The 270,773-nt window shown below is 36.3% G+C and overlaps 22 protein-coding genes and 7 pseudogenes across 34 annotated transcripts; 7 read left to right on the plus strand and 22 right to left on the minus strand.

The window, feature by feature from the left end:
• Window positions 1-27,234: 27,234 nt before the first annotated feature.
• On the minus strand, window positions 27,235-30,393 carry LOC132178336 (uncharacterized; annotated as a pseudogene).
• Window positions 30,394-31,605: 1,212 nt separating this feature from the next.
• On the minus strand, window positions 31,606-39,601 carry LOC148586529 (lipase-like). The gene is made up of 6 exons (XM_088515682.1): window positions 39,585-39,601; window positions 39,106-39,187; window positions 35,828-35,959; window positions 35,248-35,328; window positions 32,125-32,250; window positions 31,606-31,854 (listed from the first exon to the last, which is right to left on the minus strand). Exons 1-6 carry the CDS (start codon window positions 39,599-39,601, stop codon window positions 31,792-31,794), a joined length of 501 nt encoding a protein of 166 aa, XP_088371808.1. The 3' UTR covers window positions 31,606-31,791.
• A 194-nt stretch (window positions 39,602-39,795) lies between these two features.
• Window positions 39,796-46,133, minus strand: LOC148586530 (uncharacterized). The gene is made up of 6 exons (XM_088515746.1): window positions 46,105-46,133; window positions 41,229-42,281; window positions 40,924-40,986; window positions 40,794-40,840; window positions 40,315-40,360; window positions 39,796-40,205 (listed from the first exon to the last, which is right to left on the minus strand). The coding sequence occupies exons 2-6, from the start codon at window positions 42,174-42,176 to the stop codon at window positions 40,092-40,094; spliced, it is 1,218 nt and encodes a 405-aa protein (XP_088371872.1). The 5' UTR covers window positions 42,177-42,281; window positions 46,105-46,133; the 3' UTR covers window positions 39,796-40,091.
• Window positions 46,134-50,067: 3,934 nt separating this feature from the next.
• LOC148586531 (carboxyl-terminal-processing peptidase 2, chloroplastic-like) lies at window positions 50,068-51,956 on the plus strand (annotated as a pseudogene).
• A 760-nt stretch (window positions 51,957-52,716) lies between these two features.
• On the minus strand, window positions 52,717-55,153 carry LOC132177739 (uncharacterized). Its single transcript, XM_059590182.2, has 2 exons — window positions 54,787-55,153; window positions 52,717-53,680 (listed from the first exon to the last, which is right to left on the minus strand). The coding sequence occupies exons 1-2, from the start codon at window positions 55,138-55,140 to the stop codon at window positions 53,156-53,158; spliced, it is 879 nt and encodes a 292-aa protein (XP_059446165.2). The 5' UTR covers window positions 55,141-55,153; the 3' UTR covers window positions 52,717-53,155.
• Window positions 55,154-55,866: 713 nt separating this feature from the next.
• Window positions 55,867-56,273, plus strand: LOC148586532 (small acidic protein 1-like). The gene has a single exon (XM_088515747.1). It carries the CDS (start codon window positions 55,930-55,932, stop codon window positions 56,107-56,109), a length of 180 nt encoding a protein of 59 aa, XP_088371873.1. The 5' UTR covers window positions 55,867-55,929; the 3' UTR covers window positions 56,110-56,273.
• Window positions 56,274-59,550: 3,277 nt separating this feature from the next.
• On the minus strand, window positions 59,551-60,029 carry LOC148586533 (wall-associated receptor kinase-like 6; annotated as a pseudogene).
• Window positions 60,030-66,336: 6,307 nt separating this feature from the next.
• LOC132177741 (wall-associated receptor kinase-like 1) lies at window positions 66,337-71,272 on the minus strand. Its single transcript, XM_088515809.1, has 3 exons — window positions 70,287-71,272; window positions 69,168-69,308; window positions 66,337-67,573 (listed from the first exon to the last, which is right to left on the minus strand). The coding sequence occupies exons 1-3, from the start codon at window positions 71,263-71,265 to the stop codon at window positions 66,390-66,392; spliced, it is 2,304 nt and encodes a 767-aa protein (XP_088371935.1). The 5' UTR covers window positions 71,266-71,272; the 3' UTR covers window positions 66,337-66,389.
• Window positions 71,273-77,677: 6,405 nt separating this feature from the next.
• LOC132174336 (protein FAR1-RELATED SEQUENCE 5-like) lies at window positions 77,678-80,765 on the plus strand. Its single transcript, XM_088515683.1, has 3 exons — window positions 77,678-77,749; window positions 78,328-80,538; window positions 80,679-80,765. The coding sequence occupies exons 1-3, from the start codon at window positions 77,678-77,680 to the stop codon at window positions 80,763-80,765; spliced, it is 2,370 nt and encodes a 789-aa protein (XP_088371809.1).
• Window positions 80,766-84,363: 3,598 nt separating this feature from the next.
• On the minus strand, window positions 84,364-85,205 carry LOC148586534 (MDIS1-interacting receptor like kinase 2-like). Its single transcript, XM_088515806.1, has 2 exons — window positions 84,912-85,205; window positions 84,364-84,746 (listed from the first exon to the last, which is right to left on the minus strand). Exons 1-2 carry the CDS (start codon window positions 85,141-85,143, stop codon window positions 84,364-84,366), a joined length of 615 nt encoding a protein of 204 aa, XP_088371932.1. The 5' UTR covers window positions 85,144-85,205.
• Window positions 85,206-88,722: 3,517 nt separating this feature from the next.
• LOC132177742 (uncharacterized) lies at window positions 88,723-126,167 on the minus strand. The gene is made up of 16 exons (XM_088515807.1): window positions 126,092-126,167; window positions 125,824-125,894; window positions 124,800-124,869; window positions 122,239-122,320; window positions 121,768-121,832; window positions 116,796-117,848; window positions 116,492-116,554; window positions 116,362-116,408; window positions 115,877-115,922; window positions 115,686-115,767; window positions 114,951-115,062; window positions 112,458-112,539; window positions 109,219-109,365; window positions 108,608-108,688; window positions 89,350-89,475; window positions 88,723-89,075 (listed from the first exon to the last, which is right to left on the minus strand). The coding sequence occupies exons 1-16, from the start codon at window positions 126,101-126,103 to the stop codon at window positions 89,013-89,015; spliced, it is 2,202 nt and encodes a 733-aa protein (XP_088371933.1). The 5' UTR covers window positions 126,104-126,167; the 3' UTR covers window positions 88,723-89,012.
• Window positions 102,840-106,012, minus strand: LOC132177116 (uncharacterized). The gene is made up of 2 exons (XM_059589335.2): window positions 103,381-106,012; window positions 102,840-103,219 (listed from the first exon to the last, which is right to left on the minus strand). Exons 1-2 carry the CDS (start codon window positions 106,010-106,012, stop codon window positions 102,840-102,842), a joined length of 3,012 nt encoding a protein of 1,003 aa, XP_059445318.2.
• On the plus strand, window positions 126,102-128,133 carry LOC148586535 (carboxyl-terminal-processing peptidase 2, chloroplastic-like; annotated as a pseudogene).
• Window positions 128,134-128,882: 749 nt separating this feature from the next.
• On the minus strand, window positions 128,883-131,337 carry LOC132179288 (uncharacterized; annotated as a pseudogene). Its single transcript, XR_015911921.1, has 2 exons — window positions 130,953-131,337; window positions 128,883-129,846 (listed from the first exon to the last, which is right to left on the minus strand). The product of XR_015911921.1 is annotated as an uncharacterized LOC132179288 (transcript).
• Window positions 131,338-132,044: 707 nt separating this feature from the next.
• On the plus strand, window positions 132,045-132,484 carry LOC148586536 (small acidic protein 1-like). Its single transcript, XM_088515808.1, has one exon. The coding sequence runs from the start codon at window positions 132,141-132,143 to the stop codon at window positions 132,318-132,320; it is 180 nt and encodes a 59-aa protein (XP_088371934.1). The 5' UTR covers window positions 132,045-132,140; the 3' UTR covers window positions 132,321-132,484.
• Window positions 132,485-135,764: 3,280 nt separating this feature from the next.
• LOC148586537 (wall-associated receptor kinase-like 6 pseudogene) lies at window positions 135,765-136,243 on the minus strand (annotated as a pseudogene).
• Window positions 136,244-142,446: 6,203 nt separating this feature from the next.
• LOC148586538 (wall-associated receptor kinase-like 1) lies at window positions 142,447-147,414 on the minus strand. The gene is made up of 3 exons (XM_088515852.1): window positions 146,429-147,414; window positions 145,306-145,446; window positions 142,447-143,719 (listed from the first exon to the last, which is right to left on the minus strand). The coding sequence occupies exons 1-3, from the start codon at window positions 147,405-147,407 to the stop codon at window positions 142,530-142,532; spliced, it is 2,310 nt and encodes a 769-aa protein (XP_088371978.1). The 5' UTR covers window positions 147,408-147,414; the 3' UTR covers window positions 142,447-142,529.
• A 6,490-nt stretch (window positions 147,415-153,904) lies between these two features.
• LOC132190967 (protein FAR1-RELATED SEQUENCE 5-like) lies at window positions 153,905-156,992 on the plus strand. Its single transcript, XM_088515684.1, has 3 exons — window positions 153,905-153,976; window positions 154,555-156,765; window positions 156,906-156,992. The coding sequence occupies exons 1-3, from the start codon at window positions 153,905-153,907 to the stop codon at window positions 156,990-156,992; spliced, it is 2,370 nt and encodes a 789-aa protein (XP_088371810.1).
• A 3,569-nt stretch (window positions 156,993-160,561) lies between these two features.
• LOC132178335 (MDIS1-interacting receptor like kinase 2-like) lies at window positions 160,562-163,733 on the minus strand. Of its 2 annotated transcripts, XM_088515848.1 has the most exons (3): window positions 162,911-163,109; window positions 161,110-162,870; window positions 160,562-160,944 (listed from the first exon to the last, which is right to left on the minus strand). In XM_088515848.1, the coding sequence occupies exons 2-3, from the start codon at window positions 161,339-161,341 to the stop codon at window positions 160,562-160,564; spliced, it is 615 nt and encodes a 204-aa protein (XP_088371974.1). In that variant the 5' UTR covers window positions 161,342-162,870; window positions 162,911-163,109. The 2 variants fall into 2 exon arrangements, with proteins under 2 accessions (XP_088371974.1, XP_059446765.2); XM_059590782.2 differs by having other exon boundaries at window positions 161,110-163,733.
• Window positions 163,734-164,936: 1,203 nt separating this feature from the next.
• LOC132179000 (uncharacterized) lies at window positions 164,937-212,111 on the minus strand. 6 transcript variants are annotated; one of them, XM_088515850.1, is made up of 18 exons: window positions 211,735-212,111; window positions 210,800-210,858; window positions 210,492-210,573; window positions 210,217-210,284; window positions 209,158-209,227; window positions 201,101-201,182; window positions 200,637-200,701; window positions 195,189-196,241; window positions 194,966-195,028; window positions 194,836-194,882; window positions 194,374-194,419; window positions 194,185-194,264; window positions 193,452-193,565; window positions 190,932-191,013; window positions 187,677-187,823; window positions 187,056-187,136; window positions 165,564-165,689; window positions 164,937-165,289 (listed from the first exon to the last, which is right to left on the minus strand). In XM_088515850.1, exons 1-18 carry the CDS (start codon window positions 212,035-212,037, stop codon window positions 165,227-165,229), a joined length of 2,631 nt encoding a protein of 876 aa, XP_088371976.1. In that variant the 5' UTR covers window positions 212,038-212,111; the 3' UTR covers window positions 164,937-165,226. The 6 variants fall into 6 exon arrangements, 3 of the variants coding, with proteins under 3 accessions (XP_088371976.1, XP_088371975.1, XP_088371977.1); XM_088515849.1 differs by lacking the exons at window positions 164,937-165,289; window positions 165,564-165,689 and adding exons at window positions 183,274-183,710; window positions 183,984-184,109; XM_088515851.1 differs by lacking the exons at window positions 164,937-165,289; window positions 165,564-165,689 and adding exons at window positions 184,019-184,109; window positions 184,261-184,313.
• LOC148586539 (uncharacterized) lies at window positions 178,996-181,619 on the minus strand. The gene is made up of 3 exons (XM_088516019.1): window positions 181,352-181,619; window positions 179,537-181,285; window positions 178,996-179,375 (listed from the first exon to the last, which is right to left on the minus strand). Exons 1-3 carry the CDS (start codon window positions 181,602-181,604, stop codon window positions 178,996-178,998), a joined length of 2,382 nt encoding a protein of 793 aa, XP_088372145.1. The 5' UTR covers window positions 181,605-181,619.
• LOC148586540 (uncharacterized) lies at window positions 205,936-207,134 on the minus strand (annotated as a pseudogene). Its single transcript, XR_015911979.1, has 2 exons — window positions 206,268-207,134; window positions 205,936-205,983 (listed from the first exon to the last, which is right to left on the minus strand). The product of XR_015911979.1 is annotated as an uncharacterized LOC148586540 (transcript).
• Window positions 212,112-212,390: 279 nt separating the features above from the next.
• On the minus strand, window positions 212,391-213,378 carry LOC132179834 (uncharacterized). Its single transcript, XM_059592620.2, has 3 exons — window positions 213,074-213,378; window positions 212,833-212,967; window positions 212,391-212,729 (listed from the first exon to the last, which is right to left on the minus strand). Exons 1-3 carry the CDS (start codon window positions 213,119-213,121, stop codon window positions 212,649-212,651), a joined length of 264 nt encoding a protein of 87 aa, XP_059448603.1. The 5' UTR covers window positions 213,122-213,378; the 3' UTR covers window positions 212,391-212,648.
• A 2,322-nt stretch (window positions 213,379-215,700) lies between these two features.
• Window positions 215,701-216,682, minus strand: LOC132179001 (uncharacterized). The gene is made up of 3 exons (XM_059591607.2): window positions 216,437-216,682; window positions 216,131-216,331; window positions 215,701-216,030 (listed from the first exon to the last, which is right to left on the minus strand). Exons 1-3 carry the CDS (start codon window positions 216,482-216,484, stop codon window positions 215,950-215,952), a joined length of 330 nt encoding a protein of 109 aa, XP_059447590.1. The 5' UTR covers window positions 216,485-216,682; the 3' UTR covers window positions 215,701-215,949.
• Window positions 216,683-219,651: 2,969 nt separating this feature from the next.
• Window positions 219,652-220,505, minus strand: LOC132179640 (uncharacterized). Of its 2 annotated transcripts, none has more exons than XM_059592388.2 (3): window positions 220,383-220,505; window positions 220,075-220,275; window positions 219,652-219,972 (listed from the first exon to the last, which is right to left on the minus strand). In XM_059592388.2, exons 1-3 carry the CDS (start codon window positions 220,428-220,430, stop codon window positions 219,892-219,894), a joined length of 330 nt encoding a protein of 109 aa, XP_059448371.2. In that variant the 5' UTR covers window positions 220,431-220,505; the 3' UTR covers window positions 219,652-219,891. The 2 variants fall into 2 exon arrangements, with proteins under 2 accessions (XP_059448371.2, XP_088371979.1); XM_088515853.1 differs by having other exon boundaries at window positions 219,682-219,972; window positions 220,075-220,242.
• A 770-nt stretch (window positions 220,506-221,275) lies between these two features.
• On the minus strand, window positions 221,276-226,606 carry LOC132180077 (beta-amylase 1, chloroplastic). Its single transcript, XM_059592923.2, has 4 exons — window positions 226,152-226,606; window positions 223,227-223,437; window positions 222,395-222,505; window positions 221,276-222,313 (listed from the first exon to the last, which is right to left on the minus strand). Exons 1-4 carry the CDS (start codon window positions 226,517-226,519, stop codon window positions 221,591-221,593), a joined length of 1,413 nt encoding a protein of 470 aa, XP_059448906.2. The 5' UTR covers window positions 226,520-226,606; the 3' UTR covers window positions 221,276-221,590.
• Window positions 226,607-228,556: 1,950 nt separating this feature from the next.
• Window positions 228,557-231,448, minus strand: LOC132180079 (beta-amylase 1, chloroplastic). The gene is made up of 4 exons (XM_059592924.2): window positions 230,703-231,448; window positions 229,952-230,162; window positions 229,667-229,777; window positions 228,557-229,582 (listed from the first exon to the last, which is right to left on the minus strand). Exons 1-4 carry the CDS (start codon window positions 231,302-231,304, stop codon window positions 228,779-228,781), a joined length of 1,728 nt encoding a protein of 575 aa, XP_059448907.2. The 5' UTR covers window positions 231,305-231,448; the 3' UTR covers window positions 228,557-228,778.
• Window positions 231,449-246,543: 15,095 nt separating this feature from the next.
• LOC132179729 (uncharacterized) lies at window positions 246,544-261,009 on the plus strand. 4 transcript variants are annotated; one of them, XR_009439956.2, is made up of 17 exons: window positions 246,544-246,829; window positions 247,428-247,586; window positions 249,392-249,508; window positions 249,617-249,701; window positions 250,113-250,221; window positions 250,330-250,397; window positions 250,482-250,607; window positions 250,696-251,636; window positions 251,997-252,200; window positions 252,302-252,362; window positions 252,975-253,088; window positions 253,266-253,379; window positions 253,506-253,592; window positions 255,306-255,381; window positions 255,788-255,867; window positions 260,282-260,351; window positions 260,455-261,009. XR_009439956.2 is itself a non-coding variant. In XM_059592493.2 (15 exons), exons 1-14 carry the CDS (start codon window positions 246,705-246,707, stop codon window positions 255,330-255,332), a joined length of 2,337 nt encoding a protein of 778 aa, XP_059448476.2. In that variant the 5' UTR covers window positions 246,544-246,704; the 3' UTR covers window positions 255,333-255,381; window positions 260,282-260,445. The 4 variants fall into 4 exon arrangements, 1 of the variants encoding a protein (XP_059448476.2); XR_009439954.2 differs by lacking the exon at window positions 255,788-255,867 and having other exon boundaries at window positions 260,455-261,006; XR_009439955.2 differs by lacking the exon at window positions 260,455-261,009 and having other exon boundaries at window positions 260,282-260,446.
• A 994-nt stretch (window positions 261,010-262,003) lies between these two features.
• LOC132179730 (uncharacterized) lies at window positions 262,004-264,109 on the minus strand. Its single transcript, XM_059592494.2, has 2 exons — window positions 263,501-264,109; window positions 262,004-262,322 (listed from the first exon to the last, which is right to left on the minus strand). The coding sequence occupies exons 1-2, from the start codon at window positions 263,946-263,948 to the stop codon at window positions 262,102-262,104; spliced, it is 669 nt and encodes a 222-aa protein (XP_059448477.2). The 5' UTR covers window positions 263,949-264,109; the 3' UTR covers window positions 262,004-262,101.
• Window positions 264,110-270,773: the final 6,664 nt, after the last annotated feature.

Raw genomic sequence — 270,773 nt, forward strand, 5'->3', positions numbered from 1 at the left:
CCAAAAGGGTATGGAATGCTAACTTTCCCACAGTGTTCTTCACATGAACTATTAATTGCTAAATCCGCTGCTTGTACAAATATTGCATAAATGGAACACAATAACAAAATGATTTGAAATACCATTTGCACTCCCATCTCTCTCTCTCTTTCTTTCTAGGATATTGATGAATTGGCGTGCATGTGAAGCAGCAAAGCCCAAGCCACGCTTTTTATAATTAAAGCCATGCAATATTATCGTCATTTTCTAAAAGTCGCCAAGAAATTGTATGGAAGTTGCCAACAAGACTTATACCAAGTTCATGAACCAAGCTAGCTAGCAGCCATGACTGACCTCTCATAATTAAATTACTAGCTAGGAAAATGATCCCATATGGATGGCCCACACAATTGTGACTTTTTGGGCGCGTGACTCTTATATATCCGCAACATGCTTTAAACGGGTTGAGATCCATTCTAATTGGGGAGAAATTGAAGATTCTTCAATTGTTAATCGCAACCTTTTATTTTAAATTCAATGGTCTATAAAATGCCAGCTGCTTTTGTATAACCGAAGCATTAAATGCTGGTTTTTGTTTTATCGAGGTTTAAATGATTTTATAAACCATTGGATTTAAAATGAAGGGTCACGATTAACAATTGAAGAATCTCCAATTTCTCTCCAATTGGAAGGGATCCGAATCCGCTTTAAACAATCAATTACTAGAAGGTCTCACGCATGAGGATACCACCCTTAAAATTTGGTAACAATCAATTAGACGGCCCTAGTGCGCTAACTTCTGACTTGTCTTCTGTTAACTTTTCCGTGTTCTCCACATAGACTAGAGTGTGCAGTTTCATTTCCGAGTGATCATTAATTTCAACTGATTTTCTCAAGTTTGACAAATATCAAATACATCCAAGTTGATGATCTAGGCCATTCATCCAATATCAAGATTGAATTATGTTAGGCTATGTGGAGCATGATTTGTATCCGGCCTAGTTTGCATCCGACCCGGTTCGAAGTTGGACACGCTAACGAAATTTTTTGACCCACTTTGGCGTTTTGACTCAGTTAAGGGTCGTGTTTAAACTCGTTTATGACTTTAGGGTTTTTTACGAATGTAATTGACGCATGGTGTATTGTCTCTCAAAAAATAATGAAACTTCATTGAACTTCTATATAGGTAACTCTTAGTTGTGAACAAGGTAAAAATCTATGTTTGTAATTGCTTGTTTTTGCGTTCTTCCTATTTTTCGCATCTCATCGATTCTGAAAAATATGATAGATTTCTTAACCAATTATATCAAGATAGAGGATATTGCAAAAAGCCTAACAGTCATTGCATTGACTTTTAGTTTTGGTCACGTACGAAACTTTCCATCTCCTTGTCTTCACAAAAATCTTATTGGAAAAAGATTATTCTCGACACCATAGATCGATGATCATAGACAATAATAACCAATTATATCAAGATAGAGGATATTGCAAAAAGCTAAAAGTCATTGCATTGACTTTTAGTTTTGGTCACGTACAAAACTTTCCATCTCCTTGTCTTCGCAAAAATCCTATTGGAAAAAGATTATTCTCGACGCCATAGATCAATGATCATAGACAATAATAACCAATTATATCAAGATAGAGGATATTGCAAAAAGCCTAAAAGTCATTGTATTGACTTTTAGTTTTGGTCACGTACAAAACTTTCCATCTCCTTGTCTTCACAAAAATCCTATTGGAAAAAGATTATTCTCGACGCCATAGCTTTCATATCAGTGTTGGAAAGATAAACGGTTTGAAAGTTTTTACCGAGAATACATTAATATACATATTTGAACAACGTACCACTCCAGCCTATTGTTGCTCCTTAAACCTTCTGATGAAGACCCCTCCAATAGCAACATTAAAAGCATATTCTTGCGGTGTTGCAAAATTTTGGTTACCAATGTGAACGGTGGAAATTAAGGTTTATAGGTTGCATAGCTACAATGCACCCTCCGGAATGTTTGACGAATCAGACTTTAAAAGAAGCAAATTATATATCAAGAACATTAATTAAGGAGAAAAAAGAAATAAAACGAAAATATCTTGTAACTTTGAAAGTTTGACGAATATTCATGATTGATTGATTCTATATTGGCAAATGTTCACTCTTTTGATGCTGCAGCCGGCCGAGTTCAGAACTTTGACCACGTCCTAAGTTCCAAAGTACTATAACCTAATTTTTTATTTTGTTCTTTGTTTGCTTTCATTGACCTTTTCAAGTCAAGTCATTTTCTGATCTAGAAAGGAATGATAAGGACTTTGGACAAGTCCCAAAACATGCCTATTAAGAGACTTTTAAGCATTTCAATCTACATTTGTTTCCCAAAGAATATTCAGTCGGCTTGAATTGTAATTAATTGTAATTTCAAGTAATCAGATTTAATTGTAATTAATTGTAATTTCAAGTAATCAAATTTGATGATAATTGATGGTAATCATTCAGATTATCTTCCCCCAATTCTCCTATAAATATGAGTACTTTGTATTGTAACAATATCAAAAAATAAGAGTAAAATATAGCAATTTGAGCCTGTTTAGGTGTGTGTTTGAGGAGCCTAAAAGTGTGTTTAACACTAAAAAAGTTCGTTTGAAAAAAAAAAAAGAAGTACTAGTTTGGTAAAAATAATTGAAAGCACTTTTAATGGTCCAAAAAGCCTAAAAATGGTCAAAACACACTTTTGGCAAAATCTTAAAAATAAAGTTTTTGCCCAAAAGCGCTTTTTGACTCAAAAGCTCTATTTCTCAAACACAATCCTAAACACGCTCTAAGTCATAAACTGAACCACATAAATCATTGTTATTTTCTTTATCCAGTACAGTAATATCCTTTGAAACTGTCCATATATATAGATGAAAAATATGTGTTACAAACATTAATTTTCTAGCCATTAATTTACTATTACTTATTATATTTTTTACCTTTGGGTCTTAAACCAAATTTATGATGAAATGAAATTAATTTTAATTGTCTTATGGTTTGACCATTGCTTAGAGGAAAAACGGCTTAGGCCTTTATTATCAAATGTTTTACGGTTTTTTATGTTATGACCGTTTGGTCATAAAATACTTTAATGCATTGGTTTTATCTTAATGCTCCTAACCGTTGGTGACTTTGCTTAATTAGAAAACTCGCCAACACTTTTATATATATACATACATATATATATATTGAGCTACTAGAAAATAAAAATAAAAAATAAAAATCACTTATTTTCTATCTAAGACTATGGCCGTATAGTATGTTGTAGAACACTTGTTTTCCAAGCATAAAGCCATATGCTATATATATGAGTAGCTTTTCTATAAAAATTATTTGATGTCCCTCATTCACTTTGACGATTGGGTTGTTCTATTACTCTTCGTTATTAGAAGTACATCCTTAGCGAAGGTAGACGCTATAATCTAATCATGGGAGATTGCGTGTCAAGAATTCCGATCCCACCGAGTAATATACTCCGGAAGGCACGAATCAACCTTTAAGGACAACGCTATTGCGTGATTCTATAGCATTGTGAGATCTTTCCATACTCTACTTTTCATCTCTTCTATTTTATTTATTTTATTGTTAATATTCAGATTGTAATTATTTTATATCAATGAGAATTTGTGCACCATCAAAAATTATTTCCAACATGCTTTACATGTAGTATTAATTGCTAAATCCGTTGCTTGTACAAATATTGCATGAATTGAACACAATAGCAAAATGATCTGAAACACCATTTTCACCACCATCGATGACGGGATTGTGAAGCAGATATAAGCCCAATTAAGCGCTGGCCGCTTTATACAACGCCATTATCTTCCTTCTAAAAGTCGCCAACAAATTCTATGGAAGTTGCCAAGAAGGCCAAGTTTTCTTTGCCTGGACTACTTTCTTCATTCTGTGCATGAACATAATATAACAGCAGCCATGATTAAACTCTCATAAATTACCAGGAAAATGATCCCATATGGATGGTCCACAATTGTGACTTTTTGGGCTCGTCTTATATATCTGCAACATGCTTTAAACAATTAATTACTACAAGGCCTCTTGTCATGAGGATATGATCGCCCTTAAAATTTGGTAACAAAGCCGAATAAGATGAAGGCCTCATGTCATTTTCGTGATATTTCAACTGATTTTTTGCAAGTTTGACATAGATCAAACAGCCAATTAAGTTGATGATCTACAACATCCATCCAATTTCAAGATTGAATTATATGAAGATAGAGGTGATTCCGTCCCCCAATAGGATATCGCAAAAAGCCTAGTAGTAACTTTGAAAGTTTGACGAATATTCATGATTGATTGATTCTATAATATTGACAAATGCGCACTCTTTTGATGTTGTAGCAGCCGGAGTTTCTAAGTCCTTGTTTAGAACTTTGACCATGTCCTAACTTCCTAATTATAATCTAATCTTTTATTTTGTTCTTTGTTTGCTTTCATTGTCTTTTTCAAGTCGAGCCATTTTCTGATCTAGAAAGGAATGATAAGGAGTTTTGACAAGTCCCAAAACATGCCGAATAAGAGACTTTTATGCATTTCAATCTACATTTCTTTCCCAAAGAATGTTCAGGCCGCTTGAAACTTGCTTAGAACATAAAGCAGATGGTAGGAATGCATTATTAATTACTTTTCAAACTCAAACTGGTTGACCATAAAATCCTGCTCTGCTTCTTGTTTTGTTGTTTTCAATAAAAAATGTGAAAGAGGATTTGATTTTTTTTTTTTTTTTCAGAGAAATTTAACCATTACGTTTTTAGAATATATTATGGGATTTGATTGTAATTAATTGAACTTTATAGTAATCACATTCGATGAGATAATTAAATCTAATTGATTCAATTGTAATTAAATTTGATGATAATCAAATTATATTATCTATTCCCAAATTTCTATAAATATGAATCTTTTGTATTGTAACAATATCAAAGAATAAGAGTAAAATGTAGCAATTTGGTCTTTTATCTAGTAGACAATGTAATAAATCAAGCCATGTAAATCCTTGTTTCTTATATTCTTTATTTTGCTTTGTCTTCAATTTCTTTTACAATTATCTTTTGTTGGGTGGCAAAGGCCAAGCCCCGCTTTTTATAACGCCATTAATTATCTTCCTTCTAAAAGTCTCCAAGAAAATTCTATGGAAGTTGCCAACAAGACCAAGTTGTCTTTGTCGATCTGAACTAGTTTGTGCTTGCTGTACTTGAACGTATGTAGCAGGTTAGCAGCCATGATTGAACTCTCATAAATTACCAAGAAAATGATCCCATATGGATGGTCCTCAATTGTGACTTTTTGGGCGCATCTTATTATCTTATAGACCCCTCCAATAGCAACACTAAAAGCATATTCTTGCGGTGTTGCAAAATTTTGGGTTACCTTTAAAAGAAGCAGATTATATATCAATTAAGAACATTAATTAAGGAGAAAAATCAAAACGAAAATATCTAGTAACTTTGAAAGTTTGACGAATATTCATGATTGATTGATTCTATATTGACAAATGTGCACTCTTTTGATGCTGCAGCCGGCAGAGTTCAGAACTTTGACCACGTACTAAGTTCCAAAGTAATATAACCTAATCTTTTATTTTGTTCTTTGTTTGCTTTCATTGACCTTTTCAAGTAAAGTCATTTTCTGATCCTGAAAGGAATGATAAGGACTTTGGACAAGTCCCAAAACATGCCTATTAAGAAACTTTTATGCATTTCAATCTACATTTGTTTCCCAAAGAATATTCAGGCGGCTTGAATTGTAATTAATTGTAATTTCAAGTAATCAGATTTGATGATAATTGATGGTTGTTGAAGAAGGAAATATCAGCAACGGTCATAAATTAAATGAGAAAATAAATCCACAACGTTAACATCCCATCTACGTGAATGATTTCCTTGTATAGAAGATCACAACATCAATTCTCAACGGCTATGTAAACCAAAATTTCTGTATAAATACATGTTCATGTAATTCGATTATCATCAAGTAAATATACAAGTATTTTCTTCTATTGGTTTTTTTCATGGTATCAGAGCATGCAAAAACTCTGTTTCTGTAAGTGAAAAACAGAGTCTCATTTTTTTCTTACCTGCTGCACTTAGTTTCTCTCTCTGTTGCAGTATCTCAGAAATACCTTGCCCGATTACTTTGGGGGCTAGTCTCACTCTTTTTCGCCGGTCAGAAAACATTCGGGTCGTCAGTGGTCCTCGTTGGTCAGAGGCCACCATTTTTCAACATCACGAGAGCGACCCAGTGGTGGTTGTTTGGTCAGAGGTCACCAATCCACGCCCCAAGGATTTTCCCATTCCGATCCTTGCTCAGAGGTCCTCCCCGCTCCAACCCGCACTCAACCCGTGCTTATTGGTGTTGCGGCAGCCGGTCCTCCCACTCCCGTCGCACACCCACACCGTAGCCACCAACCCACAAGCAGAATTTTTCTTCCATATAATTTTTTTTTGGCCTGCTCCGGTTTGCCCATTCAGATTCACCCAGATTTCATCTCTGCTTGAGCACGTTCTGTACTCCTTTGTGCGTTCTGTAACAGCACCAAAGAGGAAGTAGATCCCCTTTTCAGCTTTTAGGTAGTTCTTGCTTTATCTCTTTTCTTTTCCTTCTTTTTTAAGTATTTTTTTTTGGTTGGATCAGACCTATCTCATAAGTAGAACCATTTATCCACTTACTTACTAAGCCCAAAACCTGTAGCTTCTTATTTTCTTTTTCTTTTTCCAAGCCCACTTATTATCTATAGAAGCCCACAATCCAATTTGCCTCCCTGTTATACTACATGTAGTTTAGGCTGGTCACACATCACCCTAAGCTACAAGTAGTTTAGTGTCACACCACCCCAAAAAAAAAAAAAAAAAAAAAAAAAAAAAAAAAAAACAATCATGGTTGAAACTACAACTCCCACATCCTCTACAGTGTCTATACCTCCTTGCCAAGATCCCAATCATCATTTATACCTCCACCATTCCGATCACCCTGGTGTGGTACTAGCATCTCAGTCTCTTAATGGAGACAATTATCAAACTTGGAGCCGGGCAATCATTATGGCTCTCAGCGCCAAGAACAAGCTCGGATTCATTGACGGGACCATCTCTCCACCAGTAGCCTCCTCCGACGATTTTCCACAATGGAGTCGTTGCAACAATATGGTAAAATCTTGGTTATTAAATTCCATTTCTAATGACATTTGCACTAGTGTTATTTATTGCAACCTTGCAAGCGACATTTGGTCGGATCTTAAAGAGCGATTTTCTCAAGTGAATGGTCCTCGCATGTTTCAACTCGAGCAAGATATCAGCACCCTTGTTCAAGGCACTATGCCTATTGCCACATACTTCACAAAACTCAAAGGGTTATGGGATGAACTATCAGCACTTCAGCCCACCTCCCCTTGCACCTGTGGCGCACTAAAGGAAGGTCTCAAACTACAGCAATGTCAGCGTACTATCAAATTTCTCATGGGTCTCAATGAGTCATATGCAGCTGTTCGGGGACATATCCTCTTGATAGAACCATTGCCTGCAGTAAGTCGTGCATATGCCTTGGTCCTTCAAGAGGAACGCCAACGTAGCATTACCATCCCACCCACCATTGAGGGCATTGCCCTGGCTGCAAAAGGCAATCTACCACCACGAAGGGACAATCGATCTATTTTTCAGAAGAAGGAAAGACCGAAATGCACTTATTGCGGTCGTGATGGCCACACTACTGAGCGGTGCTACCAACTTAACGGATTCCCTCCTACTCGTCGCAAGATTGACTCAGGCTCAGGCTCTAGCCTTAAGCCCCGTGCTCATCAAGTTTCCACTACCAGCAGTTTTCCTTTTACACCTGATCAATGCCAACAGCTCCTTGCAATTTTGAATAATGTCACTCCACAACAGTCCATGGCCCACCAAGCAGGTAGTACCGAACCATCTCTCTCAGGTATGTCTTCTGTTTTATCTGATAATTCATTATGGATTCTTGATAGTGGTGCTACTGATCATATGGTCTGTTCTCCCACTGCCTTGACCCAGTCATATCCTGTCCATGGTCGTACTGTCCAATTACCTGATGGCTCATATGCTTCCGTAACTCACATTGGATCTGTGACTTTCTCCCCATCACTCATTCTTCATAATGTCCTTTGTGTTCCTACTTTTAATTTTAACCTAATCTCTGTACGTACACTATGTCGGACATTGCATTGTCTCATTATTTTTTCTTCTGATTTTTGTCTCATCCAGGACCTTCGCTCGATGAAGATGATTGGTCTGGGCACTGAGCGGGATGGCCTGTATCACTTCACTAACACGAGACCCTCACGGTGTCAGGTGGCAAAGTCAACCTCACAGCTTTGGCATCGCCGATTAGGTCACCTCTCCAATAAAGTTTTGTCATATCTTTCCAATAATGTATCTGAAATTTGTAGTTCAAATTCAGAACAATGTTTTATTTGTCCTCTAGCAAAGCAAACACGTATACCGTTTCCAACTAGTCATATTTCTTCTATTGCACCTTTTGCATTAATACATGTTGACATTTGGGGTGGTTACCGCACATCTTCAATTAATGGGGCACATTATTTTCTGACCATTGTTGATGACTACACCCGATGTATATGGGTATATTTGATGCAACATAAATCTGAGGCTCGTTCTCTTCTCCAATCCTTCATTAACCTTGTCGAGAACCAATTCTCGACTACCATCAAAACTATTCGTAGTGACAATGGCCCTGAATTTATTATTCCATCCTTTTATTCAAGCAAAGGAATCATCCATCAGACTAGTTGTGTCTCTACTCCCCAACATAATGGAGTTGTTGAACGCAAGCATCGTCATCTTCTCAACATGTCCCGAGCCTTACTCTTTCAAGCCCACTTACCCACACGTTTCTGGGGAGATGCTATCCTTACTGCTACCTATTTGATCAATAGAACGCCTACCCCCCTCCTATCTGGAAAATCTCCATATGAGAAGTTACACAACTCGAAACCTCAATACAATCACTTGCGAGTTTTCGGTTGTTTATGCTTTGCTTCCACTCATTCACAAAATCCATCAAAATTTGACCCTCGTGCCATACGATGTGTCTTCCTCGGTTATCCTTATGGTCAGAAAGGATACCGTCTATATGATCTTGAACATCACAAAACTTTCATATCTCGTGATGTCATTTTTCATGAAGATCATTTTCCTTTTGCCAAAACTCCCACTGAGCAATCTCTACAGGTCTTACCTATCCCTTTTGACATTCCTGATAATGTCACAAACCCTTTGTCACCTGTTGTTGAAGCTCAAGTTGCCCCTTCCACCATCCTGACTTCCGCTTCTCCTTGTCCAGTCACTCGGCGATCCACTCGGTCGACCCAGCCACCTGCATACTTACGTGATTTTCATCTTGCACAGGCTTTACCGTCTCGTCCTACTCAATCGTCTGAATCAGCGTTGGTGCGTTCGTCAGGTAACCCTTACTCCCTTGATTCCTTTTTATCTTACACATGTCTCTCTAACCACCATCGTGCCTTTACCACTGCTATTTCCCTTGCACAAGAGCCAAAGTCCTTTTTGCAAGCCATGCAAGATTCCAAATGGCGTGATGCTATGCGTGCTGAGGTGGATGCTCTTGAGTCGACTCAGACATGGACTATAACTCCTCTTCCACTCGGAAAGAAACCCATTGGCTGCAAATGGGTTTACAAAATCAAATATCACCCAGATCGTTCAGTGGAACGGTATAAAGCTCGCTTAGTGGCTAAGGGTTACAACCAACAAGCAGGCCTTGATTATACAGAGACCTTTGCTCCTGTCGCTAAGATGGTAACTGTTCGCTCTCTCCTTGCACTTGCTGCCTCATGCGGATGGCACTTGCATCAACTTGATGTAAACAATGCCTTCCTTCATGGTGACCTTCACGAAGAAGTCTACATGCACCTTCCTCCTGGTTTCGGACGAAAGGGGGAGACTAGAGTTTGCAAACTCAATAAATCTTTGTATGGGCTTAAACAAGCGTCAAGACAATGGTATGCAAAACTCTCTTCCACTCTCATTAATGCAGGATATAAACAATCCAAGGCCGACTACTCACTATTCGTCCGATCCCACGAAGGTAACTTCACAGCTATTCTTGTATATGTAGATGATATTATATTGGCAGGCAATAACTTGGAGCAGATTCAGAAGCTTAAGAAACATTTGGGGGACCATTTCAAACTCAAAGATTTGGGCATCCTAAAGTATTTTTTGGGTATCGAAGTGGCTCGTTCAAAGAAAGGCATCTTTCTATCACAAAGAAAGTATGCTCTTGAAATACTTGAAGACACAGGCTTCCTCGGTGCTAAACCCAGCACTTTTCCCATGGAGCAAAATCTGGCACTCAGTAAACATGATGGAGACCTCATTGCGAATCCCTCGTCATATCGTCGACTAGTTGGTAAGTTGATTTATTTAACGATTACTAGACCAGATTTGGCATATGCAGTGCAGGTGTTGAGTCAGTTTATGGACAAGCCACGAACATCTCATTTAGATGCAGCACATAGAGTATTACGCTACATCAAGCAGTCTCCAGGACAAGGAATTCTCTTATCGGCCACAAGCAACATTCAATTGCATGCATTCTGTGATGCAGATTAGGCACGATGTAGAGACACTCGACGTTCAGTCACTAGATATTGTATACTTCTTGGAAGCTCACCAATATCTTGGAAAACAAAGAAGCAGACAACAGTATCCCGTTCTTCAGCTGAGGCAGAATACAGAGCTATGGCCTCAACCTGCTGTGAAATTACCTGGTTAAAACAATTGTTGGCAGACCTCTATATCCCACATCCACAACAAGCAAAATTGTATTGCAACAACAAGGCGGCCATCCACATCGCCTCGAATCCCGTCTTTCATGAAAGAACAAAACATATAGAAATTGATTGTCACCTCATTCGGGAAAAGTTGCAGGATGGCATAATTCAGACTTTTCACATACCTACCACTCAACAACCCGCTGATCTATTTACTAAGGCTTTGGGTTCAAAACAATTCAATCACCTACTTGACAAGTTGGGTGTTATGAATATCCACTCCAACTTGAGGGGGAGTGTTGAAGAAGGAAATATCAGCAACGGTCATAAATTAAATGAGAAAATAAATCCACAACGTTAACATCCCATCTACGTGAATGATTTCCTTGTATAGAAGATCACAACATCAATTCTCAACGGCTATGTAAACCAAAATTTCTGTATAAATACATGTTCATGTAATTCGATTATCATCAAGTAAATATACAAGTATTTTCTTCTATTGGTTTTTTTCAATGGTAATCAATCAGATTATCTACCCCCAATTCTCCTATAAATATGAGTGCTTTGTATTGTAACAATATCAAAAATAAGAGTAAAATGTAGAAATTTGAGCCTGTTTGGGTGTGTGTTTGAGGGCCTAAAAGTGTATTTAACACTAAAAAAGTTCGTTTGAAAAAAAAAGTACCGGTTTGGTAAAAATAATTGAAAGCACTTTTAAGAGTCCAAAAAGCCTAAAAATGGTCAAAACACACTTTTGATAAAATCTTAAAAATAAAGTTTTTGCCCAAAAGCGTTTTTTGACTCAAAAGCTCTATTTCTCAAACACAATCCTAAACACGCTCTAAGTCATAAACTGAACCACATAAATCATTGTTATTTTCTTTATCCAGTACAGTAATATCCTTTGAAACTGTCCATATATATAGATGAAAAATATGTGTTACAAACATTAATTTTCTAGCCATTAATTTTCTATTACTTATTATATTTTTTTACCTTTGGGTCTTAAACCAGATTTATGATGAAGTGAAATTAATTTTAATTGTCTTATGGTTTGACCATTGCTTAGAGGAAAAACAGCTTAGGCCTTTATTATCAAATGTTTTACGGTTTTTTATGTTATGACCGTTTGGTCATAAAATACTTTAATGCATTGGTTTTATCTTAATGCTCCTAACCGTTGATGACTTTGCTTTATTAAAAAATTCGCCAACACTTATATATATATATATATATATATATATATATATATATATATTGAGCTACTAGAAAATAAAAATAAATAAAAATCACTTATTTTCTATCTAAGACTATGGCAGTATAGTATGTTGCAAAACACTTGTTTTCGAGGCATAAAGCCATATGCTATATATATGAGTAGTTTTTCTATAAAAATTATTTGATGTCCCTCATTCACTTTGATGATTAGGTTGTTTTATTACTCTTTGTTATTGAAAATGCGTCCTTAACAAAGGTAGACACTATAATCTAATCCTGAGAGGTTGCGTGTCAAGAATTCCGATCGCAAAGAGTAATATACATAAAAGTCTCTTATTCAGCATGTTTTGGGACTTGTCAAAAGTCCTTATCATTCCTTTCTAGATCAAAAAATGACTTGACTTGAAAAAGACAATGAAAGCAAACAAAGAACAAAATGAACGACTACATTCCTTTCTAGATCAGAAAATGACTTGACTTGAAAAAGACAATGAAAGCAAACAATGAACAAAATGAAAGACTAGATAATTAATTAGGAACCTTATTTTATTTTTTTATTTTTTTTTGAAAAAAATTAATTAGGAAGTTACGACATGGTCAAAGTTCTGAACAAGGACTTAGAAACTCTGCCTGCTACAGCATCAAAAGAGTGCGCAATATTTGTCAATACAGAACTATTCAATCATGATCGTCAAACTTTCAAAGTTTCTGTTAGGCTTTTTGCGATATCCTATTGGGGGACGGAATCACCTCTATCTTCATATAATTCAATCTTGAAATTGGATGGATGCCGTAGATCATCAACTTGGCTGTTTGATTTTTGTCAAACTTGCAAAAATTCTCAGTCGAAATCACATGAAAATGAAAGTAAGCGTGGGGCTTAGCTTCTTCGTCTTATTCGACTTTGTTACGAAATTTTAAGGGTGGTATCCTCATGAGCAGGGAGGGAGCGAGGAAGTTTTATAGGAGGGGACCAAAGCAACTTTTTTTTTTTTTTTTTTTTTTTTTTTATCAGCGCGTAATGAACTAGTACTTTTTTTTTTTTGAAAGTATTTTTTTTCTTCTTTTTCTAATCATTGGTACTTAAATACAATGATGAATTGAGATTAGAATTGTGTCAGACTCTCTAATTAAATGTTTAAATTCTAACAAACAATATTCTCAATATTTAATAACCATAATATCCAAATTACAGGACCACTTAGATTAGGAATTGAGCTTAGAGCAGAGACGGAGGGAGGAGGGGAACGGCTAGGGCCATGGTCCCCCACCCACCCCCCTACTTCCTCAAAAAAGATATTATCAATTATTCAAATAGCTATAGCTAGCTTCCAAAAAGTCTCTATAATTAATACACGTTTGCAATGACGTTGCTTACACACACAGAGAGAGGGAGGGGGGACCGCCTGAGGCCATGGTCCCCCCCACTTCCTCAAAAAAGATATTGCCGATTATTCAAATTGCTATAGCTAGCTTCCAAAAAGTCTCTATAATTAATACACGTTTGCAATGACGTTGCTTACACACAGAGACAGAGGGAGGGGGGACCGCCTGAGGCCATGGTCCCCCCCACTTCCTCAAAAAAGATATTGCCGATTATTCAAATTGCTATAGCTAGCTTCCAAAAAGTCTCTATAATTAATACACGTTTGCAATGACGTTGCTTACACACAGAGACAGAGGGAGGGGGGACTGCCTGGGGCCATGGTCCCCCCCCCCCTCCCCCACTTCCTCAAAAAAGATATTGCCGATTATTCAAATTGCTATAGCTAGCTTCCAAAAAGTCTCTATAATTAATACACGTTTGCAATGACGTTGCTTACACACAGAGAGAGAGGGAGGGGGGACCGCCTGAGGCCATGGTCCCCCCCACTTCCTCAAAAAAGATATTGCCGATTATTCAAATTGCTATAGCTAGCTTCCAAAAAGTCTCTATAATTAATACACGTTTGCAATGACGTTGCTTACACACAGAGACAGAGGGAGGGGGGACCGCCTGGGGCCATGGTCCCCCCCCCCCCTCCCCCACTTTCTCAAAAAAGATATTGCCAATTATTCAAATTGCTATAGCTAGCTTCCAAAAAGTCTCTATAATTAATACACGTTTGCAATGACGTTGCTTACACACACAGAGAGAGGGAGGGGGGACCGCCTGAGGCCATGGTCCCCCCCACTTCCTCAAAAAAGATATTGCCGATTATTCAAATTGCTATAGCTAGCTTCCAAAAAGTCTCTATAATTAATACACGTTTGCAATGACGTTGCTTACACACAGAGACAGAGGGAGGGGGGACCGCCTGAGGCCATGGTCCCCCCCACTTCCTCAAAAAAGATATTACCGATTATTCAAATTGCTATAGCTAGCTTCCAAAAAGTCTCTATAATTAATACACGTTTGCAATGACGTTGCTTACACACAGAGACAGAGAGAGGGGGGACCGCCTGAGGCCATGGTCCCCCCCACTTCCTCAAAAAAGATATTGCCGATTATTCAAATAGCTATAGCTAGCTTCCAAAAAGTCTCTATAATTAATACACGTTTGCAATGACATTGCTTACACACAGATACAAAGGGAGGGGGGACCGCCTGAGGCCATGGTCCCCCCCCCCCCCCCTCCCCCACTTCCTCAAAAAAGATATTGCCGATTATTCAAATTGCTATAGCTAGCTTCCAAAAAGTCTCTGTAATTAATACACGTTTGCAATGATGTTGCTTACACACAGAGACAGAGGGAGGGGGGACCGCCTGAGGCCATGGTCCCCCCCACTTCCTCAAAAAAGATATTGCTGATTATTCAAATTGCTATAGCTAGCTTCCAAAAAGTCTCTATAATTAATACACGTTTGCAATGACGTTGCTTACACACAGAGACAGAGGGAGGGGGGACCGCCTGGGGCCATGGTCCCCCCCCCCCTCCCCCACTTCCTCAAAAAAGATATTGCCGATTATTCAAATTGCTATAGCTAGCTTCCAAAAAGTCTCTATAATTAATACACGTTTGCAATGACGTTGCTTACACACACAGACAGAGGGAGTGGGGACCGCCTGAGGCCATGGTCCCCCCCACTTCCTCAAAAAAGATATTGCCGATTATTCAAATTGCTATAGCTAGCTTCCAAAAAGTCTCTATAATTAATACACGTTTGCAATGACGTTGCTTACACACAGAGACAGAGGGAGGGGGGACCGCCTGAGGCCATGGTCCCCCCCACTTCCTCAAAAAAGATATTGCCGATTATTCAAATTGCTATAGCTAGCTTCCAAAAAGTCTCTATAATTAATACACGTTTGCAATGACATTGCTTACACACAGATACAAAGGGAGGGGGGACCGCCTGGGGCCATGGTCCCCCCCCCCCCCCTCCCCCACTTCCTCAAAAAAGATATTGCCGATTATTCAAATTGCTATAGCTAGCTTCCAAAAAGTCTCTATAATTAATACACGTTTGCAATGACGTTGCTTACACACAGAGACAGAGGGAGGGGGGACCGCCTGGGGCCATGGTCCCCCTCATCCCCCCCACTTCCTAAAAAAATATATTACCGATTATTCAAATTGCTATAGCTAGCTTCCAAAAAGTCTCTATAATTAATACATGTTTGCAATGACATTGCTTACACACAGAGACAGAGGGAGGGGGGACCGCCTGGGGCCATGGTCCCCCCCCCCCCTCCTCCCCCACTTCCTCAAAAAAGATATTGCCGATTATTCAAATTGCTATAGCTAGCTTCCAAAAAGTCTCTATAATTAATACACGTTTGCAATGACGTTGCTTACACACAGAGACAGAGGGAGGGGGGACCGCCTGGGGCCATGGTCCCCCCCCTCCCCCCCCCCCCCCCCACTTCCTAAAAAAAGATATTACCCCCCCCCCCCCCCCCACTTCCTAAAAAAAGATATTACCGATTATTCAAATTGCTATAGTTAGCTTCCAAAAAGTCTCTATAATTAATACACGTTTGCAATGACGTTGCATACACACAGAGACAGAGGGAGGGGGGACCGCCTGGGGCCATGCTCCCCCCCCCCCCCCCCCCCCCACTTCCTCAAAAAAGATAGGGGGAACTTCAGAAAACCCTCCTGAAGTTCCAGCCGATTTGAAAAGACCCCCCTGAATTTCCAAAACTCCCATTTAAGCCCTCTGAATTTCCATTTTCTCTCACTTTGGACCCCTTTAACATTAAACTACGTCGTTTTGAATGTTTTATACCCATTTTACCCTTCCCCAAAACTACGTCGTTTTGTGTCCTAAAATTACCCAGCCTAAAACGACGTCGTTTTAGGCATTAATTTTTATTTTTTTAAAAAAAGAAAAAATTTAAAATTTAAAAAAAAAAAAAATTTAAAAAAAAAAAAAAAAAAAAAAAAACGAAAAAAACTGGGGTGGCTCTGCCACTCCCCTGGACGGTCTGGGGGTGGCCGGACCACCCCCTTGGCCATGGGGGTGGTCCGGCCACCCCCAAAAGGGTAAAAAAAAAAAAAAAAAATGGTGGGGCGGGGGTGGTGCATATGGGGTGGCCGGACCACCCCCAAGGGACTGGGGGTGGTTTCGGCCACCCCATACGGCCGGTATGGGGTGGCCGAAACCACCCCAGCCCCTTGGGGGTGGTCCGGCCACCTCCAAAAACACCCCATCCCTTTTTTTTTTTTTTTTTTTTTTGGGGCCAAGGGGTTGGCCGGACCACCCCCTTGGCCATGGGGGTGGTTCGACCATCCCCAGATCGGCCACAGCCACCCCTTTGGCCAAAAATGGGGTGATCCGGCCACCCCATTTTGGCCAAGGGGGTGGCTGAAGCCACCCCCGTTTTTTTTTTTTTTAAATTTTTTTTTATATATATATTTTACTTTTTTTAATTAAAAAAAAAAAAAATTATGCTTAAAACGACGTCGTTTTGGGCTGGATATGTGTTGTGATTTTAGGACACAAAACGACATAGTTTTGAGGAACGACGTAGTTTAATATTAAAGAGGTCCAAAGTGAGAGAAAACCAAAGTTCAGGGGGTCTAAGTGAGAGCTTTGGAAATTCAGGGGGGTCTTTTCAAATCGGCTGGAACTTCAGGGGGGTTTTCTGAAGTTTCCCCAAAAAGATATTACCGATTATTCAAATTGCTATAGCTAGCTTCCAAAAAGTCTCTATAATTAATACATGTTTGCAATGACGTTGCTTACACACAGAGACAGAGAGAGGGGGGACCGCCTGGGGCCATGGTCCCCCCCCCCCCACACTTCACTACAAAAAAAAAAAAAAAAAAAGAAAAAGAAAGGCAATTTTGTGACATGTCAAATAGTACTCTTTTTTTGCCACTTCAATAATGTTGATGTGCCAATTTTTTTTTAACGTGCCACAACATTTACTGACGTGTTGAATATAACACGTCAAGATTTACTGACGTGTCAAATATTGACACGTCAGTAAATTTGAATTCAATTTTATTTTAAAACTTTTTATTTAAATAACTTAATAATTTAATATTTACTGACGTGTCAAAATTAGACACGTCAGTAAATATTGACATGTTACTTTGACACGTCAATAAATTATTGACGTGTCAAAGTGGCACGTCAATAATTTTTGACGTGTCACTTTCACACGTCAGTATATATATATAAAATAAACATGATAAAAAAAATTTATAAAAAAAAAAAAAAAAATTCCTGACGTGCCATATGTGGCACGTCAGAATTTTAGATTTTTTTTTTTCGATAATTTTTTTGGTTTTTTTTTTTATATCATTTTTATTTTATATTATATATATTTCACCTAACTTTTGTTTTTTATTAGGAAGGATTTTAAATGAAAATGAGACTCAAAATCTTTCCAGATCTTTATTAAATAATTATATTGTTTCTTTTGGCCTTCTGATCCAGATTTCTTTGATTTATTATTCTCCATTCGCTTAGTGTAGAAATTAAAAAAATTAAAATCTGTTTTCTGCTTTATGTCTTTTTTTTTTGCACGAACGAGAAAAATGTTATATATCATTTAGGTTTGAACCATGCACGTTAATAAATTTTTATTTAATATTAGATCAGTGTGGGTTAACCACATCTTACTTATTGAGTGAATTAATATCTCCATTCATCTTATTTACTCTTGTAACACCCCTACTCCAAGTGGTATGATATTGTCCGCTTTGGGTCAAGCCCGCACGGTTTTATTATTGGGTTTACCCCCAAAAGGCCTCATACCATTTAGAGAGAGTATATTCCATATAAACACATCATCTTTTCCATGCACAGGCAATGTAGGACGTCACAATCACCCCTTCTTAGGACCCTCATGGGCTTGTGCACGCTCCCCCCATCTCAGGCTCGGCTATGGCTCTAATACCATATGTAACACCCCTACTCCAAATGGTACGATATTGTCCGATTTTGATCAAGCCTGCACGGTTTTATTATTGGGTTTGCCCCCAAAAGGTCTCATACAATTTAGAGAGAGTATATTTCATATAAACACATCATATTTTTTATGCCCAGGCAATGTGGGACGTCAGAATTTGTGACGTCCCACATCGCCTGGGTATGGAGATGAAGATGTGCTTAAATGTATACTACACCCTTAATGATAACATCACGTTTTAAAGCCGTGATGGTCATGATCCCATCAGAACTCTGTAGTTAAACGTGCTTCTGCTGGAATAGTACCAGGATGGGTAACCTCCTGGGAAGTCTGGTTCGAGGGGAGTTAAAAGCGAACAATATTGTGTCATTGGGGTGAGATGTTACATATGGTATTAGAGTCATAACCCAGCCTGAGATGAGAGGATCTTGCACAAGCCCATGAGGGTCCTAAGAGGTGGTGATTGTGACGTCCCACATTGTTGGGCATGGAAAAGATGATGTGTTTATATGGAATATACTCTCTCTAAATGGTATGAGGCCTTTTGGGGGTAAACTCAATAATAAAACCGTGTGGGCTTGACCCAAAGCGGACAATATCATACTACTTGGAGTATGAGTGTTACATATGGTATCAGAGTCATTGCCCAGCCTGAGATGGGGGGAGCGTGCACAAACCCATGAAGGTCGCTAGTGGGCGCTCGCTGGGGCGGACGACAAGAATGGGCTAATCCCATGAAGGTCGCTAGTGGGCGCTCGCTGGGGCGGACGACAAGAATGGGCTAATCCCATGAAGGTCGCCAGCGAGGACTCTAGGTCCTAAAAGGGGGTGATTGTGACATCCCACATCGCCGGGTATAGAGATGGAGATGTGCTTAAATGTATACTACACCCTTAATGACAACAACGCGTTTTAAAGCCGTGATGATCATGATCCCATCAAAACTCCGCAGTTAAGCGTGCTTCTACTGGAGTAGTACCGGGATGAGTGACCTCCTGGGAAGTCTAGTTCAAGGGGAGCCAAAAGCAGACAATATTGTGTGTCATTGGGGTGGGATGTTGCAACTCTTGTTAATAATTTTCACCATCACCTTATTATTTAGTTTGAATTTGCCAAAAAAAAAAAAAATAGTTATTAGAAATTCTGACGTGCCATTTTTGGCACGTCAGAAATTCTTTTATCTTTTTTTTTTTCTTTATATATATATAAATTCCTGACGTGCCTATGTGGCACGTCAGGATGTGCCTTGGGAAGGCCGGCCAGCAGGCTTATCGCCCATGCCTTCTATTTTTTTTTTAATATATATATATATATATATATGTTTCTGACGTGCTAACACTAGCACGTCAAAAAAAAAAAAAAATAGCGGGACATTCAACTTAATTTTCCCTCTTCTTTCCCTCTTTTATTATTTATTCTTTCCCATCTACTTTTCTTATTTAATTCCAAATCTTCTTTCTCTCCCTCAATCTCCCTCTTCTCTTTCAATCTTTTTGAATCTCCCTCTTCTCTTTCAATCTTTCTGAATCTCCCTCTTCTCTCTCAATCTCTCTGCACGGCAGCAGAGCTAGAAGAAAAGCAGATCAAGAAGAAAAAAACACAAAAGGAGAAGAGAAGATCGAAGAAAAAAAAAAAAGAAGAAGAGAAGATCAGAAGAGAAGCAGAAGAAAAAGAAAAAAAGATAAAAAGAGAAGATCAGAAGAGAAGCAGAAGAAAAAAAAAAAAAAAAAAAAAAAAAAAGGAGAAGAGAAGAGGATCGAAGAAGAGAGATTTTTCATTTGAAGAAGCTCTGATTTGGTTTATTTTGATTTGATTTGAGAGATTTTTGATTTTTGATTTGAAGAGAAAAAGATCGAAGAAGGATAAGGTTTATTTTTTAATTTGGGTTTTTGATTTTTTGAAGATTTTTTGGGTTTGGGTTTTTGTAAATGGAGGAAAGAAGAGAGAGAGAGAGAGAGAGAGTGAAAATGGAGGAAGGAAGAGGATCAGGGAGAGAGCTAGCCGTGGGGGGAGAAGAAACGTACTGTTCTAGAATTAAAAAAATATTTTTAATTGAAAAAAAAAATCCAGAAAAAATTTTTAAAAAAGAAATTTTTTTTTTTTTTCAATTAAAAACATTTACTAACATGCCAAAATTTGACACGTCAGAAAATTTTTCTAACATGCCAATTTTGACATGTCAGAAATTTTTCATTTCTGACACCCACAGCTGTAACGCCCGAAACACGTCAAAACCGACCTGTCATAAGGATTTTCTGACGTGTCAGACCACCTGACACGTCAGGAATCGTAAGTCAGCAAAAATTTATTTTTTTGTAGTGCTTCCTCAAAAAAGATATTACTGATTATTCAAATTGCTATAGCTAGCTTTCAAAAAGTCTCTATAATTAATACATATTTGCAATGATGTTGCTTACACACAGAGATGGAGGGACGGGGGACCAGCTAGTAAGGAGTAAAAAAATATCTTTTTTACTCCTCAAAAAAGATATTTTAAGGAGTAAAAAAAAAAAAAAAAAAAAATTATACTGGTCCCCCCCCAAACTAAATTGATAGGTCCCGGTCCCCCCAACTCTCCTCCATCGGTTGGTTCTTACTTCTTAGGTTAATCCTGGGGTTTTCTTTTGGTTAATTTTTCTACTGTTTGGCTTGGAAATTTGGTTAAGACTTTGAAAAGTTGATTTTTTTTTTTTTCCCCCTTCATAGATTGGCTGTCTGCTTGGAAACTTGGAAATTCCTATTGCTACTTAGAAATTTATGTGTTTTTTGTTGGTTATTATTTTCTTTATGTATGTATGTAAATCTTGGATCTTTTCTCTATGAAAATAACAACAACAAAAAAACACATAAATTTACATACATACATAAAGATAATAACAACAACAAAAAACACATAAATTTCTAAGTAGCAATAGGAATTTCCAAGTTTCCAAGCCGACAGCCAATCTATGAAGGAAAAAATAAAAAAAAAATCAACTTTTCAGATTCTTAACCAAATTTCCAAGCCAAACAATAGAAAAATTAACCAAAAGAAAACCCCAGGATTAAACTAAGAAGTATGAACCAACCAGTAGAGGAGAGTTGGAGGGACCGGGACCTATCAATTTTTTTTTGGGCGGGGGGGGGGGGGGGGGGTTTGGGGGGACAGCATAATTTTTCTTTTTTTTTCACTCTTTAAAATATCTTTTTTGAGGAAGTGGGGGGAGACCATTACCATGGCCCCAGCCGGTCCCCCGCCCCCCCTCCCTTCGTCTCTGTGTGTGAGCAACGTCATTGTAAGCGTGTATTAATTATAGAGACTTTTTGGAAGCTAACTATTGCAATTTGAATAATCAGTAATATCTTTTTTGAGGAAGTGGCGGGGGGGGGGGACCATGGACCCAGCCGGTCCCCCCCTCCCTCAGTCTCTAGACTCATGAGGCTTCTAGTAATTGATTGTTTAAAGCATGTTGCAGATACATAAGAAGCTCCCAAAAAGTCACAATTGTTATAATATACTGAAAATATAATATATTTTCTGTATATTCCATTACGGACGGAGCTAGGAAATTTTATGGGATGGGGCCACCCAAAAATTTGTTTTCAGAATTTTTTATTAAAAAAAAACTCTCTTGGTTTTTTTTTATGAACTAAAGACTACCGTAAGGGCAAAAAAAAAAAATTGAGTATTTGAAAGGAAGGGCCAAAAATTAAAAATAATAATAAATAAAATTAAAAAAACCTTAATGGGTATGGCTCAAAAAAAATTAAGAATAGAGCCAAAAGTCTTTATTGGATATGGCCAAAAAATCTAAAAATATGGCCAATTTTTTTTTTTTTTTTTTTTTTACTTTTATAATTTTTTTTCCTTTTTTTTTTTTTTTGGGGGGGGGAAAGACAATGGCCTACCCCGGGTCCCCCCTCCCTCCGTCTCTGTTAATTCCATAATTATGTTGATATCAAATATTCTCTTATTTATGGGTTGATTGTAATCAAATCAAGGGGATTTTATTACATACTTGTATTTAGACATTACCCTATAAATATTGACTTTTGTTTTGTAAACAAAAAAAAGAAAATGAGCCCACTTGGGCGGTTATCAGATTGGCACACTGAACCTGACCTGCACGTGGTGCACGTGATGTTGTCGTTTTGGGTTGATTCCGGCTGATCTAGAACGAGCGGCAAAAGTTATGGCGAATAGCATGACAACCGAAGTAATTGATGGAATGTGGTGGCGTATGGTAGAACCGGCAGAAGCTTTCGGCAAAGCATGGTGGCTGGAGGCGGTGCGTGATTATTGAGGGCCACAAGAAAGTGGCTCTAATACCATGCTGAAATAGCTCTGATTCCATGCCGAAATATATTTTCATTATATTCAATAATTATGTTGATATCAAATATTCTCTTATTTATGGGCTGATTGTAAAAAAATCCCTTTTAATCAAACTTCAAAAGGGGCCAATGATAGGCCAAAATCCAAAAAGGTGGCCTGATTACAATCAACCCATAAATAGAGAATATTTGATATCAACATAATTATGGAATATACGAAAAATATATTATATTTTTTTATATATTTTAACAACAATCATGTGGGTCATCCATATGGGATCATTTTCCTGGTAATCAATTTGAAGACATTCGTTAAATTTAGCCTTTGCAATACCTAAAAAGACCAAAATATCCCTGATTTTTTTTTTAATTTTTTTAATTTGAAATTAAGGGTAAATTTAGAATTTTATAAAAAAGTCAGGGGTATAAACGTCATTGTTTCACTATTAACGTTTAAAATCTGACAGAGGAATTCAAATTGATTACAATTGAAAGTTCAGGAATTCAAATTTAGAGGTTTTGAAGTTTTGGAACTTGTCAAATCACGCAATAATTCAATGGTTTAAAGTGAAGTTACCCCTTTTAGTGGAGTTTAATGTTATATAGCAAAAGAAAAGATAATTGTAAAAGAAATTAAAGACAAAGCGGAATACAGGATATAAGAAACAAAGATTTACATGGTTTGATTTATGACTTATGTCTATTAGATAAAAGACCAAATTGCTACATTTTACTCTTATTCCTTGATATTGTTACAATACAAAAGATTCATATTATAAAAAAAAATGTTAAATATCTTATTCACCCATTTGATTTAAATTCTTTATTTTTTGACCCCTAGGGTTTACTTTTTATCATATGAGGTCCCTCTGGTTTACTTAAAGACGATGATGGTTCATCCATCAAAATTTCGTTTAAAATTTGACGGAACACCACGTCAGCACCAATCACTGTTTAACACGTGTCCATATAATTAATTAATTAAAAATATTAATTTTTAAAAAAAATTAAAACATTAAAAAATTATATTTAATTAAAATTTTAAAAAATAAAATAAAATTGGGCGATGGCCGTAGCCACCCCTTTGGCCAAACCACCCCCAAATTGAAAAAAAAAAAAAAAAAAAAAAAATATATATATATATATATATATATATATATATATATATATATATATATATATATATTCATGGGCCCATGGGGGTGTCCGAACGACCCCAATGGCCAAAGGGGGAGGCTACGGCCACCCCCCAATTTTTTTTTTAAAAAAATTATTATTTTTAATTAATTAATTATATGGGATACGTGTCAAACTATGATTGCTGTTGACATGGTATTTCGTCAAATTTTGGATAGAATTTTGACGGAGAGATCATCTTCGTCTTTAAGCAAACTAGAGAGACTTCCTGTAATAAAAAGTAAATCTTATGGGCCAAAAAATAAAGTTAAACCACATAAGTGAGTAAGGTATTTAACTCTATAAAAAATTGGGGGTAGATAATCTAATTTGATTATCCTCAAATTTAATTACAATCGAATCAATTAGATTTAATTATCATCAAATCTTATTACGAAAAATTACTATTAATTACAATCAAATCCCCTAATATATTTTAACAACATAATGGTTAAATTGCTCAGAAAAAAAGTGGCAAAGAAAAATCAAATCCTCTTTCACATGTTTTATTGAAAACAAGAAGCAGAGGACAATTTTATGGTGAACCAGTTTGAGTCTGAAAACACTTAATGCATGCCTACTGTCTGCTTTATGGTAGGGTGCATTGATTAAAGTCTGATTCGTCAAACATTCCAGAGCTAGAGTGCATTGTAGCCATGCAACCTATAAACCTTAATTTCCACCATTCACATTGGTAACCCAAAATTTTGCAACGTACAACCACAAGAATATATATGCTTTTAATGTTGCTATTAGAGGGGTCTTGATCAGGAGGTTTAATCTGTAAAAGAAATTGGGTGAATGGCCTAGATCATCATCAACTTAATTGGCTACTTTAATTATCTTAGTCAAACTTGCAATAAATCAGTCGAAATTACTCGAAAATGAAACTTAGCGTGTGGGGCTTCATCTTATTAATTCGGGAATAACTTCCATTCGGTCAAGGCAAAAAGGGGGGATTTTCTGCCCACCACTCATAAGTTGATACCTCATCTTAGCACACAAATTCAAAATGAGAACAAAACACCATATTATTCCTCCCACATTCACCTGCCGCCCAACTCCGCCTGACGCCGCCACCCCGAAAACGCCACTTCCACCCCTTAGGGGTGGCGCTTAGCCACCCCAGCCACCATGGGGTGGCCGCGCCGGCCACCCTGTGGCCTGGGGGTGGCCGCGCAGGCCAACCCATATGGCCTGGCGGCCACCCCAGCCAGATCTGGGGTGGCCTGCGAGCCACCTTGTGGCCACCCCGTGGCCTGGGAGTGGCCGCGCGGGCCACCCCATATGGCCTGGGGTGGCCGCGCAAGCCACCCCAGCCAGATCTGGGGTGGCCTACGAGCCACCCCGTGGCCATGGGGTGGCCGCGCGGCCACCCCAGCCAGATCTGGGGTGGCCGACGAGCCACCCCGTGGCCATGGGGTGGCCGCGCCAGCCACACTGTGGCCTGGGGGTGATCGGCGCGTCCACCCCGTGGCTGGGGTTGCTCGCCGGCCACCCCAGCTCCTCCCCTTGTGGCTGCTCACGTGGCCTAGCTCCTCCCCTTTGGCTGCTCTCATGTGTTTCGTTCCCACTTTAATTTTTTGCATTTTTTTCTTGTATTGGTGACGTGTCACGTGTTGATTGGTGGGCAACAAACCGATGGTTTTTGCCAAGACCGTATAGTAGCAGCTCTCTATTAATTCAGCTTTGTCATGAAATTTTAAGGGTGGTATCCTCGTGAGGCCTTTTAGTAATTGATTGTTACAGATATATAATATAAGACATACACGCCCAAAAAGTAACAATTGTGGAGCATCCATATATATGGGATCATTTTCCTGGTAATTTATGAGAGTTCAATCATGGCTGCTATGTTCATGCACAGCAAGCACAAACTAGTCCAGACAAAGACGTACAACTTGGTCTTGTTGGCAACTTACATACAATTTCTTGGCGACTTTTAGAAGGAAGATAATGGGGTTATAAAAAGCGGGCCCCGGGGCTTGGGCTTTGCTTCTTCACTCGCACGCCAATTCATCAATATCCTAGAAAGAAAAAAAGAGAGAGAGATGGTGGTGCAATTGCAAATGGTATTTCAGATAATTTTGTTATTGTTTTCAATTGATGCAATATTTGTACAAGCAGTTGTGGGTTTAGCAATTAATGGTTCATGTGAAGCAAGCTGTGGGGGTGTTAACATCGGAATAAGATACTCTCAAGTCCAAAATGGACTAGAGAATATCCAGTTCATGACTAGGATTTCTTCTTAGAAATCTTAAAGCCACAAATAGGAGACATGTCCACTAACTAAAAATAATAATAAAATATTATTTTAGATTTAAATAAAAATAAAAAACAAAATTATAAAATATTAAGGGGTAGCCGAAGCCACCCCATGGCCCTTAGGGGTGGCCGGGCCACCCCCAATGGCCAAATCTAAAAAAATAAAATAAAATAAAATTTGCTTGGCCCTTGGGCGTGGCCGACCACCCCCGTTGGGCCTGGGGGTGCCGAACCTGGGGGTGGCTTCGGCCACCCCAGACTGCCCCAACTGGGGTGGTACAGCCATCCCTTAATATTTTACAATTTATTTTTTTTTATTTAAATCTAAAATAATATTTTATTATTATTTTTTATTAGTGAACAGGTGTTCTATTTGTGGCTTTAGAATTTCTAAGAATAAATCCTAACCATGAACTGGATATTCTTTAGTCCATTTTGGATTGGAGAGAATTCTATTCCGTTAACATCACATACCCTTTTGGAATGGGAAATGGTTGCTTCGTTGATCCATGGTTTGAAGTAGTTTGCAATAATTGCAACTCGTGGGCCTCTCCCAAACCTATTTTAAAGAAGCTCGACCTCGAGGTGCTCAACATTTCATTAGAAACTTATGCTTCAGGAAGCAGTATAGTTCTTGTCAATTATCCGAGTAATAAGAGTAAAATGTAGCTATTTGGTCTTTTATTCGGTGAATGTAAGTTATAAACTGAACCACCTAAATCATTGTTTTTTATTTTCTTTATCCAATACATTATCCTTTAAAACTGTCCATATATATGGAAATTTCTCAAAATGCAGCCCGACGTTTCTGATCCTAATGAATATGACCACTATCCTTATTATTAAAGTTTGTTAAATATAGGAAATGAACCAGAAGAAAGATGTCTCATCTTTTGAATTAGGATATGATTTGAAGATGTTATATTAATATGCATGTTCGGATTGTGTAGATATTAAAGTTGAAGTGGGGTAGCTGAGATGTGTTTGGATCCCCTGATAAGTGTCAAGAAAGAAAAGAGTAGAAGGAAAGATCAAAAACAAGAATATAAAAAGAAACAGCACTAGGATGTTAATTAATAACTGGTGGAATAGAATGCATTTTGATCATATTGTTGTTCAGAGAGTTAAAGTTGTGATATCCAACAATTGTCCCAATGTAATGACATCTAGTGGCTCTGACAGAGGAGGCCTACGTGTTGATAGCTTGTGAGAGACTTGTTGCATTGTCGGCCTGGACTGCTGACTGGCATTTAAGCAAGCAAATGCTATCTTTGCAATGGAGAGCACTTCCTCGGTTACTCGACCCCTTGGAGGTGAGAGGCGTTGGTCTAACACTTCCTTCAGTGTGATTTGACGGGAAACTGTTGATGATGATGATGACGATGACGATGACGATATGGAGGAGATGAAGCTGCCTGGATGCCTTCCCATTATCACTTCCAATGCTACCATCGCAAAGCTGTAAACATCGCACTTCTCGTTCACTTTCGTTGTGTAAGCAAGCTCTGCAAAGAAGATATTAGCAAATGGTATATATAGATATGATATTGTCCGCTTTGGGTCAAGCCCGCACGGTTTTATTATTAAGTTTATCCCAAAATGCTTCATACCATTTAGAGAGAGCATACTTTATGAGTGAGTAGCGACTAGTGAGGACAAAGCTTACCTGGAGCTGAATACCCGAGGTGCCTGCATATGATGTGCAATTGGATGAGTTAGGCTTTAAAATCCTTGCTGTGCCGAAGTCAGAGACGTGGGCTTCATTGTCCAAATCCAACAGTATGTTATTGCTTGATATGTCTCGATGAATAACAGGAGGTGAGCAGTCGTGGTGCATGAAGGATAAAGCTCTGGCAACACCTCTTACAACTTTCACCCTCCTAATCCAGTCCAATTCCATTGCCTTAACCTCACTGCTCAATATCTTTCTCAAGCTTCCCCCTTCTAAGAACTCATACACCAAATATGAGTATCTTGCATGTGAACAAAACTCGTAAAGCTTTACAATATTCCGGTGTCTTACTTCTGTTAAAGCAGTAATCTCACTAGTAAAGTCTTTTAGGTTAGCCACTATGCCATCCTCTGATTGGTGAAGTTTCTTCATAGCAACAACTTGACCGTTTGGCAGCTCAGCTCTATAAACTCTTCCACATCCTCCCTCTCCAATGCTATATCTTGAGTTGAATGCCTCTGTCGCTTCAACAATGCTTTGATGTGCTATTTTCCCATCGTAGCTCCATATCACAAACATATTTTCATTTTCTGCATCCCTTGGCTCATCATCTATCTTTCTCACTTTTTTGAAACTGACACAGTATATTCCTGCAATGATATATAAAAGAAATAGGGTGCCCAAAAGAGAGACTGATCAAAATCGCGGCTCGGAGGCTCATCTTTCCACCTGGTCTTTTGCTCAACAAAGAGGGGCAAGCCTGCAAACCAGTGTTGTTGCCATACAAGCCTCTGTTATGTTCTAGTGCTGCTATTTGTGCCCTGCTGAAAGCTTTGTTGTTAGGAAGAGGGCCCTCCAAATTATTGTATGATATGTCCACGGATGTCAAGCTTAACATTTCATTAAAAGTGGATGGGATCGAGGCAGACAGGGAGTTGTGGGACAGGTTTAACAATGCTAAGTAGTGTAAATATCCAAGCTCCCATGGAAGCTTTCCTGTGAGCAAATTGTGGCTAAGATCAAGATTGTTGAGACTGCGTATATTGGCAATCTGTGGGGTGATACTTCCCCAAAACCTGTTCATGCTCAAATTCAAATCTGTGAGTTTTGAGCACTGTGCTAATTGTTTGGGAATTGATCCACTTATATTGTTTGCTGCCAAGTTAAGTTGACTAAGACTAGAGAGCCTTCCAACTTCTGTGGGAATATTGCCTGAAAGTTTATTATTATTCAGTTTAAGAAGGAATAATAAATTCAAGGCCCCCAATTCCTTTGGAATGTTTCCTACTAGGTGATTTTCGGAAAGGTCAAGCACTTCTAGTTTATTTGCTTTACCAAGATCATGTGGTATTGTATCTGAAATTATATTGTTTGAGATCCTCAAGCTTGTTAAGCTTTTGGATTGCCCCCAGTTGTTCGAAAGTTCACCATAAAGCTTGTTATAACTCAGATTGATGTATTTCAGTCTTGGATATATGCTGAAATCTTTCGACATGTTCCCTTCAAGCTGATTTCTGTGCATTTGAACTCTGACCAAGTTGGTACAATTTTCTAAACTCTTTGGAATAGGACCGTAGAAGTTGTTTTCATGTACAACCAATTGTTCAAGCGCCCCATTGGCGCATATATTTTGTGGTAAATAGCCAGACAAGAAGTTATCAGCCACTAGAAAACCTACCAAAGATGTAAGATTATACATTTCTGTAGGAATGGAGCCACTGAGTTTGTTCATAAACAACACTAAGCTAGCCAGGGATGTAAGTTTTCCCATTTCTGGAGGGATGCGGCCAGATAGATGATTCACACACAGGAACAACGTTGTAAGGTTGTTCAAGTTTCCTAGTACTGGAGGGATGTGGCCAGAAAATTGATTTGACACTCAGATCCAACAGTGCGAGCCTGGTCAAATTGCCTACTTCTGAAGGTATGCGGCCAGATAGATGATTATTAAAACTCAGATTCATAACTACGAGCTTTGTCAAGTTTCCTATAGAAGCAGGGATTGAACCTAGGAGATTGTTTTTTCCCAAATGTAGCTCCATTAGAGAAACAAGATTTCCCATTTCCTGAGGTATAGATCCATTTATTTTATTCTCATGCAAATAAAGGTATTGAAGAGTCATCAGCAAGCACATCTCTGATGGAATATTTCCAGAGAGACGATTGAGACTCAAGTCTAGGTGAGTGAGCTTGGAAAGATTACTGATATGGGGTGGAATGGTTCCATAAAAAGAGTTGTTAGAAAGATCGAGGCTGACAAGGTAGGGGAAGGATAAGAAGTTGAGACATTGAAGCGTACCTCTCAAACCACTACTTGTGATGTTTATATGTGTGACACTTCCAGGCTCATTGCATGTGATTCCAACCCACTTGCAAGAATTGTGGGAAGGAAGAAGGGTCCAGGAAGGGAGGAGCATTTGAGTTGTATTCTCAAAACTGTCTTTCCATCTCAGAAGAGCCTCTGCTTCTTCTTTTCTCCGAGTCACAAAGGAAGAAGCTAGTGCAGAAGAAACATGGCTAAAAGAGATGAAGATGGTGATGGATAACAAGACCCTGAGAGGAGCGAGCAGGTTAGAGAGTGGTTGCTTAGGCAAAACTGACATGCCTTTAGCTGTGGGGTGAGATTGGTTTGCTGATGAAAAGGCTTGATCCCTGCCCTGCACAGGGTACTTATAGACAAGAAAACTCGTATGCATATCTTCATGACCATTCTCCTTGGCCATTTTCAGAGCGGTTGTTGGTACATCTATTTTGGAATCAATCCATTCACACATGGGCACAGCTCAAATCTGGTATTGAAATTACATGATGGGTGTTCATTGTATTTTCTTCATAGACAAAGTGCACCACTAAATGGTTGCCATTTAGTTTATCATTGGAGTCAGAATTTCCTCTGTATTTGATGATTCCATCACAATATTGATGACCGTGGGTCCATTAAATTGAAATTTGATGATCCCAATTTGAACCACATAGTTTCCTCTCTACTGAAGTCAATACAATAGGGTTGAAAAGCATCGAGTGTGGGTTGGTTATCCTTAATCAATAGAGACGCTTGTATTGACTTGTAGAAAAAGAAAAAGGAGCATATGCTCGTCCCCTTCAACAAATTCTTGTTTATAAAAAGGAGAATTTGCTACCCACAAACAAAGAAATTGCTACCCACATTTATGAAATTGCAATATTAATCTGCCATAGTCATACAAGAAATTCTTTCCCGTATATCTTCCCTAAAAAGAAAAAAATAAAATAAAATAAAATAAGAGGAGTAATTCTATTTAGTATACTCCATACAACTGCCACACAATTGGGATGACGTGACAGGAAAAATCAGTTCATGTAATGTTGTTTAGTTGTATGACAATTTCTGATGCAACGCAACTCAGTGGGTTGCAGTGAATAATAAGAAGAAAAGAACAGATAGATAATTCTAGATCTTAAGTCTATCAAAGATCTAAGAATTCTTTTCAAAACGATATAAGGTTTGAAGGAAAACAATGATGAAACTCAACTCTGAGTATTCTCATTCATCAAAACTTATTCATAAACAACTGCATTCATAAGCTTGTATTTATAGGCTCCCAAACCCTAACCCTAATTATACTACGAAATAAAGTCGAATTGAAAAGCTACGATGTCCGTTCGAACGGGGGACATAAAGCCGTTCAAACGGGAATTGACTTAAAACATAAAAATACGAAAAATAACATAGGCGTTCGAATAGGCTTCGGTCGAGGCTCTTTGGTTTACTCCCATTCGGACGGTGGTATCTCCCCGTCCAGACGGGCTGCAAATTCATATCAATTTCCATCTATATCTCAAATTACATAGAAATGTTACAATAATTTATTGCAAACAAGGGGTATAGTACTAGTAGATTCGATTAAATTTCTATTGCATGAGTTTGATAACGTCTCAATTATACTCTGTACATATCTGATAGAAGATACATGCATAACCATGCTGCAGGCCTTGGGGACATCACAAGCTTCTTAGCTGATTTACAAACTATCTTGCTGGTCGGATTGCAACTTCATGGCAGTTTGGTAATTGGATTTAACATTCTGAAGGAGAAAAATAAAGAGAAATTCAAACTATTTAAATTCAATCACCAATAATGATCTATAGGCTGAAAGTATGAGAAAAAAAAACACAAAAAACAATAGTTCCATACAACCTGAAGAAATATGATCTATCAATCTAATGAATCAACAATTTATCAACAGAACTGATCCAATTTGCTATGCTGTAACTACCTTAGCAACCTTGAAGAGAACCAGAAGAACAATAAAGTACATGTGAAGCATATAATTACTTAGATAGATGAAACATACCTCTAGCAATGTGATGTAATAAAAATCCTCCATATGCTGCATAAGTGCAGTCCCATCTCTAATTGAACGGTATATATTTATTTCAGTTTGTAAAATCTTTTCAATAAGTTCCTTCTCACCCTTCATCTGTATAAAACGCTCTCAATCAGAATTTAGTTCAGAAATCAAAATGGTGCAACTGGAAATATGAACTCATAAAATAAGATTTTCAGCAGTATAGAAATTGTTGCTGAAGAATATATATAGCTAATGTAATGAATCAATAGGTAAAACTCGCTGAATCTCTCATGTCAGCTCAACTCAGCCTCCCTAGATATTAGACTTCGTGTGCTGATCACAATAACATACTCAAAAGAATTTTAATTGCAGTGGCATTGAACCATGAATTCAGATGTACTTAGCATTAGTAATTCCTATTCAACGAATTCCTTTCTTTTTTATCAACCAAAAGGCATAATGAAAACTCAGGTCTAAAAAGTCATTCTTCGGGATTTGATCTCTGAAACACAAGTATCACTCATTACAACTGTTTGAAAGAAAAGAATTTATTTAACGAAGTCCAACTAAATTTTAGAAGTAAGAAAAGGCTTGGATTAAATGCTAACCCTAGTTTCATTTTTTGATAATTAAAAAAAAAAAAAAAATGAAACTATAGTTAGCATTTAAAGGTCCCAGACACGAACATTTTGTAAAGTACTTGGTTTAACTGCTTTTGGTAAACAATAGAAGATCTTCTTTTATTTTATTTTATTTTATTTTTTTTATTTATTTTTGTGTAGGTTAGTAAACAACAGATACAGAATAAGAATTTCAAGTTTACATTTTTTATTTTATTTATTTATTTTTGTGTAGGTTAGTAAACAACAGATACAGAATAAGAATTTCAAGTTTACATCTGTGTGATGCCAATAAATACAGTTTGGAAGAAAACCAAGTCCCCACAAGGTACCCAATAAATACATCATTTTATGCAAAGATCAAATGGTCATTCGTAAATTAGGCTTCAATTTTGAGCCACTCTTTGCAGATGAATTTTTCAGAACTATTAGATTGACAGTGGTTTAAAGTGACCTAAACATTAGTTCATATTAACATGAACTTTGATGAGTTCATATTAACATGATCGAAGTTATAATCACTCTTTCGACTCCACACATAAGTTAAAATGCACACATGCATCTTATAACCAGAAATTTGGGGTTTTCGTTGCCTCGTCCTCCTAATGGAAGTTGGCGAGGACATGAGATCTCAATCTTTTCTCATTCTTTCTAATTGCACAATTGATATGAAAGTAGCAGAGAAATCAAGACCATGACTTCTGATATTATGCCCATCCATGTCAATCTAATAAGAAATGTGTTCTATTAGACTTTTATTTGGACATTCTCAGTTATAGAAGTGTGCTTTCTCTTTAGCCTTTCATTCCAACTGTGGCAAAAGCAACAGCAGTCAACAAAATACTTTAGCCTTCAGCCTCACGATCATAGTAGTCAAACTCTTTATTGGATCTCTAATAAATAAGGAACATACTACACTGCATTTGAAAACCATTTCAACTGGATGTCATCTTTGGGCAGCAGTACTTCCTTACTTTATAAGAAAAACAAAACGAATGTACAGATAAGGTGGCCGGTTCTCTGTTCAACCACCAACTCAACCAGCTTGTTTCATAAATAAATTTATTGTAGTTAAAGAAGTACCATAAATATACTAATACAATATAATATAGTTTATAGGCCATTAGTTTCTTGTATGGAATTAATAATCTAAATCTTATAAGTAGATCTATAAAGTACAAGATTTGTTGTTTCTCCCCTTACCCAATTCCCTAGGTATTTTGTAAAAAAAAAAAAATGGGTCTTGTCCCACATCGGCCAATGAGCAGGAGATGGATGAGTTTATAAGCACCACATGCCATCTTCCCGTTAGCAATTGCCTAGATGGGATACCTTAGTGGGTTCTGCATATGAACCATTCTCTCCTATTCAACTTCGTTAGTGTCATTTCTCCCCTTATCCAATTCCCATGGTATCGTGTAGAGAAAAATGGGGCTTGTTCCACATTGGCCAAGGAGCGGGAAATGGATGAGTTTATAAGCACCCACCACAGGTCCTCTTCCAGTCATCAATTGCTTGGAAGGGGTATTTTTGTGGGTCCTGCTTACGAACCATTTTCTCCTAGGAGCGGGAGATGGATGAGTTTATAAGCACCACCAGTCCTCTTCCAGTCAGCAATTGCCTCGATGAGGTACCTTTGTGGGTTATACTTATGAACCATTCTCCTATTCAGCTCCGTTAATTCCATTTATCTCTTACCCAATTCCCTTGGTATGGCTTAGAAAAAAAAGAACAAAAAAAGGTACAAGATTTGTTGAGTATTTCAAGACCAAAAAAATGCCAAATTTATATCTTCAAAAGGTGATAGATTTGATAAAATTAGACAGTTGCACCCTGTTCTTTCGCCAGTTCAATCTTGTTAAACCAGTGAACTGTTCCTGTTCAATTCAATTCAGTATGATTTTTTTTTTTTTTTTTTTAATAAGTAATCAAAATATATCATTACAAGCATAAGGCACCCTCAAGTACAAATGAAGTATACAAGAGAAAGCAGCTAGCTAAAAGGAGCAAAAAGAACAAAGAAAATCAATATAACTAATTGTCAAAGGATAAACATAAGCAGTTGATTCAACTGAGAGCAGTTTAAGGGGTGAATTGGAACAGAAAGGAGACCAATTCATGGTTCAACAGGTTGAACCAGTCAATACGGTCATTGTTTAGCATGCTCCATTTGTATTCCTTTTTCTTTTCTTTTTCTTTTTTTTTTTTTTTTTGGGGGGGGGGGTGTGGGGGAATTGGGGGGTTAAGTTTAATCTGTATTTTAGTTGTGCCTAATTGATGTCATGGTGACGCTAGCAAAAATATATTAATAATACTGTCACCAACTTGCTGCAAAAATGTTGGTAGCTATCATGATATGTCAGTAGACATATAGTGCATTCAAAAACATTAATATATACATACCCTATATACGTACAGCATATAATTCGTTGATGGATATTAAAGAACCAGACATGCAGACCATGATAAGTACACTGGAAAAGAGAATAAATAAGAAGAAACGTACAACTTCACTGACAATAACATCTGGCATGGACTCTCCAAGTACATCACCCTGGTAACCATCGCCTGAAAGCTCCATGTTTTCCTGGATAGCATGTACTACACTAATTAGCTAATAATGCAAGCCACTAGTTAGCTAATTAGCTGCGTTATTTTTCCAGGTAGCATGTGCCAATTAGCTACTAATTAGTATCTGTTTTGTATCATTCAGCTATCACACTGACTTTTGTATAATGGGAAACCAATTTACAGCATAGATACTGCCAATAATAACCATTGCTGACCAAGTAAACAAGGCCAGTTGAGTTATTCTCAAAAATGACATTTACATATTTGTTGCTGACAGAGTTTCCTGGAATCAAATCAATTAGTTAGTCAATGTTTCAAGCTTGTACATCAACAAACTAGTGAGGACACCATTTATTTTATTCCATCCATAAGAATAAAGTTAAAACACAAATGGCAAATACCAAAATTATCCATGAAGATAACAAATTATAGAGCTTCTTGTGTTTTCTATACATTATAAAACTCTAAAGAAAAATAATAATTGGCCAGTATATAGACCAAAACAAACTACCTACCGCTACCAGGGCTTCTGTTAGATCTCCAGCTGCTAGATAAACAGGTTGAGCTACATGGCAATAACCCATCAAGCGGGGGACTGTTGGTATAATATCTCTGTGGTTTATGACTCGCCAGCTATCTTTAACTTTCTGCAAATGTAAGTACTGAAGGTTGTGTAAGCATTCACCAAAAATGTAATAACAGACAAATATAAGAGGCAGATGCATAAAGAGCATCACAATATTCTTGCCAAGAAAAAAACAAAAAAATAATACAGTGTTTTGCGTGTGTGTGTCTGATGTAGATCAACTAAGCAACAACTTCATGGAAACGTTTGAGCACAAGAAGGGTGTCTAGGGAGGGGGGGTACTTGTGATTTAACAAGTACCCAAGAGTTGGATTGATACTTGATTGAGGGCTGCTTGAGCAAGACAGTTCGTTCGATCAGAGGAAGAGATGCTACTGGTAGAAATGCTCAAGAAGTTCGATCGATGGTTGGATTGATTGAAAATGCGATCTTTTGTTTGATTGATCCTTGATCAAACTTGCGATAATGGTAGTTTTGCACTTCTTTTTTCAGGGTTGTGACCCTACTTCTATTTAAGCTTTAATAAGAAACACTAAAAGAGTGATTTTAGGGACCTGGCAGACCATAAGTTGTATTTGTCAGTTTTCTCAATAAGAAACACTAAAAGAGTGATTTTTCTTCAATTTTCCTACACTTCCTTGATTTTATTAGGATTTGTGGAAGAGTTATGAGTTTTTGTGCTTGTACATTCTGCTTTCCACTTTGTCACACTGCATCAGTGTCGTATTTTTGCTTGAGGAACTAATTGAGCCATTTTACTAGTCAACTCAGTGACTAGTTTGCTCGACATTCATAAACCAGAACTTAAGAGACTGGATCCAGAGCTCCAAACAGCTTTTGAAAATCTAAATGAATGACTAGTTGCTCTAGCATATAATAAGTCTCCTCAGCATGCAACAAAAATAATAAAATCCAAAGCCAGAGATCTGAACCAAACTGTGTCAGAATTACAGGAACAGAAATTATTGGAAGAGTATGAAAGAGTGATCATTGCAGAGAAGATGAAGTAATTTTCTGCACTGTAACGTACTGAAACCCTACTCGAATAAAGAAACAAAGGTGAATGATAACTAAGAAGGAAATAGAAAAATATATAAAAATGTGAGAAGATAATGAAATGAAAAATAAACAGATCAACTAATGTTTTTAATAGTCACATAATATCAGCAACATGGAAGATGGAAGTGAAAAGAGAATAGAAAAATAAAGAACTAGAGGAATCCCAAAGCCCTTGACCATAGTGTCATATATCTGCAGTATTATAATATGGGTTACCACCATTACAAGATGCAATAACATGTTAGATATTATATTACTAACTAGTAAAATCACCAATGAAAAAGCAGAAAAGGGTTGTATGACCTAGAGCTCTCATGCTTTCCATCAGAAGATAAACCTAATGATATAGGCCATCTTGCCCTTCAGTTCATGCCAAATTTAGTTCGAAAGATGCAGACCAAGAACTAATTTTCTGCTTGCATCTTGCCATACATATTTCCCTGTTATTATTAGTTGTTCCAAGCCGGAATACTGTTCAGATTATTGTAGCATGATATTGATCCCACAACTGTAGCTTTTGGTAACTGTGGCATTTGGTTTAACCAGGGTAATTTTTCCTTTTCATTTTGCTTTAAGTTATAATGTTGGACTGAGATTAAGCCTGGTAAAAGGTTTGGGATTAACTTATATTGGGGTTTTATAAGTTCCGATATAATAAGTTGTAGCCTTTGGGGAAGCAGACTTTGATGCAGGACAACCGACTTAAGAAGAAGAAGAACAGAGGAAGGGGAGAAAAGAAAGGGGACTGAGTCGCACAGTTCAAAGAGAATGAGAGTTTGGCAGTCTCCCCACCAAATAAGAGGAAGAAGAGGAGTCACACCTCAAAAAATCAAAATCTATTTTCATCAAATTCCAATTTGTCTCCATTGGGGTCCAAAAGCACACATATATAGACTCAACGACTAAACCCTAACCCTAATATAACTTTGGGCAAAACCCATTTATTGAATTACAAAAACAAAACACCCTTAACTTTTTTTTTTTTTTTTTTTTTGACATGTCCACACAATGGAAGGGGGGTAGAGAATTCGAACTAGTGACTTTCGCTTCATGAGACGTGGTACACACCCGATTGAGCTACCCATTGGAGACAACATCCTTAACTATTAAAGAATTAAGTAAAACATAAATTAAAAGCTAATAACCTAAAGAATAAAAGAAGCATCTCTCATCCTACATCATTTTCCCCTGCTTCAACAAAACTAGACCTCGATTTTTTTTGAAATGTGGAAAATAGGAACATAAAATTTTGGGTCGAAGCCCAACTTCTCTGGACTTAAAAAAGGGTAGAATAAACTGAAGCATTCAAACTCCTTTTTTTGGTTTTAAAAAACAAAATTTGTTTTCATCAAATTTAAATTTATATAAACTCATTGACTAAACCCTAACCCAAATTTGACTTTGGGCAAAACTCATTTATTGAGCATAAACTTAATACTAATAACCTAAATAAAACTGAAAGACCCAATTATTCATCTCTCATCCTGCATCAGACTTGTTACTAAATTTCTTTTTAAATTACATTGAAGTTCTTCCCTTTGGCCGAACATTTGGGGTTTTCTTGGCTGATTATTATGGCCTTGTAATCATGCTTGCTCGGTCTTCCTTCTTATAGTTATGTAACAGATCTTTTTCAGCAAGTAGTCTGGAAGTGGGGGGAAGGAAGTAGTGGAAGGTTTGTGGAGATGATGCTACGTGCGGAACACAGGGAGAGGAAGAGAACACGTGGCTGAAGACTGTTGTTAAATAGCTATACAGCTGGCATCCTTATGTCTAACGGGCTGGATTCTGTAGATGGGTTGGTTGAGATGTGGTTAAGTGACGTGGGGTTTTCTTAGTTAGTTGGTTGTAACGGTCCAGTAGTAATTGTCTACATCTGGGCTCATTTTAGTGGTTTTACTTGTATAAAAGGTGAAGGCTTGTTAATGAGAACTATTCAGACGTTTTGGCTCCCAATTGTTCTTAGAAGTAGCTAAAATCTCTTAGTTTCCTTAGTTTCGTTAACTCTGTAGAAGTAGAGTGTAACAAGTTAATTTTCTACACGCTTGCTGCATCACCCCAGCACAAACAATGGAGCCATAGAGTAAAATTCTATGAAAAAGCAAAAAATTGAGAGAAAAATTTGAAGATAATATCAATTTTTATCACCTCGTTATAAAGTTCTGCAAATTTTTTGTTACCAACTCTAGGAGAGCCAAAGTTATACATAGTCACAAAGATTGCCCCACGCCTGATACACAAAAAAGAAGAAAATAGATAATCAAGTTCCACTGCCATTACTCTCAAAACAAATTTCACTAAAAAGTAAAAAGAAACAAGTTTCTTAATCTACAAAGATCTAGTAACTTCTATCAAATTCTAATCATAAACTAAATGTATTATTAGCCTTCTATAGTTCGTAAGTATTATTTCAGACAAACCTGAAATGTCAACAGATTTAATTTCCTGATACGACAACCAATTAACATTTACTGGGGATATATTAATCATTTTTTGCAGAACTTAACACTATCAACTTTCTAGAAGGCAAGCTGCACTTATTAAATACATAGGCAGAGTTCTGGCATTTTTCTACATTTGCAACAATATGATAACACTCTCTATCTTCCAGCATCGTGAGTATGTACCAGGCTTTACTATCCATGACAATTAGTAAGTCATGCTTCCTAATGTTGACACAGTTTTTTCACTTTTCATAAAAATCTTTGGAGACATGGATTTCAAAAGATAATACAAATTCAAAAGATAATACAGTTTTTTCTTTTCCTTTCTATGCCAGGCAATAGTTAGTTCTCAGTTGTCAACAATAGTAGTTGAAGATGGTGATCAAGCTAAGAGCTACATGTTCAAACCAAAAACTAATTTGGGGAAAATATGAATAAAAAAACACACATATTGTTTGAAAATATAACATTTTTCTAATATCCAAGATATTATGGCTTATATTAGATCAGAAGCTACTTGAAGCATTTCATTGATTTAAAACAATTGAAATATGTCAAACATGTCATGTAAATGAAACTTCAAGAGAACATTTCTGACATAAACGTGAAGTTGAGTAACCTATCAAATTTTTACAATATAAACCATTTAACATATTTCTCTCATGCAACATAAAGATGTTAGCTTTACGCTCAGAATAAAGTTGAATAAGAGAACAACTTACATATACAACCAATTGCAAGTTTAATTAGAGAAATTATCCTTGTCCTGACCGAATCATATGCACTTAGAAAACCACTGTGAACCTGAAATAATTAAACCACCATCACTTATACCAAAGTAAACAACAGTCGTAAACACTTGGTGCATCTGATGAATAATTAACACAATTCAATCTACCATTCATTTACATACTTGAATTTCTTGCTTGAAGTCTCCACCTATCCTTTCAGGATTTAGCCTGCATATGTGATATAAGAATCAGCGTAAGAAAACATAGATAATAGGTGGTACTTTTCATGGAATTACCTCAACAACAAAAAAAATTGTCAGATAAATCAATCAGAAGCCTCAGTGCTAGGGTAACATTATTACAAAAAAAAAACGTTTGTTAGATATGACAAAAAAAAAAAAAAAAAGATGATTCTGGTAGGAATTGAAGAAGCACAACAAGATGTGTTTTCTGCTCTAAATATGACAAGTATTATTCAGCTAATGACAATACTGCAATGGGCAATCTCTCAATTGCAGCCCACATTCACCAATGTAGTAAGGGCACTGTTTTCAAGAAATGCAGACAATAAAACTAGATACATTGACAGAAAAAGGCTCTTAAAAGGAACAAAATTAACAAACCACTTAACAATTTGTAGCCTGGGTAGATAATATATTACCCAGCAGGAACAAGCATCAGATCAGTTCTCAAGTCCTTCCATCGTGCCTGGAAAAATAAGTAAATGAGCAATTTGAACTGAGAGCCAAATAACCCAACTCCACTGAGGAGAACAACGGGATATAACCTACTTGTTCTGTTCCTCTGAAAGCGACTACTAATCTTCTCCTTGCAGAATCACGCCAAATAGCAACCTGCAACCGCTATATTTTAGTGATTTACAATATACATTTCTTAAATTCAAATGATGAAATTTCACCACTTATTAGGGTTGAAGTAACATTACTTTCAGTGTACTTTGGGGCGCCTTACGCTTTTAATAAAGTCCATTGATTACTTATCAAATAAAAAGGGTTGAGGTAACATATTCCATTCTATTGAGTTCAGAGAAATATTACAAGAAAAGTGAACTCCCTGCTGAGGAATAAAAACTCACCTGTGTGTCTGTGGATGCATTGTCTAAGAAACATATTTTCTCAAACTCGGACTTAATAAAACTAGGATGGCCCAGTGAAGTGGCAAGCATTGCCCAAGCTTCCATGGCACTTTCTGCAGTTAAAAAAAGTGCTTTCATCTCCTCAGCTCTCTTTTCATCCACCACTGGCCCATTGCTTGAGCTGGAAAGCTTCTCACTTTCGGAATATCCTACTTCATTATTATCTTCCAGTTTGGTAAAAGCCTCTTCTTTTGTTTCACTCTTTCCTTGAGGACGTCCATCCTTCTTTAATTGAGAAACTGTTGCATTAAGAAGCATTAATGCCCCTAAAACAGAATCAGTTTGCCTCATTATATCCTGTGTCAATTTTTTAATATCTGGTATTGAAGACTGAATTGCGCTAATGCCAAGTGAGCCAATTTTTTTATCAATCTCACTATCTGGACCTTCTGAAGTTGCAAGCCCTGATTCAATATAACCTGCTTCGGCAATTTTTTGTGACTGTAAGCCAATTCTACTTAATAAGTCAAATCCATCCCACTTTAGTGTCTCAGGAACAGAGATACCAAGTTTCTGAACAACATTTTGATTGATAACATGAGCAAAGTCCCTCCAAAAAAGTTTATCTGAATGCACCGAATTGCCAACTGGAGTCACTGGTTCCAAGGCATCTCCATTCTCCATACCACCATTATCTGCACGAAAATCCTCTAATTTGCTCTCTTCGTTGTAGCCTGTGCCGTTAAAAGATCCTTCTGAATCTTTATCCATTTGTGAAGCCATGTCTGACACGATAGAATCATTTACCTTCCCCAGTCCTCCTGAGTCATACTTGTCAATACTTGAAAACTGACCCTTCCAAAGCTTTGCATCATTGAATGCCTTCAATTGCGCAAAAGCATATTTTACGAACTGACTTGCTTGTACAGACTCAGAGCCCACAACCATTTTCAGAGCAGACTCAAAACCTTGTTTCCGAAGAAATTCCAGAACAAAAGGGACCTTCCACCATTTTTTATCCTCATCAATTTCATCGAAAGTTTTGTACTTAACCTGAAACCTCACCATTATCAAGGATAAGCTAGAGAAATATTAAGTAAAGCTTACGGGGTCACAAAAACAGCAGATGAAGGCTAAAGAGTAAGATCAACGAAGAAGATCCTCATTCAGCATTTAATTATATGGTAAGTAAAACAATTGTTTTGATAAGACTGAGCTTGAAGAAGTTCCAAAAATGTTTGGAAATCTCCTCCTGCGTGGGGTTTTCTTTGGCGGGGTTTTTCGGGCCAAGTCCCACAGTGCAGGTTAATTCTCATCCCTCACCTGAAGTGTTGGTTGCTTCATCATCGGCTCTAGTTGTAAAGGAAGATGGGATGGAAGGAGTTTTTCCCATCCCTTTGGGTGGTTGCTCCTCCGTCACTCCAGCTTCTGACAAGGGTGAGGATTTCAGGTTGACTGGTTTGATCCAATCTCAGAAGTGGCTGGAAGGCTTTGGTCCGTCTTCGGTGATAGTTGTGTGGAATCTAGGAGACGATTTTTGGGATGGGGAGGACGGAGACTTCCCTTACCCTTTGGGTGCTTTTCCCCCCGCCATGCCCTTGGATTGGGATTTGGATTGTGATAAGGATGTTTGTCCTATGGTGGGGGTCTCGTGTGAGGGGTTTAAGGATTCGACTTTGGCGCCCCTATCAGCCATTGAAGAGAAGTAAAGAGCGCGCATTCTAAGACAGTCGAAGGGAGCTATTGAACTTAGAATGCTCCACTAACTATGACATTGCATGCACATCCCCTAGGTGTGGGAAAAGGGAGGCTCACATGATAAGTGCTTGCGTGGGCTGATTCAACTTAAGCTTATTCATCCACAACAACCAGGAATATGCCTGGAAATCTATCCTCCAATGCAGCATAAACACAGCAATTATCGTACCAGAATTGAACCACCATCACCACACACCCCCCCCCCCCCCCCCCCCCCCCCCATCTTGAAACAAACAAATCGAGAAAATAGGTCCCACTCCTGATGTTCTCTCACAAATTCATACCATAGGGTCCTCTTACCTCTTCCGAAGTCCACTCACCCAAGATTTTCCCATATTTCGCAACTGTGACCCACCTCCAAACCATTTCCCTAGCAATGCTTGATTAAAGGGTTTCAGTTTGTGAATAGCCAATCCAACAGCCTTTATCTGAGACCATTTCACATTCTAATCAACTAAATGATATTTAATTCATCTACTAATCAAAAAAAAATTGATATTTAATTCATCCCTAATGCCTCCAACAAGAAATCCCTTTTGTAACTTCTCCAAACTCTTGGCTACTTAAACAGGAATATTAATAAAAAATAAAAAATATAAAGGATAAAATATAAAAAAAAAAAAAAAAAAAAAAAAACCCCTCCAAACTACCGGCCATTTTCGATTTAGTCCCATAATATTTTAAAAGTGATAAAGTAGCTCCCTAAATTACCAAACAATTGCAATTTGGCCATTCTATTAGTCATTACCGTCAAATAAGATAAAAAATTCAAAACTACGTCATTTCAGTAAGGTTAAGTTACTAAAATGCCATTTTGAGAAAAAAATATATATATTTTTAAAACAAGCAAACAAAACGGCGCCGTTTTGCTTTAAATTCGGTTTCCTTATCCTTACCGCCGTTTTGGTTAGTGGTAGGAATTAAAACAAAAATCCCCTACCACACCGCCCAGCAGCTCTTCTCCCTCGTGACAACCTGCAATTTTTTTAGGGTTCTCTTACTCAACCCATTAAACTCAAACTGCCCAACCTCCATGCGAAAGCATAAAACCTTCTCATTGCCCCCTAAAAAATTTGCAGGTTGTCGTGAGGGGATTGCTCTCTGTTTTCTCTCTCTCTTCTCACATTTCGCTTTCTTTCTTTCTTTCTTTTCCTCCTTTTTCTTTCTCCTGTTTTGGGGTTCTTTTTGTTTTCCGGCTTTCTTTTCATCTCAAACAGGTCACACCTCCTAAATTCTCCATCTATGGCTTTCCCACTTGCTCAATGCTCTGTTTTGTGATGTTTCATTGCAGAGCACCCCACTGGCCATGGCCATGGCCATTGGTAACAAAAACGGTGTCGTTGTTAGTAATGAAGTGAATATGAATCAGAAATGAAATGGGTTTCTTTCTTTAATCCTCTTCTTGGCCTCCTGCATATTTAGAAATAATATAAAGAAAATGGTTTTTGTGGTGTGAGCATGCACGCCCACAAAGAAAATTATTTACACAAATAATTTGTGTAACTAATGGGTTGGGTAAGGGAATCCTAAAAAAATTGCAGGTTGTCGTGAGAGAGAAGAGCTGTTGGGCGGTGGGGTAGGGGATTTTTGTTTTAATTCCTACCACTAACCAAAACGGTTAGGGTAAGGGAACCCTAATTTCAAGTAAAATGGCGCCGTTTTGCTTGGTTGTTTTTTTAAAAAAAAAAAAAAAAAAATTCATAAAAAGGCATTTTAGTAACTCACCCGTAACAAAACGACGTTGTTTTGCATTTTTCATCCAAATTGACGGTGTTGACTAACGGAGTGGCCAAAATGCAACTATTTGGTAGTTTGGGGGCTACTTTATCACTTTTGGAACATTAGAGAGCTAAATCGAAAACGGCTGGTAGTTTAGGGGGCTTTTTTTATATTTTTTCCAAAAATAAAAAAATAAAACCAGGAAATAAGGATAATGGGCAGAGTGCTTTTGATCAGCGTCACTCTCCCACCTCTTGAAATATACAATTCTTTCACTTTGCTAATCTCTTCTCCACCTTCAAATAGTAGCACTCTACACCTCTTGTGCCTTAAACAACAACCCTATAGGTAATCCCAAGTAAAGACACAACACCCCTGGCAATCATCCAATGAGTGAAAGAACTTCTAAGACATGAACAAGCCTGTTTCTCTCAAGAGATCTTGATTCATATCAAATCTGATAGCAGTCAATTTTCTCTCGTAAGACTAGAATAACATCTAATTGACATGGTATGCATATTTGTTAGGAGATAAAGCAGTTATGGAGTTTTTACCAAAAGCACATTAATATACATAGTTGAATACAACTCTAGCCCAAAAGCCTAAGCTAATAGGCTAAGGTCCACTTTAAGTATATTAAGCACTCTTTTCTTTTATATTTTCTCAATGTGGGATACAACACTCACAAGTGCACTCACAACAATCTCCCCCTTACTTGTTAGTCTCTTCACATTGACCCAACTTCCTATCGCTTGTGAGTCTTTTTTACATTTCCAAGAGTATCTCAAGTCAAGAGTTACGGATGGAGATACAACTCTAAACCCGAGTTACCCGAGTTGTGGGTGGAGACACAACTCTAAACCCGACGTGTCCAGACACCCGTCTCAGGAAGGTAACCATGGCTCTAATACCATTTGTTGAGAGATAAAGCGGTTACAGAGTTTTTACAAAGAGGACATTAATATATATAGTTGAAAGCAACTCTAGCCCAAAAGCCTAAGCTAATGGGTTAAGGTCCACTTTAAGTATATTAAGCACTATTTTCTTTTATATTTTCTCAATGTGGGACATAACACTCACAAGTGCACTCACAACAATATCAAATCAATAGTATGTCTTTCGCACTGTAAGTCAAAAGGCACTATGTCATCCAAATATAACCAAATATTTTAGGTTTATAAGAACTTCTTCAGCTTCTTTTTTTTTTTTTTCTCTTTTGCAGTATGGACCCTGATCAAACTAAGTTTGCATTCTCCTAACAATAAGAAAGGTATTTGAAAGTCCTTTGTGCTTTCAATGAGATTGATTTACTTACTAAAAAAAGGGGTATTTGAAAGTCCTTCTGGCCCCTAGAACTGATAACTTACTGTAAATTTTCTTGTATACCATGGAAACTTACCTCCAGCTGTATCTTTCCACCACCACCAATTCCTTACAACTCCACTATTATTTCATGTGAATTGCCTAGCAAAGGACATGTTTGTTGTTAGATCGTATTAGAAGGAAATTTTGCAGCCTTGCATCCAACTAACTTGCTGAACATTGGTAAGCTTGTTATCAAAGAAATTGAGTATTTTTGTTCTCGTAACAAAAGAAAAAAAAAAAAAAAGTGTAAATATCTATAATATTTTTTAATTGTACAACAATTTCGGACAAAAATATGACTTGTCTGAAAAAAGAAAGTTTAAATATCTATAATATTTTTAATTGACTGTTTACGAAATTGCAGAATTTTAATTCATATCCTGTCCCAAGTTGTATGTCTACCTTAGAAAATCCAACTCTTTAACGGGACATTACTTAATACATCGTCTTCAAAATAGAAAGTGTTTTTTTTTTTTTTTTGGTTGGGGAGAGCCAAAATAAAAATAAATAAATAAATAAAAATTTGTTGATTACCAAAATTACCTTCCTTCATTTGAACTCAATTAAAGCAAACAGAAAAAGAGTACTTAATAGTTTTCAAAATAAATGGTAAGAGGTAACTCCCCCGTTGTTGATCATGATCAAATTAATGCAGCAAAATTCATATGATTACTGTCTCCTCAAAATTATATATATAAAACTCTGCTCCTCAATTGTGCAGTTCCTATTTTAATTCTACAGCATCTTATAAATTACTTCATCCAAGCAGGATCCTCAAGTTTGACCATCCCATACGCATATAAAGCGAGCAGTGAAGCTGATATTAAGAACCCCATTCTTGATGTTATGAAATATTGGATATCAGATGTAATGAACAGGAATAAGTCTCTGTTCAAAGATGACTTCTCAAGAATTGTTGCTCCATTTAAGCTTGAAACTTTTAACGTTATGTGAACAATATACAACATAGTACAAGAGACACATATGCAAACAAATAATGCAAATCTGATAAGAGGAAATTACATTCAGACATGTTAATGTCAAATTTAACCCAACATTTTAAACAAAAAATTAAAAAAATATATAAAAAATGCACTACTAAGCTACTCAATAGGGATAACCACTAGCCAAATCAGTTGGTCTAACAGTGTTTGTTCAAGAAAATAGAAGTGAATTAGTAAATTACTTTAGAATAGAGGCTAAACCCGGTTTGCAAGATAGGTATTCTGAATGGAATTTAAATTATCTGATATGAAGATTCAAGACAAATTTCACAGGAAAAAACAATGGTGCAGAACTAGAATTTCGAGTTTTGACACTGTATTTTCTAGAGATGAAAAAGAAACTTAGGCCTTGTTTGATTTGCGGAATAGACCCTAGAAAGGAATAGCTAATCCTACGGTATAGCTATTCCTTTGTTTGGTTACACACTATTTCTGGAAATAGTTTATACTCATGGAACTACTAATCTCACACATAGAGGATTAGTTAAGCCACTAATTTAATCCTTAAGGAATGGAATACATTTTTCAAAAATACCCATATAATTTTTTATTTGTGAGGACCACCCCCAAGACGTCTGGGGGTGGTGCAACCACCCCCGGAGCTCCTTTGGGGTGGTCGCAGCCACCCCGCGGGTCGTTGGGGGTGGCCGCGAAGTGGCAGCTTCTGTGGGTGGCCGACCACCCCAATTTATTTCAGGTTTTTTTTTTTTTAATATGAGTTTGAAAAAAAAAATGGTTTTTTCGTAATTTTGATTTAATTCCAATTTTTGCATGTGTTTTATTACCAAACTATGGAATATGAATAACTATTTTATTTTATACTCTTCTATTCTCAGTAGTAGCTATTCTTTTTCCAATGGACTACATATTTCGCGAACCAAACAAAACCTTAGTTTTAATTTTTATTAGGAAACACATCAAGAATGGATCACTTAAAAGACAGAAACTTTTGTCTAAGGATAACAAATACTAAAATACGTTTCTTTCATCCCTCTGAAGTTTCAAAAATGAACTATAACAAAATAACTCAACGGCCTGAAATGAGTAACTCAATTGCATCAAATTAAGGATGATATGGGAGATTTTCATCAGGCAAAAACAGGAATTATGTAAAAAAATTCTATTACTAGGCTTCAAATATTAAGAAATGCTAAAAGAATATATGTTTTCTATCACTTTTTATAAGGAAAAATCTTTAGATTTTGTTCCTATATGATCAATTGCTGTAATTTTGTCATTCTTTTTCAAGAGAACAGCTTAAAAGAGGAAGAACTGTTAGTTACAAAGAATCTTTGATGATTTTTTTGATAACGTAAAACTCATTTCTGTAATTCTGTCATCCTTTTTCAGACAACCACTTAAAAGAAAGAAACACTCCACTTCTTTTGAGTGGTTACTCTGTCACCTCTAATTTTCACATGTTTAAGACACTCGCTAAAAAGAAAGGGAATAATTATAAGAAAAAAATATTGGTGGAGAGTTAGATATATATGTAGTCAAGTGCATTTTATATGGGTAAATAATATTATCAATGAGCACGGATACAAACCTGGAGAAGTTTTGTTGGAGGCTGCTTGATATTAAAAGTGAAGTCTTCATTCCATGTAGGCTCTTTTGTCCTGTAATCATGTAATACTTGAAGATATAATCAAACGTAAGTAAGCGTTCAATCCAAAGTAGTCTTCCACGACTTTCCTACATCTGTTAAATTTGACATTTATGTCCCATGAGTTACAACTCATGAAACATGTATTTCAACTCAAGGCTCTAATTATTACAGTATTCTTACACATTCGAAGGAGTGACAAATGTGAAGAGCTAGTTTGATTCTTCTGTCAGTAGTTAAGAATGTACTCCCATCTACAAGTTGATTTTACAAAGCCACAAGCGCCCTTACAAATTTCTGATAAGCAATAGCAAATGAGTAAAATATAGTAATTATACAAGCTTCAAAATTCCTCCGGTTCCTTCACCATCACCAAGTGAAAGGGTAAAAATATTTTTTTTTTATAAGTAATAACCAATCTTATTAAAATGAGAGGGTAAAAATATATAGCATTGAAGGAAAGCTTTTTTTGACTTATAACTTACAAAAAGGTGTAATGAGGGTTTTCAAAAGATATAAAAATGAACACACATAAATGAGAGAATATAACCGCAAAATCACACTCTCCCTTTAATTTCAGTATGAAATCACAGATATAAAAGGAATCTAAGTAGAATAAATCAACATTAAAAATTAAATAAATAAAAATATAAAATATAAAACCTTTTTGCAACACGTACACTGCATAAAACAGCATATAGTGTGAATCATAACTTTCTAAAATCTCACCTCTGTGGCATTTCCCAACATTATCTAGATATTTGTCTAACTTAAATTAGACAAACTCTAGATACTATATATGTTCGAGTGAGAAGCAATATCAGTAAAATCACATATACATACAAAAGATACAAATGCACAACATTTCAACAATATTACCAAAATTTTTTAAGCAAGGAACAGCCATGATCCATGAAGAATTATCTAAAGTTTCTTGTTTTCCAAAAATTCATAAAATATGAATAACTTACCCCCATTTGACCTTGCTTTTGGCAACCTGTCCATCCAATATTTGCATGACCACATATGGATCACTTGTTCCCTCCTCGTCCTTAAACCAACTCAAAGCACCAAATATATGAAGTGTAGGTGACAAAAATGGGTGGTGCTACTCATGGAGGTGAAAAAAAAAAAGTTACAAATATCCTCTATACATGAGAGGTTTTTTTTTTTTTTTTTTTTTGATAGGTAATATCAACTCAAAAGCACAAAGGGGCGCAAAGAAGATAACCTACCCACGGATCCATGGCAGGTAAATCCAAACCCTTCTTTAACTTTATGAACAGTTGGCCATCATATATCTCACGTACAAACAACCTGCATCTTTTCAATTTCCTTCTGGTGCCTTATCCACATCAATTGGTATTATTTTGCTGACGCTAATATAATGGGGGACAAGAACGATGAGAAGTTTGGCTGCACAGTTAATGGTGTCCTGGCTAACTTATGTATTTCATATTTATTGAGTTTTCGGTTACAATTTTTTCTCGTAATCGCATCCTTGACAATGCAATAAACAAACATTTACATATATGAGTTCCACAGTATATCCACACTGTGAATGTATGTTTGTTTTTCTCTTTTAGTCAAAAGATAGGACTTCTTGCATGCAGTTGGTGCATCATAACTGTGCAACTTTTTCAATTACCACTTAGTAGAATGTGTTACTTATTTAAAAGATTTGAGAAGCGATTATTTTCTGTGAAGTTCAAACTTCGGGGGATCACTGGACTGTAATTACATCTTTAGGAGCACCTTTTGCTATCTGGTTCTTAGTCCTCAGTAAATGAAGTCGGTACTTCATTTCATCTGTTCCAATTTATTCATAACAAGTTCTCATATTACCTACTGCCGTTCAGGTTGGACAAAGGTGTGATTGTGTATATCTGTGACAGTCGTGGTGTTCGAGATATATATGACACAGATGGAAGCAGTGCAATAGCAGCTTCAGAACCCTTAGCCGCGCTGGTAAACTTTTGTCTATCAACAATACAACTGTGTCATGATAATCCTTAATTTGAGAGATATATTGGCAAATGTCTGCATATGCTATACACTTACGGAATTTCAGAGTCATGGTACCAAGGTTTGCTTATATTCTCAATTTCTTCTGTGTGTGTTCACTGCTCAGTAGTGGGCTACCATTTATTTTATTTTTATTTTTCTTTCTGTCTTTCTTTCCCTTTTTTAATTAAAAGAAAAAAAAAATCTGAAATATTATGTCTAATGGGAAAATACACTTAGCCCCTCGAACTTACATTCTTTTGGCACTTATACTTTCAAACTTTAAAAAGTGACATTCGACCGCTTCTAACTATAACTCCTTTCTATACGTGGCTTTTTTTGGATAGACTCTCCCAAAATGCCCCCTTTACTGAAGTAGCTTTGCCAATAGACAATTCCAATGCTAAGGTCAAACCTAGAATTTTACGAAGACAAGACCACACAATCCATCAACAAAAATAAAAACCCATTGTCCAGACTAAAAGCCGTATCTACATATCACACTTCCCAGCAGTAGGTTTCCAATTTCCATACTTTTACTATAGAATCTCGTCATGCATTTCCATTACTGTAATTAATTTCTGGATTTTTCTAGTCCCTTATTTTCAATTTTCCATTTGTATCATTTGGGTATGTGCGTTTTTGTGGGTTGGAACTTTATCTTCTAACCATTTAATCATCCAATTTATTGTGAAAAAAGGCTGATAATACCCTCTATTGAGCTTCCATTAGGTGAACAAAGGAACCGCCAGTGCAAGTGAAATTTTAGCCGGTGCGCTGAAAGACAACAAACGTGCTATGTTGTTTGGAAAACCCACATATGAGAAAGGGTAATGACTTTTACTTAATAAGCAAAATGTGAATGTGGTCATAAATTCCTGACGAGGCTGACATAAGTTATTTATCCCCCTCTGCAGCAAGATTCAATCGGTTTTTGAGCTATCTGATGGCTCTGGCTTGGCTGTTACTATAGCTCGTTATGAGACACCTGTTCACACAGATATTGATAAGGTCTGTTACTGCCTCTCTCTCTCTCTCTCTCTCTCTCTATGGTTCCTTCAACTTGTCTCTTTACAGGTTTGTGTAATTCCTGACCATCTCTCTCTCTCTCTCTCTCTCTATGCTTCCTTCAACTTGTCTATTTACAGGTTGGTGTAATTCCTGACCATCCTTTACCCATCTCATTTCCCAAGTACGAGGAGGGATTTTGTAGCTGCCTCCAGGACCCTGCATTTGCTTGCTATGAACAGAGTCCAGTTATTTGCGAGATGACAGAATATTTGGATATTAACATTTGCAAATTGCTTTGGGGAACATAACGGAATTCTTTGTAAAATGTACTTTTAACTCAATTAGGGTGGGTTCATTCAATTATAAAGTATAAATTTAACAAGGGTAGAAAAGGAAAAGCAGTCTTTGTTTGGTGATAATCTAAGGAAAAAAAAAAAAAAGAATAGCTAGTCAATATTGAAGAATGCTTATTCCCATGGATATCAATCTGTTGGAACTGTTGTGGTTTTTTTTTATTTTAAATGAGAGTCAATTCCACATTGATTCTTTTTTTTTTTTTTTTTTTTTTAACGTATTACGCAATCTTCTCATTCTTGAGATAATGGAAAAATGTACACGATTGAATAGTGTGGCTCCGAGCTAAAATACATAAGCAATTAATGAAAATGTCGCATATCTAATATCTAATTTCTAATAGCAGAAACTAAAAGAATGTAAACTCTAGAATGGCTAAAATTGTGAAAAGTAGCATCTAAGGGTGGCTAACACTGTGATAAGTGGCACAGCTTTTCATAGGATGACACAAATTGTATTCTAGTTTTTATTATTGAAAATTTAGCTGCCTTGATGATTAAATGAAAAGTTTAATGAGAGTGCTTTATATAGTGAATGATTGTGATATGTGGATTGAATTTATTAATGGGTAATATGAGCAAAGTTATGTATTACTTTAGGGGGTTAAATAGAATTTTCCAATAAAATAAAAAAATTAAAAAAAAAATAAAAACAGAGAAACAGAAGAGAAACAAAAGCTATAAATATATGTAAGCTATATATGAAGTGCTTGAGCAACTCTAATTTACCTTTGTTCCACCATCACTTTTTCTTTTTAAAGTAAATGTCAAATTCTACACCATGTACGGAACCAAATTGTAACGGATCATAGGAGATTATGGTTGGACTATCTGCAATGAGATTAACAAAAGAACCTTCAGAGAAAGCCCCATCACCTCACAGGAACAGATTGGCTCGATCACCAAAACCCATCATTAGGATGTTAGATACGCAAATTGGCTCCAATGAATTTTGATTTCTTGACCTTCGCTTAACTGATTCAACTTGGAAGCAGATAAGTAAGAAGAGGAACCAATTGGCCCCTAAATTCAGTGACTCAATCTCAGTACTTGCAGGCAAAACAAATCAAATCCATGCTCGAGTGCAAGGATGCTTAGTAGGAATCACTACAGCATCTTAGTCCAAGAACCCAAAAATGGGAAAACAGCAATCAACAATCTCAAGAGCAGAGGTGTGTCACTTTTTCTCTCCCTGCGACTCAACTTTCCCTTCTCCGTTGTTGTCTGCCGTGACCCTCCAGACATTCGGTATGCTCTCCGTGCAAATCCAGATCTATCTAGGTCATCCCAACCACCAAAATTTGGTGCATCTTGGCCACCATTAGAAACCGGACCATCATTTCCTGCTACCCACGATTGATATCCCATCTTTCCCTTTCTGGTTTCTCGACTTTCATCTTGTTCTTCTGCATCAGTTTCAACACTACTCACAGTGCTGGCAGATGGTTTCCTCCTCATCCTGGACTTGCGTTTTGGCCTGCTTCGTTTCCTCCCCCACAACTTCTCAAATGCCAGAGACACGACTGACTGACCAAGGGGAAGCACTAATGCCATAAGAACAGCTTTTGGGCCTGAAGCTAGCAGCCAAGATAAGATAATGGGTGGAAGTGTCCAGCCATAGGATCTGAACACCTGCACTGACCAAAAACAAATTTATTGAAATGTTAAACCCATCGGACGAAGTAAAGCCTGAAGCAGGAGTGAACCAGTACAAATTTCGCTCTCAGAAAATATTATTGCATGGTGAATATCTGTCTTGGACAATGGTAACTAAATTTTAGTCATTGAAATGTCATAATAGATCCTTGTTGAGAGTTCATTCTATCAAAATGCTTATATACTGGAAAGCAACAATATTACATACTTCACTCGTGGAAAAATATATTGCATAAATGATATTAATAACAAATAGGAAGTACAAGACGAACTAGAAACTAGTGGTGTAGTAAAAAAGACTGTCCATTTGATTAACAAGGGATTCGTCATTGACTAAATTTCAATCAGCAGAATAAATGAAGTACTAGTCAGGTAGTCTGCTGCACAAAAGCTATACAGAGAAAAATAAACCCAAAGCACCTAAAGGGCATCATTAAAATAAGCTAAGCTGGTGTTATCAAAGACAATAGACAGCACCAAGGTAAAGGACAGAGTATTGCTCGACAATCCAGACACCTGCTTGTGTAGGCGAAACAAGGCACTGATTCTTCAACATAACCAAGAAAAATGTAGGAATTTAAATAGGCAGCAAACTTCTTTAAGACCTAATAATCATAGTGTTCTGTAAATTTCTCTTCATTAAACAAGTTGATAAATCCACCGGCCAGTTTTAAAAACCTCTCTCGTTAATAAACATGTTTTCCCTTCAACAAATTGTGAGAATGGTGGCTGAGGTATCCAATGAAATAGAACAAAAGCCAAAGTTCTCTCTTAACCAAGGCACTTGATAGTTTGCCTCAGCCGAGGCAATCCCCACCACGATGCCTTGCATTGCTGAGTGCCCTCAGCTAACAATTGCACAGAAGATCAACTCCACCAATCTTATCACATATTTTAGAATATAACCGACATATAAAGCATACTCAATATCAAAATATTTAGCGCATTCGAGTACCCAAATCTTGTAGTAGAAAAGATAATAGCTGCCCCAGTAATGTCCTAAATCTATGTCCCAGCGTTTTGCTAAACACTACTAGAGAAGCTAAATTGAAGGGTAAGAACTTGCAATATCAAAATTGTACCTTGAAAATCCAGAAACTGTCAAAGACTTCCTCGAAGATCCCACCAGACCCTTCCTCCATCTCCGGCGAGGAAGAAGACTCGTCGGACCACCACCGCCTCTTCTCCTTCTTCTTCTTTCTGCCTCTGCTTCCTCCAAAGCCAAATTCAGAATCTTGGTCTTCTCCTTCGTCTTTGTCATCCTCGAAGTTGAATCCCTGTGAGGAACGGGCGGTTTCGGCATTGGAGTTCCAGGGACGGTACTGGTAGAGAACGAGCGGCGAGAATGAGAGGCCGGATAAGGGGTTTTGGGTCGCGTTGGATAGCGATAAGGAGGTCGAGGATGCGGCCACGTCCTTTAGTTTCTTCTCCTCCATTCAACTTCCATCATTTTTGGAGTATGGACTAGTTTCCCTTACTAGTCCCAAAGAGTAGCAGGAAAATGTTAGCTAAAAATAAAATAAATGAATAAATAATTTTTTTTGACATAATAAATAAATGATAGATCAACCACATTAATTCTTGTGTTTTATTTTATTTATCCCTTTTATTTTCCTTTAGCGTTAGTAATTAAGCCTACATAAACAAGACCAAACGAATCACACCACAAATGCTCAATAGATAATTTTGGGTAACCCCTCTCTTGATCTGTTTTTTTTCATTGGCGGGATTAATTTTTGTGGGAATCTATGATGAAAATATTAGTATTTGCCGTCTTGAATTTCATTAATATTCTGATAGGGTTAGGTCACTTTATAGGTCAGTCGAACTTGAGGGAGTGTCTTACTGCCGGTTCTCATCGTTTAGGCCTTTTTTTTGTGTAACTTCTGGTAAGCAAGGACTATTTTGGTCACATTCAAAAAATACATATAGTTAGTTTCTCTGGCCTTCCTTTTTATTTAGAAAAAAATATATGTTTTCATCTAAAACATTACAATTTATATAATCTCACCCTCATAACACACAAACGGTGGCGATTAACACGCACACACCAAGAAAAAAAAAAAAACCAGTGGCGGTTGCTTTTAATACGTTCAAGAAACGACCACGTCTCTTCGACATACAAACGGCACCGTTTAGCGAATCGCCTCTTAAGCCCTAAAAGTCTTGAATCGTATCCACCAGATAAGGAGGACCTGAGACAGAAAGAGACATAGACGAGGCCGATGCCCATGGATTTCTTCGGAGACATGGACGACCAGCCGTCGACGATGGCGATGGACGTTGACGACGTGGACCCTCTTGAGATCTACGGCGAAGGCGTAATCTCTGTCGACAACAAGGTCGCCGACGCCGATTTCTTCAACTCCTTCGAGGACGACTTCGACGACTCCGACATTAACTGAACCTTTTCATCATCATCATGTATGCCCTTATTTTCTAGGTTTTTTTTGTCTTCGTTAGAATCCTCCTGTGTTAAACGTGGAACGTGCATATTAGGAACGATGTGTTTGACTGGTTGGATCTTTTCTTATATGGTTGAACTAGAAATTATATGAGGTTTCGACTATGCGGAATGATTGATTGGCTCCTTTTTGTGGTTTTTAGGGTTTTAGATTTTTTTTTTTTTTTTTAAATTTTAGAATTAAGCTCTGGTTAGTTGCTGAGAAATTGATCAAAAGAACCGGGAAATTAATATGTATGTGGCTGATCGGCACCTTCTTTTAGTCGCACTTCGGTGTTTATTGGGTTTATGTAAAGAGGGTTGTCCTCCGTTTGGTTGCTGGGAAAAGGAAAAGAAAATTCACTCCGGAATCGGTACTGTTTTCCTTTTATATTGTTTTTGGATATGCCTTATGATTTCGAGTAGAGTAAAAGTGAAGTCTTAAGGATAGATGGTTGTATTTTTGGCTTAGTTGAGTGAGGGATTATGAATATAAATTAGTTTTTATTTTTACGTTTATCAATCCTCTATTTTGCTTGGAAATAATGTCAGCATTGGTTTTGGCCCTAGTATGCTGTTGATCTGAAGAGAATTCTCTTCGTCTTTGAAGCACACCTTTAATTTTCTGTGTTTTGGTTGATCTTTGATTCGGTGGATGTTTAATTATCAACTTAGGTAAACTTGTCTCTAAGCATCTAACTGGTGTGGAAACTGTCTCAGATATCTGTCACATTATAAAATGCACATGGATATCCACATTTGATAATGTTTCTCAAGATAATTATCTCCTTACTCAAATGGTACTTCCTCCCTCTGTAGCAAGGTGGAGGGTGAACCATGAGTTCAAGTCCCACCGAGTGCTTGTGTATCTTACAATTATTAGAAAAATAAATAAATAAAAAATTGTGTCATCTTCTCTTCTATGTAATTGGCAATTCAATTTAGGTGTTGGTGGTGATGGTTGAATTTTAGTGATTGCTGCTCGAATTGGAAGGCTTGGTTATGGATTTTCTTTGTGGAGCTTAGTTGTAATTTCCAAAGATTATGTCGAGAAAAGTTATAGGCGTTTGGTATGGATTTGCTGTAGGTGTTTGATATATGTAGGGTTCACTCTGTCATGATGATGGGATGAAATACTGCAAGAAATAAGGCGAATATCCAGAAAACCTCTCTATCTAGGTTTAAGCACGATTGTGGTACTGGTTTGAACTTTTTGGTCCGTATTGAAGGACCGGTGAATGGTTTATTTTCCTGCAATTATGGTAGTGGTGTGTGATGTATTTAACCAAAAGTGAGGACCTCATTTCCTTGAGCATGGGATCTGTAATTCTTGTGTTATTTAGATTGCAATTGGTAGGGCAGGTTGTTGTATGTTTTAATGGACGAGTAATGCTTGAAATTACATTTTTATCTCATAACTATCTTACAATATTGACTTGGCACTCTGACCCAATTCTTGGATTTATTTTTTACAAGTGATCCAAGGGTTTATTGGAACCACATGTAAAATAATTGTATTATAGAAATTTAGTTCTTAGCTCAAGCTAGGGTGTTTATCTATTTATATTAAGTCACATAAGAGTGATCCAAGACACTAGATTGTTAGAAGCTAGTTTTGTTGAATGGGTACATAGCTGGGAGCATGAAGATGAACACATGATGTGTGGACATGCTAACCTGGTTACTAAGAGATGTTGATCTACTTTGCATCAGCCTTGGTTCTAAATTGGGTGAGTTTCGGATGGCGGTGGGAGTAAGAGTGCTTGCCAATTTTGTGTGACAATATATACAAGAAGAAAAAGATAGAGCAAGTTCAAGTAATTATCATTGCCCTGTAAATGGGCTTTGGACGCCTACACTTTGTAAACTTTTGTTTTTAATTCAATATATATATATATATATATATATTTGAAAAAAGTAATATTTTGTTGGAGTTTTACCAAATTTACGTACAATGATCGGTTGTTTGTGTGCCCATAAATATGGTAAGCAACTTAGGATAATGAAATTGGGGTCTAATAATGGTTGTGGTACCAAATAAAGCGATGTAGCCTAGAACATTACATTAAACAAATACTGATTTATATTGATTGAGAATTTAATAATGGTTGGGCCGTCTACATATGAGTTTGACATTGTTGATGTTAGAACATCATCCCATGGCTCGTATATTTATGCTCAAACATATTCAATCTCTTCATAGTTTGGCTGAAGGTTAGAAGCTTTTTGCAGCATTTAAACTGCCTTCAACTCTATTGCAACTTCTTTCACTGTAGGCCATTTCTTCCCATTTAAGTTAGCACCTTTTCGCAAGGTGCGTGACTGCAATGATATCTTCTTTTTTGCCTTCTCTCAAAATTCGACTACTAAGAATTTCAAACAAATTGTTCTCTTCCAACGATTGAATGAAATATGTTGCTAGACTTTTGACTTCTTGTGTCTTTGTTGAATAGATCACTTTTTCGCCAATTAACAACACAATAAACTTTTATGTTTTTCTATTTGTATATATGTGTGTATAGGTAATTCATCAAGTTAATTAATTTGGAAACACTACAAGTAGCACTTCAAATTACCTCCAATTAATGACCATAGCTAATTCATTTTGGGAGCGTTACATGTGTGCCCCTTTTAATGGGGGAGGTTCTTGGCCCAAAATGGTAGCATGAATTCCAATAAGGTGTCACATTAATGACCAAAAGAGTGTATAGTTTCCACATGAAAAATATCATTAATTTGCTTATCTTATAAATGTGGTTGTGATATGCGAGTCCATTGCTAGGGTGACTATTCAATGTATCACCAACAACAAAAATAGATCCTTGAACATGGAGCTTTCTGCTATCTTATACTATCAATAGAATTGGATATGGTTAATCCATGTTCGCAGATGATTTTGAAATTACAACGTAAACAGAAAATTATTTAGCCTATAAAATGGCATCAAACAAATACTGATTCATGCAGATTGAGAATGTAATAATGGTTGGGCGTCTATAGATGAGGTTGACATTGTCGATTTGGGTTCAGCATCCCATGGCTCGTACATTTCTACTCGATCATATTCAAGCTTTTCATAGTTTTGTTGAAGGTTAGGAGTTTTTGGTGGCATTTGTACCATCTCCAACTCTATTACGACTTCTTTCATTGTAGGCCGTTTCTTTCCATTTAAGTCCAAGCACCTTTTCGCAAGGTTCGCGACCACAATAATATCTTCTTTCTTACCTTCCTTCAAAACTCGACTATCAATAATATCAAACAAATTGTTCTCCTCCACTGATTGAATGAAATATGTGACTAAACTTCTGAGTTCATGTGTTCTTGTTGAAGAGATCGCTTTTTCGTCAATTAATAGCTTAGCAAGGACAACATCGAAACTATAAACATCACTCTTTTTTGTAAACTAACTTGACTGGAAATACTCAGGGTCCAAATATCTAAAAGTGTCATGCACTAGTATAGTTAAGTGAGTTTGATCAACAGTGATGGATCTTGATGTCCCAAAGTCAGCTACTTTAGCTTTGTACTTATCATCTAAGAGTATGTTTGTAGACTTAATGTCTCGATGATAAATGGGCAAGGAAGCTGCTGAGTATAAGTAGAAAAGAGCTCTGCTACTTCAATTGCAATTCGTAAGCGCATATCCCATGTCAGTGGAAACTCTTCAGTTTGGCCATTGACATATTGGAAGAGAGTTTCATTGGGAATGTATTCATAAACTAGCAAAGGAACTTCAGTTTCCAAACAACAACCAATTAGCTTAACAACATTCATGTGGTTAATTTGTGAAAGAATGACAACTTCATTAATAAATTCTTCAAGTTTTGCTTCATCAATTACTCCGGACTTTTTCACAGTAACGATTCTACCATTTGCCAACATACCTGTGTAAACAGTGTCTTATCCTCCTTGACCAAGTATTTTATTTACATTAAAACGATCAGTGGCCTTCTCCAAATCTTTTGAATTAAACAATTTGGTGGTATCAACATTGGCTTCATTTGAAGATAATTGTTGTTGTAATAATTAATAAACCACCATTTCTTTTGAAAAAACTTGTTCTTCTATTTAATCCTTCTCCTTTTCTTTATTACTTTGTATGACCACCACCCACCAAGAAGTTGAACCAATAGCCCAAGGCTACTACTAACACCTGCTTAACGCAATGTAATAGGAAGATATTATTCATTACAATAAAATGTTATAGCAATAGCTTTGATTGAGAATGTTGATTTAAGATAGAGAGACATCTTCTCCTAATGCTAAAAATTAGTCTAACAACAAACAGCTGAAAAGAGGCAAGGAGCCATGGGAATGGGAAAGGTTCAGTACTTTCTTATTGTAGATGTTGAAGGCAATGTTCTGAAAGTACGATAGACCAAACACAAGTGCAAGCGGGAGGGTCTTGGTATTACTCTTGGGCTCAGATAAAGTACTTTCACTGTATGCGGGAGGGTCTTGGATTGGCTTCTGATGCTGCTCTGGGGATTTGGGATCTGGGTTTTGAAGAAAATCCAGTTGGGCATGCATTGATTCTGCTCAAATGGCCGATTGTGGGGCCTGAATCTCGGATCTGAGAAGGAAGGCCAAGTGGGTAGCCATGACTTTTGCTTAAGTTGGAGACCCATGCGTGGCTAGGGGTGGAGCATGGCCACCCCATAGCGCCACCCCAGCCACCCATGGGGTGGCCTCGCGCCACCCCCAGATGGGCGGGGGTGGTGGCTTGCCGTGGTGCCGCCTCCTTGGTGGCTTTTCCTTGAAAAAAAAAAAAAAAAAAAAAATTAAATTTTTAATTTAAATTTGATATATAATTAAGTGTAGTTGTGTTTATTTTAGGATTTTGATATTGAGATATTGTGAACCCTTAGATTAATCTAAGGGCCAGGAATGAGAAATATGACACTCATATTTCCCACTAGGGAGGAGATCCGGATCCATTGAATTCCATGATTATATTTCCCTTTAGAACCGCTAGTTTCATTCATTTTATGAGCTGTCTTTCCTTAGATAGAGGGTCATTAATGGCTAGCTTCCTTTTTCCTGGTTTGTTGACTCGGTTATTTTCCTTTTTCGTGATTTCAGGTATGACTATTAGAATGATAGGTCCAAGGGGTTGTTGGGTCAAGTAGTGATGGTCTTGGACTTTGGTAGCATAACCATCTGGTCTAAAAATCAAATCCCTTGGGTGAATCAACTCATTGGAGCCATACTCCTAGCGAAAGACAAAATTAACCGACTAGTGGGGTGAGAGTGCGTTACACAAATTTAAAGTTTATCCGTCAGGAAAAGATATATAAAGTGACCCTACCTTAAAGGAATTTCTTACCACATTGTCATTGATCATAACCACTAGACCTCACCACATGTCGAGGCTTTCTCTAATAAATTTTCTAATAGCCTTTGGATGGCTCAACTTGCTTTAGCCGCCTTTGCTGCGGGATCTTAGGTAGATTAGCGTCGGTTCGCCCTCTTACTACCAGCAACTTAAGCTTCAAGATGAGCATACTCTATTTCGATGTTCACCAGGTTCAGTGCTTTCACTCGTGTGCTTTTATATATAACACATGTGAAGTAAGCTCAATATTTCTTGCAGTTGTTTGATAAAAATGTCTCAACCAAGATGAATGGACTGCTTTGTTATATACATTGAATCTCTTCACCAATATTCAAATTATCCAATATGCTTTAATTTTCAAATAATTCCTTTCTTAATTTTTCAACTTTGGATATACGCTATTTTTCTGTGGTCCAACCTCAATTTCTTTGGTCCATTTTTTGGTACTCATTTTTGTGTGTTAAACATCAATGTAGATTCACAGGAGAAAATTAAAGTATTTAAATGAGTCGCGCAAGTTGTGGGACATCCCCCCAGAAAAATGATCGTGATGGAGTATAATGGATCATGGCAGCCAATAGGACAATGCCGATCGAAATTAAGACGGGTGATGGGCAAGAGTGTCAGGAGTGGGGCTTTCCTCAGGATATCTGACGACTAGAAGAAGGTACTAGTCAACACGAAGGAGGATTTATAGAGCTCATTGATGATATGTGAAACGTTACGATATTTTTAATTTACAATTATATGTACATATATAGCAGCTATTTTACTTATTTTGTGAAACGATTAGTTGATGGTGAAAATATAATGTAGGGTTCCTAATTTCTTAACATGTAACTTATGCAGACACAGTTCTATATCCCGTCTGGCTTGGACATTGAGGCAATAAAAAAGGACGCATTCTGTGACATGGGCGAGAAGCTAAGGCGTTGGAGACATGACTTGAAAAAGAAACTCGATATTTAGCGCGGTGAGACTCCTGTGACAGTGAAGCGGAGGATGTGGGAGTACCTTCGAGGGTACAATAGCGCAGACATGGATATTGTTGGAAAAATAGTGTGATCCATCCTCTCAAGTAGGTCACTAAGTTAATTTCAATTATGTAGTTTCAGTAATTGTAAATATTGTGAAGATGGTTCACATATTAATAATGTATATATGTTGTGTACGCATAGGACTATGCTCAGCATATGAGAGAGACATGAGCATTGAATAACACACCACATTGCACCGGCTCGCAGAGCTTCTCAATGTTATCAAATGAAGAGGTATGTTTGTCATTTACCATTTATATAAATGTCTATGTCATCATTAATATGCATACTAACATATGTTTGTGTTGTGGGTTTTTAATTGCAGGTACTTATTTCGGGCAGGGCTCCTACGCGAGCGAAGGCTTACATCAAGACCCACTGAAAGAAAGACGGTAGCTATCCAAATCGGAAGGTCGAGGAGAGAGTTGTATGTTGCTTACACCATTTATCTTTCATTTTTATTTGCGTATAGAAAACTTATTTAGGATTAACACTTAAATAACAATGATTGGGTGTAATGTAACATATAGGTAAGGATGAAGGAGCTATTGGAAAATGATCTTACATAATTGGTAGATGGGCCCTCTAAGACTATTCAGTGGGCACCGAACGACGCATACGCCCAGGCGTATGGCTCTAAGCCTGAATATGTGGGTCATGTTCGAAGGGTTAGTAAGAATATTCTCCCTGCGCACAACTACATCCACTCGTATTATACACCGTCCCAAGCACGTTCACAGAACCCCAGAAGCTCGAATATCTCGCAAATGATTGAAAGAGCACTCAAAGTTGAAAGGGAGCAGCATGGGACACATATGGCTGCACAGTTAGCCAGCAGAGGGTTGAGATTAATGCGGAGGTGACCTAGCAGGTTACCGCCCAGATGGCTGCACAGATTGCTCAGCAGATGGCGGCGTATGAGGCCCGGGTTCGTGTGCTTTTGGGCTCGAGACATGTCACCTCCAAGCCGGAGGTGACTAATGTTAGGGATCCGCACGACGTAGACTCCCCAGCCCGTGTCATTGTGAGGTCCTCAGTAGATAGCCGATCAAGTAAAACTATATTAGTTTTTATTTTGTTAGTAATTTGTCATTAGTAATTTTGTTTGGTAATCATATTTTGTTCGTATGTTTTTGCCACACATGCATGTGTATAACACATTTATACCATAATATGTGTAAATGATGTAAGGGTAGAAGCGAAGGATGGTGATCAACATGAAAACCAACAACAGACCCCGATTGAACAAAAGTCTCGTTTATCAAGACTATGTACCACTGGTTCAGCAAGCCCATACGTATACATATGACTTAATAAGAAGTTATTATCGAATATTCATAAATAGCGTATATACTTAACTTAAACTACTTGAAAATTAGGAATACTGTGTTGTGGTTGTGGAAATGCTTGATACGCATAGATCATATATATGCTTCGTAATTTCAGATCATTTTCACATTTTGAATGAATTATCATTGAAACTATGTATATACCCTGAGGTGTGTGTTGGTAGTGTAGATATAACATTGAAGTTGTTTATCTGACGTTTATACACGTCACTAAACTTGAATATTGTTGAGTATGACCTTCGTATACTTTGACGTTGCTAATCGCTTAAGACTTGATGATTGCTGATTGATTGTTCGAGTGTTTATTTGCTGATTGATTGTTGTTTAATCATTTGCAATGAGTACGGAGAAAAATAGCGGTCATGATGGTGTGGACTCGGCTTTTTGTTGGGGTGTTTGTACAACATGTATTCGTGAATCACTTAAGTTGTATTTCCTATTTTTGTTGATATATATATATATATATATATATATATATATATAGAGAGAGAGAGAGAGAGAGAGAGAGAGAGAGAGTTGGATTTATAGACAATGATGTATATATGTATGTTTTGTGGACATCATCTTGATTGATAGCCCGGATACGATTCTAGAAATGATGTATTTTGATGGATAGCTATTGATAGTTATTGTTATCAGGTGTACGCATAAAATTTCGGAGAAATTTATTAAAAAAAAAAAAAAAAAAAATTCCTGCATGGCTTAGTAATGTGTCATAAACTGACACGTTACTAAACTTTAGTAACGTGTCAATTTCTCACATGTTACTAAACACTAATGTGTCAGATTCTAACATGTTACTAATTGAAATTTAGTAACAACCAAATCAGTAACACGCTGCACACGTTACTAACCACACGTTACTAACATTTTGTAACGTGTCAAGACACGTTACTAAAGTGCTGTTACTAATCATAAGGTTTTTTGTAGTGGTATTAGACAATGAAGACTACGTGTCTTCAAAGAAAGAAATTATTGTCAATAAGGAAGAAAATTATTAGGATTTAGAAATTATTGTCAATAATATTAAGTGTTCTCGAGCTTAAACATATCCCTCGTGATTCAAACCATAATAAAGCCAATAGCCATCAGAATTATGAATTGAAGTGGACGAGGTTCATTCACGAAGGCGGTCATATAGAAGAAGGCTAGAGGTTCTTGAACCACTGCGGTGGGAGGTAAACATGTCGTTTTTTGGGGTTACAAGATTGGGTTGTTAGAGTTACAAATTAAGGTTTTGTAAGTGAAACAATATTTAATGTAAGTATTTTATAGTTGATGCATTTTAGGGTTAGTTGGCTCCTTGAGTGGTTTTACTTATAAAGAGTTTTTCAAAATGTTTTCACTTCGTCACCAAATCCGTGTATCATTTATTTTTGTGTTTATATTGGGTTAATAACAACTTGGGGTCTAAATCATAATTTTCAAACCCAAATGAAGTTTATTTTCTAATTCAATAATCTGTTCACTTGTCCTGTCGTTACTCAGTTCTATCACTTGATTGAAATGTTTCACCAAGACTGAAATTCCTCTTTTGTTATGTATCAAGCAGTATCATCTCTCTCCCTGTGTCTCTCTTTCTTTCTAGGATGATGAACGGACGTGTGAAATAGCAAAGCCCAAGCCCCCGCTTGATTTCATAAGCGATTATCTTCCTTCTGGTAGTCGCCAAGAAGACCAAGTTGCCTTCTGTGCATGAAGCCAGCAACCATGGTTGACCCAAATGGATGGTCCACAATTGTGGCTTTTTGGGCACGTCGTATATATTCGTAACATGCGTTAAACAATCAATTAGAAGGCCTCATGATCTGGGCCATTCATCAATTTCAAGATTTAATTAAATCAAGATATAGGATATCGTAAAGTTAATTAAAGGCCTAATTAAAAGTCATTTAATGACTTTTAGTCACAAAAACGTCCATCTCCGCGTCTTCACAAGCATCCTATTGGAAAAAGATTATTCTCGACCATGTGTACATGCATGATCATAGACAATAATTATAACCCTTTTACAACCACAATCTCCTTGCTATTGGTCACAAATAAGTAATTAAAAGATAACGATGGACGACTTAATTGTCTATGCTAATTACCTTTGGGTCAAACCCGAAGCTCATGCCCTGTATGGAGGCACATGATCAAAAGGAGGGTACCTGATGGCTTTAGTACTGTGGCTATAGTATTTGACATAGAGTTTGGTCTAGTAGTCAAAATCGAAGTGTTGAATTCGAATGATTTTGCTTTGCCATTAATGCTCGAACTATAGTGAAAATCCTGAGGTAGAAAAGAGAGCTACTCATATGGCAAAATACTTAGTAAAGTACCTTAAGGCCTAATTTGACACAGACAACAAAATTGATTCTTATAAAAATAGACATAGAGATTTCTGCTACCTTATACTATCATAAGACAATTGAATATGGTTAATCCATGTTCTTAGAAGATTCTCGAAATGACTACTAGAAAACAAAGTACACAACAAATTATGTAGCCTACAACATGACATTAAACAAATATTGATTCATACTGATTGAGAAGGTAATAATGGTTGGGCGTCCACAGATGAAGTTGTTGATGAAGGAGCAGCATCCCATGGCTCGTACATTTCTGCTTGGACATATTCAAGCTCTTCATAGTTTTGTTGAAGGTTAGGAGCTTTTTGCAATGTTTGAACTGCCTCCAACTCCTTTGTGACTTCTTTCATTGTAGGTCTTTTCTTCCCATTTAAGTTCAAGCACCTTTTTGCAAGGTTCGCGACCACAATGATCTCTTCTTTTTTACCTTCCTTCAAAACTCGACTATCAAGAACATCAAACAAATTATTCTCCTCCACGGATTGAATGAAATATGTGGCTAAACTTTTGGATTCTTGCGTCCTTGTTGAAGAGATTGCTTTTTCGCCAGTTAACAGCTCAGCAAGGACAACGCCGAAACTATAAACATCACTCTTTTCTGTAAATTGGCTTGACTGTAAATACTCAGGGTCCAAGTATCCAAAAGTGCCATGCACTAGGGTTGTTAAGTGAGTTTGATCAACTGTGATGGATCTTGAAGTCCCAAAGTCAGCTACTTTAGCTCTGTATTTTTCATCTAAGAGTATGTTTGTAGACTTAATATCCCGATGATAAATGGGCGAGGAAGCTAATGAGTGTAAGTAATAGAGAGCTCCTGCTACTTCAGTTGCAATTCGCAAGCGCATATCCCATGTTAGTGGAAACTCCTCAATTTGTCCGTTAACATATTGGAAAAGCGTTCCGTTAGGAATGTATTCATAAACTAGAAGAGGAACTTCGGTCTCCAAACAACAACCAATCAGCTTAACCACATTCCTGTGGTTAATTTGTGAAAGAATGACAACTTCATTAATAAATTCTCCGAGTTTTCCTTCGTCAATTACCTTGGACTTTTTCACAGCAACGATTCTTCCATCTGCTAACATACCTTTGTAAACAGTGCCTTGTCCTCCTTGGCCAAGTATTCTATTCACATTAAAACGATCAGTGGCCTTCTCCAGATCTTTTGAATTAAACAATTTTGTGTTTTCAACATTGGCTTCATGTGAAGATAATTGTTGTTGTAACAATAAACCACCATTTCGTTTGAAGAACTTGTTCTTTTGTTTAATCCTCCTCCTTTTCTTTATCACTTTGTAGGACCACCATCCACCAATAAGTAGAACCATCGGTCCAAGGCTGCTGCAAATACCTGCTTAACACAATGTCATAGAGAAATATTATTCATTGCAGTAAAATGTTATAGTAATAGTTTCCATTGATAATATTGACCTAAATTAATAGAAAGACATATAGACATATTCTCTTAATGCTAGAAATTAGTATGAAAAACTCTCATGTGACAAAAAGTATGCTAATATATTTTGACTATTAAAGTATTCAAAAAGAGGAGATGGTAAAAGTGGGCTACTGGCCGAGGAAGATGATTAAAAATAAAAAATAAAAGAGCATGAAAGTTTAAAGGTTTGCATTAAAATCCCTTACCTGCATTTTTTAAGATTGTAACCATTATTTTAAATGAAAGGTCATGATTTTGTAATGTCATCAATTTTGAATTTTTTGTTTTGTTTTTTTTTGTTTTTTTTTTTTTAAAAAAAAAAACCCTTATAGGAATTGATTTCTTTAGCCAAAACCTAAAGAGGTTGTGTGCACCACCCCTAATATTTTTGGAGTGATATGCAATCCCAATGAGGTGGTCAACCACCCTCATATGAGCCTTGTAAATTGGCCCAACCACTCCCTCAAGACTTGAGGTGGTGAGTGACAAACCACTCTTCCAAGGTTTATAGGAGTTGGTTGGCTTCTGATCATGAGTTTTTGGGATGATTTGGCCACCCCAAAACCCTTTAGGTGGTGGTCAACCACTTTCTTTGAGTGGCTAGCTAAAGAATCTAATTCTTGCATTTTTTTATTTTTTATTTTTTGCCTCAAAATGATTGACTGGACAAAATCTGAGTGTCCATTTAAACCATTTTGAGAAGCAGGATCTTGCAATTTTTTAGAATTTCGAGAAATTCTGATCCAAAAGGTTCCAATATATCTCAAAGATAACAGTAAGTGAATCTTAGGGATATATTTATTTGGAAAAATTACAGTTTACCCCTCAAAATTAACAGCGTTTTTCAATTCGAACATCAAAGTTTCAATTTTTTGCAATCCACCCCCACAAAGTTCAAATTTTTTTCAATTCGACCAATATTATCTCAAAATTTCCATATTACCCCTAATTTTTATTTTTTTTTTTTTTATGAAAAAAAAAAAAAAAATTTGGGTGCAAAAATGGCAGGATGGAATTTTTTTTTTAATTTTTTATAAAAAAATTAAAAAAAATAAAAATTATGGGCAATATGGAAAGTTTTGGATACATTGGTCAAATTGCAAAAATTTGAAACTTTGAGGAGGTGGATTGCAAAAATTGAAACTTTGGTGTTCGAATTGAAAAACGTTGTCAACTTTGGGGGAATAAACTGTAATTTTTTCTATTTATTTAAAACTGATTGCATAGAAAATGTACGATAAAAAATATTTTTTTTTAAAAAAAAAAAAGAAAAAAAAAAAAGAAGAAGAAGAAGTGATTTGATTCTCTACACGCTTGGAAATACTTCAAAGGTTGGAATATAAGCACTTTACAAGGAGTATAACCGAGTGGCATAAGTCTTAGAAACGTAATGGTCATGATGAGCCTATTTTGATCCTTTTATTTTTTTATTTTGAAAATATGTGCTCAATTTTTTTTTTTTTTTTCTCAAAACATGTTTAAAATAAAAAATAAAAAATAAGCATACCTATCGTGGCCGCATTTCCATTAGACTTGGTGGGGCGAGTCCTACAACGGTGAGACCCATGAGTATTTTCACAGTAGTACTGGACACTCCCGGCTGAATTGTACAGGGAACAAGGGTTTGAGCGCTCGCATTCGTTAATATCTTACATGTATGGAGACAAACAATAGATGTTAGTATCTAATAAATCAAAAGCAAAATTCATAGTTATTAATTATTAAATCCTCAATTATTTAAAAAGAATTTAAAAAATAAGAAATTTAATTATTTAAATTAATATTATAACATTTTTGTGGGTAACAAATTCCTACTGATCAATAAGAAAAGTCTAACAATATCATTGATTATTCCAAAAGTCTAATTTGATAAAAATAAGAAATTTAATCATATAACATGTGCCTAGATGTGTGGCTATTTACTACAGACAATGATCTTCTCAATTTCACGATCATGATTTAAAATCGGTGAATCTAATGGTTTACATGATTTCACATTATTTGAATTTGTAAAAGATGTGTTAACATTGACTATATATGCGGTTAAATGACATCAACTTTAGATTATTATTTTTTCTAATTAAATCAATTTCATTTAAAATTGAAAGAATCATGTTCTATTAGCGCAAGCTAGGATAACAAGTGGTTGGAAAAAGCAAGGTCTTGTTTTTAAAAGGGACCATCCACCCATGGTAATAGGTTAATATGTGGTTCTTTCGTCTAGCTAGTTCTTATCAATAAATTTTGTACTTATCTGAAAGAAAAAAAAAATTAAAAAAGAAAAAGGAAGAAAAAAAGGCTTGTAAGATACTTGATAAAACATAAAATAGGAAGGAAAAAAAATTTAAGTATGAAGCTTCCCTTTGTCTAATTAAATTTCAAAATGATCTATCAAAATGAAATTTTATTATATCATCAAAATTATCAATATATTTTTTTTCCCAGGTTCATATTGGTGGCCACACGTGTAATTCGACACTACACAGGTTTATACTTGTGGTCTGCGTACAAGGCACATGTATGTACAAGTGTTAATTCATAGAACCAGCCATTTAAATAACACAAATAAAAACGAAAAAGAAAAGAAGAATTAAAGAGATGGATAGAATAGTAGAAAGAAGTTTACCTTGGCATCCATCAAGAAGATAGGGATTTCCTTCAAAGCCATTTGCGCAAGAACATGTATAAGTCGAGGCCAAGTTATAATAATAATAAGAAGAAGAAGGACGGTAAATAATATTAGAACAATTGTAGGTTGGGAACGTATTATTATAAGCGGTGGAGGTGGAGGCATTAATATAGGATTTTGGAAGTGAGTAGAATGATGTATTAGGAATCCTCCATTCCAACACCACAGGAACCTGCGACATAATGGAGCTACCATTAATTGAACGTTTTTGGAACCACTTTTCTTCCACCAAGAATGCAGACTTGCATCTTTCGTAATTGTAACCGCTTTTATTTGTTGGCTCCATACTTGTATTGAAGGCATCGAGATATGTAGGAATTGTGGCTTGGCAGCAGTTGATGCCATTGCAACTACTTGCATTTACCAATTCAATGATAGTACGGTCACAAATTGATCTGCACCCAGCCTGAACTGCTTGACCGCTAGTAAATGAACCATTATCAGTAGTATTTGGACCATACACGTTCACCATTGAGGCCAAGATGTCGCAGCCGATGGCGATGAATCTGTTCTGGGACTGGGAGAAGATGAAAGGGCTTGTTGCTAACTCCGTATTTAATTTGCTCCATAAACCATTATCACGTCCTTCATCAGCACACGCAACAAATGTAGGATAGTTGACACGAACTGTGCCTTCTAATAATGAAATGTTGAGCACCTCCAAGTCGAACTTCTTCAAAACAGGTTTGGGAGAGGACCTCCCAAACCGAGAATTGTTATTATTGCAAACTACTTCAAACCACTCATCAACGTAGCAACCTGCAGCTCCTATTCCAAAAGGGAATGGGATATCGCTAACATTCCCACAGCTTCTGTGACATGAACTACTATTACTTGCTAAATCCACTGCTTGTACAAATATTGCATCAATTGAAAACAATAGCAAAATGATCTGAAATACCATTTGCACCCCCATTTCTCTCTCTCTCTCTTTCTTTCTAGGATATTGATGAATTGGCGTGCATGTGAAGCAGCAAAGCCCAGCCCCCGCTTTTTATAATTAACGCCATGCGATATTATCGTCCTTTTCTATAAGTCACCAAGAAATTGTATGGAAGTTACCAACAAGACTTCGACCAAGTCGTCTTAATTAGTTTATTACAAAAAAAAAAAAAAAACAAACAAACAAACAAACAAAATTGTCAGAACGCTAACTTTTGACTTGTCTGCTGCATTCTCCTCATAGACTAGTTCTTTGTTTGCTTTCATTGTCTTTTTCAAGTCAAGTCATTTTCTGATCTAGAAAGGAATGATAAGGACTTTGGACAAGTCCCAAAACATGCCTAATAAGAGACTTTTATGCATTTCAATCTACATTTAATTGTTTTCCAAAGAATATTCAGGCGGCTTGAAACTTGCTCAGAACATAAAGCAGACGGTAGGCATGCATTATTAATTACTTTTCAGACTCAAACTGGTTGACCATAAAATCGTCCTCTGCTTCTTGTTTTGCTGTTTTCAATAAAAAATGTGAAAGAGGATTTGATTTTTCTTTTCCACTTTTTTCTGAGCAGTTTAACCATTATATTGTCAGAATATGTTAGGGAATTTGATTTAGAGATTTAATTGTAATTAATTGTAATTTCAAGTAATCAGATTTGATGATAATTGATGGTAATCAAATCAGATTATCTACCCTCCATTTTCTTATAAATATGAGTACTTTGTATTGTAACAATATCAAGAAATAAGTCTAAGGTTTACTTTTTATCACAAGAGGTCACTCTGATTTGCTTAAAAACGACGATGATTCATTTGTCAAAATTTTGTTTAAAATTTAACGAAACACCACGTCAGCACCAATCATGGTTTGACACGTGTCCATCTAATTAATTAATTAAAAATATTAATTTTTTTTTAAAAAAATTAAAAACATTAAAAAATTATATTTATTTAAAATTAAAAATAAAATAAAAAATTGGGCGATGGCCATAGCCACTCCTTTGGCCATCAGCCACCCCCACCCTCTTCGGCCATTTTCTAGGAAAATTTTCCGGAAGGCCCTTGGGGGTGGCCGAACCACCCCCAAATTAAAAAAAAAAAAATTTTAAAAAAAAATCATGGGCCCGTGGGGGTGTCCGAACGACCCCCATGGCCAAAGGAGGTGGCTGGCCAAAGGGGATGGCTAGCCACCCCCAAATGGCCAAAGGGGGAGGCTACGGCCACCCCCAATTTTTTATTTTATTTTTTAAAAAAATATGACGTGGCACCCAAAAACTCACGTACTACGTCACGTAGTACTCACGCATAAGGGTAACATGGCATTCCGTTAAAAAACTTAATGAAATCTGAACGGAGGTACTAAGTGGGTTTATTGCATTACCACATGTACCATTTGCGATATTTTTTAAAACACATGTGACTATTTGATTTTGGTACAAACAACAGGTACTGATATAATATTTAACCCTAAAGAAAATAAGAAATTATAAGTTACGTGGCTCGGTCTATGATTTACGTTCACCGAATAAAAGACCAAATGACTACATTTAATTCTTATTCCTTGATATTGTTACAATACAAAAGACTCATATTTATAAAAGAATTGGGAGTAGATAATCTAATTTGATTATCGTCAAATCTAATTATAATTGAATCAATTAGATTTAATTATCATCAAATATGATTACAAAAAATTATAATTAATTAGAATCAAATTCCCTAAAATATTTTGACAATATAATGGTTAAACTGCTCAGAAAAAAGTGGAAAAGAAAAATCAAATCCTCTTTCACATTTTTTATTGAAAACAACAAAACAAGAAGCAGAGGACGATTTTATGGTCAACCAGTTTGAGTTTGAAAAGTAATAATGCATGCCTACCGTCTGCTTTACGTTCTACGCAAGTTTGAAGCCGCCTGAATATTCTTTGGAAAACAATTAAATGTAGATTGAAATGCATAAAAGTCTCTTATTAGGCATGTTTTGGGAAATTTCCAAAGTCTTTATCATTCCTTTTGAGATCAGAAAATGACCTGACTTGAAAAAGACAATGAAAGCAAACAAGGAACAAAATGAAAGACTAGATAATTAAATAGGAACCTTTTTTTTTTTTTTTTTATGAAAAAAATTAATTAGGAAGTTAGGAAGTGGTCAAAGTTCTGAACAAGGACTTAGAAACTCTGCCTGCTACAGCATCAAAAGAGTGTGCATTTGTCAATACAGAACTATTCAATCATGATCGTCAAACTTTCAAAGTTACTATTAGGCTTTTTGCGATATCCTATTGGGGGACGGAATCACCTCTATCTTCATATAATTCAATCTTGAAATTGGATGGATGCCGTAGATCATCAACTTGGCTGTTTGATCTTTGTCAAACTTGCAAAAATTCTAAGTCGAAATCACGCGAAAATGAAAGTAATTGTGGGGCTTAGCTTCTTCATCTTATTCGGCTTTGTTACTAAATTTTAAGGGTGGTATCCTCATGCAGGGACGGAGCTAGGAAGTTTTATGGGAGGGGATCAAAGCAAATTTTTTTTTTTTTTTTTACAGCGTGTAATGAACTAGTACTTTTTTCTATTTTTTCCTTCTTTTTCTAATCATTGGTACTTAAATACAATGAGGAATTGAGCTTAGAATTGTGTCATACTCTCCAATTAAATGTTTAAATTCTAACAAACAATATTCTCAATATTTAATAACCATAATATCCAAATTACAAGACCACTTAGATTAGAAATTGAGCTTAGAGCAAAGACAGAGGGAGGGGGGACCGGCTGGGGCCATGGTCTCCCCGCCCTCCAACTTCCTAAAAAAGATACTATCAAATTATTCAAATTGCTATAGCTAGCTTCCAAAAAGTCTCTATAATTAATACACGTTTGCAATGACGTTGCTTACACACAGAGACGAAGGGAGGGGAAATTTTCCAAAGTCCTTATCATTCCTTTCGAGATCAGAAAATGACCTAACTTGAAAAAGACAATGAAAGCAAACAAGGAACAAAATGAAAGACTAGATAATTAAATAGGAACCTTTTTTTTTTTTTTTTATGAAAAAAATCAATAGGAAGTTAGGAAGTGGTCAAAGTTCTGAACAAGGACTTAGAAACTCTGCCTGCTACAACATCAAAAGAGTGTGCATTTGTCAATACAGAACTATTCAATCATGATCGTCAAACTTTCAAAGTTACTAGTAGGCTTTTTGCGATATCCTATTGGGGGACGGAATCACCTCTATCTTCATATAATTCAATCTTGAAATTGGATGGATGCCGTAGATCATCAACTTGGCTGTTTGATCTTTGTCAAACTTGCAAAAATTCTAAGTCGAAATCACGCGAAAATGAAAGTAAGTGTGGGGCTTAGCTTCTTCATCTTATTCGGCTTTGTTACTAAATTTTAAGGGTGGTATCCTCATGCAGGGATGGAGCTAGGAAGTTTTATGGGAGGGGATCAAAGCAATTTTTTTTTTTTTTTTTTTACAGCGTGTAATGAACTAGTACTTTTTTCTATTTTTTCCTTCTTTTTCTAATCATTGGTACTTAAATACAATGAGGAATTGAGCTTAGAATTGTGTCATACTCTCCAATTAAATGTTTAAATTCTAACAAACAATATTCTCAATATTTAATAACCATAATATCCAAATTACAAGACCACTTAGATTAGAAATTGAGCTTAGAGCAAAGACAGAGGGAGGGGGGACCGGCTGGGGCCATGGTCTCCCCGCCCTCCAACTTCCTAAAAAAGATACTATCAAATTATTCAAATTGCTATAGCTAGCTTCCAAAAAGTCTCTATAATTAATACACGTTTGCAATGACGTTGCTTACACACAGAGACGAAGGGATAATTAATACACGTTTGTAATGACGTTGCTTACACACAGAGACGAAGGGAGGGGGGATTGGCTGGGGCAATGATCCCTCCCCCCCCCCCCCCCCCCCCAAATTCCTAAAAAAAGATATTACCGATTATTCAAATTGCTATAGCTAGCTTCCAGAAAGTCTCTATAATTAATACACGTTTGCAATGACGTTGCTTACACATAGAGACGGAGGGAGGGGGGACCGGCTAGGGCCATGGTCCCCCCCACTTCCTCAAAAAATATATTTTAAGGAGTAAAAATAAATAAATAAAAATTTATACTGGTCCCCCTCCCCCCCCAAACTAAATTGATAGGTCTCGGTCCCCCCAACTCTCCTCCACCGGTTGGTTCTTACTTCGTAAGTTAATCCTGAAGTTTTCTTTTGGTTAATTTTTCTATTGTTTTGCTTAGATATTTGGTTAAGAATTTGAAAAGTTAAAATTTTTTTTTTTCCCTTCACTGTCGACTTGGAAAATTGGAAATTCCTGATGCCACTTGGTAATTTATGTGTTTTTTGTTGTTATTATTTTCTTTATGTATGTATGTAAATCTTGGATCTTTTCTCTATGAAAATAACAACAACAAAAAACACATAAATTTACATACATACATGAAGAAAATAACAACAACAAAAAACACATAAATTTCCAAGTAGCAACAGGGATTTCCAGGTTTCCAAGCTAACAGCCAATCTATGAAGGAAAAAAAAAAAAAAAAAAATCAACTTTTCATATTCTTAACCAAATTTCCAAACCAGACAATAGAAAAATTAACCAAAAGAAAACCCCAGGATTAACCTAAGAAGTAAAAACCAACCAGTAAAGGAGAGTTGGTGGGACTAGGACCTATCAATTTATTTTGAGGGATGGACCAGTATAATTTTTTTTTGACCCCTTAAAATATCTTTTTTGAGGAAGTGGGGGGGACCATGGCCCCAACCGATCCCCCCTCCCTCCGTCTCTGTGTGTAAGCAACGTCATTGCAAACGTGTATTAATTATAGAGACTTTTTGAAAGTTAGCTATTGCAATTTGAATAATCGATAATATCTTTTTTGAGGAAGTGGGGGGACCATAGCCCCAGCCGGCCCCCCCCCCCCCCCCCCCCCCCCCCTTTCGTCTTTGCTCTTGAGGCTTCTAGTAATTGATTGTTTAAAGCATGTTGCAGATACATAAGAAGCTCCCAAAAAGTCACAATTGTTACAATATATTGAAAATATAATATATTTTCTGTATATTCCATTACGGACGGAGCCAGGAAATTTTATGGGATGGGGCCACCCAAAAAAAAATTTCAGTTCTTAAGAATTTTTTATTAAAAAAAAAAAATTATTTTAGTTATTTTTTATGAACTAAAGACTACCGCAAGAGCCAAAAAAATTAAGTATTTGAAAGTAAAGGCCAAAAAAAAAAAAAAAAAAAAAAAACTTTGTGGGTATGGCCCAAAAAAATTAAGAATAGAGCCAAAAGTTTTTATTGGATATGGCCAAAAAATCTAAAAATATGGCCAATTTTTTTTTAGGAGGGCCAAATGACTAAACTTAAAACTTTACTTTACTCTCTTTTTTTTTTTTTTTTTTTTTTTTTTTCATATATGGGGGGGGGGGGGGGGGAGACCATGGCCTACCCCGGTCCCCCCCTCCCTCCGTCTCTGTTAATTCTATAATTATGTTGATATTAAATATTCTCTTATTTATGGGCGGATTGTAATCAAATCATAGGGATTTGATTACATACTTGTATTTAGACATTACCCTATAAATATTGACTTTTGTATTGTAAACAAAAAAAGAAAATAAGCCCACTTGGGCAGTTATCAGATTGGCACACTGAACCTGATCGGCGCATGGTGCATGTGATGTTGTCGTTTTGGGTTGATTCCGGCTGATCTAGAACAAGCGGCAAAAGTTATGGCGAATAGTGTGACAATCGGAGTGATTGATGGAATGTGGTGGCGTGTGGTAGAACCGGCAGAAGCTTTCAGTGAAGCGTGGTGGCCGGAGGCGGTGCATGATTATTGAGGGCCACAAGAAAGTGGCTCTAATACCATGCTAAAATAGCTTTGATACCATGCCGAAATATATTTTCATTATATTCTATAATTATGTTGATATCAAAATATTATCTTATTTATGGGCTGATTGTAATCAGATCCCCTTAAGCCAAACTTCAAAAGGGGCCGACGATATGCCAAAATCTAAAAATAGGCCTGATTACAATCAACCCATAAATAGAGAAGGACAAAGTTTTCCTCCAAACTAGGTTGGAGGAAATTCCTCCAACCTAGTCTTTAAAATTGACATGTGTCCTCAAACATGTGCTTCTCACATGTTTTTTTTAATACCCTAATTTCCCCAAACCATAATTAACTCCACCCTTAGTTTCTCTCTCTCTCTCTCTCTCTCTCTCTCTCTCTCACACATTCTTCTCTCTCTCTCTCTCTCACACGTTCTCTCTCTCTCTCTCCTTCCCCTCCCGCACGAGACCAAGCTGTCTTTCCAACCCAAAAAATCTCTCCATGGAGAGTTTCAAAGCAACAGAAGAGCACGACACTCCTTCATCAACCCTCGCGTCGTCGAAGCCCTTGATGGTGAGAGTTTTCTAAGCTTTAGAATTTTTTTTCTATTTTCTGTTTTCTCTAATTTTCTGGGTTTGGAACGGCTAAATCAATTTTAAAACAAAAGTTTTTTTTTTTTTTAGCTGCTTTGTCTATAATTTCATCTTATGATATTTATGGCTTTAGAATCAATCCTGACCTCTATTTACTTGAGTTGGAACAGAGGAGTTTGTGTGGAACTCCTCTTTTGTTGAGGTCAGTTCTTATGGAACTCTGTTGTTGAGGTGTTTGAGTTGTTTATGAAGTCTTCTTCCTTAAAAGTCTATTCAATACAATTGCAGAGAGTCACCAATATGCTTTGTAGATAAAAGAATTTTGACAAATTTTTTTATTTTTTTTTTATTTTTGAGAATATGTGATTTAAAGATAAAAGAATCTTGATTTTTTTTTTTTTCCAGAGAAGTTGTTTGTTAGGAAGAGAAAAAGAATTAGCAAGCATATCTTTGTAATATTTGTAAATATGCATGTTCATTTAACCAATTTGCTTACACTTTTTTTTTAAAAAAAAATTTATTTCGTACTGAATATTAAATGCACTATTTTCATTGTAGATATTGGATACTAATGAAAGATATGCATTGGACAATGAATTAAATGAACAAGAACATGTTCATGGTCTCTTAAGCAAATTAAACACCCCAAGTAAACAAAGCAGAGAAATTGCTGAAGTGCCGAAAATTGGTATGAAATTTGATTGTGATGATAGTGCATATGAATTTTACAAAGAATATGCTCACCGAATAGGCTTCAGTGCAAGAAAACAATTTGTGAAGCGATCCAATTTAGGAATTGTTCAAAGGAGAACATTTTGTTGCTCAAAAGAAGGTAAACGAGTTGTTGATAAACGGAAAGAACAAGTATCTTTTCATCACCCAATTTCACGTGTGGGGTGTTTAGCACAAATGACTTGTCAACTTCAAAAGGATGGTATGTTAGAAGTTGTTTCTTTTTATGAGCAACATAATCATGCGTTTGTTCAGACTCCCATGAAACACATGTTAAGGTCGAAAAGAAAGATTACACTTGCTCAAAAAGCTATTGCAGATGATGCCGAGAAGTCTGGAATATCAATCAAACAAACTATAGATTTGTTGAGCATGCAAGCTGGAGGTCGTGAAAATCTTGGTTTTTTGGATGTTGACTATAAGAATTATATACATTCTAATAGGAGGAGGGCTTTGAAGAAAGGGGATGGCCGTGCTGTGATGGAGTACTTTCGTAATATGCAATTAGAAGATCCATCTTATTTTTATTCAATACAACTAGATGACAATGATCTTATCATGAATATTTTTTGGGCAGATGCTAGATCAGTGGTTGATTATGGACACTTTGGTGATGTGATATGCTTTGACACAACTTATCGTACAAATACGTATGGTCGACCTTTTGCACCATTCATTGGGGTTAATCATCACAAACAAACAATTATCTTTGGTGCAGCATTACTTTATGATGAAACTGTAGATTCATTTAAGTGGTTATTTGAAACTTTTTTAAGTGCAATGTCGGGAAAGCAGCCAACAACTATACTTACAGATCAATCTGCTGCAATGGCCAAAGCAATAAATGAGGTGTTTCCTAAATCAAATCATCGTTTATGTGTATGGCATATTTATCAAAATGCTGCTAAGCATCTGAGCCATGTATTTCATTCATCAAAGCAGTTTGCAAATGATTTTGGCAATTGTGTATATGATTATGAAGATGAAGATGAATGGCTACTTTCATGGGATAATATGCTTAAGAAGTATAATCTTACGAATAATAAATGGCTGAATGGGATATTTGATGTAAAAGAGAAATGGGCTATGGTATATGGTCGACATATGTTTACTGCTGATATGAAAAGCACCCAACGCAGTGAGTCCATGAACAATGTGTTGAAGAAGTACTTGAAAGCGAAATATAATCTTTTGCGATTTTTGGAACAGTACTCTAGACTCTTGGCTGACAAACGACATCAAGAACTACAAGCAGAGTTCAAAATGAGTCAAACAACACCTATTTTAAAAGTTGATGTTGAGATGTTGAGACATGCTGTAAAGTTATACACCCCAGAAGTGTTCCAAATGTTTCAAGATGAATACATGAAGATGGGCGATTGTACTATTTACAAGGCTAGTAAATCTGATAATATAACAGAGTACAAAGTTAAATATAGGCAGAGACCTCAAGAACACTTGGTTAAGTTTGAGGCCTCAACAACTATGGTCCAATGCAGTTGCATGAAGCTTAACTTTGTAGGAATTCTATGCGTCCATGCTTTAAAAGTTCTTGACAAAAAAAATATTAAGAAGCTTCCAATCAATTATATATTGAAAAGATGGACAAAGGATGGAAAGGTTGGTGCTATCAAGGACTATCGTGGGATTAATATTAAAGTTAACTCTCAAGAGTCAATTGGAAAGCGTTACTCCCATTTAAGTCACAATTTTCGTGAAATTTCTACACTTGCAGCAGAGAGTGTGACAATGTATGAATGTGCCAATAGATGTTCTAAAAAATTATTAAAGTATTTGCAAGAAATGAGAAAAAAATGCTATTCTGAGGGTGTGGAGTGTCAATTAGAGGTCCAAGGTGAAGCTAATAGTAGTTCTGATGAGGATGTAGCTTTGCAAGCCATACTTGGGATTAAAACAAAATCTTCTGTTGGACGTCCAAAAAGAAGGTTGAAAGGTGCATTAGAACGACGGAAAAATGTTAAATCTCAAGACAAAATAGTATATGCCTCAAGTTGTGTTAGCAACTTACAGCAAGAGGTTTGCGGGGCAAGACAAGTTCAATCACTTGAATATCTAAGTAAAGTAAGATATTTTACGTTCTTCTATATTACAATAATTTTTATAGGTCCATCAATGTATTTTGGATTATGTTCATAATTACTTAATGCTATATATAGGAGCACTCTATTGATGACAATACTCAGAGAGAGGATGGCAATGACAGACAAGAATTCCAGTTGTTTGATAGCTTAACTCAGGTATAATTCTAAGAAATAACTATCTCTTTTTTTTTTCTTTTTTCTTTTTTTTTTTTTCGAATTTCTTGCTAGTCATTTACTTTTAATATGTAAAATTAAAGTGAAAATTTACAAAAAAAAAAAAAAAAATTATATGCAGGAATCTGTGATGTGTAATAACTTGGTTGGAGAAGAACTAGAAGACCATATAGTTGGACATAACTTCCAAGAGAGCAGCCTCCGACAAGTTGAGCGGCATCTAGAATACAAGGAAGAATAAACTAGAAAAAATGAGATAACTTGATAGTTTTGGAATGTTTTCTTTGGTAGTTTTGTAGCAATGTTTCCTTTGGAGTGAAATTGACTTGTTGCTTGGAGGTTTAAACATTAAGGATATGTTTCAACATTATTATTTAATTTATTTCTCTTTTTTCTTCGCTTTGCAATAATATGAAATGTACCAAATCTTTGTGGCTCATTTTTTACAAAGTCAGTTATCTTTAGTTAAGAACTTGTATTTTTATTTATTCATGTGTTTACATTTGTGTTCTATTATTTATATTAGTGGTGTCATCTATTTGGTTTTTTTTTAAAAAATCAACTCTCCCACTCTGTCGAGTAATGACTTGCACCTTCACAAGTCACTGTGGGTTCCATTCTTTTTGCTGGATTTTGTGGTTTATTTTTAACCACAAAGTCCTTTCTCTTTTTATTTTACTTCTCAGTGAGATATTTTTTTACTTTAGTTCATGAAGAAGCACTTCACTGACTACCATTTATTTCAAGCATTGTCGACTTTGTGCGGCTTTGTGTAAAGGCAGCAGCTTCGTAAAAGAACACATTATGGCTTTTGAAGAACAAACAACACATACCATGACCGAAAAAACTTAAAATTCTAAACATAAAAAGTGAAGGGATGACAGAAGAACAAGATAATTGCCTTGGTCAAACTATCAAGGCATCCCTTCTCGAAAACAAGAGCCTGAACCGAATTGTAGTCGGCTATGCAACTGTCTGCACCAGATAGCTGTAAATGCAATCTTCCCGTGGACTATTAGGGGCAGGTTCTAAATTTCAGCAAACAATTGATAATAATAACTCTACTATGCATTTTAGCAAGCAATTGATGTGCAAAAAAAAAATTCTTAAACTTCAACTGCCATTCATGCATTTCAACAAACACGTTCATACAACACTTTTTTGTTAAAAGAAAAAAAAGAAAAAAAAGAACTCTCAAATCCCCGTCAGGTAAATTTCTCTCAATACAAACAACAACTGTATAAAATCATCCCCACACTTCCACAGCAACCCTGAATCTTCTTGCTTTGTCACGGTGGCGAATCTCCATCTAGATCTAGTCACAAAATCTCAAAAATTGATCACAGAAACCATATCTGAGAGATGGGTTGACGTCGATTGCTCCTTCAGATTGGTCAAATTTGAAAAGTCGGCAAATGAAGACGTTGATGCTTTGAGGACGCGAGGGCAATGAAGACGTTGAGGCTTCGACGATGCGAGAGTTGATGAAGGAGTGTCGTGCTCTTATGTTGCTTTGAAACTCTCCATGGAGAGATTTTTTGGGTTGGAAAGACAGCTTGGTCTCGTGTGGGAGGGGAAGGAGAGAGAGAGAACATGAGAGAGAGAGAGAGAGAGAGAGAGAAGAACGTGAGAGTGAGAGAGAGAGAAACTAACCGTGGAGTTAACTATGGTTGGGGGAAATTAGGGTATTAAAAAAAACATGTGAGAAGCACATGTTTGAGGACACATGTCAATTTTAAAGACTAGGTTGGAGGAATTTCCTCCAACCTAGTTTGGAGGAAAACTTTGTCCTAATAAATATTACTATATTAATTTAGGTGCCATCTGTGGCATATATTTGGTATACCTAGTGTGTACATATGTTGTAATAAAAACTATGTTTCTATTTTATACCACCTCAAGGTATTTCAGTCAGTTCAATTGTGTTGTGTAAGTTATTCTTAGGTCATAGAAGAAGAAAAAAAACATACTCCGCTGTAAGATTGTATTTTCTAAAGTTGCAGCGTCACGACTTTGATATTTGCTAGTTCAAATATCGGGGCATTACAGAGATGATGGTGCAACTGCAAATGGTATTTCAGATAATTTTGCAATTGTTTTCAATTGATGCAATATTTGTACAAGCAGCTGCGGGTTTAGCAATTAATGGTTCATGTGAAGCAAGTTGTGGGGGTGTTAACATCGGAATAGGATCCTCTCCAGTCCAAAATGGACTTTGGACTGGAGAATATCCAGTTCATGGCTAGAATTTCTTCTTAGAAATCCTAAAGCCACAAATAAGACACATGTCCACTATCCAAAAATAATAATAAAATATTATTTTAGATGTAAATAAAAATAAAAAACAAAATTATAAAATATTAAGGGGTGGTTGGCCACCCCATTAGGGGTGGCCGGACCACCCTAGTTGAGGGCTGGGGTGGCTGCCCTTGGGGGTGGTCCGGCCACCCCCAAGAGCCAAATCTTAAAATAAAAAATAAAAAATAAAAAATTCATTTGGCCCTCGAGAGTGGCCAAATCTAAAAAAATAAAAAATAAAAATTCATTTGGCCTTGGGGGTGGTCAAATCTAAAAAAATAAAAATAAAAAATAAAAAATTGTTTGGCCTTTTGGGGTGGCCAGACCACTGCCGTTGGGCCTGGGGGTGGCTTCGGCCACCCCAAACCGGTCATCTGGGGTGGCCGAAGCTACCCCAGCCCCCAACTGGGGTGGTCTGGCCACCCCTTAATATTTTATAATTTTGTTTTTTTATTTTATTTAAATCTAAAATAATATATATATATATATATATATATATATATATATATATATATATAGTGAATAGGACACATATATATATATATTTAGTGGATATGTGTCCTATTTGTGGCTTTAGAATTTCTAAGAAGAAATCCTAGTCATGAACTTGATTGGAGAGGATCCTATTCCGTTAACATCACATACCATTTTGGAATGGGAGATGGTTGCTTCGTTGATCCATGGTTTGAAGTAGTTTGCAATAATAGCGACTCTTGGGCCTCTCCCAAGCCTGTTTTGAAGAAGATCAACCTCGAGGTGGTCAACATTTCATTAGAAACTTATACTTCAGGAAGCAGTACAGTTCTCGTCAATTATCCGATCGAGTAACAAGTGTAAAATGTAGCTATTTCATCTTTTATTCGGTGAATGTAAGTTATAAACTGAACCACCTAAATCATTGTTTTTTATTTTCTTTATCCAATACATTATCCTTTAAAACTGTCCATATATATGGAAATTTCTCAAAATGCAGTCCGACGTTTCTGATCCTAATGAATATGACCACTATGCTTATTATTAAAGTTTGTTAAATATAGGAAATGAACCAGAAGAAAGATGTCTCTTTTGAATTAGGATATGATTTGAAGATGTTATATTAATATGCATGTTTGGATTGTGTAGATATTAAAGTTGAAGTGGGGTAGCTGAGATATGTTTGGATCCCCTGATAAGTGTCAAGAAAGAAAAGAGTAGAAGGAAAGATCAAAAACAAGAATATAAAAAGAAACAGTACTAGGATGTCAATTAATAACTGGTGGAATAGAATGCATTTTGATCATATTGTTGTTCAGAGAGTTAAAGTTGTGATATCCAACAATTGTCCTAATGTAATGACGTCTAGTGGCTCTGACAGAGGAGGCCTACGCATTGATACCTTGTGAGAGACTTGTCGCATTGTCGGACTCGACTGCTGCCTGGCATTTAGGCAAGCAAATGCTATCTTTGCAATGGAGAGCACTTCCTCGGTTACTCGACCCCTTGGAGGTGAGAGGCGTTGGTCCAACACTTCCTTCAATGTGATTTGATGGGAAACTGTCGATGATGATGATGACGACGATATGGAGGAGATGAAGTTGCCTGGATGCCTTCCCATTATCACTTCCAATGCTAGCATCTCAAAGCTATAAACATCGCACTTCTCGTTCACTCCCGTTGTGTAAGCAAGCTCTGCAAAGAAGATATTAGCAAATGGTATATATGGATATGATATTGTTCGCTTTGGGTCAAGCTCGCACGGTTTTATTATTGGGTTTATCCCAAAATGCTTCATACCATTTAAAGAGAGCATATATGCTTTATGAGTGAGTAGCGACCAGTGAGGACAAAGCTTCCCTGGAGCTGAATACCCGAAGGTGCCTGCATATGATGTGCAATTGGATGAGTTAGGCTTTAAAATCCTTGCTGTGCCGAAGTCAGAGACGTGGGCTTCATTGTCCAAATCCAGCAGTATGTTATTGCTTGATATGTCTCGATGAATAACAGGAGGTGAGCAGTCGTGGTGCATATAGGATAAAGCTCTGGCAACACCTCTTACAACTTTCACCCTCCTAATCCAGTCCAATTCCATTGCCTTAACCTCACTGCTCAATATCTTTCTCAAGCTTCCCCCTTCCAAGAACTCATACACCAAATATGAGTATCTTGCATGTGAACAAAACCCGTAAAGCTTTACAATATTCAGATGTCTTACTTCTGTTAAAGCAGTAATCTCACTGTTAAAGGCTTTTAGGTTAGCCACTATGCCATCCTCTGATTGGTGAAGTTTCTTCACAGCAACAACTTGACCGTTTGGCAGCTCAGCTCTATAAACTCTTCCACATCCCCCCTCTCCAATGCTATATCTTGAGTTGAATGCCTCTGTCGCTTCAACAATGTTTTGATGTGCTATTTTCCCATTATAACTCCATATCACAAACATATTTTCATTTTCTGCATCCCTTGGCTCATCATCTATCTTTCTCCCTTTTTTGAAACCAACACAGTATATTCCTGCAATGATATATAAAAGAAATAGGGTGCCCAAAAGAGAGACTGTGATCAAAATCGCGGCTCGAAGGCTCATCTTTCCACCAGGTCTTTTGCTCAACAAAGAGGGGCAAGCCTGCAAACCAGTGTTGTTGCCACACAAGCCTCTGTTATGTTCTAGGGTTACTATTTGTGCCCTGCTGAAAGCTTTGTTGTTAGGAAGAGGACCCTCCAAATTATTGTATGATATGTCCACGGATGTCAAGCTTAACATTTCACTATAAGTAGATGGGATCGAGGCAGACAGAAAATTGTGGGACAGGTTTAACAATGCTAAGTAGTGTAAATCTCCAAGCTCCCATGGAAGCTTTCCTGTGAGCAAATTGTGGCTAAGATCAAGATTGTTGAGACTGCGTATATTGGCAATCTGTGGGGTGATACTTCCCCAAAACCTGTTCATGCTCAAATTCAAATCTGTGAGTTTTGAGCACTGTGCTAATTGTTTGGGAAGTGATCCGCTTAGATTGTTTGCTGCCAAGTTAAGTTGACTAAGACTGGAGAGCTTTCCAACTTCCGTGGGAATATTGCCTGAAAGTTTATTATTATTCAGTTTAAGAAGGAATAATAAATTCAAGGCCCCCAATTCCTTTGGAATGTTTCCTACTAGGTGATTTTCGGATAGGTCAAGCACTTCTAGTTTATTTGCTTTACCAAGATCATGTGGTATTGTACCTGAAAGTCTATTGTTTGAGATCCTCAAGCTTGTTAGGCTTTTGGATTGCCCCCAGTTGTTCGAAAGTTCACCATAAAGCTTGTTATAACTCAGATTGATGTATTTCAGTCTTGGATATATGCCGAAATCTTTCGACATGTTCCCTTCAAGCTGATTTCTGTGCATTTGAACTCTGACTAAGTTGGTACAGTTTTCTAAACTCTTTGGAATAGGACCGAAGAAGTTGTTTTCATGTACAACCAATTGTTCAAGTGCCCCATTGGCGCATATATTTTGTGGTAAATAGCCAGACAAGAAGTTCTCAGCCACTAGAAAACCTCCCAAAAATGTAAGATTATAGATTTCTGTAGGAATGGAGCCACTGAGTTTGTTCGTAAACAAAACTAGGTTAGGCAGGGATGTGGCCAGATAACTGATTCACACACAGGAACATCGTTGTAAGGTTGTTCAAGTTTCCTAGTACAGGAGGGATGTGGCCAGAAAATTGATTGATACTCAGATCCAAGTATGTGAGCTTGGTCAAATTGCCTACTTCTGAAGGTATGCGGCCAGATAGATTATTAACACCCAGATTCATAAGTACGAGATTTGTCAAGTTTCCTATAGAAGCAGGGATTGAACCTACGAGATTGTTTTTTGGCAAATGTAGCTCCATTCGAGAATGAAGATTTCCCATTTCCCGAGGTATAGATCCATTTATCTCATTCTCATTCTCATCCAAATAAAGGTATTGAAGACTCATCAGCAGACACATCTCAGATGGAATATTTCCAGAGAGACGATTGAGACTCAAGTCTAGGTGAGTGAGCTTGGAAAGATTACTGATATGGGGTGGAATGGTTCCATAAAAAGAGTTGTTAGAAAGCTCGAGGCTAACAAGGTCGGGGAAGGATAAGAAGTTGAGACATTCAAGCGTACCTCTCAAACCACTGCTTGTGATGTTTATATGCGTGACACTTCCAGGCTCATTGCATGTGATTCCATCCCACTTGCAGGGGTTATTAGAAGAAGAAGTGGAAGAATTGTGGGAAGGAAGAAGGGTCCAGGAAGGGAGGAGCATTTGAGTTGAATTGTCAAAACTGTCTTTCCATCTCAGAAGAGCCTCTGCTTCTTCTTTTCTCCGAGTCAAAGAGGAAGAAGCTAGAGCAGAAGAATCATGGCTAAAAGAGATGAAGATGATGATGGGTAACAAGACCCTGAGTGGAGTGAGCAGGTTAGAGAGTGGTTGCTTAGGCAAAACTGACATGACTTTAGCTGTGGGGTGAGATTGGTTTGCTGATGAAAAGGCTTGATCCCTGCACTGCACAGGGTACTTACAGACAAGAAAATTCGTACACAGTTTATCGTATGCATATATTCATGACCATTCTCCTTGGCTATTTCCGGAGCGGTTGCTGGTACATCTATTTTGGAATCAATCCGTTCACACATGGGCACAGATCAAATCTGTAAATGGTATTGAAATTGCATGATGAGTTTTCATTGTATTTTCTTCATAGACAAAGTGCACCACTAAATGGTTGCCATTTAGCTTATCACTGGAGTGAGAATTTCCTCTGTATTTGATGATTCCATCCCAAGATTGATGGCCGTGGGTCCATTAAATTGGAATTTGATGATGCCAATTTGAACCACATAGTTTCCTCTCTACAGTAGTCAATACAATAGAGTTGAAAATCATCGAGTGTGGAGTGTGGGTTGGTTATCCTATCTTAATCAATAGAGACGTTTGTATTGACTTGTAGAAAAAGAAAAAGGAGAATATGCTCCTCCCTTTCAAGGGTGGAAAAGGGAGGTTGAGGAGCAGGTACGTATACGTGGGTATACGTAACTTAGAATTATTAAATGTTCTCATATATGATCAGCATCCTCGTTTTCATAGATAGTGGCTAAATTTTAAATGTCAATTTTCCAAATTCCAAATGTAGAAATATAGATAAACAAGAATATAGGTAATTAACTGGAAAGAGAGCTATTATGGTTAAAAAGAATTTGCATAGTAATATTGTTAAAAATAGCATATAATTGTTGAAACTCGGAAGAAAAAAAAATATATCATATATGATCAACATACTGCAGCTGCTACAAGTAGAACGCCTTAAATCCTCAGCTCTCTTTGGTAATAAAAACAAGTTGAGATTATGCCACATCCATACTCAATTATGTAAGGATATAATAGGGTTTAGGGTTTTGATTAGAAAAAAAAAATGTAAGGATATAATAGTGGATATATAATAATAGTGGGTTCAGTGGTATAACTAAATAATAATTCGGCCTAATTGTAATACGTTTTCTGTTAGAAGTTAGAAATGTGTAACTGAATGTTGGCCGTATAAATATAAGCAGCCCAGTTGATTAGAGGGTATGAAAGAAGTTAGGTCATTCTTATAGTTCCAATTCTGGAGACTGAGTTCTTCTCGAGTTTAGCTATTCCTTGTTCATCATATCTCATCAATAGAGATTTACATATCCAATTACCAATTGCAATCCAATCTTTCATATTCAACCATTATTTCAATTACAAATTTATATCAATTTCCATCTATATCTCAAATTACATAGAAATATGTTACAATAATTTATTACAAATAAGGGGTATAGTACTAGTAGATTGGATTAAATCTCTATTGCATGTGTTTGATAACATCTCAATTATACTCTGTACATATCTGATAGAAGATACATGTATAACCATGCTGCAGGCCTTGGGGACATCACAAGCTTCTTAATTAGCTGATTTACAAACTATCTTGTTGGTCGGATTGCAACTTCGTGGCAGTTTGGTAATTGGATTTAACATTCTGCAGGAGAAAAAGAAAAAGAAATTCAAACCATTTAAATTCAATCACCAATAATGATCTATAGGCTGAAAGTATGAGAAAAAAAAAACAAAACAAAACAAAAAACAATAGTTCCATACAACCTGAAGAAATATGATCTATCAATCTAATGGATCAACAATTTCTCAACAGAACTGATCCAATTTGCTATAACTACCTTAGCAACCTTGAAGAGAACCAGAAGAACAATAAAGTACATGTGAAGCATATAATTACTTAGATAGATGAAACATACCTCTAGCAATGTGATGTAATAAAAATCCTCCATATGCTGCATAAGTGCAGTCCCATCTCTAATTGAACGGTATATATTTATTTCAGTTTGTAAAATCTTTTCAATAAGTTCCTTCTCACCCTTCATCTGTATAAAACGCTCTCAATCAGAATTTACTTCAGAAATCAAAATGGTGCAACTGGAAATAAGAACTCATAAAATAAGATTTTCAGCAGTATAGAAATTGTTGCTGAAGAATATATATAGCTAATGTAATGAATCAATGGGTAAAACTCATTGAATCTCTCATGTCAGCTCAACTCAGCCTCCCTAGATATTAGACTTCGTGTGCTGATCGCAATAACATACTCAAAAGAATTTTAATTGCAGTGGCATTGAACCGTGAATTCAGATGTACTTAACATTCAGTAATTCCTATTCAATGAATTCCTTTATTTTTTATCAACCAAAAGGCATAATGAAAACTCAGGTCTAAAAAGTCATTCTTCAGGCCGTGATCTCTGAACACTAGTATCACCCATTACAACTGTTTGAAAGAAAAGAATTTATTTAACAAAGTCCAACTAAATTTTAGAAGAAAGGCTTGGATTAAATTCTAACCCTAGTTTCATTTTTTGATAAAGTAAAATAAATAAATAAATAAATAAAAATTAAAAAAAAAAATGAAACTATAGTTAGCATTTAAAGGTCCCAGACACGAACATTTTGTAGAGTACCTTTTGGTAAACAATAGAATATCTTTCTTTCTTTTTTTTTCTTTTTTTTTTTTTCTGTTTTTGGGGGGTAGGTTAGTAAACAACAGATACAGAATAAGAATTTCAAGTTTACATCTGTGTGATGCCAATAAATACAGTTAGGAAGAAAACCAAGTCCCCACAAGGTAGGAAGAAAACCAAGTCCCCACAAGGTACCCAATAAATACATCATTTTATGCAGAGATCAAATGGTCATTCGTAAATTAGGCTTCAATTTTGATCCACTCTTTGCAAATGAATTTTTCAGAACTTTAGATTGACAGTGGTTTGAAGTGACCTAAACAATAGTTCATATTAACATGCACGAACTTATAATCACTCTTTCGCCTCCACACATTAGTTAAAATGCACACATGCATCTTCTAACCAGAAATTTGGGATTTACGTTGCCTCGTCCTCCTCCTAATGGAAGGTGGCGAGGACATAAGATCTCAATCTTTTCTCATTCTTTCTAATTGCACAATTGATATGAAAGTAGCAGAGAATCAAGACCATGACTTCTGATATTATGCCCATTCATTTCAATCTAATAAGAAATGTGTTCTATTAGACTTTTATTTGGACATTCTCAGTTATAGAAGTGTGCTTTCTCTTTAGCCTTTCATTGCAACTGTGGCAAAAGCAACAGCAGTCACAACAAAATACTTTAGCCTTCAGCCACACGATCATAGTAGTCAAACTCTTTATTGGATCTCTAATAAATAAGGAACATACTACACTGCATTTGAAAACCATTTCAACTGGATGTCATCTTCGGGCAGCAGTACTTCCTTATTTTGTAAGAAAAACAAAACGAATGTACAGATAAGGTGGCCGGTTCTCCGTTCAACCACCAACTCAACCAGCTTGTTCAACCAGCTTGCTCTTTGAAACATTATTACAAACAGAAAGTGTCGGATAATTGACGATAAGTGTACTGATTCGTGACTTAGGAGTGTCTAATGAAATGTTGAGCACCTCGAGGCCGAGGCTCATCAAGAAAGGTTTGGGAGGACCCGAAGACACACTATAATTGCAAACTACTTCAAACCAGTGATGAAGGTAGCAAGCAGCTCCTATTCCAAAAGGGTATGGAATGCTAACATTTCCACAGCGTTCTTGACATGAACTATTAATTGCTAAATCCGCTGCTTGTACAAATATTGCATAAATGGAACACAATAACAAAATGATCTGGAATACCATTTGCACTTGCACCACCATCTCTCTCTCTCTCTATGATGATGATGGGATTGTGAAGCAGCTATAAGCCCAAGCCCCCGCCTTTTACAACGCCATTACCATCCTTTTAAAAGTAGCCCAGAAGACAAGGGTCGATCTGTACGTAACAAAACTCATTTCATTTTTGTCTCACTCTCACCTCAAAGGATGAAAATCATGGTTTAACCAAAACATTAAAAAAAAAATATCTCTTGAAAAAAATTGTCTTCGTCTTCTGTGCATGAACCTAGCAGCCAGTATTGATCTCTCCTAAATTACAGGGGAAAATGCTCCCATGTGGATTGTCGATGGTGCACGACTGTGACTTTTTGGGCGCCTCCAATTACTCTGTAAATTTACTCTATATATTAATTAAAAAATCACTTTATTTATTTATTTTTTTAATTATAGTTTTAAATATCATATTTTTAAATCACACTTTTTGAAATCGCGAATCCAAACGAACTCTAAATCACCTATATCTAGCTCAATATTTTGTTATTCACTTTTACTATTGTATTTAAATATTATTTTCAATGATATCTTTATTCTTTCTATAATAATTATACCGTTGAAAATTCGTTTTTTTTAGTGGTCATATTTTTTAAAATTTGTATTTTTTTTTTTCCTTTTTCTTAGCCGTCATATAGGAATAATGAAATAGAGAAAACAAAAAGATTGAGATGAAAGAGAATGCTTTGTATTTTTTTTTTTTTTTTATTCTTTACTTTTACATTTGTTGAGTTGATTGCATTGTTGACACTCACAAAATATTTCAACAATTTGGTGAGCCTAATACAGAGTATTTTGGAACCATTTGAACATTTTGGCTAGTCAAAATAAACTTTTAGCTATTTTAGCTAACTTGATGAGAATGCTTTATATCCCCAATAGCAATTAGAACATTATTAGCAACCTCACCATATTTTACTTACTAAAATAATCAAAAGTAAACTTTTTTCTATTTTAACTACTCATTTTTTTAGAGTATCCCCAAAAGCTTCACTATTGTAACAATTAACTTTTACTATTCCATTTAAATTTTATTTTTCGAATATTTGTTTATTTTTCTTTGATTATTAAAAGATGAGAGAGAAACAAAAAATAGAAAGGGAATGAAAGAAATTACTTTCTTATTTAATAGGTAAGTGAACAGTACTCACTATTAATGGTGAGTACTGTTCACTCACCATTTTTTTCTCATTACAATGGCAAGACTGAAAATTGAATTGGAGTTTTTAGCCACTTGTACCAAATTGTCTCACCAAATATAACTAAAAAATTGTTTTGGTGAGACTGCTCCAAATTTGCTAGCCAAAAATAGCAAAGAAAAGATAAAAAAAAAATCATATTTCTTTATTTTAGCTATTCACTTTTTTCAAAGCACCTATCAACCTTAGCATTTTAGTTATACACTTTCATTATTCTATTTAAATATTATTTTTCAAATATTTCTTTACTTTCTCTAACATTCATATTTTTCAATATTTTTCTTTTCCTAACGGCTATTTTTTTGAAAATTTTTGTTTTCTTGACAGTCATATTTTTTACTATTTATCTTATCCTAATGGTTATATTTTTTTAAAATTTGTCTTTTCCTAACATTCTTATTTTTCAAAATATATATATATATTGAAAAATAAGAATGTTAGGAAAAGACAAATTTTAGAAAATATAACATTTTCCCGACTTTTTCATACAAATAAGACAATTTCTCCTCAAATTTTCATTGAAATGGAGTATATGTGAAAAAAGAAATAAAAAATGGAAGAGGAGTTTTATTGATTTTTTATTGGTTTGTGAGTGAACAATGCTAAGCAACTTTGTTTAGCACTGTTCACTCAAAGCGCTTTTACGTTGACTTAACAAAATAGCTAAAACCAAACATTAATTGTAGCAAAAAAATGCTCCACATTAGGCTTAACATACTGGTTAAAGATTTGTTGAGCTGCTTCAGTTCTAAGCAAATTTATTGAGCATTGTAGCTTAACAATCTATAATTTATATGTTAAAAAATTAAATAATAAATATGATTCTCTTTCTTTTTTGGGAATAAGAAAAGTAGATAAAGAAAAAATAAAATAAAATAGAAGTGAATAGTTAAAATGTTGAATCAGATGTATATATTTTGAAAAAGTTGTAGCTAAAATAGAAAAATATGTTTTTTAGCTAAACATGTGTTAAGTCAGATGTGACTGCTCTGAACCGAACCAAAATCATCAATTTAGTGAGTTTGATGGAGAAAATTTTTTGTTGTAGCATTTTACCTTACCATAAAGTGTGGGGCTTCATTTTTTTTTTTTTAAAATTAAAAATGGCAGATGGGGCGACCAACTGTGATTGTTTTATTTGGGCGTAACTATAGTAACATATGCCCACTGGAAACTACTCAGAATGAGCCTAGATGATGGAAACCGCAAATGTTGTTTCAAAACCAATTGAACCATAACCTAACTCAACTCTATCAAAACATAAATAATTCTCGAGGCAAGTAGTTTATTCGGCTTTGCTATTAAATTTTTAGTGCGGTGCCTTCTAATTGATATTGTTTAAAAAAGCATAACATTTACAATAACCACACCAAAATTACTTTTTTTGTTAACTACTTTTCCGTCTTTTCCCCTTGGACTAGAGTGCGCGGTTTCATTTTCGAGTGATTTCCGCAGATTTTTTTGCAAGTTTGATAAACATAAAACAGCCAATTAAGTTTGACATATATAGGCCATTCATCCAATTTCAAGATTGAATTATATCAACTATCAAGATAGAGGTGATTCATCACACCCCCTAAAAGTCATTGCATTGACTGACGAAAACGTTTAAACTCCAAGTCTTCGTGAACATTGATCCTAAAAAAAAAAAAAATGAATAAAATAGAAAGTAAATAGTTAAAATATTTATTCGGCTTTGTTATTAAATTTTTAGTGCGGTTCCTTCTAATTGATATTGTTTAAAAAAGCATGAGATTTAGAATAACCTCACCAAAATAACTTTTTCTGTTAAGTACTTTTCCGTCTTTTCCGCTTGGACTAGAGTATGCGGTTTCGAGTGATTTCCACAGATTTTTTTGCAAGTTTGATAAACATAAAACAGCCAATTAAGTTTGACATTGGCCATTCATCCAATTTCAAGATTGAATTATATCAACTATCAAGATAGAGGTGATTCATCATACCCCCTAAGAGTCATTGCATTGACTGACGAATACGTTTAAACTCCAAGTCGTTGTGAACATCCGCAGTGTTTGCCAAGAGGCTGGACCGGGCCTCTTCCTCAATCCCAAAAAAAAAAAAAATACCTTCACCTCAAAATTAATCTTAACATTCTTACTTTTTATACCACATCAATTATTTTTATTATAATTATTTTTATTATAATTATTCAAATAACAAAATCACTATAAAACAAATTTTTTACATTTTTTCATATAAAATATATTTCTTTTCACTTTTTCCCACAAAACATTTTCACTAAAACCAATCAAACACATATTTCCAAAAAAGCACAATAGTGTCGGCCCTGGGTCTAGCTTCTTGGCAAACACTAACATCGATCCTATAAAAAAAAATAAAAACAAAAACAAAAACAAAAACAAAAAAGAACAACCTCATTTGGTAAAACTTTAGACGATTCCCTCGTCCTATGAAGATAGGAATTTTATTTTTTTTTAATTTCTTATTCATTATTAAATTTGTATAAATGCAAAGCAGGTTTCATCAAGGATTCAAGATGGGGATTCTTTACTTCATATATTAACTTGGTGCCATACGGATTCTTCCTTTTTCTTTAATTAATTGCAAAGCCCCATGCCCATAATATTGATGTTTTTCACTCTTTTAATTTTGCACCCCCGGCGATCCTTTTCACTTTTTTCATTATTTTAACCCCAATATTAGGTAGATTTTTATTTTCTATTTTGAAATAAAACTCTTTGATTTTATCATATGTTTAGAAATCCTAAAAGAAGAACTATAGTGAACTATTTCTTCGGATCCTCCACAATTTTTTTCTATCTGGGCCGGATCCTCTAGAAACGAGTAGAAAAATTATTCTCTATGAATTTGCTAAAAAGGATGAAATATCCTAAAAGTTAATGAACTTGCATAGCAACTCGATCCTTTCCTTCTCCCTTTTCTGCTTTCCTTATTTTCAATTTTTTTTAAAATCAAATCAATATCTTTTCAGAACTTTTCTTTTTTCTTCATAAAAATATATTTTATTATTATTAAAAAAAAAATCACAATAAATTATCTGTGAGCATGTGAAGCTCAACTGCTAAGAAAGTAGGGCGAACAGTCTGCAGGGAGGGAGGTCAGATGGGAATTTTTAAGTGGAAAAGTTATTGAGTTGAGCCTGTACCCGACGTCTTCATAGGGTAAATCCATGTCAGTCATCCATGTCACACGTGCATTGACTTTTTCACAATAATCATTGTAACGATTACAATATTGCCCAACAGAATATATATATATATATATATATATATATATATATATAGTGAGTTCATTATCCTGATAAAAAAAATAAATAAATAATCAATGACTTAATAGAATAATTCTATAAATCACTTTATCATTCTCCTCCCATGTGCCGATTCTATGGCACATGAAATCGGGGGATGGGGAGAGGATGAGGAAAAGGTGTCTAAAATCAGTCGGGTTGAGTATGGTAAAACCGTGAAAGGAAGAATAGGGTGAGAGATATGGAAAGTTTTAGAAGATGGAAGGAAGTAGACAAAAAGTTTAGGGATACAACTGAAATGAGAAGGGAATAGTGTTGACAGGGGGCGTAACGCTTGATGAAGGGAAAATGAAGGGCGTGGATGAAAGTAGCATAAAAGATCGTAGTTAGCAGCAATTAATGTGGCAGGTGGTCAAGGTTGTTTAGACATTCCAAGAATTGTTCCAACAAACCCAAATAAACCCTAAATCACCTACATCTAGCTTATACTTTTACTATTTTATTTAAATATTATTTTTCAATGATATCTTTATTCTTACTATAATAATCATACCATTCATTGCAAATTTGTCTTTTTTAATGGTCATATTTTTTTAAAATTTGTTTTTATTTTTTTTAACCGTCATATAGAAATAATGAAATAGAGAAAACAAAAAAATTGAGAGGAAAGAGAATGCTTCGTATTTTCTTTATGCTTTACTTTTACATTTGGTGAGTTTTTTTTTTTTTTTTTTTTTTTTTTGGGTTGGTTTACATTTGGTTGAGTTGATAGCACTGTTCACACTCAAAATATTCCAACAATTTGGTGAGCCTAATATAGAGCATTTTGGACCAATTTGAACATTTTGGCTACTCAAAATAAACTTTTAGCTATTTTAGCTAACTTGATGAGATTGCTTTATATCCCCGGCCAATAGCAATTAGAACATTATTAGTAGCTTCACCAAAATAATCAAAAGTACATATTTTTTTTTTTTAACTACTCACTATTTTAGAACACTCCCAACAATCTCACTATTGTAACAATCAACTTTTACTATTCCATTTAAATATTATTTTTCAAATATTTGTTTATTTTTCTCTAACTATTAATGGATGAGAGAGAAACAAAAAACAAAAATGGAATGAGAGAAATTACTTTTTTATTCAATAGGTGAGTAAACAATACTCACTATTAAAATGGTGAGTACTCTTCACTTACCAATTTTTTCTCATTAAAATGGTAAGGCTGAAAATGGGAGTTTTTAGCCACTTTTAGCATATTAATTACTTCACTAAATATAACCAAAAAGTGGTTTTGATGAGGCTACAACAAATTTACTAGCCAAAAATAGCTAAAAAATAAAGAAGTCACATTTCTTTATTTTAGCTATCCACTTTTTTTCAAAGTACCCATAGCCTTAACATTTTAGTTGTACACTTTCATTATTCTATTTAAATATTATTTTTCAAAATTTCTTTACTTTCTCTAACATTCATATTTTTAAATATTTTTCTTTTCCTAACAGTCATATTTTTGGAAATTTGTCTCATTATAATGTCATATTTTTGAAAATTTTTGTTTTCATGATAGTCATTTTTTTACTATTTATCTTATCGTAACAATTATATTTTGTAAAATTTGTATTTTCCTAACATTCATATTTTTCAAAAATATATACATTATCCCAACGGTTGCAATATAAATAATACAATATCTCCTCAAATTTTCATTGAAATAGAGTATATGTGAAAAAAGAAATAAAAAAAAATGGAAGAGACGAGTGTTAATGATTTTTTATTGGTTTGTGAGTAAATAGTGCTCATCAAAGTTGCTTAGCACTAAGAACACTTTTACATTGGGCTTAACAAAATAGCTAAAAGCTAACATTGCAGCAAAAAATGATCTACATTAGACTTAACAAACTATCTAAAGATTTGCTGAAGATTTGCTGAGCTGCTCTAATACTTAATAAATTTGTTGAACATTGTAACTTAACAGTCTATAATTTATATTGTTTAATTTATTCGGCTTTGTTACTAAATTGTTAGTGTGGTGTCTTCTAATTGATATTGTTTAAAGCATAACATTTACAATAACCTCACCAAAATTATTATTATTATTATTATTTTGTTAACTTTTCAATGTTTTCCACTTAGACTAGAGTCGAGTGATTTCCACAGATTTTTTGAAAGTTTGATAAACATAAAACAGCCAATTAAGTTGATGATTTTGGCCATTCATCCAATTTCAAGATTAAATTATACTCAAGATAGAGGTGACTCAGACCCCTAAAAGTTATTGCATTGACGAAAACGTCTAATTTCCAAGTCTTCGTCAACATCGATCCTATATGCTTAAAAAAAAAATAAAAAATAAAAAAAAAAAAAAGGAAAAAGAAAAAGAAAAAGGACGACCTCATTTGGTAAAACTTTAGACGATTCCCTCGTCCTATAAAGATGGGGGATTCTTTACTGTAGAAATTAACTCAGTGCCATACGGATTCTTCCTTTTTCTTTAATTAATTGCAAAGCCCCATGCCCATAATGATGTTTTCACTCTTTTAATTTTGCACGCCCGGCGATCCTTTTCACTTTTTTCATTATTTTTAACCCTAATATTAGGTAGATTTTTATTTTTTATTTTGAAATAAAACTCTTTTGATTTTATCATATGTTTAGAAATCCTAAAAGAAGAACTATAGTGAACTATTTCTTCGGATCCTCCACAATTTTTTTCTATCTGGGCCAGATCCTCTAGAAACGAGTAGAAAAATTATTCTCTCCGAATTTGCTAAAAAGGATGAAATATCCTAAAAGTTAATAAACTTGCATAGCAACTCCTTTCCTTCTCCCTTTTCCGCTTTCCTTAATTTCAATTTTTTCCAAAAATCAAATCCATATCTTTTCAGAACTTTTTTTTTTTTTTCTTAAAAATAGTATCTTATTTTATTTTTTATATTACATCAATTATATTTTATTATTTTTTTAAAAAATCACAATAAATTTATTTGTGAGCATGTGAAGCTCTACCGCCAAGAAAGTTGGGCGAACAATCTGCAGGGAGGGAGGTCAGAAGGGAATTTTTAAGTGGAAAAGTTATTGAGGCTGGTGGACCGGACTACTATGTTTGGCAAAAGAATGGCTTAAGAAGTGAATCGGTATTATAACAAATTTGATTGATGTGAGAGAAAAAGTAAGAATATTTTGTATAAAAAAGTAAAAAAAAATTATTTTGTAGTAATTTTTTTTTTTTAAATAGTAATAAAAAGTTATTAATGTGATGTAAAAAGTAAAAATAATGGAGTTGATTTTGATATAAATTTTTTGAATTTTTGGGTCTGGTCCGGACATTCTTTTGCCAAACACAGCCGACGTTTTCATTTTTTTTTTTTTCACAAGTCCACATAAAAAGAGGGAGAAAAATTTAAACTAATGACTTTCATTTTATGAGACATAGTCTTCAACTATTTGAACTACTCCTCAAAAATCTCAGCCCACGCCTTCGTATGGTAAATCCATGTCGGTAATCCATGCTATGCGTGCACTGACTTTTTAGTCATGGAAACGCCCCACCTCCGCTTCTTCGCAATTTCGCGAACATCCTATCGGAAAAAATTATCCTCGACCACATACATGCATGGTCATAGACAGTAACTAAGGACCATTTACGACCACAAATCCTCGATATTGCCCAGTTGATTTGATGGTCAACATCAAAAACCACCTTCATCGTGAGCTACACGTTGTTGCTATTAGCCGCGACGACTACTGTGTCTTCATGAATATATAGCTCCCAAGCCTCCCATATTAGCGATAATTTAATATATAGTTTCCATCTTAGTCAAAGAAACAGCTGGCTGGTTTCATCACTAATAGCCTATGCATTACAACATCTTTAATTAACAACCTATTTAAAATTGGGAAAACTTCAGAAAGCCCCCCTGAACTTTCAGTAATTTTGACAAACCCCCCTCTGAATTTCTAAAATTTTTACTTAGGCTCCCTAAACTTCCGTTTTCTCTCACTTTGAATCCTTTTAACGTTAAAGTCAAACAATTTGACTTTTTATACCCATTTTACCCTCCCCCAAAACTATGTCGTTTTGTGTCCTAAAACTACAACACCTACCTAGCCCAAAACGACGTCGTTTTAGACATTAATTTTTTTTTTAAAAAAAAAGAAAAGCAAAATAAATAAATTTAAAAAAATAATAATAATCGAGGGTGGCTTCAGCCACCCCTTGGCCAAAATGGGGTGGCTGGACCACCCCATTTTTGGCCCCTGGCCGATCTGGGGGTGGTCGAACCACCCCCATGGCCAAGGGGGTGGTCCAGCCACCCTCAGACCGGCAAGGGGGTGGCCCCTTGGCCATGGGGGTCGGCCACGGGGGTCGGCCACCCCATTTTGGCCAAGGGGGTGGCTTCCCGATTTCGTGTTTTTTTTTTTTTTTTTTTTTAATTTTAATTTTATTTTAATATTATGCTCAAAACAACGTAGTTTTGGGTTAGGTGGTAATGTAATTTTGAAGCCCAAAACGGTGTAGTTTTGGAGTCCAAAACGACGTAGTTTTGGTTGAGTGTAAAATGGGTATAAAAAGTTAAAAGGGTCCAAAGTGAGAGAAAACGAAAGTTTAGGGGGCCTAAGTGAGAGTTTTGTAAATTCAGGAAGGTTTATCAAAATCGATGGAAGTTCAGGGGGGCTTTCTGAAGTTTCCACTTTAAATTTTATTTTTAACTAAAATTTAATTAAATTCTAAAAAAAATAAACTCCATCAAGCTCTCTATTCCCCCTGTATTTTAGGGCTTGTCAAACCTTTCTCTACATTTAGAAAACAAATTCTTTCCCCAATACTTCATTTTTTTTATGTTTGGGGAAACTTCACTAAGGACCCTCAAACTTCTACTGTTTTGAAATACCCCCCCTGAATTTCAAAATCTCTCAATTTAGTCCCCTAAACTTTCAATTGCTCTCAATTTGGACCCTTCCGTTAATTTTAGCCGTTAAAAATTCAAAAAAAAAAACAAAATATCCCTGATTTTTGTTTTTTTTTGTTTTAATAAAAAAACGTTTTAGAAGTTAGAATTTTATATAAAAGTCAGGGGTATAAACGTCATGTGACATTTAAAATCTGACGGAGTGGTCCAAATTGAAAGCAATTGAAAGTTCAGGGGACTAAATTGAGAGATTTTGAAGTTCAGGAGGAGTATTTCAAAACAGGTGGAAGTTTGATAGTCCTTAGTGAAGTTTCCCCTTTATGTTTTTATATTTTTTTTCTTATACTTTATCTCTCTCACTTTTATGGGTTTGTGGGGGTGCTTTTGAGAATAAAAAATAAATGACATAGAATAAAATTTTATTTAAATAAAATAGAGTAAAATTTAGAGAGTATATTATTTAAGGTTAAATACAATTCTAGTACCTATAGTTTGCACCGAAATCAAATAGCCACCTAAGTTTTCAAAAATATCACAAATGATACATGTGGTAAGCTAATAAACCCACTTGATACTTCTGTCAAGATTCCGTTAAGTTTTTTAACAGAACACTACATCATCCTTACACTTGGACGCCACATGGCGTGGTACTTGGATTTTTGGGTGCCACGTCATATTTTATTTTATTTTTTTTAAAAAAAATCCAAAAACAAAAAAACAAAAAACCAAAAAAAAAAAACGTTGGGTGGCCGAACCACCCCATAGGGGGTGGCCGGCCACCCCCTATGGGGCCACCCCAACATTTTTTTTTAATTTTTTTAAAAATAAAATAAAATATGATGTGGCACCCAAAAATCTAGGTACCACGCCATGTGGCGCCCACGTATACAAGTGATGTGGCGTTCCATTAAAAAACTTAACGGAATCTTGACAAAGATACCAAGTGAGTTTATTGGCTTACTACATGTACCATTGGTGATATTTTTGAAAACATAGGTGGCTATTTGATTTTGGTGCACACCACAGGTACTAGAATAGTATTTACCATATTATTTAATACTTTTGTCTTTTGCATAGCTATTAGTTAAACTAGAAAAATTGGGTTTTTAGCCAAATTTTAATTAATTAATAAAGAGTTTATTAATAACGCTCTTAGCGACAATTCTTTGTGGTTGTAAATTGTAATTGTCATCGCATTTAAGGTCCCAAACAATCAATTTTTTAAAAATACTATTTTAATTAGTAAACGAAATATTCATATATAAGTTTATCAAATATTTACAATGTTTCACTATTTAATTGATATTTCACAATATATCATTGTAACGATTACAATTAATATTGCCCAACATGAGATATATATATATATATATATATATATATATATATATATATATATATATATATATAGATACACACACACTACAGTGGGTTTATCTTGAAAAAAAAAATAAAAAAATCAATGGCTTAATAGAGTAATTCTATAAATCACTCTATCATTCTCCTCCCATATGCTGATCCCATGTGGCACATGAAATCGGAGGATGGAAGGAGGATGAGGAAGATGTGTCTAAAATTAGTCGGGTTGAGTATGGTAAAAGCGTGAAAGGAAGAATAGGGTGAGAGATATGGGGAGTTCCGATCAGAAGATGGAAGGAAGGAGACACAGAAAATTTAGGGATACAACTGAAAGGAGAAGGGAAGAGTGTTGAAAGGGGGCGCAAAGCTTGATGAAGGGAAAATGAAGGGCGTGGATGAAAGTAGCGTAAAAGAGTTGTCGTAGCTAGCAGCAATTAATGTAGCAGGTGTTCAAGGTTCTCAAAATGCAGTCCGATGTTTCTGATCGTAATGAATATGACCACTATGCTTATTATTAAAGTTTGTTAAATATAGGAAATGAACTTTAGAATTAGGATATGATTTGAAGATGTTATATTAATATGCATGTTTGGATTGTGTAGATATTAAAGTTGAAGTGGGGTAGCTGAGATATGTTTGGAATCCCTGATAAGTGTCAAGAAAGAAATTAAAGAGTAGAAGGAAAGATCAAAAACAAGAATATAAAAAGAAACAGTACAAACAAGAATATAAAAAGAAACAGTACTAAGATGTTAATTAATAACTGGTGGAATAGAATGCATTTTGATCATATTGTCGTTCAGAGAGTTAAAGTTGTGATATCCAACAATTGTCCTAATGTAATGACGTCTAGTGGCTCTGACAGAGGAGGCCTATTTGTTGATAGCTTGTGAGAGACTTGTTGCATTGTCGGCCTGGACTGCTGACTGGCATTTAGGCAAGCAAATGCTATCTTTGCAATGGAGAGCACTTCCTCGATTACTCGACCCCTTGGAGGTGAGAGGTGTTGGTCCAACACTTCCTTCAATGTGATTTGATGGGAAACTGTCGATGATGATGATGACGACGATATGGAGGAGATGAAGTTGCCTGGATGCCTTCCCATTATCACTTCCAATGCTACCATCCCAAAGCTGTAAACATCGCACTTCTCATTCACTTCCGTTGTGTAAGCAAGCTCTGCAAAGAAGATATTAGCAAATGGTATATATGGATATGATATTGTTCGCTTTAGGTCAAGCATGCACGGTTTTATTATTGGGTTTATCTCAAAATGCTTCATACCATTTAAAGAGAGCATGCTTTATGAGTGAGTAGCGACTAGTGAGGACAAAGCTTACCTGGAGCTGAATACCCGAGGGTGCCTGCATATGATGTGCAATTGGATGAGTTAGGCTTTAAAATCCTTGCTGTGCCGAAGTCAGAGACGTGGGCTTCATTGTCCAAATCCAGCAGTATGTTATTGCTTGATATGTCTCGATGAATAACAGGAGGTGAGCAGTCGTGGTGCATATAGGATAAAGCTCTGGCAACACCTCTTACAACTTTCACCCTCCTAATCCAGTCCAATTCCATTGCCTTAACCTCACTGCTCAATATATTTCTCAAGCTTCCCCCTTCCAAGAACTCATACACCAAATATGAGTATCTTGCATGTGAACAAAACCCATAAAGCTTTACAATATTCAGATGTCTTACTTCTGTTAAAGCAGTAATCTCACTGTTAAAGGCTTTTAGGTTAGCCACTATGCCATCCTCTGATTGGTGAAGTTTCTTCACAGCAACAACTAGACCATTTGGTAGCTCAGCTCTATAAACTCTTCCACATCCCCCCTCTCCAATGCTATATCTTGAGTTGAATGCGTCTGTTGCTTCAACAATGCTTTGATGTGCTATTTTCCCATCATAGCTCCATATCACAAACATATTTTCATTTTCTGCATCCCTTGGCTCATCATCTATCTTTCTCCCTTTTTTGAAACCAACACAATATATTCCTGCAATGATATATAAAAGAAATAGGGCGCCCAAAAGAGAGACTGTGATCAAAATCGCGGCTCGGAGGCTCATCTTTCCACCAGGTCTTTTGCTCAACAAAGAGGGGCAAGCCTGCAAACCAGTGTTGTTGCCACACAAGGCTCTGTTATGTTCTAGTGCTACTATTTGTGCCCTGCTGAAAGCTTTGTTGTTAGGAAGAGGACCCTCCAAATTATTGTATGATATGTCCACGGATGTCAAGCTTAACATTTCACTATAAGTGGATGGGATCGAGGCAGACAGAAAGTTGTGGGACAGGTTTAACAAAGCTAAGTAGTGTAAATATCCAAGCTCCCATGGAAGCTTTCCTGTGAGCAAATTGTGGCTAAGATCAAGATTGTTGAGACTGCGTATATTGGCAATCTGTGGGGTGATACTTCCCCAAAACCTGTTCATGCTCAAATTCAAATCTGTGAGTTTTGAGCACTGTGCTAATTGTTTGGGAAGTGATCTGCTTAGATTGTTTGCTGCCAAGTTAAGTTGACTAAGACTGGAGAGCTTTCCAACTTCCGTGGGAATATTGCCTGAAAGTTTATTATTATTCAGTTTAAGAAGGAATAATAAATTCAAGGCCCCCAATTCTTTTGGAATGTTTCCTACTAGGTGATTTTCGGATAGGTCAAGCACTTCTAGTTTATTTGCTTTACCAAGATCATGTGGTATTGTACCTGAAATTCTATTGTTTGAGATCCTCAAGCTTGTTAGGCTTTTGGATTGCCCCCAGTTGTTCGAAAGTTCACCATAAAGCTTGTTATAACTCAGATTGATGTATTTCAGTCTTGGATATATGCCGAAATCTTTCGACATGTTCCCTTCAAGCTGATTTCTGTGCATTTGAACTCTAACTAAGTTGGTACAGTTTTCTAAACTCTTTGGAATAGGACCGAAGAAGTTGTTTTCATGTACAGCCAATTGTTCAAGTGCCCCATTGGCGCATATATTTTGTGGTAAATAGCCAGACAAGAAGTTCTCAGCCACTAGAAAACCTCCCAAAGATGTAAGATTATAGATTTCTGTAGGAATGGAGCCACTGAGTTTGTTCATAAACAAAACTAGGTTAGGCAGGGATGTGAGTTTTCCTATTTCAGGAGGGATGTGGCCAGATAACTGATTGACACATAGGAACAACGTTGTAAGGTTGTTCAAGTTTCCTAGTACAGGAGGGATGTGGCCAGAAAATTGATTGATACTCAGATCCAAGTATGTGAGCTTGGTCAAATTGCCTACTTCTGGAGGTATGCGGCCAGATAGATTATTAACACCCAGATTCATAAGTACGAGATTTGTCAAGTTTCCTATAGAAGCAGGGATTGAACCTACGAGATTGTTTTTTGGCAAATGTAGCTCCATTAGAGAATGAAGATTTCCCATTTCCCGAGGTATAGATCCATTTATCTCATTCTCATCCAAATAAAGGTACTGAAGACTCATCAGCAGACACATCTCAGATGGAATATTTCCAGAGAGCCGATTGAGACTCAAGTCTAGGTGAGTGAGCTTGGAAAGATTACTGATATGGGGTGGAATGGTTCCATAAAAAGAGTTGTTAGAAAGCTCGAGGCTAACAAGGTCGGGGAAGGATAAGAAGTTGAGACATTCAAGCGTACCTCTCAAACCACTGCTTGTGATGTTTATATGCGTGACACTTCCAGGCTCATTGCATGTGATTCCATCCCACTTGCAGGGGTTATTAGAAGAAGAAGCAGAAAAATTGTGGGAAGGAAGAAGGGTCCAGGAAGGGAGGAGCATTTGAGTTGAATTGTCAAGACTGTCTTTCCATCTCAGAAGAGCCTCTGCTTCTTCTTTTCTCCAAGTCAAAGAGGAAGAAGCTAGAGCAGAAGAATCATGGCTAAAAGAGATGAAGATGATGATGGGTAACAAGACCCTAAGTGGAGTGAGCAGGTTAGAGAGTGGTTGCTTAGGCAAAACTGACATGACTTTAGCTATGGGGTGAGATTGGTTTGCTGATGAAAAGGCTTGATTCCTGCACTGCACAGGGTACTTATAGACAAGAAAATTCGTACACAGTTTATCGTATGCATATATTCATGACCATTCTCCTTGGCTATTTCCGGAGCGGTTGTTGGTACATCTATTTTGGAATCAATCCGTTCACACATGGGCACTGATCAAATCTGTAAATGGTATTGAAATTGCATGATGGGTGTTCATTGTATTTTCTTCATAGACAAAGTGCACCACTAAATGGTTGCCATTTAGCTTATCACTGGAGTGAGAATTTCCTCTGTATTTGATGATTCCATCACAAGATGGATGGCCGTGGGTCCATTAAATTGGAATTTGATGATGGCAATTTGAACCACATAGTTTCCTCTCTACAGTAGTCAATACAATAGAGTTGAAAATCATCGAGTGTGGAGTGTGGGTTGGTTATCCTATCTTAATCAATAGAGACGTTTGTATTGACTTGTAGAAAAAGAAAAAGGAGAATATGCTCCTCCCTTTCAAGGGTGGAAAAGGGAGGTTGAGGGGCAGGTACGTATACGTGGGTATACGTAACTTAGAATTATTAAATGTTCTCATATATGATCAGCATCCTCGTTTTCATAGATAGTGGCTAAATTTTTAATGTCAATTTTCCAAATTCCAAATGTAGAAATATAGATAAACAAAAATATAGATAATTAACTGGAAAGAGAGCTATTATGGTTAAAAGGAATTTGCATAGTGATATTGTTAAAAATAGCATATAATTGTTGAAACTCGGAAGAAAAAAAAAATATATAATATATGATCAATATACTGCAGCTGCTACAAGTAGAACGCCTTAAATCCTCAGCTCTCTTTGGTAATAAAAACAAATTGAGATTATGCCACATCCTTGCTCAATTATGTAAGGATATAATAGGGTTTAGGGTTTTGATTAGAATAAAAAAAATGTAAAGATATAATAGTGGAGATATAATAATAGTGGGTTCAGTGGTATAACTAAATAATAATTCGGCCTAATTGTAATACGTTTTCTGTTAGAATGGTTGTTAGAAGTTAGAAATGTGTAACTGAATGTTGGCTGTATAAATATAAGCAGCCCAGTTCATTAGAGGGTATGAAAGAAGTTAGGTCATTCTTGTAGTTCCAATTCTGGAGACTGAGTTGTTCTCGAGTTCAGCTATTCCTTGTTCATCATATCTCATCCATAGAGATTTACATATCCAATTACCAATTACAATCCAATATTTCATATTCAACCATTATTTCAATTACAAATTTACATCAATTTCCATCTATATCTCAAATTACATATTTTACAATAATTTATTACAAATAAGGGGTATAGTACTAGTAGATTGGATTAAATCTCTATTGCATGTGTTTGATAACATCTCAATTATACTCTGGCCTATTCAACTTCGTTAGTGTCATTTCTCCCCTTACCCAATTCCCTTGGTATCGTGTAGAGAAAAATGGGGCTTGTTCCACATTGGCCAAGGAGCAGCAAATGGATGAGTTTATAAGCACCAAAGGTCCTCTTCCAGTCATCAATTGCTTGGATGGGTTATTTTTGTGGGTCCTGCTTACGAACCATTTTCTCCTATTTAGTTCCATTAGTGCCATTCTCCCCTTACCCAATTATGTTGGTATTGCATAGAAAAAAATAGAGTTTGTTCCACATCGGCCAAGGAGCGGGAGACGGATGAGTTTATAAGCACCACGGGTCCTCTTTCAGTCAGCAGTTGCCTCGATGAGGTACGTTTGTGGGTTATACTTATGAACCATTCTCCTATTCAACTCCGTTAATCCCATTTATCTCTTACCCAATTCCCTTGGTATGGCTTAGAAAAAAAAAAAAGTACAAGATTTGTTGAGTATTTCAAGACCAAAAGAATGCCAAATTTATATTTTAAAAAGTTGATAGATTTGATAAAATTAGACGGTTGCACCCTGTTCTTTTGCCAGTTCAATCTTGTTAAACCAGTGAACTGTTCCTGTTCAATTCAATTCAGTATGTTTTTTTTTAATAAGTAATCAAAATATATCATTACAAGCATAAGGCGCCCTTAAGTACAAATGAAGTATACAAGAGAAAGCAGCTAGCTAAAAGGAGCAAAAAGAACAAAGAAAATCAATATAAATAATTGTCAAAGGATAAACATAAGCAGCTGATTCAACTGATAGAGCAATTTAAGGGGTGAATTGGAACAGAAAGGAGACCAATTCATGGTTCAACAGGTTGAACCAGTCAATACGGTCATTGTTTAGCATGCTCCATTTGTATTCCTTTTTTTTTTGGGGGGGGAGGGGGGATTAAGTTTAATCTGTATTTTAGTTGTGCCTAATTGATGTCATGGTGATGCTAGCAAAAATATATTAATAATACTGTCACCAACTTGCTGCAAAAATGTTGGTAGATATCATGATATGTCAATAGACATATAGTGCATTCAAAAACATTAATATATACATACCCTATATACGTACAGCATATAATTCGTTGATGGATATTAAAGAACAAGACATGCAGAACATGACAAGTACACTGGAAAAGAGAATAAATAAGAAGAAACGTACAACTTCACTGACAATAACATCTGGCGTGGACTCTCCAAGTACATCACCCAGGTAACCATCGCCTGAAAGCTCCATGTTTTCCTGGATAGCATGTACTACACTAATTAGCTAATAATGCAAGCCACTAGTTAGCTAATTAGCTGCGTTATTTTTCCGGGTAGCATGTGCCAATTAGCTACTAATTAGTATCTGTTTTGTATCATTCACTTACTTTTGTATAATGGGAAACCAATTTACAGCATAGATACTGCCAAGTACTCATTTGGTAAAAACCAATTTTTATTAAATGCTAAAATAATAACCATTGCTGACCAAGTAAACAAGGCCAGTTGAGTTATTCTCAAAAATGACATTTACATATTTGTTGCTTACAGAGTTTTCTGGAATCAAATCAATTAGTTAGTCAATGTTTCAAGCTTGTACATCAACAAACAAGTGAGGACACCATTTATTTTATTCCATCCATAAGAATAAGTTAAAACACAAATAGCAAATACCAAAATTATCCATGAAGATAACAAATTATAGAGCTTCTTGTGTTTTCTATACATTATAAAACTCTAAAGAAAAATAATAATTGGCCAGTATATAGACCAAAACAAACTACCTACCGCTACCAGGGCTTCTGTTAGATCTCCAGCAGCTAGATAAACAGGTTGAGCTACATGGCAATAACCCATCAAGCGGGGGACTGTTGGTATAATATCTCTGTGGTTTATGACTCGCCAGCTATCTTTAACTTTCTGCAAATGTAAGTACTGAAGGTTGTGTAAGCATTCACCAAAAATGTAATAAAAGACAAATATAAGAGGCAGATGCATAAAGAGCATCACACTATTCTTACCAAGAAAAAAAAAAAAAAATAATACAGTGTTTTGCATGTGTGTGTGTGTCTGATGTAGATCAACTAAGCAACAACTTCATGGAAACGTTTAAGCAGAAGAAGGGTGTCTAGGGAGGGGTACTTGTGATTTAACAAGTACCCAAGAGTTGGATTGATACTTGATTGAGGGCTGCTCGAGCAAGACAGTTCGTTCGATCGAGAGGAAGAGATGCTACTGGTAGAAATGCTCGAGAAGTTTGATCGATGGTTCGATTGATTGAAAATGCGATCTTTTGTTTGATCCTTGATCAAACTTGCGATAAGGGTAGTTTTGCACTTCTTTTTTCAGGGTTGTGACCCTACTTCTATTTAAGCTTAATAAGGATGGCCTGGCAGACCATAAGTTGTATTTCTCAGTTTTCTCAATAAGAAACACTAAAAGAGTGATTTTTCTTCAATTTTCCTACACTTCCTTGATTTTATTAGGATTTGTGGAAGAGTTATGAGTTTGTGTGCTTGTACATTCGGGTTTCCACTTTGTCACGCTGCATCAGTAGTGTCGTATTTTTGCATGAGGAACTAATTGAGCCATTTTACTAGTCAACTCAGTGACTAGTTTGCTCGACATTCATAAACCAGAACTTAAGAGACTGGATCCAGAGCTCCAAACAGCTTTTGAAAATCTAAATGAATGACTAGTTGCTCTAGCATATAATAAGTCTCCTCAGCATGCAACAAAAATAATAAAATCCAAAGCCAGAGATCTGAACCAAACTCTGTCAGAATTACAGGAACAGAAATTAATGCAAGAGTATGAAAGAGTGATCATTGCAGAGACGATGAAGCAATTTTCTGCACTGTAACGTAGTGAAACCCTACTCGAATAAAGAAACAAAGGTGAATGATGAACTAGGAAATAGAAAAATATATAAAAATGTGAGAAGATAATGAAATGAAAAATAAACAGATCAACTAATGTTTTTAATAGTCACATAATGTCAGCAACATGGAAGATGGAAGTGAAAAGAGAATAGAAAAATAAAAGAACTAGAGGAATCCCAAAGCCCTTGACCATAGTGTCATATATCTGCAGTATTATAATATGGGTTACCACCCTTACAAGATGCAACAAACATGTTACATATTATATTACTAACTAGTAAAATCACCAATGAAAAAGCAGAAAAGGGTTGTATGAACTATAGCTCTCATGCTTTCCATCAGAAGATAACCTCATGATATAGGCCAGCTTGCCCTTCAGTTCATGCCGAATTTAGTTCGAAAGATGCAGACCAAGAACTAATTTTCTGCTTGCATCTTGCCATGCATATTTCCCTGTTATTATTAGTTGTTCCAAGCTGGAATACTGTTCATATTATTGTAGCATGATATTGATCACACAACTGTAGCTTTTGGTAACTGTGGCATTTGGTTTAACCAGGGTAATTTTTCCTTTTCATTTTGCTTTAAGTTATAATGTTGGACTGAGATTAAGCCTGGTAAAAGGTTTGGGATTAACTTATATTGGGGTTTTATAAGTTCCGATATAATAAGTTGTAGCCTTTGGGGAAGCAGACTTTGATGCAGGACAACCGAATTAAGAAGAAGAAGAACAGAGGAAGGGGAGAAAAGAAAGGGGACTGAGTCACACAGTTCAAAGAGAATGAGAGTTTGGCAGTCTCCCCACCAAATAAGAGGAAGAAGAGGAGTCACGCCTCAAAAAATCAAAATCTCTTTTCATCAAACTCTAATTTGTCTCCATTGGGGTACAAAAGCACACATATATATAGACTCAATGACTAAACCCTAATCCTAATATAACTTTGGGCAAAACCCATTTATTGAATTACATATCCACACAAGGGAAGGGAGATGAGAGATTCAAACTAGTGACCTCCGTTTCATGAGGCGTGGTACACAGCCGATTGAGTTACCCCTTGGGGACAACACCCTTAACTATTAAAGAATTAAGTAAAACATAAATAATAACCTAAAGAATAAAAGAAGCATCTCTCATCCTGCATCATTTTCCCCTGCTTCAACAAAATTAGACCTCGATTTTTTTTGAAATGTGGCAAAATAGGAACATAAAATTTTGGGTCGAAGCCCAACTTCTCAGGAATTAAAAAAGGGTAGAATAAACTGAAGCGTTCAAACTCCTTTTTTTGGTTTTAAAAAACAAAATTCGTTTTCATCAAATTTAAATTTATATAAACTCATTGATTAAACCCTAACCCAAATTTGACTTTGGGCAAAACTCATTTATTGAAACATAAACTTAATACTAATGACCTAAATAAAACTGAAAGACCCAATTATTCATCTCTCATCCTGCATCAGACTTGTTATTGAATTTCTTTTTAGATTACATTGAAGTTCAGACCTTTGGCCGAACATTTGGGGTTTTCTTGGCTGATTATTATGGCCTTGCAATCAGGCTTGCTCGGTCTTCCTTCTTATAGTTACGTAACAGATCTTTTCAGCAAGTAGTCTGGAAGTGGGGGGAAGGAAGAAGTGGAAGGTTTGTGGAGATGATGCTACGTGTGGAAGACAGGGAGAGGAAGAGAACACATGGCTGAAGACTGTTATTAAATAGCTATACAGCTGGCATCCTTATGTCTAACGGGCTGGATTCTGTAGATGGGTTGGTTGAGATGTGGTTAAGTGATGTGGGGTTTTCTTAGTTAGTTGGTTGTAACGGTCCAGTAGTAATTGTCTACATCTACTTATCAAAAAAAGTAATTGTCTACATCTGGGCTCATTTTAGTGGTTTTACTTGTATAAAAGGCGAAGGCTTGTTAATGAGAACTATTCAGACGTTTTGGCTCTCAATTGTTCTTAGAAGTAGTTAAAATCTCTTAGTTTCCTTAGTTTCGTTAACTCTGTAGAAGTAGAGTGCTGTAACAAGTTAATTTTCTACACACTTGCTGCATCACCTCAGCACAAACAATGGAGCCATAGAGTAAAATTCTATGAAAAAGCAAAAAATTGCGAGAAAAATTTGAAGATAATATCAATTTTTATCACCTCGTTATAAAGTTCTGCAAATTTTTTGTTACCAACTCTAGGAGATCCAAAGTTATACATAGTCACAAAGATTGCCCCACGCCTGATACACAAAAAAGAAGAAAATAGATAATCAGTTTCACTGCCATTACTCTCAAACACATTTCACTAAAAAGTACAAAGAAACAAGTTTCTAAACCTACAAAGATCTAGTATCTTCTATCAAATTCTAATCATAAACTAAATGTATTATTAGCCTTCTATAGTTCGTAAGTATTATTTCAGACAAACCTGAAATATCAACAGATTTAATTTCCTGATGCGACAACCAATTAACATTTACTGGGGATGATATTAATCATTTTTTGAAGAACTTAACACTATCAACTTTCTAGAAGGCAAGCTGCACTTATTAAATACATAGGCAGAGTTCTGGCATTTTTCTACATTTGCAACAATATGATAACACTCTCTATCTTCCAGCCTCGTGAGTATGTACCAGGCTTTACTATCCATGACAATTAGTAAGTCATGCTTCCTAATGTTGACGCAGTTTTTTCACTTTTCATAAAAATCTTTGGAGACATGGATTTCAAAAGATAATACAAATTCAGATATAATTATTCGTGCAGAAATATTATCAGAACAAAATAACCACCTTTATGACAGACATGATACTTCAATAAAACTGGAAACCATCCAAGGCGTCTAACCAAGAAAAAGATCTCTCGGCAGAACCAAGAAAGCCAGCTGTCCAAAGGGAGATCTCCCAGACAATGTCAAATAAGCCGATACTTGGGTCAATAACGTAAACAGCACCAAAAAACTAAGGGGTTAAAGTGGCCAATACAACAAGCATACCCGAGATCTATGCCTTGTGCACACAAGTGATTGTTTGTAATGGGAGCAGGGCCTAGAAAGTCGGTGGAGGTTCAGCTTTAGATCTAAGTAGTCCTCTATGACAGGATCCTCAAAATATTCTCATAATAGTTTCCATAATCATAATGATTGCATATTATTGCATTTTTTTTTTTTTAAAGCATTATTCTGTAATAATTGCATGATTGCAAGCTTCTCACTAGGTATGTAATTCTGTAATAATTACCTTTCTAGAATAAGTTGCAATCCTCTCTATAAAATGATGTAGATGCTGTATGGCAGTTCAATCAGTGAAAACATCAACATTTGGAGGTTGATCCTCTCGAAGTGATTAATGGAAGAGAAAGAATTGACCGAAGCTTTAAAAATAGTGAGAGGACGGTGGCGAAGTTAAAGGCCCTCTTATTCAATACCCTTTTTTCAGTGGATGGTTGCCCATGATTGTTTTCATATTTCTAGCTTTTATAACTTTTTCTTAATCTTTTTTTCTCTTTCTGGTTAGGTTTTTCTCTTGTATACTTCTTGTGTACTTGAGTGCATCCTTTTGGTTTTTAATGAATAAGATAAGAATCATCTGTCTTTGTGAACATAAGTAATATTATACAGAATGAGTCGATAATAATAAAATAAAACATTTACTTAAGAGAGACTTATATAAAGACCACCCACGATACACACCAAAGAAGTGTTGGGTGAACACAAGCTTGGTTGGGTTCTTTCCAAGAGATGCTTCTTCGATGTTCGATCTTTCTACAATGTTTTTCTTCCCCATGCTAGTATTCCATTTCCTTGGAGGAGTACTTGGTGGAATAAGGTTCCCATTAGAGTGTCAATATTTGCTTCGTCAAACGCTTTAGGGAAAATCCTCACCATGAATAACATAAGCGACATGTCATAGTGGTTAATTGGTGTTGTATGTACAAGAGAGATGGAGAGTCAGTGGACCACTTTTTGCTACATTTGAGATTGCTACTGCTCTATGGAATACTATTTTCGGTCGTGTAGGGCTAGCTTGAGTTATGCCTAGAAGAGTGGTCGACCTTTTCACTTGCTGGAAAAGGCAATTGGGTAATATTCAGAATGCTACAGTGTGGAAGATGATTTCGTCTTGCCTAATGTGGTGCCTTTGGAGGAAAAGAAATGACCGGAGTTTTGAAGCCAGTGAGTGGACTGTGGTGAAACTAAAGGCTTTTCTTCAAGATACTTACCACTGGGCAGCTGCCTTTGACTTTGATATTTCTAGTTTTCATGTTTTTCTTGATCCTTTTTCTTCTTCTGGTTAATTGTTTCTCTTGTATATTTCTTGTGTACTTGGGTTGCGCAATTATGCTTCTTATTGAAATTGCGTTTACTTATCAAAAAAAAATTTCTTCTAACCATCCTAACCAATTAAACTTTTTAAACTAAGAAGCTACCAAAACTAGAAGTTAGACAATTTGTTAGAAAAACCAGAGCTTACACGGGAAGGTTGGATTAAGTTTAAGGAAACATCAAACCTTTCATAAGCTTCGTTCAAAGCTTTTTACAGTAATTCTTGCCTACATAAATTTTGCATGTAAAACACACTCGCTTCATATTTAATGTAATCAAGGATTAAGAAAAATGACTTCATAAGTAGAAAGAAAAAGAACTTACTTAGCTAACTGACTAGAGGAAAGCTCAAGAGCAAGAAGGGTGGCTAATGCACCACCTAAACTATGACCAGTCACATACACATGCCATTTGAGCAACGGCTCAGCAAGATCATCTCTGTCACACAAATAAAAAAGGGCATGCTGACATAATTTGGCATGTTAAAAAATAGCCACAATGCATGACAAGAGTGTCTAAGTTATCCAACATAGCCTGAGGAAATATCTATATATCATACTGCTACATGTCTAGCCAAAACAGGAATAGCCTATCCATCTATAAAAAGGATAATCTAAAATTAGTCATAAGAAAAAATTTTACTTTTTTTTTTTTCTTTTCCTTTCTATGCCAGGCAATAGTTAGTTCTCAGTTGTCAACAATAGTAGTTGAAGATGGTGATCAAGCTAAGAGCTACATGTTCAAACCAAAAACTAATTTGGGGAGAATATGAATAAAAAAACACACATATTGTTTGAAAATATAACATTTTTCTAATATCCAAGATATTATGGCTTATATTAGATCAGAAGCTACTTGAAGCATTCATTGATTTAAAACAATTGAAATATGTCAAACATGTCATGTAAATGAAACTTCAAGAGAACATTTCTGACATAAACGTGAAGTTGAGTAACCTATCAAATTTTTACAATATAAACCATTTAACATATTTCTCTCATGCAACATAAAGATGTTAGCTTTACGCTCAGAATAAAGTTGAATAAGAGAACAACTTACATATACAACCAATTGCAAGTTTAATTAGAGAAATTATCCTTGTCCTGACCGAATCATATGCACTTAGAAAACCACTGTGAACCTGAAATAATTAAACCACCATCACTTATACTAAAGTAAACAACAGTCGTAAACACATGGTGCATCTGATGAATAATTAACACAATTCAATCTACCATTCGTTTACATACTTGAATTTCTTGCTTGAAGTCTCCACCTATCCTTTCAGGATTTAGCCTGCATATGTGATATAAGAATCAGCGTAAGAAAACATAGATAATAGGTGATACTTTTCATGGAATTACCTCAACAACAAAAAAAATTGTCAGATAAATCAATCAGAAGCCTCAGTGCTAGGGTAACATTATTACAAAAAAAAAAAAAATGTTTGTTAGATAAGACAAAAAAAAAAAAAAAAAAAAAAAAGATGATTCTGGTAGGAAGAAGCACAACAAGATGTGTTTTCTGCTCTAAATATTACAAGTATTATTCAGCTAATGACAATACTGCAATGGGCAATCTCTCAATTGCAGCCCACATTCACCAATGTAGTAAGGGCACTGTTTTCAAGAAATGCAGACAATAAAACTAGATACATTGACAGAAAAAGGCTCTTAAAAGGAACAAAATTAACAAACCACTTAACAATTTGTAGCCTGGGTAGATAATATATTACCCAGCAGGAACAAGCATCAGATCAGTTCTCAAGTCCTTCCATCGTGCCTGGAAAAATAAGTAAATGAGCAATTTGAACTGAGAGCCAAATAACCCAACTCCACTGAGGAGAACAACGGGATATAACCTACTTGTTCTGTTCCTCTGAAAGCGACTACTAATCTTCTCCTTGCAGAATCACGCCAAATAGCAACCTGCAACCCCTATATTTTAGTGATTTACAATATACATTTCTTAAATTCAAATGATGAAATTTCACCACTTATTAGGGTTGAAGTAACATTACTTTCATTGTACTTTGGGGCGCCTTACGCTTTTAATAAAGTCCATTGATTACTTATCAAAAAAAAGGGTTGAGGTAACATATTCCATTCCATTGAGTTCAGAGAAATATTACAAGAAAAGTGAACTCCCTGCTGAGGAATAAAAGCTCACCTGTGTGTCTGTGGATGCATTGTCTAAGAAACATATTTTCTCAAACTCGGACTTAATAAAACTAGGATGGCCCAGTGAAGTGGCAAGCATTGCCCAAGCTTCCATGGCACTTTCTGCAGTTAAAAAAAGTGCTTTCATCTCCTCAGCTCTCCTTTCATCCACCACTGGCCCATTGCTTGAGCTGGAAAGCTTCTCACTTTCGGAATATCCTACTTCATTATTATCTTCCAGTTTGGTAAAAGCCTCTTCTTTTGTTTCACTCTTTCCTTGAGGACGTCCATCCTTCTTTAATTGAGAAACTGTTGCGTTAAGAAGCATTAATGCCCCTAAAACAGAATCAGTTTGCCTCATTATATCCTGTGTCAATTTTTTAATATCTGGTATTGAAGACTGAATTGCGCTAATGCCAAGTGAGCCAATTTTTTTATCAATCTCACTATCTGGACCTTCTGAAGTTGCAAGCCCTGATTCAATATAACCTACTTCGGCAATTTTTTGTGACTGTAAGCCAATTCTACTTAATAAGTCAAATCCATCCCACTTTAGTGTCTCAGGAACAGAGATACCAAGTTTCTGAACAACATTTTGATTGATAACATCAGCAAAGTCCCTCCAAAAAAGTTTATCTGAATGCACCGAATTGCCAACTGGAGTCACTGGTTCCAAGGCATCTCCATTCTCCATACCACCATTATCTGCACGAAAATCCTCTAATTTGCTCTCTTCGTTGTAGCCTGTGCCGTTAAAAGATCCTTCTGAATCTTTATCCATTTGTGAAGCCATGTCTGACACGATAGAATCATTTACCTTCCCCAGTCCTCCTGAGTCATACTTGTCAATACTTGAAAACTGACCCTTCCAAAGCTTTGCATCATTGAATGCCTTCAATTGCGCAAAAGCATATTTTACGAACTGACTTGCTTGTACAGACTCAGAGCCCACAACCATTTTCAGAGCAGACTCAAAACCTTGTTTCCGAAGAAATTCCAGAACAAAAGGGACCTTCCACCATTTTTTATCCTCATCAATTTCATCGAAAGTTTTGTACTTAACCTGAAACCTCACCATTATCAAGGATAAGCTAGAGAAATATTAAGTAAAGCTTACAGGGTCACAAAAACAGCAGATGAAGGCTAAAGAGTAAGATCAACGAAGAAGATCCTCATTCAGCATTTAATTATATGGTAAGTAAAACAATTGTTTTGATAAGACTGAGCTTGAAGAAGTTCCAAAAATGTTTGGAAATCTCCTCCTGCGTGGGGTTTTCTTTGGCGGGGTTTTTCGGGCCAAGTCCCACAGTGCAGGTTAATTCTCATCCCTCACCTGAAGTGTTGGTTGCTTCATCATCGGCTCTAGTTGTAAAGGAAGACGGGATGGAAGGAGTTTTTCCCATCCCTTTGGGTGGTTGCTCCTCCGTCACTCCAGCTGCTGACAAGGGTGAGGATTTCAGGTTGACTGGTTTGATCCAATCTCAGAAGTGGCTGGAAGGCTTTGGTCCGTCTTCGGTGATAGTTGTGTGGAATCTAGGAGACGATTTTTGGGATTGGGAGGACGGAGACTTCCCTTACCCTTTGGGTGCTTTTCCCCCCGCCATGCCCTTGGATTGGGATTTGGATTGTGATAAGGATGTTTGTCCTATGGTGGGGGTCTCGTGTGAGGGGTTTAAGGATTCGACTTTGGCGCCCCTATCAGCCATTGAAGAGAAGTAAAGAGCGCGCATTCTAAGACAGTTGAAGGGAGCTATTGAACTTAGAATGCTCCACTAACTATGACATTGCATGCACATCCTCTTGGTGTGGGAAAAGCAAGGCTCACATGCTTGCGTGGGCTGATTCAACTTAAGCTTATTCATCCACAACAACCAAGAATATGCCTGGAAATCTATCCTCCAATGCAGCATAAACACAGCAATTATCGTACCAGAATTGAACCACCATCACCAACCCCCCCCCATCTTGAAACAAACAAATCGAGAAAATAGGTCCCACTCCTGATGTTCTCCCACAAATTCATACCATAGGGTCCTCTTACCTCTTCCGAAGTCCACTCACCCAAGATTTTCCCATATTTCGCAACTGTGACCCACCTCCAAACCATTTCCCTAGCAATGCTTGATTAAAGGGTTTCAGTTTGTGAATAGCCAATCCAACAGCCTTTATCTGAGACCATTTCACATTCTAATCAACTAAATGATATTTAATTCATCTACTAATAAAAAAAAAATTGATATTTAATTCATCCCTAATGCCTCCAACAAGAAATCCCTTTTGTAACTTCTCCAAACTCTTGGCTACTTAAACAGGAATATTTATAAAAAATAAAAAATAAAATATATAAAATGTAAAGTAAAAAATATTAAAAAAAAAAACCCCTCCAAATTATCAGTCATTTTCGATTTAACCCCCTAATATTTTAAAAGTGATAAAATAGTTTCCCAAACTACCAAATAATTCAATTTGGCCACTCTGTTAGTCATTACCGTCAAATAGAATAAAAAATTTAAAATTACGTCATTTCGGTAAGGTTAAGTTACTAAAATGCCATTTTGAGAAAAAAATATATATATTTTTAAAACAAGCAAACAAAACGGCGCCGTTTTGCTTTAAATTAGGTTTCCTTATCCTTCCCGCCGTTTTGGTTAGTGGTAGGAATTAAAACAAAAATCCCCTACCACGCCGCCCAGCAGCTATTCTCCCTCGTGACAACCTGCAAATTTTTTAGGGTTCTCTTACTCAACCCATTAAACTCAAACTGCCCAACCTCCATGCGAAAGCATAAAACCTTCTCATTGCCCCCTAAAAAATTTGCAGGTTGTCGTGAGGGGATTGCTCTCTGTTTTCTCTATGGGGGTTGGGGAGAGAGGGGATTGCTCTCTGTTTTCTCTCTCTCTTTTCTCACATTTCGCTTTCTTTCTTTCTTTCTTTTCCTCCTTTTTCTTTCTCCTGTTTTGGGGTTCTTTTTGTTTTCCGGCTTTCTTTTCATCTCAAACAGGTCACACCTCCTAAATTCTCCATCTATGGCTTTCCCACTTGCTCAATGCTCTGTTTTGTGATGTTTCATTGCAGAGCACCCCAATGGCCATGGCCATTGGTAACAAAAACGGTGTCGTTGTTAGTAATGAAGTGAATATGAATCAGAAATGAAATGGGTTTCTTTCTTTAATCCTCTTCTTGGCCTCCTGCATATTTAGAAATAATATAAAGAAAATGGTTTTTGTGGTGTGAGCATGCATGCCCACAAAGAAAATTATTTACACAAATAATTTGTGTAACTAATGGGTTGGGTAAGGGAACCCTAAAAAAATTGCAGGTTGTCGTGAGGAAGAAGAGCTGTTGGGCGGTTGGGTAGGGGATTTTTGTTTTAATTCCTACCACTAACCAAAACGGTTAGGGTAGGGGAACCCTAATTTCAAGCAAAACGGTGCCATTTTGCCTGATTGTTTTTTTTAAAAAAAATAATAATAATAAAATATAAAATAAAATAAAAAATTAAAAAAAAAATCATAAAAAGGCATTTTAGTAACTCACCCGTAACAAAACGACATTATTTTGCATTTTTCATCCAAATTGACGGTGTTGACTAACGGAGTGGCCAAAATGCAACTATTTGGTAGTTTGGGGGCTACTTTATCACTTTTGGAACATTAGAGAGCTAAATCGAAAACGGCTGGTAATTTGGGAGGCTTTTCCAAAAATAAAAAAATAAAACCAGGAAATAAGGATAATGGGCAGAGTGCTTTTGATCAGTGTCACTCTCCCACCTCTTGAAATATACAATTCTATCACTTTGCTAATCTCTTCTCCACCTTCAAATAGTAGCACTCTACGCCTCTTGTGCCTTAAACAACAACCCTATAGGTAATCCCAAGTAAAGACACAAGTAGTTTACCTATGTTATACCACAACACCCCTGGCAATCATCCAATGAGTGAAAGAACTTCTAAGACATGAACAAGCCTGTTTCTTTCAAGAGATCTTGATTCATATCAAATCTGATAGCACTCAATTTTCTCTCGTAAGACTAGAATAACATCTAATTGACATGGTATGCATATTTGTTAGGAGATAAAGCAGTTATGAAGTTTTTACCAAGAGCACATTAATATACATAGTTGAACACAACTTTAACCCAAAAACCTAAGCTAATAGGCTAAGGTCTACTTTACGTATATTAAGTACTCTTTTCTTTTATATTTTCTCAATATGGGACACAACACTCACAAGTGCACTCACAACAATCTCCCCCTCACTTGTTAGTCTCTTCACATTGACCCAACTTCCCATCGCTTGTGAGTCTTTTTACATTTTCAAGAGTATCTCAAGTCAGGATGGAGACACAACTTGGAGACACAACTCTAAACCCGAGTTGCGGGTGGAGACACAACTCTAAACCCGTCTCAGGAAGGTAACCATGGCTCTAATACCATTTGTTGAGAGATAAAGCGGTTACAGAGTTTTTACAAAGAGGATATTAATATACATAGTTGAACGCAACTCTAGCCCAAAAGCTTAAGCTAATGGGCTAAGGTCCACTTTAGGTATATTAAGCACTCTTTTCTTTTATATTTTCTCAATGTGGGACATAACACTCACAAATGCACTCACAACAATATCAAATCAATAGTATGTCTTTCGCACTATAAGTCAAAAGGCACTATGTCATCCAAATATAACCAAATATTTTAGGTTTATATAAGAACTTCTTCAGCTTCTTTTTTTTTTTTTTCTTCTTCTTCTTTTTTTCTTTTTTTCTTTTCTTTTTCTTTTTTTTTTTTTTTTTTTTTTCTTTTTTGCAGTATGGACCCTGATCAAACTAAGTTTGCATTCTCCTAACAATAAGAAAGGTATTTGAAAGTCCTTTGTGCTTTCAATGAGATTGATTTACTTACTAAAAAAAGGGGTATTTGAAAGTCCTTCTGGCCCCTAGAACTGATAACTTACTGTAAATTTTCTTGTATACCATGGAAACTTACCTCCAGCTGTATCTTTCCACCACCACCAATTCCTTCCAACTCCACTATTATTTCATGTGAATTGCCTAGCAAAGGACATGTTTGTTGTTAGATCGTATTAGAAGGAAATTTTGCAGCCTTACATCCAACTAACTTGCTGAACATTGGTAAGCTTGTTATCAAAGAAATTGAGTATTTTTGTTCTCGTAACAAAAGAAAAAAAAAAAAAAAAAAGTGTAAATATCTATAATATTTTTTAATTGTACAACAATTTCGGACAAAAATATGACTTGTCTGAAAAAAGAAAGTTTAAATATCTATAATATTTTTAATTGACTGTTCAAGTGACTACACAACTACAATAAGGAACATAACACATTTTCTAAACATTGGGATGCACAATTCCAACCCAATTAATTAAACAATAGGGCGAGACTGACAATATATTAATTCTAACCATCAACATATGCCAGTGTTAGGTTAGATTCTCACCATCACAGAGGCAATCCAGACTAATGCCCGCATTACCCATGCGCTTATGTGGAGTAACAAGGTTTGCATCCCAAGCTGCAACCTAAATTTTTAACACCAGAAGTTAGAAAACAAGAAGCAAAGTTGTGAAGTAACTACACAGGTAAACTTCAACAACAATATAATCGCAAAATAGATTCTTTTGACTACTTAATCAAAGCCTAAACTTATAACTCATGTACACATGACATAGTTTCCCTGTGCGTGTATAATGACATAATGTATTCATCAAATTTATAAGGTGATTCATATTTCTCTAACAAGTACCACAATATGATAATGATAATGATAATGAGGGTGATTATGACAGTTACGAAATTGCAGAATTTTAATTCATATCCTGTCCCAAGTTGTATGTCTACCTTAGAAAATCCAACTCTTTAACGGGACATTACTTAATACATCGTCTTCAAAATAGAAAGTGTTTTTTTTTTTTTTTTGGTTGGGGAGAGCCAAAATAAAAATAAATAAATAAATAAATAAATAAAAATTTGTTGATTACCAAAATTACCTTCCTTCATTTGAACTCAATTAAAGCAAACAGAAAAAGAGTACTTAATAGTTTTCAAAATAAATGGTAAGAGGAAACTCCCCCGTTGTTGATCATGATCAAATTAATGCAGCAAAATTCATATGATTACTGTCTCCTCAAAATTATATATATAAAACTCTGCTCCTCAATTGTGCAGTTCCTATTTTAATTCTACAGCATCTTATAAATTACTTCATCCAAGCAGGATCCTCAAGTTTGACCATCCCATACGCATATAAAGCGAGCAGTGAAGCTGATATTAAGAACCCCATTCTTGATGTTATGAAATATTGGATATCAGATGTAATGAACAGGAATAAGTCTCTGTTCAAAGATGACTTCTCAAGAATTGTTGCTCCATTTAAGCTTGAAACTTTTAACGTTATGTGAACAATATACAACATAGTACAAGAGACACATATGCAAACAAATAATGCAAATCTGATAAGAGGAAATTACATTCAGACATGTTAATGTCAAATTTAACCCAACATTTTAAACAAAAAATTAAAAAAATATATAAAAAATGCACTACTAAGCTACTCAATAGGGATAACCACTAGCCAAATCAGTTGGTCTAACAGTGTTTGTTCAAGAAAATAGAAGTGAATTAGTAAATTACTTTAGAATAGAGGCTAAACCCGGTTTGCAAGATAGGTATTCTGAATGGAATTTAAATTATCTGATATGAAGATTCAAGACAAATTTCACAGGAAAAAACAATGGTGCAGAACTAGAATTTCGAGTTTTGACACTGTATTTTCTAGAGATGAAAAAGAAACTTAGGCCTTGTTTGATTTGCGGAATAGACCTTAGAAAGGAATAGCTAATCCTACGGTATAGCTATTCCTTTGTTTGGTTACACACTATTTCTGGAAATAGTTTATACTCATGGAACTACTAATCTCACACATAGAGGATTAGTTAAGCCACTAATCTAATCCTTAAGGAATGGAATACATTTTTCAAAAATACCCATATAATTTTTTATTTGTGAGGACCACCCCCAAGACGTCTGGGGGTGGTGCAACCACCCCCGGAGCTCCTTTGGGGTGGTCGCAGCCACCCCGCGGGTCGTCGGGGGTGGCCGCGAAGTGGCAGCTTCTGTGGGTGGCCGACCACCCCAATTTATTTCAGGTTTTTTTTTTTTTAATATGAGTTTGAAAAAAAAAAATGGTTTTTTCGTAATTTTGATTTAATTCCAATTTTTGCATGTGTTTTATTACCAAACTATGGAATATGAATAACTATTTTATTTTATACTCTTCTATTCTCAGTAGTAGCTATTATTTTTCCAATGGACTACATATTTCGCGAACCAAACAAAACCTTAGTTTTAATTTTTATTAGGAAACACATCAAGAATGGATCACTTAAAAGACAGAAACTTTTGTCTAAGGATAACAAATACTAAAATACGTTTCTTTCATCCCTCTGAAGTTTCAAAAATGAACTATAACAAAATAACTCAACGGCCTGAAATGAGTAACTCAATTGCATCAAATTAAGGATGATATGGGAGATTTTCATCAGGCAAAAACAGGAATTATGTAAAAAAATTCTATTACTAGGCTTCAAATATTAAGAAATGCTAAAAGAATATATGTTTTCTATCACTTTTTATAAGGAAAAATCTTTAGATTTTGTTCCTATATGATCAATTGCTGTAATTTTGTCATTCTTTTTCAAGAGAACAGCTTAAAAGAGGAAGAACTGTTAGTTACAAAGAATCTTTGATGATTTTTTTGATAACGTAAAACTCATTTCTGTAATTCTGTCATCCTTTTTCAGACAACCACTTAAAAGAAAGAAACACTCCACTTCTTTTGAGTGGTTACTCTGTCACCTCTAATTTTCACATGTTTAAGACACTCGCTAAAAAGAAAGGGAATAATTATAAGAAAAAAATATTGGTGGAGAGTTAGATATATATGTAGTCAAGTGCATTTTATATGGGTAAATAATATTATCAATGAGCACGGATACAAACCTGGAGAAGTTTTGTTGGAGGCTGCTTGATATTAAAAGTGAAGTCTTCATTCCATGTAGGCTCTTTTGTCCTGTAATCATGTAATACTTGAAGATATAATCAAACGTAAGTAAGCGTTCAATCCAAAGTAGTCTTCCACGACTTTCCTACATCTGTTAAATTTGACATTTATGTCCCATGAGTTACAACTCATGAAACATGTATTTCAACTCAAGGCTCTAATTATTACAGTATTCTTACACATTCGGAGGAGTGACAAATGTGAAGAGCTAGTTTGATTCTTCTGTCAGTAGTTAAGAATGTACTCCCATCTACAAGTTGATTTTACAAAGCCACAAGCGCCCTTACAAATTTCTGATAAGCAATAGCAAATGAGTAAAATATAGTAATTATACAAGCTTCAAAATTCCTCCGGTTCCTTCACCATCACCAAGTGAAAGGGTAAAATTTTTTTTTTTTTTATAAGTAATAACCAATCTTATTAAAATGAGAGGGTAAAAATATATAGCATTGAAGGAAAGCTTTTTTGACTTATAACTTACAAAAAGGTGTAATGAGGGTTTTCAAAAGATATAAAAATGAACACACGTAAATGAGAGAATATAACCGCAAAATCACACTCTCCCTTTAATTTCAGTATGAAATCACAGATATAAAAGGAATCTAAGTAGAATAAATCAACATTAAAAATTAAATAAATAAAAATATAAAATATAAAACCTTTTTGCAACACACTGCATAAAACAGCATATAGTGTGAATCATAACTTTCTAAAATCTCACCTCTGTGGCATTTCCCAACATTATCTAGATATTTGTCTAACTTAAATTAGACAAACTCTAGATACTATATATGTTCGAGTGAGAAGCAATATCAGTAAAATAACATATACATACAAAAGATACAAATGCACAACATTTCAACAATATTACCAAAATTTTTTAAGCAAGGAACAGCCATGATCCATGAAGAATTATCTAAAGTTTCTTGTTTTCCAAAAATTCATAAAATATGAATAACTTACCCCCATTTGACCTTGCTTTTGGCAACCTGTCCATCCAATATTTGCATGACCACATATGGATCACTTGTTCCCTCCTCGCGCGTCCTTAAACCAACTCAAAGCACCAAATATATGAAGTGTAGGTGACAAAAATGGGTGGTGCTACTCATGGAGGTGAAAAAAAAAAAACTACAAATATCCTCTATACATGAGAGGTTTTTTTTTTTTTTTTGTTTTGATAGGTAATATCAACTCAAAAGCACAAAGGGGCGCAAAGAAGATAACCTACCCACGGATCCATGGCAGGTAAATCCAAACCCTTCTTTAACTTTATGAACAGTTGGCCATCATATATCTCACGTACAAACAACCTGCATCTTTTCAATTTCCTTCTGGTGCCTTATCCACATCAATTGGTATTATTTTGCTGACGCTAATATAATGGGGGACAAGAACGATGAGAAGTTTGGCTGCACAGTTAATGGTGTCCTGGCTAACTTATGTATTTCATATTTATTGAGTTTTCGGTTACAATTTTTTCTCGTAATCGCATCCTTGACAATGCAATAAACAAACATTTACATATATGAGTTCCACAGTATATCCACACTGTGAATGTATGTTTGTTTTTCTCTTTTAGTCAAAAGATAGGACTTCTTGCATGCAGTTGGTGCATCATAACTGTGCAACTTTTTCAATTACCACTTAGTAGAATGTGTTACTTATTTAAAAGATTTGAGAAGCGATTATTGTCTGTGAAGTTCAAACTTCGGGGGATCACTGGACTGTAATTACATCTTTAGGAGCACCTTTTGCTATCTGGTTCTTAGTCCTCAGTAAATGAAGTCGGTACTTCATTTCATCTGTTCCAATTTATTCATAACAAGTTCTCATATTACCTACTGCCGTTCAGGTTGGACAAAGGTGTGATTGTGTATATCTGTGACAGTCGTGGTGTTCGAGATATATATGACACAGATGGAAGCAGTGCAATAGCAGCTTCAGAACCCTTAGCCGCGCTGGTAAACTTTTGTCTATCAACAATACAACTGTGTCATGATAATCCTTAATTTGAGAGATATATTGGCAAATGTCTGCATATGCTATACACTTACGGAATTTCAGAGTCATGGTACCAAGGTTTGCTTATATTCTCAATTTCTTCTGTGTGTGTTCACTGCTCAGTAGTGGGCTACCATTTATTTTATTTTTATTTTTCTTTCTGTCTTTCTTTCCTTTTTTTAATTAAAAGAAAAAAAAAAATCTGAAATATTATGTTTAATGGGAAAATACACTTAGCCCCTCAAACTTACGTTCCTTTGGCACTTATACTTTCAAACTTTAAAAAGTGACATTCGACCGCTTGTAACTATAACTCCTTTCTATACGTGGCTTTTTTCGGATAGACTCTCCCAAAATGCCCCATTTACTGAAGTAGCTTTGCCAATAGACAATTCCAATGCTAAGGTCAAACCTAGAATTTTACGAAGACAAGACCACACAATCCATCAACCAAAATAAAAACCCATTGTCCAAACTAAAAGCCTTATCTACATATCACACTTCCCAGCAGTAGGTTTCAAATTTCCATACTTTTACTATAGAATCTCGTCATGCATTTCCATTACTGTAATTAATTTCTGGATTTTTCTAGTCCCTTATTTTCAATTTTCCATTTGTATCATTTGGGTATGTGCGTTTGTGGGTTGGAACTTTATCTTCTAACCATTTAATCATCCAATTTATTGTGAAAAAAGGCTGATAATACCCTCTACTGAGCTTCCATTAGGTGAACAAAGGAACCGCCAGTGCAAGTGAAATTTTAGCCGGTGCGCTGAAAGACAACAAACGTGCTGTGTTGTTTGGAAAACCCACATATGGGAAAGGGTAATGACTTTTACTTCATAAGTAAAATGTGAATGTAATCATAAATTCCTGACGAGGCTGACATAAGTTATTTATCCCCCTCTGCAGCAAGATTCAATCGGTTTTTGAGCTATCTGATGGCTCTGGCTTGGCTGTTACTATAGCTCGTTATGAGACACCTGTTCACACAGATATTGATAAGGTCTGTTACTGCCTCTCTCTCTCTCTCTCTCTCTCTCTCTCTCTATGGTTCCTTCAACTTGTCTCTTTACAGGTTTGTGTAATTCCTGACCATCTCTCTCTCTCTCTCTCTATGCTTCCTTCAACTTGTCTATTTACAGGTTGGTGTAATTCCTGACCATCCTTTACCCATCTCATTTCCCAAGTACGAGGAGGGATTTTGTAGCTGCCTCCAGGACCCTGCATTTGCTTGCTATGAACAAAGTCCAGTTATTTGCGAGATGACAGAATATTTGGATATTAACATTGCAAATTGCTTTGGGGAACATGACGGAATTCTTTGTAAAATGTACTTTTAACTCAATTAGGGAGGGTTCATTCAATTATAAAGTATAAATTTAACAAGGGTAGAAAAGGAAAAGCAGGCTTTGTTTGGTGATAATCTAAGGAAAAAAAAAAGAATAGCTAGTCAATATTGAGGAATGCTTATTCCCATGGATACCAATCTGTTGGAACTGTTGTGGTTCTTTTTATTTTAAATGAGAGTCAGTTCCACATTGATTCTTTTTATTATTATTATTATTATTATTATTATCATCATATTACGCAATCTTCTCATTCTTGAGATAATGGAAAAATGTACACGATTGAATAGTGTGGCTCCGAGCTAAAATACATAAGCAATTAATGAAAATGTCGCATATCTAACATCTAATTTCTAATAGCAGAAACTAAAAGAATGTAAACTCTAGAGTGGCTAAAATTGTGAAAAGTAGCATCTAAGGGTGGCTAACACTGATAAGTGGCACAGCTTTTCATAGGATGACACAAATTGTATTCTAGTTTTTATTATTGAAAATTTAGCTGCCTTGATGATTAAATGAAAAGTTTAATGAGAGTGCTTTATATAGTGAATGATTGTGATATGTGGATTGAATTTATTAATGGGTAATATGAGCAAAGTTATGTATTACTTTAGGGGGTTAAATAGAATTTTCCAATAAAATAAAAAAATAAAAATAAATAAAAACAGAGAAACAAAAGCTATAAATATATGTAAGCTATATATGAAGTGCTTGAGCAACTCTAATTTACCTTTGTTCCACCATCACTTTTTCTTTTTAAAGTAAATGTCAAATTCTACACCATGTACGGAACCAAATTGTAACGGATCATAGGAGATTATGGTTGGACTATCTGCAATGAGATTAACAAAAGAACCTTCAGAGAAAGCCCCATCACCTCACAGGAACAGATTGGCTCGATCACCAAAACCCATCATTAGGATGTTAGATACGCAAATTGGCTCCAATGAATTTTGATTTCTTGACCTTCGCTTAACTGATTCAACTTGGAAGCAGATAAGTAAGAAGAGGAACCAATTGGCCCCTAAATTCAGTGACTCAATCTCAGTACTTGCAGGCAAAACAAATCAAATCCATGCTCGAGTGCAAGGATGCTTAGTAGGAATCACTACAGCATCTTAGTCCAAGAACCCAAAAATGGGAAAACAGCAATCAACAATCTCAAGAGCAGAGGTGTGTCACTTTTTCTCTCCCTGCGACTCAACTTTCCCTTCTCCGTTGTTGTCTGCCGTGACCCTCCAGACATTCGGTATGCTCTCCGTGCAAATCCAGATCTATCTAGGTCATCCCAACCACCAAAATTTGGTGCATCTTGGCCACCATTAGAAACCGGACCATCATTTCCTGCTACCCACGATTGATATCCCATCTTTCCCTTTCTGGTTTCTCAACTTTCATCTTGTTCTTCTGCATCAGTTTCAACACTACTCACAGTGCTGGCAGATGGTTTCCTCCTCATCCTGGACTTGCGTTTTGGCCTGCTTTGTTTCCTCCCCCACAACTTCTCAAATGCCAGAGACACGACTGACTGACCAAGGGGAAGCACTAATGCCATAAGAACAGCTTTTGGGCCTGAAGCTAGCAGCCAAGATAAGATAATGGGTGGAAGTGTCCAGCCATAGGATCTGAACACCTGCACTGACCAAAAACAAATTTATTGAAATGTTAAACCCATCGGACGAAGTAAAGCCTGAAGCAGGAGTGAACCAGTACAAATTTCGCTCTCAGAAAATATTATTGCATGGTGAATATCTGTCTTGGACAATGGTAACTAAATTTTAGTCATTGAAATGTCATAATAGATCCTTGTTGAGAGTTCATTCTATCAAAATGCTTATATACTGGAAAGCAACAATATTACATACTTCACTCGTGGAAAAATATATTGCATAAATGATATTAATAACAAATAGGAAGTACAAGAAGAACTAGAAACTAGTGGTGTAGTAAAAAAGACTGTCCATTTGATTAACAAGGGATTCGTCATTGACTAAATTTCAATCAGCAGAATAAATGAAGTACTAGTCAGGTAGTCTGCTGCACAAAAGCTATACAGAGAAAAATAAACCCAAAGCACCTAAAGGGCATCATTAAAATAAGCTAAGCTGGTGTTATCAAAGACAATAGACAGCACCAAGGTAAAGGACAGAGTATTGCTCGACAATCCAGACACCTGCTTGTGTAGGCGAAACAAGGCACTGATTCTTCAACATAACCAAGAAAAATGTAGGAATTTAAATAGGCAGCAAACTTCTTTAAGACCTAATAATCATAGTGTTCTGTAAATTTCTCTTCATTAAACAAGTTGATAAATCCACCGGCCAGTTTTAAAAACCTCTCTTGTTAATAAACATGTTTTCCCTTCAACAAATTGTGAGAATGGTGGCTGAGGTATCCAATGAAATAGAACAAAAACCAAAGTTCTCTCTTAACCAAGGCACTTGATAGTTTGCCTCAGCTGAGGCAATCCCCACCACGATGCCTTGCATTGCTGAGTGCCCTCAGCTAACAATTGCACAGAAGATCAACTCCACCAATCTTATCACATATTTTAGAATATAACCGACATATAAAGCATACTCAATATCAAAATATTTAGCGCATTCGAGTACCCAAATCTTGTAGTAGAAAAGATAATAGCTGCCCCAGTAATGTCCTAAATCTATGTCCCAGCGTTTTGCTAAACACTACTAGAGAAGCTAAATTGAAGGGTAAGAACTTGCAATATCAAAATTGTACCTTGAAAATCCAGAAACTGTCAAAGACTTCCTCGAAGATCCCACCAGACCCTTCCTCCATCTCCGGCGAGGAAGAAGACTCGTCGGACCACCACCGCCTCTTCTCCTTCTTCTTCTTTCTGCCTCTGCTTCCTCCAAAGCCAAATTCAGAATCTTGGTCTTCTCCTTCGTCTTTGTCATCCTCGAAGTTGAATCCCTGTGAGGAACGGGCGGTTTCGGCATTGGAGTTCCAGGGACGGTACTGGTAGAGAACGAGCGGCGAGAATGAGAGGCCGGATAAGGGGTTTTGGGTCGCGTTGGATAGCGATAAGGAGGTCGAGGATGCGTGAAGATGGAGCAGGGGTGGTGTGTGAGGAGCTGGGCTTCCATTTTGCCACGTCCTTTAGTTTCTTCTCCTCCATTCAACTTCCATCATTTTTGGAGTATGGACTAGTTTCCCTTACTAGTCCCAAAGAGTAGCAGGAAAATGTTAGCTAAAAATAAAATAAATAAATAAATAATTTTTTTTGACATAATAAATAAATGATAGATCAACCACATTAATTCTTGTGTTTTATTTTATTTATCCCTTTTATTTTCCTTTAGCGTTAGTAATTAAGCCTACATAAACAAGACCAAACGAATCACACCACAAATGCTCAATAGATAATTTTGGGTAACCCCTCTCTTGATCTGTTTTTTTTCATTGGCGGGATTAATTTTTGTGGGAATCTATGATGAAAATATTAGTATTTGCCGTCTTGAATTTCATTAATATTCTGATAGGGTTAGGTCACTTTATAGGTCAGTCGAACTTGAGGGAGTGTCTTATTGCCGGTTCTCATCGTTTAGGCCTTTTTTTGTGTAACTTCTGGTAAGCAAGGACTATTTTGGTCACATTCAAAAAATACATATAGTTAGTTTCTCTGGCCTTCCTTTTTATTTAGAAAAAAATATATGTTTTCATCTAAAACATTACAATTTATATAATCTCACCCTCATAACACACAAACGGTGGCGATTAACACGCACACACCAAGAAAAAAAAAAAAACCAGTTGCGGTTGCTTTTAATACGTTCAAGAAACGACCACGTCTCTTAGACATACAAACGGCACCGTTTAGCGAATCGCCTCTTAAGCCCTAAAAGTCTTGAATCGTATCCACCAGATAAGGAGGACCTGAGACAGAGAGAGACATAGACGAGGCCGATGCCCATGGATTTCTTCGGAGACATGGACGACCAGCCGTCGACGATGGCGATGGACGTGGACGACGTGGACCCTCTCGAGATCTACGGGGAAGGCGTAATCTCTGTCGACAACAAGGTCGCCGACGCCGATTTCTTCAACTCCTTCGAGGACGACTTCGACGACTCCGACATTAACTGAACCTTTTCATAATCATCATGTATGCCCTTATTTTCTAGGTTTTTTTTGTCGCCGTTAGAATCCTCCTGTGTTAAACGTGGAACGTGCATATTAGGAACGATGTGTTTGACTGGTTGGATCTTTTCTTATATGGTTGAACTAGAAATTATATGAGGTTTCGACTATGCGGAATGATTGATTGGCTCCTTTTTGTGGTTTTTAGGGTTTTAGATTTTATTTTTTATTTTTTAATTTTAGAATTAAGCTCTGGTTAGTTGCTGAGAAATTGATCAAAAGAACCGGGAAATTAATATGTATGTGGCTGATCGGCACCTTCTTTTAGTCGCACTTCGGTGTTTATTGGGTTTATGTAAAGAGGGTTGTCCTCCGTTTGGTTGCTGGGAAAAGGAAAAGAAAATTCACTCCGGAATCGGTACTGTTTTCCTTTTATATTGTTTTTGGATATGCCTTATGATTTCGAGTAGAGTAAAAGTGAAGTCTTAAGGATAGATGGTTGTATTTTTGGCTTAGTTGAGTGAGGGATTATGAATATAAATTAGTTTTTATTTTTACGTTTATCAATCCTCTATTTTGCTTGGAAATAATGTCAGCATTGGTTTTGGCCCTAGTATGCTGTTGATCTGAAGAGAATTCTCTTCGTCTTTGAAGCACACCTTTAATTCTCTGCGTTTTGGTTGATCTTTGATTCGGTGGATGTTTAATTATCAACTTAGGTAAACTTGTCTCTAAGCATCTAACTGGTGTGGAAACTGTCTCAGATATCTGTCACATTATAAAATGCACATGGATATCCACATTTGATAATGTTTCTCAAGATAATTATCTCCTTACTCAAATGGTACTTCCTCCCTCTGTAGCAAGGTGGAGGGTGAACCATGAGTTCAAGTCCCACCGAGTGCTTGTGTATCTTACAATTATTAGAAAAATAAATAAATAAAAAATTGTGTCATCTTCTCTTCTATGTAATTGGCAATTCAATTTAGGTGTTGGTGGTGATGGTTGAATTTTAGTGATTGCTGCTCGAATTGGAAGGCTTGGTTATGGATTTTCTTTGTGGAGCTTAGTTGTAATTTCCAAAGATTATGTCGAGAAAAGTTATAGGCGTTTGGTATGGATTTGCTGTAGGTGTTTGATATATGTAGGGTTCACTCTGTCGTGATGATGGGATGAAATACTGCAAGAAATAAGGAGAATATCCAGAAAACCTCTCTATCTAGGTTTAGGCACGATTGTGGTGCTGGTTTGAACTTTTTGGTCCGTATTGAAGGACCGGTGAATGGTTTATTTTCCTGCAATTATGGTAGTGGTGTGTGATGTATTTAACCAAAAGTGAGGACCTCATTTCCTTGAGCATGGGATCTGTAATTCTTGTGTTATTTAGATTGCAATTGGTAGGGCAGGTTGTTGTATGTTTTAATGGACGAGTAATGCTTGAAATTACATTTTTATCTCATAACTATCTTACAATATTGACATGGCACTCTGACCCAATTCTTGGATTTATTTTTTACAAGTGATCCAAGGGTTTATTGGAACCACATGTAAAATAATTGTATTATAGAAATTTAGTTCTTAGCTCAAGCTAGGGTGTTTATCTATTTATATTAAGTCACATAAGAGTGATCCAAGACACTAGATTGTTAGAAGCTAGTTTTGTTGAATGGGTACATAGCTTGGTGCGGGGAGCATGAAGATGAACACATGATGTGTGGACATGCTAACCTGGTTACTAAGAGATGTTGATCTACTTTGCATCAGACTTGGTTCTAAATTGGGTGAGTTTCGGATGGCGGTGGGAGTAAGAGTGCTTGCCAATTTTGTGTGACAATATATACAAGAAGAAAAAGATAGAGCAAGTTCAAGTAATTATCATTGCCCTGTAAATGGGCTTTGGACGCCTACACTTTGTAAACTTTTGTTTTTAATTCAATATATATATATATATATATTTGAAAAAAGTAATATTTTGTTGGAGTTTTACTAAATTTACGTACAATGATCGGTTGTTTGTGTGCCCATAAATATGGTAAGCAACTTAGGATAATGAAATTGGGGTCTAATAATGGTTGTGGTACCAAATAAAGCGATGTAGCCTAGAACATTACATTAAACAAATACTGATTTATATTGATTGAGAATTTAATAATGGTTGGGCCGTCTACATATGAGTTTGACATTGTTGATGTTAGAACATCATCCCATGGCTCGTATATTTATGCTCAAACATATTCAATCTCTTCATAGTTTGGCTGAAGGTTAGAAGCTTTTTGCAGCATTTAAACTGCCTTCAACTCTATTGCAACTTCTTTCACTGTAGGCCATTTCTTCCCATTTAAGTTAGCACCTTTTCGCAAGGTGCGTGACTGCAATGATATCTTCTTTTTTGCCTTCTCTCAAAATTCGACTACTAAGAATTTCAAACAAATTGTTCTCTTCCAACGATTGAATGAAATATGTTGCTAGACTTTTGACTTCTTGTGTCTTTGTTGAATAGATCACTTTTTCGCCAATTAACAACACAATAAACTTTTATGTTTTTCTATTTGTATATATGTGTGTATAGGTAATTCATCAAGTTAATTAATTTGGAAACACTACAAGTAGCACTTCAAATTACCTCCAATTAATGACCATAGCTAATTCATTTTGGGAGCGTTACATGTGTGCCCCTTTTAATGGGGGAGGCTCTTGGCCCAAAATGGTAGCATGGATTCCAATAAGGTGTCACATTAATGACCAAAAGAGTGTATAGTTTCCACATGAAAAATATCATTGATTTGCTTATCTTATAAATGTGGTTGTGATATGCGAGTCCATTGCTAGGGTGACTATTCAATGTATCACCAACAACAAAAATAGATCCTTGAACATGGAGCTTTCTGCTATCTTATACTATTAATAGAATTGGATATGGTTAATCCATGTTCGCAGATGATTTTGAAATTACAACGTAAACAGAAAATTATTTAGCCTATAAAATGGCATCAAACAAATACTGATTCATGCAGATTGAGAATGTAATAATGGTTGGGCGTCTATAGATGAGGTTGACATTGTCGATTTGGGTTCAGCATCCCATGGCTCGTACATTTCTACTCGATCATATTCAAGCTCTTCATAGTTTTGTTGAAGGTTAGGAGTTTTTTGTGGCATTTGTACCATCTCCAACTCTATTACGACTTCTTTCATTGTAGGCCGTTTCTTTCCGTTTAAGTCCAAGCACCTTTTCGCAAGGTTCGCGACCACAATAATATCTTCTTTCTTACCTTCCTTCAAAACTCGACTATCAATAATATCAAACAAATTGTTCTCCTCCACTGATTGAATGAAATATGTGACTAAACTTCTGAGTTCATGTGTTCTTGTTGAAGAGATCGCTTTTTTGTCAATTAATAGCTTAGCAAGGACAACATCGAAACTATAAACATCACTCTTTTTTGTAAACTAACTTGATTGGAAATACTCAGGGTCCAAATATCTAAAAGTGTCATGCACTAGTATAGTTAAGTGAGTTTGATCAACAGTGATGGATCTTGATGTCCCAAAGTCAGCTACTTTAGCTTTGTACTTATCATCTAAGAGTATGTTTGTAGACTTAATGTCTCGATGATAAATGGGTGAGGAAGCTGCTGAGTATAAGTAGAAAAGAGCTCTGCTACTTCAATTGCAATTCGTAAGCGCATATCCCATGTCAGTGGAAACTCTTCAGTTTGGCCATTGACATATTGGAAGAGAGTTTCATTGGGAATGTATTCATAAACTAGCAAAGGAACTTCAGTTTCCAAACAACAACCAATTAGCTTAACAACATTCATGTGGTTAATTTGTGAAAGAATGACAACTTCATTAATAAATTCTTCAAGTTTTGCTTCATCAATTACTCCGGACTTTTTCACAGTAACGATTCTACCATCTGCCAACATACCTGTGTAAACAGTGTCTTATCCTCCTTGACCAAGTATTTTATTTACATTAAAACGATCAGTGGCCTTCTCCAAATCTTTTGAATTAAACAATTTGTTGGTATCAACATTGGCTTCATTTGAAGATAATTGTTGTTGTAATAATTAATAAACCACCATTTCTTTTGAAAAACTTGTTCTTCTATTTAATCCTTCTCCTTTTCTTTATTACTTTGTATGACCACCACCCACCAAGAAGTAGAACCAATAGCCCAAGGCTACTACTAACACCTGCTTAACGCAATGTAATAGGAAGATATTATTCATTACAATAAAATGTACGTTATAGCAATAGCTTTGATTGAGAATGTTGATTTAAGATAGAGAGACATCTTCTCCTAATGCTAAAAATTAGTCTAACAACAAACAGCTGAAAAGAGGCAAGGAGCCATGGGAATGGGAAAGGTTCAGTACTTTCTTATTGTAGATGTTGAAGGCAATGTTCTGAAAGTACGATAGACCAAACACAAGTGCAAGCGGGAGGGTCTTGGTATTACTCTTGGGCTCAGATAAAGTACTTTCACTGTATGCGGGAGGGTCTTGGATTGGCTTCTGATGCTGCTCTGGGGATTTGGGATCTGGGTTTTGAAGAAAATCCAGTTGGGCATGCATTGATTCTGCTCAAATGGCCGATTGTGGGGCCTGAATCTCGGATCTGAGAAGGAAGGCCAAGTGGGTAGCCATGACTTTTGCTTAAGTTGGAGACCCATGCGTGGCTAGGGGTGGAGCATGGCCACCCCATAGCGCCACCCCAGCCACCCATGGGGTGGCCTCGCGCCACCCCCAGATGGGCGGGGGTGGTGGCTTGCCGTGGTGCCGCCTCCTTGGTGGCTTTTCCTTGAAAAAAAAAAAAAAAAAATTAAATTAAATTTTTAATTTAAATTTGATATATAATTAAGTGTAGTTGTGTTTATTTTAGGATTTTGATATTGAGATATTGTGAACCCTTAGATTAATCTAAGGGCCAGGAATGAGAAATATGACACTCATATTTCCCACTAGGGAGGAGATCCGGATCCATTGAATTCCATGATTATATTTCCCTTTAGAACCGCTAGTTTCATTCATTTTATGAGCTGTCTTTCCTTAGATAGAGGGTCATTAGAATGGTCCAAGGGGTTGTTGGGTCAAGTAGTGATGGTCTTGGACTTTGGTAGCATAACCATCTGGTCTAAAAATCAAATCCCTTGGGTGAATCAACTCATTGGAGCCATACTCCTAGCGAAAGACAAAATTAACCGACTAGTGGGGTGAGAGTGCGTTACACAGATTTAAAGTTTATCCGTCAGGAAAAGATATATAAAGTGACCCTACCTTAAAAGAATTTCTTATCACATTGTCATTGATCATAACCACTAGACCTCACCACATGTCGAGGCTTTCTCTAATAAATTTTCTAATAGCCTTTGGATGGCTCAACTTGCTTTAGCCGCCTTTGCTGCGGGATCTTAGGTAGATTAGCGTCGGTTCGCCCTCTTACTACCAGCAACTTAAGCTTCAAGATGAGCATACTCTATTTCGATGTTCACCAGGTTCAGTGCTTTCACTCGTGTGCTTTTATATATAACACATGTGAAGTAAGCTCAATATTTCTTGCAGTTGTTTGATAAAAATGTCTCAACCAAGATGAATGGACTGCTTTGTTATATACATTGAATCTCTTCACCAATATTCAAATTATCCAGTATGCTTTAATTTTCAAATAATTCCTTTCTTAATTTTTCAACTTTGGATATACGCTATTTTTCTGTGGTCCAACCTCAATTTCTTTGGTCCATTTTTTTGTACTCATTTTTGTGTGTTAAACATCAATGTAGATTCACAGGAGAAAATTAAAGTATTTAAATGAGTCGCGCAAGTTGTGGGACATCCCCCCAGAAAAATGATCGTGATGGAGTATAATGGATCATGGCAGCCAATAGGACAATGCCGATCGAAATTAAGACGGGTGATGGGCAAGAGTGTCAGGAGTGGGGCTTTCCTCAGGATATCTGACGACTAGAAGAAGGTACTAGTCAACACGAAGGAGGATTTATAGAGCTCATTGATGATATGTGAAACGTTACGATATTTTTAATTTACAATTATATGTACATATATAGCAGCTATTTTACTTATTTTGTGAAACGATTAGTTGATGGTGAAAATATAATGTAGGGTTCCTAATTTCTTAACATGTAACTTATGCAGACACAGTTCTATATCCCGTCTGGCTTGGACATTGAGGCAATAAAAAAGGACGCATTCTGTGACATGGGCGAGAAGCTAAGGCGTTGGAGACATGACTTGAAAAAGAAACTCGATATTTAGCGCGGTGAGACTCCTGTGACAGTGAAGCGGAGGATGTGGGAGTACCTTCGAGGGTACAATAGCGCAGACATGGATATTGTTGGAAAAATAGTGTGATCCATCCTCTCAAGTAGGTCACTAAGTTAATTTCAATTATGTAGTTTCAGTAATTGTAAATATTGTGAAGATGGTTCACATATTAATAATGTATATATGTTGTGTACGCATAGGACTATGCTCAGCATATGAGAGAGACATGAGCATTGAATAACACACCACATTGCACCGGCTCGCAGAGCTTCTCAATGTTATCAAATGAAGAGGTATGTTTGTCATTTACCATTTATATAAATGTCTATGTCATCATTAATATGCATACTAACATATGTTTGTGTTGTGGGTTTTTAATTGCAGGTACTTATTTCGGGCAGGGCTCCTACACGAGCGAAGGCTTACATCAAGACCCACTGAAAGAAAGACGGTAGCTATCCAAATCGGAAGGTCGAGGAGAGAGTTGTATGTTGCTTACACCATTTATCTTTCATTTTTATTTGCGTATAGAAAACTTATTTAGGATTAACACTTAAATAACAATGATTGGGTGTAATGTAACATATAGGTAAGGATGGAGGAGCTATTGGAAAATGATCTTACATAATTGGTAGATGGGCCCTCTAAGACTATTCAGTGGGCACCGAACGACGCATACGCCCAGGCGTATGGCTCTAAGCCTGAATATGTGGGTCGTGTTCGAAGGGTTAGTAAGAATATTCTCCCTGCGCACAACTACATCCACTCGTATTATACACCGTCCCAAGCACGTTCACAGAACCCCAGAAGCTCGAATATCTCGCAAATGATTGAAAGAGCACTCAAAGTTGAAAGGGAGCAGCATGGGACACATATGGCTGCACAGTTAGCCAGCAGAGGGTTGAGATTAATGCGGAGGTGACCTAGCAGGTTACCGCCCAGATGGCTGCACAGATTGCTCAGCAGATGGCGGCGTATGAGGCCCGGGTTCGTGTGCTTTTGGGCTCGAGACATGTCACCTCCAAGCCGGAGGTGACTAATGTTAGGGATCCGCACGACGTAGACTCCCCAGCCCGTGTCATTGTGAGGTCCTCAGTAGATAGCCGATCAAGTAAAACTATATTAGTTTTTATTTTGTTAGTAATTTGTCATTAGTAATTTTGTTTGGTAATCATATTTTGTTCGTATGTTTTTGCCACACATGCATGTGTATAACACATTTATACCATAATATGTGTAAATGATGTAAGGGTAGAAGCGAAGGATGGTGATCAACATGAAAACCAACAACAGACCCCGATTGAACAAAAATCTCGTTTATCAAGACTATGTACCACTGGTTCAGCAAGCCCATACGTATACATATGACTTAATAAGAAGTTATTATCGAATATTCATAAATAGCGTATATACTTAACTTAAACTACTTGAAAATTAGGAATACTGTGTTGTGGTTGTGGAAATGCTTGATACGCATAGATCATATATATGCTTCATAATTTCAGATCATTTTCACATTTTGAATGAATTATCATTGAAACTATGTATATACCCTGAGGTGTGTGTTGGTAGTGTAGATATAACATTGAAGTTGTTTATCTGACGTTTATACACGTCACTAAACTTGAATATTGTTGAGTATGACCTTCGTATACTTTGACGTTGCTAATCGCTTAAGACTTGATGATTGCTGATTCATTGTTCGAGTGTTTATTTGCTGATTGATTATTGTTTAATCATTTGCAGTGAGTACGGAGAAAAATAGCGGTCATGATGGTGTGGACTCGGCTTTTTGTTGGGGTGTTTGTACAACATGTATTCGTGAATCACTTAAGTTGTATTTCCTATTTTTGTTGATATATATATATATATATATATATATATATATATAGAGAGAGAGAGAGAGAGAGAGAGAGAGAGAGAGTTGGATTTATAGACAATGATGTATATATGTATGTTTTGTGGACATCATCTTGATTGATAGCCCGGATACGATTCTAGAAATGATGTATTTTGATGGATAGCTATTGATAGTTATTGTTATCAGGTGTACGCATAAAATTTCGGAGAAATTTATTAAAAAAAAAAAAAAAAAATTCCTGCATGGCTTAGTAATGTGTCATAAACTGACACGTTACTAAACTTTAGTAACGTGTCAATTTCTCACATGTTACTAAACACTAATGTGTCAGATTCTAACATGTTACTAATTGAAATTTAGTAACAACCAAATCAGTAACACGCTGCACACGTTACTAACCACACGTTACTAACATTTTGTAACGTGTCAAGACACGTTACTAAAGTGCTGTTACTAATCATAAGGTTTTTTGTAGTGGTATTAGACAATGAAGACTACGTGTCTTCAAAGAAAGAAATTATTGTCAATAAGGAAGAAAATTATTAGGATTTAGAAATTATTGTCAATAATATTAAGTGTTCTCGAGCTTAAACATATCCCTCGTGATTCAAACCATAATAAAGCCAATAGCCATCAGAATTATGAATTGAAGTGGACGAGGTTCATTCACGAAGGCGGTCATATAGAAGAAGGCTAGAGGTTCTTGAACCACTGCGGTGGGAGGTAAACATGTCGTTTTTTGGGGTTACAAGATTGGGTTGTTAGAGTTACAAATTAAGGTTTTGTAAGTGAAACAATATTTAATGTAAGTATTTTATAGTTGATGCATTTTAGGGTTAGTTGGCTCCTTGAGTGGTTTTACTTATAAAGAGTTTTTCAAAATGTTTTCACTTCGTCACCAAATCCGTGTATCATTTATTTTTGTGTTTATATTGGGTTAATAACAACTTGGGGTCTAAATCATAATTTTCAAACCCAAATGAAGTTTATTTTCTAATTCAATAATCTGTTCACTTGTCCTGTCGTTACTCAGTTCTATCACTTGATTGAAATGTTTCACCAAGACTGAAATTCCTCTTTTGTTATGTATCAAGCAGTATCATCTCTCTCCCTGTGTCTCTCTTTCTTTCTAGGATGATGAATGAACGTGTGAAATAGCAAAGCCCAAGCCCCCGCTTGATTTCATAAGCAATTATCTTCCTTCTGGTAGTCGCCAAGAAGACCAAGTTGCCTTCTGTGCATGAAGCCAGCAACCATGGTTGACCCAAATGGATGGTCCACAATTGTGGCTTTTTGGGCACGTCATATATATTCGTAACATGCGTTAAACAATCAATTAGAAGGCCTCATGATCTAGGCCATTCATCAATTTCAAGATTTAATTAAATCAAGATATAGGATATCGAAAAGTTAATTAAAGGCCTAATTAAAAGTCATTGTAATGACTTTTAGTCACAAAAACGTCCATCTCCGCGTCTTCACAAGCATCCTATTGGAAAAAGATTATTCTCGACCATGTGTACATGCATGATCATAGACAATAATTATAACCCTTTTACAACCACAATCTCCTTGCTATTGGTCACAAATAAGTAATTAAAAGATAACGATGGACGACTTAATTGTCTATGCTAATTACCTTTGGGTCAAACCCGAAGCTCATGCCCTGTATGGAGGCACATGATCAAAAGGAGGGTACCTGATGGCTTTAGTACTGTGGCTATAGTATTTGACATAGAGTTTGGTCTAGTAGTCAAAATCGAAGTGTTGAATTCGAATGATTTTGCTTTGCCATTAATGCTCGAACTATAGTGAAAATCCTGAGGTAGAAAAGAGAGCTACTCATATGGCAAAATACTTAGTAAAGTACCTTAAGGCCTAATTTGACACAGACAACAAAATTGATTCTTATAAAAATAGACATAGAGATTTCTGCTACCTTATACTATCATAAGACAATTGAATATGGTTAATCCATGTTCTTAGAAGATTCTCGAAATGACTACTAGAAAACAAAGTACACAACAAATTATGTAGCCTACAACATGACATTAAACAAATATTGATTCATACTGATTGAGAAGGTAATAATGGTTGGGCATCCACAGATGAAGTTGACATTGTTGATGAAGGAGCAGCATCCCATGGCTCGTACATTTCTGCTCGGACATATTCAAGCTCTTCATAGTTTTGTTGAAGGTTAGGAGCTTTTTGCAATGTTTGAACTGCCTCCAACTCCTTTGTGACTTCTTTCATTGTAGGTCTTTTCTTCCCATTTAAGTTCAAGCACCTTTTTGCAAGGTTCGCGACCACAATGATCTCTTCTTTTTTACCTTCCTTCAAAACTCGACTATCAAGAACATCAAACAAATTATTCTCCTCCACGGATTGAATGAAATATGTGGCTAAACTTTTGGATTCTTGCGTCCTTGTTGAAGAGATTGCTTTTTCGCCAGTTAACAGCTCAGCAAGGACAACGCCGAAACTATAAACATCACTCTTTTCTGTAAATTGGCTTGACTGTAAATACTCAGGGTCCAAGTATCCAAAAGTGCCATGCACTAGGGTTGTTAAGTGAGTTTGATCAACTGTGATGGATCTTGAAGTCCCAAAGTCAGCTACTTTAGCTCTGTATTTTTCATCTAAGAGTATGTTTGTAGACTTAATATCCCGATGATAAATGGGCGAGGAAGCTAATGAGTGTAAGTAATAGAGAGCTCCTGCTACTTCAGTTGCAATTCGCAAGCGCATATCCCATGTTAGTGGAAACTCCTCAATTTGTCCGTTAACATATTGGAAAAGCGTTCCGTTAGGAATGTATTCATAAACTAGAAGAGGAACTTCGGTCTCCAAACAACAACCAATCAGCTTAACCACATTTCTGTGGTTAATTTGTGAAAGAATGACAACTTCATTAATAAATTCTCCGAGTTTTCCTTCGTCAATTACCTTGGACTTTTTCACAGCAACGATTCTTCCATCTGCTAACATACCTTTGTAAACAGTGCCTTGTCCTCCTTGGCCAAGTATTCTATTCACATTAAAACGATCAGTGGCCTTCTCCAGATCTTTTGAATTAAACAATTTTGTGTTTTCAACATTGGCTTCATGTGAAGATAATTGTTGTTGTAACAATAAACCACCATTTCGTTTGAAGAACTTGTTCTTTTGTTTAATCCTCCTCCTTTTCTTTATCACTTTGTAGGACCACCATCCACCAATAAGTAGAACCATCGGTCCAAGGCTGCTGCAAATACCTGCTTAACACAATGTCATAGAGAAATATTATTCATTGCAGTAAAATGTTATAGTAATAGTTTCCATTGATAATATTGACCTAAATTAATAGAAAGACATATAGACATATTCTCTTAATGCTAGAAATTAGTATGAAAAACTCTCATGTGACAAAAAGTATGCTAATATATTTTGACTATTAAAGTATTCAAAAAGAGGAGATGGTAAAAGTGGGCTACTGGCCGAGGAAGATGATTAAAAATAAAAAATAAAAGAGCATGAAAGTTTAAAGGTTTGCATTAAAATCCCTTACCTGCATTTTTTAAGATTGTAACCATTATTTTAAATGAAAGGTCATGATTTTGTAATGTCATCAATTTTGAATTTTTTGTTTTGTTTTTTTTTTTTTTTTAAAAAAACCCTTATAGGAATTGATTTCTTTAGCCAAAACCTAAAGAGGTTGTGTGCACCACCCCTTAATATTTTTGGAGTGATATGCAATCCCAATGAGGTGGTCAACCACCCTCATATGAGCCTTGTAAATTGGCCCAACCACTCCCTCAAGACTTGAGGGGGTGAGTGACAAACCACTCTTCCAAGGTTTATAGGAGTTGGTCGGCTTCTGATCATGAGTTTTTGGGATGATTTGGCCACCCCAAAACCCTTTAGGTGGTGGTCAACCACTTTCTTTGAGTGGCTAGCTAAAGAATCTAATTCTTGCATTTTTTTATTTTTTATTTTTTGCCTCAAAATGATTGACTGGGCAAAATCTGAGTGTCCATTTAAACCATTTTGAGAAGCAGGATCTTGCAATTTTTGAGAATTTCGAGAAATTCTGATCCAAAAGGTTCCAATATATCTCAAAGATAACAGTAAGTGAATCTTAGGGATATATTTATTTGGAAAAATTACAATTTACCCCTCAAAATTGATAGCGTTTTTCAATTCGAACATCAAAGTTTCAATTTTTTGCAATCCACCCCCACAAAGTTCAAATTTTTTTCAATTCAACCAATATTATCTCAAAATTTCCATATTACCCCTAATTTTTTTTTTTTTTATGAAAAAAAAAAAAAAAAAATTTGGGTGCAAAAATGGCCAGATGGAATTTTTTTTTTAATTTTTTATAAAAAAATTAAAAAAAATAAAAATTATGGGCAATATGGAAAGTTTTGGATACATTGGTCAAATTGCAAAAATTTGAAACTTTGAGGAGGTGGATTGCAAAAATTGAAACTTTGGTGTTCGAATTGAAAAACGTTATCAACTTTGGGGGGATAAACTGTAATTTTTTTCTATTTATTTAAAACTGATTGCATAGAAAATGTACGATAAAAAATATTTTTTTTTAAAAAAAAAAAGAAAAAAAAAAGAAGAAGAAGAAGTGATTTGATTCTCTACACGCTTGGAAATACTTCAAAGGTTGGAATATAAGCACTTTACAAGGAGTATAAGTGTATAACCGAGTGGCATAAGTCTTAGAAACGTAATGGTCATGATGAGCCTATTTTGATCCTTTTATTTTTTTATTTTGAAAATATGTGCTCAATTTTTTTTTTTTTTTTCTCAAAACATGTTTAAAATAAAAAATAAAAAATAAGCATACCTATCGTGGCCGCTTTTCCATTAGACTTGGTGGGGCCAATCCTACAACGGTGAGACCCATGAGTATTTTCACAGTAGTACTGGACACTCCCGGCTGAATTGTACAGGGAACAAGGGTTTGAGCGCTCGCATTCGTTAATATCTTACATGTATGGAGACAAACAATAGATGTTAGTATCTAATAAATCAAAAGCAAAATTCATAGTTATTAATTATTAAATCCTCAATTATTTAAAAAGAATTTAAAAAATAAGAAATTTAATTATTTAAATTAATATTATAACATTTTTGTGGGTAACAAATTCCTACTGATCAATAAGAAAAGTCTAACAATATCATTGATTATTCCAAAAGTCTAATTTGATAAAAATAAGAAATTTAATCATATAACATGTGCCTAGATGTGTGGCTATTTACTACGGACAATGATCTTCTCAATTTCACGATCATGATTTAAAATCGGTGAATCTAATGGTTTACATGATTTCACATTATTTGAATTTGTAAAAGATGTGTTAACATTGACTATATATGCGATTAAATGACATCAACTTTAGATTATTATTTTTTCTAATTAAATCAATTTCATTTAAAATTGAAAGAATCATGTTCTATTAGCGCAAGCTAGGATAACAAGTGGTTGGAAAAAGCAAGGTCTTGTTTTTAAAAGGGACCATCCACCCATGGTAATAGGTTAATATGTGGTTCTTTCGTCTAGCTAGTTCTTATCAATAAATTTTGTACTTATCTGAAAGAAAAAAAAAATTAAAAAAGAAAAAGGAAGAAAAAAAGGCTTGTAAGATACTTGATAAAACATAAAATAGCTAGGAAGGAAAAAAAATTTAAGTATGAAGCTTCCCTTTGTCTAATTAAATTTCAAAATGATCTATCAAAATGAAATTTTATTATATCATCAAAATTATCAATATATTTTTTTTCCCAGGTTCATATTGGTGGCCACACGTGTAATTCGACACTACACAGGTTTATACTTGTGGTCTGCGTACAAGGCACATGTATGTACAAGTGTTAATTCATAGAACCAGCCATTTAAATAACACAAATAAAAACGAAAAAGAAAAGAAGAATTAAAGAGATGGATAGAATAGTAGAAAGAAGTTTACCTTGGCATCCATCAAGAAGATAGGGATTTCCTTCAAAGCCATTTGCGCAAGAACATGTATAAGTCGAGGCCAAGTTATAATAATAATAAGAAGAAGAAGGACGGTAAATAATATTAGAACAATTGTAGGTTGGGAACGTATTATTATAAGCGGTGGAGGTGGAGGCATTAATATAGGATTTTGGAAGTGAGTAGAATGATGTATTAGGAATCCTCCATTCCAACACCACAGGAACCTGCGACATAATGGAGCTACCATTAATTGAACGTTTTTGGAACCACTTTTCTTCCACCAAGAATGCAGACTTGCATCTTTCGTAATTGTAACCGCTTTTATTTGTTGGCTCCATACTTATATTGAAGGTATCGAGATATGTAGGAATTGTGGCTTGGCAGCAGTTGATGCCATTGCAACTACTTGCATTTACCAATTCAATGATAGTACGGTCACAAATTGATCTGCACCCAGCCTTAACTGCTTGACCACTAGTAAATGAACCATTATCAGTAGTATTTGGACCATACACGTACACCATTGAGGCCAAGATGTCGCAGCCGATGGCGATGAATCTGTTCTGGGACTGGGAGAAGATGAAAGGGCTTGTTGCTAACTCCGTATTTAATTTGCTCCATAAACCATTATCACGTCCTTCATCAGCACACGCAACAAATGTAGGATAGTTGACACGAACTGTGCCTTCTAATAATGAAATGTTGAGCACCTCCAAGTCGAACTTCTTCAAAACAGGTTTGGGAGAGGACCTCCCAAACCGAGAATTGTTATTATTGCAAACTACTTCAAACCACTCATCAACGTAGCAACCTGCAGCTCCTATTCCAAAAGGGAATGGGATATCGCTAACATTCCCACAGCTTCTGTGACATGAACTACTATTACTTGCTAAATCCACTGCTTGTACAAATATTGCATCAATTGAAAACAATAGCAAAATGATCTGAAATACCATTTGCACCCCCATTTCTCTCTCTCTCTCTTTCTTTCTAGGATATTGATGAATTGGCGTGCATGTGAAGCAGCAAAGCCCAGCCCCCGCTTTTTATAATTAACGCCATGCGATATTATCGTCCTTTTCTATAAGTCGCCAAGAAATTGTATGGAAGTTACCAACAAGACTTCGACCAAGTCGTCTTAATTAGTTTATTACAAAAAAAAAAAAAAACAAACAAACAAACAAATAAACAAACAAACAAAATTGTCAGAACGCTAACTTTTGACTTGTCTGCTGCATTCTCCTCATAGACTAGTTCTTTGTTTGCTTTCATTGTCTTTTTCAAGTCAAGTCATTTTCTGATCTAGAAAGGAATGATAAGGACTTTGGACAAGTCCCAAAACATGCCTAATAAGAGACTTTTATGCATTTCAATCTACATTTAATTGTTTTCCAAAGAATATTCAGGCGGCTTGAAACTTGCTTAGAACATAAAGCAGACGGTAGGCATGCATTATTAATTACTTTTCAGACTCAAACTGGTTGACCATAAAATCGTCCTCTGCTTCTTGTTTTGCTGTTTTCAATAAAAAATGTGAAAGAGGATTTGATTTTTCTTTTCCACTTTTTTCTGAGCAGTTTAACCATTATATTGTCAGAATATGTTAGGGAATTTGATTTAGAGATTTAATTGTAATTAATTGTAATTTCAAGTAATCAGATTTGATGATAATTGATGGTAATCAAATCAGATTATCTACCCTCCATTTTCTTATAAATATGAGTACTTTGTATTGTAACAATATCAAGAAATAAGTCTAAGGTTTACTTTTTATCACAAGAGGTCACTCTGATTTGCTTAAAAACGACGATGATTCATTTGTCAAAATTTTGTTTAAAATTTAACGAAACACCATGTCAGCACCAATCATGGTTTGACACGTGTCCATCTAATTAATTAATTAAAAATATTAATTTTTTTAAAAAAAAATTAAAAACATTAAAAAATTATATTTATTTAAAATTAAAAATAAAATAAAAAATTGGGCGATGGCCATAGCCACTCCTTTGGCCATCAGCCACCCCCACCCTCTTCGGCCATTTTCAAGGAAAATTTTCCGGAAGGCCCTTGGGGGTGGCCGAACCACCCCCAAATTAAAAAAAAAAAAATTTTAAAAAAAAATCATGGGCCCGTGGGGGTGTCCGAACGACCCCCATGGCCAAAGGAGGTGGCTGGCCAAAGGGGATGGCTAGCCACCCCCAAATGGCCAAAGGGGGAGGCTACGGCCACCCCCAATTTTTTATTTTATTTTTAAAAAAAATATGACGTGGCACCCAAAAACTCACGTACTACGTCACGTAGTACTCACGCATAAGGGTAACATGGCATTCCGTTAAAAAACTTAATGAAATCTGAACGGAGGTACTAAGTGGGTTTATTGCATTACCACATGTACCATTTGCGATATTTTTTAAAACACATGTGACTATTTGATTTTGGTACAAACAACAGGTACTGATATAGTATTTAACCCTAAAGAAAATAAGAAATTATAAGTTACGTGGCTCGGTCTATGATTTACGTTCACCGAATAAAAGACCAAATGACTACATTTAATTCTTATTCCTTGATATTGTTACAATACAAAAGACTCATATTTATAAAAGAATTGGGAGTAGATAATCTAATTTGATTATCGTCAAATCTAATTATAATTGAATCAATTAGATTTAATTATCATCAAATATGATTACAAAAAATTATAATTAATTAGAATCAAATTCCCTAAAATATTTTGACAATATAATGGTTAAACTGCTCAGAAAAAAGTGGAAAAGAAAAATCAAATCCTCTTTCACATTTTTTATTGAAAACAACAAAACAAGAAGCAGAGGACGATTTTATGGTCAACCAGTTTGAGTTTGAAAAGTAATAATGCATGCCTACCGTCTGCTTTACGTTCCACGCAAGTTTGAAGCCGCCTGAATATTCTTTGGAAAACAATTAAATGTAGATTGAAATGCATAAAAGTCTCTTATTAGGCATGTTTTGGGAAATTTCCAAAGTCCTTATCATTCCTTTTGAGATCAGAAAATGACCTGACTTGAAAAAGACAATGAAAGCAAACAAGGAACAAAATGAAAGACTAGATAATTAAATAGGAACCTTTTTTTTTTTTTTTATGAAAAAAATTAATTAGGAAGTTAGGAAGTGGTCAAAGTTCTGAACAAGGACTTAGAAACTCTGCCTGCTACAGCATCAAAAGAGTGTGCATTTGTCAATACAGAACTATTCAATCATGATCGTCAAACTTTCAAAGTTACTATTAGGCTTTTTGCGATATCCTATTGGGGGACGGAATCACCTCTATCTTCATATAATTCAATCTTGAAATTGGATGGATGCCGTAGATCATCAACTTGGCTGTTTGATCTTTGTCAAACTTGCAAAAATTCTAAGTCGAAATCACGCGAAAATGAAAGTAATTGTGGGGCTTAGCTTCTTCATCGTATTCGGCTTTGTTACTAAATTTTAAGGGTGGTATCCTCATGCAGGGACGGAGCTAGGAAGTTTTATGGGAGGGGATCAAAGCAAATTTTTTTTTTTTTTTAACAGCGTGTAATGAACTAGTACTTTTTTCTATTTTTTCCTTCTTTTTCTAATCATTGGTACTTAAATACAATGAGGAATTGAGCTTAGAATTGTGTCATACTCTCCAATTAAATGTTTAAATTCTAACAAACAATATTCTCAATATTTAATAACCATAATATCCAAATTACAAGACCACTTAGATTAGAAATTGAGCTTAGAGCAAAGACAGAGGGAGGGGGGACCGGCTGGGGCCATGGTCTCCCCGCCCTCCAACTTCCTAAAAAAGATACTATCAAATTATTCAAATTGCTATAGCTAGCTTTCAAAAAGTCTCTATAATTAATACACGTTTGCAATGACGTTGCTTACACACAGAGACGAAGGGATAATTAATACACGTTTGCAATGACGTTGCTTACACACAGAGATGAAGGGAGGGGAAATTTTCCAAAGTCCTTATCATTCCTTTCGAGATCAGAAAATGACCTAACTTGAAAAAGACAATGAAAGCAAACAAGGAACAAAATGAAAGACTAGATAATTAAATAGGAACCTTTTTTTTTTTTTTTATGAAAAAAATCAATTAGGAAGTTAGGAAGTGGTCAAAGTTCTGAACAAGGACTTAGAAACTCTGCCTGCTACAGCATCAAAAGAGTGTGCATTTGTCAATACAGAACTATTCAATCATGATCGTCAAACTTTCAAAGTTACTATTAGGCTTTTTGCGATATCCTATTGGAGGACGGAATCACCTCTATCTTCATATAATTCAATCTTGAAATTGGATGGATGCCGTAGATCATCAACTTGGCTGTTTGATCTTTGTCAAACTTGCAAAAATTCTAAGTCGAAATCACGCGAAAATGAAAGTAAGTGTGGGGCTTAGCTTCTTCATCTTATTCGGCTTTGTTACTAAATTTTAAGGGTGGTATCCTCATGCAGGGATGGAGCTAGGAAGTTTTATGGGAGGGGATCAAAGCAATTTTTTTTTTTTTTTTTTTTACAGCGTGTAATGAACTAGTACTTTTTTCTATTTTTTCCTTCTTTTTCTAATCATTGGTACTTAAATACAATGAGGAATTGAGCTTAGAATTGTGTCAGACTCTCCAATTAAATGTTTAAATTCTAACAAACAATATTCTCAATATTTAATAACCATAATATCCAAATTACAAGACCACTTAGATTAGAAATTGAGCTTAGAGCAAAGACAGAGGGAGGGGGGACCGGCTGGGGCCATGGTCTCCCCGCCCTCCAACTTCCTAAAAAAGATACTATCAAATTATTCAAATTGCTATAGCTAGCTTCCAAAAAGTCTCTATAATTAATACACGTTTGCAATGACGTTGCTTACACACAGAGACGAAGGGATAATTAATACACGTTTGCAATGACGTTGCTTACACACAGAGACGAAGGGAGGGGGGACTGGCTGGGGCAATGATCCCTCCCCCCCCCCCCCCCCCAAATTCCTCAAAAAAGATATTACCGATTATTCAAATTGCTATAGCTAGCTTCCAGAAAGTCTCTACAATTAATACACGTTTGCAATGACGTTGCTTACACATAGAGACGGAGGGAGGGGGGACCGGCTAGGGCCATGGTCCCCCCCACTTCCTCAAAAAATATATTTTAAGGAGTAAAAATAAATAAATAAAAATTTATACTGGTCCCCCTCCCCCCCCAAACTAAATTGATAGGTCTCGGTCCCCCCAACTCTCCTCCACCGGTTGGTTCTTACTTCGTAAGTTAATCCTGAAGTTTTCTTTTGGTTAATTTTTCTATTGTTTTGCTTAGATATTTGGTTAAGAATTTGAAAAGTTAAAATTTTTTTTTTTTCCCTTCACTGTCGACTTGGAAAATTGGAAATTCCTGATGCCACTTGGTAATTTATGTGTTTTTTGTTGTTATTATTTTCTTTATGTATGTATGTAAATCTTGGATCTTTTCTCTGTGAAAATAACAACAACAAAAAACACATAAATTTACATACATACATGAAGAAAATAACAACAACAAAAAACACATAAATTTCCAAGTAGCAACAGGGATTTCCAAGTTTCCAAGCTAACAGCCAATCTATGAAGGAAAAAAAAAAAAAAAAAATCAACTTTTCATATTCTTAACCAAATTTCCAAGCCAGACAATAGAAAAATTAACCAAAAGAAAACCCCAGGATTAACCTAAGAAGTAAAAACCAACCAGTAAAGGAGAGTTGGTGGGACTAGGACCTATCAATTTATTTTGAGGGATGGACCAGTATAATTTTTTTTTTGACCCCTTAAAATATCTTTTTTGAGGAAGTGGGGGGGACCATGGCCCCAACCGATCCCCCCTCCCTCCGTCTCTGTGTGTAAGCAACGTCATTGCAAACGTGTATTAATTATAGAGACTTTTTGAAAGTTAGCTATTGCAATTTGAATAATCGATAATATCTTTTTTGAGGAAGTGGGGGGACCATAGCCCCAGCCGCCCCCCCCCCCCCCCCCCCCCCCCCCCCCCCCTTTCGTCTTTGCTCTTGAGGCTTCTAGTAATTGATTGTTTAAAGCATGTTGCAGATACATAAGAAGCTCCCAAAAAGTCACAATTGTTACAATATATTGAAAATATAATATATTTTCTGTATATTCCATTACGGACGGAGCCAAGAAATTTTATGGGATGGGGCCACCCAAAAAAAATTTTCAGTTCTTAAGAATTTTTTATTAAAAAAAAAAAATTATTTTAGTTATTTTTTATGAACTAAAGACTACCGCAAGAGCCAAAAAAATTAAGTATTTGAAAGTAAAGGCCAAAAAAAAAAAAAAAAAAAAAAAACTTTGTGGGTATGGCCCAAAAAAATTAAGAATACAGCCAAAAGTTTTTATTGGATATGGCCAAAAAATCTAAAAATATGGCCAATTTTTTTTTAGGAGGGCCAAATGACTAAACTTAAAACTTTACTTTACTCTCTCTTTTTTTTTTTTTTTTTTTTTTTTTTTTTTCATATATGGGGGGGGGGGGCGGGGGGGGGGGGGGGGGGAGACCATGGCCTACCCCGGTCCCCCCCTCCCTCCGTCTCTGTTAATTCTATAATTATGTTGATATTAAATATTCTCTTATTTATGGGCGGATTGTAATCAAATCATAGGGATTTGATTACATACTTGTATTTAGACATTACCCTATAAATATTGACTTTTGTATTGTAAACAAAAAAAGAAAATAAGCCCACTTGGGCAGTTATCAGATTGGCACACTGAACCTGATCGGCGCATGGTGCATGTGATGTTGTCATTTTGGGCTGATTCCGGCTGATCTAGAACAAGCGGCAAAAGTTATGGCGAATAGTGTGACAATCGGAGTGATTGATGGAATGTGGTGGCGTGTGGTAGAACCGGCAGAAGCTTTCAGTGAAGCGTGGTGGCCGGAGGCGGTGCGTGATTATTGAGGGCCACAAGAAAGTGGCTCTAATACCATGCTAAAATAGCTTTGATACCATGCCGAAATATATTTTCATTATATTCTATAATTATGTTGATATCAAAATATTATCTTATTTATGGGCTGATTGTATCCAGATCCCCTTAAGCCAAACTTCAAAAGGGGCCGATGATATGCCAAAATCTAAAAATAGGCCTGATTACAATCAACCCATAAATAGAGAAGGACAAAGTTTTCCTCCAAACTAGGTTGGAGGAAATTCCTCCAACCTAGTCTTTAAAATTGACATGTGTCCTCAAACATGTGCTTCTCACATGTTTTTTTTAATACCCTAATTTCCCCAAACCATAGTTAACTCCACCCTTAGTTTCTCTCTCTCTCACGTTCTGTCTCTCTCTCTCTCTCTCTCTCACGTTCTTCTCTCTCTCTCTCTCACACGTTCTCTCTCTCTCTCTCCTTCCCCTCCCGCACGAGACCAAGCTGTCTTTCCAACCCAAAAAATCTCTCCATGGAGAGTTTCAAAGCAACAGAAGAGCACGACACTCCTTCATCAACCCTCGCGTCGTCGAAGCCCTTGATGGTGAGAGTTTTCTAAGCTTTAGAATTTTTTTTCTATTTTCTGTTTTCTCTAATTTTCTGGGTTTGGAACGGCTAAATCAATTTTAAAACAAAAGTTTTTTTTTTTTTAGCTGCTTTGTCTATAATTTCATCTTATGATATTTATGGCTTTAGAATCAATCCTGACCTCTATTTACTTGAGTTGGAACAGAGGAGTTTGTGTGGAACTCCTCTTTTGTTGAGGTCAGTTCTTATGGAACTCTGTTGTTGAGGTGTTTGAGTTGTTTATGAAGTCTTCTTCCTTAAAAGTCTATTCAATACAATTGCAGAGAGTCACCAATATGCTTTATAGATAAAAGAATTTTGACAAATTTTTTTTTTTTTATTTTTTTTTTTGAGAATATGTGATTTAAAGATAAAAGAATCTTGATTTTTTTTTTTCCAGAGAAGTTGTTTGTTAGGAAGAGAAAAAGAATTAGCAAGCATATCTTTGTAATATTTGTAAATATGCATGTTCATTTAACCAATTTGCTTACACTTTTTTTTTAAAAAAAAAAATTTATTTCGTACTGAATGTTAAATGCACTATTTTCATTGTAGATATTGGATACTAATGAAAGATATGCATTGGACAATGAATTAAATGAACAAGAACATGTTCATGGTCTCTTAAGCAAATTAAACACCCCAAGTAAACAAAGCAGAGAAATTGCTGAAGTGCCGAAAATTGGTATGAAATTTGATTGTGATGATAGTGCATATGAATTTTACAAAGAATATGCTCACCGAATAGGCTTCAGTGCAAGAAAACAATTTGTGAAGCGATCCAATTTAGGAATTGTTCAAAGGAGAACATTTTGTTGCTCAAAAGAAGGTAAACGAGTTGTTGATAAACGGAAAGAACAAGTATCTTTTCATCACCCAATTTCACGTGTGGGGTGTTTAGCACAAATGACTTGTCAACTTCAAAAGGATGGTATGTTAGAAGTTGTTTCTTTTTATGAGCAACATAATCATGCGTTTGTTCAGACTCCCATGAAACACATGTTAAGGTCGAAAAGAAAGATTACACTTGCTCAAAAAGCTATTGCAGATGATGCCGAGAAGTCTGGAATATCAATCAAACAAACTATAGATTTGTTGAGCATGCAAGCTGGAGGTCGTGAAAATCTTGGTTTTTTGGATGTTGACTATAAGAATTATATACATTCTAATAGGAGGAGGGCTTTGAAGAAAGGGGATGGCCGTGCTGTGATGGCGTACTTTCGTAATATGCAATTAGAAGATCCATCTTATTTTTATTCAATACAACTAGATGACAATGATCTTATCATGAATATTTTTTGGGCAGATGCTAGATCAGTGGTTGATTATGGACACTTTGGTGATGTGATATGCTTTGACACAACTTATCGTACAAATACGTATGGTCGACCTTTTGCACCATTCATTGGGGTTAATCATCACAAACAAACAATTATCTTTGGTGCAGCATTACTTTATGATGAAACTGTAGATTCATTTAAGTGGTTATTTGAAACTTTTTTAAGTGCAATGTCGGGAAAGCAGCCAACAACTATACTTACAGATCAATCTGCTGCAATGGCCAAAGCAATAAATGAGGTGTTTCCTAAATCAAATCATCGTTTATGTGTATGGCATATTTATCAAAATGCTGCTAAGCATCTGAGCCATGTATTTCATTCATCAAAGCAGTTTGCAAATGATTTTGGCAATTGTGTATATGATTATGAAGATGAAGATGAATGGCTACTTTCATGGGATAATATGCTTAAGAAGTATAATCTTACGAATAATAAATGGCTGAATGGGATATTTGATGTAAAAGAGAAATGGGCTATGGTATATGGTCGACATATGTTTACTGCTGATATGAAAAGCACCCAACGCAGTGAGTCCATGAACAATGTGTTGAAGAAGTACTTGAAAGCGAAATATAATCTTTTGCGATTTTTGGAACATTACTCTAGACTCTTGGCTGACAAACGACATCAAGAACTACAAGCAGAGTTCAAAATGAGTCAAACAACATCTATTTTAAAAGTTGATGTTGAGATGTTGAGACATGCTGTAAAGTTATACACCCCAGAAGTGTTCCAAATGTTTCAAGATGAATACATGAAGATGGGCGATTGTACTATTTACAAGGCTAGTAAATCTGATAATATAACAGAGTACAAAGTTAAATATAGGCAGAGACCTCAAGAACACCTGGTTAAGTTTGAGGCCTCAACAACTATGGTCCAATGCAGTTGCATGAAGCTTAACTTTGTAGGAATTCTATGCGTCCATGCTTTAAAAGTTCTTGACAAAAAAAATATTAAGAAGCTTCCAATCAATTATATATTGAAAAGATGGACAAAGGATGGAAAGGTTGGTGCTATCAAGGACTATCGTGGGATTGATATTAAAGTTAACTCTCAAGAGTCAATTGGAAAGCGTTACTCCCATTTAAGTCACAATTTTCGTGAAATTTCTACACTTGTAGCAGAGAGTGTGACGATGTATGAATGTGCCAATAGATGTTCTAAAAAATTATTAAAGTATTTGCAAGAAATGAGAAAAAAATGTTATTCTGAGGGTGTGGAGTGTCAATTAGAGGTCCAAGGTGAAGCTAATAGTAGTTCTGACGAGGATGTAGCTTTGCAAGCCATACTTGGGATTAAAACAAAATCTTCTGATGGACGTCCAAAAAGAAGGTTGAAAGGTGCATTAGAACGACGGAAAAATGTTAAATCTCAAAACAAAATAGTATATGCCTCAAGTTGTGTTAGCAACTTACAGCAAGAGGTTTGCGGGGCAAGACAAGTTCAATCACTTGAATATCTAAGTAAAGTAAGATATTTTACGTTCTTCTATATTACAATAATTTTTATAGGTCCATCAATGTATTTTGGATTATGTTAATAATTACTTAATGCTATATATAGGAGCACTCTATTGATGACAATACTCAGAGAGAGGATGGCAATGACAGACAAGAATTCCAGTTGTTTGATAGCTTAACTCAGGTATAATTCTAAGAAATAACTATCTCTTTTTTTTTTCTTTTTTTTTTTTTTTTTCGAATTTCTTGCTAGTCATTTACTTTTAATATGTAAAATTAAAGTGAAAATTTACAAAAAAAAAAAAAAAATTATATGCAGGAATCTGTGATGTGTAATAACTTGGTGGGAGAAGAACTAGAAGACCATATAGTTGGACATAACTTCCAAGAGAGCAGCCTCCAACAAGTTGAGCGGCATCTAGAATACAAGGAAGAATAAACTAGAAAAAATGAGATAACTTGATAGTTTTGGAATGTTTTCTTTGGTAGTTTTGTAGCAATGTTTCCTTTGGAGTGAAATTGACTTGTTGCTTGGAGGTTTAAACATTAAGGATATGTTTCAACATTATTATTTAATTTATTTCTCTTTTTTCTTCGCTTTGCAATAATATGAAATGTACCAAATCTTTGTGGCTCATTTTTTACAAAGTCAGTTATCTTTAGTTAAGAACTTGTATTTTTATTTATTCATGTGTTTACATTTGTGTTCTATTATTTATATTATTGGTGTCATCTATTTGGTTTTTAAAAAAAAAATCAACTCTCCCACTCTGTCGAGTAATGACTTGCACCTTCACAAGTCACTGTGGGTTCCATTCTTTTTGCTGGATTTTGTGGTTTATTTTTAACCACAAAGTCCTTTCTCTTTTTATTTTACTTCTCAGTGAGATATTTTTTTACTTTAGTTCATGAAGAAGCACTTCACTGACTACCATTTATTTCAAGCATTGTCGACTTTGTGCGGCTTTGTGTAAAGGCAGCAGCTTCGTAAAAGAACACATTATGGCTTTTGAAGAACAAACAACACATACCATGACCGAAAAAACTTAAAATTCTAAACATAAAAAGTGAAGGGATGACAGAAGAACAAGATAATTGCCTTGGTCAAACTATCAAGGCATCCCTTCTCTAAAACAAGAGCCTGAACCGAATTGTAGTCGGCTATGCAACTGTCTGCACCAGATAGCTGTAAATGCAATCTTCCCGTGGACTATTAGGGGCAGGTTCTAAATTTCACCAAACAATTGATAATAATAACTCTACTATGCATTTTAGCAAGCAATTGATGTGCAAAAAAAAAATTCTTAAACTTCAACTGCCATTCATGCATTTCAACAAACACGTTCATACAACACTTTTTTGTTAAAAGAAAAAAAAGAAAAAAAAGAACTCTCAAATCCCCGTCAGGTAAATTTCTCTCAATACAAACAACAACTGTATAAAATCATCCCCACACTTCCACAGCAACCCTGAATCTTCTTGCTTTGTCACGGTGGCGAATCTCCATCTAGATCTAGTCACAAAATCTCAAAAATTGATCACTGAAACCATATCTGAGAGATGGGTTGACGTCGATTGCTCCTTCAGATTGGTCAAATTTGAAAAGTCGGCAAATGAAGACGTTGATGCTTTGAGGACGCGAGGGCAATGAAGACGTTGAGGCTTCGACGATGCGAGGGTTGATGAAGGAGTGTCGTGCTCTTATGTTGCTTTGAAACTCTCCATGGAGAGATTTTTTGGGTTGGAAAGACAGCTTGGTCTCGTGTGGGAGGGGAAGGAGAGAGAGAGAACATGAGAGAGAGAGAGAGAGAGAGAGAGAGAGAAGAACGTGAGAGTGAGAGAGAGAGAGAACGTGAGAGAGAGAGAAACTAACCGTGGAGTTAACTATGATTGGGGGAAATTAGGGTATTAAAAAAAACATGTGAGAAGCACATGTTTGAGGACACATGTCAATTTTAAAGACTAGGTTGGAGGAATTTCCTCCAACCTAGTTTGGAGGAAAACTTTGTCCTAATAAATATTACTATATTAATTTAGGTGCCATCTGTGGCATATTTTTGGTATACCTAGTGTGTACATATGTTGTAATAAAAACTATGTTTCTATTTTATACCACCTCAAGGTATTTCAGTCAGTTCAATTGTGTTGTGTAAGTTATTCCTAGGTCATAGAAAAAGAAAAAAAACATACTCCGCTGTAAGATTGTATTTTCTAAAGTTGCAGCGTCACGACTTTGATATTTGCTAGTTCAAATATCGGGGCATTACAGAGATGATGGTGCAACTACAAATGGTATTTCAGATAATTTTGCTATTGTTTTCAATTGATGCAATATTTGTACAAGCAGCTGCGGGTTTAGCAATTAATGGTTCATGTGAAGCAAGCTGTGGGGGTGTTAACATCGGAATAGGATCCTCTCCAGTCCAAAATGGACTTTGGACTGGAGAATATCCAGTTCATGGCTAGAATTTCTTCTTAGAAATCCTAAAGCCACAAATAAGACACATGTCCACTATCCAAAAATAATAATAAAATATTATTTTAGATGTAAATAAAAATAAAAAACAAAATTATAAAATATTAAGGGGTGGTTGGTCACCCCATTAGGGGTGGCCGGACCACCCTAGTTGAGGGCTGGGGTGGCTGCCCTTGGGGGTGGTCCGGCCACCCCCAAGAGCCAAATCTTAAAAAAAAATAAAAAAAATAAAAAATTCATTTGGCCCTCGAGAGTGGCCAAATCTAAAAAAATAAAAAATAAAAATTCATTTGGCCTTGGGGGTGGTCAAATCTAAAAAAATAAAAAAAAATAAAAAATTGTTTGGCCTTTTGGGGTGGCCAGACCACTGCCGTTGGGCCTGGGGGTGGCTTCGGCCACCCCAAACCGGTCATCTGGGGTGGCCGAAGCTACCCCAGCCCCCAGCTGGGGTGGTCTGGCCACCCCTTAATATTTTATAATTTTGTTTTTTTATTTTATTTAAATCTAAAATAATATATATATATATATATATATATATATTTAGTGGATATGTGTCCTATTTGTGGCTTTAGAATTTCTAAGAAGAAATCCTAGTCATGAACTTGATTGGAGAGGATCCTATTCCGTTAACATCACATACCATTTTGGAATGGGAGATGGTTGCTTCGTTGATCCATGGTTTGAAGTAGTTTGCAATAATAGCGACTCTTGGGCCTCTCCCAAGCCTGTTTTGAAGAAGATCAACCTCGAGGTGCTCAACATTTCATTAGAAACTTATACTTCAGGAAGCAATACAGTTCTCGTCAATTATCCGATCGAGTAACAAGTGTAAAATGTAGCTATTTCATCTTTTATTCGGTGAATGTAAGTTATAAACTGAACCACCTAAATCATTGTTTTTTATTTTCTTTATCCAATACATTATCCTTTAAAACTGTCCATATATATGGAAATTTCTCAAAATGCAGTCCGACGTTTCTGATCCTAATGAATATGACCACTATGCTTATTATTAAAGTTTGTTAAATATAGGAAATGAACCAGAAGAAAGATGTCTCTTTTGAATTAGGATATGATTTGAAGATGTTATATTAATATGCATGTTTGGATTGTGTAGATATTAAAGTTGAAGTGGGGTAGCTGAGACATGTTTGGATCCCCTGATAAGTGTCAAGAAAGAAAAGAGTAGAAGGAAAGATCAAAAACAAGAATATAAAAAGAAACAGTACTAGGATGTCAATTAATAACTAGTGGAATAGAATGCATTTTGATCATATTGTTGTTCAGAGAGTTAAAGTTGTGATATCCAACAATTTTCCTAATGTAATGACGTCTAGTGGCTCTGACAGAGGAGGCCTACGCGTTGATACCTTGTGAGAGACTTGTCGCATTGTCGGACTCGACTGCTGCCTGGCATTTAGGCAAGCAAATGCTATCTTTGCAATGGAGAGCACTTCCTCGGTTACTCGACCCCTTGGAGGTGAGAGGCGTTGGTCCAACACTTCCTTCAATGTGATTTGATGGGAAACTGTCGATGATGATGATGACGACGATATGGAGGAGATGAAGTTGCCTGGATGCCTTCCCATTATCACTTCCAATGCTAGCATCTCAAAGCTGTAAACATCGCACTTCTCGTTCACTCCCGTTGTGTAAGCAAGCTCTGCAAAGAAGATATTAGCAAATGGTATATATGGATATGATATTGTTCGCTTTGGGTCAAGCTCGCACGGTTTTATTATTGGGTTTATCCCAAAATGCTTCACACCATTTAAAGAGAGCATATATACTTTATGAGTGAGTAGCGACCAGTGAGGACAAAGCTTCCCTGGAGCTGAATACCCGAAGGTGCCTGCATATGATGTGCAATTGGATGAGTTAGGCTTTAAAATCCTTGCTGTGCCGAAGTCAGAGACGTGGGCTTCATTGTCCAAATCCAGCAGTATGTTATTGCTTGATATGTCTCGATGAATAACAGGAGGTGAGCAGTCGTGGTGCATATAGGATAAAGCTCTGGCAACACCTCTTACAACTTTCACCCTCCTAATCCAGTCCAATTCCATTGCCTTAACCTCACTGCTCAATATCTTTCTCAAGCTTCCCCCTTCCAAGAACTCATACACCAAATATGACTATCTTGCATGTGCACAAAACCCGTAAAGCTTTACAATATTCAGATGTCTTACTTTTGTCAAAGCAGTAATCCCACTGTTAAAGGCTTTTAGGTTAGCCACTATGCCATCCTCTGATTGGTGAAGTTTCTTCACAGCAACAACTTGACCGTTTGGCAGCTCAGCTCTATAAACTCTTCCACATCCCCCCTCTCCAATGCTATATCTTGAGTTGAATGCCTCTGTCGCTTCAACAATGTTTTGATGTGCTATTTTCCCATCATAACTCCATATCACAAACATATTTTCATTTTCTGCATCCCTTGGCTCATCATCTATCTTTCTCCCTTTTTTGAAACCAACACAGTATATTCCTGCAATGATATATAAAAGAAATAGGGTGCCCAAAAGAGAGACTGTGATCAAAATCGCGGCTCGAAGGCTCATCTTTCCACCAGGTCTTTTGCTCAACAAAGAGGGGCAAGCCTGCAAACCAGTGTTGTTGCCACACAAGCCTCTGTTATGTTCTAGGGCTACTATTTGTGCCCTGCTGAAAGCTTTGTTGTTAGGAAGAGGACCCTCCAAATTATTGTATGATATGTCCACGGATGTCAAGCTTAACATTTCACTATAAGTGGATGGGATCGAGGCAGACAGAAAATTGTGGGACAGGTTTAACAATGCTAAGTAGTGTAAATATCCAAGCTCCCATGGAAGCTTTCCTGTGAGCAAATTGTGGCTAAGATCAAGATTGTTGAGACTGCGTATATTGGCAATCTGTGGGGTGATACTTCCCCAAAACCTGTTCATGCTCAAATTCAAATCTGTGAGTTTTGAGCACTGTGCTAATTGTTTGGGAAGTGATCCGCTTAGATTGTTTGCTGCCAAGTTAAGTTGACTAAGACTGGAGAGCTTTCCAACTTCCGTGGGAATATTGCCTGAAAGTTTATTATTATTCAGTTTAAGAAGGAATAATAAATTCAAGGCCCCCAATTCCTTTGGAATGTTTCCTACTAGGTGATTTTCGGATAGGTCAAGCACTTCTAGTTTATTTGCTTTACCAAGATCATGTGGTATTGTACCTGAAAGTCTATTGTTTGAGATCCTCAAGCTTGTTAGGCTTTTGGATTGCCCCCAGTTGTTCGAAAGTTCACCATAAAGCTTGTTATAACTCAGATTGATGTATTTCAGTCTTGGATATATGCCTCTTGGATATATGCCGAAATCTTTCGACATGTTCCCTTCAAGCTGATTTCTGTGCATTTGAACTCTGACTAAGTTGGTACAGTTTTCTAAACTCTTTGGAATAGGACCGAAGAAGTTGTTTTCACGTACAACCAATTGTTCAAGTGCCCCATTGGCGCATATATTTTGTGGTAAATAGCCAGACAAGAAGTTCTCAGCCACTAGAAAACCTCCCAAAAATGTAAGATTATAGATTTCTGTAGGAATGGAGCCACTGAGTTTGTTCGTAAACAAAACTAGGTTAGGCAGGGATGTGGCCAGATAACTGATTCACACATAGGAACAACGTTGTAAGGTTGTTCAAGTTTCCTAGTACAGGAGGGATGTGGCCAGAAAATTGATTGATACTCAGATCCAAGTATGTGAGCTTGGTCAAATTGCCTACTTCTGAAGGTATGCGGCCAGATAGATTATTAACACCCAGATTCATAAGTACGAGATTTGTCAAGTTTCCTATAGAAGCAGGGATTGAACCTACGAGATTGTTTTTTGGCAAATGTAGCTCCATTCGAGAATGAAGATTTCCCATTTCCCGAGGTATAGATCCATTTATCTCATTCTCATTCTCATCCAAATAAAGGTATTGAAGACTCATCAGCAGACACATCTCAGATGGAATATTTCCAGAGAGACGATTGAGACTCAAGTCTAGGTGAGTGAGCTTGGAAAGATTACTGATATGGGGTGGAATGGTTCCATAAAAAGAGTTGTTAGAAAGCTCGAGGCTAACAAGGTCGGGGAAGGATAAGAAGTTGAGACATTCAAGCGTACCTCTCAAACCACTGCTTGTGATGTTTATATGCGTGACACTTCCAGGCTCATTGCATGTGATTCCATCCCACTTGCAGGGGTTATTAGAAGAAGAAGTGGAAGAATTGTGGGAAGGAAGAAGGGTCCAGGAAGGGAGGAGCATTTGAGTTGAATTGTCAAAACTGTCTTTCCATCTCAGAAGAGCCTCTGCTTCTTCTTTTCTCCGAGTCAAAGAGGAAGAAGCTAGAGCAGAAGAATCATGGCTAAAAGAGATGAAGATGATGATGGGTAACAAGACCCTGAGTGGAGTGAGCAGGTTAGAGAGTGGTTGCTTAGGCAAAACTGACATGACTTTAGCTGTGGGGTGAGATTGGTTTGCTGATGAAAAGGCTTGATCCCTGCACTGCACAGGGTACTTACAGACAAGAAAATTCGTACACAGTTTATCGTATGCATATATTCATGACCATTCTCCTTGGCTATTTCCGGAGCGGTTGCTGGTACATCTATTTTGGAATCAATCCGTTCACACATGGGCACAGATCAAATCTGTAAATGGTATTGAAATTGCATGATGAGTTTTCATTGTATTTTCTTCATAGACAAAGTGCACCACTAAATGGTTGCCATTTAGCTTATCACTGGAGTGAGAATTTCCTCTGTATTTGATGATTCCATCCCAAGATTGATGGCCGTGGGTCCATTAAATTGGAATTTGATGATGCCAATTTGAACCACATAGTTTCCTCTCTACAGTAGTCAATACAATAGAGTTGAAAATCATCGAGTGTGGAGTGTGGGTTGGTTATCCTATCTTAATCAATAGAGACGTTTGTATTGACTTGTAGAAAAAGAAAAAGGAGAATATGCTCCTCCCTTTCAAGGGTGGAAAAGGGAGGTTGAGGAGCAGGTACGTATAAGTGGGTATACGTAACTTAGAATTATTAAATGTTCTCATATATGATCAGCATCCTCGTTTTCATAGATAGTGGCTAAATTTTAAATGTCAATTTTCCAAATTCCAAATGTAGAAATATAGATAAACAAGAATATAGGTAATTAACTGGAAAGAGAGCTATTATGGTTAAAAAGAATTTGCATAGTAATATTGTTAAAAATAGCATATAATTGTTGAAACTCGGAAGAAAAAAAAAATATATCATATATGATCAACATACTGCAGCTGCTACAAGTAGAACGCCTTAAATCCTCAGCTCTCTTTGGTAATAAAAACAAGTTGAGATTATGCCACATCCATACTCAATTATGTAAGGATATAATAGGGTTTAGGGTTTTGATTAGAAAAAAAAAATGTAAGGATATAATAGTGGATATATAATAATAGTGGGTTCAGTGGTATAACTAAATAATAATTCGGCCTAATTGTAATACGTTTTCTGTTAGAAGTTAGAAATGTGTAACTGAATGTTGGCCGTATAAATATAAGCAGCCCAGTTGATTAGAGGGTATGAAAGAAGTTAGGTCATTCTTATAGTTCCAATTCTGGAGACTGAGTTGTTCTCGAGTTTAGCTATTCCTTGTTCATCATATCTCATCAATAGAGATTTACATATCCAATTACCAATTGCAATCCAATCTTTCATATTCAACCATTATTTCAATTACAAATTTATATCAATTTCCATCTATATCTCAAATTACATAGAAATATGTTACAATAATTTATTACAAATAAGGGGTATAGTACTAGTAGATTGGATTAAATCTCTATTGCATGTGTTTGATAACATCTCAATTATACTCTGTACATATCTGATAGAAGATACATGTATAACCATGCTGCAGGCCTTGGGGACATCACAAGCTTCTTAATTAGCTGATTTACAAACTATCTTGTTGGTCGGATTGCAACTTCGTGGCAGTTTGGTAATTGGATTTAACATTCTGCAGGAGAAAAAGAAAAAGAAATTCAAACCATTTAAATTCAATCACCAATAATGATCTATAGGCTGAAAGTATGAGAAAAAAAAAACAAAACAAAACAAAAAACAATAGTTCCATACAACCTGAAGAAATATGATCTATCAATCTAACGGATCAACAATTTCTCAACAGAACTGATCCAATTTGCTATAACTACCTTAGCAACCTTGAAGAGAACCAGAAGAACAATAAAGTACATGTGAAGCATATAATTACTTAGATAGATGAAACATACCTCTAGCAATGTGATGTAATAAAAATCCTCCATATGCTGCATAAGTGCAGTCCCATCTCTAATTGAACGGTATATATTTATTTCAGTTTGTAAAATCTTTTCAATAAGTTCCTTCTCACCCTTCATCTGTATAAAACGCTCTCAATCAGAATTTAGTTCAGAAATCAAAATGGTGCAACTGGAAATAAGAACTCATAAAATAAGATTTTCAGCAGTATAGAAATTGTTGCTGAAGAATATATATAGCTAATGTAATGAATCAATGGGTAAAACTCATTGAATCTCTCATGTCAGCTCAACTCAGCCTCCCTAGATATTAGACTTCGTGTGCTGATCGCAATAACATACTCAAAAGAATTTTAATTGCAGTGGCATTGAACCGTGAATTCAGATGTACTTAACATTCAGTAATTCCTATTCAATGAATTCCTTTATTTTTTATCAACCAAAAGGCATAATGAAAACTCAGGTCTAAAAAGTCATTCTTCAGGCCGTGATCTCTGAACACTAGTATCACCCATTACAACTGTTTGAAAGAAAAGAATTTATTTAACAAAGTCCAACTAAATTTTAGAAGTAAGAAAGGCTTGGATTAAATTCTAACCCTAGTTTCATTTTTTGATAAAGTAAAATAAATAAATAAATAAATAAAAATTAAAAAAAAAAATGAAACTATAGTTAGCATTTAAAGGTCCCAGACACGAACATTTTGTAGAGTACCTTTTGGTAAACAATAGAATATCTTTCTTTTTTTTTTTCTTTTTTTTTTTTTTTTTCTGTTTTTGGGGGGTAGGTTAGTAACAACAGATACAGAATAAGAATTTCAAGTTTACATCTGTGTAATGCCAATAAATACAGTTAGGAAGAAAACCAAGTCCCCACAAGGTAGGAAGAAAACCAAGTCCCCACAAGGTACCCAATAAATACATCATTTTATGCAGAGATCAAATGGTCATTCGTAAATTAGGCTTCAATTTTGATCCACTCTTTGCAAATGAATTTTTCAGAACTTTAGATTGACAGTGGTTTGAAGTGACCTAAACAATAGTTCATATTAACATGAACTTATAATCACTCTTTCGCCTCCACACATTAGTTAAAATGCACACATGCATCTTCTAACCAGAAATTTGGGATTTACGTTGCCTCGTCCTCCTCCTAATGGAAGGTGGCGAGGACATAAGATCTCAATCTTTTCTCATTCTTTCTAATTGCACAATTGATATGAAAGTAGCAGAGAATCAAGACCATGACTTCTGATATTATGCCCATTCATTTCAATCTAATAAGAAATGTGTTCTATTAGACTTTTATTTGGACATTCTCAGTTATAGAAGTGTGCTTTCTCTTTAGCCTTTCATTGCAACTGTGGCAAAAGCAACAGCAGTCACAACAAAATACTTTAGCCTTCAGCCACACGATCATAGTAGTCAAACTCTTTATTGGATCTCTAATAAATAAGGAACATACTACACTGCATTTGAAAACCATTTCAACTGGATGTCATCTTCGGGCAGCAGTACTTCCTTATTTTGTAAGAAAAACAAAACGAATGTACAGATAAGGTGGCCGGTTCTCCGTTCAACCACCAACTCAACCAGCTTGTTCAACCAGCTTGCTCTTTGAAACATTATTACAAACAGAAAGTGTCGGATAATTGACGATAAGTGTACTGATTCGTGACTTAGGAGTGTCTAATGAAATGTTGAGCACCTCGAGGCCGAGGCTCATCAAGAAAGGTTTGGGAGGACCCGAAGACACACTATAATTGCAAACTACTTCAAACCAGTGATGAAGGTAGCAAGCAGCTCCTATTCCAAAAGGGTATGGAATGCTAACATTTCCACAGCGTTCTTGACATGAACTATTAATTGCTAAATCCGCTGCTTGTACAAATATTGCATAAATGGAACACAATAACAAAATGATCTGGAATACCATTTGCACTTGCACCACCATCTCTCTCTCTCTCTATGATGATGATGGGATTGTGAAGCAGCTATAAGTCCAAGCCCCCGCCTTTTACAACGCCATTACCATCCTTTTAAAAGTAGCCCAGAAGACAAGGGTCGATCTGTACGTAACAAAACTCATTTCATTTTTGTCTCACTCTCACCTCAAAGGATGAAAATCATGGTTTAACCAAAACATTAAAAAAAAAATATCTCTTGAAAAAAATTGTCTTCGTCTTCTGTGCATGAACCTAGCAGCCAGTATTGATCTCTCCTAAATTACAGGGGAAAATGCTCCCATGTGGATTGTCGATGGTGCACGACTGTGACTTTTTGGGCGCCTCCAATTACTCTGTAAATTTACTCTATATATTAATTAAAAAATCACTTTATTTATTTATTTTTTTAATTATAGTTTTAAATATCATATTTTTAAATCACACTTTTTTGAAATCGCGAATCCAAACGAACTCTAAATCACCTATATCTAGCTCAATATTTTGTTATTCACTTTTACTATTGTATTTAAATATTATTTTCAATGATATCTTTATTCTTCCTATAATAATTATACCGTTGAAAATTCGTTTTTTTTAGTGGTCATATTTTTTAAAATTTGTATTTTTTTTTTTTCCTTTTTCTTAGCCGTCATATAGGAATAATGAAATAGAGAAAACAAAAAGATTGAGATGAAAGAGAATGCTTTGTATTTTTTTTTTTTTTTTTATTCTTTACTTTTACATTTGTTGAGTTGATTGCATTGTTGACACTCACAAAATATTTCAACAATTTGGTGAGCCTAATACAGAGTATTTTGGAACCATTTGAACATTTTGGCTAGTCAAAATAAACTTTTAGCTATTTTAGCTAACTTGATGAGAATGCTTTATATCCCCAATAGCAATTAGAACATTATTAGCAACCTCACCAAATTTTACTTACCAAAATAATCAAAAGTAAACTTTTTTCTATTTTAACTACTCATTTTTTTAGAGTATCCCCAAAAGCTTCACTATTGTAACAATTAACTTTTACTATTCCATTTAAATTTTATTTTTCGAATATTTGTTTATTTTTCTTTGATTATTAAAAGATGAGAGAGAAACAAAAAATAGAAAGGGAATGAAAGAAATTACTTTTTTATTTAATAGGTAAGTGAACAGTACTCACTATTAATGGTGAGTACTGTTCACTCACCATTTTTTTCTCATTACAATGGCGAGACTGAAAATTGAATTGGAGTTTTTAGCCACTTGTACCAAATTGTCTCACCAAATATAACTAAAAAATTGTTTTGGTGAGACTGCTCCAAATTTGCTAGCCAAAAATAGCAAAGAAAAGATAAAAAAAAAATCATATTTCTTTATTTTAGCTATTCACTTTTTTCAAAGCACCTATCAACCTTAGCATTTTAGTTATACACTTTCATTATTCTATTTAAATATTATTTTTCAAATATTTCTTTACTTTCTCTAACATTCATATTTTTGAATATTTTTCTTTTCCTAACGGCTATTTTTTTTAAAATTTTTGTTTTCTTGACAGTCATATTTTTTACTATTTATCTTATCCTAATGGTTATATTTTTTTTAAAATTTGTCTTTTCCTAACATTCTTATTTTTCAAAATATATATATATATTGAAAAATAAGAATGTTAGGAAAAGACAAATTTTAGAAAATATAACATTTTCCCGACTTTTTCATACAAATAAGACAATTTCTCCTCAAATTTTCATTGAAATGGAGTATATGTGAAAAAAGAATTAAAAAATGGAAGAGGAGTTTTATTGATTTTTTATTGGTTTGTGAGTGAACAATGCTAAGCAACTTTGTTTAGCACTGTTCACTCAAAGCGCTTTTACGTTGACTTAACAAAATAGCTACACCAAACATTAATTGTAGCAAAAAAATGCTCCACATTAGGCTTAACACACTGGTTAAAGATTTGTTGAGCTGCTTCAGTTCTAAGCAAATTTATTGAGCATTGTAGCTTAACAATCTATAATTTATATGTTAAAAAATTAAATAATAAATATGATTCTCTTTCTTTTTTGGGAATAAGAAAAGTAGATAAAGAAAAAATAAAATAAAATAGAAGTGAATAGTTAAAATGTTGAGTCAGATGTATATATTTTGAAAAAGTTGTAGCTAAAATAGAAAAATATGTTTTTTAGCTAAATATGTGTTAAGTCAGATGTGACTGCTCTGAACCGAACCAAAATCATCAATTTAGTGAGTTTGATGGAGAAAATTTTTTGTTGTAGCATTTTACCTTACCATAAAGTGTGGGGCTTCATTTTTTTTTTTTTTTTTTAAATTAAAAATGGCAGATGGGGCGACCAACTGTGATTGTTTTATTTGGGCGTAACTATAGTAACATATGCCCACTGGAAACTACTCAGAATGAGCCTAGATGATGGAAACCGCAAATGTTGTTTCAAAACCAATTGAACCATAACCTAACCCAACTCTATCAAAACATAAATAATTCTCAAGGCAAGTAGTTTATTCGGCTTTGCTATTAAATTTTTAGTGCGGTGCCTTCTAATTGATATTGTTTAAAAATGCATAACATTTACAATAACCACACCAAAATTACTTTTTTTGTTAACTACTTTTCCGTCTTTTCCCCTTGGACTAGAGTGCGCGGTTTCATTTTCGAGTGATTTCCGCAGATTTTTTTGCAAGTTTGATAAACATAAAACAGCCAATTAAGTTTGACATATATAGGCCATTCATCCAATTTCAAGATTGAATTATATCAACTATCAAGATAGAGGTGATTCATCACACCCCCTAAAAGTCATTGCATTGACTGACGAAAACGTTTAAACTCCAAGTCTTCGTGAACATCGATCCTAAAAAAAAAAATGAATAAAATAGAAAGTAAATAGTTAAAATATTTATTCTGCTTTGTTATTAAATTTTTAGTGCGGTTCCTTCTAATTGATATTGTTTAAAAAAGCATGACATTTAGAATAACCTCACCAAAATAACTTTTTCTGTTAAGTACTTTTCCGTCTTTTCCGCTTGGACTAGAGTATGCGGTTTCGAGTGATTTCCACAGATTTTTTTGCAAGTTTGATAAACATAAAACAGCCAATTAAGTTTGACATTGGCCATTCATCCAATTTCAAGATTGAATTATATCAACTATCAAGATAGAGGTGATTCATCATACCCCCTAAAAGTCATTGCATTGACTGACGAATACGTTTAAACTCCAAGTCGTTGTGAACATCCGCAGTGTTTGCCAAGAGGCTGGACCGGGCCTCTTCCTCAATCCCAAAAAAAAAAAAAATACCTTCACCTCAAAATTAATCTTAACATTCCTACTTTTTATACCACATTAATTATTTTTATTATAATTATTCAAATAACAAAATCACTATAAAACAAATTTTTTACATTTTTTCATATAAAATATATTTCTTTTCACTTTTTCCCACAAAACATTTTCACTAAAACCAATCAAACACATATTTCCAAAAAAGCACAATAGTGTCGGCCCTGGGTCTAGCTTCTTGGCAAACACTAACATCGATCCTATAAAAAAAAATAAAAACAAAAACAAAAACAAAAAAGAACAACCTCATTTGGTAAAACTTTAGACGATTCCCTCGTCCTATGAAGATAGGAATTTTATTTTTTTTTAATTTCTTATTCATTATTAAATTTGTATAAATGCAAAGCAGGTTTCATCAAGGATTCAAGATGGGGATTCTTTACTTCATATATTAACTTGGTGCCATACGGATTCTTCCTTTTTCTTTAATTAATTGCAAAGCCCCATGCCCATAATGATGTTTTTCACTCTTTTAATTTTGCACCCCCGGCGATCCTTTTCACTTTTTTCATTATTTTAACCCCAATATTAGGTAGATTTTTATTTTCTATTTTGAAATAAAACTCTTTGATTTTATCATATGTTTAGAAATCCTAAAAGAAGAACTATAGTGAACTATTTCTTCGGATCCTCCACAATTTTTTTCTATCTGGGCCGGATCCTCTAGAAACGAGTAGAAAAATTATTCTCTATGAATTTGCTAAAAAGGATGAAATATCCTAAAAGTTAATGAACTTGCATAGCAACTCGATCCTTTCCTTCTCCCTTTTCTGCTTTCCTTATTTTCAATTTTTTTTAAAATCAAATCAATATCTTTTCAGAACTTTTCTTTTTTCTTCAAAAAAATATATTTTATTATTATTCAAAAAAAAAATCACAATAAATTATCTGTGAGCATGTGAAGCTCAACTGCCAAGAAAGTAGGGCGAACAGTCTGCAGGGAGGGAGGTCAGATGGGAATTTTTAAGTGGAAAAGTTATTGAGTTGAAGCTGGTGTACCCGACGTCTTCATAGGGTAAATCCATGTCAGTCATCCCTGTCACACGTGCATTGACTTTTTCACAATGATCATTGTGACGATTCAAGGGCCTATCATTAAAGCGTCATCGACTGACAATATTGCCCAACTGAATATATATATATATATATATATATATATATATAGTGGGTTCATTATCCTGATAAAAAAAAAAAAAAAATCAATGACTTAATAGAATAATTCTATAAATCACTTTATCATTCTCCTCCCATGTGCCGATTCTATGGCACATGAAATCGGGGGATGGGGGGAGGATGAGGAAAAGGTGTCTAAAATCAGTCGGGTTGAGTATGGTAAAACCGTGAAAGGAAGAATATGGTGAGAGATATGGAAAGTTTCAAAAGATGAAAGAAAGTAGACAGAAAGTTTAGGGATACAACTGAAATGAAAAAGGAATAGTGTTGACAGGGGGCATAACGCTTGATGAAGGGAAAATGAAGGGCGTGGATGAAAGTAGTATAAAAGATCGTAGCTAGCAGCAATTAATGTGGCAGGTGGTCAAGGTTGTTTAGACATTCCAAGAATTGTTCTAGCAAACCCAAATGAACCCTAAATCACCTACATCTAGCTTAATATTTTGTTATTTACTTTTACAATTTTATTTAAATATTATTTTTCAATGATATCTTTATTCTTACTATAATAATCATACCATTCATTGAAAATTTGTCTTTTTTTAATGGTCATATTTTTTAAAATTTGTTTTTATTTATTTTTTATTTTTTTTAACCGTCATATAGAAATAATGAAATAGAGAAAACAAAAAAATTGAGAGGAAAGAAAATGATTCGTATTTTCTTTATGCTTTACTTTTACATTTGGTGAGTTTTTTTTTTTTTTTTTTTTTTTTTTAAGGGTTGGTTTACATTTGGTGAGTTGATAGCACTGTTCACACTCAAAATATTCCAACAATTTGGTGAGCCTAATATAGAGCATTTTGGACCAATTTGAACATTTTGGCTACTCAAAATAAACTTTTAGCTATTTTAGCTAACTTGATGAGATTGCTTTATATCCCCGGCCAATAGCAATTAGAACATTATTAGTAGCTTCACCAAAATAATCAAAAGTACATTTTTTTTCTATTTTAATTACTCACTATTTTAGAACACCCCTAACAACTTTACTATTTTAACAATCAACTTTTACTATTTGATTTAAATATTATTTTTCAAAGATTTGTTTATTTTTCTCTAACTATTAAAGGATGATAGAGAAACAAAAAACAAAAATGGAATGAGAGAAATTACTTTTTTATTCAATAGGTAAGTAAACAGTACTCACTATTAAAATTGTGAGTACTCTTCACTCACCATTTGTTTTCTCATTAAAATGGTAAGGCTGAAAATGAGAGTTTTTAGCCACTTTTACCATATTAATTACTTCACTAAATATAACCAAAAAATGGTTTTGATGAGGCTACAACAAATTTACTAGCCAAAAATAGCTAAAAAATAAAGAAGTCACATTTCTTTATTTTAGCTATCCACTTTTTTTCAAAGTACCCATAGCCTTAGCATTTTAGTTGTACACTTTCATTATTCTATTTAAATATTATTTTTCAAAATTTCTTTACTTTCTCTAACATTCATATTTTTAAATATTTTTCTTTTCCTAACAGTCATATTTTTAGAAATTTGTCTCATTATAATGTCATATTTTTGAAAAATTTTGTTTTCATGATAGTCATTTTTTTACTATTTATCTTATCGTAACAATTATATTTTGTAAAATTTGTATTTTCCTAACATTCATATTTTTCAAAAATATATACATTATCCCAACAGTTGCAATATAAATAATACAATATCTCCTCAAATTTTCATTGAAATAGAGTATATGTGAAAAAAGAAATAAAAAAAAAAATGGAAGAGACGAGTGTTATTGATTTTTTATTGGTTTGTGAGCAAATAGTGCTCATCAAAGTTGCTTAGCACTAAGAACACTTTTACATTGGGCTTAACAAAATAGCTAAAAGCTAACATTGTAGCAAAAAATGATCTACATTAGACTTAACATACTATCTAAAGATTTGCTGAAGATTTGCTTAGCAGCTCCGATACTTAATAAATTTGTTGAACATTGTAACTTAACAGTCTATAATTTATATTGTTTAATTTATTCGGCTTTGTTACTAAATTGTTAGTGTGGTGCCTTCTAATTGATATTGTTTAAAGCATAACATTTACAATAACCTCACCAAAATTATTATTATTATTATTATTTTGTTAACTTTTCAATGTTTTCCACTTAGACTAGAGTCGAGTGATTTCCACAGATTTTTTGAAAGTTTGATAAACATAAAACAGCCAATTAAGTTGATGATTTTGGCCATTCATCCAATTTCAAGATTAAATTATACTCAAGATAGAGGTGACTCAGACCCCTAAAAGTCATTGCATTGACGAAAACGTCTAATTTCCAAGTCTTCGTCAACATCGATCCTATATGCTTAAAAAAAAAAAAAAAGGAAAAAGAAAAAGAAAAAGGATGACCTCATTTGGTAAAACTTTAGACGATTCCCTCGTCCTATAAAGATGGGGGATTCTTTACTGTACAAATTAACTCAGTGCCAAACGGATTCTTCCTTTTTCTTTAATTAATTGCAAAGCCCCATGCCAATAAATAATGTTTTCACTCTTTTAATTTTGCGCCCCCCCCCCCCCCCCCCCCCCCCGCCCGCGTTCCTTTTCACTTTTTTTCATTATTTTTAACCCCAATATTAGGTAGATTTTTATTTTTTATTTTGAAATAAAACTCTTTGATTTTATCATATGTTTAGAAATCCTAAAAGAAGAACTATAGTGATCTATTTCTTCGGATCCTCCACAATTTTTTTCTATCTGGGCCAGATCCTCTAGAAACGAGTAGAAAAATTATTCTCTCCGAATTTGCTAAAAAGGATGAAATATCCTAAAAGTTAATAAACTTGCATAGCAACTCCTTTCCTTCTCCCTTTTCCGCTTTCCTTATTTTCAATTTTTTCCAAAAATCAAATCCATATCTTTTCAGAACTTTTTTTTTTTTTTTTCTTCTTAAAAATAGTATCTTATTTTATTTTTTATATTACATCAATTATATTTTATTATTTTTTAAAAAAATCACAATAAATTTATTTGTGAGCATGTGAAGCTCTACTGCCAAGAAAGTTGGGCGAACAATCTGGAGGGAGGGAGGTCAGAAGGGAATTTTTAAGTGGAAAAGTTATTGAGGCTGGTGGACCGGACTACTATGTTTGGCAAATGAATGGCGTAAGAAGTGGATCGGTATTATAACAAATTTGATTGATGTGAGAGAAAAAGTAAGAATATTTTGTATAAAAAAGTAAAAAAAAAATTATTTTGTAGTAATTTTTTTATTTAAATAGTAATAAAAAGTTATTAATGTGATGTAAAAAGTAAAAATAATGGAGTTGATTTTGATATAAATTTTTTAAATTTTTGGGTCTGGTCCGGACATTCTTTTGCCAAACACAGCCGACGTTTTCATTTTTTTTTTTTTTACAAGTCCACATAAAAAGAGGGAGAAAGATTTAAACTAATGACTTTCATTTTATGAGACATAGTCTTCAACTATTTGAGCTACTCCTCGAAAATCTCAGCCCACGCCTTCGTATGGTAAATCCATGTCGGTAATCCATGCTATGCGTGCACTGACTTTTTAGTCATGGAAACGCCCCACCTCCGCTTCTTCGCAATTTCGCGAACATCCTATCGGAAAAAATTATCCTCGACCACATACATGCATGGTCATAGACAGTAACTAAGGACCATTTACGACCACAAATCCTCGATATTGCCCAGTTGATTTGATGGTCAACATCAAAAACCACCTTCATCGTGAGCTACACGTTGTTGCTATTAGCCGCGACGACTACTGTGTCTTCATGAATATATAGCTCCCAAGCCTCCCATATTAGCGATAATTTAATATATAGTTTCCATATTAGTCAAAGAAACAGCTGGCTGGTTTCATCACTAATAGCCTATGCATTACAACATCTTTAATTAACAACCTATTTAAAATTGGAAAAACTTCAGAAAGTCCCCCTAAACTTTCAGCGATTTTGACAAACCCCCCCTGAATTTCTAAAATTTTCACTTAGGCTCCCTAAACTTCCGTTTTCTCTCACTTTGAACCCTTTTAACGTTAAAGTCAAACAATTTGACTTTTTATACCCATTTTACCCTCCCCAAAACTATGTCGTTTTGTGTCCTAAAACTACAACACCTACCTAGCCCAAAACGACGTCGTTTTAGACATTAATTTTTTTTTAAAAAAAAAAAAGAAAAGCAAAATAAATAAATTAAAAAAAATAATAATAATCGAGGGTGGCCAAAATGGGGTGGCTGGACCACCCCATTTTTGGCCCCTGGCCGATCTGGGGGTGGTCGAACCACCCCCATGGCCAAGGGGGTGGTCCAGCCACCCTCAGACCGGCAAGGGGGTGGCCCCTTGGCCATGGGGGTCGGCCACCCCATTTTGGCCAAAGGGGTGGCTTCCCGATTTCGCGTTTTTTTTTTTTTTTTTTTTAATTTTAATTTTATTTTAATATTATGCTCAAAACGACGTAGTTTTGGGTTAGGTGGTAATGTAGTTTTGAAGCCCAAAACGGTGTAGTTTTGGAGTCCAAAACGACGTAGTTTTGGTTGAGGGTAAAATGGGTATAAAAAGTTAAAAGGGTTCAAAGTGAGAGAAAACGAAAGTTTAGGGGGCCTAAGTGAGAGTTTTGTAAATTCAGGAAGGTTTATCAAAATCGATGGAAGTTTAGGGGGGCTTTCTGAAGTTTCCACTTTAAATTTTATTTTTAACTAAAATTTAATTAAATTCTAAAAAAAATAAACTCCATCGAGCTCTCTATTCCTCCTGTATTTTAGGGCTTGTCAAACCTTTCTCTACATTTAGAAAACAAATTCTTTCCCCAATACTCCATTTTTTTTATGTTTGGGGAAACTTCACTAAGGACCCTCAAACTTCTACTGTTTTGAAATACCCCCCTGAATTTCAAAATCTCTCAATTTAGTCCCCTAAACTTTCAATTGCTCTCAATTTGGACCCTTCCGTTAATTTTAGCCGTTAAAAATTCAAAAAAAAAACCAAAATATCCCTGATTTTTGTTTTTTTTTTTAATAAAAAAACGTTTTAGAAGTTAGAATTTTATACAAAAGTCAGGGGTATAAACGTCATGTGACATTTAAAATCTGACGGAGTGGTCCAAATTGAAAGCAATTGAAAGTTCAGGGGACTAAATTGAGAGATTTTGAAGTTCAGGAGGGGTATTTCAAAACAGGTGGAAGTTTGATAGTCTTTAATGAAGTTTCCCCTTTATGTTTTTATATTTTTTTTCTTATACTTTATCTCTCTCACTTTTATGGGTTTGTGGGGGTGCTTTTGAGAATAAAAAATAAATGACATAGAATAAAATTTTATTTAAATAAAATAGAGTAAAATTTAGAGAGTATATTATTTAAGGTTAAATACAATTCTAGTACCTATAGTTTGCACCGAAATCAAATAGCCACCTAAGTTTTCAAAAATATCACAAATGATACATGTGGTAAGCTAATAAACCCACTTGATACTTCTGTCAAGATTCCGTTAAGTTTTTTAACAGAACACTACATCATCCTTACACTTGGACGCCACATGGCGTGGTACTTGGATTTTTGGGTGCCACGTCATATTTTATTTTATTTTTTAAAAAAAAAAATCCAAAAACAAAAAACCAAAAAAAAAAAAACGTTGGGTGGCCGAACCACCCCATAGGGGGTGGCCGGCCACCCCCTATGGGGCCACCCCAACATTTTTTTTTTATTTTTTAAAAAATAAAATAAAATATGATGTGGCACCCAAAAATCTAGGTACCACGCCATGTGGCGCCCACGTATATAAGTGATGTGGCGTTCCGTTAAAAAACTTAACGGAATCTTGACAAAGATACCAAGTGAGTTTATTGGCTTACTACATGTACCATTTGTGATATTTTTGAAAACATAGGTGGCTATTTGATTTTGGTGCACACCACAGGTACTAGAATAGTATTTAACCATATTATTTAATACTTTTGTCTTTTGCATAGCTATTAGTTAAACTAGAAAAATTGGGTTTTTAGCCAAATTTTAATTAATTAATAAAGAGTTTATTAATAACGCTCTTAGCGACAATTCTTTGTGGTTGTAAATTGTAATTGTCATCGCATTTAAGGTCCCAAACAATCAATTTTTTTTAAATACTATTTTAATTAGTAAACGAAATATTCATATATAAGTTTATCAAATATTTACAATGTTTCACTATTTAATTGATATTTCACAATATATCATTGTAACGATTACAATTAATATTGCCCAACATGAGATATATATATATATATATATATACACACTACAGTGGATTTATCTTGAAAAAAAAAATAAAAAAATCAATGGCTTAATAGAGTAATTCTATAAATCACTCTATCATTCTCCTCCCATATGCTGATCCCATGTGCCACATGAAATCGGAGGATGGAAGGAGGATGAGGAAGATGTGTCTAAAATTAGTCGGGTTGAGTATGATAAAAGCGTGAAAGGAAGAATAGGGTGAGAGATATGGGGAGTTTCGATCAGAAGATGGAAGGAAGGAGACACAGAAAATTTAGGGATACAACTGAAAGGAGAAGGGAAGAGTGTTGAAAGGGGGCGCAAAGCTTGATGAAGGGAAAATGAAGGGCGTGGATGAAAGTAGCGTAAAAGAGTTGTCGTAGCTAGCAGCAATTAATGTAGCAGGTGTTCAAGGTTCTCAAAATGCAGTCCGATGTTTCTGATCGTAATGAATATGACCACTATGCTTATTATTAAAGTTTGTTAAATATAGGAAATGAACTTTTGAATTAGGATATGATTTGAAGATGTTATATTAATATGCATGTTTGGATTGTGTAGATATTAAAGTTGAAGTGGGGTAGCTGAGATATGTTTGGAATCCCTGATAAGTGTCAAGAAAGAAATTAAAGAGTAGAAGGAAAGATCAAAAACAAGAATATAAAAAGAAACAGTACTAGGATGTTAATTAATAACTGGTGGAATAGAATGCATTTTGATCATATTGTCATTCAGAGAGTTAAAGTTGTGATATCCAACAATTGTCCTAATGTAATGACGTCTAGTGGCTCTGACAGAGGAGGCCTATTTGTTGATAGCTTGTGAGAGACTTGTTGCATTGTCGGCCTGGACTGCTGACTGGCATTTAGGCAAGCAAATGCTATCTTTGCAATGGAGAGCACTTCCTCGATTACTCGACCCCTTGGAGGTGAGAGGCGTTGGTCCAACACTTCCTTCAATGTGATTTGATGGGAAACTGTCGATGATGATGATGACGACGATATGGAGGAGATGAAGTTGCCTGGATGCCTTCCCATTATCACTTCCAATGCTACCATCCCAAAGCTGTAAACATCGCACTTCTCATTCACTTCCGTTGTGTAAGCAAGCTCTGCAAAGAAGATATTAGCAAATGGTATATATGGATATGATATTGTTCGCTTTAGGTCAAGCATGCACGGTTTTATTATTGGGTTTATCTCAAAATGCTTCATACCATTTAAAGAGAGCATGCTTTATGAGTGAGTAGCGACTAGTGAGGACAAAGCTTACCTGGAGCTGAATACCCGAGGGTGCCTGCATATGATGTGCAATTGGATGAGTTAGGCTTTAAAATCCTTGCTGTGCCGAAGTCAGAGACGTGGGCTTCATTGTCCAAATCCAGCAGTATGTTATTGCTTGATATGTCTCGATGAATAACAGGAGGTGAGCAGTCGTGGTGCATATAGGATAAAGCTCTGGCAACACCTCTTACAACTTTCACCCTCCTAATCCAGTCCAATTCCATTGCCTTAACCTCACTGCTCAATATCTTTCTTAAGCTTCCCCCTTCCAAGAACTCATACACCAAATATGAGTATCTTGCATGTGAACAAAACCCATAAAGCTTTACAATATTCAGATGTCTTACTTCTGTTAAAGCAGTAATCTCACTGTTAAAGGCTTTTAGGTTAGCCACTATGCCATCCTCTGATTGGTGAAGTTTCTTCACAGCAACAACTTGACCATTTGGCAGCTCAGCTCTATAAACTCTTCCACATCCCCCCTCTCCAATGCTATATCTTGAGTTGAATGCGTCTGTTGCTTCAACAATGCTTTGATGTGCTATTTTCCCATCATAGCTCCATATCACAAACATATTTTCATTTTCTGCATCCCTTGGCTCATCATCTATCTTTCTCCCTTTTTTGAAACCAACACAATATATTCCTGCAATGATATATAAAAGAAATAGGGTGCCCAAAAGAGAGACTGTGATCAAAATCGCGGCTCGGAGGCTCATCTTTCCACCAGGTCTTTTGCTCAACAAAGAGGGGCAAGCCTGCAAACCAGTGTTGTTGCCACACAAGGCTCTGTTATGTTCTAGTGCTACTATTTGTGCCCTGCTGAAAGCTTTGTTGTTAGGAAGAGGACCCTCCAAATTATTGTATGATATGTCCACGGATGTCAAGCTTAACATTTCACTATAAGTGGATGGGATCGAGGCAGACAGAAAGTTGTGGGACAGGTTTAACAAAGCTAAGTAGTGTAAATATCCAAGCTCCCATGGAAGCTTTCCTGTGAGCAAATTGTGGCTAAGATCAAGATTGTTGAGACTGCGTATATTGGCAATCTGTGGGGTGATACTTCCCCAAAACCTGTTCATGCTCAAATTCAAATCTGTGAGTTTTGAGCACTGTGCTAATTGTTTGGGAAGTGATCCGCTTAGATTGTTTGCTGCCAAGTTAAGTTGACTAAGACTGGAGAGCTTTCCAACTTCCGTGGGAATATTGCCTGAAAGTTTATTATTATTCAGTTTAAGAAGGAATAATAAATTCAAGGCCCCCGATTCTTTTGGAATGTTTCCTATTAGGTGATTTTCGGATAGGTCAAGCACTTCTAGTTTATTTGCTTTACCAAGATCATGTGGTATTGTACCTGAAATTCTATTGTTTGAGATCCTCAAGCTTGTTAGGCTTTTGGATTGCCCCCAGTTGTTCGAAAGTTCACCATAAAGCTTGTTATAACTCAGATTGATGTATTTCAGTCTTGGATATATGCCGAAATCTTTCGACATGTTCCCTTCAAGCTGATTTCTGTGCATTTGAACTCTGACTAAGTTGGTACAGTTTTCTAAACTCTTTGGAATAGGACCGAAGAAGTTGTTTTCATGTACAGCCAATTGTTCAAGTGCCCCATTGGCGCATATATTTTGTGGTAAATAGCCAGACAAGAAGTTCTCAGCCACTAGAAAACCTCCCAAAGATGTAAGATTATAGATTTCTGTAGGAATGGAGCCACTGAGTTTGTTCATAAACAAAACTAGGTTAGGCAGGGATGTGAGTTTTCCTATTTCAGGAGGGATGTGGCCAGATAACTGATTGACACACAGGAACAACGTTGTAAGGTTGTTCAAGTTTCCTAGTACAGGAGGGATGTGGCCAGAAAATTGATTGATACTCAGATCCAAGTATGTGAGCTTGGTCAAATTGCCTACTTCTGGAGGTATGCGGCCAGATAGATTATTAACACCCAGATTCATAAGTACGAGATTTGTCAAGTTTCCTATAGAAGCAGGGATTGAACCTACAAGATTGTTTTTTGGCAAATGTAGCTCCATTAGAGAATGAAGATTTCCCATTTCCCGAGGGATAGATCCATTTATCTCATTCTCATCCAAATAAAGGTACTGAAGACTCATCAGCAGACACATCTCAGATGGAATATTTCCAGAGAGACGATTGAGACTCAAGTCTAGGTGAGTGAGCTTGGAAAGATTACTGATATGGGGTGGAATGGTTCCATAAAAAGAGTTGTTAGAAAGCTCGAGGCTAACAAGGTTGGGGAAGGATAAGAAGTTGAGACATTCAAGCGTACCTCTCAAACCACTGCTTGTGATGTTTATATGCGTGACACTTCCAAGCTCATTGCATGTGATTCCATCCCACTTGCAGGGGTTATTAGAAGAAGAAGCAGAAAAATTGTGGGAAGGAAGAAGGGTCCAAGAAGGGAGGAGCATTTGAGTTGAATTGTCAAGACTGTCTTTCCATCTCAGAAGAGCCTCTGCTTCTTCTTTTCTCCAAGTCAAAGAGGAAGAAGCTAGAGCAGAAGAATCATGGCTAAAAGAGATGAAGATGATGATGGGTAACAAGACCCTAAGTGGAGTGAGCAGGTTACAGAGTGGTTGCTTAGGCAAAACTGACATGACTTTAGCTGTGGGGTGAGATTGGTTTGCTGATGAAAAGGCTTGATCCTTGCACTGCACAGGGTACTTATAGACATGAAAATTCGTACACAGTTTATCGTATGCATATATTCATGACCATTCTCCTTGGCTATTTCCGGAGCGGTTGTTGGTACATCTATTTTGGAATCAATCCGTTCACACATGGGCACTGATCAAATCTGTAAATGGTATTGAAATTGCATGATTCATAGACAAAGTGCACCACTAAATGGTTGCCATTTAGCTTATCACTGGAGTGAGAATTTCCTCTGTATTTGATGATTCCATCACAAGATGGATGGCCGTGGGTCCATTAAATTGGAATTTGATGATGCCAATTTGAACCACATAGTTTCCTCTCTACAGTAGTCAATACAATAGAGTTGAAAATCATCGAGTGTGGAGTGTGGGTTGGTTATCCTATCTTAATCAATAGAGACGTTTGTATTGACTTGTAGAAAAAGAAAAAGGAGAATATGCTCCTCCCTTTCAAGGGTGGAAAAGGGAGGTTGAGGGGCAGGTACGTATACGTGGGTATACGTAACTTAGAATTATTAAATGTTCTCATATATGATCAGCATCCTCGTTTTCATAGATAGTGGCTAAATTTTTAATGTCAATTTTCCAAATTCCAAATGTAGAAATATAGATAAACAAGAATATAGATAATTAACTGGAAAGAGAGCTATTATGGTTAAAAGGAATTTGCATAGTAATATTGTTAAAAATAGCATATAATTGTTGAAACTCGGAAGAAAAAAAAAATATAATATATGATCAACATACTGCAGCTGCTATGAGTAGAACGCCTTAAATCCTCAGCTCTCTTTGGTAATAAAAACAAGTTGAGATTATGCCACAGCCTTACTCAATTATGTAAGAATATAATAGGGTTTAGGGTTTTGATTAGAAAAAAAAAATGTAAAGATATAATAGTGGAGATAGAATAATAGTGGGTTCGGTGGTATAACTAAATAATAATTCGGCCTAATTGTAATACGTTTTCTGTTAGACTGGTTGTTAGAAGTTAGAAATGTGTAACTGAATGTTGGCTGTATAAATATAAGCAGCCCAGTTCATTAGAGGGTATGAAAGAAGTTAGGTCATTCTTGTAGTTCCAATTCTGGAGACTCAGTTGTTCTCGAGTTTAGCTATTCCTTGTTCATCATATCTCATCAATAGAGAATTACATATCCAATTACCAATTACAATCCAATCTTTCATATTCAACCATTATTTCAATTACAAATTTATATCAATTTCCATCTATATCTCAAATTACATAGAAATATGTTACAATAATTTATTACAAATAAGGGGTATAGCACTAGTAGATTGGATTAAATCTCTATTGCATGTGTTTGATAACATCTCAATTATACTCTGTACATATCTGATAGAAGATACATGCATAACCATGCTGCAGGCCTTGGGGACATCACAAGCTTCTTAGCTGATTTACAAACTATCTTGTTGGTCGGATTGCAACTTCGTGGCAGTTTGGTAATTGGATTTAACATTCTGAAGGAGAAAAAGAAAAAGAAATTCAAACCATTTAAATTCAATCACCAATAATGATCTATAGGCTGAAAGTATGAAAAAAGAAAAAAAGAAAAAAAGAAACACAATAGTTGCATACAATTTGAAGAAATATGATCTATCAATCTAATGAATCAACAATTTCTCAACAGAACTGATCCAATTTGCTATAACTACCTTAGCAACCTTGAATAGAACCAGAAGAACAATAAAGTACATGTGAAGCATATAATTACTTAGATAGATGAAACATACCTCTAGCAATGTGATGTAATAAAAATCCTCCATATGCTGCATAAGTGCAGTCCCATCTCTAATTGAACGGTATATATTTATTTCAGTTTGTAAAATCTTTTCAATAAGTTCCTTCTCGCCCTTCATCTGTATAAAACGATCTCAATCAGAATTTGGTTCAGAAATCAAAATGGTGCGACTGGAAATATGAACTCATAAAATAAGATTTTCAGCAGTATAGAAATTGTTGCTGAAGAATATATATAGCTAATGTAATGAATCAATAGGTAAAACTCACTGAATCTCTCATGTCAGCTCAACTCAGCCTCCCTAGATATTAGACTTCGTGTGCTGATCACAATAACATACTCAAAAGAATTTTAATTGCAGTGGCATTGAACCATGAATTCAGATGTACTTAACATTAGTAATTCCTATTCAACGAATTCCTTTCTTTTTTATCAACCAAAAGGCATAATGAAAACTCAGGTCTAAAAAGTCATTCTTCAGGCCTTGATCTCTGAAACACTAGTATCACTCATTACAACTGTTTGAAAGAAAAGAATTTATTTAACAAAGTCCAACTAAATTTTAGAAGTAAGAAAAGGCTTGGATTAAATGCTAACCCTAGTTTCATTTTTTGATATGTTAAAAAAAATCAAAATGAAACTATAGTTAGCATTTAAAGGTCCCAGACACGAACATTTTGTAAAGTACTTGGTTTAACTGCTTTTGGTAAACAATAGAAGATCTTCTTCTTCTTCTTCTTTTTTTTTTTTTTTTTTCGGTAGGTTAGTAAACAACAGATACAGAATAAGAATTTCAAGTTTACATCTGTGTGATGCCAATAAATACAGTTCGGAAGAAAACCAAGTCCCCACAAGGTACCCAATAAATACATCATTTTATGCAGAAATCAAATGGTCATTCGTAAATTAGGCTTCAATTTTGAGCCACTCTTTGCAGATAATTTTTCGAAACTATTAGATTGACAGTGGTTTAAAGTGACCTAAACATTAGTTCATATTAACATGAACTTATAATCACTCTTTCGACTCCACACATAAGTTAAAATGCACACATGCATCTTATAACCAGAAATTTGGGATTTTCGTTGCCTCGTCCTCCTAATGGAAGTTGGCGAGGACATAAGATCTCAATCTTTTCTCATTCTTTCTAATTGCACAATTGATATGAAAGTAGCATAGAAATCAAGACCATGACTTCTGATATTATGCCCATTCATGTCAATCTAATAAGAAATGTGTTCTATTAGACTTTTATATGGACATTCTCAGTTATAGAAGTGTGCTTCTCTTTAGCCTTTCATTCCAACTGTGGCAAAAGCAACAGCAGTCACAACAAAATACTTTATCCTTCAGCCTCACGATCATAGTAGTCAAACTCTTTATTGGATCTCTAATAAATAAGGAACATACTACACTGCATTTGAAAACCATTTCAACTGGATGTCATCTTTGGGCAGCAGTACTTCCTTACTTTATAAGAAAAACAAAACGAATGTACAGATAAGGTGGCCGGTTCTCCGTTCAACCACCAACTCAACCAGCTTGTTCATAAATAAATTTATTGTAGTTAAAGAAGTACCATAAATATACTAATACAATATAATATAGTTTATAGGCCATTAGTTTGTTGTGTGGAATTAATAATCTAAATCTTATAAGTAGATCTAGAAAGTACAAGATTTGTTGTTTCTCCTCTTACCCAATTCCCTAGGTATTTTGTAGAAAAAAAATGGGTCTTGTCCCACATCAGCCAATCAGCGGGAGATGGTTGAGTTTATAAGCACCACATGCCATCTTCCAGTTAGCAATTGCCTGGATGGGATACCTTGGTGGGTTCTGCATATGAACCATTCTCTCATATTCAACTTTGTTAGTGTCATTTCTCCCCGTACCCAATTCCCTTGGTATCGTGTAGAGAAAAATGGGGCTTGTTCCACATTGGCCAAGGAGTGGGAAATGGATGAGTTTATAAGCACCACAGGTCCTCTTCCAGTCATCAATTGCTTGGATGGGGTATTTTTGTGGGTCCTGCTTACGAACCATTTTCTCCTATTCAGTTCTATTAGTGCCATTCTCCCCTTACCCAATTATGTTGGTATTGCATAGAAAAAAATAGAACTTGTCCCACATCAGCCAAGGAGCGGGAGATGGATGAGTTTATAAGCACCATGGGTCCTCTTCCAGTCAGCAGTTGCCTCGATGAGGTACCTTTGTGGGTTATACTTATGGAACATTCTCCTATTCAGCTCCGTTAATTCCATTTATCTCTTACCCAATTCCCTTGGTATGGCTTAGAAAAAAAAAAGTACAAGATTTGTTGAGTATTTCAAGACCAAAAAAATGCCAAATTTATATTTTAAAAAGTTGATAGATTTGATAAAATTAGATGGTTGCACCCTGTTCTTTCGCCAGTTCAATCTTGTTAAACCAGTAAACTGTTCCTGTTCAATTCAATTCAATATGATTTTTTTTTTTTTTTTTTAATAAGTAATCAAAATATATCATTACAAGCATAAGGCGCCCTCAAGTACAAATGAAGTATACAAGAGAAAGCAGCTACCTAAAAGGAGCAAAAAAAACAAAGAAAATCAATATAACTAATTGTCAAAGGATAAACATAAGCAGCTGATTCAACTGATAGAGCAGTTTTGAGGGGTGAATTGGAACAGAAGGGAGACCAATTCATGGTTCAACAGGTTAACCAGTCAATACGGTCATTGTTTAGCATGCTCCATTTGTATTCCTTTTTCTTTTCTTTTTTTTTTGGGGGGGGGGGGGGGGGGGTGTGGAGATTGAGGGGTTAAGTTTAATCTGTATTTTAGTTGTGCCTAATTGATGTCAAGGTGACGCTAGCAAAAATATATTAATAATACTGTCACCAACTTGCTGCAAAAATGTTGGTAGATATCATGATATGTCAGTAGACATATAGTGCATTCAAAAACATTAATATATACATACCCTATATACGTACAGCATATAAGTCGTTGATGGATATTAAAGAACCAGACATGCAGAACATGATAAGTACACTGGAAAAGAGAATAAATAAGAAGAAACGTACAACTTCACTGACAATAACATCTGGCGTGGACTCTCCAAGTACATCAACCTGGTAACCATCGCCTGAAAGCTCCATGTTTTCCTGGATAGCATGTACTACACTAATTAGCTAATAATGTAAGCCACTAGTTAGCTAATTAGCTGCGTTATTTTTCTGGGTAGCATGTGCCAATTAGCTACTAATTAGTATCTGTTTTGTATCATTCAGCTATCACGCTGACTTTTGTATAATGGGAAACCAATTTACAGCATAGATACTGCCAAGTACTCATTTGGTAAAAACCAATTTTTATTAAATGCTAAAATAATAACCATTGCTGACCGAGTAAACAAGGCCAGTTGAGTTATTCTCAAAAATGACATTTACATATTTGTTGCTGACAGAGTTTCCTGGAATCAAATCAATTAGTTAGTCAATGTTTCAAGCTTGTACATCAACAAACTAGTGAGGACACCATTTATTTTATTCCATCCATAAGAATAAAGTTAAAACACAAATAGCAAATACCAAAATTATCCATGAAGATAACAAATTATAGAGCTTCTTGTGTTTTCTATACATTATAAAACTCTAAAGAAAAATAATAATTGGCCAGTATATAGACCAAAACAAACTACCTACCGCTACCAGGGCTTCTGTTAGATCTCCAGCTGCTAGATAAACAGGTTGAGCTACATGGCAATAACCCATCAAGCGGGGGACTGTTGGTATAATATCTCTGTGGTTTATGACTCGCCAGCTATCTTTAACTTTCTGCAAATGTAAGTACTGAAGGTTGTGTAAGCATTCACCAAAAATGTAATAACAGACAAATATAAGAGGCAGATGCATAAAGAGCATCACAATATTCTTGCCAAGAAAAAAACAAAAAAATAATACAGTGTTTTGCGTGTGTGTGTGTCTGATGTAGATCAACTAAGCAACAACTTCATGGATACGTTTGAGCAGAAGAAGGGTGTCTAGGGAGGGGTACTTGTGATTTAACAAGTACCCAAGAGTTGGATTGATACTCGATTGAGGGCTGCTCGAGCAAGACCGTTCGTCCGATCGAGAGGAAGAGATGCTACTGGTAGAAATGCTCGAGAAGTTCGATTGATTGAAAATGCGATCTTTTGTTTGATTGATCCTTGATCAAACTTGCGATAAGGGTAGTTTTGCACTTCTTTTTTCAGGGTTGTGACCCTACTTCTATTTGAGCTTAATAAGGATGGCCTGGCAGACCATAAGTTGTATTTCTCAGTTTTCTCAATAAGAAACACTAAAAGAGTGATTTTTCTTCAATTTTCCTACACTTCCTTGATTTTATTAGGATTTGTGGAAGAGTTATGAGTTTGTGTGCTTGTACATTCTGCTTTCCACTCAGTCACGCTGCATCAGTGTCGTATTTTTGCATGAGGAACTAATTGAGCCATTTTACTAGTCAACTCAGTGACTAGTTTGCTCGACGTTCATAAACCAGAACTTAAGAGACTGGATCCAGAGCTCCAAACAGCTTTTGAAAATCTAAATGAATGACTAGTTGCTCTAGCATATAATAAGTCTCCTCAGCATGCAACAAAAATAATAAAATCCAAAGCCAGAGATCTGAACCAAACCCTGTCAGAATTACAGGAACAGAAATTAATGGAAGAGTATGAAAGAGTGATCATTGCAGAGAAGATGAAGCAATTTTCTGCACTGTAACGTACTGAAACCCTACTCGAATAAAGAAACAAAGGTGAATGATGAACTAAGAAGGAAATAGAAAAATATATAAAAATGTGAGAAGATAATGAAATGAAAAATAAACAGATCGACTAATGTTTTTAATAGTCACATAATATCAGCAACATGGAAGATGGAAGTGAAAAGAGAATAGAAAAATAAAAGAACTAGAGGAATCCCAAAGCCCTTGACCATAGTGTCATATATCTGCAGTATTATAATATGGGTTACCACCATTACAAGATGCAACAAACATGTTACATATTATATTACTAACTAGTAAAATCACCAATGAAAAAGCAGAAAAGGGTTGCATGAACTATAGCTCTCATGCTTTCCATCAGAAGATAACCTCATGATATAGGCCAGCTTGCCCTTCAGTTCATGCCGAATTTAGTTCGAAAGATGCAGACCAAGAACTAATTTTCTGCTTGCATCTTGACATACATATTTCCCTGTTGTTATTAGTTGTTCCAAGCCGGAATACTGTTCATATTATTGTAGCGTGATATTGATCACACAACTGTAGCTTTTGGTAACTGTGGCATTTGGTTTAACCAGGGTAATTTTTCCTTTTCATTTTGCTTTAAGTTATAATATAGGACTGAGATTAAGCCTGGTAAAAGGTTTGGGATTAACTTATATTGGGGTTTTATAAGTTCCGATATAATAAGTTGTAGCCTTTGGGGAAGCAGACTTTGATGCAGGACAACCGAATTAAGAAGAAGAAGAACAGAGGAAGGGGAGAAAAGAAAGGGGACTGAGTTGCACAGTTCAAAGAGAATGAGAGTTTGGCACTCTTCCCACCAAATAAGAGGAAGAAGAGGAGTCACACCTCAAAAAATCAAAATCTATTTTCATCAAATTCCAATTTGTCTCCATTGGGGTATAAAAGCACACATATATATAGACTCAATGACTAAACCCTAACCCTAATATAACTTTGGGCAAAACCCATTTATTGAATTACAAAAAAAAAAACACCCTTAACTATTTTTTATTTTTATTTTTTTTTTGATATGTCCACACAAGGGAAGGGGGGTGGGGATTTGAACTAGTGACCTCCGCTTCATGAGGCGTGGTACATAGCCGATTGAACTACCTCTTGGGGACAACACCCTTAACTATTAAAGAATTAAGTAAAACATAAATTAAAAGCTAATAACCTAAAGAATAAAAGAAGCATCTCTCATCCTGCATCATTTTCCCCTGCTTCAACAAAACTAGACCTCGATTTTTTTTTAAATGTGGAAAATAGGAACATAAAATTTTGGGTCGAAGCCCAACTTCTCAGGACTTAAAAAGGGTAGAATAAACTGAAGCGTTCAAACTCCTTTTTTTGGTTTTAAAAAACAAAATTCATTTTCATCAAATTTAAATTTATATAAACTCATTGACTAAACCCTAACCCAAATTTGACTTTGAGCAAAACTCATTTATTGAAAACATAAACTTAATACTAATAACCTAAATAAAACTGAAAGACCCAATTATTCATCTCTCATCCTGCATCAGACTTGTTATTGAATTTCTTTTTAAATTACATTGAAGTTCTTCCCTTTGGCTGAACAGTTGGGGTTTTCTTGGCTGATTATTATGGCCTTGCAATCAGGCTTGCTCGGTCTTCCTTCTTATAGTTATGTAACAGATCTTTTCAGCAAGTAGTCTGGAAGTGGGGGGAAGGAAGAAGTGGAAGGTTTGTGGAGATGATGCTACGTGCGGAAGACAGGGAGAGGAAGAGAACACGTGGCTGAAGACTGCTATTAAATAGCTATACAGCTGGCATCCTTATGTCTAACGGGCTGGATTCTGTAGATGGGTTGGTTGAGATGTGGTTAAGTGAGGTGGGGTTTTCTTAGTTAGTTAGTTGTAACGGTCCAGTAGTAATTGTCTACATCTGGGCTCATTTTAGTGGTTTTACTTGTATAAAAGGCGAAGGCTTGTTAATGAGAACTATTCAGACGTTTTGGCTCTCAATTGTTCTTAGAAGTAGTTAAAATCTCTTAGTTTCCTTAGTTTCGTTAACTCTGTAGAACTAGAGTACTGTAACAAGTTAATTTTCTACACACTTGCTGCATCACCTCAGCACAAACAATGGAGCCATAGAGTAAAATTCTATGAAAAAGCAAAAAATTGCGAGAAAAATTTGAAGATAATATCAATTTTTATCACCTCGTTATAAAGTTCTGCAAATTTTTTGTTACCAACTCTAGGAGATCCAAAGTTATACATAGTCACAAAGATTGCCCCACGCCTGATACACAAAAAAGAAGAAAATAGATAATCAGTTACTTACTTATCAAAAAAAAGATAATCAGTTTCACTGCCATTACTCTCAAACACATTTCAGTAAAAAGTACAAAGAAACAAGTTTCTAAATCTACAAAGATCTAGTAACTTCTATCAAATTCTAATCATAAACTAAATGTATTATTAGCCTTCTATAGTTCGTAAGTATTATTTCAGACAAACCTGAAATATCAACAGATTTAATTTCCTGATACGACAACCAATTAACATTTACTGGGGATGATATTAATCATTTTTTGAAGAACTTAACACTATCAACTTTCTAGAAGGCAAGCTGCACTTATTAAATACATAGGCAGAGTTCTGGCATTTTTCTACATTTGCAACAATATGATAACACTCTCTATCTTCCAGCATCGTGAGTATGTACCAGGCTTTACTATCCATGACAATTAGTAAGTCATGCTTCCTAATGTTGACACAGTTTTTTCACTTTTCATAAAAATCTTTGGAGACATGGATTTCAAAAGATAATACAAATTCAGATATAATTATTCGTGCAGAAATATTATCAGAACAAAATAACCACTTTTATGACAGACATGATACTTTAATAAAACTGGAAACCATCCAAGGCGTCTAACCACGAAAAAGATCTCTCGGCAGCACCAAGAAAGCCAGCTGTCCAAAGGGAGATCTCCCAGACAATGTCTAATAAGCCGATACTTGGGTCAATAACGTAAACAGCGCCAAAAAACTAAGGGGTTAAAGTGGCCAATACAACAAGCATACCCGAGATCTATGCCTTGTGCACACAAGTGATTGTTTGTAATGGGAGCAGGACCTAGAAAGTCGGTGGAGGCTCAGCTTTAGATCTAAGTAGTCTATGACAGGATCCTCAAAATATTCTCATAATAATTTCCATAATCATAATGATTGCATATTATTGCATTCTCTTTTTTTTAAAGCATTATTATGTAATAATTGCATGATTGCAAGCTTCTCACTAGGTATGTAATTCTGTAATAATTACCTTTCTAGAATAAGATGCAATCCTCTCTATAAAATGATGTAAATGCTGTATGGCAGTTCAATCAGTGAAAACATCAACATTTGGAGGTTGATCCCCTTGAAGTGATTAATGGGAGAGAAAGAATTGACTGAAGCTTTAAAAATAGTGAGAGGACGGTGGCGAAGTTAAAGGCCCTCTTATTCAATACCCTTTTTTCAGTGGATGGTTGCCCATGATTGTTTTCATATTTCTAGTTTTTATAACTTTTTTTTAATCTTTTTTTCTTTTTCTGGTTAGGTTTTTCTCTTGTATACTTCTTGTGTACTTGAGTGCGTCCTTTTGGTTTTAATGAATAAGATAAGAATCATCTGCCTTTGTGAACATAAGTAATATTATACAGAATGAGTCAATAATAATAAAATAAAACATTTACTTAAGAGAGACTTATAAAAAGGCCACCCACGATACACACCAAAGAAGTGTTGGGTGAAGACAAGCTTGGTTGGGTTCTTTCCAAGAGATGGTTCTTCGATGTTCGATCTTTCTTCAATGTTCTTCTTCCCCATGCTAGTATTCCATTTCCTTGGAGGAGTACTTGGTGGAATAAGGTTCCCATTAGAGTGTCGATATTTGCTTCGTCAAACGCTTTAGGGAAAATCCTCACCGTGAATAACATAAGAAAGCGACATGTCATAGTGGTTAATTGGTGTTGTATGTGCAAGAGGGATGAGAGTCAGTAGACCACTTTTTGCTACATTTGAGATTGCCACTGCTCTATGGAATACTATTTTCGGTCGTGTAGGGCTAGCTTGAGTTATGCCTAGAAGAGTGGTCAACCATTTCACTTGCTGGAAAAGGCAATTGGGTAGTATTCAGAATGCTACAGTGTGGAAGATGATTTCGTCTTGCCTAATGTGGTGTCTTTGGAGGAAAAGAAATGACCAGAGTTTTGAAGCCAGTGAGTGGACGGTGGTGGAATTAAAGGCTTTTCTTCAAGATACTTACCACCGGGCAGCTGCCTTTGACTTTGATATTTCTAGTTTTCATGTTTTTCTTGATCCTTTTTCTTCTTCTGGTTAATTGTTTCTCTTGTATATTTCTTGTATACTTGGGTTGCGCAATTATGCTTTTTATTGAAATTGCGTTTACTTATCAAAAAAAATTTCTTCCAACCATCCCAACCATTAAACTTTTTAAACTAAGAAGCTACCAAAACTAGAAGTTAGACAATTTGTTAGAAAAACCAGAGCTTACACGGGAAGGTTGGATTAAGTTCAAGGAAACATCAAACCTTTCATAAGCTTCGTTTAAAGCTTTTTACAGTAATTCTTGCCTACATAAATTTTGCATGTAAAACACACTCGCTTCATATTTAATGTAATCAAGGATTAAGAAAAATGACTTCATGAGTAGAAAGATAAAGAACTTACTTAGCTAACTGACTAGAGGAAAGCTCAAGAGCAAGAAGGGTGGCCAATGCACCACCTAAACTATGACCAGTCACATACACATGCCATTTGAGCAACGGCTCAGCAAGATCATCTCTGTCACACAAATAAAAAAGGGCATGCTGACATAATTTGGCATGTTAAAAAATAGCCACAATGCATGACAAGAGTGTCTAAGTTATCCAACATAGCCTGAGGAAATATCTATATATCATACTGCTACATGTCTAGCCAAAACAGGAATAGCCTATCCATCTATAAAAAGGATAATCTAAAATTAGTCATAAGAAAAAAATTTTTTTTTTTTTTTCTTTTCCTTTCTATGCCAGGCAATAGTTAGTTCTCAGTTGTCAACAATAGTAGTTGAAGATGGTGATCAAGCTAAGAGCTACATGTTCAAACCAAAAACAAATTTGGGGAAAATATGAATAAAAAAACACACATATTGTTTGAAAATATAACATTTTTCTAATATCCAAGATATTATGGCTTATATTAGATCAGAAGCTACTTGAAGCATTTCATGATTTAAAACAATTGAAATATGTCAAACATGTCATGTAAATGAAACTTCAAGAGAACATTTCTGACATGAACGTGAAGTTGAGTAACCTATCAAATTTTTACAATATAAACCATTTAACATATTTCTCTCATGCAACATAAAGATGTTAGCTTTACACTCAGAATAAAGTTGAATAAGAGAACAACTTACATACAACCAATTGCAAGTTTAATTAGAGAAATTATCCTTGTCCTGACCGAATCATATGCACTTAGAAAACCACTGTGAACCTGAAATAATTAAACCACCATCACTTATACTAAAGTAAACAACAGTCGTAAACACTTGGTGCATCTGATGAATAATTAACGCAATTCAATCTACCATTCATTTACATACTTGAATTTCTTGCTTGAAGTCTCCACCTATCCTTTCAGGATTTAGCCTGCATATGTGATATAAGAATCAGCATAAGAAAACATAGATAATAGGTGATACTTTTCATGGAATTACCTCAACAACAAAAAAAAATTGTCAGATAAATCAATCAGAAGCCTCAGGGCTAGGGTAACATTATTACAAAAAAAAAAAAAAAAAAAAAAAAAAAAAAAGATGATTCTGGTAGGAAGAAGCACAACAAGATGTGTTTTCTGCTCTAAATATAACAAGTATTATTCAGCTAATGACAATACCGCAATGGGCAATCTCTCAATTGCAGCCCACATTCACCAATGTAGTAAGGGCACTGTTTTCAAGAAATGCAGACAATAAAACTAGATACATTGACAGAAAAAGGCTCTTAAAAGGAACAAAATTAACAAACCACTTAACAAGTTGTAGCCTGGGTAGATAATATATTACCCAGCAGGAACAAGCATCAGATCAGTTCTCAAGTCCTTCCATCGTGCCTGGAAAAATAAGTAAATGAGCAATTTGAACTGAGAGCCAAATAACCCAACTCCACTGAGGAGAACAACGGGATATAACCTACTTGTTCTGTTCCTCTGAAAGCAACTACTAATCTTCTCCTTGCAGAATCACGCCAAATAGCAACCTGCAACCCTCTATATTTTAGTGATTTACAATATACATTTCTTAAATTCAAATGATGAAATTTCACCACTTATTAGGGTTGAGGTAACATATTCCATTCTATTGAGTTCAGAGAAATATTACAAGAAAAGTGAACTCCCTGCTGAGGAATAAAAGCTCACCTGTGTGTCTGTGGATGCATTGTCTAAGAAACATATTTTCTCAAACTCCGACTTAATAAAACTAGGATGGCCCAGTGAAGTGGCAAGCATTGCCCAAGCTTCCATGGCACTTTCTGCAGTTAAAAAAAGTGCTTTCATCTCCTCAGCTCTCTTTTCATCCACCACTGACCCATTGCTTGAGCTGGAAAGCTTCTCACTTTCGGAATATCCTACTTCATTATTATCTTCCAGCTTCGTAAAAGCCTCTTCTTTTGTTTCACTCTTTCCTAGAGGATGTCCATCCTTCTTTAATTGAGAAACTGTTGCATTAAGAACCATTAATGCCCCTAAAACAGAATCAGTTTGCCTCATTATATCCTGTGTCAATTTTTTAATATCTGGTATTGAAGACTGAATTGCACTAATGCCAAGTGAGCCAATTTTTTTATCAAGCTCACTATCTGGACCTTCTGAAGTAGCAAGCCCTGATTCAATATAACCTGCTTCGGCAATTTTTTGTGACTGTAAGCCAATTCTACTTAATAAGTCAAATCCATCCCACTTTAGTTTCTCAGGAACAGAGATACCAAGTTTCTGAACAACATTTTGATTGATAACATCAGCAAAGCCCCTCCAAAAAAGTCTATCTGAATGCACCGAATTGCCAACTGGAGTCAATGGTTCCAAGGCATCTCCATTCTCCATACCACCATTATCTGCACGAAAATCCTCTAATTTGCTCTCTTCGTTGTAGCCTGTGCCGTTAAAAGATCCTTCTGAATCTTTATCCATTTGTGAAGCCATGTCTGACACGATAGAATCATTTACTTTCCCCAGTCCTCCTGAGTCATACTTGTCAATACTTGAAAACTGACCCTTCCAAAGTTTTGCATCATTGAATGCCTTCAATTGCCCAAAAGCATATTTTACGAACTGACTTGCTTGTACAGACTCAGAGCCCACAACCATTTTCAGAGCAGACTCAAAACCTTGTTTCCGAAGAAATTCCAGAACAAAAGGGACCTTCCACCATTTTTTATCCTCATCAATTTCATCGAAAGTTTTGTACTTAACCTGAAACCTCACCATTATCAAGGATAAGCTAGAGAAATATTAAATAAAGCTTACGGGGTCACAAAAACAGCAGATGAAGGCTAAAGAGTAAGATCAACGAAGAAGATCCTCATTCAGCATTTAATTATATGGTAAGTAAAATAATTGTTTTGATAAGACCGAGCTTGAAGAAGTTCCAAAAATGTTTGGAAATCTCCTCCTGTGTGGGGTTTTCTTTGGTGGGGTTTTTCGGGCCAAGTCCCACAGGGCAGGTTAATTCTCATCCCTCGCCTGAAGTGTTGGTTGCTTCATCATCGGCTCTAGTTGTAAAGGAAGATGGGGTGGAAGGAGTTGTTCCCATCCCTTTGGGTGGTTGCTCCTCCGTCACTCCAGCTGCTGACAAGGGTGAGGATTTCAGGTTGACTGGTTTGATCCAATCTCAGAAGTGGCTGGTAGGCTGTGGTCCGTCTTCGGTGATAGTTGTGTGGAATCTGGGAGATGATTTTTGGGATGGGGAGGAGGGAGACTTCCCTTACCCTTTGGGTGCTTTTCCCCCCGCCATTCCCTTGGATTGGGATTTGGATTGTGATAAGGATGTTTGTCCTTTACCTGGACAGCGGTGCTAGAGAAGATCCTCACGATTGATAATCTTCGAAGAAGGAATCTTATTGTGATCAATAGATGTTGCTTGTGCAAATCAGACGGGGAGACGATCGATCACCTTCTTCTCCATTGTGAGATCGCTCGCTCTTTATGGCATGCTATATTTAGCCGGTTTAGGTTGTCATGGGTTATGCCTAGTAAGGTGGTGGATTTGTTTGCTTGTTGGTGGTCGGGGGAGCGTTCTCGGAGCGCTGTGGTGTGGAAGATGGTTCCCCTATACCTAATATGATGTTTATGGTTAGAAAGGAATGCGAGATGCTTTGAGGACTCGGAGAGATCTTTGGAGGAACTCATGGCTTTCTTCTTCTACACGCTTTTCACTTGGACTACAGCTTGGCTTGCCCCTTTAGTGATTAGCTATCTTGATTTTCTTGTTCTTTTCTCTTCTCCTTTTTAAGCGTTTTCTCTTGTATACTCCCTATATACTTGAGTTGCGCCCCTCTGCGCTTTTGAAATAAACATTACTTATCAAAAAAAAAAAAGGATGTTTGTCCTATGGTGGGGGTCTCGTGTGAGGGGTTTAAGGATTCGACTTTGGCGCCCCTATCAGCCATTGAAGAGAGCCCTCCTCATGAGGTAAAGAGCGCGCATTCTAAGACGGTCGAAGGGAGCCATTGAACTTAGAATGCTCCACTAACTATGACATTGCATGCACATCCTCTAGGTGTGGGAAAAGCAAGGCTCACATGTTAAGTGCTTGCGTGTGCTGATTCAACTTAAGCTTATTCATCCACAACAACCAAGAATATGCCTGGAAATCTATCCTCCAATGCAGCATAAACACAGCAATTATCGTACCAGAATTGAACCCTCCTACCACCATCACCCCCCCCCCCCCCCCCCCCAAAAAATCTTGAAACAAACAAATCGAGCAAATAGGTCCCACTCCTGATGTTCTCCCACAAATTCATACCATAGGGTCCTCTTACCTCTTCCGAAGTCCACTCACCCAAGATTTTCCCATATTTTCACAACTGTGACCCACCTCCAAACCATTTCCCTAGCAATGCTTGATTAAAGGGTTTCAGTTTGTGAATAGCCAATCCAACAGCCTTTATCTGAGACCATATCACATTCTAATCAACTAAATGATATTTAATTCATCTACTAATCAAAAAAAAAAAAAAAAAAAAAAAAATTGATATTTAATTCATCCCTAATGCCTCCAACAAGAAATCCCTTTTGTAACTTCTCCAAACTCTTGGCTACTTAAACAGGAATATTTAAAAAAAATAAAAAAATAAAGGGAAAAATATAAAATAGCCCCCCAAACTACCAGCCGTTTTTGATTTAGCCCCCTAATGTTCCAAAAGTGATAAAGTAGCCCCCCAAACTACCAAACAATTGCAATTTGGCCACTCCGTTAGTCATTACCGTCAAATAGGATGGAAAATTCAAAACTACGTCGTTTTGGTAAGGTTTTTTTTTTTGATAAGTAAATGTATTATAAAGCAAAGGCGCAAAGGGGCGCAACCCATTTACACGGGCGGTATAAAAAGAGAGCGCCTAAGAGGGAGAGAAATGAAAAAGAAAATCAGAAAAAGCTAATCTCTAAAGGAGCTAGCCAAGCGGCCGTCCAAGAGTAAAGAGTAAATAGGAAAAAATGGGTCAATTCCTCTATAGTCCTAGTGGAATTATCAAAACATCTAGCATTTCTTTTTTTTTGGTAAGGTTAAGTTACTAAAATGCCTTTTTGAGAAAAAATATATATTTTTAAAACAAGCAAAGCAAAACGGCGGCGTTTTGCTTTAAATTAGCTTTCCTTATCCTTACCAAAACGGTGCCGTTTTGGTTAGTGGTAGGAATTAAAACAAAAATCCCCTGCGCCGTTTTGGTTAGTGGTAGGAATTAAAACAAAAATCCCCTACCCCACCGCCCAGTAGCTCTTCTCCCTCACGACAACCTGCAATTTTTTTAGGGTTCTCTTACTCAACCCATTAAACTCAAACTGCCCAACCTCCATGCGAAAGCATAAAACCTTCTCATTGCCCCCTAAAAAACTTGCAGGTTGTCGTGAGGGGATTGCTCTCTCTTTTCTCACATTTCGCTTTCTTTCTTTCTTTCTTTTCCTCTTTTTTCTTTTTCCTGTTTTGGGGTTCTTTTTGTTTTCCGGCTTTCTTCTCAAACAGGTCACACCTCCTAAATTCTCCATCTATGATTTTCCCACTTGCTCAATGCTCTGTTTTGTGATGTTTCATCGCAGAGCACCCCAATAGCCAAGGCTATTGGTAACAAAAACGGTGTCGTTGTTAGTAATGAAGTGAATATGAATCAGAAATGACATGGGTTTCTTTCTTTAATCCTCTTCTTGGCCTCCTGCATATTTAGAAATAATATAAAGAAAATGGTTTTTGTGGTGTGAGCATGCATGCCCACAAAGAAAATTATTTACACAAATAATTTGTGTAAATAATGGGTTGGGTAAGGGAACCCTAAAAATATTGCAGGTTGTCGTGAGGGAGAAGAGCTGTTGGGCGGTGGGGTAGGGGAATTTTGTTTTAATTCCTACCACTAACCAAAACGGCGCCATTTTCGTTAGGTTAAGGGAACCCTAATCTCAAGCAAAACGGCGCCGTTTGGTTAGGGTAAGGGAACCCTAATCTCAAGCAAAACGGCGCCGTTTTGCTTGGTTTTTTTTTTTAAAAAAAAAAAAAATTAAATTAAATTAAAAAAAATTCATAAAAGGGCATTTTAGTAACTTACCCATAACAAAACGACGTCGTTTTGCATTTTCCATCTAAATTGACGGTATTGACTAACGGAGTGGCCAAAATGCAACTGTTTAGTAGTTTGGGGGGCTACTTTATCACTTTTAGAACATTAGGGGGCTAAATCGAAAACGGCAGGTAGTTTATGAGGCTTTTTTATATTTTTCCCAAAAATAAAACCAGGAAATAAGTAAGGATAATGGGCAGAGTGCTTTTGATCAGTGTCACTCTCCCACCTCTTGAAATATACAATTCTTTTCACTTTGCTAATCTCTTCTCCACCTTCAAATAGTAGCACTCCACGCCTTGTGCCTTAAACAACAACCCTATAGGTAATCCCAAGTAAAGACACAGGTAGTTTACCTATGTTACACCACAACACCCCTGGCAATCATCCAATGAGTGAAAGAACTTCTAAGACATGAACAAGCCTGTTTCTTCCAAGAGATCTTGATTCATATCAAATCTGATAGCAGTCAATTTTCTCTCGTAAGACTAGAAGAACATCTAATTAACATAGTATGCATATCTGTTGGGAGATAAAGCGGTTACGGAGTTTTTACCAAGAGTACATTAATATACATAATTGAACACAACTCTAGCTCAAAAGCCTAAGCTAATGGGCTAAGGTCCACTTTAGGTATAGTAAGCACTCTTTTCTTTTATATTTTCTCAATGTGGGACACAACACTCACAAGTGCACTCAATACAATATGAAATCAACAGTATGTCTTTCACACTGTAAGTCAAAAAGCACCATGTCATCCAAATATAACCAAATATTTTAGGTTTATAAGAACTTCTTCAGCTCTTTTTTTTTTTTTTTTCTCTTTTCTTCTTTTTTTCCTTTTTTTTTTCTTTTTTGCAGTATGGACCCTGATCAAACTAAGTTTGCATTCTCCTAACAGTAAGAAAGGTATTTGAAAGTCCTTTGCGCTTTCACTGAGATTGATTTACTTATTAAAAAAAGGGGTATTTGAAAGTCCTTTTGGCCCCCAGAACTGATAATTTAATGTAAATTTTCTTGTGTACCATGGAAACTTACCTCCAGCTGTATCTTTCCACCACCACCAATTCCTTCCAACTCCACTATTATTTCATGTGAATTGCCTAGCAAAGGACATGTTTGTTGTTAGATCGTATTAGAAGGAAATTTTGCAGCCTTGCATCCAACTAATTTGCTGAACATTGGTAAGCTTGTTATCAAAGAAATTGAGTATTTTTGTTCTCGTAACAAAAGAAAAAAAAAAAGTGTAAATATCTATAATATTTTTTAATTGTACAACAATTTCGGACAAAAATATGACTTGTCTGAAAAAAGAAAGTGTAAATATCTATAATATTTTTAATAGACTGTTCAAGTGACTACACAACTACAATAAGGAACATAACACATTTTCTAAACATTGGGATGCACAATTCCAACCCAATTAATTAAACAATAGGGCGAGATTGACAATATATTAATTCTAACCATCAACATATGCCAGTGTTAGGTTAGATTCTCACCATCACAGAGGCAATCCAGACTGATGCCCGCATTACCCATGCGCTTATGTGGAGTAACAAGGTTTGCATCCCAAGCTGCAACCTAAATTTTTAACACCAGAAGTTAGAAAACAAGAAGCAAAGTTGTGAAGTAACTACACAGGTAAACTTCAACAACAATATAATCGTAAAATACATTCTTTGACTAAATCAAAGCCTAAACTTATAAATCATGTACACATGACATAGTTTCCCTGTGCGTGTATAATGTATTCATCAAATTTATAAGGTGATTCATATTTCTCTAACAAGAACCACAATATGATAATGATAGTGATAATGAGGGTCATTATGACAGTTACGAAATTGCAGATTTTTAATTCATATCCTGTCCCAAGTTGTATGTCTACCTTAGAAAATCCAACACTTTAACGGGACATTACTTAATACATCGTCTTCAAAATAGAAAGTGTTTTTTTATTTTTTTTTGTTGGGGAGAGCCAAAATAAAAAATAAATAAATAAAAATTTGATGATTACCAAAATTACCTTCCTTCATTTGAACTCAATTAAAGCAAACAGAAAAAGAGTATTTAGTTTTCAAAATAAATGGTAAGAGGTAACTCCCCCGTTGTTGATCATGATCAAATGCAGCAAAATTCATATGATTACTGTCTCCTCAAAATTATATATATAAAACTCTGCTCCTCAATTGTGCAGTTCCTATTTTAATTCTACAGCATCTTATAAATTACTTCATCCAAGCAGGATCCTCTAGTTTGACCATCCCATATGCATATAAAGCAAGCAGTGGGGCTTTTGTGCGAGCAGTTGTCGAATGGAATGTCATTTTTGTGCGGTCAGTACAGGATTGGGAGATGGATTTGATTTCTTCTTTCTTTGACCGGTTGTACTCGTACAAGATATCCATAGGCTCTATGGATTGTATTCGATGGTCTTCGTCTAAGAAAGGCAATTTCGAGGTTAAGTCTCTCTTCAAGGCCTTGTCCAAATGTGACCAAGAAGTGTTTCCTTGGAAGAGCATTTGGTGTACTAAGGTGCCTTTGCGAGTGGCTTTCTTCGGGTGGACCGCGGCCTTAGGCAAAATTTTGACTCACGACATCCTGCGGAAGAGGAACATAGTGGTAGTGGAATGGTGTTGTATGTGCAAGAAGAATGGAGAGTCGGTCGATCATCTTCTTCTCCATTGCGAGATCGCAAGTGTTCTTTGGCATACTATTTTTGATCGGTTTGGGCTGCTTTGGGTCATGCCTTGCAAGGTGAGGGGCTTGTTCGATTGTTGGTGGTCGGGAGGAAGTTCTCGAAGCGCGGCAGTGTGGAAGATGATCCCTTTATGTCTTATGTGGTGTATTTGGAATGAAAGGAATGCTAGATGCTTTGAGAACTCCACTAGGACTATAGAGGAATTGACTCATTTTTTCTTTTTTACTTTGTATTCCTGGACGGGCGCTTGGCTAGCTCCTATTGGGATTAGCTTCTCTGATTTTCTTTTTCATTTTTCTCCCTCTTAGGCGCTCTCTTATATATTTCCCGTGTATGTGGGTTGCACCCCTCTGCGCTCTTTTATATCATATTTACTTATCCAAAAAAAATATAAAGCGAGCAGTGAAGCTGATATTAAGACCCCCATTCTTGATGTTATGAAATATTGGATATCAGATGTAATGAACAGGCCAATAAGTCTCTGTTCAAAGATGACTTCTCAAGAATAGTTGCTCCATTTAAGCTTGAAACTTTTAACGTTATGTGAACAATATACAACATAGTACAAGAGACACATATGCAAACAAATAATGCAAATCTTGTCAATTGTATTGAATCCCTCTCAATGTGAGGGTTTCTCATATTATATAGGAATTGTCTAGCTAATTACAGGCCGTATCTCAGCGATTACAGCAATCTAGGAGAACAAATAAGGCAATTAAAATCTACCTATTAATTACAAGATACTATAGCTATAATACAAAAATATACCATAACTAGAAAGACTAATTATGGTTAAATATATATATATATATCGTATCTGACTGACATCCCCCCTCAAATTGATGCTGGTCGATCAAGAAGCATCAATTTGCCCACAAGGAACTGATGACGCTGTTGTGTCATAGCCTTCGTGAATACGTCAACGATCTGGAGATCAGTGGAAACATGAGGAAGAGATATAACACGAGTGTCCAAGGCTTCCCGAATAGAATGACAGTCTACCTCAATATGCTTCGTACGTTCATGATAAACAGGATTAGCAGCTATTTGAATGGTACTAGTATTATCTGCATGGAGAGGAGTAGAATCAGATTGAGAAAAACCAAGTTCAGCCAGAAGCCCACGAAGCCAAACAATCTCAGAACAAGCAGCAGACATTGCCCGGTATTCGGATTCAGTAGATGATTTAGAAACGCGAGCTTGTTTCTTACTCTTCCAATAAATCAAAGAATCACCAAGAAACATACACCAACCCGTGACAGACCGCCGAGTATCAGGACATCCGGCCCAATCCGCATCACTATAAGCAACAAGGCGAAGAGGAGAGCCGGTTGGGAAGAACAACCCACGGCTAGGTGACCCCCGAAGATAGCGAATGATACGGCGAACCGCAGCTAAATGAAGATGGCATGGAGTTTGCATAAATTGGCTAACCTGCTGGACAGCGAAGGAAATATCAGGCCGAGTAATAGTCAAATAGTTCAAGCTGCCTACCAATTGTCGAAACACAGTAGGATCAGAAAGAAGATCACCCTCCTCATTTCGATATTTCACATTAACCTCCATAGGAGTATCCACCGAAGAAGAATCCTGAAGACCAGCCAGGCGAATCAAGTCCTGGGTATATTTGTGTTGATTCAAGAATATACCTGAAGAATCGGTATGCACCTCCAACCCCAAAAAATATGCAAGAGGACCAAGGTCTTTCATATGAAAAGAAGCCTGAAGATTCTGCTTGAGATGGCCAATCAAACTGGAGTCAGTGCCAATAATGACAATATCATCCGCATACACAAGTAAAAGAACGAGACCAGTCGAAGTCTTGCAAAGAAACAAAGAGGAGTCATATTGGCTTTGGACAAAGGAGAGGTGAAGCAGCGTAGACCTGAATTTTTCAAACCATGCCCGGGGAGCCTGTTTTAAGCCATAGAGAGACCGCTTTAACTTACATACAGCTGCAGATGGAGAAGAAAACAAACCCAGAGGAGGAGTCATGTAAATATCCTCTATGAGATAGCCATGAAGAAAAACATTTTTGACGTCCATCTGGTGAAGCGGCCAGCCTTGGGAGGTGGCAATAGAAATAACCGTACGCACTGTGGTCATCTTCGCTACCGGAGCAAATGTCTCCTCATAGTCCACCCCATATTCTTGTCTATTCCCAAGAGCAACTAATCGTGCCTTATACCGATCCAGAGTCCCATCAGAGCGGAGCTTAATCGAGTAAACCCATTTACAACCGATGGCTTTAACAGTAGAAGGACAAGGAACCACCTCCCATGTCTGATTGTCCTGGAGAGCCTGAAGTTCCTCATCCATTGCTTTTCGCCAACATTCATGTTTAACAGCCTCGGAAAAACATGTAGGGATGGAAATAGAAGACAAAGTAGCATTAAAAAAAGTGTGAGAAAAACCATACCGATCAGGAGGACGTGATACTCGGGCAGATCGTCGAGGACCAGGCTTAGGAGGCGTGGGAGAACTGATCGGACCTGTCTCGGATGACAAATTAATCTCCGGAGAAGTTGTCAGAGCAGGTTCGGATGAAGGTTCAGTCTCGAGAAGGGGCAAAGTTGGTAGACGTCGAGTATACACAATTCCAGGTTTGAACCGTTCAAGGAGAGGAGTGAATTCATCAAAACATGGTAGAATACTAATTTCAGGCAATGACTCAACATGTGTAGAAAAGAAACATTGATTCTCAAAGAAAACAACATTACGCGATATACGAAATTTGTTAAAACAAGAATCATAGCAAATATAACCCTTGTGTGAAATACTATAACCCATAAATGCACATTTAACAGACTGAGCAGAGAGTTTGTGACGTTCATGAAAAGGTAAATGAACAAAACAAACACATCCAAAAGTATGCAGATTAAGATAGCTAGGATGCTGATGATACAAACGATAGTAAGGAGAATCAAAATTCAAGACCTGAGAGGGCAGTCTATTAATTAAGTAAACTGCAGTAGATAATGCCTCAACCCAAAATTTAGACGGAACGGATGACTCAAGCAATAAGGTGCGAACAACATCCAAGAGATGTCGGTTCTTTCGTTCCGCCACCCCATTTTGCTGAGGAGTATAAGGACAAGAGCGCTGAGAGACAATTCTTTTGTGGTGTAAGAAATCATGAAATTCGTGGGACATGTATTCTCCACTAGAATTAGACCTCAAAATCTTAATACCTATAGAAAATTGATTCTCAATATATGCTACAAAGGTCTTAAAAACAGACAAGACCTCAGATTTAGCCCGAAGAAAATAGACCCAAGTATAACAACTGAAATCATCTATGAATGTCACAAAATATTTATATCGAGCATGAGAAATGATAGGAGAAATGCCCCATACATCACTATGCACAATATCAAAGCATTTTGTAGCACGACTACCATGAGAAGAAAAGGAAAGGGTCTTACTCTTACCAAGTTTGCAGACAGAACAATCAAATGACAAATTTTTAGAAACTCGTTCTTTATTGTCTAACAAACCAGAATTTAACATATGAGATAAAATAACAGAGTTTGGATGACCCAAACATTTGTGCCATACTTCGTTTGGAGTGTTAACTGTCATACAAGCCAAAAATAAACAACTAGGAATTGAAAAATGCAGTGGAAATAGTCTGCCAACTTTAGGCCCCTTCGCGAGTATCTTCCCCAACACCTGATCCTGCACAAGACAACCATCACGAGAGAAATGGACATCACAGTTTTTCTCAACTAACGGGCCAACTGAAATAAGATTATTAGAAAGTCCAGGAGACACATAAACATCTCGGAATGAAGGATTGATATCTCCTACTTCATGAATAGCTAAATGACTCCCATTAGCTACTTGAATATGAGATGAACCAAGATATGGACGAACATTGCAAAGAGTATCAGATGATCTGGTCATATGATTGGATGCAGCAGAATCAATAAGCCAAGACTGATACGGAGTAGTACCGTTACCTTGGAGCCCTAAGGCGGAAAAGGCTGACATAATCATCTGCTGGACCATTTCAGGAGTAAGAACAGATGATCCGGCCGCAGAAGAGGACACTGAGGACATCACTGGAGCGGAAGAGGTGTTCACTGCAGCTTGATAGGCGGTAGCTTGGCGATTCTGAGGCCGAATGGGACATTCTTTGATAAAGTGGCCCTGTTTCTTACAGTAATTGCAAGATTTCTTTGCACAATTGGCGGCAATATGACCATACTCCTTGCAGCTGAAACACTGGACCTTGCGCATATCCTTACCCCTCCCTTTCCCATAGACTGCATAGGCTACTGGATTTGGGTTGGAATCATGCTGGAACGTAGCCTATGTGAGAAGACGCTGCTCCTTGCGAAGTAATTCTCCAAAACAAACATCCAAAGATGGAGAAGGATCCTGGTTCATTAAATTTGAGCGAGTAACCTCAAATTCAGAGCGCAATTTCATCAAGAATTGATCTCTTGCTTTGCTCATGAACAGCCTGAACAGCAGAGATAGATGCAGCAGGTACCTTCGCATAAATCATATCAGAAAATTCTCCCCACAAATTCTGAAAACCAGAAAAATACTCCTGAATGGAGAGATTGCCTTGAGTGTAACTAGCAATCTCATATTCCAACTGAAAACGACGTGCGGTATTATCCTGGTGATAAACCTTCAACAAATACTCCCACATAGTCTTTGCAGACTTATAGGGTCTCAGATTGAGTACAATAAGAGGATCGACAGACCCTAAGATCCACGACATCACACGTGCATCTTTGACCTTCCACTTAGCCAACTCCTTAGGTTCCGTAGGGGCCAGATCACTACCGTCAATATGGCCCCACAACTCTTTTCCCATAACAAACAATTGAAATTGGAATTCCCAAGTAGAATAATTTTTTCCTGTAAAACGGACCCCGAAAGACTCGCTAGAAGACATGATGAAACCAAAATAAAATCCGAAATGATAAAACCTGATAAAGGAGTAACAGGCCCACCAGATTTGTTGGACAGCAAGCCCAAGCCCACCAAACAGCACCCAAAGAGCAACCAAACAACACCTAGACAGCAACCAAACAGCACCTCACGTCTCCACCAAACAGCAACCAAAAAATATGAGCCCACAGCTACCAATCAAGCCCAAGCCCACCAAACATCACCCAAACAGCAACCAAACAGCACCCAAATAGCACCTCACGTCTTCACCAAACAGAAACAGCAACCAAAACGATCATGCGGCCACAGCAACCAAAACGATCATGCGACCACGCTGCCGTCAGCCCAAATCCTCCAGAATCGCCGACAGCCCAAAACGACCACTCCGCCGTCAGCCCCAAATACACCAGAATCGCCGACAGCCCAAAAACGACCACGCCGCCGTCAGCCCAAATCCTCCAGAATCGCCGACAGCCCAAAACGACCACGCCGCCATCAGCTCCAAATACACCAGAATCGCCGACAACCCAAAAACGACCACGCCACCATCAGCCCCTAAGATGAAATTCCAGTAAGAATAAATTCCCTACCCTCACTAGAATTATCGACAACTTCTCCCAAAGAGACCAATAGCTCAGTCCCGACCCAACACAGAAAACTTGAATCACAACCCTAATTTAGATGATTTTGGCTCTAATACCATGTCAATTGTATTGAATCCCTCTCAATGTCAGGGTTTCTCATATTATATAGGAATTGTCTAGCTAATTACAAGCCATATCTCAGCGATTACAGCAATCTAGGAGAACAAATAAGGCAACTAAAATCTACCTATTAATTACAAGATACTATAGCTATAATACAAAAATATACCATAACTAGAAAGACTAATTATGGCTAAATATATATATATATCATATCTGACTGACAAATCTGATAAGAGGAAATTACATTCAGACATGTTAATGTCAAATTTAACCCAACATTTTAAACAAAAAATTAAAAAAAAAAAAAAAAAAAAAAGGAAAAGGCACTACTAAGCTACTCAGTAGGGCTAACCACTAGCCAAATCAGTTCGTCTACCAGTGTTTGTTCAAGAAAATAGAAGTGAATTAGTAAATTACTTTTGAATAGAGGCCAAACCTGGTTTGCAAGATAGGTAATCTGAATGGAATTTAAATTATCTGATATAAAGATTCAAGATAAATTTCACAGGAAAAAACAATGGTGCAGCACTAGAATTTCAAGTTTTGAAACAGTATTTTCTAGAGATGAGAAAGAAACGGAGTTTTAATTTTTATTAGGGAACACATCAAGAATGGGTCACTTAAAAGACAGAAAAACTTTTGTCTAAGGATAACAAATACTAAAATACATTTCTTGCATCCCTCTGAAGTTTCAGAGACGAACTATAACAAAATAACTCAATGGCATGAAATGAATAACTCAATTGCATCAAATTAAGGATGATATGGGAGATTTTCATCAGGCAAAAACAGGAATTATGTAAAACAATTCTATTACTAGGCTTCAAATATTAAGAAATGCTAAAAGAATATATGTTTTCTATCACTTTTTATATGGAAAAATCTTTAGATTTTGTTCCTATATGATCAATTGCTGTAATTTTGTTATTATTTTTCAAGAGAACAGCTTAAAAAAGGAAGAACTGTTTCTTACGAAGAATCTTTGATGATTTTGATAACGTAAAACTCATTTCTGTAATTCTGTCATCTTTTTTCAGACAACCACTTAAAAGAAAGAAACACCCCACTCTTTTGAGTGCTTACTCTGTCACCTCTAATTTTCACATGTTTAAGACAATCGCTAAAAAGAAAGGGAAAAATTATAAGAAAAAGAAGAAAAAAATGGTGGAGAGTTAGATATGCAGTCAAGTGCATTTTATATGGGTAAATAATATTATCAATGAGCACGAATACAAACCTGGAGAAGTTTTGTTGGAGGCTGCTTGATATTAAAAATGAAGTCTTCATTCCATGTAGGCTCTTTTGTCCTGTAATCATGTAATTGAAGATATAATCAAACGTAAGTAAGCGTTCAATCCAAAGTAATCTTCCACGACTTCCCTACATCTGTTAAATTTGACATTTATGTCCCATGAGTCACAACTCATGAAACATGTATTTCAACTCAAGGCTCTAACTATTACAATATTCTTACAGTAGAAGGAGTGACAAATGTGAAGAGCTAGTTTGATTCTTCTGTCAATAGCTAAGAAAGTACTCCCATCTACAAGTTGATTTTACAAAGCCACAAGCGCCCTTACAAATTTCTGATAAGCAATAGCAAATGAGTAAAATATAGTAATTATACAAGCTTCAAAATTCATCTGGTTCCTTCACCATCACCAAATGAGAGGGTAAAAATATATATTTTTTTATAAGTAATAACCAGTCTTATTAAACTGAGAGGGTAAAAATATATAGCATTGAAGGAAAGCTTTTCTGACTTATAACTTACAATAAGGTGTAATGAGGGTTTTCAAAAGATATAAAAATGAACACACATAAAAGAGAGAATATAACCACTAAATCACACTCTCCCTTTAATTTCAGTATGAAATCACAGATATAAAAGGAATCTAAGTAGAATAAATCAACATTAAAAATTAAATAAATAAATGAAAAAATGAAAAAAAAAACAAAACAAAGCAAAAAAACAAACAAACAAACAAACAAACCTTTTTGCAACACACTGCATAAAACAGCATATAGTGTGAATCATCCTCAACTTTCTAAAATCTCACCTCAGCGGCATTTCCCAACATTATCTAGATATTTGTCCAACTTAAATTAGACAAACTCTAGATACTATGTTCGAGTGAGAAGCAATATCAGTAAAATCACATATACATACAAAAGATACAAATGCACAACATTTCAACATTACCAAAGTTTTTTAAGCAAGGAACAGCCATGATCCATGAAGAATTATCTAAAGTTTCTTGTTTTCCAAGAATTCATGAAAATATGAATAACTTACCCCCATTTGACCTTGCTTTTGGCAACCTGTCCATCCAATTGCATGACCACATATGGATCACTTGTTCCCTAAAAAGCATATAAAAAGTTGCCAGTAGGGAAAAAAAAAAAAAGGAATATTCGAATGTGGGAAATACAACTGTTATGATCTTAAACCAACTCAAAGCACCAAATGTATGAAGTGTAGGTGACAAAAATGGGTGGTGCTACGCATGGAGGTGAAAAAAAAAACTACAAATATCCTCTATACATGAAAGGTTAAAGAAGATAACCTACCCACGGATCCATGGCAGGTAAATCCAAACCCTTCTTTAACTTTATGAACAGTTGGCCATCATATATCTCACGTACAAACAACCTGCATGTATGAAAGTCAAATTTTTATCAGTCCTAAATTGCCAGTTTTACATTTGGACTCACTTTGTTGAATGGTATAAGTATGACTCAATTTGAATTACCAGATGGACAATATTTAAAAATGTAAAAGTGAAGAACAACTGTTTGCGTTTTGATTAATCAAGCTTATAGTAAAAACAACTTAATTTTTAAGTCTTTAACTATTGAAACAGAAAATGATCACATACTCCGAGAGATACACTGTCTTACAATCTGCAGCATCAACTTCAAACCTTCCGACATGTTCCTGAGAAAAATGAAGCCAATCGATATATAATAACACAACAGAATTGATCAAAACTAAACACTTTTAAGTGATTCTCAGCTATTTTCTCTTGTGAATGAATAATTATCTGCCCTTTTCCCAAGAACCACGTGAAAAAGAAAAAGAAAACGACCCTGAGTCTTGTGTTCTGATATCTGATTCATAAGAGGGGAAAAAAAAAAAAAAAAGCTCAACTTATATTATTGTACAAGGTTTACATAGTAAAACTTTCTGGTTTCCATCTCATCTTCTTTTCGTTCTGATTTCCAAGACATTGAAACGCAAAACGACGGTTGTTGTCTTGCTTACGTTTTTTTTTTTTTTTTTTTCTATATTTAATTGGAAACCCAGTTGAATATCAGCGAAGACATTTCGTTTTCTTTTCTCGGTCCAATATCCAATTAACTTCAAAACCAAGATTAAATTTCTGACGTTTATTTCTGTATTTTTTTTTTTCTTTTTCTTGATAAATTTGGTCTAATTCGTACACTTGGAGCTAAACGGGAGAAAGTACTGTTAAGCAAGATTCTACGTATAATGCAACAGATATTCAAACACAGCCGATCACGGCAAAGCAGAGATAGTATTGGGAATTCAAACTTTAAATTCAAATGTATAGAATAAATCTTGTATTCAGTTTTCTAGGATTTTCATTTTTGATTGTACTCCATTTAAACACACGTACATACTCAGTAAAGGTCAATCAATATTCTCTTGATTTATTGAAGTCTTACAAGTATCAGCACTCGATTTCTTTCCCTTTTCCCAAAAAAAATTCTCAGCAAACAAACAGAGCCCACCCAAAAACTAAAACCATATTTAAAGAAAAAATTAAAAAGCAGTTTAAGAATCATTTACAGGGGGACTTGTATACGCTTCGAATGCGAAACCAGCAAGAATGACAGCGAGATTGATGTCGAACGAAGGCTGCTCATTCTCCTCCTCCTGCACCGAAACCCTTTCGATTTCTGACCCGGTTTTACAGAAACAACAAACCGAGCACACTCCCCCTCTGCCTCCGAACTTTTCCCGGAAAGTGAAAACCCTCACTTTCCCGGGAATCGGTGCAGGTAACCAATGAGAGAAGCTAGGTTTTCGGAGATAGGGGAGCTTGGAGGTGATGGAGGCGAGGCAGTGATGGAATTGGAAGTTCGTGGCCATGGCCGAGACAGCCAGTGAGAGTGGGCAATGGGTGAGCTTGTGAAGTGCGTATTAGCGGAAGTGGTAGTTGTGTAATTGTGTGTGGGATAGAGGGGGGATTTTGTGGAGATGGTGGGCTTATCGTGCACTTCCACGTAAGTGGAGGGGAACCTCAGAGAAGGGTAGAGACACGGAGCCACGTGGCCAACGGTCGTTCAAGATTCTGTGACGTTACGTGGATACTGAAGGACATAATTGAAATTATACAGATATTGAATTGTAAATATAGTAGGAAATAATATAGCATTTGGAAATGCCGCATAAACTGGTTTTGCATGGATAATTTGGGTATGCATTTAGAGAAAGACATTGAAGAAGGTGAAACTGAAACAAATCAGAATTCTTTTGCATTACAATTGCATTATTGTTAAGCCATATTATATCTGCCTACTACAATGAAGAAGGTAAAAGATTGAAAACAAAAGACTAGGCCTTATTACAACCGATCGAGGAGTTTTCTTAAAAGAAATCTCAAATCTCACCCCAACACACAATTTTGCGACAACTTAGAAAAACCTAAATCCATTAATGCAGCACCACATCATAATGAGAGACAGAGAGATGTTTTTCCTTCATTTCTTGTCACCCATTCCAAGTGTGCTCTTCACATTGCCCACAGCTCCCTCAGCCATGTTCCTCACCTGTTCCCCTGTCTGTAACAAGGCAAAAATTACACTGTGAAGCTCCAAAACCAAATGACATACATACACACAATCTATCATATGTATTCTAATTAAAGGGATATAAATAGAAAACCTGCTGGAGGAAACCGGCACTTTGGTCCTTCCCTTGCTGGGCAGATTCCTTAGTTGATTGAGTTGCATCAACTGTCTTGTCTTTAGCTGATTGAGCTACATCAGTGGTCTTGTTTTTGGCTGCATTGGCTGTATCCTTTGTTCACAAACAAATAAACAGTCGACAATATTTAGCAAGCACAGTGTTAAACTGGTTATAAAAGGTAGATAAATTACTATCCTCATTGAAAAATCTTCCCTACCTGGACCTGGGATTCCCCTGCCTTCAAATTTTCTTGGATGTTCGACATCTTTGCTTCAAAAGGTAATATAAAACCCGAATTATATAATATATATAAACAAGCTTTTCTCTTGATCTCAGTGGTAGTCTATGTTGTTTGCTTGAAGCCTTGAAGTATTTATAGCACCCCAGGGATCCTTACAGGAGTGACACGTGGAAGTCATGCTTTCTGCTATCACACGTGTCGGTTGATTGAAGGTACAGAGCTTGTATTTCGGCCTTTGAAATGGGCATTGGGTGACTGACTCTGCGGTATTTTGTTATGGTCCTCCCATAATCCATGCCTATTTTGTAACTGATCATGATATCTCCATTGATACATTTGATTTTACTGATTTTATTTTTATTTTTATAATATCTTTCTAGTAAAACTATTGTAATCGTGGTTTCAAATGTGTTTTAGAAGTAGTTTAGAAGTATGTAAAATTTTTAAAACTAATATTTTTATTTTCTTTAAATTAATCAACGACAAAGGGATGTAAAAGTTAACATATTTTTATTTTTTATTTTTTTTTATAAGAATTTTTGTGTGATTGAGCAAAAAAAAAAAAATCAATGGAACAGGGTGTTCTAAAAAAATTAAAAAGACACTTTAATTATCTTTGTGTGATTGAGATTGTTCTGCTATTTCTTTGAATTTTTTTTTTTTTTTAATCTCGAAAGTCCTCTTTATTCTTTTAGTAGCTTTTTTCTTGTGGAATTTTCTTTTCAAAGAATTGTTTCAGGGGGACCATGAAACAATTAATTATCTTTCTTTGTACATTTTTATCCAACAACAGAAGAACCGTAAAAGAGGTTAGAAAGATCTTCTAGAGACAAAAATACGAGAGCTTTCTCCAAGGTGGGGAGACAAACGTATCATTCCATTATTTGCCAACATTAGAGATAGGAAAATGTTAGGTGTTCTTTTAATGTTTTTTGGGTGTTGTCCTAACTGTGATGTGACTTTTAAAATCACCGTTGAATTTAAGATTATTATTATTGTCTTTTAATCTATTTGTAATTTTAAAAGCCACATTACAATTAAAAAAACACTAGAAAAACACCTAACATTTCTTAACAATGCATGCATGTATGAAAGTCAAATTTTTATCAGTCCTAAATTGCCAGTTTTACATTTGGACTCACTTCGTTAAATGGGATAAGTATGACTCAATTTGAATTACTAAATGGACAAATGTTTAAAAATGTAAAAGTGAAGAACAACTGTTTGCGTTTGAGATTAATCAAGCTTATAACAGTAAAAACAACTTAATTTTTAAGTCTTTTACTATTGAAACAGAAAATGATCACATACTCTGAGAGCTACACTGTCTTACAATCTGCAGCATCAACTTCAAATCTTCCGACATGTTCCTGAGAAAACACTTTTAAGTGATTCTCTGCTATTTTCTCTTGTGAATGAATAATTATCTGCTCTTTTCCCAAGAACCACGTGAAAAAGAAAAAAGAAAACGACCCCCGAGTCTTGACATTGAAACTCAAAACGACGGTTGTTGTCTTGCTTATGTTTTTTTTTTTTGTATATTTAATTGGAAACCCAGTTGAATTAAGCTAAATTAGCTCATCTACGAAGACGTTTCTTGTTTTCTTTTATAGGTCCAATATCCAATTAACTTCAAAACCAAGATTAAATTTCTGAGGTTTATTTCTGTTTTTTTATTTTTCTTTTTCTTGATAAATTTGATTCTAATTCGTACACTTGGAGCTAAACGGTAGAAAGTATTGTTAAGCAAGATTCTACGTACGTATAATGCAACAGATATTAATAGACACCCGATCACAGCAAAGCAGAGATAGTATTGGGAATTCAAACTTTAAATTAAAATGTATCAAGGAGTTTCAGATTTGATTGTACCCTATTTAAACACACGTGCAAGTAACTCAATCTTCTCTTGATTTATTGAAGTCTGACAAGTATCGGCACTCAATTTCTTTCCCTTCTCCCAAAAAATTCTCAGTAAACAAACAGAGCCCACCCAAAAACTTAAAACTATATTTAAAAAGCAGTTTAAGAATCATTTACAGGGGGACTTGTATACGCTTCGAATGCGAACCCACCAAGAATGACAGCGAGATTGATATCGAACGGAGGCCGCTCGTTCTCCTCCTCCCCCTCTGCCTCCGAACTTTTCCCGGAAAGTGAAAACCCTCACTTTCCCAGGAAACGGTGCAGGTAACCAATGAGAGAAGCTAGGTTTTCGGAGATAGGGGAGCTTGGAGGAGATGGAGGCGAGGCAGTGATGGAATTAGAGGTGCGTGGCCATGGCCGAGACAGCGAGTGAGAGTGGGCAACGGGTGAGTTTGGGAAGTGCGTATTAGCGGAAGTGGTAGTTGTGTAATTGTGTGTGGGATAGAGGGGGTGATTTTGTGGAGGTGGTGTGATGGTCTTATCGTATACTTCCACGTAAGTGGAGGTAAAACACATAGAAGGACGTAGAGACATGGAGCCACGTGGCCAACGGTCGTTCTAGATTCTGTGACGTTACGTGGATACTGAAAGGACATAATTGAAATAAAAATTAATTTGGAAATGCCGCATGGACAATTGGGCATGCATTTAGAGAAAGATATTGCAGAAGGTGAAACTGAAACAAATCAGAACTCTTCTACATTACAATTGCATAATTGTTAAGCCATATTTTATCTGGCTACTACAATGAAGAAGGTAAAAGACTGAAAACAAAAGAGCTAGGCCTTATTACAACAGTGGAGTTTAATTTCTTAAAAGACATCTCAAATTTCACCCCAACACAAAATTTTGCAACAACCTAGAAAAAACCTAAAATCCATTAATACAGCACGACATCATAGTGTAGATAAAGAGCTGTTTTTCCATCATTTCTTGTCACCCATTCCAAGTGTACTCTTCACACTGCCCACAGCGCCCTGAGCCATGTTCATCACCTTTTCCCCTGTCTGTAACAAGACAAAAATTACACTGTGAAGCTCCAAACCAAGTGGCGCGCACACACAATCTATCATATATCTTCAAATTAAAGGGATATAAATAGAAAACCTGCTGGAGGAAACCGGCACTTTGGTCCGTCCCTTGCTGGACACACTCCTTAGTTGATTGAGTTGCATCAGCTGTCTTGTCTTTAGCAGATTGAGCAGTATCAGCGGTCTTGTTTTTGGCTGCATTGGCTGCATCAGCTGTCTTGTCTTTAGCAGATTGAGCTGTATCAGCGGTCTTGTTTTTGGCTGCATTGGCTGTATCCTTTGTTCACAAACAAATAAACAGTCGACAATATTTAGCAAACACACTGTTAAACTGGTTATAAAAGTAGATAAATTACTTTCCTCATTGAAAAATCTTCCATACCTGGACCTGGGATTCCCCTGCCTTCAAATTTTTTTGGATGTTCGACATCTTTGCTTCTAAAGGTAATTTAAAACCTGAATGATACAAATAAAAACAAGCTTTTCTCTTGTTCTCAGTGGTAGTCTATTTTGTTTGCTTGAAGCCTTGAAGTATTTATAGCACCCTAGGGGTCCTTAGAGGAGTGACACGTGGAAGTCATACCATTCTGCTATCACAAGTGTTGGTTGATTGGAGGTATAGAGCATGTACGTCGGCCTTTGAAATGGCCATTGGGTGACTGAATCTGCAGAGAGTCTATCTCAAAGCTTATCTCAATTTTACATAAGAGATATTTACAAAAGAGATATTTACAGAATAGATATTTACCGAAGAGATATTTACAGAATAGATCTTTACAGAAGAGATACTTAAAGATATTTAAGCTTATCTCCAAATATCTACAGAAAAGTTGTTCAAAAATATCTCCACTCTTTAGCCTATATAAGAAGCTCCTACACAAGGTACAACGGTATCTTCTCATACCCTCTCATAACTCTCTCTATTATCGAAGAAATCACGAATTGTAGCTCAATTAGTCCCCTTTAAGCATGATCTTTATCTTAGAAACTGACTTTGGCATTGGCATCGAAGTATCCACGGCATGCAGATCTCTTGTAGCAATTTGGAACAAGCGACTTATTGAAAATCTTGAAAGCGTACAGCCCACATCATGTCGAAAACGATTCTAACAATAATCAGTCTATGTGGTTGTCTTAAATTAAAAATATATCTGTGTGATATAAACAAATAATAATAATAATTCAGAGATTATCGGGATATGCCAAAATAATAATTTAGTTTTTGTAATCAAATTTTGTCAAAATACTTGACGGATTTCAATAGTATATCAGGTCATCACTAATAGAATGATGATATATGTTATTCTTAATTAAAAATAAATAAAATATAAAAATATAAAGTTATTCTTTAATATATAATATATATTTGTGGGGTGGCTACATTGGGAGTGGGGGTGACTCCCAAAGGTGACTAGGGGTGGCTTGTGGCCACCCTCACCCCATGGGGGTGGCGCACGGCCACCCCAGCTGCCTCTAGGCTGGCTCGCGGGCCACCTTTGAGGTTGAGGTAGCCTTCGGGCCACCCTTAACCTGGTTGGGGGTTGGCCACACGCCACCCCCCAGGGTGGGTGTTGAGCCACCCCAACCAGGTTTGGGGGTGGCTATTGGGCCACCCCACCTCAGGGGTGGTATGCAAGCCACCTAGGGTGGCCGAGGGTGGCCATGCGCCACCCCTGTGGGTCAGGGGTTGGCGGTGAGTCACCCCTAGCCATCCCCTATTTTTTTAAAAAAATAAATTAATTAATTTATGTATTTATATTTTTTGTTTTAATTTTTTTATTTGGGGGTATTTTTGTCTTTTAATGAGATTTAACATCTAAAAGAGAATATTCCGTCCAATTTAACATGGTTGACTAGCGGAGTAAGGGTTTTGGGCACAAAATGGTAGTTTGATAGGGTCAAGCAATAGGATTGTCAGTTCATAAGGGCAAAGTGACAATGCGTTGTAGTTAATGTGAAAAAAGTAGGGGTGTCAACCCGGTCCGGTTTCCCGGTTTTTGGCCAAAACCGGAACCGGAACCGGGGTACCCCGGTTCTTGGTTTTGGGAAACCGGAACCGGAACCGCCGGGGTCCCGGTTCCCGGCCGGTTCCGGTTTTACCCGGTCCGGTACCCGGTTTTTGAAAATAATTAGTGTTTGGGGCTTATTTTAGGTATTGGGCCTAAAATAAGCCCATTATTTTTTTCATAAGTTAGCTCATTTAAAAAAGAAACTATTAATCTTTTTGTCTAAATTAAAGAGGCTTTATTGTGATTGTTTCAAATAATTAAAAAATAAACCTAAAAAAGCATAAAAATCCTAAATAATCAATGTTTTTGCCTATATGAGCCTTAAAAATAAAAATTCAAATTTTTTAAAATACCCTAAACATAATTTTAAATTAGATACATAAATAAAACATTAAAACAATAAAAAGTATTGTTTTATATATATACTGAGTATTGCGTAATACTAAGAGTAAAAGAATTAAAATATATATATATATTATTTAATCGGTTCCGGTTTTCCCGGTTTTGACCGGGTGCCAAAAACCGGAACCGGAACCGGGTCCCGGTTTTCCGGTTTCCGGTTTCCAGGTTTTCCGGTCCCGGTTCCGGTTTCCCGGTTATTTTTGACACCCCTAGAAAAAAGTAATTGCCCCAATAAGTTAAAATACATATTAGGACACTACATATAGCGCAAAAGCTGAAGCTAATGGACTTGGATCTACTTAAGTATGCTAACTACTATTTTTCTTTATACTTTTTCTATATGAAATACAAACCTCACAAGTACACTCGCAACAAATCTACAATCTCTTCTATATTGAGCCAACTCCCCCGTCATGTGTGAGTCTTTTACAAACCAAGAATGTCACATATACTCCAAGAGCGAAGCCAAACTCTTTCGTATGAGTCAAATCAAATGCGTCAAACCAAGACACTTATATTAACAGCAGCAGAAGCTAACCATGAGCTTTGATGCCAATTATTAAGAAGAGAATCATCAAAAGAATCGAACAATAGTAAGTTAATATACATATTAGGACATCACTTATAATCCAAAAGCTTAAGCAAAAAGACTTGAATCGTTTAGATATATTAACTACTCTTTTTATTATTATTACTTTTTCAATATAAGATTCCAAACTCATAAGTACAAAGTACAAACAATTTAGTTGGCCATTTAGTGACATGCCATATCAAAGGGAAATCTAATTCAATTAAACCTCACATCAGCAATAAACATATCACAACCCAAAACTATCGCCCACCAAAATGAATTAAACTGAAAACAATTTACAGGGATGAACAATTACCACGAGGTGTCACCAAGAAACAATTTAAAAACCGCACGTTCTGAATAATTCCTCCTCTCCCATTGATCCGTGTAAGCAAGGTCCGGATCTTTGTCAATCTCTTCCACAGCCCACTTGGGCAAAGGAATACTGTACATGAGGAAACTAACCATTCAGATCTACGTATAAACTTACTAACCATCACATAACAATATCAAGGAAATAATATATAGCATTTGGCAATGCCGCATAAGTTGGTTTTGCATGGACAATTGGGTATGCATTTCGAGAAAGATATTGAAGAAGGTGAAACTGAAACAAATCAGAATTCTTTTGCATTACAATTGCATTATTGTTGAGCCATATTATATCTGCCAATTACAATGAAGAAGGTAAAAGATTGAAAACAAAAGACTAGGCCTTATTACAACCGATCGAGGAGTTTTCTTAAAAGAAATCTCAAATCTCACCCCAACACACAATTTTGCTAGAACCTAGAAAAACCTAAATCCATTAATGCAGCAAGGCATCATAGTGAGAGGCAGAGAGCTGTTTTTCCTTCATTTCTTGTCACCCATTCCAAGTGTGCTCTTCACATTGCCCACAGCGCCCTGAGCCATGTTCTTCACCTGTTCCCCTGTCTGTAACAAGACAAAAATTACTCTGTGAAGCTCCAAACCAAATGGCATACACACACAATCTATAATATATATCTTCTAATTAAAGGGATATAAATAGAAAACCTGCTGGAGGAAACCGGCACTTTGGTCCTTCCCTTGCTGGGCAGACTCCTTAGTTGATTGAGTTGCATCAGCTGTCTTGTCTTTAGCAGATTGAGTTGCATCAGCTGTCTTGTCTTTAGCTGATTGAGCTGTATCAGCGGTCTTGTTTTTGGCTGCATTGGCTGTATCCTTCGTGGATTGCATCATGTCCTCGGCCTTTCCCTTCACAAACAAATAAACAGTCAACATTAATATTTAGCAAACACACTGCTAAACTGGTTATAAAAGTAGATAAATTACTATCCTGATCATTGAAAAATCTTCCCTACCTGGACCTGGGATTCCCCTGCCTTCAAATTTTCTTGAATGTTCGACATCTTTGCTTCAAAAGGTAATATAAAACCCGAATTATATAATATATATATATATAAACAAGCTTTTCTCTTGATCTCAGTGGTAGTCTCTGTTGTTCGCTTGAAGCCTTGAAGTATTTATAGCACCCCAGGGATCCTTACAGGAGTGACACGTGGAAGTCATGCTTTCTGCTATCACACTTGTCGGTTGATTGAAGGTACAGAGCTTGTATTTCGGCCTTTGAAATGGGCATTGGGTGACTGACTCTGCGGTATTTTGTTATGGTCCTCCCATAATCCATGCCTATTTTGTAACTGATCATGATATCTCCATTGATACATTTGATTTACTGTTTTTATTTTTATTTTTATTATCTTTTTTCTGGTAAAACTATTGTAATTGTGGTTTCAAATATGTTTTAGAAGTACGTAAAATTTTTAAAACTAATATTTTATCTTCTTCGAAGTAATCAACGACAAAGGGATGTAAAAGTTAACATATTTTTAATTTTTTTTGTAATAATTTTAGTGTGATGGAGAAAAAAAAAATCAATGGAACATGCTATTCTAAAAAGATAGTGAGATACTCGAAGTAGTCATCATCAATAAATTCTAGCTATCAAGGATGAGTAAGGTGCTTCATCCAGATTCCAGAGACAACAATACGAGGGCTTTCTCCTAGGTGGGCTGACAAACGTATCATTCCATTATTCCCCACCATTAGAGATATCCGCAGCACGATCTGTGCATATTTATGTATTTTCGGAATATTCAAGGGAATAACAGATGCTTAACATTAAAGGGAAGAGAATAAACACATAATTTGAAACCATGGAGTCAAAATATGTACAGAGAGAGAGAGAGAGAGAGATTATAAAAATGTATATGATAATACAATTATAACTATAAATATGTTATGCATTATCCTGTCACGAGGAAAGAAAGAGGATTTGGGTATTGAGACAACCAACCCTATAATCCCCGCATTATAACACAACATTATACATTTATATAGCCACGGCATATAAAGGAAACAGCTATAGAAAATCGAACATGGCAGGGACCATTATTTGCCACGATATGAACATGTTCCCCACTTCCCTTTTCCCTTTTCCCCCAGTCCCCAAAGCCTAACCTAAACTCTTAGTGCATAAGGGCAACAGCACCTTCCTGCACCCGTTCCTTCACTTGTGAGCACCCTTTCCTTCCTTCATCTTCTTCACAAATGCCACAAAACGTCCCCAGTTATCCTCCTGGAATAACTGCGGGTTCATCCGCAAGTATGTGAATGCACACATCTTTCTCTTGTCTGCATTACCATCTATATTCAATGACGATGCTCGTAAGATCTGCTCGTACGCAAGTTCATCATATCGAGGCAATGCATTTTCCCCAGCAAGTGGGACTTGTGCTTTCAGGGTAGCCAATGCCACTTGTCTCACAAGCTTCTCAGGTGCACAACGGGCATTATCTGGCTGCTGCTCATGATCACGCATCTCAATGCAAGTGAAATTGAGTATAGCATCGTAGCGAGCCAACATCTGGGCAATAGGAAGGTACCCATCTCGGAATCGAGTGTTATAGTACCCTGCTGTGAGCTCAGGGGCATGGGACCGAGTCCCATAGTGCCAGTGGATGCCTGCAACCTTGACCGAAATCTTAACACCTTTGTTCTCAAAGATCGACTTGGCTGAGGCAAGTATTCTTTCGCCATGGTCTATTAGCATCTGGGAGTACCAGCTAAGAAAGAATTCACCATAAGTGCTATTCCAACCACCTTCTCTTCTGAAAAATCGGGTGTCTTCCGGCCAGTCGTTGTACTGGCCAGCATCTGTAGGGCCTGTGCTACCCCATTCTGGCTTAACGGAAGCTTCAGCTGCTGCAGCTTTTAAGCTACCCAACATATTCTGCATCATGTAATTAATATTAGAGAAGAACTAGAAATCTCTTCATATTATTGGCTCGAAGAAAGAAAAGACTGTAACTACCTTGTCATAACACTGGAAGGCACCGATTCCTGGAAATTTCCATGTCCCATTCTGCTCTGGATATGAAGGGTATCGGAGCTCCCCTGCTGGACCCATCCCAACTTGGATTTCCTAGATGGAAGGTGTTAGGGAGAGAAGCATTAAGGGAGCCAAACAAGGGTAAGTTAATATACATATTACAATACCACTTCTAGCCCAAAAGCCTAAGTTGATGGGCTTGGGTCTACTTATGTATATTAATTATTATGTTTCTTTATACTTTTTCAAAATGGGACACAAACCTTACAAGTGCACTCACAACCAATTTCTCCCTCACTTGTAAGTCTCTTCCACATTGACCCAACTCCCCTTCATGTGTGAGTCTTTTACAAACCAAGAATGCCATGCATACTCTTGGAGTGAAGCCAAACTCTTTTGCCAACATCAAAGCTAGACACTCGTATCAGCATCAACGGAAGCTAACTATGGGTTTTTATACCAATTGTTAGAGAGAGAAGTACCAAGAAAGTCAAACAATAGTAAATTAATATACATATTAGGGCATCACAGATTCACTTCTAACCCAAAAGCCTAAGTTAATGGGCATAGGTATTCTTAAGTATATTAACTACTCTTTTTCTTTGTACTTTCTCAATATGCGATACAAACCTCACAAGTGCACTCACAACATAACAAAGTACAAACAATTTAGCTAACCATTTAGTTTCATGGCATATCAAAGGGAAATATAATTCAATTAAACCTCACAGCAGCAATGAACATATCACAACCTAAAACTATCACCCGCCAAAATAAATTAAACTTAAAACAACCTATAGGGATGAACAATTACCACGATGGTATCACCAAGTACGTGCTTGAAGTTGTCTCTGAAGGCATGCATGAAATCAGCATAACACTGGACAGGTGACCGGCCCTTGAGGACTGGGAGGGTATCACAGCCAAGCGATAGATATTCATAATTCCTCCTCCCCCATTGATCCGTGTACGCAAGGTCTGGGTCTTTGTCAATCTCTTCCACGGCCCACTTGGGCAAAGGAATACTGCACACGAGGAAATGAACCATTCAGATCTACGTATAAACTTATAAACCATCACATAACAATATCAAGAAAACAATTAATTCACCTAAACATGTCCCTAATTTGTACTCACAAGTGAGGATGCAACCAACATCGTTGAAGAAAGAGAGGTAACCAAAATAATATAACATAACTAGGATACTCATTCCTATAAACAGTAATTGTCAGTCCAAGATGCAATCCTACAGGAAGGGAACTTCTACAACCGAAAGAAAAAAAAAATGAAAAACCCATCAGATTTCAATTGATTTTTTCATTTCTAAGTACTTTGAAGCAACATGCACGGAGGAAAACTCTAGAATTCCGATAATTTGATCGTATTCCAATTTCCCCATTGTTGTGTCCTCTACAAAAGTCAACCAAATCAAGTAAAAGCATAAAAACACCAACAAGAAAAAGCTAATCTGCTTTTCACATATACTGCATAAGGTCTTGTGAGCTCCCCACACCCTCCACATGTGTGGTCATAAATCCAACATGTAGAGCATGTCCAACACGCTCGCTCCGCACACAAAAACCAATTAAATACAAATTCCTTTGGAGTGCGAAAGATGAAGGCGTATCCTACTGGTATATTCATTCTACCCAAGAAGGTTATTAAGATCATTGAACATAAATTCAACAGATTTCTTTGAAGTGGGAAAGATGAAGGTGCAGCAAAAGCCGAAGTAGCGTAGGATTCCTTGTATTTTCCAAAGGAAAAAGGTTGTTTGGGTATGAAAAAGTTGGGGGAATAGAAACAAGCCTCCATTATGCAACATGTTTGGACCATTTTTGCAAGAGCTGGTTCTATATGGGTTACCTGGTTGAAGGAAAATATGCTAAAAGGAAGAAGTTTTGGTGAATAGGGATATCCCAAAACAGCACATGGAGTTGGAGAAAGCTTTTAAAATTGAAAGATGATGTTAGGGACTTCATAAAGTTTGAGGTAGAGGATGGAAAGAACATCCACTTGTGATTGGATATTTGGCATCCTGCATGGGTTTTATTTGAGAAGTATGGATTCAGAGTTATATATGATGCACATGGTGATCTGGATACTAGACTGTAACTGTCTTGAGCAATGGTGTTTGGTTATGGAAGCCTGCAATATCGGACAATCTGGTGGAGATTCAGGGCAAACTTTCGGGGGTAAACATAGGAGCGTGTGCTAAATAACCAATCTGGGTAATATGAAAAAATTAAGAAATATTTGAGTTCTGATACTTGGGAGACGATTAGAAGGATGAATCCTATTGAGGATTGGCGGCAACTTATTTGGTTCCCTAAAGCCATTCCAAGGCAGGCTTTTGTCATGTGGTTAGTTATGAAAGATTGTTTAACAATAGGGGATCAATTGGCAAAATAGTGATATACGGGTGATGTTAGTTGTGTGTTTTGCCGTAATGGTACAGAAAGCCGAGATCACCTGTTCTTCCAGTGCAGTTTCAGTGCTAGAATATGGAAAGAAGCAATGGATAGATGCAATATTAATCATCCTCCAATTGATTGGGATGATGTGGTAGGGCTGGGAGTATGTGATTGGAGAAGGAAATCTTTGGCTGTCAATATATGTAGGCTGGGGCTGAGTTCCACAGTAAATAATTTTTGGAAAAATCAAAATGAGACTAAACATGGAAGTCTGCCTAAAACAGAGGAGCAGATCTTGCAGCGATATGTTCCAAAACCATTATTAACAACTCCAAACCATCGTGGCCAAAAAACCACTAGCCCCCGACAATCAACAGAATCACCCAGAACAACAAATGGCACCAACGAGTTGCTGCATAATTTCCAAGACCATCCCAGAAAGCATCTCAAAACCTCCATTGGACAGCTATGCCTCTTAAAGCAATATCTCCTCTGTAAGGCTCCAATTGCGGGACATAATTGTATTCTCCACATTCCTTTGAATCTACCTTTCCCCACAACCCTGGTTCACAACTCCCAGAAAATTGAACTTCCAAAGAAATTGAAATGTTGATGCTTCATGGGCTGTGGAAGTTGTTCTGCGATTTTACTGTTCACGTGAGCTGGGGGGTTAAAGTTGGTTTTTTCAGTTACTGCTGATGGGAAGTATACATGTTTTAGTGGTTTCTGTCTGCTGTAGTTTGTTTTTATGAGTTTCTGTTTGCTTCTGCATATTTACTGTAGAAGTGTAGTGTAGGGGTTGTTTCTGGTTTTTTGTTGTTGTGTTGGCCCTTTGGTGGCTGTAGGTGTTATAGTCAGCTTTTTAGCTGGTTTGTCGTATTGGTTTCCAGTTGTTAATGAAAAAGCTTATTCATTTAAATAATAATAATAATAATAAGAAATAAAAGCTTATAAAAAAAAGAAAGAAATAAAAGCTTCAAGACTGTTAATTTGCAAGCTAAGTAGGAATGCAGCAGTATACTACTTGTGGCCGCAGAGGAATGACATTAGACATGGTTCTCTTCCTAAAGCTGAGGAGAAAATGCTCCAAGAGGTTATTTGGAATGTAAAAAACAGAGTTAGGGGGAAAAGAAAGTGTATTCTCTTGTTCGTTGAATTCTTGCTGTTTCGTTTAGGCAGCTCTTGTTTGCTTGTTTGTTTTTGGTTGTAATGTTTGCAATCTAAGTCTGATTTTGAGTTTTGGTGATCTAGTTAATGAAAATTCATTCATCCAAAATAATAATAATAATAATAATAATAAAAGAAGAGGACTAAACGATACGCACGTGACGGAGTCGCCGACGTTTCCGCCACATTGGTGAAAGGACATGACGGCCTGGACCTTGAGGCCGTGTCTCTTGGCCATCTCGATGAGCTCGGTGTAGCCACCCCAGTTGTACGCGCGCGGCGCGTCCCTCTCCACCAACCCCCACCACACGTCCATCATCACCCCCTCCACCCCTGCGCTCTTCAGCTTCTGCAAGCTCGCGCTCATCGCCTTACTCTGGTTCACCGTGTTGTCCATCGCCACGCTGTCCAGAGGCATCATCACGTAAACCGGGACCCCCGTCCTCTTATCCTTGGCAACCCCCTCCCTGTACTCCCTCTCCTTCGCTGGCGCTTCCACCTCCGGCGCGAATGCTCGGCCCGCCATCGATAGATCCGGCCGATTTATCTTGCTGCTATTTCTTTGATTTTTATTTTTATTTTTTCGTTCTCTTGAAAATCGTCTTCCTCTTTTAGCAACTTTCTTCTCGTGGATATTTATTTTAAAAGTACTGTTCCTTTAGTGACATACCGTGTCATTTGATGTCGACAATGTAATTGAAATGGGAGAATTCAGTTCACGGCTGGAATTTTCTGATGAGAAGTGTTTTGTTTACATGTTTTTTTTCTTTTAAGAAATTCAAGGTCAAAAACATGCCACATCATCAAGAACAACAGGCTGCTAACTTAATGTCAAACGACTCAAACTTAACATAAGCTGATTCCTTTAATTTGCCGACATAGTTTTCTCTGGAGAAACTTACTCCAATTTAATTTATAAAAATAACATGTGATTATTTTTTTATTAACATATAAAATATAAATAAATTTTTAGTAAAATTTATTTCAATTTTATTACTACTATTAAAAAAATATGTACATTTACATGTTCAAAAGACACAGAACACGTATAAATTGACAAAAATTAAGGAGCAATGCAACAAATTCAAGATCTTTCTGGGAGAGTAAGCAACAAATTCAACAGTGCAAAGACGGCATCTTTAAGCTTCTTAATATCAATGGGAGCAATGCTTCAAGAATCAAATTGACAATACTATTTAAAAATAAAAATAAAAAATTGACAATACCAAACTTACTTGAAGCAAAATAAACCTAAACCAACTAAAAATGAAAACCTCTACACTCGTATTAAATGTTTTTTCTAAGTTGCTCGCATTATTGTTGAATTCGCTAAATTAAAAGTAAAAATATATTATAGAAGTTAACTCGAACTCAAATTTAGATCTTAACTTTTAAGGATAATTTTACTTATTCCTAATGTTTTATCGCTTTTGAAATCATACCTCTAAATTTTAAAAATTTGTAATATTAAGTTTTCACGTTTTAAAAGTATATTATGATTTTTCGTTAAATATTAATTAAGAACATTGAAATACCTAAAATGCCCCTATTTAAAAATTTTGAAATGTTGAGTGGTATGTTGACACACCACCATGTGTCACGATGTACCCCGCTTACCACTTTTTTTTAATTATTTAATTAAGACAATCTTATTAGGGTATGAGGGGTGGGGGAGAACAGTCACCTATTAACTGTTTGATTTAACCATAAATCTTAATGGTAATGATGAATTACAAACTTTTAAAATATGATGACATTGCCACTTTTTAAAGTTTACAAGCATGATTACAAAAGTGATCGAAGATAAGGAAATAAGTAAAGTTATTTAAATCAATATAGTTATATATATTTTGATTGTTTGGAATTTATACGGAGCATGGATCTTTTGAAAAAACAAAAACCCTAAACCCTAAACAAGCAAACAAGTAAAACTTCAAATTTTTCTCACAAAACTGAGTTCTAAATTTTCATAAGAATTTGTACTAAAAACAAAAACAAATTAGCAACCAAACAAAGTGATCCGCCTCTTAACCAGAAAACCCGAATAGGAGAACTTGGAACACCACAAATACATCTTCAACGACAAGCCCCACAAATTTGATATAGGATTCCAGCAGGAGACCATGAAACAACTATCTTTCTCTGTATACTTTTTATCCAACAACAAGAATGTAGAAGAGTGTAGAAAGATCCTGAGACGCTCCAAGTAGTCATCATCAACAAATTTTGGCTCTCATTGCACCCACCATGGCCTACACATTCTATAATGAGGGCTGAGTAAGATGTTTCATTCAGATTCCAGAGACAAAAAAAACACCAGAGATTTCTCCAAGGTGGGGGAGACGCGTATTATTCCGTTATTCCCCGCCATTTAGAGATATCTGCACTACCATCTGTGCATGTTTATGTAATTTCGGAATATTCCCCTTATACATTTTACATAGTAAGATTCCACAAAACACATGCTCAAGGAAATAGAGTAAACAGATAGGTTGAGTCAAAATATGTACACACATGGGTCACGCTAGCGCACACACCGAGGGAAGAGTATGAGGGGGAGACAGATTGTAATAATTTAAATTTATTTGATAACACAATTATAAGTACAAATATGTTTGTATTATCCTGTCAAGAGGAAAGAAAGGAGTTATAACACAACATTATACATTTCCATAGCCACGGCATATAAAAAGAAAGAGCTATAGAAAAACAACATGGCAGAGACAATTATTTGCCACAATATGAACTTTTTTTTCCCCAAGTCCCCAAAGCCAAACCAAAATTCCTAGTGCGTAAGGGCGACAGCAGCTTCCTGCACCAAAGGCCGGCTAATATGCACGAAATGCTCGGTTTCCCGCTCCACCTGCTCCCTACACTTGTTATCACCCTTTCCTTCCTTCATCTTCTTCACAAATGCCACAAAACGTCCCCAGTTATCCGCCTGGAATAACTGCGGGTTCATCCGCAAGTACGTGAATGCACACATCTCTCTGTTCTCTGAATTCCCATCTATATCCAACGACGATGCTTGTAAGATCTGCTGGTGCGCAAATTCATCATACCGAGGCAATGCATTTTCCCCAGCAAGTGGGACTTGTGCTTTCTGGGTAGCCAACGCCACTTGTTTGACAAGCTTCTCTGGTGCACAAAGGGCATCCTGTGGCTGCTCATGATCACGCATCTCAATGCAAGTGAAATTGAATATAGCATCATGGCGTGCCAACATCTGGGCAATAGGAAGATACCCATCTCGGTTCCGAGTGTTATAGTACCCTGCTGTGAGCTCAGGGGCGTGGGACCGAGTCCCATAGTGCCAATGGATGCCAGCAACCTTGACCGAAATCTTAACACCTGTGTTGTCAAAGACCGACTTGGCTGAGGTAAGTATTCTCTCGCCATGCTCTATTAGCATCTGGGAGTACCAGCTAAGGAAGAATTCACCATAAGTGCTCTTCCAGCCACCTTCTTTTCTGAAAAATGGGGTGTCTTCTGGCCAGTTGTTGTAGTGGCCAGCATCTGTGGGGCCTGTGCTACCCCATTCAGGCTTACCGGAAGATTCAGCCGCAGCTTTTAAGCTATCCAGCATATACTGCATCATCACGTAATTAGTATTAGAGAAGAACTAGAAATCCTCATATTATTGGCTCGAAGATTAAAAAGAGACTGTAAATACCTTGTCATAACACTGGAAGGCACCGATTCCTGGAAATTTCCATGTCCCATTCTGTTCTGGGTATGAAGGGTATCGGAGCTCCCCTGCTGGACCCATCCCGACTTGGATTTCCTGAATGGAGCGAACGAAGTACAATCAATTTAGAGGACCATTTAGTTTCATGGCATATCAAAGGGAAATCTAACTCAATTAAACCTCACAGCAGCAATGAACATATCACAACCCAGAACCATCGCCCACCAAAATGAATTAAACTTAAAACAATTTACAGGGATGAACAATTACCACGATGGTATCACCAAGTACGTGCTTGAAGTTGTCTCTGAAGGCGCGCATGAAATCAGCATAACACTGGACAGGTGACCGGCCCTTAAGGACAGGGAGGGTATCACAGCCAAGTGATAGATATTCATAATTCCTCCTCCCCCATTGATCTGTGTACGCAAGGTCCGGGTCTTTGTCCATCTCTTCCATAGCCCACTTGGGCAAAGGAATACTGCACACGAGGAAACGAATTCCATTCAGATCTACGTATAAACTTATAAACCATCACATAACAATATCAAGAAAACTATTAATTCACCCAAACATGTCCCTAATTTGTGTTCACGAGTAAGGATGCAACCAATATCTAGGATACTCATTCCTATAAACAGTAATTGTCAGTCCAAGATGCAATCCTACATAAGAGAACATCTCCAACCAAAATAGAAATGTAAAAACCCATCAAATTTCATGTGGGTTTTTCATTTCTCAGTACTTTGAAGTTGAAGCAACGTGCACGTAGGTCCAACAGATCACGTAAAAGCATAAAAAAAATAAAAAGAAAAAAAGCTAATCTACTTTTCGCATATACGTAAGCTCTCGTGAGCGCTGCACACCCTCCACGTGTGCGGCCATAAATCCAACACTGAGAGCGTGTAACCCACGCACCTCACAGAAAAACCGAGTAAAATACTAAAACGAGAGATCGAAAAAAAAAAAAAAAAAAAAAAAAAAAAAAAAAAAGGAAAGGAGAGGAAGAAACGATACGCACGTGACGGAGTCGCCGACGTTTCCGCCACATTGGTGAAAGGACATGACTGCCTGGACCTTGAGGCCGTGCCTCTTGGCCATCTCGATGAGCTCGGTGTAGCCACCCCAGTTGTAGGTGCCCGGCGCGTCTCTCTCCACCAACCCCCACCACACGTCCATCATTATCCCCTCAACCCCTGCGCTCTTCAGCGCCTGCAAGCTCGCGTTCATCGCCTTCCTCCGGTTCACCGTGTTGTTCATCGTCACGCTGTCCAGGGGCATCATCACATAAACCGGCACCCCCTTCCCCTTATCGTGCGCAACCACCTCCCTGTACTCCCTCTCCGTCGCCGGCGCCTCCACCTCCGTCGCGAATGCTTGGCACGCCATCGATAGATCCATCCGGGTCGACCCTAGAACCGGCGACCGGCAAGGGCTCAACGGCGGCGATAATCCTTCGCCGATATCTGGCTTCTGGACGCTGCACCTAAGTGGCGAGGCCGGAGACTTCCACATCGACGACGCGCTCACTGTCGCCATTGACTCGCCGGATGAGGCCACAGTCTCCGCCGGAATTGGTGTTCCTGCGAGGGCTCCGATCTGGTGGGTCATGCTTAGCGCCATTCGTATAACAGAAATTGAACAAAGAAAGCGCTAGAAAGTGAGAGGAAGCGTGGGAAAGTTTTCTCTCTTTGTTGTTTGAAATAATTGAAAGTTTGATTTGTGTTTTGTAGTTGGAGCTTTGGGATTTTGAATGTGCGAGAGGAAAGGTCGGAGGAGTTCTAGGATTTATAGGCTCAGATCGGATAAGATTAAAATAATCCTTTTACAACCGTCACTCTTGCGCCACGTGTATTACCCTGCGTGGCGGAGAGAGGGCGGTCGAAAAGGCGACGGCTACGATTACTCGATGCACGTGACGATGGACGGTACAGATGTCATTGCGCGTGAAGCTTCCAGCAAAGTGTAAAAGATTGGAAGCTGGCGACACGTGTGAGAAAGAGTCTGATCACGTGTCTTGCCTTTTCGGCTCAAGACACCCAGGCGTTTTGTCTCTTTGTTTCTACGTCTCCTTTGACGTCCACGAAAGTCGAAAGGAAGATATCAGTACAGGAACGGTGAGATAGACCTGGTTGACACGTGGCGATATAGGCGGAGTGGGCTCGTGATTGGTGCCAGTCTAAGAAGGTTTCACACGTTAGTCAACATTCAATGTTGATCTGATTTTTACAGACAGCAGGCAACAGCTATTTGTTTTTTTACTGTTCTTCTCTCATTCAATCTTTGAAAAAGTTAACCAAAATAACGTTTAGACTTTTCTCTTTTTATGATGATCGGCATTTTTTTTTTTTTTTTTTCTAATTAATAAGGTAGGAATGGGCGATCAGTGTAGTTTTCCTCCTTGGGCGTTACCATTGGGGTTTTCACCCGCTGTGGAATGTCCGGTTTGAGTCATAGCTACTGCCTGGGAAGGCGAGCCCGTCACCACAACCCCATAAAGGTGTGAGCCAATAGAACCCCTTCAAAGTAGCATCTGGTTCACGCATCTACTACCGCAAGCGAATTCGAACACGCGACCACTAGGATGAAAGGAATTCTACTACCAACTCAACTACCACCCTTATGGTGATGATTGGCATTCTTGATTGATCAACCAGCGAGCGTTACATATTGTGTGTGTGTGTGTTTTTTTTTCAAGTAAGATTATTATTATTAAAGAAGACAAAAGAGGAGGGGTGTGATCTCAACCAACACTCTAAAAATAACAAGAAATTAAGTCTAAAATTAAAACAGAACATAGATATAAACATAATGCGTCCCATGATTCCTTAATCAAAAGGTGGAGGAGAGGGCATTTTTGAAGGTAATGTGTGGTGGTGTTTGAAGATTCATTGGTCGAAAGAAGAAGTGTGCGTTGCCAACTACTCGATGAGTCAATCAATGTAACACTCTGATCGATTTAGGTCAATGAATCCTAGGATATTCAACTGCAGCATTTTTCAATAGTGCAATGAAAAATAGTTTATCCCTTTTATATTTCTTTCTTTGAAATCACAAACTGAACATCATGAGTAATCAGAAATAGACATCTTATAAAATGTAAGAGTTATTACATAATTTTAAACAAAATATTGTAGGCTACATTTACCAAAGTGCCAAAGGCAGCTTCCAATTTTATTAGCGCTGGCTTCCAAAAAAATCCAACCACATCCTGCTATCGTTATGGCCTATGGGTAATATTCTAAGCATTAATTGGTTCAACTCTTCCTTGCCCTTTTACAGCAATATTTAAAACTAAACAATTGGACATGGACCCTTATTTAAAACTTCACCCATGATACCCCTACCCAAATCAAGCCTTAGAAGCCGTTTTTGGGCCTTTCTCCTCAAAAAACAATTTTGAGAAGAGGAGGAAGCAGTTCTGCTTTCTCCTCATCACCCCTTCCTCTTTTACTCTACGCTCCTACCCTCTCCCCCACCTTTTTTTTTTTTCTTTAAGTTTGTAGGTGTTCTCCGACCAGATCAACAACTTTAGCCTCTCCGCTATGTGTTCATCCACCTTCCCCCATGTTGTGCCGTTCATCTCCTACCACGGCCACTACTGCTGCTTGCTGGTTGTTTGTTTGTGTTTTTTGTTTTGAGTATGAGGTTTATTCTCTCTATACCTGCCATCATAAGTGACGAGTATTAATTAGGAGTAAGAGGTTATTTCTCACGGCCTAAATAATTAGGTGTGAGGAGTTATCTCTCACGGTCGGTTTAAATAAATTTTGTTAAGAAATTTGACTACTCATGTCTTAGATATAGTATGCTCAAAGCAGACCTACTATTTAACTGTATTTGTACATGGGTTAAAGGAAGATTAAAGCCATAGATAGCACCTGACTGTAAGAATTTTTGTTTGTATCTATGACTTTGTACCTTCATAGCATGTGAGTATGATTTTTGCAGAACTTTATGCTTTGTGCTGTAAAAGCTTTTTGCTCTACTCTGTAAAAGCTTTATGCTCGTGATCTTTAACTAATGAATTTCTCAAATTTCCCTTCAAAAAAAAAAAAAACTTTACCCTCTTTTTAGGATCCGGATCCTCTCCAATCCATTATGGACTGGACGGCATCCAGTTCATGGCTTAAAGAAATCCTAGTGCCCAAATGTGTCACGTGTCCTCCCAATAAAAAAATTAATTAATACTTATAAAATAAATAAAAACTAAAATAATAATAATAAAAAAGGATGGGTAGCCAGCTACCACCGTTGGGCCTAGGGGTGGCTTTGGGCACCCTAGACCGGCTGGTCTGAGGTGGAGTGGCCAAGGGCCAAAATGAAGAAAAAAAAACAAAAAAAAAAAACAAAAAACAAATATATATATATATATATATATATACCCCCAAAGGCCATAGGGTGGTAACGGCCACCCTAGACCGGCCCTTGGGGGTGGCCGAACCACCCCCATGGCCCACCAAATCTCAACCCTAAATATATTTTTTTTGGCCCTTGAGGGTGACCATGGGGGTGGCTTTTGGCCACCCCCAAGGGCCGGTCTGGATAGGAGGTGGCCTACTACCCATTTTTTTTTATTATTTTAGTTTTTATTTATTTTTTAAGTAGTAATTAATATTTTATTATTTTTTAATTTGGAGGACACGTGACACATTTGTGGTAAAGAAATTCTAGCCATGAACTAGATACCCTCCAATCCATTATGGACCAAAGAGGATCTAGATCCCTCTTTTTACTTAAAGGTAGATTTTCAAAATAAAAACAACTTTTAATTAAAAGAGATGCATGGTTTTAATAAAACATGCGTAAACGATATGTTTAAACTGAAAACATCAGTGTGAACGCATTTTTTTTTTTTTTTTTTTTATAAGTACATTACAAACCCGCAAAACTACAACAAACAAACAGAAAGATTATGTTCCTCTCCGCTAACAATCGTAGAAGAATTGAAAGGGGAAGAGGAAAAGGGAATGCTGCCAGAGTGAGATCTGGCTGCGGCCCAACGTGCCAAATAGTCGGCACAGAAGTTTGCACTTCGGTGAACCTTTCTAGCTTCCCAAGAGGAAGCAAAGGGAATAGAGTCTAAAATATCAGATATGACAGAAGAGATCCTCCAGTCTGGAGAAGAATCTAATTGACAAAGAGCTAGAATAACCACTTCAGAATCTCCTTCTAGTATAAAGCGATCAAGACGAAGCGAAGATGCTAAGGAAACCGCAAGACGGGCTGCCAAGGCTTCTCCCAAATTTGGAGAGCATGATGGAATGATTTGGGAGATCATTGCAATAATATGGCCTTTAGAATCACGACAAACTGCTGCTTGACATGAGAAAGAGTCCCGGATGACAGTATCAAAATTAATCTTGAACTAGAGATTTGGAGGGGTAATCCAATTTTCTGTTGAAACTTGTGTATCTGGATGCCAAGCTTGATAATGCTCAAAAGAGATTTTATTAATATAAGCTGAGACATTCCGAACATCAAAGACAGAATTGTCATGAAAAGCTTTGTTTCTGTAGAACCATAAGATGTCACATGCCACAGAGGCAAAGATTTGGAACTTATGACAGTCCTCTCGAGGGATACCGAGATATCTGCCTGGAGAAATAATCAAATTTATCCATTTCTCCATTGAAGAGAAATTGAAAGCTGTCGAGTCCAATGGCCAGAAAGAATTTCGCCAGACAACACGAACAAAAACACATTTGAAAAATAAATGATGCATGGAATCTGTGGCCACTTTACAAAGAGGACAATAAGTATCAGAAATGGAAGGAAACAATTGACTTAATCTCTCCTTAGTCGGAAGAATATTCCAAGCTATTTTCCACAAAAACAATTGGAGCCTGTCATTGAGATTAAGCTTTCATAAAGATTTCCAACAAATAGAGGAAGGATCTATATTGGACAAGCAGTCAGAAATAAAATGATAGGCTGATGAAGTCGAGAAACATCCTGAAGTGGAAGGAGTCCATAAATACTTTGTCTCGGGATCTGATGAAATGCGAATTTTAAGAATTTCATGAGCTGAAACAGGATCAAACAAAGCATGAATGGAAGAAAACTTTCAATTACAGGAAAAAGGATTAATAAGATCCTTAATTTGAAGAGATGGAAGATTGCGATTGCTGGGGAATTTGGGCATAGGCTTGAAAGAAGGAATAGTAGGGATCCAATTTGAGGACCAGATAGAATTGGAAGATGACCTTGAAACCTTTAAACAAGCTCCCACTGAAATATACGGTTTGATTTTTTGAATACCTTTCCAGAGCCAGGAGGCAGAAAAGGGATTGGGGGAGGAAACAAAATTCCCATATTTGATATATTTATTCTGAAGTTGCTTTACCTAAAGACAATCAGAGTTTGAGAGCAATTTCCATCCCAGCTTGGCTAATAGAGACAAATTAAAAGCATGCATACGACGAAATCCAAGACCTCCTACATTTTTTGGAAGACAAATAGAGCTCCATGATTTCAATGAGAGATTTTTTGCTTTATCCTTTGGAAACCCCCACCAAAAGTTTTTGAAAGACCTATCAAGGGAAGAAGACAAAGAGACAGGAAGAAGAAAAGTGCTCATAGCATAAGAAGGAATTGTAGCTGCAATCGATTTAATTAGCACTGAGCGTCCAGCTTGAGACAAAGTTTTAGCTCGCCAACCCTCTATTTTGCTAGAAACTTTATCCAAGATATCCTGAAAAGCTGCCTTTTTGGATCTACCAAAGAAGAGAGGAAGACCAAGGTATTTAGAAGTAGCCAAAGCCGACTTGTATGGAAATATTCCCTGGATACTGGTGATAGTGGAGACAGTAGTGTTTTTGCTAAAGTGGACTGAAGATTTAGAACTATTGATAGCCTATCCAGACCAAAGGCAGTATTTATCCAAGCATGATTTGATAATAACTGCTTCTGCAGAAGTAGCTTTAGCAAAAACAATAAGATCATCCGCAAACAAGAGATGCGTAATTGGGGAGCAATTACGAGCAATTTTGATTCCTTTAAGAAGATCATGAGATTCTTGGCGGAGGAGAAGCCGAGAGATGACTTCTGTGCCAAGAATAAATAAAAAGGGGGATAAAGGGTCCCCTTGACGAAGCCCTCTGGCTGGGCTGAAAAGACCAAATGGGCTTCCATTGATGAGAATGGAGAATGAGGGAGAAGTAATGCAGATTCGAATCCAGTTGATCCAAGTAGAATTAAACCCAAGCTTTGCTAGAATAGCTAGAAGAAATTTCCATTCCATTCGATCAAAGGCTTTTTCCATATCAATTTTTATAGCCATAAGTCCACTTCGCCCTTTCTTAGAGTTGAGAGAGTAGAGAAGTTCATGAGCCAAAATAGTATTATCTTGAATATTCCTGGAAGGAACAAAGGCAGATTGATTAGGAGAAATGAAGAGATGAAACAAACCTTTGAACCGATTGGCTAGGAGCTTGGAGATGATCTTGTAGATAATATTACATAAGCTAATAGGTCTAAATTGATCCACAGAAGATGCCCCCAATCGTTTGGGAATGAGAGCAATAAAAGTGTGATTTTGTTGTTTTAGGAGATGGTTTTTCCAAAAAAAATCCCATATGCTTGCAAGCACTACATCTTTCACCGTGCTCCAATATTTCTTATAAAAGAGTGCAGTAAACCCATCAGGGCCAGGAGCTTTTGTGGAACCAATACTGGATAAGATAGAGAAAATCTCTTCTTCCGAAGGAATAGCACAGATAGTATCATTATCCTCAGGAGAGATACAATTATCAAACAAAGATAATAAATCTTCATCTAAGGTAGGAACAGAAGATGAAAATAAATTCTTGAAATGAGAGGTAAAGCAATTACCAATATCAGATCTATCGGCAGTCCAGTTCCCAGAAGGCATTTTTAAGAAGTCAATTGCATTCCTCCGTCTTTTGATAATAGTTGAAGTATGGAAGACCTTCGTGTTCAAATCTTTACAAGTAAGCCAAAGTTCTCTAGATTTATTCCTCCACAGAGATTCTTCTTGAATAAGCAGATCATCCAGAGTTTTCTGAAAATTTTCTTCTAAGTCACGAGATTGAGAAGAAGGAACAGACTGCTGAATGAAATCAAGTTGCTGCAATGTCGAAGCTATCCGTTTTTGAATATTTCCGAAATGGGAAGAATTCCAAGCTTTGAAAGCTGTTTTGGTAGTTTTGAGTTTATTTGCTAGGATGAAGGGTGGAGAGCTAGTAGAATAGCGACTCCAAGCCTTAGAAATAACCGAACCACAAGAAGAGTCATAGGTCCAAAATTCTTCAAACCTAAAAGGTCTAGGTAAGAATAAATTTGAAGGAGCTGTATCCAAAATGATTGGATTGTGATCAGATGAATACACAGGGAGATGCTGAACAGAGAAGTAAGGAAATAGGTGAATCCAGTGAGAATTTGCAATTCCTCGATCAAAACGCTCCTTAATAAGTCTATGACCTTGTCGTTTATTAGACCAAGTGAAAGGATTACCAGAGAACCCTAGATCAATCATACCAAAAGAATCCAGAAAACTATGGAATGGGTCATTAGAGGAGCATGCATAAGGTCGTCCACCGTATTTTTCAGATTGAGATAAAATCATATTAAAGTCACCAATACACAACCATGGCCCAATATAATCCTTACCCGCCTCCATCAGAGAATTCCAGAAATCAGATTTATTTTTATGTACAGAAGGACCATAAATACAAGAAAGCAACCAGGGAGAATTAAAAGGATCAGAGTAGCACCAAACATTTATTGTATTAACAGTAGTCGAAATACATTCTAGATTCGTACCATGGCGCCAAGCTAACAAAAGCCCTCCCTTAGAGCCAGAGGGGGGAGCATGCACCATCAAATAAAAACCTAGTCTATTTAAGACCACAACAGCATCAGAAGGTTGTGTTTTAGTTTCAGACAAAAAAAAGATATCAGGAGAATGTATTCGAATCTTAACCCTTAAACTGCGAATTGCAGAGGCACGGGTTAACCCTCTACAATTCCATGCTAAGAACCTCATGCAGGAGGAGGAGGCCTCACTGGGCACTCCTCCAAAATCTCCAAATCCTTTGGTGAATCATCAACATGAGCAGGGAAAGAAAGAATATCCAGCTCACTTCCATATACATAGTCATTAAAAAGCCTGTGTCTTCCCCTAGATGCCCTGAAATACCGACGTGAAGGAGGAATCGAAGCTGCAGCCACAGAAGCTGTAGTGGGAATATTCCTTTCAGACATATTATTATGGGCCGAATCAGTCACTAAAGAGGCCACAAAAACATCCGGAGCAAAAGCCATGGTAGGCTGTGGCATAACATTCAACGTCTGGCCATGAGGCCCATGAAGAGGGCTAGTCATGAAATTATGGACAAATCCCTTTGGAGGAGCAGCATCTTTTAATTCAGTGAGAGATAATGCAACAATTTCCAAATTAGAAAGATATTCCAAGTAGGCTTGTTGTTCAATTTGAGATTTTTTCAGTTGTGCTAGGGGTATATCATCTTCATTGTAAACAAGTTTTGATTTCCCTTTAAGTCTAGGCAAGCTTTCAGTAGATATAGCAGCAGATGCACCTAAGGTAGATGGGTTGGATGGATATGGAAGCTTTGATGGAGCTGAGGGGGAGAAGGAAAGAGCAGCACTGTGAGGCCGAGTAAGAGAATAAGGGCGGAATCTAGATGGGTTATGGGATTTTGCTGGGGTTTTACGGGTGGTTTGAGGGCTGTTGGAGTGGGTTATTTGGTAATACATGGGTTGTGTATGAGATTGATGGGCTGGAATTATAGGAGGTGTTAAATGAAAAGGTGGAGGTGGGCTTATGAGGCTTGGGTTGTCTGAATTTTGGGCCCATGAATTGAGAAAATTTTTTAAAAAGTCTGGTTTTGAGAATTGAGTTGGAACCGTAGGTGTAAAAAGGTTTCCAGAAGTTTGAAAAGCTGATTCCAGCTGTTGGGTATTTGGTGAATATCCATATAAGAATGGAAGAAGATTTTTGGGATCATTAATGAGAGGGTAAGTACATGATGAGTCATGAGATTGCATGGGGAGATGAGTAGATTTACCTCTATCCAATAGCTGGCAGACCGACTGAAAGAGAGGGGAACTATTCCACGTTTGCTGCAATTTTTCTGGTTAAGAACAAACCAAAACAGTTGAGGACTCCACGTGTTGCTCAGTAAACTTGTTTGAGATGGCAACAGATAAATCTCTCTGGTTACTTGCTACGAGAGGCACTAACTGGCCTTGGTTTAAGCATGAAGAATCCTGGATCAGAATAGGATCTATGATTCCAGAATTGTTTCCCACCGAAGCTGCTGAAGAAACTCCAGAGTCAGAATCTTCTGATGACACCGAAGCAACCAACCTTGGGCTCACATAAGAAGCAATTCGAAGAGGTCGATCATATTTATCTGGAGGGATCAATTTTTGAGGCGCAGGACAGACTCCCTTCTTGTGCCCAATAAGCCCATATAAAACACAATAATCATCCAAACGCTCATATTTAAATGCAATCCAGTGAGGTTTTTTTCCTAGACGGGGCATAAAGAAGCCCGGAGCAAGAGGCTTGGAAGTATTGATTTCAACCTTAAAGCGGATAACTTGACGACATATGAGTCCAGAGGAATTGTTGTTATCTAGCTCCAGAAGATTTCCAATTCCTTTGCCAATTTTGAGTGCATTTTTTGTTGTCATATATTGATGAGGGAGATTGTAGACTTGCACCCAGAAAGAACAGAACAAAAGCTTCACTTCATCAATTGCCAAGATAGGAGACCAAGGTTGAAGGATCAACAGAGATCCTCGAACATTCCATGGTCCTTGGTTGATGATTCGTTTAAAATGATCTTCAGTTGAAACTGTAAACAAAAACTTATTTGGAGCCAATACCTCCATAGAAAGAGGCGCTGCAAAACTCCAAATCGCAGATATGGTTTGACGAACATGATAAGTGTTAAGGGTTTTCAAAGCTAGGAGCTTACCTATGAACACATAACCCTCCTGAGAAGAAGGATTGCCATTATGAACCTCCTGTTGATCCGGAGTATCCCAGCCCAGTGCATCAGTTTCAGCAATGAGGGCTTGCAGAGCTTCCTGGGACATTAAAGAGTTTTCCATGGTAACGCAACAAACAAACAGTGAATTGTGAGATTTGATATGAAGAGTGGAACTAATGAAGGATGGAGGAATATAGAACTGGAGAATAATATAATAGCAGGGTTAAAGGAAATAGAATAGAAGAAAAAGTAGACGAAGCCTTAAGGATTTCTGATCATAACGAAAAGAAGGTGAAGCTCTGGTGAAAGAGCGAGTGTTTTCTCTCTAGAAGAGTTTTCTTTCATAATAGATTTCCAACTACTAGTGCTCTTAGCATTTTCTTTTCACAAATTATATCACTAAATCAATATACATATTTTATGTTGGAAAAATTTTGTAGTAAAATAAATTTTCAGGAAAATTATTTCATCTTAAAATAATTTTTGGTATTTAGCTCATACGAAAAATCAATGACAGCAATGGCAACAACACCAGTAGAAAATACATTTCATAAAAATATTTTACGTCGAAACAAACAGAACTTTATTGCATTGAACTTATCGGTATCACTATTACACAACTTGGGATCATACCCTTGTGGTCTATAGTATTAAGCTCATCATTTGCTCTAAGCTTAACAATACTGATCATTCCTGGGCAATTTGATTTATTGGACAAAAAAATCAAATGACGTTTTATTCTATTTTTCTTGGTATATATTTTATATGTATGGTTGGATAAATTTTTACAACCTTCTAAAGCATAGCTCACCTCCAATCTAAAATCTTTCCATGAAATTTCATTTTGTCAGCCATGGTTAGGACTACACTTTGTTTTGTGAGGTCCATCGCCTCCAAAAAAAAATTTAAAACTATAATGGAAAATGATTTTTTTTTCTTTATTGGTCATCTCCCATTCAACTCTTGCAAATTTATCATTGAATTTATATGATATTAATGGGAAATACCAATAGCATGCCTCACAAACTGGGTCTTACAAATTTAATAGTGAATTTGCAATAGTTAAATGAGAGAGGACCAATAGCATATTTCACACTTACTATACAGTAGTACAATCATATGAATTGGACCCCCCAAATACTAATGTCTTGTCTCCCTCTCTTCAGAAGCCTTTGGATGCAAGGACTTCTAAAAAACACCTCTTCTTCCACACGACATAGCACTCCTTCAAGTTGCTTGGAGTTCTGTTTTCACCAAGTTATGAGATTGTGGTTGGTTGAATAGGAGAGCCTGTAAATTTTCCTCTTTTTTTTTCCATCTTTTTTTTTTTTTATTTATTTATTTATTATGACTTATCGTTCTAAGCATCAATCATGCATAGATCCAAAATTTCATTTTTCTATTTCACTGTTTCTTTTTGGTTGTTTCTATAAATGGGAATATGAAAATTGGCAAGTAATTAACCATCCTTAATTTGAAAATAAAGCATAGAAAGAGAGGTGTCTTCAAGAGGTAGGTCAATCGGTTGGAACCACGCCTAATAAAGCGAAAGTCACTAGTTCGAATTCCCCTCCCCCTCTTGTGCGGACATAAAAAAAAAAAAAAAAAAAAAAACATAGAAAGAGAAGTCAAGGCTTTCTTTCAATTGTAGTGGCCTCTCTGTTCCAAGTCAAAATGACATGATGCGTTAAAAGTAGTTAAGGGGAGGAAAACAGAGGAATGTAGAATGGAGCGAGCCTGTTCCATTCAATTTTAGACATGTTTGGTAGGAAACAATGACCAATCATATTCCTTTTCACCTAGCACAACATGTTTGGAAGAAACTTGTGTGTTCTATGCCATATTTAGCCGAAAACAATGAGCATTACTAGGAAAAACTGGTGGAGGGGGACCGCAGAGGACAAGTGGTGTATAAAGCGCCATGTTTTCCCTTCCAAAAATTTGAACTTTTGTGTTTGTTTGCTGGCAGCTTTCTTGTTTTGAGAGAGAGAGAGAGAGAGGGGGAGGCTTTAAAATAGACCATATACTAACATTTGAGAAAGGTACCCTTGTAAATGTGTCGGTTTCGGGATAGGTACCCTTTTGTTGAAGGTCGTTTGAGCTTTTTCTCAAAGTTGCAATATTGATGTGCCAATTTCATCTAACTTATTATTATTATTATTTTTTTTTTTTTATAACAATGATTAATTTAAGAGTTGATTAGCCTTGTCATATCAACATTATACGATAGTTGTAAGATAAAAATGTAATTTATAATGGTACTCGCAACATTTTTTTTTTAATCTCCATACGGGAGTAATATCGGGCAATTTCAACCTCCATACATGAAAACGAGTACTTTTAATTTCCAAAAAATTAATCGAGCTTTCCCTTCTTTTTTTATTTTTTTTGACATGTCCACACAAGAGGAGCGAGACCTCCGCTTCATAAGGCGTGATCCCCAGCTAATTGAGCTACCCCTTGGAGACAACTTTCCTTTCCCTTATTCTGTTTGAATCATTAATGAGCTTGAATTTTTATTTAAGCAAACATATAAAATGTGGAAATAAACAGTCAAAAAGGTGAACTTAACTTATGACCGACTCCTAAGAGCATCTCTAGCAATGATTTTCATTTTAACTACTATATATATTCATTTTAGCTACTAGTTTTTTACTACACACTCAACCAGAATATCTATTTTAAATATCTACTATAATTAAATATTATTTTATTATATGAAGAGAGAGAGAGAGAGGGGGGAGGGGGGGATATGAAGGAAAAGGAACAAACAAGCATTGATGGAGAGAGAGAGGAAGAGAGAAGGAAAAAGAAATAATAATAAAAAAAGAGTAGAATGTACTATGTAACTTTCAAAAATGAAAGTTTATTGTAGCACATTTTTTATAAAAAAAATCATTTTAAAAGCTTTGCTAGAGAAGTAAAATGCTCAAAATAGCTAAATTTAACTAAATCTCTATTTTGAAAGCATTGTTGGAGATGCTCTAACTAGGGTAGTTTATAGTTTAGTTTTAGGTTGTTACAATTGAACTCTATTGGTCCAGGTGTCTAGCAGTCGGTCTATAACGCCCCTTAATAATTATGCATTTTATAATTTATTTGGGACACTACTATCCCTTGACATTAAATATGCATCAAAAATTGTTATATACGTAAATAAATGTTTGGTTTTCATTTTTTGCTTATTTCTTGTCCATCTTGATATAAGGGATGGGTAAATTCTCTATTTAATTTGTAAGTTCCACACATTCAATTGTAGATTTTTTCTTTTTTCTTTCTTTTTTTTTTTTTTAAAAAAAAGATAGACATAAGATCATCTCATACATATATTAAAACTATATCATTCACAAAGTGCACTAAAGCTTTAAGCATAAACATCCATACATACATCTATAACTATTTACATCATGTGTTCAAATTATAACTTGATAGTTACTTTGGAGTGATAACAAAGATATAGGTATTTTCTCTAAGTCGTTACATTTTAATTACACCATTAAATGTGTTATTTTATGATTTCATGACTTAAATGACATTGTGAGAAAGTAAGTTTGAATCATGAAAGAGATATTGAATGGTTTTGGGTCAATGTGCCACACATAAGAAAGTTGCTTTAAGGAAAGAAAATTTATCTCATCACATGCTATATTATGATTAATGAAAGTTTAAATGAAATTAAAATAAAAAGAATATGTTATCTGCTTCTTTATTTCTCCATTTTGATTCCATTTATCTGTTGGGTGTCTTGGAATTCTGGGTGCTCTGTTTTATAGGTCCTCTGTTTAATTGGGTTTTCCTCGAAGCACACGAGGTTGGGAAATACTCCTTCCTTTTCTGCTAATATCCTTCAATCAATAAGTGAAGGATAACTTTACGAGTTCAAGAAGTTTTCAATTATATTGTGTTATGTCTTAAGAAAGGAAACTTATTTCATGAAAATTTATGAACTTGTATTTTAATTATCAGATGTTTTAACTTAAACGTCTTTAAATCGATTGGGCTTATTGAGTTTTTATTCATGTATTGTTTTTTTTTTTTTTTTTTTTTCCCCTTTAGAGATTTCGATGCAAATAGAATAAGCAGCCAATATATGTACAGTTAGGAGGGGGAGTAATAGTGAACAAGACTTTAAAACATGATACAATTTCTTAGAACATTCACAATGAAATAGCCAAATGTTACTTTTATCTAAAATGACTCTTCAAGTGTTTAAAAAACCTACTATATTGGATTAGCTAAAATAAAATGTAAAATAAATATTTGATTAGAAGAGCTAAAAAAAAAAGGTTAAATGTAGCAACACTTTTCAAGGGATTCATTTTATTTTTTATTGTTTCTCTCACCTATTTTCTCTTTTTCCCAAATTTTTTCTTACTTTTTCTCTCGTATGTTCTCTGTTTCCTAAAACTTTTTCCATTTTTCCTCTCACATATTATCTTTTTCCCAAAACGTTTCTCACTTTTAATAATATTTAAATGATATAGATAAAAATATAGCTAATTGGATGTAGGAGACCTTTAAAAATTCATTAGCTAGACTAGATAAAGTGCGTTTTAAAGAAGCCATTTTGCATAAAAATTTGAGAGCATTTCCAATGGAAGAGCCAAATGTTACTTTTATCTAAAATAGTTATTCAAATGTTTAAAAAAACCCTTACATTGGATTAGCAAAAATAATAAAAAATGAAGAAGAGTAAAATAGATATTTGATTGGAAGAGCTAAAAAAAAGAGCTAAATGTAGCAGCATTTTTCAAGTGAGCCATTTTATTTTTTATTGTTTCTCTCAATTTTTTTTTTCCAAATCTTTTCCTATTTTTTTTTATTGCATGTTCTATTTTTTCTAAAATTTTTCTCACTTTTAATAATATTTAAATAATATAGATAAAAATACAGTTAATCGGGTGTAGGAGACCTTTAAAAATTCATTAACTAAACTAGATAAAATTCGTTTTGAAAAGCCATTTTGCATAAAAATTTAGCTTCTCCATTGTGAATGCTATTACAAGTTAAAAATACGTTTTAAACACTTATGCAATAAAGGCTATGAAATTAACTAACTCTCGACCCTTACATATTCAAGGGTGTTACAATATGCACGCTATACCATGTAATAGATACCTAAATTTAAGATGCATTAGTAACAAAAAACAAAGAGTATAGTCCTCAAAAGATAGTTTAATCGATTGTGACTACACTTAATGAAGTGGAGGTCACTAGTTCGAATCCCCCTCTCTCTCTTAAGTGGACATGTCAAAAAAAAAAAAAAAAAAAAAACCAAAAAGTATAAAAAGGTTAAAAAAGAACAAACCGAATCATAACAATATAATATGTATTTATTTGAATGGAAAGAAAGAAAAAAAAAAACCCAATATAATATGTATAATAAGAAAATTATTATTATTATTAGATGATTAGGATGATATGCTACAATATTATAAAAAAACAATTGGAAAGAGAGAAAGAAAAAAAAGAGTAATACTATTCAAAGCATAGTTTAGACTTGCGATTACGTCGAAAATAAAGGTTTTAAAAGAAAAGAAAAAATAAACATTTTGTTTGTCTTAATTTTGTAAGTATTAAAAATATTTTTTAAGCTCCATAACTCAATCTCAAAATCAGCCATTGAATCAATATTTATTAAAACAAAAAAAAACAATAACTTATTTTTATTGTAATACCCTCTCAATTATATAACAATAAACTAAATAATATTTTTTTTTAAAAAAAAAAACCATAAACACTTAGCCGCCCTATAAGACTTTATGCGAGGCGGCTAGTCTCTTCAGGAGCAGACGCGTGGCCCGTAGAATTTCATACTTATGCTAGGGCATTTCGGTCAAATTGGGAAGCATTCACAGAATTTTAGAGAAGGAAAAAAAAGAAAGAAAGAAAGAAAGAAAAAACAACGTATCATTTCAGAAGTCCGATGCCCCTCCTTGCTGCTCTCTCCCACCTCTCCTAATCGCATCCTTTCGAACTTTCTCGGAAAGTTTCTCTCCCTCGCATCGGTTTCTCGGTATAATGCTGTGAAATTCTCAACCATGAGCTCGTCGGAAGCAAAAATGAGGGGATCTATGTATGTAGACAACGCGAACGCTCCGTCAACCTCAGGTCCACCGCCTCGCGCCCCTCAGGCTGCGCCGACCCACCCGAATTCCAAGCACAGGTGAAGAGATCACCAATTTATGCTCACTTCCTCTCTTAGATTGCCGTTTTTCCTCTAATTTCTATCAGATTCGAAGTTCTTATTTCGATGCAATCTTGGAGATTTTGGTGAAATCCACATGAGTTATGTTATTCAGCCTTATGACGATCGTTACTATTTTTAGATTACTAGTATTTAGTGCTATAATTGTGAATCATTCATTCTCGACGTGAAATTTCCACCAAATTAACCTGAATTCCATAAATATAAATATAAATCAGTTGCCGATGCTAGTTTTTTTTTTTTTTTTTTTCCTTTTGATATTCTTTTCTGCGTTTTTAATCTAGTCTGGGTGAAATTTCCGAAACTGATACATTGATAGTTATAAATCTTTAGTATTATTCTTTGTATTGCTCAAATTTCTGCATAAAACTCATTGAGTTCTGAACAATGTAGTATAGCGCTTTGTTATTCTGATGTAGTTAAATAATGTTGACTGATTGATTGACGCGTTGGACGTTTTTTCATTTCTTATTCGTTGGGACTTGTATCAATTAAAACGAATTTGAGTGTGTTTGGTGTTGCTTCTAAGTCTCTACTGTTTTCACATTTTTTCCAGTGGTGGCAATGTGTTTCGACTCTTGGCACGGAGAGAGGTTTCTCCTCGAACAAAGCACTCTTCAAAACGATTTTGGAGAGAAGCTTCTAACTCGCAAGTTGATTTATTTGGGTCAAGATGTGAAGCAATGCAAGATGCAAGAGGAGGTCTTATCTCATGGTATGGTCTGGGTTCTTCATTGTTCTTCTATTATGTTCCAGCACACACACATGCACGCACACGCACACATGCACACACACTTCATTGCAGGTAAGGAACTTTTTTTTGTTTGGTTAATTTTTTCTTTTTATAAGTACTCGACACATATTATTAAAAGTGTAAAACAGCCTTAAGGACACAAGAAGTATACAAAAGAAAGCATCTAGCTAGAAAATGCAAAAAGAACAAGGAAATCTCTATTAACTAAGTGCCACAAGAGAAACATAAGTATCTGTCCAAAGATACAAAATTTTGAACAATAAGAACTTAATCTCCTTTAAAGTCCTCTCTTAGACCTCACAACTTCTATCATTCCATTTTCTCCACAAACACCATAAAAGGCATGCAGGCACCATTTTCTACACAGCAACACTTTGTGTACTGCCGGTTGTCTACCAACAAGCATACAGATGGATTGCGCATTTAGGCATAACGTAAGACAGTCCAAAACAATTGAACACCAACAAATTTCGAATTTTCAACCTTCCCTCAAAGAGTGGCGAACAAACCTTCAACTAGCTAACCAGATAATAATTGAACTCTTTACTTGGCTCACCCCATAAATATTCAAGTCGGAGCTTCTCAATACAGTTTGCAACACTTGCCGGGAGAGGAAAGAGGGACATGAAATACGTAGGCAAGTTGGCAAGGGTGCTCTTGATAAGGGTAACCCTACCACCCTTGGACAAGTTTATCATTTCCAACTAGCTAACCGACGCTCTATCTTCTCAATAACACCGTCTTGAATATGGTTGGTTTTATAGGAGGCCCCCCAACAGTAGGCTAAGATTCTTCATCGGCAAAGAGGAAACCTCACAACTTACAATACCAGCCAGTTTTTCCACATGCTCAACATTTCCCATAGGAACCAGTTTTGACTTAGCCAGGTTAAATCTTCAAGCCCGAAGTTGCTTCATACCAAAGGAATAAGCAACGAATATGACGAACTGGATTTGCATCTCAGAAAATCAAAGTATCATTAGTAAACATAAGGCGAGAGAAAACAAACACAGCAACGCTACTCACAAAGAAACCAGACAACAATCCCCCACTCACAATAGCAAAAATCATTCTACCCAAAGCCTTCATCACAAAGACAAACAACAAGGGGGGCAAGGGGCCCCCTTTTCGCAATCCATAGGAGCTACGGAAAAAACTTGCTGGAGTGTTATTCACCAAAACCAAGAAACGCACAGAAGAAATGCAATGATGAATGATCTATCCAAGTGCACCATTTTCCCCCAAAACCACACCTTCTCAACATATACAACGGAAAGTCACAATTAACATGATCATAAGCTTTTGTTGGACGCATTTTGCATATAACACCCGGCTTACCAGATCCTAATCTACTATCAAGGCATTCATTGGCGATAAGAATAGGATCTAGGATTTGCCTACCTCTAATGAAAGCATTATGCGACTTAGAAATTATCTTCTCCAACCCCAACTTAAACCTGTTTGCTAGAATTTTAGTAATAATTTTGTAAGTGCCCCCCACAAGACTAATCAGGCGAAAATCCTTGAGGTCAACAACCCTTGGAATCTTCAGAATGAGAGCGATAAGCGAAGCATTAAGTCTCCTCTCAAACTTATCTCCAGCATGGAAGTCATGAAAAACCTTCATGAAATCCACTTTTAAAACATCCCAACATGTGCACAAAGAAGGTAATATGTGTATACACATATTAAACGTGTTATTGGTTATGTGATTTGTTGCTATAAGGATATGTGTATAATCTTCTGAGCTGTTGTCATTCTTTCAGGGTGGAGGCAGAAACATTGCGGCATCTATCAGCCAAATATTGTCCACTGTTGCCACCTCCTAGGTCGACTATAGCAGCAGCCTTCAGCCCTGATGGGAGGACGCTTGCTTCTACGCAGTTAGTTTCCATTTCTTGTCTCTCTTTAAGATTATGCCAACGGTTGGATCAATGATTTGCCTAGTGATGCTTCATTTTTCAAATTGCATTGTGTTTCTGTTCTTGCAGTGGAGACCATACTGTGAAGATTATTGATTGCCAAACTGGGAGCTGCTTAAAGGTTTTGAATGGTCACAGGAGAACCCCTTGGGTGGTAGGTTTATGTTATATGCTCTGTTCATATTTGTTTATTTTACTCACCATATAAAAGAAGAGAAAAAAGATATTTTTCATTTTTCTGCTGACAGAATATGTTGTATAATCTATTCCATTCAACTTGCTAAAGTTTACAGTTTTGCTGCTGTGATATTGTTCTGGCCTTTTGAGGAAGAAAGTTATTGCTACAACAGGCATTTCTGTAATGTGCGCACCATATGGGAATGTATCATATGGTGATTGCCTGTTAGAAAGCAATTCTTTGCCAAATGAGCTCCTTTTCACACCCATTATTAAATTGCACGCATTGTTAGATATGATGTTTATAATATTAGCGTACACCTATTCTATGAACGTGCTATGTCTGCTATGCATCTTTTCTTCTCATGTTCTTGTGGAACTTTTGCAGGTTAGGTTTCATCCATTATATCCTGAAATACTTGCAAGTGGAAGTTTAGATCATGAAGTTCGTTTGTGGGATGCAAACACTGCAGAGTGTATAGGATCACGTGATTTTTGTAATAATCTCTATGTATTTATGTATCTAGAAAATGAGAATAATATCATGCTGAAATTAGATAATCTGTGTGGTGGATATGATAGCTCTTTCCCTTTCCTCCATGCAGATCGTCCTATCGCTTCTATTGCCTTCCATGCTCAGGGGGAGCTCCTTGCTGTGGCTTCAGGTCACAAGGTGAGAATTTTTCGCCTTTGAATTTTACAGTTTTTTTAGGATGACTTGTTCTTTAATGTCTTTGGATGGTAATTTCTGTATTAGCTGTATATATGGCATTACAACCGGGGAGGGGAGACATCGTCACCAACCATTGTACTGAAAACACGCCGGTCTCTACGGGCTGTGCATTTTCACCCACATGCAGCCCCTTTTCTTCTAACTGCCGAGGTAAATTTTTCAATGGTATCATATTACTATCTGTCTTTCAGCCTTTCATGTTCTTCCATATTGCTTCTAATATTGTGCTGATTTGCAGGTCAATGACCTTGACTCATCAGATTCCTCGATGACGCTTGCAACTTCTCCAGGTTACTTGCACTATCCTCCACCCACAGTGTACTTGGCTGATGCTCATTCCAATGATCTTCCTTGTTTGGCGGATGAACTTCCTCTAATGCCTTTGCCCTTGTTGATGTGGCCTTCATTTGCTAGAGATGATGGTAGAATATCTTTGCAGCATTCTTATGGGGATGTTGGTTCAAGTGGTGCGCAACAGAGAACGGATCCTTCTGCTTCAGTGCGACTTCTGACATATTCTACTCCATCAGGGCAGTATGAACTTCTTTTGTCTCCTATTGATCCTAATAGCTCATCTGCTGTGCCAGAAGATATGGGAAATGATTCTCTAATGAGTGAAACAGATAATGCAATTTCGCAATCTGCTATAGATGCCATGGAGACTATGGAAGTGCAGCCTGAAGAGAGAAATAATCGCTTCTTCCCTTTTGGTGATCCAATGTATTGGGAATTACCTTTCCTGCAAGGGTGGTTAATTGGCCAGAGCCAGGCTGGGCAACGAACCATGGGTTCAGTCAATGCTTCAGCTCATGAGAATTTATCAGCATTTAGTGAAATGGAAAATCTTGTAGCTTCTTCAGTTATGCCCACTGGTGTTAGCCAATCTAGGGTTACTGGAAGATCTAGTTCGCGGCAGCATTCTTCACGTTCTCGCTTGATGTCCACAACTGGATCTGGTGAAGGTGCTGGCTTCAATCACATTTCACGCGATGAGGGTGATCCTCAACTTGCTGTTAGCAGAATCCAATCTGAACTTGCAACCTCACTGGCTGCAGCTGCTGCTGCAGAGTTACCTTGCACGGTTAAGCTAAGAATATGGCCGCATGATGCAAAAGATCCATGTGCTCCTCTAGATGCAGAAAAGTGCCGCTTGACCATACCACATGCTGTACTTTGTAGGTATAACCATTTTATAATGTTAAATAATAGCATTCCCCTGCTGTGCCAACCTTTTGAATTGCCTTTAGCTTATTACTATCTCTTAGCTTATTACTATCTCTGGTGAACATCCAAAAACCTATATGGGAAGTAGTACTTGTTGGTACTACTTATACTTAATCTGAAATAGCTCTTCATGGGTGCAAACTTTAGCTTGAAGATAGAGATATTGGAATTATTTTAACTTTCTTCATTTTCTTTTACCATTACAGAAATTGTTAACTGTGCTGCCTTTCTTCTTTTTATCATGTTAATGGGTAGACTATGTAATATCATTAACCAAATTTTGATGGATGTTTACATGTAAGGATTTGATTGCAGTGAAATGGGTGCTCATTTTTCACCCTGCGGGAGATTTTTAGCAGCCTGTGTTGCGTGCATGTTGCCTCATCTGGAATCTGATCCAGGATCACAAAGCCAGCTTCACCATGACATCACAGGGGCTGCAACATCCCCAACACGACACCCAATTTCAGCTCACCGAGTTCTGTATGAGCTTCGGATATATTCCCTTGAGGAGGCAACGTAAAGCTTAAACCTATATATGTTGTCAAATTATTTTCATAGTTTGATCCATCGTTTCCATGCACTTCTTCCTGATGTTCTATGTTTTTTCTTTTATCTAGATTTGGCTCCGTGCTGGCTTCTCGAGCAATACGGGCTGCCCATTGTTTAACTTCAATTCAGGTCAGTTGCTTTCTGGTACTTTTTTTGTGCGTGTGTTATTTTGGAGATTCAAGAACCTATAATGTTTGAATATAGTTTCATTTGTGTCTTGTATGATGTTGGTTATCCGTCTTCTCTAACAGATAAATGCATGTTTTCTTATTTTTTTAATAATAATTTCATTTAAATGGCCTTTCATTTTTTATTGAAAAGCATTGCTCTTTTATGAGTTTGGTAAAGTCAAATGTAAGAAATATTCTTGCTTATTTTGCAAAAGTAGTTATATGTGAAAGTGCATAAAAATCATTCTCTGCTGTATCAACTTGAATTTTGTTTTTCTTTTTAAATTTTGCAAATGCATATCTTGGGCAGTTTTCCTTCACAATCAAAGGGCCATGAAAGAGAAGTATTATAAATCCCGAAAGTTTTTTGCAACTTTTTGTACATCATTGCTCCTAGTAAAAATTAAGTTGTCTGACTTGTATGATGGTAATACTATAATTTCAATTGATGTAGTGACAGAATAATGACATAGTTATGTATACATTAAAGAAGATTTATTATATGTATCTGTTAACAGGAACTTTGCTTCATATTCTTGTATTAAATATCTATATTATTTCATATCCCCAGTTCTCTCCCACATCAGAGCACTTGTTACTTGCCTATGGTCGTCGCCATAGTTCACTTCTTAAGAGTGTTGTCATTGATGGAGAGACAACAGCACCCATTTACACGATTCTGGAGGTAATGAGTTCATATCTTTCTTTTTGTACTCTTGCCACCTATGTTTATAGAACTTCTCCCCCCAAGAATATGATGCGTAGAAAGACAATGAAAGCACAGTTGTTGGCTTCTTTCTTGTCTGGTATGCATTACTCAGGTTTATGAAATTCCCTTTATTAAAAAACTTCTTTTACTCAGGTTTACAGAGTGTCTGATATGGAACTTGTGAGAGTTATTCCTAGTGCTGAGGATGAGGTCAACGTAGCCTGCTTTCATCCTTCAGTTGGAGGTGGCCTTGTCTATGGGACTAAGGTAAACAGGTTTTGGTATTTGCATCTTTATATATGAGTATCGTGAGCCTGATATTTTCATTTTTTAAATGTTGTTTTGCTAAAAAATATTTTCATTTTTTAAATGTTGTTTTGCTGTCAAATGCAGGAAGGGAGACTTAGGCTCCTCCAATGTGATAGTTCTCATGCCATGAATTGTGCACCATCTCGCTTTCTTGATGAAAACATGCTTGAGGTATAACTAGGCTTGACATAGTTTTTCCTACTTCTCGTTCTTCTAATGAAGTTATGTGTTTACAAATTACAGACATAGATCTGGAATTCTTTGGCAAGAAAACTGGACTTTTTGCTTTTAGCACGTGGTTTGAACTTTCTTTTTTCATGTGATAAGATATCTGATTGCTTGTTACCATTTTTGGAGTTACGCTATGATTATTTTTATCTATATGCTCCTAAGATTTTATCAAAAAAAGATTTTATATGTTTTACAGTCTTCAAATTTTATGGACTTGGTAATGAAATTTGGCTTTAAGTATGATGATGTGCTTAGTAGATAAATTTTATTGGTTTATTGGTCTGAAACATAGGTTTTGCGGCCTGAATGCTGCTGCTTGTGTTCCAGTTGCATGTTAAATTTTTTTCCTTTCTTAAAATAAGTTCAAAACACTGATGGGCACTTTTCACTCATTACTGGGGACTCTTTCCCCCCTGTTTTCTCTTTATTGGTTTTTGTGTTGTTATTACAAATGGAGGTAAAGGAATAAGAGTGGGGAATCCATCGATCATCTTCTTCTTCATTGTGAAGTAGTAAGAGATTTATGAAAGTCGCTTTTTAAGTTGTTTGGCATCATTTGGGTTATGCCTAGAAGGGTGAGAGAGTTGTTGGTGAGTTGGGGAGGTCAGGAAGGGTGTCGTAATATTTTGGAAGTTTGGAGGTTGGCTCCGTTTTGTTTAATGTAGTTTATATGGAGACAACGGAATGCACGGAGCTTTGAAGATTAAGAGATCTCAGTAGTGGAGCTAAAAAAGATTATATTCAATTCCATTTACACGTGGAAAGCAGCACATAATAGTTCTTTTTTTCTTCGTCTAGTTTTTCTGATTTTTTGAACTATTCTTGTTCTCCTAAATATGGGGTTCTTTTGTATACTTCCTGTATAATAGGGTTGTACTCCTTTGTGATTGGAAAAAAAAAAAAAAAAAGAGAGAAGAAAAAGAAAAAGGAAAGGAAAGATTGGGGAATGCCAGACGTGGAAGCAGTTCGAGTCCCAGCTGCTAAGGTGAAAAATAAGTAACCAGAAAAAAAAAAATTGGCTTTGGTGATCAGTCTATATCTTTTTTCTTTGAGCGAATTTTGAACAGAGTCAAATGTTTTCTGGTGGCTGATAAGTGAAACTTGAAGTATCCTTTGTGCTTTTCAATAAATCACTTTTTTTATAAAAGAAAAAAGAAAAAAAGAAGTGAAACTTTAAGTAATGAAGGCATTCTTTATATTACTTTTAAAGCTTGTGAACTCATGTTGTATTTTTCATTAACAAAAAGGGAAAGAATGAGAATGGGCTTTGAAACATAGATAAATAAGATAAAGTAATTACACACTCATGGAGTCCCTTGAAACTGCAGAATATCTATGACTCTGTTTTTTATGTTATCTTAATTCATGGTTAGTTACGTCATTTTCCTAGTTGTCAAATAATATTAACATGCTATTACTTGGTAGAGACAGGAGCCCTGATCAGCTGAGAATTCCTGATTGTTGTGTTTACCTGGTACATACTATGCAAAATTTTGTAAGCTCTCTAATTGCATAGGCATGCCAAGACAGTTGCTTGTGTGTTGGATTTGTTAACTATGCTCGATGAATTGCTTTGCCTATCACGGATCGAACAAGTCTGTAATTTGGAGTTTCTTTTTCTTTTGGTAATTTGGATTTTACTTTTTATTGTAGGTCCCAACATATGCTTTAGAATGCTAATAGCTAGCGATCATTTCCCACATATGATCTGTACAACTCCTCTTGAATGGTATCCTTCTCTTTCCAAATTTACCTGAGTTTGAACTGCTAGCACTTCATTTATTGACTTGGTTTTTCTTTTCGTTTTGTATTTGCTTACTTTGGTGGGAATTAGTCATTAAAAAAGTATTAGTAGTTTTTTTTAATTCATAAACATAATGCTGGTAGCTATATGAGTGAATCATAGCTTGATCTGACATTGAGGTCACTGCCAGCATGTTTCTTATTTAGCTGTAGCCGAAAGGATTACTTATGTAATAAAGAAACCCCTGCTGGTATCATGAAAGATTTTATCTGCAATATTTTGCGAGGGACTTGTTTTATCACTTAAACAACCTTGAGAAGCTTGGGGACTAGATTATAAAATAAGGGCATTCTCCTCATCCTGCCTCCTATCTGTCTTCTCGTATTGCCAGCTCTTGCTTGATCTGCTGGTTTCTGGCTGGCTCTACTTGTGGCACAAAGCTGGAGTCCACCAAAGTCTCTGATTGCATCTGTAAGGACTAGAAAAACCAAAGTTCTGGGTTTAGTGTTTCACTTTATACTTGAAATCCATAAAAATTACAGTTTTTGTACTATGATGATCGAAAATTAAATTCATGGGAAGTATTGGAATCTCTTGATTTCCATAGTTCTCTGCCGATGATGATCATATATATATATATATAATGATAACTGGACTATTTTGATTGAAGTAATTTTCCCTCGCCAAACATAAAATAGAAACAGAACATGCACGGTTTCTGTCTTCAGCACCCTCCCGTTGTTTTCTATCTCTTTTTGGAGATTCAATGCCATTTTTCTATCTTGCATACCCACTATGGTACTTGGTTGAGCTCTCTCTCTAACAATTTGAAAAGTTAAAAGAAACTTGGGGTTGCTGCAAATGACTTGTGGGGGCAGACAGTGACAAGAAGCCAGCACTAGGAGCATATCTAACAAGACTTTATCTTTCTCTGATGCTAACTTTTTAAATAAAATAAAGCACTCTACAAGTATTGCAATGTGTTGGTTGCATAGAGGCTAGCTGAAATATCAGTTGAAGTAAAGCCCAGTGAAACAAAAATAAGAATTAAAACCTGCAAAGTGCCACTGAAATTAATGGAACTTGTCTCAAAGGACAATCATAAAGAAAATGGTGGAGGCGTCAGAACATTGCCAAGGTTTTACTGGAAGATATGGCTCAATATGGATCTGAGTGGCATAATGGGATATTTGTAGCCGAGTAAGTGATGGGACTAGGGCCTAATTGACTCGGTTCAATTGTGATTAATCACAATCGAGTATTGTGGTGAACCTTTGTACAATGCAGTGTAATGTAACCTCTGACAAAGCTATCCAAAAAGAAACTTCCTCTAGAGAATTAGGGATCTCTGCAAGCATGTTTCTGGAAAATTGACGTCGGGCAGAACTAGGATTGTTCTGACAGTGTATAATAGCAACAGAAACTAAGAATTGAAGATAGAAAAGAGAACTCAGGAAGAGAGAAAATAACAAATAGGGAAGAGAAAATTCCTAAGTGCTCCAAATAAGCAAACAGAGAAATAACTCTGAAAAACCTAAATTTAATTGATAGTATAAACTGAATTAAAAAACAACAAAAACTAGATGCCTTTATATAGGCTAGGCACCTCCTAAATTAACAAGGAAAAGGAAAAGCAAACATATTTGGAAAAGGAAAACAAATCCTAATAAGAAAAGGAAAACAAATCCTAATAGGAAAGGAAAATCCTAATCCTTATTGAAAAAGGAAAACTAAAACACACATGCATAATTAAAATAACAATTTTCTAAAATTCCTCCTGCATCAGTCTCTCTAGGTTGGAAAGAACTCGCCTTCGAGTTAAAATCATATTTTCCTCGATCTTTTGGATGTCCAATTAATCCCTTCCATCCTATACTTCTCAAAATCAATGCAACTTGATACCGAAAGAGAAACAATTTACAACCCATCACAACATGACTGAGAATAGTAGTTTGAAAACTTTTCTTATCGTATTGAGATATTTCAATCTTCACATGGTATTCATTTATCTTCTCCCATTCGTGCGGCATATAAATCTCCCAAAAATGATCAACTATTTCTTCCTCATTGAAAATAAAATTTTCCTCCACCTCTATATGATCTCCATCGTCAACATATGTATCATAAGTTGGTGGAGAATTCCAATCCACAAAACATTGGGAAGGATCTTTAATGTTTTCTTCATATTGAAACTCTTCATCAACAAACTTAACTCTAAAGTCTAAGTCTCCATGTCGTTTATCCCGAACACGTTGTTCCCGAAACAAAACAAGCTTGTGATACGGGTTCTCGAAATTGGATTTTGAATTGCGACCGACAATATTGCAATACATCTCCAAGTTTTGCCCCGCCAGACGCTGGGTTAACTCCACAACTTGTCTCTTCAAATCTTCACTCATCACGTCTTGTATATTGCGCTAATGGTAAGGGACTTCCTCATTCGGAACTTGTCCACGTCGACCATTACCACTAGTCATGAAAAACTAATGAAAAAATTCATCCTAAGAAGATGCCAAGCTTTGATACCAACTGACACCGGGCAGAACTAGGATTGTTCTGACAACGTATAATAGCAGCATAAACTAAGAATTCAAGATAAAAAAGGGAACTCAGGAAGAGAGAAAATAACAAATAGGAAAGAGAAAATCCCTAAACACTCCAAATAAACAAACATAGAAATAACTTTGAAAGACTTAAATTTAATTGATAGTATAAACTGAATTGAAAAACAAGATTAGATGCCTTTATATAGGCTAGGCACTTCCTAAATTAACAAGGAAAAGGAAAAGCAAACCTATTTGGAAAAGGAAAACAAATCCTAATAGGAAAAGGAAAACAAATTTTAATAGGAAAAGAAAAACACAATCCTTTTTTTTTGATAAGTAATGATGATATAAAAGAGCGCAAAGGGGCGCAACCCATATACACGGGAAGTATAAACAGAGAGCGCCTAGGAGGGAGAGAAATGAAAAAGAAAATCAGAGAAACTAATCACTAAAGGAGCTAGCCAAGCGGCCGTCCAAGAGTAAAGAGTACAGAAGAAAAAATGAATCAATTCCTCTATGGTCCTAGTAGAATTTTCAAAACATCTAGCATTTCTTTCATTCCAAATACACCACATAAGACACAGAGGGATCATCTTCCAAACAACCGCGCTTCGAGAGCGACCTCCCGACCACCAACTAGCAAAAAAGGCCCTCACCCGGCAAGGCATGACCCAGTGCAACCCGAACCGCTGAAAAATCGTGTGCCAAAGAGCACTTGCAAGCTCACAGTGGAGAAGAAGATGATCGGCTGACTCTCCGGTCTTCTTGCACATACAACACCACTCCACAACCACTATGTTCCTCCTACGTAGCATATCATGAGTCAAAATTTTGCCTAAGGCCGCTGTCCACCCGAAAAAAGGCACCCGCTGAGGCGCCTTAGTACGCCATATGCTCTTCCAAGGAAACTCCTCTTGATTAGAAATGGCCAAGGCCTTATAGAACGATTTAACCTCAAACTTGCCCTTCTTGGACGGAGCCCAGCAAATATGATCTACACTGCCTAGGGAAACCTTGCAAGAGTACAACCGATCAAAAAAAGGAGAAACCAAATCCATCTCCCAATCTTGCACCGATCGTATGAAAATGACATTCCACTCAACAACCCCATTCCTTCCAATAAAATTATCCTTCACACAATCCTTATTGAAAAAGGAAAACTAAAATACACATGCATAATTAAAATAGCAATTTTCTAAAATTCCTCCTGCATAAAAAATTCATTGTTGAGGCTAGGTTTCTGGATAATTCCAACAAGTAATATGCTTAGACCGTCTATTTTGGATGGCTGGTCCAGATCTCCATCATGTGGTGGGAAAATTTTTAAGGACACAGGTTCATCAGAGCTTGAGGGGGGGGGGGGGGGGGGGGGGGGGGTACAATATAACTGGAAATGGGCCCAGTCTGATAGAAGGGTCATGGTAGAACTTGGTGATTCGAGAAAGCAGTAGCTGATTGGAGAGGAACTCTGATTAGATTACTAGAAACAAGGATGGTCGTTGCATAAGTGAGCAAGATGAACTTGTTGCAACGGATCTAGCTATATTAAAATACTAGTTGTTCTTGAGCCAGCCCGTAGCGACAGGAGACTACCCTTATTTAGGTGTTGCGAATAGATTGTGCCCTAATGCATTGAGGATCTAGAGCTGGTGGTTGTGGCCTCTTGAACTAAAAACCCTAACACCTTAAAAGAGAGACCAACATGAAAGAAAAGGGCGGTGATTTCCCAAAAAACCCCAGTTGTGGGGGGGGGTTGTGGTTGTGGAAGGGGGCTACATCTGCGGTTGGGTTGGGAGAGCAAGACCTGGGGGAGAAGGATGGGAGGTGGCGGTGAGGGGACGAGGAAGAAAGTGTGGAGGGCAGCAGGAAGGGAAGGGGAGGATAGATCTGGTTGAGGATGACTAGATTTGGGGAAGGAGAGTTCAAATCAGAGGGAGGAGGGGGTGGAGGGTGGCGATGATGGTCGGGATGGGCAGAGGAAGAAGGAAAGGAGAATTGGGAAGGAGAGGAAAAGGGAGAAAGAGAAGAGGGGAAGGGAAGGGAAGAGAATGAGGGCTAGGAGCGGCACCTCCTCAGGCAGAGCAAAGGTGAAGGAGAGAGAGACAGAGTTCATGGGTTGCTCAGCAGGGATTCCGCATTACATTGCATTTGTGTGCATGGCTACTTTCCACTTATGTTTGTGTAGTTGAAATAACCTAACAAACTTAAGATACCTTTTCTATTCATTTTTATTCTTACAATCTCAAGACATGTCTTTTGTTCATTTTGGCTAGTATTGATACTGGTCTACCTTCTTGCCTTTTTATGAGTAATTGTTGACTGTGTTACTGTGCTTCCAGGTGAGTCAACATACTCATGTATTTATGCGGGTACTGGTTCGAGGATGGCGATCTTTGTTTACCCATGATAGTAAACTCTTAAAACCACACTATTTTTTTCCCCCTCAATGCTTGCCAAATGCTCTCTCTCATGCTAATTTTTTTTTTTTTTCCTTTTTATGTATTGTTACAAGAATCTTGTCTGTAACATTAGGAATTTGGTCTAACATGAAAATGGCCGATGGTGCCTTGCCCAATCTGCCAGAAAAATATAGTTGTATTTGTTTGTTTCACATCAAATGAAGATTGACAGAAAGAAAGGGTCTCTCTCTCTCTCTCTCTTAGTTTTAACAAGTTTCCATGGATTCTATAAGCTTGTAAAACTACAGTAAGTCTTTGTGCGCCTGTGGCTGTGTGCACGCGGGGTTGATCTCCATTGAGATTATTGTGGCTTGAGACAACTTTTGAATTTGAGGGGTAAAAACTAATTTCCAACCGCGTGGTGTGACCTCCTGAAGAAATTAGCGACCATCACTTCAATTTGGTCGACTAGATCACTGGCTCTCTTTTTATATAAATTAGTGGACCCTGAATGTTGTATGCCAATAATGTTGATAGGTCGCGTGGGGGGCACGTGACCACTTTTCTGTTCATTTTAACGTCCAACTCTGACAGAGTAATCTTTTTTAACAATTGATGATAGTTTGCCGTATCCATATGCTATATTTTGAAGTTTGGTGATGTAAATGAAAATGTTGTTATAGTTTTAGTGTCAAAGTGTATTTTCCATAAATTATTGACTAAAAACAAAAATGAATGAGGATTGATGGCTCTTTTCATGATCAATTACTATGTGATAATAACTTTAATGGCACATGCAAGACTTGTAAATAGCAGCACAATAGGGTGGTAACTTTAATGGCACGTGCAAAACTTGTAAATAGTAGCACGATAGGGTGGTTAATTGATTGAGTTTGGTATTACAAATACATTGTGTTGAATTCTTAATTTTAGCTTTTTCAAATTTTGGTTCAAAAATGTATGTGTCAAATTTTTTAAAACCTTGTTGCTCTGTTTTGCTTTTCTTTTCTGCAAATATTGGAGAAGCTACTCCTCTCTTACAGAGAAAAAAATAAATAAATAATGACTCGGCCTTTTTCATTTGGCTTGTAATTAGTTAAAATATATTAAAATATATATGTATAGTTAACATATACTTTTTTTTTTTGGTTTAACCACCAAGGTAGTAGTTGAGTTGGTAAAGCATCAGGGGATAAGATTCAACTCCTTCGTTCCTTTCTTCTTAGTGGTCACAAGTTCGAAACTGCTTGTGGTAGTAGTCCGCGAACTAGATACTACTAAAAAGGAGCTTTACTAACTTGCACTTTGGTAGAATTGTGGTGACGGACTCACCTTCCCAAGCAGTAGCCATGACTCAAACCAAACATTCTACAGCAAGTAGGAATCCCATTGGTTACGTCTTTTTCTTCTTTTTTTTTTTCTAAGAAACTAAAAGATGTTCTTGAAAATAGTCTCCAAATACTGCACACAAAAAAGGTTTGATGATGATACTATGCACATTGGTCTTTTGTTTTTTTAGAAAAAAAATAAATAAATAAATAAAAAATCAAGACTTTGGTTGAAGGATATGACCAGAATTTGTTCCCATGTACGCGACAAGTATCCACTACCTCGTCCAACTGTGCTTTACGCTGTAATTTAAACTTAGAAAATTGTTTCAACTTCAACTTTCAAGTACGCCAATTATGCATTAATCTATTTTACCAAGGTGATTTTCTATGCACCGACAATGTAATGATTATATAGTCAAAGTACAAACTTCAGGGAAGATTCTTGATGGCTCGCGAAGCCATCTTCTTACTGCTCATGATTCGTAAGCTTTGCCTCAATATGTCAATCTCCCTTTCCTTCTTGTAATCCTCATGCTCTATGGAAGCTAGCTGCGCTTTCAAGGCTTTGATGGTCTCTTCCTTGGCAACCACTTCTTTCTGTAACTCCTCTATCATGTCTTCTTCCTCTGATCTCCAATACTGTGCATCCCCTGCAGACAAAAGTGTCGAAAAGTTACTCTGATAAGCCTCCATTAACTCAAATTATTGGTAAATGCTACATGCATGGTGCTGTCACTGTACGATGTGGGAGTGAGTTTGTTTTATTCAAACTTTTAAGGAAAAAGGATCTTCCCAATCCCATAAAGTGAATCGAGATGCTGTTTTTGTTCTCTAAACGTCTTGTATGTTGTTGCATCACAAAAGATTGGGACCCAAAAGTTTTGAGAGATCCAGCAAACAATTATGCAATCGCGGAATTTACGAATTACAAGGAAGAATTATATGGGTGTCAGTTTCATCAAATGTCACACTTCAGTTATCGAGGAAATATTGTGTCCTATGTCCTGGAGAATGTCACTAACCTGCTTATCTAGGCCACTGTTGAGCTGCTTAAACTAAGAAGAACAAAATATGCATATCCACTCAATTATGCTGAAGATTACAACTAGATTGGCTATACAATATTAGACCACCTACTCTACTTTCAGTGCAAGAAAAAGTAAGAACTTTTTAAAAATAAACATCAATCAGAGAATCCTTTTAATGTCCTTGTAGTGGAATCCCACGAAAAAATATGACTTGATTTCCTGCAGACGGCTGTGCACATATGGGAACTTTTCCCTGATTAATCAGAATTCCAACTAATTTTCTTTTCTTTGTTTTGCATTATTAACTTCCATGATAGACTAGGCATTGTCATTTTAAGTTGAGTTTCCTTATTTAGGTTTTAAATCCACCAATATTTTTAGCATTAGTTGCAGAATGCAGAATAATTACCCATATATATATATATAATTAGATCAATTGTAGCAATTAGTTCTTTCCTTGTGAAGCTTTGTATTTTCTATTATGGAAAGAGGGTTGAATGTAATGAAAGAACAACTTAGAATGATGAATTATTGAGAATTATTGAAACTATTAGTTTCTGTTGTGTTTATAAGCTATATGATAACTTGCTGTTTCATAGAAAAGAAGATGTTTTTGCTTGTTTTTTTATTGCATTACCATAATCAAGTACTTCATCCTCATTTACGTATAAATTACCTTGTTCTGTTCTATCAAGAGAGAAAAGGAGTTTAAAGAGTGAAGCATATATATTAATCAGAGAAGTACTACTAAACATTCATGTGCATGCACTAGAGAGAGAGAGAGAGAGATGTTCATGTACCACGATCTGTCCTTTGAATGAGATGATCAAGCTCAGTCTTAATGGCAAGATAGAGGTGCTTCCACTTCTCCACAGCCTCATCACGCCGAGCTCTCTCCTGCCTCATTTGCTCCACCAAGAAGCTAGTACTCAACAATTCTTGCCCTTTCTCACTCACCTGCGCCTGCCCCATCCCTCTAATCTTATCTTCTTTCTCTTCCACCATCTTCCTCAGCCTCTTCACCTCCTCTCTCAGCCTCTTCCTCTCTTGCTTCCACTCCGCCTCCTTGAATGCAAACACCATCATGTCCCGCTCATGATAATTACCCTTGCTCTCCTTCTCCCTCTCATACACCATCTCCTTCACTTCCTTCTGCAGAAACACAGCCTTCTCTATCACCCCTCCAACCCTTTCGTCACACAAATTCCTCCTGTTCATCATCTTGCTCTTGCTAGCATTCACACCCATCTAGCTCTAGTACTCTTACACCGAGGGAGAAGAGCACGGATGGCATAAATTAATAGAGCTCGGTCTAATTAGGCCTCACAAGACTTAATCATTAATGCAACTATGCAAGTGTCAAAGAGGATCCCTCGTGAAGGGCAGCTTGTGATGATTTTTCATGGAGATTTGACACACATGGCCTGCAACCAAACATAAATGGGGACATGCCAAGTCACATGCGATTTTTGTCAAGGAGCGTGGGGTAGATCACGTCCAATTATTACCCAATTTATTGCCAGCTTCCAATGGAGACCCTACATTACTTTCTTCGCAATTGCATTATGGCGAATTGTACTTCAAAGCATCCTTCCACTATTCCACACTCCATACTTTTGTAGATGGACCAATAATAAATATTCCTAGCTAATGCAATCCATAATTCTAATTTTGAATATAAAATCAGAAAACAATAGGCCAGAAACAAGAGAAGAGGAGAGAACACAAAATATTTGGGTGGTTTGGCCTCAAAGGCATGTATCCACCGTTTGGAAGTGTCCAAATTAAAGGCATCACCCCAACTACTGCAAAGGGTGTTACTGTCGGGTTGTTGTTTCATTGTTTTACTAATTGTTCAGTTTAATGGTTGTTTAACTGGTTTATTATTGTGGTGCGAGTAGAAGTCTATCTTATTGACAAAACAGGTCATGTTAAGTCATATTTATCTTTTTTTATGTTGTTATTTGGACAAAATTAGGTTTATTTCTTTTAAGAGTCTTGTTGACAGCAAATTAGATTGTTGAGTCGTGAATCATACGTAAGTCCTATTCTTATGGGACTCTATTTTCTATTATATTATGTTCTTTAAATACCGCATTAGTTTGGTAAAAAGAAAGCAATCAAGAAAAGTACCAAACATTATGTTTGTAAGAAATGAGAGCACCTCTAACTGCTGCTTGTAAAAAGCCTAAAAACTCTATCAAATCTATCTTTCATCTCCTACCATATCTATCATTCTTGTTAAATTCTCACTCACATTATGTACGCAACATATGGGTGATTGGACCACTCGATTTGGTGGTTGCAGCCACCCGTTGGCATGTGAAAGGCGTAAAAAATATGACAAGGCAAGTCAAATAAGGTAGGCTCTTAATAAAGAAAATATAATCAACCTAATAAGACATGCACAGATTTTTTCTTTCAACATTTATTTTCTTATGTTTGTTGCATAATTAGGTCAAATCATAAACCAATCAAAAGACTTTTTGGGCTAATTTTAACTTATTTCCATTGCCGCCAGTGGCGGTGGTTTGATGGTCTTAGAGCATTTTTAGCAGTTTTCTTATCATTTTTCTTACATTTAAAGATTTAAACTATTTTTTATTTTTTTATGTCAAAATACACCCCAATAATTTCTCTTAATCATTTTCTATATCATTAAAATATTTATTTTTTTTAATTATATTATATACATGAGAGGAGAGATGAGAGAGAATTGTTAGAGGAGAGAGAGGAGATCAGAGAAGAGAGAGAATCATTTTTTTATATTTTAATAATAATAAGGATTGCAATAGTGGAACCCAAAACATTGGGTTTTACAGTAGCAATCTTAATGTTTAGGGTTCATTTAGAGAGTCTGTTGTAGGATTTTTTTGCGATTTTTGAAACATATTCCCTAAACTTAGGAAACAGACTCTCTATAAGGGAGTTTGCTGGGAATGCTCGGCAATATTCTCACTGAATTTGAATAATGCAAGAGCATGGGTTCGACTCTTGAATATGATAATTCTCATGCTTATTTGTATTATCCCCTTGAGTCCCATCAATGCCCTGGTGAGGCGGTCATTGAGTTATGGATTGGTTGGTATTGAGGGTGTGCCTAAGATTTTCGCCGTCTAGGTTTCTCCTAATCAGTTTTCTCCGGATTAATGTTACTATGGTCACGTCCAATTAGAATAACCACAATTGGTCTCATCTTCTAACTTAAAAAATAAAAAAAATAAAAAAATAAAAAAAAAAACTTGTTTCCATTGTGGAGTGACTCCATGAAAAAAATCAACAAATTTACATTCCCCTTTTTTCCTTGGTGTATATATATATATATATATATATATATTAATCTCATGGATATTTTATAACAACAGTAAAATTATTTAGCCATGGACTAATAATATCACATACTGAAAAACCATGGACTAGTCAGTAGTCATCTCTGTCTAGTTGTCTGTACTTAAAATTCTTGCCGGTCCACATCTGGCGGATGCCATGATGGTCGACTAGAGCAGCCAGAGCCTTGGGAAACACAACAGGAAGTATAGCTATGTTTGGGAGAGCGTGGCCCGGCACTGTAGTTGGAACGGCATTGTTTCAACTACAGTGCCAACTGACACGTGGCGTTAGAAATTAAATTTTTATCTTAATTTTTTTTTAAAAAAAATCAAAATATAAAAAAAAAAAAAAAAAAAAAAAAAGGGGTGGGGAACGCTGGGGTGGTTCCAGCCACCCTTTGGCCAAAATGGGGTGGCCGGACCACCCCATTTTTGGCCAAGGGGGTGGCTAGAGCCACCCCTGGCCGATCTGGGGGTGGTCGAACCACCCCCGTGGCCAAGGGGGTGGTCCGGCCACCCCTTAGCCCCCCCAAAAAAAAAAAAAAAAAAAAAAAAGGGAACCGGTGCCTTTGGGGGTGGCCGGACCACCCCCAAGGGGCTGGGGGTGGTTTCGACCACCCCATACGGCCCCCCTTGGCCACGGGGGTGGTTCGACCACCCCCAGATCGGTCAGGGGGTGGCTGGAGCCACCCCCTTGGCCAAAAATGGGGTGGTCCGGCCACCCCATTTTGGCCAAGGGGTGGCTGGAACCACCCCAGCGTTCCCCACCCCTTTTTTTTTAATTTTTTTTAAAAATATTTTGATATTAAAAAAAAAAAATTAAGATAAAAAATTAATTTCTGGCACCACGTGTCAGTTGGCACTGTAGCTGGAACAGTGCCGTTCCAGCTACAGTGCCGGGCCACGCTCTCCCCAAACATAGCTTATGAGGAGAGAGTATATATTTAAATATTCGTGCTGCAAAATGCAAATTATATCCTTTTTGGGAGATGGATATTTATTATTTGTTATTGTTGGAAAACAAACAAATTCCAATATATGTTTATATGTAGGAAATTTCCATTGCTAACCCATACAAATTTATTAGGGTTGTACAAATCCATTTCTGGTTATAAATCCTTGGATCCCCTTCCTGAGAACGACTTGCAGTTAATGCCTTGGAATATAATTTTGCAGTCATTTGTCCAGGACCCCCCCGGTGGTCCATTAATTTTGGCATTTTCAATCATTTGTTTGCTTATAAAACTCAATTGCATGAGTTAAATTTAGCAAGTGAGACGCAAATGTGTAAGCCCATTTCAAAAGATAGCCCACATTGGACAAATCTCTCTCTCTCTCTCTTCCCAATAATCCAACTTCATCTTATTTTCTATATCATAAAGAGATAAATCACCCTCAAGACTTATTGGGGGTAGTTTCAGCCACCACCTTTGTGCGAAGGAGGTGGCCGAAATCACCCCCAGTACCCACTGGGGGTGATTTCGGCCACCCCCTTTGTACCAAGAGGGTGGCTCGATGGCCAAGTAGTCACCTCCAAATTTTTTTTTTCTTTTTTCTTTTTTGAAAAAACTATTTTTTTTAAAAAAAAATTAATTACATGATACGTGTCAACATTTGATTAGTGCTGACGTGACATTCGGTTAATTTTTAGACAGAATTTTAACAGAGGTACTATTTCCGTCTTTATGAAAGCTACAGGTACCTCCTGTGATACAAATTAAACTCTAGGGGACAAAAAATAAAGAATCCAAAAAATAGAGTTTTTAGCATTTAACCCGAAAAAGTATTGAAAGATTTCATGTAATGCTTTATTGGGTGGATATAAATAATATAATTCACCTAGTTGCTAAATGGTAGCCTTTTCCAAAAAAAAAGAAAAAAAAGAAAAAGAAAAAAAGAAGAGTAATGCTAAAAGCTATTACGTGAAAAAGTGAGCATCTAAACGTATGTATAGCATTTTTTTTTTCTCGTTATAATTCCCCACCCTTCCAAAAAAAAGAGCTTGGGACATAAAATGTTATAGAGGACTCAGAATGTTTACAATATTTAGAATATGATTGCATGTGAAAGGCTATCCAGGCTTAAAGAAAGTGTGAAAAATATATCATAGATAAGATAGAAGAGCTTAAAATATATTTTGTAATTTGACTTGCAGACTGCCAGTTACATGACGAGATAAGAGTTATGATCTAATTATTTTCCATGTGTGCTTTTGTCCTTGCTCCTATTATTACTCCCATTTGAATGGTCGGAGCTGATATGCTCACCTACCCCCTCTTCCGATTAATTTTATAAGTTACTATTGTGTTTCTTTAAGAATTAAATAATTTTTAAAATTGTAATTTGATTAAAATTTAATAATAATTAATCGTAAGGTTAATAATGATTTTAAAAGCAACATCATTTATAAAGTGACATAAGAGTAACTTTTAACATTATTCTCCTCTTTTTTTCTCCCTTCAAAATCCCAAACTCTCTTTTACTTCAATTATCACTTTTAGCTCGAAAGAAGTAATAAATAATAATAATAATACATTTTCTTAAAAGATGTGTCTTTTAAGAAATTATAGCAAGAATAACTTTTAAAATCACATAAATATAATAATACATTTTCATGTAAACTATAATAAATACATGAAAGGTAACTCCACATAAATAAATAAATAATAATAATAATAATAATAATAATGTATAACATTGCTCTCTCCGTGAACCTTTGTGTAGCTTAATAGTCACGTGTTCCTTTCAACATTCCGTAGATTAATGAATGCCACAAATAAAGGCGACAACTTTTGGTTATGATGAAGTTGAAGAAATTCTTTAGCCTTTTGCGTTAGACTGGCACCCATATCCCTAATCCCTACGCCTTTAGCAAACAATTGATGGTGGCCTTTGGTGGGCCGTGGGCGTCGAATAATTATGACTTTTAGGCCATCCCAATACTCAATGTTGGTGGACTTTTGGGCCACACTAGATTTTTAACACTGACGTCATTTAATTTGTTACACTCCACTCCATCATGCTCTATTCATCTCACCCGGTCAAATTTCCACGTCTAATCGTGGAATATTATTACTATACATCCAACTCATTTTTTTTTAAAGACATTTGAGACATTTGTCCAAAAAGATACTATTTTGTGATGGTTTACGTGGGACACGCACATTGCCCGATTGCGAAAAATACGTGTTTATATAGAGTAAGTTATCTTTAAATAGTATGAAGTATTTTTTTTTTTGAAATGTTCACACAAGAGAAGGAGGAGGAGGGATTCGAACTAGTGACCTCTGTTTCATTAGGCGTGATCCACAGCCGATTGAGCTACCCTTTGCGAACTAGTATAAAGTATTTTAAAGTAAATCTATTAACAAAATTGTGCCGAATGACACTCAAAGCAAATAATATTATAGTACTTGGATCGAAAGTATTACATGTGATATTTATCGGAGATTTCTATTTTTAAATAAAAAAACACACGAAAAAAAAAAGAAGAAGCATAATATCTTAATATTAAATATAAAAGTAATATGAAAATATACAAAATAGAAAGAAGACAAGAAAGGTAAAATCCTATTCTGATCACAAACTTTTCATAAAGACAGAACGTTCATATCATAAGTTAAGACAATTTTGCAAAATATATTTGTGAGAAAAAAAATATATCGTTTTCAAAAATTGATATGAAAGACTTTTGATACCAAAAAAAATAATAAAAATAGAGAGAGAAAAATGGTAAATTAATATTAAACCTTTTAATATTACAATATTAAAAGGTAATATTGATACCCACAGACATTTGATACCCACAGACATGTTTTTTTTTTTTTTTTTTTTGTTTTCCTTCCTCCTTTGTCTTTTAGATAAACCTTTTAATATTACAATATTCCTAATTTTCTGACCTTACGTCAACCATATCTCTTTTCTGTCAATCTGACCGCCAATAACGCACCGAACCCCGCATCGAATAACAGCCGTCGATTGTAGAGATCGGCGCTACACATCGTCACTAGGCGACAAAGACGACGTGTCAAAAGCGCAGGGCAACAACATGATGTGAAGTATTTCCCCGACAAAACAAAAGGCGTTAAAACGAGTCTGTGGGGCCCGCATAAGAAGAAAGTATCTTCGCTTGGCCGTCGGTTTCTGGAGTGGGGCTCGATGGTCAGCTTCTCACCGGCGGGCAGGAGTAGTGCTCCTAGAGGTGGAAGAGACCTCAAGAGACGGTGTTGGTTTGGATTCCGGAAATGCCCTGGGTTTTGTGAGAGAATAACGAGAATGCCAACCTTTCACGAGCCGTGTACGGTCTAGGATGGCTCATTCATCTCATGCCATGTATCAATGTGTTTATTTATTTTTTTGTTATTTTACTTGGCAAAAGGGATGTATTATTCTCTTGAACTTAAAAGGATATCATGCAATAATCATATATAAAACCTGTGTTCCTCTGTGATATTCATCGTTCTATTTGATGTCATGTAGCTTTTTGGTAAATTAAACTTTAGCTCTCAATTAACTTTTCAATAGTGATCGGACATGGATGAGGGTGTCACTTTGGAGTTTATAGAACAGTGCAGTACTGCAGGACATGATGGGTGAAAAAGAAAAAGATTTCACATGAAATACTTTTAACAGAAAGACAAAGTCCCTGTTGTTGGTGTGGTGTGGTGTGGTGTGGGGACATTACCTTTATATTATTAAGAGATTCATGGTTGGACCGAAATAGAGCTCATGCATGGGGCATTCA

This window comes from Corylus avellana, chromosome 4 (genome assembly GCF_965113065.1).
Source record: "Corylus avellana chromosome 4, dhCorAvel1.hap1.2, whole genome shotgun sequence".
NCBI lineage: Eukaryota > Viridiplantae > Streptophyta > Magnoliopsida > Fagales > Betulaceae > Corylus > Corylus avellana.

What these genes read in the sequence shown, in the direction of transcription:
- LOC148586529 (XM_088515682.1), bottom strand. An exon ending in TTGCAGAACTTTATAACGAG is followed by an intron (nt 35,960 to 39,105) that starts GTGATAAAAATT and finishes TTACATTTGCAG; the next exon opens with AAAGTTAAAGATAGCTGGCG. An exon ending in ATGTTATTGTCAGTGAAGTT is followed by an intron (nt 32,251 to 35,247) that starts GTACGTTTCTTC and finishes CGTTTTATACAG; the next exon opens with ATGAAGGGTGAGAAGGAACT.
- LOC148586530 (XM_088515746.1), bottom strand. Translation starts at nt 42,176, where the DNA reads ATGGTTGTGGGCTCTGAGTCTGTACAAGCAAGTCAGTTCGTAAAATAT. An exon ending in ATGCATCCACAGACACACAG is followed by an intron (nt 40,987 to 41,228) that starts GTGAGTTTTTAT and finishes TAGCGGTTGCAG; the next exon opens with GTTGCTATTTGGCGTGATTC. An exon ending in ACTTCAAGCAAGAAATTCAA is followed by an intron (nt 40,206 to 40,314) that starts GTATGTAAATGA and finishes TAATTATTTCAG; the next exon opens with GTTCACAGTGGTTTTCTAAG.
- LOC132177739 (XM_059590182.2), bottom strand. Translation starts at nt 55,140, where the DNA reads ATGGAGGAGAAGAAACTAAAGGACGTGGCCGCATCCTCGACCTCCTTA. An exon ending in ACAGTTTCTGGATTTTCAAG is followed by an intron (nt 53,681 to 54,786) that starts GTACAATTTTGA and finishes TGGTCAGTGCAG; the next exon opens with GTGTTCAGATCCTATGGCTG.
- LOC148586532 (XM_088515747.1), top strand. Translation starts at nt 55,930, where the DNA reads ATGCCCATGGATTTCTTCGGAGACATGGACGACCAGCCGTCGACGATG.
- LOC132177741 (XM_088515809.1), bottom strand. Translation starts at nt 71,265, where the DNA reads ATGGGGGTGCAAATGGTATTTCAGATCATTTTGCTATTGTTTTCAATT. An exon ending in TCTTCTTGATGGATGCCAAG is followed by an intron (nt 69,309 to 70,286) that starts GTAAACTTCTTT and finishes CATACATGTAAG; the next exon opens with ATATTAACGAATGCGAGCGC. An exon ending in TGGAAATGCGGCCACGATAG is followed by an intron (nt 67,574 to 69,167) that starts GTATGCTTATTT and finishes TGTGTTAAGCAG; the next exon opens with GTATTTGCAGCAGCCTTGGA.
- LOC132174336 (XM_088515683.1), top strand. Translation starts at nt 77,678, where the DNA reads ATGGAGAGTTTCAAAGCAACAGAAGAGCACGACACTCCTTCATCAACC. An exon ending in CGTCGTCGAAGCCCTTGATG is followed by an intron (nt 77,750 to 78,327) that starts GTGAGAGTTTTC and finishes TTTTCATTGTAG; the next exon opens with ATATTGGATACTAATGAAAG. An exon ending in TTAGCAACTTACAGCAAGAG is followed by an intron (nt 80,539 to 80,678) that starts GTTTGCGGGGCA and finishes TGCTATATATAG; the next exon opens with GAGCACTCTATTGATGACAA.
- LOC148586534 (XM_088515806.1), bottom strand. Translation starts at nt 85,143, where the DNA reads ATGGAATTGGACTGGATTAGGAGGGTGAAAGTTGTAAGAGGTGTTGCC. An exon ending in CACCTTCGGGTATTCAGCTC is followed by an intron (nt 84,747 to 84,911) that starts CAGGGAAGCTTT and finishes ATATCTTCTTTG; the next exon opens with CAGAGCTTGCTTACACAACG.
- LOC132177116 (XM_059589335.2), bottom strand. Translation starts at nt 106,012, where the DNA reads ATGTCAGTTTTGCCTAAGCAACCACTCTCTAACCTGCTCACTCCACTT. An exon ending in CCTCGGGTATTCAGCTCCAG is followed by an intron (nt 103,220 to 103,380) that starts GTAAGCTTTGTC and finishes TCTTCTTTGCAG; the next exon opens with AGCTTGCTTACACAACGGAA.
- LOC132177742 (XM_088515807.1), bottom strand. An exon ending in CTGATGCTTGTTCCTGCTGG is followed by an intron (nt 115,923 to 116,361) that starts GTAATATATTAT and finishes TCACATATGCAG; the next exon opens with GCTAAATCCTGAAAGGATAG. An exon ending in ATTACATCACATTGCTAGAG is followed by an intron (nt 89,076 to 89,349) that starts GTATGTTTCATC and finishes TTTCTCCTGCAG; the next exon opens with AATGTTAAATCCAATTACCA.
- LOC148586536 (XM_088515808.1), top strand. Translation starts at nt 132,141, where the DNA reads ATGCCCATGGATTTCTTCGGAGACATGGACGACCAGCCGTCGACGATG.
- LOC148586538 (XM_088515852.1), bottom strand. Translation starts at nt 147,407, where the DNA reads ATGGGGGTGCAAATGGTATTTCAGATCATTTTGCTATTGTTTTCAATT. An exon ending in TCTTCTTGATGGATGCCAAG is followed by an intron (nt 145,447 to 146,428) that starts GTAAACTTCTTT and finishes CATACATGTAAG; the next exon opens with ATATTAACGAATGCGAGCGC. An exon ending in TGGAAAAGCGGCCACGATAG is followed by an intron (nt 143,720 to 145,305) that starts GTATGCTTATTT and finishes TGTGTTAAGCAG; the next exon opens with GTATTTGCAGCAGCCTTGGA.
- LOC132190967 (XM_088515684.1), top strand. Translation starts at nt 153,905, where the DNA reads ATGGAGAGTTTCAAAGCAACAGAAGAGCACGACACTCCTTCATCAACC. An exon ending in CGTCGTCGAAGCCCTTGATG is followed by an intron (nt 153,977 to 154,554) that starts GTGAGAGTTTTC and finishes TTTTCATTGTAG; the next exon opens with ATATTGGATACTAATGAAAG. An exon ending in TTAGCAACTTACAGCAAGAG is followed by an intron (nt 156,766 to 156,905) that starts GTTTGCGGGGCA and finishes TGCTATATATAG; the next exon opens with GAGCACTCTATTGATGACAA.
- LOC132178335 (XM_059590782.2), bottom strand. Translation starts at nt 161,341, where the DNA reads ATGGAATTGGACTGGATTAGGAGGGTGAAAGTTGTAAGAGGTGTTGCC. An exon ending in CACCTTCGGGTATTCAGCTC is followed by an intron (nt 160,945 to 161,109) that starts CAGGGAAGCTTT and finishes ATATCTTCTTTG; the next exon opens with CAGAGCTTGCTTACACAACG.
- LOC148586539 (XM_088516019.1), bottom strand. Translation starts at nt 181,604, where the DNA reads ATGGGAAATCTTCATTCTCTAATGGAGCTACATTTGCCAAAAAACAAT. An exon ending in CCTTACAACGTTGTTCCTGT is followed by an intron (nt 181,286 to 181,351) that starts GTGTCAATCAGT and finishes TGCCTAACCTAG; the next exon opens with TTTTGTTTATGAACAAACTC. An exon ending in CCTCGGGTATTCAGCTCCAG is followed by an intron (nt 179,376 to 179,536) that starts GTAAGCTTTGTC and finishes TCTTCTTTGCAG; the next exon opens with AGCTTGCTTACACAACGGAA.
- LOC132179000 (XM_088515850.1), bottom strand. Translation starts at nt 212,037, where the DNA reads ATGGCCACGAACTTCCAATTCCATCACTGCCTCGCCTCCATCACCTCC. An exon ending in TACCTGCCATGGATCCGTGG is followed by an intron (nt 210,285 to 210,491) that starts GTAGGTTATCTT and finishes TATGCTTTTTAG; the next exon opens with GGAACAAGTGATCCATATGT. An exon ending in TCTGGATTGCCTCTGTGATG is followed by an intron (nt 200,702 to 201,100) that starts GTGAGAATCTAA and finishes GTCCTTTGCTAG; the next exon opens with GCAATTCACATGAAATAATA.
- LOC132179834 (XM_059592620.2), bottom strand. Translation starts at nt 213,121, where the DNA reads ATGTCGAACATCCAAGAAAATTTGAAGGCAGGGGAATCCCAGGTCCAG. An exon ending in CAGGGGAATCCCAGGTCCAG is followed by an intron (nt 212,968 to 213,073) that starts GTAGGGAAGATT and finishes TTGTGAACAAAG; the next exon opens with GATACAGCCAATGCAGCCAA. An exon ending in GTGCCGGTTTCCTCCAGCAG is followed by an intron (nt 212,730 to 212,832) that starts GTTTTCTATTTA and finishes GCCTTGTTACAG; the next exon opens with ACAGGGGAACAGGTGAGGAA.
- LOC132179001 (XM_059591607.2), bottom strand. Translation starts at nt 216,484, where the DNA reads ATGTCGAACATCCAAAAAAATTTGAAGGCAGGGGAATCCCAGGTCCAG. An exon ending in CAGGGGAATCCCAGGTCCAG is followed by an intron (nt 216,332 to 216,436) that starts GTATGGAAGATT and finishes TTGTGAACAAAG; the next exon opens with GATACAGCCAATGCAGCCAA. An exon ending in GTGCCGGTTTCCTCCAGCAG is followed by an intron (nt 216,031 to 216,130) that starts GTTTTCTATTTA and finishes GTCTTGTTACAG; the next exon opens with ACAGGGGAAAAGGTGATGAA.
- LOC132179640 (XM_059592388.2), bottom strand. Translation starts at nt 220,430, where the DNA reads ATGTCGAACATTCAAGAAAATTTGAAGGCAGGGGAATCCCAGGTCCAG. An exon ending in CAGGGGAATCCCAGGTCCAG is followed by an intron (nt 220,276 to 220,382) that starts GTAGGGAAGATT and finishes TTGTTTGTGAAG; the next exon opens with GGAAAGGCCGAGGACATGAT. An exon ending in GTGCCGGTTTCCTCCAGCAG is followed by an intron (nt 219,973 to 220,074) that starts GTTTTCTATTTA and finishes GTCTTGTTACAG; the next exon opens with ACAGGGGAACAGGTGAAGAA.
- LOC132180077 (XM_059592923.2), bottom strand. Translation starts at nt 226,519, where the DNA reads ATGGCGGGCCGAGCATTCGCGCCGGAGGTGGAAGCGCCAGCGAAGGAG. An exon ending in AACGTCGGCGACTCCGTCAC is followed by an intron (nt 223,438 to 226,151) that starts GTGCGTATCGTT and finishes CCTCGTGTGCAG; the next exon opens with TATTCCTTTGCCCAAGTGGG. An exon ending in CCTTCCAGTGTTATGACAAG is followed by an intron (nt 222,314 to 222,394) that starts GTAGTTACAGTC and finishes TACATGATGCAG; the next exon opens with AATATGTTGGGTAGCTTAAA.
- LOC132180079 (XM_059592924.2), bottom strand. Translation starts at nt 231,304, where the DNA reads ATGGCGCTAAGCATGACCCACCAGATCGGAGCCCTCGCAGGAACACCA. An exon ending in TACTTGGTGATACCATCGTG is followed by an intron (nt 229,778 to 229,951) that starts GTAATTGTTCAT and finishes CGCTCCATTCAG; the next exon opens with GAAATCCAAGTCGGGATGGG. An exon ending in CCTTCCAGTGTTATGACAAG is followed by an intron (nt 229,583 to 229,666) that starts GTATTTACAGTC and finishes GTGATGATGCAG; the next exon opens with TATATGCTGGATAGCTTAAA.
- LOC132179729 (XM_059592493.2), top strand. Translation starts at nt 246,705, where the DNA reads ATGAGCTCGTCGGAAGCAAAAATGAGGGGATCTATGTATGTAGACAAC. An exon ending in CACCCGAATTCCAAGCACAG is followed by an intron (nt 246,830 to 247,427) that starts GTGAAGAGATCA and finishes CATTTTTTCCAG; the next exon opens with TGGTGGCAATGTGTTTCGAC. An exon ending in TATTCCCTTGAGGAGGCAAC is followed by an intron (nt 252,201 to 252,301) that starts GTAAAGCTTAAA and finishes TCTTTTATCTAG; the next exon opens with ATTTGGCTCCGTGCTGGCTT.
- LOC132179730 (XM_059592494.2), bottom strand. Translation starts at nt 263,948, where the DNA reads ATGGGTGTGAATGCTAGCAAGAGCAAGATGATGAACAGGAGGAATTTG. An exon ending in CATTCAAAGGACAGATCGTG is followed by an intron (nt 262,323 to 263,500) that starts GTACATGAACAT and finishes TTTTGTCTGCAG; the next exon opens with GGGATGCACAGTATTGGAGA.